At 38.1% G+C, this 268,782-nt stretch overlaps 2 protein-coding genes across 5 annotated transcripts; one reads left to right on the top strand and one right to left on the bottom strand.

Moving 5' to 3' along the window:
• Positions 1-60,637: 60,637 nt before the first annotated feature.
• Positions 60,638-243,419, bottom strand: MSH3 (mutS homolog 3). Of its 2 annotated transcripts, none has more exons than XM_060093103.1 (24): positions 243,113-243,419; positions 241,536-241,656; positions 231,538-231,758; positions 227,309-227,515; positions 225,552-225,668; positions 225,034-225,151; positions 223,260-223,405; positions 212,956-213,122; positions 184,940-185,052; positions 182,194-182,308; positions 176,838-176,922; positions 174,060-174,169; positions 154,892-155,024; positions 140,774-140,961; positions 139,879-140,047; positions 133,887-133,951; positions 131,161-131,277; positions 125,262-125,369; positions 119,180-119,291; positions 91,742-91,899; positions 71,903-72,089; positions 69,148-69,277; positions 63,660-63,831; positions 60,638-61,303 (listed from the first exon to the last, which is right to left on the bottom strand). In XM_060093103.1, exons 1-24 carry the CDS (start codon positions 243,317-243,319, stop codon positions 61,195-61,197), a joined length of 3,375 nt encoding a protein of 1,124 aa, XP_059949086.1. In that variant the 5' UTR covers positions 243,320-243,419; the 3' UTR covers positions 60,638-61,194. The 2 variants fall into 2 exon arrangements, with proteins under 2 accessions (XP_059949086.1, XP_059949087.1); XM_060093104.1 differs by having other exon boundaries at positions 243,116-243,419.
• On the top strand, positions 243,176-268,516 carry DHFR (dihydrofolate reductase). 3 transcript variants are annotated; one of them, XM_060093111.1, is made up of 6 exons: positions 243,176-243,424; positions 243,997-244,046; positions 246,516-246,621; positions 254,152-254,278; positions 258,959-259,074; positions 267,231-268,516. In XM_060093111.1, exons 2-6 carry the CDS (start codon positions 244,022-244,024, stop codon positions 267,307-267,309), a joined length of 453 nt encoding a protein of 150 aa, XP_059949094.1. In that variant the 5' UTR covers positions 243,176-243,424; positions 243,997-244,021; the 3' UTR covers positions 267,310-268,516. The 3 variants fall into 3 exon arrangements, with proteins under 3 accessions (XP_059949094.1, XP_059949093.1, XP_059949092.1); XM_060093110.1 differs by having other exon boundaries at positions 243,272-243,356; XM_060093109.1 differs by lacking the exon at positions 243,176-243,424 and adding an exon at positions 243,517-243,660.
• Positions 268,517-268,782: the final 266 nt, after the last annotated feature.

Genomic DNA, 268,782 nt, shown 5'->3' with positions numbered 1-268,782 from the left:
CGCGCGCTCGATCGCACGCGCACACACACACACACACATACACACAAGTATATAGACTCACAAACACAGGCAAATGCACACTCACAGGGTGCGCACAGTCCAAACACTTGGCGTTTGCACAATTACACACTCACACGCATACAAACAGGAACACACAAATACACAGTCACAGACACCACACACTCCAAAACACACAAATATATTCGCACAAATACACACAATGCAATACTTAACACAGAAAATTATGCACTCACATATATACAAATAACACCCACAACGTGCATTCCTACACACAAAAATACAAACCCATTTACAAATACACACGTAGGCAACCACACACATGCACACAATGACACGCTCACCCAAACACACATTTAGACACACAAATCATACACTCATCCACACGTTCAACCACACGCACACAATATAGACACATGCACACTTTTACACTCATACACCCATACAAACTGCACACAAATACACACCCATACACAACACGTTTATATTCACACATTCATGGTCATACACTCTCACAAACAAATGACCATATACAAACACATACATGAACACACACATGAACACACAAATGCACGAACACATTCACTCAAAAGTACACACAAATAACATTCATACACAAGCAGTCACAAACATACAAATACACATTCATGCAAATACATACACTTCCACAAACCCACTGACACAACACACTCACCTGCCACATCCACATCTTCACACTCATCCACGACTGTGTTTCCATGGCAGTGGGTGGAGTCACAGGATGGCTTTGCATAACGGGCAACCTTGACTTTTCCACCTGTACTTGCACAGCTGTATTTAAAACTCGAGGTGAAGGTTAACGAGTGTGACTCTCCTGTTCCCAGAAAGGTATCGGATGCTGTTGGTTCCCTGTCAATGACCGTGATTTCTCAGGATTAAGATGAAAGAGACTAAATTTTAAGCAGAGTTTTCAACCAGGAAAAAATACCCAAACAGGGAGACTTGTGGCCCCTGACAGAATCGATTCCTCAGAGGCCACGTTGTCATAGGTTCACTAGATACCCTTGCTGGGACTGGGATTCGTTTGATAAATAAATCTCACAGGTTCAGCCAGAAAACCAAGACCCCTAGTATACAATATAAGTGGAAAAGAAATGATGTGCACAGCAGCTGTGAGAGAAATCTAGTGAACACTCCAGGGAGTACCAGTGTTTGATTCTGCTATATACATTTTTTAGTCCCCTTAGTCACTTATCATAAAAATGGTTTGTCAACGTGTTTATTGTTAAAGACAAAATAATAATGATAATAATAAAATCCTTTTCTGGGCCATGAATCTGCCACAATACACCTGTCTTGTACCACTAGTTGTGAGCTCATTAACTGGTAGTCCAGGGGTTCTGCTGTAAGTTGTGTTTTTGCAGAATATTTTAACCCTGCCTCACTGAGCAGCTGAGTGTTTCCATTTTACCTCAAAAAAATCACTCTTAAAAACTATAGGGAAATTGCCATTTGAAATTACAGTATGAGCACTGTGGTCATTTTCCTTTACATATTTTTAAATATCTAAAGGACAGTGCTTTGCAGATTTGGGTTTAACTCAGCTGGGAGCTTGCATTGTTCTTTAGAGGAGATACAAGTATAGAGACACTAAGTAAATGTGGACAAGGTTTTGAGCCAGATTCTAGATGCAGAAAAGATGGCAGTTGCCTCAGGAGGCTTTTCATTGCCTTCTCTGTGATCTAAACCCCATGAGCGAGTTGACAGCAGTATAGTTGATGAGCTCCATTTTTGAGTGGAAACCATTAAGGGTGTGAATTCAGTACAAAAACAATTTTGCAATGAGTATTTAGAACTCCTAACCACTTGTGTTTTTTCAGATGTGAAACTTTTTTTTTCCCAATAAGCAATGTCTCTGGTGTTGAGGCTAATTTCAGTGCTTATTTATCCTTTCTGTCTACTCAAATATCCTTTGATTTGAACCACAAGAAGTATTCTTCTCAGCCTCTGGTCTGGCATCACTTCCTACCATGGACGGTGTTGTGGTCATCATATGCCCCCCGATAGCAAGAGAAAGGAACTCTGATTTCTTCCAAAATTTGGCTGGTGACCATTATGGGTTTTAATTATGGAAATTCACTGGGAGAACTACTTATTGATCACCTGTTTATATCCTCAACACTATATTTAAGTGATGTAGAGGATATAAGGAAAAGACTTTGCCACTGCCCCTAGGTGCCTAGTCTACTGGGAATAGGATTTAATGTTTAGGCACTTCTCACCTAACTGTTCCTCCAAGGCACAGCTGCACCACCCAGTAGGAGAGCTTATGTGCAGTAGGTATCCATGCGATTCGTAAATATTTCCCAAATTAATTTAATATTTGGTCACTGAATTATTAAAGAGGGCACACACATTAGCAAACATTAGATCATTCTGTAAGACTGTAAGAGATGGAAACAACCAAAAATTCCTGGACATTCTAGAGAAGCTATATCCAGTGACTGCCTGATGGGCATTTGCGAGCTTTTAACTTCCTTCATTCATATGGAAACTGCACCCCTGGAATGGTGCCATCTTGAAAAACAAAGGGCCAGGAGGTTATGTAAATGAGGATGCTTTTCCTCCCAGCTGATCAAACAGGCTGGCAAAAGGGACTGTGTTCCAAGTGGGTGGAAACAAGCTCTTCTATGAATTCATTATTTTTCCTTCTTGCATTTCATGGACTCTTTCCCAAAAGGGTCCGTTTAAGTTGATTTTCGAGAACAACAGTGCATTTCTCACTGATAATGATGAGAGTGTCCTCTTTGACTTTTTCTAGGCAAGTTAAGAGAAAAAAAGTTAGCGAAGAACTATCATATCTGGAAACCCTAATTACTACTTGTAGAGAGAGACGATTTCCAGATAATCTGACAAGAAAGGAAGGGAGGGAGAGAGGGAAGGAGGAAGGAAGGGAGGGAGAGAGGGAAGGAGGAAGGAAGGGAGGGAGGAAGGAAAGAAGGAAGGAAAAAAGAAACTTTCGTCTGAGTTGTCCAAAGCTATTAAGGTTGGAGAGCTGGAGTAGGGGAGCTCCTTCTACATGAATAGAACCTAATCCATAGCTTTTCCAGATCCATAATTCACGCATGAGAAGACATCCCAGGAGAGCTCTGTGGTCAAATACTATTCAAAGGTTAGGAGGACAGCAGGCAAGAAAGTGAAGAAGCAGCAGGCAGGCAGGGCCTGGAGAGCGTGGTATCCCAGAAGCTAAGTAAAGAAAGTGTTTAGAGAAAGAGGGAGTGATCAGCTGTATCACATGCTTCTTTAATGTTAAGTTAGATGCTAACCATTGAGTTTGGACAAGGAGGGGATTGTTGGTGATGGTGACAACCATGGTTTCAGTGGAGTGGTAGGGCTAAAAAGACTAAATGGAATGGTTCACACACGTTACATATATTACACTCAAAATCCAGGATGCAAATCCAAAACTGTTTTAGGAAAAACTCTGTCAGTCAACTTACCAGTATGGACTTGGAAGCTCAACACTCAGATCATCTCATTCTCAGCAGAGCCAGCTGTAGGCCCCTAGAGGTAAGTGCCAGGAACATTCTGACAGGTCAGGTCATCACGTGCCCCAGGACCACATACACCTGAGTGAGAAGCACTGCTGAGTTTGGAGAAGATTCACTGCCACGGAAGAATGTGCTACAGGGAAAGACACCTGGTGAAACCCTGTCACGGTCACACAGCTAGCTGATAATGATAAGATTGAATCCAGCCTTATCACGGTCAACTGCTTGTCCAAATGGTCACAAAGTGGGGCTATCTGGCTGCTTCAGCAAGGAGTCTCTTTATTCTTCTCTGTCCCACTAAAGACTGAGCAGATATTCTTGGTGGCTCTGTGTCATCTTGCTGGATTCAGTTTCTCCTCATGCTGTAGGTGCAGGTGCAAATGGGGTAGGGCACAGGCTGTACGCTTTTGCTTAGACTGAACTCTGAAAGTTTTGAAACCTTGGGGATAAGAAGTAGAAAAGGAGTGCGTGAGGCTGTGGGAGTGATTTGAAAACCATAAACAATTTTCTGTCTCTTAGGATCTGGAGCCTTGGATTCCCCTTTGGTGTAGAAATTATTCCTTCATAAGAAGCCCTTTAATAGGCTCTTCAGTTCAGAAATACGAAGCAAATGCCCTCTCATCATTCTGGGAGAAAACTGTGAAGGGATCTCAATGCGAGTGTTTTGGCTCAAAAGCTCAGCATTCTTTTGTAATACATGTTATTGTGTGCATAGGTACTCTAGGAAGAGATGTTTCTTTTTCTTCTGACAAAGACTGGCTTGATACAGAAATAAAAGCACTGCTCTCCTCTCCTGGTATGGAGAGGACTCTATTTCCCAGCCCTTCTTACCATATAAATGGGTTTTGGCCTAAGGGATGTGGGCAGACGTGATGGGCACCTCCTTCTAGATCTGGTCAGGATCATCTCTGCTCTCTCTTCTCCTTGGTAAGAGTAAAGACACATATTGAAGTCAACAGGGCCACAAGAAGCCACAGTCCCTGAGTCACTGCATGGCTTCGAGTTGCCAGGAACAGCCCAACCCATGTGACATTGTGACATAAGCAAAAATAAACTTTTGTTTTATCAAACCACAGAGATACTAGGTTTGTTGTTACAACTAGTGTTAATTGCCCTGACTGATACATTTCTCTGTGGATTTAAAGTTCATTATACTATAAACTGTTCTTTGTACTTTTTAAAAACAGGCTTATTGTGGTATAAATCACCTACAATAACTGCACATATTTAGAGAATACTATTTGATAAATGTTGACATACTTGTATATCCATGAACCCATAGCCACAATCAAACTAACAAACATTTCTATCACTCCCAATAGTCTCCTCATTCCCCTTTGAAATTCTTTCCTTCCCACCCCTCCTTCCCCTTCACCCCCATGCAAACACTGGTCTACTTTGTCACTGTTAGTTTGCATTTTTTAGAATTTTATAAAATGGACTCATACAGTATGTAGTCTTTTGTCTGGCGTCTTTCACTCAGCATAGTGGTATTGAGATTCATCCATTTTGATGAGCTTATCAATAGTTTATTCCTTTTCATTTCTGAGTAGTATTCTGTTGTATGAGTTCATCCATTTGCCTGTTGATGGACATTTGAGCTGTCCTTTGGATTAACCTAAGAACACTAAGATTTTCTCCTGTATTTTCTTTCAGGAGTTTTCTGTTGTTAGCTCTTGTATTTAGATCCATGATCCAAAGGTATGAGGTATAAATTGAGGTTCGTATTTTTGCATATGGCTATCCAACTGTTCCAGCACCATTTGTTGAAAAGATTATTCTTCTCCTATGGAATTACCTTGGCACCTTTGTCAAAAATCAATTGGCTACACATGTGTGGGTCTATTCCTGGACTGTATTCTGTTCCTTTGATGTGTGTCTTTATATATATATATATATATATATATATATATATATATATACACAAATTTACATTGATATATAACTTAACACCAACTTCACACTGTCTTGATGAACTTTTTAAAAAGTCTTAAAAAATCAATGGTTTAAGACATTAAACTGCATCTCCTTCTTTAAAATTGTTTTGACTATTTTAAGTCTTGCAATTCCATACAAAGTTTAGATTCAGATCACAAATTTCTGAAGAAAAATTGCTGGGGTTTAGATTGGGATTGGATTGAATCTATAAGTCAATTTGGAGAGAATTGACATCTTAACAATATTGAGCCCTCCAATCCATAAGCATGGTGTATCTCCCCATTTTAGGTCTTCTTTAATTTCTCTCAGCAGTGTTTTATAGTTTTCAGTGTACAGGTCTTGCACAACTGTTGTCTAATTTATTCTAAGTGTATCATATTTTTTGATGCAATAGTGTCTTAGCTCAGGCTGCTCTAACAAAATACCATAAACTGGGTGGCTTGCCAGCAACAGAAATTTCTCACGTCCCAGAAGCTAAAAGTCCAAGGTCATGGTGCTAACATGGTTGGGTCCAGTGAGAGTCCTCTTCCTGGTTGCAGACAGTGGACTTCTCGTATCCTCATAGGGTAAAGAGAGAGAGCTTTGGTCCCTTCATTGTCTTATAAGGGCACCAATTTCATTCATGAGGGCTCTACCCTCATGGTCTAATTACCTCCCAAAGGCCCCAACTGCTATTATCATCACATTGGAGATTAGATTTCAATATATGAATGGGGGATGAGGGTGGACACAAACAGTCAGCAACAAATAGTAAATGATATGTTTTAATTTATTTTCTGGTTGCTCACTGACAGTATATAGGTATAAAATTTAGTTTGACGTTGATCTTGTACCCTGAAACCTTACTATATTCACTCATAAGTTCTTATAACCTTTTCTTTTTCTTTCTTTTTTTAAAAAATATTTATTTATTTATTTATGGCTGTGTTGGGTCTTCGTTTCTGTGCATGGGCTTTCTCTAGTTGTGGCAAGCGGGAGCCATTCTTCATCGCGGTGCGCAGGCCTCTCACTATCGCGGCCTCTGTTGTTGCGGAGCACAGGCTCCAGACGCGCAGGCTCAGTAGTTTTGGCTCACGGGCCCAGTTGCTCCGCGGCATGTGGGATCTTCCCAGACCAGGACTCGAACACGTGTCCCCTGCATTGGCAGGCAGATTCTCAACCACTGCGCCACCAGGGAAGCCCCTTATAACCTTTTCATAGACTTCTTTAAGATTTGCTACATAGACAATCATGTCATCTGTTAATAAAAATGCTTTTATTTCTTCCTTTCATATCAGTATGTCTTTTATTTCTACTTCTTGCCTTTTGCTATGGCTAAGACCTCTAGAAAAAATGTTAAATAGAAGAGGTGAGAATGTACATCCTTGCTTTTTCCTTATCTCAGGAGGAAAGGATTCACCAGGTATGATGTTATCTGTAGGTTTTTCATAGATGCCCTTAATCAGGTTGAAGAAGTTCCCAGCTATTCCTGGTTTGCAGAGTTGTTGTTTTTTTTTAATCATGATTGGATATTGAATTTTGGCAGATGCTTTTTCTTATGTTCATATGGTTTTACTTTTTAAATCATTCAATATGGTGAAGCAATAGTTTTAAGTAATAGTGTTAAATAGGCCTTGCATTCCTAGGATAAGCTCTACTTCATCATGATGTATCGTCTACTGTTAATCCCGTACAGTGCATCTTTCATCTCAAACATTAGATTTTTCTTCTCTAAAAGTTTGATTGGGTCTTTTTGTCTTCCATTTTCCTTTTCATCACACTCATGCTTTCTTTTACCTTATCAAACATATGGGGTATATTTATAATAGCTGTTCCATCAATTCTGTCATTTATGTCATTTCTGGGTCTGCTCTTATTAATTACATTTTCTCTTTCCTATGAGCCACATTTTCCTGAGTCTGCCATTTTTGGTTAGATGCCAGACACTGTGAACTTTACATTTTCAGTTCTGTTGTTCTCACTGTGTTTGTTTGTTTGTTGTAATATACTCTTTTAAATTTTTTTTTTTTTTTTTTTGCGGTACGTGGGCCTCTCACTGTTGTGGCCTCTCCCGTTGCGGAGCACAGGCTCCGGAAGTGCAGGCTCAGCGGCCATGGCTCTCAGGCCCAGCCGCTCCGCGGCATGTGGGATCTTCCCGGACAGGGGCACGAACCCGTGTCCCCTGCATCGGCAAGCGGACTCTCAACCACTGTGCCACCAGGGAAGCCCCTCTTTTAAATATTTTTGACTTTGTTCTGGAACTCAGTTAAGTAACTTGAAAATAGTTTGATCCATAGAAGACTTATATTTAAGCTTTTTTAAGGAGGTTCAGAACAGCCTTTCATCTAAGTTAGTTTGGCCCACCCAGTTGAGGACTCTACTTCATATTCCTTGTCTTAGGTGATATTTCTATTCTGACTACTAGGAAGTAGTCTGAACTCTGGAGACTTTTCCTCTTGCTTCTCTCTGGACTTTTTTTTCTGGCCTTAGTCATTTTCTCACACACATGAGCTGATCTGAACTCAGCTAAAGACTGGAGGAGAACCTTCTGTGGATTTGGAGCTCTCTCTTTATGCAGCTCTCTCCTCTCCAGCAACCTGTCCTGTGTATTCTAGCCACTGGCTTCCCTGAACTCTAAATCTTGTCTCTTCAGCTTAGTGAGGCCACCAGGCCTTCTCTGGGTTCTGCCTTTCAGGGCCACAGCCTGGCAACTCTCTCCAGGATGGCGGGGGAGTGGGGAGGAGATGGCACTTGTAGGGCTCATCTCGCTTGCCTCCCTTACTCAAGGATCACAGTCCCTTCCTGCATATTGTCCTGTGTCTGGAAACCACTCCTTCATCTATTTTGTCCTAGACTGTGGTTGTTTAAGGCAGGAGGTAGAAGTTCTGTCTTCATTCTTGAGAAGTTATTTGGCAGTTGCTCATAGGTGATGAAGGATTCATGTTGCTAGGATATCTACAAAGTAAAAGACAGGTAGGAGCTTCAACCCACATGTAGGAGAGACTGAAGAGGAGCTGCACCAAGCTTGGCAGAGCCTCACTGTCGTTTGGACCATTGATGTCCTCCCTACCCGAGGTGTGTTATTTAACACCAAAGACCACAGATGGCTCGTATTGGACTATTAAGTCCCATTAGAGCCTTAAAATAAGCCCTCATGGTAGGGCATGTGTTTTCTCCAAATGAGAGTGATTCTTCCTTTCATAAAATCATCCTGAGAGGAGGTTGATTCTAGGACAAGTCAGAACTGAAGAGGAAAGGTTTGTGTCAAAGGGAGAGAGAAACTTTTTCTCCAGCAGGGAACTCCTAAGTTAGTCTCCATGTTAATATCTACGTTCTCTGTTTTGTCGGAACCCTGTATTCTCTGTTCTGAGGGACATGAAAGAAAGGAACGATTCCATCATTGAGATGGGGTGGTAAAGGTGAGTGGTGCTTCCCCTTACCAATCTCATTTCCCACTGGCCTGGGGGTGGGCAGCGGCCCATAGTTGCATGGAGGTGATTCCAGCTTCAAGGAGACACTAGACAAAGGTCCCTGGGGCTGGCAACTGAATGAGGAGGCTGGTGCAGGAGACCATACGCAGATCTTTTGGTGAACCCTCATAAGGAAGCACCCCAGTGGCCTCTTAGCAATTATTGAGATATAATTGACATATAACATTATATTAGTTGCAGGTGTACAACGTCATGATTTGATATATGTACATATTGCAAAGAAAACATTTTGAGATGGCAACGTTTCTACAGTCAACCGATGGGGGTATGAAAGCATGATAATCAGTCTAGATATTAACAGACATGTTTCCTATTTACCCTCCCTAACTGTTGGTGTCTAGATATACACAAAGAGATGTGTAGGGTTGGTGGTTTTCAACCTTAGCTGCACATTAAGGTCATGGGAGCTTTTAAAAAAGACCAGTGACTCTGCCCACCCCCAGAAATTCTAATTCAGATTACTCTGGGGTATAACTCAGGCATCTGCATTTTCAAAAGTTTCCAAGTAATCTGAATGGTTAGCTAGGGTTAAGAAGCACTGCCCTAGGCCTTTGAGGCATATATGCCTGTACAAAACCATTCATCTCACCTGGGCCTGCACAGTAAAACCGCTTGTCTTCTTCCTCTTCATTTTCTTTCTTACTCTGCCAGGATCCACTGCAGGCTGCCTGGTGACTACTGCTCCTCTCACACCCTCTCACTACTCTTCTTTGTCTATTTTTCCTCAATCTGTCTTATATTGGGTTATTTCTCCTATATCCACAGCACTGTGCCCTTAAAAGACTAACCTCACCCAGCCATGAACAGCCAATCAGAGAGCTGCTTTCCTTCTGGGTGTCAGCCTCCATAGCCAGTCAGGGAGCTACTTTGCTTCTACATAGCAGCCTGGTCAATCATAGCACACATTGGCTGTGAGTTTCAAAGCCTTGCTTCTCCCCTGAAATCTGGTCTTCACAGGGTTACCCCTTGTCGCAGGTTGCCCAGGACTTCCTGGTTTTCGCATTGAAAGTTCTCCATCCTTGGAAACCCCCCAGTCCCCAACAAATGAGATGACTGACCTCCCTAATCCTGGAGCCACTGCATGACTTCTTTGTTCCCAAGAGCTGTTTTTTTTTTTTTTTTTTTTGAGCTGTTTGTTTTTTAAGGCCATTGAAGGTTCAAGTCCATCTGAGTACTTGAGGGTGGAAGTGGCAAGTTACCAATGACCTAAGACTTACTATCCTGGAGCTTATTATCAAATCTTTATGCAGTTAAATTTCCATAGTTTATTTCAAATGGTAAAATTATCATGTTCAGTAAATGTGTCAGAGTCAAAAACACACATAGAGTAGCATATGTTTGCCTGAGGCAAAGAAAATGAGATTCTGAACTGCTAGTCTTAGTTCTCAAGTAGTATGGGAAGATAATTTTAAAATGTGGATTATTATTATTTGTGCAGCCTTGGGTAAAAATTATTTTTAAATGTATACAAAGGGGCTTCCCTGGTGGTGCAGTGGTTGAGAGTCCACCTGCTGATGCAGGGGATGCGGGTTCGTGCCCCAGTCTGGGAAGATCTCACATGCCATGGAGCGGCTGGGCCCATGAGCCATGGCCACTGATCCTGCGCATCCGGAGCCTGTGCTCCGCAACGGGAGAAGCCACAGCAGTGAGGGGCCCATGTACCGCAAAAAAAAAAAAAAAAAATGTATACTAAGAATAACAACAGGTGCGTACTTTATATTTGGAAAAGGCATTTACTTACCAACCACTAGCAAAGCATGTGCTCTGAATTGATTTTCCAGTGCCAGAGGTGGACTTTGGTGCTCCATCCACATTCCTAGGGGCCAAGAATAGACATCTGGACCGAGGAATGCTGTGAGGGGCAGAGTGATGCTCACACAAAACCTAGAAGTGGCAGTATGCAGAGACAGCATGGGCCTCTGAAGGCCACTTAAGAAAGAGAAATTCCACCATCTGTGAGTCATCACTTTGAGTTTATTATTACTATATCCCTGTGCATTTATTAAAAATGCATATACTCTCAGTAGGGGCACACACCTTTATGTGAATGCATTTATCAACTCATATGCCTTCCTAACAGGATAAATAGAGCAGCCCGAAAGCCCTGGATCAAAAGGAGGAAAAATTGGAGGGAGGGAGGGGAAGAGAGGTGGAGTGTGACATTGAATTCTAGGCAAAATATATAGTTAAAAGAATTGGGGGGAGGGATATGGGGAGATCTTATATCATCCAGGATCCAGTAAGGAAAATTTGAATATTTTAAATAGAATTTAATTCAGGGATAGAAGACCAAAGGAGTCAAATGGGGTTCAGGGTGGAAACTCCGAGACTAAGAACTGCAGGAAGTCAGTACAACTTCTGGGCTGTAGAGACAAAGGGAGAAGATGAACTCCTGGGCACCTGGAGTACCTGGCAGAAGCTGGAATCTTGTGGGCTTGTCTGGCAGGAGCTGAAGCCATGGAACAGACTCAGCTATTGCTGCAGACACTAGCCAAGGCAGAGATGGAGGAGAGAGAGAAAGAACTTGTTTACTCTCTCCTGCCTTCAAACTCACCAGTGTCCCTTGTTGGCTGAACTCACCCTGAGCCTGGCAGACAGATGCAGAGCAGGGTGAGGGCAAGAAGTGAACGTGAGAGCAAGCAGGCCCAAGACTGGCAAACGCCCGAAAAATATCTACCTCTCTGCTTCATGAGCACACCAGTGGCATGCTCTTAGCACTGAGTACTCCAGCCCTAGATTTCAAAACATACAACCTTGAAGGCAGCTCTCCAAAACTCCCAACCCTATTCTCCCAAACTAGAAATAAGTTTATTCTGTAACCAGCTGAATGGCTTCTGTGACCCAGATCATCAAGAGGTCAACTCAGGGCTTCCCTGGTGGCACAGTGGTTGAGAGTCCGCCTGCCGATGCAGGGGGACACGGGTTCGTGCCCCGGTCCGGGAAGATCCCACATGCCGTGGAGCGGCTGGGCCTGTGAGCCATGGCTGCTGAGCCTGCACGTCCGGAGCCTGAGCTCCGCAATGGGAGAGGCCACAACAGTGAGAGGCCTGCGTACTGCAAAAAAAAAAAAAAAAAAAAAAAAAAGAGGTCAACTCAATAAACATTTAGCAGCTTCTTACATGTTTTGGTGGTGATGGTGGAAACAAATAGGAATAAGACTCTAGAACCTCCAATAGTTTCCCATTTTAAACGAGAGGGCAAGCAAATACACAACTATTTATAATGCAAGACAAGACAAAAGGCCAAAATGAGTTTTCCCTGTGGCCATCAGAAAAACAAGGTGACTGAGCTAGATGATTAATAAAAAGAGAGCCAAATCATAGTTCATAGTTTGTATTTTCCAGGCTGGTGAGTTACGGTAAGACTGAGTACAGGAGAGACTTGCTGAAACTGATTAGGTGAAATTCTTTAGCACAAGTCCACATCAGATTCCCTGACTCAAATGCCATCTCTCACTAGATAAAGCCCAAGTTTCTCCCCTTGGCACAGAGGGTCCTCTGTGACCTGGTCTTGATTCCTGGTTTGTCTCATCTCCTACCACTTCAAATATTAATCTCCAGGAACTTTAAAATTCAAATTTTAATCTTCAGGCACTTCAAATATTAATCTCCAGTAACTCCATATTTCTGGTAGATCTCAGCTTTTACGAAGTTCAACAGTGCTTGTCGAATAAGTGACTGTTTCATGCCTCTAGCTTTTTATTTGCTTCTGTAAGAGCAGCCTTCTTTCTTCACCTGACAAGTGTCTGCTTATCCTGCAAGACATGGCTTGTTTATTTTTCCCCAGTGGAGGCTTCACTGAACCTCCAGCTGGATTTAGTCTTCTTTCCATGTGCTCTAGTTGCATTATCTCTCTTTTAGCATTTACCACAGTTTGGGAATTATCTGTTTACATGTCTGTCTCTGATACTGGACGGTTAGATCCTTGAGGCCAGGGACCCTGTCTTACTCATTTCTGGGCCTCAACAGAGGTCCCAATCCTGGGCATTGTAAAGGCTCATCTGCACTGAACCTAGCTATGACCAACATTAGTAATTGCTACCCAAATCCTTCTCCACTTCTCTTCCCTAACAGTACCCTAAAAGTAAGAGTATTTCCAGGAGTGGGGCTCTAATCTGCTCAAGCCACCAGCATGTTCCACCTCTCCCACTCAGAGTGATCGATCTAAGCCAGTCCAATCAGAGTGAATTGAAATTCTAGGGCAAAGACTAAGGCTTTCTCTTTGCTTAGATGTGGATGAGAGCCAAGGAGCCTCTGGAACATCGGCCGTCATCTTGCAACCATGAGGAGAGCCAGCCGTAGGGTGGGATCAGTGCTGCGGAAGACAAAATGGAAAGACATGTTTGAAAAGGGTTCAGGGAGTGGGAGGATCGATGACATTGTTGAACCTCTGGATCCAACCAGCACTGAAGTCTGCATTCTCAGTTGGGTTCTCTGTCATGTGCCGTATAACGAGGTTGGTGTGATACACTAGGAAAAGATTAGTATCTCTAGAGTTAAGCACACAATCAGGAAACAGTAAAGGGCAGCGTCGAAGAAACTACATGACTCTCCAATCACTAGTCCAGCCCTTTATGGGTACTTCATTCTATTTTCTTCTTCATACTGCAGTTGTTTGTGTTCTTGTCCAGTTCTTTCCTCATAGTGCAAATTTCCCCAGGACAGGGCCTCAGCTGTTCTCATCTTTGACACCCCTGGAACCAGTACAGCTGGTCCCATGGGCTCAGGCTGAGTGGCTCAATACAGCTGAAGTGGCATCTGGGCTTATATGGATAAGACCTGCTGGTACGCTGGCAGTGGGAACCACCCCTGTGCTTTCTCCAACCATGTGCCCTACCCCTTCTATTCTACAGAATTCAGTGCAGCTCACACCCCAAATTAGGCTCGGGGGAGGACCACCTTCCCTCTTTTCTGCCCTCTCAGACTGATAACTCCCATCTGTGCTGAAGACATTTTTTGAAGTGGAAATCAGGCCACTCAAACTGAGAAACTGGAGTTTCCTAGTAGGGAAAACAGGGGGGAATGTGTGAAGGAGGGACAGTCCTGGTCCCCCAGGAGGGTTATACTCACTGCTCAATTGCTACCCCATCTGAGTCAGGGCAGTTGGACTACTTCCAAGAGAAGAACTCAGAGAAGGGAGTGTACACTTCTGCCCCACATCCCAGGCACAGACCCTTGTTCAGATTTGTCACATGGTAGGACTTGCCCTGACAGTGGCAATCCCGGCTGTGGGGCGCCCTGGCTCTTAGGAAGGAGTCTCTGATGCTTTCTCTGGCTTTTCATACTGCAACCCCACCTACCCCACAAAATGAGGGCATCCCTGCCCAAGAGGTGAAAATCTACTGAGCAAGCCTCTGCGTCCCACAAAGGAGGTCTCCTCTCTAGATTTAGAAATTACTGAAAAACAATGAGGCTTCAATGGAAAAGTAGGGACTCTAGATGGTAATGTAAGACCCAGAGCCTGGTGGAGACACACACATGCACACGCACACACACACACACACACACACACACTTGATTTCATGTAGAGAAAACAGGTACTGGAGTTTGAGGAGGGCGGAAATAAAGAGAAGAGAGTGATGAGGAGCAGGGTGAGCCTTTAGCACTCTGGAAGTGAGACTTGCAAGCCTCAGTCAAGGGCATCTCTACCCAGCTGCTTTGACCACTGTGGCTACCTCTCTCCATTCTTTTGAACTAAACATACTGGATTCCTTTGGGTAGTAGAGTCATTTTCACAGTGTTGATTCTTCCAATCCAAGAACATGGTACATCTCTCCATCTGTTGGTATCATCTTTAATTTCTTTCATCAGTGTCTTATAGTTTTCTGCATACAGGTCTTTTGTCTCCCTAGGTAGGCTTATTCCTGGGTATTTTATTCTTTTTGTTGCAATGGTAAATGGGAGTGTTTCCTTGATTTCTCTTTCTGATTTTTCATCATTAGTGTATAGGAATGCAAGAGATTTCTGTGCATTAATTTTGTATCCTGCTACTTTACCAAATTCATTGATTAGCTCTAGTAGTTTTCTGGCAGCATCTTTAGGATTCTCTAGGTATAGTATCATATCATCTGCAAACAGTGACAGTTTTACTTCTTTTCTGATTTGGATTCCTTTTCTTTTTCTTCTCTGATTGCTGTGGCTAAAACTTCCAAAACTATGTTGAATAATAGTGGTGAGAGTGGGCACCCTTGTCTTGTTCCTGATCTTAGGGGAAATGGTTTCCGTTTTTCACCATTGAGAATGATGCTGGCTGTGGGTTTGTCATATATGGCCTTTATTATGTTGAGGTAAGTTCCCTCTATGCCTACTTTCTGCAGGGTTTTTATCATAAATGGGTGTTGAATTTTGTCAAAAGCTTTTTCTGCATCTATTGAGATTATCAACTGACAAAGGATTAATCTCCAAAATATACAAGCAACTCATGCAGCTCAATATCAAAAAAACAAACAACCCAATCCGAAAATGGGCAGAAGACCTAAAGAGACATTTCTCCAAAGAAGATATACAGATTGCCAACAAACACATGAAAGGATACTCAGCATCACTAATAATTAGAGAAATGCAAATCAAAACCACAATGAGGTATCACCTCACACCGGTCAGAATGGTCATCATCAAAAAATCTAGAAACAGTAAATGCTGGAGAGGATGTGGAGAAAAGGGAACCCTCTTGCACTGTTGGTGGGAATGTAAATTGATATAGCCACTATGGAGAACAGTATGGAGGTTCCTTAAAAAACTAAAAATAGAACTACTATATGACCCAGCAATCCCACTACTGGGCATATACCCTGAGAAAACCATAATTCAAAAAGAGCCATGTAGCAAAATGTTCATTGAAGCATTATTTACAATAGCCAGGACATGGAAGCAACTTAAGTGTCCATTGACAGATGAATGGATAAAGAAGATGTGGCACATATATACAATGGAATATTACTCGGCCATAAAAAGAAACAAATTTGAGTTATTTGTAGTGAGGTGGATGGACCTAGAGACTGTCATACAGAGTGAAGTAAGTCAGAAAGAGAAAAACAAATACCGTATGGTAACACATATATGTTGAATCTAAAAAAAAAAAAAAAAAAAGGTTCTGAAGAACCTAGGGGCAGGACAGGAATAAAGATGCAGATGTAGAGAATGGACTTGAAGACATGGGAAGGGGGAAGGGTAAACTGGGACGAAGTGAGAGAGTGGCGTGGACATATATACACTACCAAATGTAAAATAGCTAGCTAGTGGGAAGCAGCCGCATAGCACAGGGAGATCAGCTTAGTGCTTTGTGACCACCTAGAGGGGTGGGATAGGGAGGGTGGGAGGGAGATGCAAGAGGGAGGGGATATGGGGATATATGTATATGTATAGCTGATTCACTTTGTTATACAGCAGAAACTAACACGCCATTGTAAAGCAAATATACTCCAATAAAGATGTTTAAAAAAAATAAAATAAAAAATTAGCATACTGGAGATTCCTGCTGTGCAGATAACCCTGCTCAGGTGAGTCATTTAGTCCTAGCTGGCATTTTCCTGCAAAGTAAGTTTTCATCTGAAAAAGCCCAGGGGCATGGTAGTGTCACAGGTAATAGTAATAGCAGCAAACACACTTACTATGTGCTCGGTGTCAGTCCATGTCTTTTTCATAAATTAACTCACTTAATCCTCACCACAGCATTTTTTTTTTTTTTGTGGTACGCGGGCCTCTCACTGTTGTGGCCTCTCCCGTTGCAGAGCACAGGCTCCGGATGCTCAGGCTCAGCGACCATGGCTCACGGGCCCAGCTGCTTCACGGCATGTGGGATCTTCCCGGACCGGGGCACGAACCCATGTCCCCTGCATCGGCAGGAGGACTCTCAACCACTGCGCCACCAGGGAAGCCCCTCACCGCAACATTTTGACCTGCATTTTATTATCACTACTATTTTACAATGAAGAAATTTAGGCACAGAGAGGTTGAGTAACTTACCCAAGGACACAGAGCTCATGAATCATACAGAATTTGAACTCAGGCAGTCTGACTCTATGGACTTGTCCATATTCGTAAAAGGGACATTACATCTCCTGTTCCCATACTAGTCAAATGAGGCTTATCTAGTCTTGTTCTAATAGTATTTCTCTTCATGAGTAACAGAACCCACTCTAGGTTCTTTAATCAAAATAGGATTTTAATAAAGAGGTTTAAAGAATCCTGGTAAGAGAACGAGGCTTCAAAGTTTGGGGCATGGAGCCAGAAACAATAGTTGGGGACCTCCCAGGACTGCCTCAAGGTGAGACATGCCACATCTGGTGCTGGTATCGCAGGTGTCGTCCACAGGGCACCACCACTGCCACTCCGTTCCTGGAAGGGCAGAGTCTCTTGGTCACTCTCCGCCACTCTTAGCAGCTGCTTCCTCATGATTTTCTCCTTACCTGAAGTCATGGGTAGGTATGTCTAACTGGCGGAGCCGAGGTCACATGCCAGTGCTGCCAGGGAAGTGGAAAATTGAGTTCTGATTTCTACTTTGGGGAGACGAAACTCATAACCTGGGTTTGAAAAAGATGCTGGGTATACGAATGTTCGTGCCAGCATCATTCGTGATAGCCCGATACTGGAAACAACCCAACTGCCCTTCGCTATCCGAACAGATATACAAACTGAGGTATATTCGTACAGTGGAATAATATACAGCAGTGAAATGAATGAAGTATGGCTACAAGAAACAGCATGGATAATTCTCACAAAATTTCTCATTATGTTGAGAAAACACTGAAGAGTATGTAGTATATTATCCCATTTCTGTGTCAGTTAAAGAGCAGGCAAAACTAATGTATGGTGATAGAAATCAGAATAGTGGTGACCTTTGGGAAATTATTAACTGGGTGGGTATATGAGAGAGCCTTCTAGGGTGATGGCAGTTTTCTAAATTGTGATGTAGTTGCCGGTTACACAGTTTTTTCATGTTATAAAAATTTAAAGAGCTGTATGCTTTGATGTGTGCACTTTTCTATATATGCATTCTATTTCAACAAAAATGTTTACTTAAAAATACATGGTTGGGGGCTTCCCTGGTGGCGCAGTGGTTGAGAATCTGCCTGCCAATGCAGGGGACATGGGTTCGAGCCCTGGTCTGGAAAGATCTCACATGACCCGGAGCAACTAGGCCCGTGAGCCACAACTACTGAGCCTGCGCGTCTGGAGCCTGTGCTCCGCAACAAGAGAGGCCGCGACAGTGAGAGGCCTGTGCAATGCGATGAAGAGTGGCCCCCACTCACTGCAACTAGTGAAAGCCCTCGCACAGAAACGAAGACCCACACAGCCAAAAATTAAAAAAAAAAAAAAAAATGTTGGGCAGCTACACACATGATAAATATCAGCAATTGTCCTGTTCCACCCTCTGTTAAGTGTTTGAGCAAATGAATCATTTTGTTTGCATCCATCTCCTGTTCAGAAACTTCAGTAGTTCCTTGTAGACTGGAGAATAATATCTAAGTTCCTTAAACTGCCCTGCGAGGGTCTTTCTAGTCCAATCTGTGTCCAGCACACTGTACTCACCTGCCCTCACCCCTAGGGTTGGCCCTGCTCTCACCTGGAAAAGTCCACCATCTGGGAAAACTGGGAAATCTGATCTCTTCTGCAGGCCAACTAAGCCCCACCTCTGCCCTGAGGCCCCTACTCTAACCCTATACTCCCTTAGCCTCCTCTGAACTCCCATGGCAATTAGAATTGGTAAGATGTAGTTGACGACCAATATGTATTGCAGGCAACATCTCTTGAAATATTACTTTTTTGGGGGTCAGTAACTCCCATTTTATAATTTATCTTACTAGTCAGATTGTGGGCTTTTTGAGGAGCGATCATAGCTGATAATAGATCTAATTTCCCTGCAAGGTATTGCACAGGGACCCGCCCAGGCAGACAGTGTTTGGTAACTTGTAGACACACGGATTCTGATGGGAAAAAAACCCTCTTGTTCAAGGTTCAATGTTCAAATCCCAAATCTGCCACTTGCTGGCTAAGTGAATAAGCCAAGGGAATTAACTGCTCAGGACCCCAGGACGTCCTTTAAAGGGTAGTTAATGATCATTTACATCGCTTAGCCTGGCATACTAAGTACATTATGCATATTAGCTATAGTTAATCTTTTCATTCTTGTTTTTAACTCTAGGGCACCTTTAAAAGTTCGCCTGAAGCCATAGGTCTCAGAACATAAAGAAGGTGAGGCACCTGACTTCCGCCATCGGAGAGGAGTTTTGCTAGGGAAAGGTTCAAATGAGAAGAAAGGTGGCTTGAAAGAGCCCATGTTCACATCTCTCTTGTGGGTTCCAGGCTGTATATTGAACAATAGTATAAATATGACCCTGCCTTTCACCTTTCAGAATTTATATAGGAACTCAATTGTCCAAATAGTCCTAGCCTGTAAAGGCTGCTTTATTGTTTATTTTTTTTGGCCGCATGTCACAGCATGTGGACCGACCAGGGATTGAAGCCGCGCCCCCTACATTGGAAGCATGGAGTCTTAACCACTGGACTGCCAGGGAAGTCCCCAGTTGTCCAAATAACAACAGAATTTATAGGGTGTGGTTTACCTTAGGTTTTACTTTTTTCCAGGCTTAGCTGTGGCCGATCCACAGCAGCATGAAACTTAAAAGGCTCTTTTAACAGAAGATAAATGTCACCACTGAAGCCATTTTTTTAAATGATCAATGGACATAATCCAATTTTTAGCAGAAACCAGAGCATATGTAATTTGAACTAAGGAAGACAGACCTGGATGAGACACAACAGTGAGGATCTGGGGGGCAAGAAGCAAGATAGAGAAGCTCCCTGACAGTGTTATCTGAGAAAGGCAAAGCACGATGGAGCCTCCTAACACTCAAAAGATAGCACGTCTGAGGCAGTATTGTTTTATATAAATGCTGGGGGAGGTCATGATACTGTAATGCATAATATCAACCTCAGACTCCAAGTTGAACAGATCAGAGTTCAAATCCTGACTCTGCTATTCATCAAAAGTAAGACTTTGGGGAACTCTATGGGCTGGTACTTCAGAATCCAGTGGAAATGTATATACTGATTTCCACATCTGTAAGTAGGGATGATGATGATAATGAACTAACCTCATAGGGTTGTTGTAAAGATTAATGTATGCGTATTTTTAATACAGTGCTAGGGACATAGTATGTATTCATTAGTTAGCTATTATTATTCTTACCCACGTAATAATTCTACCCTATTGTTTTAAGACCACAATCCCCGGTCTTTGCCAAAATGCCAAGAAATCAGCAGAAGCCTGAATTATTTAACAGCTTCCTTCCTTTGATCAATCTTCAGCCATTGCCACCCTCATTCTTTTATTTCTCACAAAGTTTATGGTAATGGACAATAAAGCATTTCCTGTGGGATAGAGTCATTTGGATTTCCTATGCTGGGGACAAGCTCAATTTCCTGGGAAGGACCATCTGGCATTGCCCCCAGCTAGCCCTTGGAGCCAGGAATATTGCCTGGCAGTGAACACAGGAGAACATTTCATTTTCTCTTGTAGGATTCAAATTTCGTACAAATTATAGCTCTGTTCTCCTTTACTGCTAGAATCAAGTGTGAAAATTAGGCATGAAATGCACATTCATCTTCTAAAATGTACTGCTCTATGTAGCAGCAGCCTCTAGGTCTTGACTAAGTCTACAAATTCTGCGATATTTCTATTAAGAAGGCAACGTGAACCATAGAGATTAGAAAGGAAAGCTCAGAAATCCATATGCACTAGGCTGGCAAGAGGAAACTTCACAAGATTCAAGCCTGAGAGTTTTTACACTGTGTTATATGCGCATTTTCATTTGCTTTTATTTGCCTTTGTTTGCATGAGTTGTGTGAAGTTAACTGTCAATGGGTTTATTTACTTTTATGACTCTTATGGTATTACAGTTGCTGATATCTACTGCTATGATTATTATTTATGACAAAATTAGCTCCTGTTGGTAAGCATAGTAAATTTTCACTCACAGAGTACGTCTATGTTTGTGTTATTTTAATCTCAAATACAAATTGGCAACTACTGTAATTGTGGAAGAGAACAAGGAAGTGGGATTATAAATTGCCTTTATGAGGACAAAATATCCTTGGGATACTTAAAACCTTATTTTTAAATAGCATCTGATGCAAACTATTATACATAGAATGGGTAGACAACAAAGTCCTACTGTATAGCATAGGGAACTATATTCAATATCCTCTGATAAACCATAATGGAAAAGATTATGAAAAAGTATGTGTGTGTGTGTATATGTGTGTGTGTATATATATATATGTATATATATATATATATATATATATATATATATGTATATATATATATATCTGAATCACTTTGCTGTAGAGTAGGAAGTAATATAACCTTGTAAATCAACTATACTTCAATAAAATAAATTTTAAAAAATAAATAGCATCTGAGAAAGAGATAAACCTATGGTCACCTAATCTATGACAAAGGAGGCAAAAATATACAGTGGAGAAAAGACAGCCTCTTCAATAAGTGGTGCTGGGAAAACTGGACAGCTACATGCAAAAGAATGAAATTAGAACACTCCCTAACACCATACACAAAAATAATCTCAAAATGGATTAAAGACCTAAATGTAAGACCAGACACTATAAAACTCTTAGACGAAAACAGGCAGAATACTCTTTGACATAAATCACAGCAACATCTTTTTTGACCTGCCTTCTAAAGTAATGAAAATTAAAACAAAAATAAACAAATGAGACCTAATTAAACTTAAAAGCTTTTGCACAGCAAAGGAAACCATAAACAAGATGAAAAGACAACCCTCAGAATGGGAGAAAATATTTGCAAATGAAGCAACTGACAAAAGATTAATCTCCAAAATATACAAGCAGCTCATACAGCTCAATATCAAAAAAACAAAAAACCCAGTCAAAAAATGGGTGGAAGAACTAAATAGACATTTCTCCAAAGAAGACATACAGATGGCCAACAAACACATGTAAAGATGCTCAACATCACTAATTCTCAGAGAAATGCAAATCAAAAATGCAGTGAGGTATCACCTCACACTGGTCAGAATGGCCATCATCAAAAAATCTACAAACAATAAATGCTGGAGAGGGTGTGGAGAAAAGGGAACCCTCATACACTGTTGGTAGGAATGTAAATTGATACAGCCACTATGGAAAACAGTATGGAGGTTCCTTAAAAAAACTAAAAACAGGGCTTCCCTGGTGGCGCATTGGTTGAGAGTCCGCCTGCCGATGCAGGGGACACGGGTTCGTGCCCTGGTCCGGGAAGATCCCACATGCTGCGGAGCAGTTGGGCCCATGAGCCGTGGCCGCTGAGCCTGCGCATCCAGAGCCTGTGCTCCGCAATGGGAGGGGCCACAACAGTGAGAGGCCCACGTACTGCAAATAAAGAAAAGAAAATAAACAAACAAACAAAACCCTAAAAACAGAACTGCCATATCACCCAGCAATCCCACTACTGGGCATATACCCTGAGAAAACCATAATTCAAAAAGACACATACGGGCTTCCCTGGTGGCGCAGTGGTTGAGAGTCCACCTGCCAATGCAGGGGACACGGGTTCATGCCCCGGTCTGGGAAGATCCCACATGCCGCAGAGCAGCTGGGCCTGTGAGCCATGGCCGCTGAGCCTGCGCATCCGGAGCCTGTGCTCCGCAACGGGAGAGGCCACAACAGTGAGAGGCCCGTGTACAGCAAAAAAAAAAAAAAAGACACATACACCCCAGTGTTCACTGAAGCACTATTTACAATAGCCAGGACATGGAAGCAACCTAAGTGTCCATCGACAGAGGAATAGATAAAGAAGATACGGTACATATATACAATGGAATATTACTCAGCCATAAAAAGAAACAAAACTGAGTTATTTGTAGTGAGGTGGATGGATCTAGAGACTGTCATACAGAGTGAAGTAAGTCAGAAAGAGAAAAGCAAATATCATATAATAATGCATATATGTGGAATCTAGAAAAATGGTATCAATGATCTTAGTTGCAAAGCATAAATAGAGACACAGATATAGAGAACAAATGTATGGATACCAAGGGGGAAAGGGGTGGGGTGGGAGGAATTGGGAGACTGGGATTGACACATATACATTATTGATATTATGTATAAAATAGACAACTGATGGGAACATACTGTATAGCACAGGGAACTCTACCTAATGCACTGTGGTGACCTAAATGGGAGGGCAGTCTGAAAGGGAGGGGATATCTGTATGTGTATGGCTGATTCATTTTGTTGTGCAGGGGAGGCTAACACAACATTGTAAAGCAACCATACTCCAATAAATATTAAATAAATAAATAGCATCTGAGGAAAAATGAGAAATTGCTGCAACTCTGATGACTTTGACGATGACTTTTTGGTTAAGAGGCTGAATTTTAGCTCATGATCTCCTGGTTTTATTTCCTATGCCATTACTGTAGCTTGTCAGATCACTGCAGGAATAAACCTGAAAGATCATGGCAACTTTAAAAATATATTCAATTGTCTTAATGGCAAGGAATATTGCTATACATATATATATATATATATATATATATATATATTTTAAATATTTATTTATTTATTTGGCTGCACTGGGTCTTAGTTGTGGCACACAGGATCTTTGTTGCCTTGTGTGGGCTCTTTTTGTGTGTGTGTGTGGGGGGCGCTCTTTAGTTGAGGCATGTGGGATCTAGTTCCCTGACCAGGGATCGAACCCAGGCCCCCTATATTGGGAGCATGGAGTCTTAACCACTGGACCACAAGGGAAGTCCCTGCTATATTTTTAAGAACAAAAATTAATATTGAAATGAAGATGTGAAAACAACTAGACTTGAACAGAGTCAGATGGGTGGACTTTGGTGCATTTGGAAAGAGTTTTGCTAATTAGGACTAGCACAGATGAACAGTTGCTGAGACGTTGGGAAATTCTTTGGTTTCCAGTCACTGAGACCCCCTTGGGAACTTTATTGCTAACTTTGCTATATGACCATGGTAACATTATCCCTTGAGCATTTTTGACTCTAAATTGTCAAAATGGTCAAGAAAAAGAAAAAATATTATTTTTCAAAGTCCTTTATCAAAGGCACTTCTCTGGTTAACTTTGGACTGAGGCCACAGGAAGCTGCTAAACCTCTCCTGGGCCACATCTAGTTCCAGCAGTGGCACCATTCTAAGTTCATCCTAAAGAGCCATTGCCCACTGAGGCAAGTATCACTGGAATATTCCCATTAGGGCAACTGGCAGGGCACTGCTTGGGCAACAAAATAAAACAACAGTACTTCCTCATATTTTTTGCAGGCTTTCATTTCAAAAAATATCAAAGTGTGCCAATATGTCACCTTGCAGAAAAGACATTTAGGAAGTCATCTAGGCCATGTTTCTCTAAACATTGGTTTACAAAGTCTCACTGTTCTCTGTGAAATGAGAAAAGTAAGAACAATGTAGTAAGTTTGTAGTACAACTACATTTATTAAAATTTAAAGGCCTGTCTTTTATTCTGAAAATTTTGCCCTTCCTATTTTAGGAATTAAAATATCACTTTTATATGAATGATAGTTATTGTTGACAGTATGTTTAAAAAATGTATATTCTTAGCAAAATAAGAAACTGACAACAAAAGTTGTCCTCTACCCTCCAACCTCCAGTTTAAAAAAAACAACAACAACAAACTTTGGATCCACTGATCTGTTCTTTTCAAAAGCTACACTGTATTCAAGTTTCAGGAGTGCTGTCTTCTCCACTGTATTTAAAAATCCTGCATGCATAGCAGCCATGTTTCACTCATCTGTGTGCTTTGACTTCCCTGACAGTTCTTGGCACTCTGCATGCAGTAGGCGCTCCATAAATATATGTTGTGTTGACTATGAAGCAACCTCCATTCACAGTGAAAACATCTCCAGGGGAAATGGAAGGCAGCCTTTATTTTATGGTAATAGAGTATTTTGAGATTTGGTTATAACGGTGAAATAGAGTAAAAAGAGATGTGGAGTGACAGGCTTGGGTGGATTCTTGGCTCCATCACTTTCCCATGAACCTCTTAAGTTTTTGGTACCTTGGTGTCCTCACCCAAAACTGTAGAATATGTGCTTTGCTCCTCTGTGAAGCTGGTCTGGAGATCAGATGCATGGGTATCAGACCACAATTTGTCTACCTAGAACTCTATTCTGATGCACCCCAGGCTTCTCTCCGGGTCCCCTCATATGATTCTAGGGCAGCCAATCACAGCGTCCCTACCTCTCAGCTGTAAGTCTGGGTCAAAAAGATGGGGTACGGGACCAGCAGCCGCTCTCCCCTCTGTATAGAAGATGCCTCTATGTAGTTGGAACCTGAGGGAGTCAGCCAAAGAGATAAAGCTAATGGGTCACATTTCTTAAGTCCTCATTATGCACCAGCACCATCCTAAGCACTGTCACACAAGAAGCCTGGGAGGTAGGTGCTGTTATTTTCATCCTCATTTGTCAGAGGATAAAGCCGAGGCACAGCTAGTAACAGGAAGAGCTGAGTGAACCCAGGCTGTCTGACAGGCGCCCAGAATCTCAGCCGCTGCATCATACCTGCCTTCCAAGGTGGAGGGACAGGAGGCAGAGTAAGTCCTAACAGAGCCTCCCTAGGTCCACTCTCATCCTCCTCAGTTACTCGAGCCAATAGATCCCCTTTTTTCAAGCAAGTTGTTATCCTCAGCTCAGCGCTCAGGATCGTAGAGGGGCGGAACTGTAAGGAGTGTAAGAAGCAAACGCTCCATCTTCTCAGGAAGATGAGCAAACTGAGGTCCCATGATTTACACAAACAAAGCCATGCACTCCAAACATCCCTGTTGACTCATACCCCACTGCTTCCTCTCACAAAATATCTGACATCCCTACGCAAACAGTCTCTGACCCTCCGGCTCTTGTGCCATCGCTCTCCTCTGGCTGTTTAATTTCTACTATCCGTCCAGTTCCAACCCTTCTGTGAAGCCTTTGTACATCCCTCCAGCCCACAGTACTCTTCCCTCTGGATCACCCTAGCAGTGTAACTGTATTCACAGGCTGCCTTCCGGGATCTTTGTTTGTTTGTTTGTTTGTTTTTTTGCGGTACAAGGGCCTCTCACTGTTGCGGCCTCTCCCGTTGCGGAGCACAGGCTCCGGACGCGCAGGCTCATCAGCCATGGCTCACGGGCCCAGCCGCTCCGCGGCATGTGGGATCTTCCCAGACCGGGGCATGAACCCGTGTCCCCTGCATCGGCAGGCGGACTCTCAACCACTGCGCCACCAGGGAAGCCCCTCGGGATCTTTAATGTTAATATTAACTCTGGCCTCTATTTAATTCATGTACCTGACCCCTAATGTCCATCTTGACTAAGTTCCTTGAAGGGTGGGACATTGTCTTTTGTGGTTCCCTAAGCAGCTAGTACCAGGACCTTACATACAATTAATATGTGTGGGTTGACCCTTTACTTTTTGTTATTCATCTTCCTCTCACATGTTGCTGCCTATCACCTCTTTCCGAGAAAGTCAACAGCCTCCTCACCTTCTGGCAGAATGGCCCAAGCACTCTGCCCATGCCTGCTCTAGTTCTGGGTCTGGTGATGCTCAAACCTTCCAGCCTCAGGCAGGAGTCAGAAGAACCAGGCACTGGGCAGCCCCACAACAGACAAGCCACCATTTGGGAGCTGGATATTCCCTCCATGCAAACTGGACCAATGTACAACTTAGATATGTCACTGTAAATCTTTGCTGAATGAACACCTCAATGGCATTAAAGTTACAGCTTAACTTCTTTTCTTTACAACACAGTGGTCAAGAACCTCTGAAGAAAAAAAAATGTCTAGGAAACCTGAAGGCTGTGACCATGTGGAAACATTAAATATAGGAAGAAATACTGTCCAGAATTCAAAGTGTTGGAAGAAATTCTACATGGGATCATATAAGTATATGAAATCTACATTAGATCATATAAGTAAATAAACAAAACATTTGGTTTTGCCCAGTCAGAATAAAGTAGCTCCATTTTTGTTTTAGTATCTTCTATATGTCACTACTACCAAGAGCTGTAAACCTCATGACAAAGTAAGGATTGTTCCATTTTGTAGACTAGGATGCTGACACCCTTCAAGGTTGAGTGACTAGCCCAGGATGACATAAATGGGGAGTGAGAGAGCATATGGCCATTTAGCAAGGGCTCAAAACACTATTTCATACTCATATTTTTAAAAGCATAGCAACTAAATCATTTCTTCAGTAGAATGTGTATGTTTACTCCATTATAACTCACATGAACTTGTCTTCATGCAAATCACAGCAAAGATTCTTCCATCGATTTTGGTTTCAATTATTCTAAAATGGAAACAGTTCAATTTTTATAATTATAAATGTACAAGTTCAAGTATATTTTACCACAATAAAAAATCACCAAAAAGGTAGATTCATTATAAAAACAAACAAAAATAGATATTACCACAAATATAATGCACAGAATAGAAATCACTAGTAATCTTCTCTTATCTAGGAATAACTAATTAATAATAAAGAGCTCCTGAACAAATTTAAATTCCTCTGCATTGTTATAGTTCTACAGTGATCCCTTAGAAATGTTAAGCATGAATGGCTGGCTTTTCTTTTAGCCAGTTTGTTGCTATATTTTTATTTTAGTTTCATTAATATTTGAGAGGAAAGAAGAATTAAAGTCAAAGTACTGGCAAAGTCACACAAATCCATTGTAATCTTCAGTCTGGCTGAACCTAAACTCAGTTTCTCCTTTTGTACCCAGAAGACTCACTGTTCAAAACAATATTGTGTTGATCAAGAGACTGAAAGAAACAAGACACTTCAGAGCAAAGAGGACAATTTTACATATCAGTACAGGTGGAAAGTGCTGTCCTTCTAAACCCAGTAAAGTCATCCTGTTCTCCATACAAACAGGTTTTATTTTTTATACAGACAACTGATTGCTGTTGAAATATTAAGTATCTAAGAAGCTAACAAAAGGTCAAGTATACATGCTTTCTACTTATGCTACTGGCTAACTGCACCTATAACCCAACCAATGTATTACTTATGTGAAATAGGGGCATATTTTACCTCTCATAACATACTATACTAAGGAATTACTACATAACATGAATTTAGAGCCCATTTTTGTAATTTAACAGGATGTGATCATCTGAGCACTGGGAAAAAAATACAACAGAATTATTAAAGAAATTGAAAGCCTTTAGAATTTGAGTTATTTTGCCTGGATTGAGAAGGTTAAGAGGTGACCAAAACTGCCTTTGAGATATAAAGGGAAACTGTTAAAATTAAACTGAGGCAGGGACTTCCCTGGTGGTGCAGTGGTTAAGAATCCACCTGCCAATGTAAGGGACACAGGTTTGATCCCTGGTCCGGGAAGATCCCTCATGCCGTGGAGCAACTAAGCCTGTGCGCCACAACTACTGAGCCTGTGCTCTAGAGCCCGTGAGCCACAACTACTGAAGCCCACGTGCCAATACTACTGAAGCCCATGTGCCTAGAGCCCGTGCTCTGCAACAAGAGAAGCCACAACAATGAGAAGCCTGCACACCACAGTGAAGAGTAGCCCCCGCTTGCGGCAACTAGAGAAAGCCCACATGCAGCAACAAAGACGCAACGCAGCCAAAAATAAATAAATAAATAAATTTTAAAATAAAATAAATAAACTGAGGCATATCAAAAATTTTAAAGTTTGAGCAAAAAATTATTTTAATTGGCAGGGCCAACTGGAAGTGGTTGGCAGTGCTCCATCAACAGGAGTCAGGGGAAAGACTTTTTTTTTTTTAAATACATATTTATATCATAATTGGGATCAAACTGCACTTACTGTTTTTCTAACCTGCCTTTTGCACTTAATGCTATACTAAGATCATTTTCCCATCATTAAATACTCTTCTGTAATGTGATTATTTATTTATTTATTTATTTATGGCTGTGTTGGGTCCTCGTTTCTGTGCGAGGGCTTTCTCCAGTTGTGGCAAGCGGGGGCCACTCCTCATCACGGTGCGCGGGCCTCTCACTATCGCGGCCTCTCTTGTTGCGGAGCACAGGCTCCAGATGCGCAGGCTCAGTAGTTGTGGCTCACGGGCCCAGCCGATCCGTGGCATGTGGGATCTTCCCAGACCAGGGCTCGAACCCGTGTCCCCTGCATTAGCAGGCAGGTTCTCAACCACTGCGCCACCAGGGAAGCCTGGGGAAAGACTTTTCTACAGAAGAAGGGGAAGCAAAGCAAGGGGATTATTTGATTGGCGATGACTTAAGCATTTGTATTTAGGAAAGCCTAGTTGGGGATGTGTGATTGGTTTTCCTTAGGTCTCAATTTCTTAATCCTGAAGAATCTACATGCTTATGTTTTGGTTTGCTTATGTGGGCTACTATGGTTTTAGAACCAACTCAGTCTAATGGTCTCCTTGTTTATTTAACATTACTTTGCGGGACTGTGTTGAACCTACAGTATTTACTGATCGCGAACCATTGTCATTTAAATGATTTATAATATCTCTAAACTTGAATGTGTAACTGGTATGGTCTGAGGGGCCCACCATGAATAATAAAGACACTGCTATCACTGGGAAACTCTAAGAGTTTAGAGGTTACCTCCCAGGAACCAGGGACAAAGGCTAGCCCAATTCTTTATTATATAAAATTGTATATCTGATAAGGAGCTAGTGTCCAGAATATATAAAGAACACTTACAACTGAACAATAAAAGGACAACTCAATTAAAAAGTGAGCAAAGGATTTGAACAGACTTTTTTTCCAAAGAAGTTATACAAATGGCTAATAAGCACATGAAAATATACTCGGCATCATTACTTCATTACCCATCTTGGTCATGAAATATTTTCCTTCTTATATATTATTGAATTTATTTTTCCAATATTTTGTTGAGGATTTTTTAGTAGCAAAGGTATTTCTTATTGAATATTGATATCTTGTATCCAGAAACTAACCTGAAATCTCAACTCTTTTTTGACTGAGGGACAGGAAAACAAAAGCAGTACGGCTTATCTCTCATTCTCTCTGTTCTGTCTGTATTTTCCAGACCTCCACCAGGGAGTCCTGTACTTTGGAAGGAATTGCACCGCAGTGAAGAGTAGCTCCCCTTGCTGCAACTAGAGAAAGCCCGTACTCAGTAACAAAGACCCAACACAGCCAAAAATAAATAGGTAAAATAAATAAAATTTAAAATAAAATAAAATATTTATTTGGCTGTGCCAGGTCTTAGTTGTGGCACACAGGATCTTTGTTGTGGCACGTGGGATCTTTAGTTGTGGTATGCGGCATCTTAGTTGCAGTACGCGGGATCTAGTTCCCTGACCAGGGATTGAACCCAGGCCCCCTGCATTGGGATCGTGGAGTCTTAACCACTGGACCACCAGGGAAGTCCCCCAACCCCAGTTTTGGTTCAAGTGCATCTCCCATATGTTCCTCCTGTACTTTATGTATATCTCTGCCATAGGTGGCATTATTACATGGTATTACTGTGACATGTAGACAGCGTAGTGTGGTAATTAAAAGTAGGGACACTGAAGTCAGAATGTCTGGGTTTAAATTCTGGCTTTATTTAGTATAGACAATGTGACGTAAAGCTTCTTAAATTCTTTGTGCCTCAGATTCCTCATCTATAACATAATGATAATAATGCCTCTTTCATAAGGTTGCTGAGAAGCAAAATGAACCCTAGATATTTGTAGATAGACTGAAGTTTATTTTTTTAGCTTTTATTGTTTAGATAAATAATGTATCTATAGAAATTAGTATTGTTTGGCACATAGTAATTGATCCATAAAAATTACCTGTCATTATTGTTGTTTTTTAAAATTTCTAATTTATCCAGGGGATAGAAAGCTTCTTGAGGGCAGAGAGCTTTATCTTATTCCTTTGTCATTCTCCAGCACTAGCAAGTATGCCTGGCAAAGAGTAGGTACTCAACAAATGTTCTGTTGTTTTTTTAACATAGAGAGACAAGAAGGCTTTGGTCTTAGGGGCAAAGCTAAAAAAATAAACTTCAGTCTATCTCCAAATACCTAGGGTTCATTTTGCTTCTTTCCAGAGTCCATGCAGTAATCATCCTTTGGGACTATCCATGGTGCTGACCTCTGCCCAGTTGGCTTAAGTGGCCAGAGCCTGCCCCAACAATTTGGGTTGTATTCTCTATTGACTTAATACCTCTGCTGCGCCCCCAGTCTGACTGAGCATACTGTCACCTCAGTGTGCTGATGACTAAGGCTTTTCAGTAACCCTCCCTGACTTCCTAAATCGGCCCGTAGGTGCTTCTTTCCTAAATCCTATTCAACTTGCTTCTCATGACTCCAGTCACTAATGTAGCTAACTTTCTTCTTTATTCCCAATCAGTCCCTTTCTCTCTCTCATGCCTTTTCTGCTTTGGTTCCCCACTATTTTGTTGTGCTTGTGTTTTTTTTCTACCTTTTCCTCTTTCCCCAACTATGATGAAAAAAAAATTTTTATTTGGTATCCGCTTCATTAATGGTGACTCTCCCTCAAAAAATCCCTCTGGAATCACTGGCATATTTTATGTCAGTGCAGAAAGAGAGGAAGTAGGGCAGGCTTTCCATGGGAGACAAGCAAGAAACAGGCAGGCTTTCCAGAGGTAGGGAGCTGTGTGTTTGGCCTCTAACATTCACCTGTTTAAAGTAAGTTCAAATATAGATTTTTCTTAAGACAGAGTTTAGGATGACGGTGGTTATGGAGCATGTGTGGCAAGAGGGCTCTAACTGGGGGTTAAAACAGGTGGGAAATGCCCCACGGATGAACTTTGGTTACATCACTGGCTTGTGTGGGGCCTTATCTGGCTAGAGAGACATTTTTTTGGTCCAGATAAACTCTGCTAGAGGGAAGGCATCCAAAGAAGAAAGGGAAAATTCTAGTTTTTTCTCTCCATGACCCACTTAAAAGAAAATTAGCTACATCCATAAACAGATAAAAATCATCACCATCTTCGAGTAGGAAGACTTAGAGCATGTATGTATGCAGTTCCTAACATTGCTATATCAAAGTGTAACCAATAAGTTTAGCCTGGTTAAGGACCTCAAGTGAACCAGATTCAGATGTACAGACTTAGAGCTCCTCAGATGGGTGGGTGCCGGGGGTGGTCTGAGCCCAAGAAGCTAAGCCAGCTTCTAACTATTTCCATGATCCCAGGCATTTACTAGAATGTTTCTGAAGGCAAATGAATACGTCCTCAGAAACATTTGCTATTGTTTTCGGTAACTATAAGTAACTGGGGCAGGAATTTTTTAAAGTTGTATTTTGTTTTGTTTTGCTTTTTAAAGCTAACACTGCTTAGAGCCAGGCATTTTTCGAAGAGCTTCACATACATTACCCATTCAATTTTTAAAGTAACCCAATGACCTATGTGCTATTATTATGCCATTTGTCATATAAAGAATTAGGGCCCAGCGAAGTTAAGTAACTTGCCCAAAGCCACACGACACAGCTAGGAAATGACTGTGTCCTTTGAATCAGGATTCAAATCCAGATGTTCTGACTCCAGAGTCTATGCTGTTAACCCCTGTGCTCCTCTGGCCCTTTAAGGGAACTATGTATGGTGGGGCTATCTTTCCAGGGTATAGGGACTCGGTGGATGTGCATTACTTTAAACACTTTTACAACTAATGTCAAGAACACCTTGAAATAAGGATAATAAGTGAAAATAAGGCTATCTCAATAAAAATAAATGCAATTCAAGGAAGCTGAGAAAGGGGTGAGCAAGTTGTCAGTTTGTGTCAGTTTCCCTACCCGCCCTGCATGGGGAGCAACTTTATTCTTCATTCCTGGGGATCCAGTTACTTAGCTAGCTCTCTCCAACTCTGCCCCTCCAAATATACTAGACAATTCGTAATCATACACTATCACATTATAACAAATATAAAATAGCTTTTTTTATTGTGAAGAAATAGATCTGAACTAAAACTTCTGGACATTTCTCAAATTATCCCTTATGATTTACTCTTTGAAATCATGGAATTTATCTGAGCGAAATTGCTGCCAAATCATCTACCCTTTCCCTTTGCTTCACTTCCTATAGTTTCTAACATCCACCTTGCAAAACAGCTCCTTCCCTCCAGGCTGTGCTGAAATGGGCTCCCCGCCAATTTCATATCCCCACTGCCCTCCTGACACCCCTGCCAATTATATTCCCATCTAGTTAAATGTTTTACCTTGACAATCAGCATTCAACATATGTTTTTAAAGCTTCTTTCTTATTCAACTGTATTACTTTTCTGGCTATTTAAGACTTACCAATATTACAACAATATTCTGCTCTTACTTATTGTAATCTACAGAATTTTAGTTATATTTTGGGTGAAATAGGCTTTTATGAACTAACCTAGAAACTTAAGTGCCCCTCTTAACCTTGTTTCCATGGGGAAATGCATTTCAAATAACAAGCTGATATACAGACGATTAGAACACAAGCCATTTGTACACCATTGGCTGTCTGGAATGTCAAGGGCCTATGACTGTTATTTGCCACACGATATGCAGCAACAAAGCAGCTAAATGTGTTTTTCATTTCTATGTGACCCGTGTTCTCCCAAGCACAGATGTTTCAAGGTTTCTGTGAGCTGATGGAAGAATGGAAATGCTCCAAAAACAACAACAAAAAAAACCCCACAATAAATCAACAAGGTGAAATAGTCATTAAACTCCTTGAGAACTGGGTGCGTTAGTCTATCCAAAGAAAATTTTATGGGACAATGTATAGAAACAGATTTTTTAATAAAGCTTTTCTGATTCAGGGCATAAATCTAAGAAAGAATGCTAAGAATTCACAGGTACCAAGTAGCAACAAAAATTGACCTAAGGGCAATCAACCTATCTATAAAATGGAGGGCATAAAAAGTGGAGAAAAATTGCAAATATAGTCAATTACTATCTATACTAAGCAAATTAAAATAGGAAAATACAAACTAAAAGAGATAGTTATTGTGATGATTATGAACTTGGACCATTCAGGGGAAAAAAAAAAACTATTGGTTTAATAGCAATTTAACTGCTCTTAGTGGAATTTTTCAAAATAGCTACTAGAATTGATTTAAATAACTGTACAGAGGGAAAAAAAAACTATTAGTTTAATAGCAACTTAACTCTCTTAGTGGAATTGTTCAAAATAGCTACCAGGATTGATTTAAATAACTGTACAAGACAAATGTTGTATATTTCTCTCTTATTTACAAGGAGAAAAGAAGTACATGGTAGCATAGGCAATAAAGAGAGACACCAAATATTAAAACAACATTTTTGGCAAAGATGAAATATGTATAAAACAGAGATAAAAGGAAAGTAGCACGAGAACAATTGAGATATTTGTTATGTGTTTCCAGAAACCTGAAATTAAAGTAACGCTCCTACATCATGTCCAGAAGCCACACTCAGCTATGACCACAAAGAAAATGATACCTAGAAAAATTAATGAATGATCAGATTTCTGAGACCTTTTCGAGGATCCACAAACACAGACATAAGACAAGGATTAAAAATAATAAAACATGGTTTGCGAAATAGAAAACTAGAATAAAAACAAGAAACATCTGGAAATACTGCATGATAACAGAATGCCAAAATGGAGGTTGTTCCAAGAAACTATAAAAAGACAAAGCTTACGTTGAGCATCGAAAGGCAGGCCTGCTTGCCTAAACCCATGATCTACCCTGTGGTAGTTGCAGTCGCTTGAGACAGAGGCTGGCAGTGCGGGAATATTCTTGCTTCAGAGGAATGACCCACAGAGTACTCTTTGAGGCTGAAGCCATGGGTCCCTCTGCACACATTTACTTGCAGCTTTAGGATACAATATAACAGAGAGAGATCAAGACAATGGCATTGGCAGCTTTTCTGGCTTGACTATCTTTCATTGGAGAAACCTCATATTGGGGTTTGGTGGTCGAAAAACTTGTTGTCCCCATTGGGGAAATAACCAAGGCCCAGGTAGCTTCTGGGACTACCTAGAGATACAGGACTCCACACCAAAAGTCCACAGGGAGCTGAGAGCTTCGTTCAGTGCCTATACCAAAGAGGACTTCATGAAGGTTAGAGCTGCACTAGGATGGCCAAATTAAGTAAAACCCCCAAATACCTTTAACTTCCATTGTACTTTTTAAAAAAGAACTGGTAAACCTAAGGCCTATCTAGGGTAGTCATAAAGAAGATGAATTGTGAAACAGACCAAGTGAACAACGCTTTGTCCACATGTGTTGCATCAGTTAGGATGCTTTTGGCAGCAAGGAACAGAAAAATCAGACTTATAGCTTAAACTATAAGGATGAATAGTTCACTAAAAAGTCTAGGGAGGCAGTCCTAAGGTTGATTTGATGGTTCAATTGTGTCATCGAAGACTCCAGCTCTTTCTATCCTTGATTTCACTGCTCTCATGGTCATAGTTCCAGGCATCACATTCTTACATTACAGCTTGCATAGCTAGAAGTGGAGAAAAGTGGACAAAAACAACTTTCTCTTGGCATGTTCTTTTTATCAGAAAGGAAAAGAATCTCCTGAATTATCTGACAGATTCCCCTTAAATCTCATTGTTCAGAACTAGATTAGATGCTCATCCCTAGAACACTTACTCTCAAGGAGGAATGGAGTTGCTATGATTGGCTTAGACTAATCAACCTATTAGTTGGGTACATTGCAGCTAGAATGAAGTTGGGATTCTGCTATCAAAGAAGGAAGAAGAAATTATACAAACTTGTCCTTTAGGAAAGGATAAATAGGTAAATAAAAAGCCTAAGCAAAATGTTATACAGACTACATAAACGATTATGCTGCTGCTGTGGTGTGGATGGAAACATGCAAAGATCAGGATAGGCTAAGTAATGCTGCAGGAACAGACAACCCCAAGTAAACAGAGGTTGATTTCTCACTCACATTACATGTCTATCACAGGTCTGCTCCACTCATAGACCAAGGCTCACAGAGCAGCTCTTATCTGGAATGCTGCTAGCTTTACAGCAGAGGAATAAAAGACATGGCGAACAAGATGCTCGTTCTTAATGTTTCTGCTCCAAAGTGACACGTCATTTCTGCTCATAATTTATTACCTAAGGGAAATCATTTGGTCATGCCTGAGCTCAACAGCCAGGGAGTATTATCCTCCTGCAGGAAGGTGATCCCAGGGAAGAGCAACAAATATTTTGAATGATAATGCAATCTACCAAAAGGGTGGATGTGTCATTTACCCGTTATTCACTTCAATGTGGTCATGCTCATTTGTGACTCAGCATAAAGCTTTTTTAAAACGAGAATCTAGTTTGAATTTTTCTGTTACCATTAAAGACAGTCCTTGCCATTTATCCTATGATAAGCCACCTGAAGAACCAAGTAAATGTACAACAGCATTTGTTGTTTAATTTTTTCAATAGAATAATGCAACCATATAAAAAATAATTTAGAACACCCATAAACAGTTCCGTTTCCTGAGCTCCATCTCCCCTTTTCCCCTTAGCTTTAATTGATTCTGAGTGCAGAAAAGATTTTTAACTGTCCTCCTAACACCTCATGTTCTCCCTCTCTCTCTCTTTTAAATCTAGAATTAGGTTGGCTCAAGGAATAGTTCTGACACAACCATAATAGCCTCATCTTTCACAGTTCAGATATGGCCTAGTTGGAAAAAGCATATTTTATTGTTGAGAAGTTTGTTTATAATGGGGACAAATCCCACACTTTCTAAAGTTCTATTCTAATCCTCCCAGGACATAGCCTGATAAAGTTCTTGCAAAGCAGCTCTCTTCCAGAGAGAGTTTCCTTCTCATTCTGCTCCTGTATCCTCAGAATGAGAATCAGGGTAATAATGTAACTATCTGTGATTTCTCTGCACTTAATTATGGGAAGAAACATTGCTTTTCTTGTTGCTTAGGGTTTTGCAGAAGCATTTAAAGCAAGTTTTTGCACTGAGAGCTTATTTTAACTTATTTTGCGATTAACAAAGTTCTACGGCAACATATTATACAGAAATCATATATGACTTTTTGGAAACAGTTAATAGATTAACTTCTTTGTTCTTTAAAGAACTCAAAATTAACGTGAATTGGGCATACATAAGGCATTTTCCCCTAGTATTTCTCAGTCAAGACCTACAGAAAAGCGATATTATGTGATCTATTAAGTTTGTGTGTGTATCTAAAATATACATAAAATTTACCATTTTAACAATTTTAAGTGAATAATTTAGTGACATTAAGTACACTCATATTTTTGTGCAAATATCACCACCATCCTTCTCCAGAACTTTTCATCACCCCAAACAGAAGCTCTGTACCCATTTAATAGTAACTCCCCATTATTCCATCCTCCAAACCACCACTCTATTTTCTGTTTCTATGAATTTGACTACTCCAGGTGCCTCATATAAGTAGAATCATACAGTATTTGTCATCTTATAACTAGCTTATTTCATTTAGCATAGTGTCCTTAAGGTTCAACCATGCTGCAGCATGTGTCAGAATTTCCTTCATTTTTAAGACTATTAATTTTTAAACTGACATAGATGATAATGTATTTTAATATGATCTGCATTGTTTTTAAATATTGTTTTGTCTTATTTTTGATTTATACACAGTTAGATGTACTCTTGAGGTACAGTTCTATGTGCTTCAGTATATGCACAGGTTTGTGTAATCACAAACACAATAAGGATACAGAACTCTACCAAATTTCTTGTTACATTCTACCCTCCTCCAATGCTAATCCCAAGCAATCATTAATCTGTTCTCCCTCCCTATAGTTTGCCTTTTCCAGAATGTCACATAAGTAAAATCATGAGTATGTAACCTTCTGGAACTGGCTTCTTTCAGTCAGAATAATACATGAGAGATTTACCCATGTTGTTTGTACCAATCATTTGTTCCTTTTCCTTCCTGAAAAGTATTCCATTGTATGGAACTGTCATATTTTGTTTATCCAACTGCCAGCTGTAAGACATTTGGATTGTTCCCAGTAATGGGCCAAAATGAATAATGCTGTTATAAACATTCATGTCTAAGTTTTTGTGTGGATACAAGTTTTTGTTTCTCTAGGGTAAATAACTAAGAGTAGGAATGTGAAATCACATGGCAAATGCATATTTAACTTTAATAGAAACTGCCAAACTGTTTTCTAAAGTGGCTGTACTATTTTGCATTCCTACTAGCGAAGTATAAGAAATCCAGTTGCTCCATATTCTCACCAGCATTTGGTTTTGTGTTTTGTGTGTGTGTTTTAAGACATTCTAATAGGTGTGCAGTGCTATCTTACTGTGGCTTTAATTTACATTTCTATAATAACTAATGGTGTTGCACATCATTTTATGTGCTTATTTCCCATTCAGTTCTCTTCTTTGGTGACCAGTCTGTTCAAATCTGTTGGCAATTCATGTATTGAGTTGTTTCCTTATTGCGGTGTTTTAAGAGTCCTTTATATATTATGGCTATGAGTCCTTTGTTTGATATGGAATTTGCAAATATTTTTCCCAGTATATGGCTGACATTTCATTCCCTTAACAGCGTATTTTGCAGGTCAAAAGTTGTGTTTTATACGCTACTAAATAACCAAGAGATCACTAGAAGAAATCAAAGAGGAAATAAAAAAATACCTAGAAACAAATGAAAATGAAAACAAGATGACCCAAAACCTATGAGATGCAGCAAAAGCAGTTCTAAGAGGGAAGTTTATAGTGATACAATCCTACCCCAAGAAACAAGAAAAAAGAAAAAACTCAAATAAACAACCTAACCTTACACCTAAATCAATAGAGAAAGCACAAACCACCCCCCCAAATTAGCAAAAGGAAAGAAATCATAAAGGTCAGATCAGATATAAATGAAAAAGAAATGAAGGAAACAATAGCAAACATCAATAAAACTAAAAGCTGGTTCTTTGAGAAGATAAACAAAATTGATAAACCATTAGCAGACTCATCAAGAAAAAAAGGGAGAAGACTCAAATCAACAGAATTAGAAATGAAAAGGAAAAGAAACAACTGACACTACAGAAATACAAAGGATCCTGAGAGATTACTACAAGCAACTCTATGCCAATAAAATGGACAACCTGGAAGAAACGGACAAATTCTTAGGAAAGCACAAACTTCCGAGACTGAACCAGGAAGAAATAGAAAATATAAACAGACCAATCATAAGTAATGAAATTGAAACTGATTAAAAATCTTGCAACAAACAAAAGCCCAGGACCAGAGGGCTTCACAGGTGAATTCTATCAAACATTTAGAGAAGAGCTAACACCTACCTTACTCAAACTCTTCCAAAATATAGCAGAGGTAGGAACACTCCCAAACACATTCTAGAGGCCACCATCACCCTGATACCAAAACCAGACAAAGATGTCACAAAAAAAGAAAACTACAGGCCAATATCACTGATGAACATAGATGCAAAAATCCTCAACAAAATACTAGCAAACAGAACCCAACAGTACATTAAAAGGACCATACACACTGATCAAGTGGGGTTTATCCCAGGAATGCAAGGATTCTTCAATATACACAAATCAATCAATGTGACACACCATCTTAACAAACTGAAGGAAAAAAACATATGATAATCTCAATAGATGTAGAAAAAGCTTTTGACAAAATTCAACACCCATTTATGATAAAAACTCTCCAGAAAGTGGGCATAGAGCGAAACTATCTCAAAATAATAAAGGCCAGGGCTTCCCTGGTGGCGCAGTGGTTGAGAGTCCGCCTGCCGATGCAGGGGACGCGGGTTCGTGCCCCGATCCCGGAGGATCCCGCATGCCGCGGAGCGGCTGGGCCCGCGAGCCATGGCCGCGGAGCCTGTGTGTCCGGAGCCTGTGCTCCGCGACGGGAGAGGCCACAGCAGTGAGAGGCCCACGTACAACAAAAAAAAAAAAAAAAAAAAAAAAAATAAAGGCCATATATGACAAACTCACAGCCAACATCATTCTCAATGGTGAAAAACAGAAACCATTTCCTCTAAGATCAGGACCAAGACAAGGATGCCCACTCTCACCACTATTATTCAACATAGTTTTGGAAGTTTTAGTCACAGCAATCAGAGAAGAAAAAAATTAAAGGAATCAAAATCAGAAAAGAAGTAAAATTGTCACTGTTTGCAAATGACATGATACTATATATAGAGAATCCTAAAGATGCTACCAGAAAACTACTAGAGGTAATCAGTGAATTCAGTAAAGTATCAGGATACAAAATTAATGCACAGAAGTCTCTGTCATTCCTATACACTAACAGCGAAAAATCTGCCTGAAAAATTAAGACAACAATCTCATTGACCGTTAAAATAAAAAGTACCCAGGAATAAAGCTACCTAAGGAGACCAAAGACCTGTATGCAGAAAACTATAAGACACTGATGAAAGAAATTAAAGATGATACCAACAGATGGAGAGATATACCATGTTCTTGGATTGGAAGAATCAACACTGTGAAAATGACTATACTACCCAAAGCAATCTACAGATTCATTGCAATCCCTATCAAACTACCAATGGCATTTTTCTCAGAACTAGAACAAGAAATTTCATGATTTGTATGGAAACACAAAAGACCACTAATAGCTAAAGCAATCTTGAGAAAGAAAAACAGAACTGGAGGAATCAGGTTTCCTGACTTCACAGAATACTACAAAGCTACAGTAATCGAGACAGTATGGTACTGGCACAAAAACAGAAAGATAGATCAATGGAACAGGATAGAAAGCCCAGAGACAAACCCACACATGTATGGCCACCTTATCTTTGACAAAGGAGGCAAGAATATACAATGGAGAAAAGACAGCCCCTGCAATAAGTGGTGCTGGGAAAACTGGACAGCTACATATAAAAGAATGAAATTAGAACACTCCTTAACACCATACACAAAAATAAACTCAAAATGGATTAAAGACCTAAATGTAAAGCCAGACACTATAAAACTCTTAGAGGAAAACATAGGCAGAACATTCTATGACATAAATCACAGCAAGATCCTTTTTTTTTTTTTTTTTGTGGTACGTGGGCCTCTCACTGTTGTGGCCTCTCCCGTTGCGGAGCACAGGCTCTGGACGCTCAGGCTCAGTGGCCATGGCTCACAGGCCCAGACGCTCTGCGGCATGTGGGATCTTCCCGGACCAGGGCACAAACCCGTGTCCCCTGCATCGGCAGGCAGACTCTCAACCACTGCGCCACCAGGGAAGCCCAGCAAGATCCTTTTTGACACACCTCCTAGAGAAATGGAAATAAAAACAAAAATTAAAAAATGGGACCTGATGAAACTTAAAACTTTGCACAGCAAATGAAACCATAAACAACATGAAAAGACAACCCTCAGAATGGGAGAAAATATTTGCAAAGGAAGCAACTGACAAAGGATTAATCGCCAAAATATACAAGCAGCTCATGCAGTTCAATATCAAATAAAAAAATCCAACCCAATCCAAAAATGGGCAGAAGACCTAAAGATACATTTCTCCAAAGAAGATATACAGATTGCCAACAAATACATGAAAGGATGATCAACATCACTAATCATTAGAGAAATGCAACTCAAAACTACAATGAGGTATTACCTCACACCAGTCAGAATGGCCATCACCAAAAAATCTAGAAACAATAAATGCTGTAGAGGGTGTGGAGAAAAGGGAACCCTCTTGCACTGTTGGTGGGAACGTAAATTGATACAGCCACTATGGAGAACAGTATGGAGGTTCCTTAAAAAACTAGAAATAGAACTACCATATGATCCAGCAATCCCACTACTGGGCATATACCCTGAGAAAACCATAACTCAAAAAGAGTCATGTACCACAATGTTCATTGCAGCACTATTTGCAATAGCCAGGACATGGAAGCAACCTAAGTGTCCATCGACAGATGAATGGATAAAGAAGACATGGCACATATATACAATGGAATATTACTCAGCCATAAAAAGGAATGAAATTGAGTTATTTGTAGTGAGGTGGATGGAACTAGAGTCTGTCACACAGACTGAAGTAAGTCAGAAAGAGAAAAACAAATACGGTATGCTAACACATATATATGGAATCTAAAAAAAAAAAAAAAAGGATATGAAGAATTTAGGGGCAGGACAGGAATAAACACGCAGATGTAGAGAGTGGTCTTGAGGACCTGGGAGGGGGGAGGGTAAGCTGGGATGAAGTGAGAGAGTGGCATTGACATATATACAATACCAAATGTCAAACAGATAGCTACTGGGGAGAAGCCGCTAAGCACAGGGAGATGAGCTCGGTGCTTTATGGCCACCTAGAGGGGTGGGATAGGGAGGGTGGGAGGGAGATGCAAGAGGGAGGGGATATGGGGATATATATATATACATATAGCTGATTCACCGTGTTATACAGCAGAAACTAACACAACAGTATAAAGCAATTATACTTCAATATGGATGTTAAAAAAAAGTGTTTAAAAAATTTTGACGAAGGTCCATTTTTAAATTGTATTGTATTTGATGTCATATCTAAAAACTCTTTGCCTAATCCGAGGTCATGAAGATTTTTCTCCTATGTTTTCTTCTAGTAATTGTATAGTTTTACATTTTACATTTAGGTCTACAGTAAATTTTGAGTTAATTTTTGTACAAGGAGTATAGTAGAGGTTAGGGTCATTTTTTTTTTTTTTTTTGCACATGGATGTCCGGTAGTTCTAACATCTAAGATTATATTTTCTCCAGAGAACTGCCTTTCTTCTTTGTCAAAAATCAATTGACCATTTTGTGTGGGTTTATTTCTGGACTTAGTCTATTCTATTCCACTGATCTATGCAGTTATCCTTTTGCAAATGTCACTGTTTTGATTACTGTACTTTTTGAGTCTTAAAATCAAGTAAGATGAGTCTTTCAACTTGTTTTTTCTTTTTCAAAGTTGTCTTGCCTTTTCATATAAATGTTAAAACAAGCTTGTCTATATCTACAAAAAAATCTGCTGAGATTTGGGTTAGAATTCATTAAAACTATAGATCAATTTGGGAGAATTGACATCTTAATTATACTGAGTGTCCAAATCCATGAATAGTATCTCTTCATTTATTTAGGTCTTCTTTATTTAATCAGTTTCTAATTTTTGACATATAGATTCTGCAGATATCTTGTTAGATTTAAACAGAAGTATTTTATTTGGGGGGGAACTATGTAAATGGTACTTCTTTTAAAATTTCATCTTTAAATTGCTAATGGCTAGTGTACAGCAATGTGCTTGATTTTTATATGTCAACTGTGTATCCTGTAGCTAAACTGACTAATTAGTTCTAGCAGCTTTTTTATACACTCCTGTGGATTTTCTACATACACAATCATATTGTTTCTGAATAGAGAAAGTTTTGTTTTCTCCTTTCCAACTTGCATGCTTCTTATTTCTTTCTCTTGTCTTATTAAACTGGCCAGAACTTATAATGTTAAATAGAAATGCTGAGAACAGACATTCTTGCCTTTCTCCCCATCTTAGGGAAAAGTATTTGGTCCTTCACCATTAGAAATGATGTTAGCATTAAGTTTTTTTTTTTTTTTTCTTTGCCCTTCATCAACTTAAGGATCTTGTATTCCCGGTTTGTTGAATTTTCTTTTGTTTTTTGAAATAAAGAATGGATGTTGAATATTGTCAAGTGCATTTTCTACATCTATTGATATGATCATACGGTTTTTATGCTTTAGTCTGTTAATATGGTGGATTACATCGATTGATTTTATAATAACTTTTTAATTAAAATATTTATTCATTTAATGTGTATACATATTTTATTGGATCTCTTTTTTTTTTTTTTTTTTTTTGCCGTACGCAGGTCTCTCACTGTTGTGGCCTCTCCCATTGTGGAGCACAGTCTCCGGACACGCAGGCTCAGCGGCCATGGCTCACGGGCCCAGCCGCTGTGCGGTATGTGGGATCCTCCCGGACCGGGGCATGAACCCGTGTCCCCTGCATCGGCAGGCGGACTCTCAACCACTGCGCCACCAGGGAAGCCCTGGATCTCATTTTTTTTACATCTTTATTGGAGTAAACTCGCTTTACAACGGTGTGTTAGTTTCTGCTGTATAACAAAGTGAATCAGCTATATATATACATATATCCCCATATCCCCTCCCTCTTGCATCTCCCTCCCACCCTCCCTATCCCACCCATCTATGTGGTCACAAAGCACCAAGCTGATCTTCCTGTGCTATGTGGCTGCTTCCCACTAGCTATCTGTTTTACATTTAGTAGTGTATATATGTCAATGCTACTCTCTCATTTCGTCCCAGCTTCCTCTTCCCACCCCCAGTGTCCTCAAGTCCATTCTCTATGTCTGCATGTTTATTCCTGTCTTGCCCCTAGGTTCATCAGAACCTTTTTTTAAAAAAAATTCCATATATATGTGTTAGCATATAGTATTTGTTTTTCTCTTTCTGACTTCACTCTGTATGACAGACTCTAAGTCCATCCACCTCACTATAAATAACTCAATTTCATTCCTTTTTATGGCTGAGTAATATTCCATTGTATATATGTGCCATATCTTCTTTATCCATTCATCTGTTGATGGACACTTAGGTTGCTTCCATGTCTTGGTTATTGTAAGTAGCGCTGCAGTGAACATTTTGGTACATGACTTTTTTTGAGTTATGGTTTTCTCAGGGTATATGCCTAGTAGTGGGATTGGTGGGTCATATGGTAGTTCTATTTTTAGTTTTTTAAGGAACCTCCATAATGTTCTCCATAGTGGCTGTATCAATTTACATTCCCACCAACAGTGCAAGAGGGTTCCCTTTTCTCCACACCCTCTCCAGCATTTATTGTTTCTAGATTTTTTGATGATGGCCATTCTGACCGGTGTGAGATGATATCTCATTGTAGTTTTGATTTGCATTTCTCTAATGATTAATGATGTTGATCATTCTTTCATGTGTTTGTTAGCAATCTGTATATCTTCTTTGGAGAAATGTCTATTCAAGTCTTCTGCCCATTTTTGGATTTGGTTGTTTGTTTTTTTGATATTGAGCTACACGAGCTGCTGGTATATTTTAGCAATTAATCCTTTGTCAGTTGCTTCCTTTGCAAATATTTTCTCCCATTCTGAGGGTTGTCTTTTCTTGTTTATGGTTTCCTTTGCTGTGCAAAACTTTTTTTTTTTTTTTTTTTTTTTGCGGTATGCAGGCCTTTTACTGTTGTGGCCTCTCCCATTGCGGAGCACAGGCTCTGGACGTGCAGGCTCAGCGGCCATGGCTCACGGGCCTAGCTGCTCCACGGTATGTGTGATCTTCCCAGACGGGGGCATGAACCCGTGTCCCCTGCATCGGCAGGCGGACTCTCAACCACTGCGCCACCAGGGAAGCCCCACACTTACTTTTTTAAAGACCTAAACGTAAGACCCGAAACCATAGAAGTCCTAAAAGAGAACACAGGCAGAACACTCTTTGACATAAATCATAGCAATATTTTTTTTTAGATCTGTCTCCTAAGGCAAAAGAAACAAAAGCAAAAATAAACAAACGGGACCTAATTAAACTTAAAAACTTCTGCACAGCAAAGGACACCATCGACAAAACGAAAAGACAACCTACTGATTGGAAGAAAATATTTGCAAATGATGCAGCCAAAAAGGGGTTAATATCCAAAATACATAAACAGCTCAGACAACTCAATATAAAAAAAAAAGATTAAAAAATGGGAAGAGGATCTGAATAGACATTTTTCCAAAGAAGATATACATATGGCCAACAGGGACATGAAAAGATGCTCAACATCGCTAACCATCAGAGAAATGCAAATCAAAACCCAATGAATATCACCTCAAACCTAGTCAGAATTGCTATTATCAAAGTCTGCAAATAACAAGTGTTGGAAAGGAAGTGGAAAAAAGGGAGCCCTAGTATACTTTTGGTGGGAATGTAAATTGGTATAGCCACTGTGGAAAACAGTAAGGCGTTTCCTCAAGAAACTAAAAATAGAACTACCATATGACCCAGTAATTCCACTCCTGGGAATATATCCAAAGAAAATGAAAACACTAATTCAAAAAGATACATGCATTCCAGTGTTTATAACAGCATTATTTATAATAGCCAAGATATGGAAGCAAACTAAGTGTCCACCAACAGATGAATGGATAAAGATGTGGTATATATAAAAAATGGAATACTGGGCTTCCCTGGTGGCGCAGTGGTTGAGAGTCTGCCTGCCGATGCAGGGGATACGGGTTCGTGTCCCGGTCCAGGAAGATCCCACATGCCGCGGAGTGGCTAGGCCTGTGAGCCATGGCTGCTGAGCCTGCGTGTCCAGAGCCTGTGCTCCACAACGGGAGAGGCCACAACAGTGAGAGGCCTACGTACTGCAAAAAAAAAAAAAAAAAAAAAAAAGGAAGCTATTAGAAAAAGAATGATATTCTGCCATTTGCAACAACATGCATGGACCTAGAGGGTATTATGCTTAGTAAAATAAGTCACAGGAAGACAAATACTGTATGTTATCACTTATATGTAGAATGTAAAAAATAAAACGAATGAATATAACAAAACAGACTCACAGATAACAGATACAGGAACAAACTAGTGGCTACCAGTGGGGACAGGGAAGTGGGGAGGAACAAGATATGGGTAGGGGATTAAGTGATACAAACTACTATGTAAAAAATAAATAAGCAACAGGGTTATATTGTACAGTATAGGGAAATAAAGCCATTATTCTGCAATAACTTTATTTTTTGGCCACACCACGCAGCATGTGGGATCCTAGTTCCCCAACCACAGATCCAACCAATGTCCCCTACATTGGAAGCACAGAAGCTTAACAACTGGACCACCTGGGAAGTCCCTGTAATAACTTTAAATGGAGTATAATCTACAAAAACAACAAACCACTATGTTATATGCCTGAAACTAATACTGTAAATCAACTATACTTCAATTTTTTTAAAAAACCACTTACTTGTGATGATAGTCTGATATGCGGTTTCTTCAGTTACAAAAGAGAGGAATATTGTATGGTACTGTAATTTTTTTGACAGCAAAGTTATAAAACAGAAAGCTAACCCATTATTAATTTTATATTAAATATCACTCACCTTATGCCTATGGAAAGATAGGCTATCTGCTTCAATGCAAGTCTTGCACACAGTGTTCTACAACATGAATATTTAGGCAGTGAAGATGATCATGATGACACAAAAACATCTCATATAATTCTTGCCGTAGTTACTAGATTTCCACACAAACATACACAACAGATAAGTTTATTAACTGCATGGCACAATGATTCTTTACTATTCATTAAGTGGAGGTGAGTCATCATAAAGGTCTTCATCCTTGTCATCTTCACATTGAGTAGGCTGAGGAGGGGAAGAAGAGGAGGGCTTTGTCTTGCTGTCTGAGGGGTGGCAGAGGTGGAAAAGGAGGCAGGAGAGGCAAACGCATTCAGTGTAACTTCATGGAAACACACAGTAATCTGACTTTTTTGCTTTCTCATGCATCTAAAGAATATGTCTATACACCAATCCTTTTTCCACCATTCGCTTTTGTTTCAGTGTCCATATCATACAAGGGTCTGTGTCGTGAAAGAAGTCAAAAGCAGTCTTGTATAATCAAAACTCTTCTGCCAGATTGTCTAATGTCAATATGTTTTGTGGTGCTGCTGCTTCTACATCTTCTTCCTCATCATCTGGCACTGGTTTGGAAGCACCCATCTCCATCAGGTTGTCTTCTGTTCATTTCTCTAGTTTGCTGTCTACCAGCTCTTGAATTTTTCCAAGGTTCATATCTCGAAACACTTCACCTCCCAATTTTTTTTTTGCTATATCCACAATCTCTTTCATGATTTCCCTGTCTTTGTTGTAAAGCCTGTGAGGTCATGTGAACATCTGGACAGTTTTCTCCAGCAGGAATTTATTGCTTTGGGCTTGATGGCTTTCACAGCTTTTTCTATAACTATGATGGCATCTTCAATGGTGTAATCACTTCAGACTTTCATGATGTTCTCTGTATCTGGGTTCTCTTCCATAGCATTGACAATTCTTTCCATAGAGGACCATGCATAATGAGCCTTAAAGGTCCCTGTGACCCCCTAACCTAGAGGTTGAGTTAGAGATGTGTTTGGGGGCAAGTAGATCACTTTGATGTCTTCAGTATTGAACTCATGGGGTTCTGGGTGGCCAAGGACATTTTCCCATAACAAAAGAACTTTAAAAGGCAGTCCTTTATTGGCAAGGTATTTCCTGACTTCAGGGACAGAGCATTGTTGGAATCAATCCAGAAAAAGTGTTCTGGTTGTCCAGGCCTTTTTGTTGCACAACCAAAAGACTGACAGCTCTTGTTTATCTTTTCCCATTAAGGTCCAGGGGTCAGCAGCTTTATAGGTAAGGGCAGTCTTGGTCATAAACCTGACTGTATTTTCACAAAACAGTAGTTAGCCTATCTCTTCCTGCCTTAAATCCTGGAGCACGCTCCTCTTCCTTACTAATAAGTGCTCTTGGTGGAATTTTTTTCCCCCAGAATAAGGAACTTTCATCTGCATAAAAAACCTGTTCAGGCAGATATCATTTCTTCTTAATGATTTGCATAATGGCATCTGGGAACTTGTCTGCTGCCTCTTGGTCAACAGAAGCTGCTTCTCCTGTTACTTGACATTTTTTAAGCCAAACCTCTGTAACTATCAAATCAGCCCTTGCTGGTATTAAATTCTCCAGTTTTAGATCCTTTACATTCCTTTTGCTTTAAGTTGGCATATAATGACTCCACTTTTTCTCAAATCATATTAGAGTCTATAGATATGCCTTTTTTATAGCAATCCTGCACCCACATAAAAGCTGCATTTTCAATACGAGCTAAAAATGTATTTTGCAAAAAGTGCAAGTTTTTTGTGTCTGCTGGCGTAGCTGCACTAATGGCTTCATGAATTTGCTTTTCTTTTTTTTACAGTGTGTCTTACCCTGAACTCATTTACCTTGAAATGGCGGGCAAGCACAGCTGCAGACCTCAATCTATAATACATACCAAGCAATTCAACTTTCTCTTATAATGTCACAACTTTTCTCTGCTTCTTGTGAGCACTTCCAGCATCACTAGCAGCACTTTGTATGGGTCCCATGGTGTTTTTCAAAGTTTGTGGTATTGCACTAAACAAGGTAAAAATCAAGTAAGAACCACAAGAGATCACTTTTTACCGTGACACACAATTTACTGGAGAAACAAACTGCTCACACAGAGACGACTAGCGTCACACAGCATTTTTGGATACTCACAAATCTTGAGCTCACTGCAACAGCTACAGGAGGCGGCTACAAAATTATTATAGTAGTATGTACTACAGTTAATTTTATGCAATTATGACTTAATACTGCATCTTTGTTTGTTTACATTTCTCTCATCTGCAGATGGTGCCATATGGCCTGTGTTTGCATGTGTAAATTTTGGTAAATTTTAACTTTTTATAGTAGATTTGTGTATATTTTATGGTAATAAATGATAAAATAGACTAGTATCTGCATATATTTTATACATGGATGACATCCCTTTTTCTTACTTTTTCGATATCTCTAGGCTACTTGATTTGTAAGTTTTTTCAAATTGCCACAAATCTCCAAAAAATTTTCCAATATTTTTATTGAAAAACATCCTCATATAAATAGACCCACTCAGTTCAAACTGATATTTTCAGACCACGATGAAAAAAACCCCTCAGAATTAATAACAAAAGCAGATGCTGCAGGTTGGCTCAATCAATATAACTTCAACTCATCTGTAGTATTTCCTCCTCTAGAAAAGAGCTGGAAGGCCAAAGACCAAAGCGATTTCTCCCGTTCCCTTGAAGCTAAAGTTATGTATGGACTATCTTTCACCAACAAGACATACTCATGTGAGACTTAGCAGAATTGACTTTGTAAAGTGAAGATCACATGCCTCCTCAGGCAGGTTTTGTCTTGGAATGTGGTTTCTCTGCAGCAGTTATAGTAGAACATCTGGTGTCTATTAATTATCTTTTGTGAACTGCAAAGGAAAGGTATTGCCTGCAACTAAGAACTTGGCCAAAACAACCCCAACTACTAGGTGATTTTAAAACTGTCTCAACCTTAGACCAAAGAAGAAATAAAAACTGCACTTGTATCATGTTTGGAAATTAACTACAATGAAAATACCAAAATTTATGGGATTATACCTAAAGCTGTATTTAGAGGAAAATTCATAGCTTTAAAATGTTAATATACAAGTATCATTATTAAATATGAAGACTTTGGGGTCAACTGCCTTTGTTTGAATATTGACTCTTTTTTTTTTTGCTGTACGTGGGCCTCTCACTGCTGTGGCCTCTCCCGTTGCGGAGCACAGGCTCCGGACACACAGGCTCCGCGGCCATGGCTCGCGGGCCCAGCCGCTCCGCGGCATGTGGGATCCTCCGGGATCGGGGCACGAACCCGTGTCCCCTGCATCGGCAGGCGGACTCTCAACCACTGCGCCACCAGGGAGGCCCTGAATATTGACTCTTTAACTCAGTGCTCAGAACTCAGTTATGTATGATTATGGGCAAGTTACTTAGTTCCCCTCCAAGTCTGTATTTCCTTATTTGAAAAATGGAGATATTACCTCAGAGGGTTGTTACAAAGGTTAAATGGGAAATATCTAAAGCATTCAGCTCAGTGCTTAGCATAATCATTCAAACAATATTAAATATTATCATAAGGAGCTAGAAAATGGATAAACCAGTCTCTCGTTAGAGGAAAACAAAGAGGAGAGTAAAAGGGGAGTTAGAAAATTTAAGAATTTTCTCAATGAAGGAAATTCCATATCTACGCTTCATTTGCTTTCAGTAGGCTCTAGGACTGTCACCACCCTATTCAAAGCAATGAAAGAATTCGGAACCTTGCCCCAGGAAAAAATCCTTGAGGATTTCTCATAGAAACAATTTGTGTTAGAATCTCCTGATTCTGGGTGAGAGAAGTTTTAAAACTATTTTAGAGACTATCCAAAATTAGATTGAATTAAGTCTCCCCAAGTATGTTCATAATACATTCAATGCCAGTATTGTGTGATTTCTAACTTGGGCCATTTAGTCATCCTCAAACAACAAGCAAGTCATTTGTAACAATATTTGATATTTATCAGGCATGTTATAGCTTATAAAGCTCTTCCTTATGCCTTTCTACTTGACCCTTAGAACAATCCTACGAATAAGCTAAGTGAGTCACATGTTACTATACTAACTAAAATTTTACAGAGGAGAAAATCAAGTTCCAGAGATATTTTATATGACTTGTTTGAAGATACTAAATGGCAGGGCACAGAAATTTAGAACTCAGCTAGGAACCAAAAAGTACTAGACTCACTGTAATATTTCCCTTATATTTTTATCTATAAGTATCTTTAGGCTGCCTGCTAAAGTCATGGGATTTGAGAGGGTTTTTATTTACTAAGAAGAGAACACACTCCTATTTGTATTTCATCAGGATTTCTTTCTATAACCCATTCAAGAGAGATTTAATCCTAAATACCTTAAGAGTATAAGGATCTGCCATTATCATTAGTACATTTATTCCCACCAGTATCTAGCTTTATTCCATTCCCCAAGAATTGTAAAAAGCTTTTCCATGTCATGCTATATACATTTCAACATTAACTCTGGATTCATCATTTAAAGATCTTAACTCTTCATGAACACACTAACATTTCATCAAGTTTATTGTATAGTAATGAAAACACTTATATTTCTCCATAGCTACCAGATATTTTTAGTTATATATTTATTTATTTTAAATTTTATTTTTTATACAGCAGGTTCTTATTAGTTATCTATTTTATACATATGTATTTGTTTATTTTTATTGAAGTATAGTTGATTTGCAATGTGGTATTAGTTTCTGATGTACAGCAAAGTGATTCAGTTCTATATATATATATAAAGCACACATATACATATGCACATATATATTCTTTTCCATTATGGTTTATTATAGGATATTGAATATAGTTCCCTGTGCTATACAGTAGGACCTTGTTTATTTTATATATAGTAGCTTATATCTGCTAATCCCAAACTCCTAATTTATCCCTCCCCCACCCCCTTTCCCCTTTGGTAACCATGTTTGTTTTCTATGTCTGTGAGGCTGTTTCTGTTTCTTAAATAAGTTCATTAGTATCATATTTTAGATTCCACATATAAGTGATACCATATGGTATTTCTGATCAGATATTTTTATCTTTCCTTTAGTTATAGTCTCCCTTTCAATTTGAAGATGTTACTGAATCTATAAATACATAGTGCAAAATGTTCTGTACTTCAGGTATTTCACTAATTCAGATGAGTATGTCAGAATACTCCTCCATCCAGGCTGAACCAGTGAGGTTTTTTGTTTCTAGAAGGCTGACTTCCAGTGTATTCACATATTGCACAAACCTCCAGCACTTTCATGAAATCAGATCAATCACTTGTACTGGTGCCCAAAGTTGCTGCCAAGCTCATAGTAAAGTGAAGCTGGGTAAAGTGAAGCTGCCATTCTGGACAGAACTGACTAAGCAGAGTAGATGCTTGATCTTGGGGTTGCTACTCTCCAGGCCAACCAGCTGCTCATGTGGTGGCCCAAGACAAGTTACCCAACAGGAAAAACCATGGTAAACTGAACCAATCAAGTCTGCCTTCTTAGGGCATCTGAAGAAAAAAGGAAGTAAGAAAATGGTAGTGGGGGCAGAAACAGAGACCATTGGAGAGAAGGCAGTAAGCATAAGTGACGGAAATGCAGAGGCCAGAAAACAGAAACAGAGTACAAAGTCAGTAATGGCAGAGGCAGCAAAAACAGAGAAAAACTGATTCACTACAATGGTGGAACAGCTTCCACATAGGGAGAAAACGAACCCTGTTGCTGATGAAATAACTAAACAACAGAAATAGAACTGTGTATGCTATATTCTGAAAATCATTCAAATTTCTCCTCTTCCATAAGCCCAAGTTAGGCTGCTGTTTCTCTTTTCCTTACTTTCAATGTATCCTCTAGTGTCTTTCTGCTCTTGCAACTTAAAATAGAATCTATTACTATTAACTAAGTTTGCAGTTATTCACTTAAACACAGATCAATGAATTTATGATAAATTGCTATTCTGAAGGAATCATTTTAGTCGAAAAAATATCTTAACTGTGGTTAGACATTTACATAACATTTTATTTCTTCGGTTTTGAGGTTAGTAGCTAAATTGAATATAGTAAGATGTCTTGCAGTTGGCTACCTACACTCACCTGCTACCAATAAATGTAGTTTTTACATTTAAATAAGATGCCTTGAAGTCTCTGGTACTTTCCTCTGTAGAAAAGTTATATGTTCAACTTGCTCCCTCCTATAAATGAGGAATTGCATTTTCTCACTGCAAGAGAACACTAACTCAATAACTTTTTTATTCAAACCTCACTCAAGGTTTCTATCTGACATAGGAGTGATTGTTCTGGGAGCTTCTAATACTGCAGGTTTGTTAAACCACTGCTGACCAGCATTAATTTACACAGGGACCTGTAAGCCTGCTGCTTACAAAGTGAGAGTTAATTTTTGGTTCCATCAACAACTCTTTTCTGACTAAGGTCATCTTGTTTTTGTGCCTACAGTGAAAGAATATTTTAGAACTTAGCTTGTGTACTAATAATATGAAAGCTACTGTTCACTAGAAAATTATAGTGCTCAAGGTCATGAAGCAGAGCTGATGCTTGGAAAGATTTTCATTATCTCCTTTCCTGATTATGCTCTACATTGGCTGGAATGTTACTTAGAATATAAAATACCATTATATCAGAGAGCTTACGAATAGTTTGAGGCATCATGCATGCTCTTTATGGACACTCCTTTAAGTTTCATAAAACAAAAATGCAACTTTCTGTGTTTCTTTTGCCTAATATTCTGTTACAAAGAAATGCAAGGAGTTTGGAGAAATTAAAGGCCCACCGTTATTTGCAGAACTGACTTCTTATGAATAAGAATTTGAAGGCATTATGACCATGCTTCTCATAACTCAATTCTTTAACTATCTGCATCAAGATCACTTATGAGACTCATTTCAAAAATAAGCTTTCCTCTTGGTACTTTCCACTCAATTTTGCTGTGAACCAAAAACTCCTCTAAAAATAAAGTCTATTTTAAAAAATGAATCTGGATACAGACCTTACACTTGTCACAAAAATTAACTCAGAATGGATCACAGACCTACATGGAAAATGCAACACTATAAATCTTTTAAAGGATAACAGAGAAGATCTAGATGACCTTGGGTATGGCAATGACTGTTTAGATATAACACCAAAGGCACGATCCATGAAAGAAATAGTTGATAAGCTGGATTTCATCAAAATTAAAAAAACTGCTCTCTGCAAAAGACACTGTCAAGAGAATGAGAAAACAAGCCACAGACTGGGAGAAAATACCTGCAAAAGACACATCTGATAAAGGACTGTTATTAAAAAAATACAAAGAATTCTTAAAATGCAACAATAAGAAAATGAACCTTGAAATTAAAAAAACAGGCAGAAGGCCTATACAGACAGCTTACCAAAGATATATTGATACATATGGCAAATAAGCATATGAAAAGATGCTTAGCATCGTATGTCACTAGGGAATTGCAAATTAAAACCACAATAAACCTACACACCTATTAGAATGTCCCTAGTCCAAAATACTGAGAACACCAAATGCTGGCAAGGATGTGGAGCACCAGGAACTCTCATTCATTGCTGGTGGGAATGCAAAACGGCACAGTCATTTCGGAAGAGAGTTTGGCAACTTTTTACAAAACTAAACATACTCTTACCATAAAACCCAGTAATCACACTCCTTGGTATTTACCCAAAACTGTGTCCACACAAAAACTTGTACACAGATATTTATAGCAGCTTTATTCGTAATTACCAAAACGTGGAAGCAATTACAAGGTCCTTTGTAAGTTGAATGGATAAACTGTAATAAAAACAGACAAGGAAATATTATTCAGTGCTAAAAATATGAGCTATCAAGCCATGAAAAGACATGGAGGAAACAAACACATATTACTAAGTGAAAGGAGCCAATCTGAAAAGGCTACATACTGCATGATCCCAACTAAATGACAGAGGCAATGGAAAAGACAAAACTGTAAAACAAAGGTTGTAAAAAGAGCAGTGGTTACCAGGGGTTAGAGAAGAAAAAGGGATGAATAAGCAGAGTATAGAGGATTTTTAGGGCGGTGAAACTATTTTATATGATACTATAATGGTAGATACATGCCACTAAACACTTGTCCAAATCCATATAATGTACAATGCCAAGAATGAACCGTAGTATATATACCATGGGCTTTGAGTGATAATGATGTGACAATGAAGGGTCATCGATTGTGACAAATGTACTGCTCTAGTGGGGGATGCTGACAGTGGTGGAGGCTGTGCTTGTGTGGGCAGAGGGTACGTGGGAGGTCGCTGTAGTTTCTCCTCAATTCTGCTGTGAACCTAAAACTGCTCTAAAAAATAAAGTCTATCCAAAAAAAAAAAGTTCCCTGGGTTCCATACCAGAGTTACTGAATTAGACAGAATCCTGGAGAAGTGTTATGATCCGAGGAATATGAGTTGTAGCAAATCTCTTTGGAGACAAGACCACTAATCATGTAGGGAGAAGTGAGAAAAGGAAAGGAGAGAGAAAATGGGAAAGAAGAGATGAGGACAAAAATGAACACTGACTGATATTCTTGTGTACCAACCTCAAAGATTCAGATTCAGCAGAGCTAAAGTGAGGCCTAGAAATCTGTATTTAAAACCTCCTTAGGTGATTCTGAAACTACAATGAGGTACCACCTCACATCGGTCAGAATGGCCATCATCAACATGTCTACAAATAATAAATGCTGGAGGAAGTGTGGAGAAATGGGAACCCTCCTACACTGTTGGTGGGAATGTAAACTGGTACAGTCACTATTGGAAAACAGTATAGAGGTTCCTCAAAAAATTAAAAATAGAGTTACCATATGATCCAGCAATCCCACTCCTGGGCATATATCCAGACAAAACTATAATTTAAAAAGATACATACACCCCTATGTTCACAACAGTACTATTTACAATAGCCAAGACATGCAAACAACCTGAATGTCCATCGACGAATGGACAAAGATGTGGTGTGTGTGTGTGTGTGTGTAAAATTGTGTATATATATGTGTCTGTATATATATATATATATATATATATGTATATGTATATATACACAACGGATTATTACTCAGCCTTAAAAAAGAATGAAACAATGCCATTTGCAGCAACATGGATGGACCTAGAGATTATCATACCAAGTGAAGTTAAGTCAGAAAGAGACAGACAAATACCATACGATATCACTTATATGTGGAATCTAAAATACGACACAAATGAACATATCTATCAAACAGAAATAGACTCACAGATAAAGAGAACAGACCTGAGGTTGCCAAGGGGGAGGGAGGGATAGGGGAGGGAAGGATGGGAGTTTGGGATTAGCAGATGCAAACTATTATATATAGTATGGATAAACAACAGGTCCTACTGTATAGCAGTATCCTGTGATAAACCATAATGGAAAAGAATATGAAAAAGAATATAAATATGTATAACTAAATCATTTTGCTGTACAGCAGAAATTAACATAACATTGTAAATCAACTATACTTCAATAAAATTAAAAAAAATAAAATAGAATAAAACCTCCTTAGGTGATTCTGATAGAGGGCGGGACATCCCTACATCCAATGAAGGAGATTCATGGAAGTAAGGTTTTAAAAAAAGGAGCATGAGGCTGAAAAGGAGGTTAAAATGGCACATAATATTTCTGATGTAGAAAATAAAATGACTTCTGAATGTTAAAAAGAAAAAGGATACAGTCAAAGGCAATGAAAGGATGATTTGAGCAAAGGACAAAACAACTAGAGAAAAGGGTTCTTTGTCCCGAGATCAATGATTATTTCTGCCAGACGACAGCCCTGCTGTGTGTCTCATGATCATATAGGTGCATACTCTTCACCATCTTCATCGAGACAAGGCCGATGACAAAGTTATCTCTGGGGATTTAGTCTCAAAAACAGCTTAGGTAGTAAAGCTCTAACATGCCAATAACCAGAGTGGTAGCTTCTAAATGCCACAATGTAAAGCATTTATTATAAACAAGCAAAAAACAACTGGCAGATAGTTCAGATAAAAATCAGTTCATACAGTGGGTTAAAAAAAATCAATTTTTAAATTTTTAAAAAAAATTTATTTATTTATGGCTGTGTTGGGTCTTTGTTTCTGTGCAAGGGCTTTCTCTAGTTGCGGCAAGTGGGGGCCACTCCTCATCGCGGTGCGCGGGCCTCTTACTATTGCGGCCTCTCTTGTTGCGGAGCCCAGGCTCCCGACGCGCAGGCTCAGTAATTGTGGCTCACGGGGCTAGTTGAAAAAAATCAATTTTTAAAGACATTCAAAATCCATCAAGTCGGTAAGTGTGTCCATGAATTAGCACCTAAAACTAGGGTAACCACGTAATTTATTATTCAGAACAGGACACTTTTGAGTGAAAGAGGCTCTTAACAAGTACACCAGGAAAACAGGTGTAGACCAGAATGTCCCAGATTCATCCTAGGCAAACCAGAATGGATATCTCCCTAATAGTAATACCTCTTTGAACATTAATAAACCTAACGATAATCATCTATACTAACCACAATGTTCCAAAGAGGAATTGAAGGTAATTACAAAGTTAGAAACCGCAGATGGTATTAATCCAGGTTCCTTTTTCTCTCCACCCATGTTCTTAGTGTGAAACATCAAATGACACTTTTATAATTACTTGGCACAGCAGTAATTAATACTGATCTTGGAACTTAGTAAAGCTCTACAATAATTTGTAGACCACATTGGAATCAATCTAGTCTTTACTCTGGAATTCATGCAGTGAGCACTATTTCACCAGCTACCTTACCACTACCACCAAGACAACAGGCTCTAACTTGGACAAACTGGCAGAAGAAATTTTATTTTTTTTATTTTAAGATATAGTATACTTCTATATGGATCTTGAATCCCTAGTGAAATAGTATCTTGATTATGAAACGAAGAGTCATTTCGTTGGATTTCTAATATGAAAGGGTTTGGTTTTTCTTTTTCTATTTCAACATTTATTGGGGTTCTACAGTATGCCATGCTTTGTCTAAATGATAGATTAAGCAGAGGAGAGAGACCAAATGATGGTCAATCCAATGAAAAATATTGCTTAGTCACTTGTAATCTATGAGACTAGTGGTTCACAAACCAGACTGCACTTTAGAATTATTGGGGGGTAGCTCTAAAAAAAATCTTGTGGGGGCTTCCCTGGTGGCGCAGTGGTTGAGAATCTGCCTGCCAATGCAGGGGACATGGGTTCGAGCCTTGGTCTGGGAAGATCCCACATGCCGCGGAGCAACTAGGCCCGTGCGCCACAACTACTGAGCCTACGCGTCTGGAGCCTGGGCTCCACAACAAGAGAGGCCGCAACAGTGAGAGGCCCACGCACTGCGATGAAGAGTGGCCCCCACTTGCCACAACTAGAGAAAGCCCTCACACAGAAATGAAGACCCAACACAGCCATAAATAAATAAATAAATTAAATTAAAAAAAAATCTTGTGGCTTGCCACATAAAAATCTGTACATAAATGTTCACAGTAGAACTATTCATAATAGCCAAAAAATGGAAAGAGACCAAATGTGTATCAGTTGATGAACGGATAAACAAAATGTGGTATATACATATAATGGAATAGTTTTCAGTAAAAAAAAAGAATGAAGTACTGCTACCTGCTACAACATGGATGAACCTTGAAAACAGTAAGTTAAATGAAAGAAGCCAGACACCAAAGACCACATATTGTATAATTCCATTCATATGAAATGTCCAAAATAGCAAATCTATAGAGACAGAAAGCAGGTTAGTGACTGTCTAGGACTGGGGATTTGGGAGAGGAATAGAGAGTAACTGCTAATGACAACAGATTTTAGGGTGATAAAAATGTTATAAAACTGACTACAATCATCAGAGAAATGCAAATAAAACCACAATGAGGTATCAGCTCACACCCTTTTGGATGGCTATTATCAAAAAGACAAGCAGTAACAAGTGTTGGTGAACGTGTGGAGAAAAGGGAACCCTTGTACCCTGTTGGTGAGACTGTAAATTGGTACCACCATTATGGAAAACAGTATGGAGCTTGCTCAAGAAATAAAAAATAGAACTACCATACCATCCAGCAATCCCACTTCCAGGTATATAACTAAAGGAAATCAAATCAGGATCTCAAAAGACATTATATCTAATATTAGAATTGCAGCACTCCTTAAGTTTGATACCTGGAGTACATACCCAATCAATGGCATCTTTCCTGCCCATCTCCATGGCATGTGTACAATCTTCATGTCTAAGACTCTGACACAACTTTCCCTTCAACACCTCAGCACCCTGGCTGGGAAGGAGCCTCACTTAGAATTGCAGTTTGGCAGTGCTGATCTTCTTCCAAACTTGGAGCAGGCCTGACCTCTTGCAAATTGGCTGGCTGGCTGATATCCTGCTTTATGTTAGAGAATCTACCTTGTAATATTCCACATTGTCACTTGCCAGACACTGTGGACCGTCACTGCCTGGACACACTGCTCCTGAAACTCTTACCTGCTTGAATGTTGACACTGGCCTGGGCAAGCCAGAGATAGCCCCAACTATCCACTTGGATATGACCTGTGATTGCTGGTCCCTGCAGCTCCCTCAGGCATGAGCGTGACATTCCTGGATTCATCTCCTTTTTCTGCTGGCGTGCCAGTAAGGTTACGGCACTACCTCTGTTAATATAAAACATTTATGGTCTTATGGAGTATTGAAACATTGCTTTAAAAGTGTTATTTTTAAAATTTAAAGAGTAAATCCCAACTAATTCTATTTGGAGATACATTAGAGAATTTCACTGTATGTTAATATTTCTGGAAGGATGGAGGAATCAAACTACATCATATTCTAACTCCATAAAGGTGGGGAATCACAGGGCTAAAGCATGAGTGACTCAAAAGTGTAGCAACCAACTGCTCTTCATCACCTTGGGGAGACTTAATTGACTATGTCCAGGGCTCACTGTAAGAAATGATCTAAAGGGACCTTCCCTGGCGGTCCAGTGGTTAAGACTCCACGCTTCCACTGCAAGGGGTGCAGGTTCCATCCCTGGTCGGGGAACTAAGATCCCGCAAGCTGCGCGGTGCAGCTAAAAAAAAAAAAAGAATCTAAAGAAGAAATTAGAAATGTGGCCATCAAGTGAAGGCATTTCACTGAGTAGGAATGAAAACCGAGTGGGAAACAGGATGGGAAGCCTTTGTGCAAGATCATATATTTAGAAACAAAAAGAATATGGATATGAGAAGCCAGGTTGTAAGTGCTATAAAAAGCTCAGGGACAAAGCTGAGCACTGTCACCCTAAACGTGCAGGGAGGGAGCATTGTTATGAATCAACATAGCTATAAGGTTCAATACTGGGAAGATCATACATTTGCTATATCAGTTTGTAGAAAGGTCCAAAATGAGAAAGCTCAGTTCTGTGTACTTGGGAGGAGCAGCAACCTTGGTTCCACAATTAAACCTAAAAAGTAACAAATGTCCCAAATAGTTGAGAACCCCCAAATTCAACATGAAAAAAAATCATATATAGCAAGTATTTATCAGATGTTTATTACTTGAATGACAAATAATTTAATCCAACAATCTTCAAATTGCTTAAAACTATGACAATATTTAGCTTTTCAAATTTCATATGACCTTACTCTTTCTGTGCTCTAGTTTCTAAAAGCCTGATAATTCTATTTCTCTTCAAAAATTCTTATGCTTACAGTGAATAAACTGGTGGCATTATAAAATTCTTTTAGTTCGAATGAAAAGGTATATTCCTGCAAGGCATTTCAACCAGTTGCAAATTATCTGAACTGAAACAAATAAGATTATGCATTAAATTTTTATATCACTCTAAAAGTTCATGAACTGTATATTCTACCACTCCAGGTTTTACTTAGAAGTTTTTGATTTTATTTGAATCTTACCGTCCATGAGATTTTCTAATGACATGATAGAAATCTTAATATTCAAAAGTGTTTATACTTTTAAAAGGATGGCAGGAACCTGAAACAGACTTTCTACACAAAAGTCCTCCCTGTTTCTAACAGGAATATACCACGGTCAAGTTTTATGCTCAGGTCAAAGATGGGCTGTTACTAGAGAGTTGTTTTATACAGTTGGTATTTTTAATTCTCTATTTTTTGGTTCCAAAACGTAGTCTTCATTTTCATCAGGAAGAGAAGTCTGTAATTTCTTCCAGTTTGAACTCATCCATCCACTTTTGCAAATCATTTGCATCATTTATCGTCCATAACTTCGCAAAACACTTTAGTCTTTTCCTGGAGAGAAAATAAAATACTATTTCTTTTATAAATGAAATTGTTAGAGGCCAGTACATCTCATGGAAAGCTATGAAAAGTCTGTAACATTAGACTCACAGGCAAGGTCCTGTGGTTGGGAAGCTATGTCAGGATGCATCAGCCTTCCTGAGAAACAAGTTTTTCAGTGTTGCTACTATAATCAAGAGACCAAAGTTGTTGATCAGCTCTCTTGCCTCTGGGGAGGGGAGAGCCCAGCTTCCTCCCTCTTCTAACTCAGCCAGAGGCTATGTGTGCTCACAGGATGAAAAGTAAAATTGATTTAATAAAATAATGCAGGCTAAAAAAATAAATAAATAAATAAAATAATGCAGGCTATGGAAAGAGTAAAATGCCAACATAACAGAGACCTACTTAGGGTCTGAAGAGGGAGTATTTGAGTTCCAATCACTGCTCCAGCACCAACTAGCTGCGTGACCCTGGTTTCCTGGTCGGCTTCCTACCCCCACTTAGCCTCATTTTCCCCAACTATAACATGGGGATGACAGCAGTACCTATCTCACAAGGCTGTCGTAAGGATTAAGTGAGTTAATGTATATAAAGCAATAAGAACAGTAACTGGCACAGTGTCTAGGCTGCTGCAAAGGACTGACTGCCCAGACTTGCTGGTGCACACAGCAAGCATTCAATAAATATTTGCTATTACCAAACCCACATGAATGGACTGGATTCAGTTTGCTTTCTTTGACCTCGCCAATGGAATCGATGTGACAGGCACTTTTAGTGAAAAGGAAAAACAATAAATGCAGTGTATCCTGATAAATCATCAGATTCCATCCCAATGCAACCTCTTTCTATAAGTCTGTCTTTTTAAGATAACTTTCTAGATTTCAAAATGTCATATACTAGTTGGAAGAGTTAAAATATTTATAAATAACCTGTGAATTTCACTGCTCTTGCTTTATAGGCTATATAGCAGCAACATGTATAAACTCTCATATTTTATCACCATCTTGCTTATGTATCTTTAGTAGTAAAGTTTTATTCTAGTTTCTGTAGGGAAAAAGAAAAATAAGAAGACAACAAGAGAGGATTTAAATCAGCCCAAAGAACTAAGGGCTAAGCTTATTTTTAAACTCTCATAGATGATTACATTTCTCTCTAGAAAAATTTTATGTTAATCTATTTTGTTACAAATAACTAGAAATAAGCGGTCACTGATTACATTTGTTTCTAACTTGGCATTGAGGAAAGGATCCAGAAGAGAATGTCAACAGAGGAAACGATATGTCTTTTATAGTATTCCAGCACTTTGGACCTGATTCACCACCATTTACCACTGCAAAGTGTGGAGTGCAAGGCAGAACCACAGAGGAAGGAGAGGAGAAAGAGAAGTTGGTTGCACAACTGTACGTCAGTATACAAGTTGGCAATTGTTTAACTAATATTAGGTGTTAATATTTCAGTATTTAAATAGGGGATGAATTCCAGAACTAAAACATATTCTTACAGTATAGTGGTCAGCCAAGATGTTCTATTGGACTAACAGCCTGTTCACTCTTGGTCATATGGTTATGGACCAGGGCAATCATGTCCTGCCCCAGGCCGATCAGACTCTCCAAGCAGAGAAAGAATGGGGTAGGAGGTAGGGGAGGAGCTTATGTTGTTTTATAATATAATCTTATATTTGGGGAAAAAAGGCTATAATTTATTATTTATTAGCATGGTATTTTCCTACGAATATCTTCCTTCCAAAGTATGTCTCAGGTTTATATGAAGATTAGTATATATACGACTATATACTTGCTGGCTATCCAGGGTAAAAAGTGAGAGCATTCACAAAAGCGTTCCTAGATGATGGAGAAGTCGGTTAGAATGAAAACTTTGTCACAAACTAATCCACAAAGTAAGTGACATGTGGATACTGACTCTAATCACCTAGTTATGTGATACTGTTATTTTCATTCCTGTCCTGACAGAATTCTTCATTTCTGAATGCAACCACTGCATATCTGAATGCAATATATGAATAAAAGAAGTACTCTAAACATTTTATATATTGAGGTTAACATTAGTAATTTTTTGCATAAATATTTTAGGCAACAAATGTGTTGTACATATTAAGAAGTTAATTCTTTAGAAAAATGATTAAAAGAACCAATTTATCAACTTAATAAAAGATCTGACTAGAGAGGCATGAGTGAATTCACGTGAGCTTTGGTAAGAGCTGTTTTCATTTTATTGTAATTAAATGTTTCACAACACTTGAAGAGACACTTGAAGGAAGTTCTGATGTTCATTTACAGGACAATCCTCTTCCTGGGACAACTTGGAAGATTTCATTATAAATCAAAAAATGCAGCACAATCATTCTGACCTTTTCATATTTACTAATCCTTCCAGCTCTTTTGATTTGCTAGCTGCTTTCTTTAAAATTTCTCCAGGAACATCTGCTAGTTTAGCCACATTGAGTCCATAACTCCTTGCTGCAACTCCTCTGGTTATTTGATAAAGAAAAGTGACAAAATCAGGAACCTGGTCTTCTTCACCTAAAAAATTGTTAAAAGAGAGAGAGAGAGAGAGAGAGAGAGAGAGAGAGAGAGAGAGAGGGAGACAAAGAAAACCATTATTGAAAGTTGAAAGAAATTAGAGGATTAAAGACAACATACAAATTCTTATAACTTTATTCAATTAAAATTTATAACCTGAAAAAGAAATCCATTGTTCCTAATCCCTTGTTAGCTCCTTTTATCAACACTACATATCTAGAAAAGGGTAAATACTGCTTTGAAAATGCTTTTGAATTTAGAATCTATCTTTTAGCTCAGTTAAAATGGTGTTTAACAATTACTCATTGTAAGCTAAGAAGTATTTAGTTTTATGCTGTTTGCTGAAAAATTTCCACTGACCTATATCAAAAAAGTGATTCTGATACGTGGTACAATACAATTTCTCCTTTAAAAATAGATTTAAAAAAAAGTGTTTTCCAGTGGAAGAATATATTCATCAGTCTTGTAATACACTCTGTAAAGTAACATATATAAAAGATGTTTCTAAGAGTGCTAGAAAACCACAAAAACAGATAAGGAAATATTACATGTTGCACAGTTTAAATAACAAGACTGAGAAATTCTGGCTTATTAAACATCCTAGTTAACTAAGAGCTATACATATTGAAGTGGATGCTTTGGTACCACCCAAATCCCACTCAGGACTGAAGGGTTTACTGCCCCAACTGTCAGGAAGGCTGTTAAGCCTGCAACTCTCAGCTGTGTGCTCCCTTTGGGAACTTCCTCAGCTGAAGAGAACTGCTTCACCCAAGGCCACGTCCCATCTTGGGCAACCTGCGTCCAGTGACTGGTTGCTATGGGGGTTTGTAGGCAGCCTCTAGGATGGCCACCAAAGTTCTCTGCCTCCCTGTGTTCAAGCCCTTGTGTCATTCCCTCTCCTTGAGTGTGGGCTGGTTCAAAGGACTTGCTTCAAATGAATAGAATATGACAAAAATTATGGCCTGTCACTTTTGAAATTACATCATGAAAGACTGTGGCCTGTTTTGGGCACTCTCACTTTCTTTCTGGCTTGTTTGCTCTAAGGGAAGCCTGTGGTCATATTGTGGGCTGCCCCATGGAGGTCCCATGGAAAGAAACTGATGTCTCTGGCCAACAAGTCAGTGAGGGCCTGGAAGCCTACCAACAGCCACGTGAGTGGACTTGGAAGTGGCTATTCTGAGGTCTGCCAACAGCATGTGAGTGGGCTGCGAAGTGGATTGCCCCAGTCAAACCCTGAAGCGACTGCTGCCCTGGCCGATACCATGATGTAGCCTGTGAGAGACTGTGAGGCAGAGGTGTTCAGCTGAGCTGCCCCTGGATTCCTGCTCCACAGAAATTATGAGATAATAAATATTTGCTGTGCTAAGCTGCTATGTTTTGGGGGGTAATTTATTATGCAACAGTAGATAACTAATAAAAGGTATAAGGCCTGGCTCTCTCACCCGAAGTTGAGGTAACTCTGAAGGACCAACCCTCGTCAGAGCTCTCTGCAGGGTGGGCTGAAGCCTTATAACTGTAACACAGCCCAGGACTGTCCAGTCCTGCTCGGGTGTTGATGGTGAGAGCGCTCCCCAATAAACTCTGGCATGTAAACCTCAGAATCTGCTTCCTCAGGAAGCAGTCTACCACATAGTACATATACATGAAGTTAAAACTTTTAAAGAATTGGGATACAATGAAGTACAATAATACAAAGACAAGACTGTGAAGGGATTCAGAACAAGGCTCCCCAAGATGTGCCACTCTGGCATGCAGAGTGTCTGGGGCTGAAGACAGGGGAGGTCCAACAGGTTCAGGAAGGGCTTTTTAGCTCCCCCTTCAACGGCCTAAAAGAATTTAGATAGAGGTGGGGGGGGCCCTGGCTCAGAGACAGACTGTTACCACAGAGAACATTTATCTGAATGACCTATGTATAGGGCAAGACAAACATCTAATTACCAAATATCTGTTTTTCTTATTTCCCTGTGAATTACCCTCCTCCCCTTTGATGCCCCAGTCTCATATCCCATTCCTTAGCTCAGGATGGCATAGAAGCCTCAACTGCCTGACTTGCCCTCATATTCTTATGAGGCCCCCGTAGATACATAATTAAATTTGGTTTTCTCCTGTTAATCTGTCTTATGTTAATTTGATTATTAGACCAGCCAAAGAACCAAGAAGGGTAGAGAACAAATTCTTCCCCAACAGCGGCATACAGTTTAATCTCTGGTAAACCTAAAGCAGCTTGGGATTATGCAGCTTTTATTACAAAATTCAATATAATTGCACGGTATTGCAAAAATGTCCAAGATGAACCAGATTCACAATGATTTCTGAGACCCTAGTATACTTATTATAAGTTTATCAGGAGCTTTTCTCATATATTATTTCATTTGATAAACGTGTATGCTTTATTCTTTTATCAGCTAAAAGCTAAAAAGCCAAAAGACTGAACACAATGGAGAAAAAGGATAATGGAATTTTCTTTAATCTCCTCTAAGAATTCAGCAACAGACAAATAATATCTTTCTAAGGGTGGGTGCTAGAGGTGGGAGGTGAAAAGAATGCTGACACTATCAGGAATACATAGACTAAAACTCACATTACAAAGCACTAAGAATACCTTTTGCCTCCAAATAAAACTTAAGGAACACAAAGAACAGGTGACAAAGTGGGTAGGAAAAGACTAGGAAAGAAGCATGTAGAAACCACTACCTGCTAACCTGGATAGTTTGTTACTCTTCAATGCTCACAAGGCATTTTCATTCATGCAAAATCTTAAAAACTTTACCTTCTTTAGTTGATATTATTAGTAGCCTATCCAAAATCTATTCCACCTCTAAGAAAACCCTGATTTATAAATGAATTAACTCCCTGACCATTTATCTCAGGGAGCAGTGTCCTCATATCCAGCTCCAAATGTTGATCCCAATTAGTCTAGGCTGACCAAAGTTATCCCTTCCATTCTTACTTCTAGGAATTGGTTTAAGAATGATCATGTGATTCAATCCTGAAAATAAGATAGGACACGGATGAGATGCTAGTGGGTATCTAAGAAAAGTTCCCTTGCTCCTAAGAAAGAGTCACAGGAAAAGCTGGTCCCTTTTATTCCTTCTGACATTGTCAATTCTGGATGCGATGCCCAAAAGAGCTGCAGCCATCTTGCTGCTAGTCTGATGATGAAACCAGCAGGGCAGGAAGGCAAAGCCTGGAGAACTGCATAGAAGAGGAGCTGAAGCCCACTCTTCCTGAGGTTCCTGTAATACGAGATTATACGTATCCTCATCGTCTGAGCTGGTGTGAGCCCAAGTGTTCTGTTACGTGCAGTCAAATGCACAGAGGAAAGGTTAAGAGACTTCCTAGGATGACAGCAACAGCTGGGCAGCAGGCCTAGGAAACAACCAGTTCAGATGAGCAGGAAGACAAAGGGCTCCAGGAAGAATGAAACCAGTGGGGAAAACTGGAACCAACAGGTTCAGTCATGTGGAAAACTGTCTAGAGAGGTGTTTTGCAAAGCTACTGGAGGATACAGGAACTTTCAACAATAGACTCAAATAAAACAATGAAAGAATAAAAACAATTATCACCTTCAAGAAAAACGTTGTAAAAGAAAGAAAACATACTTGGCTCATGAGTAAGCAATACCTACTGGCAGTAATAGTGAAAACAATGAATGTGAATGAAACGGAAAAAACGTGAAACTACTATACCAGGAGGAAGGGGGAGGGAGGGTGGAAGACCCTCATTTAACAGAAGTCAGTAAATATTGTGTCAGGTTGATGAACCAAGAGATAGGAAAATAAGCACAGTATTTAGAACTATGGAAGAAATGGATGAAAGAGTCAAAAGCAGTTGCCTTGGGACTGGGATTGGGAGGGGCCGTGGAGTAATAAAAGGATGGAAGCAGGGGACCACTGCCTGTTACTGTGAGTCTTTAGCATTATTTAGTTTTTAAAAATTATGTTCATGAATAAAAATCTAAATCAATAAAATAAAATGCCAAAACACTTAAGATGTAAGGGTCTGAGTTAGTAGTCAGTTCACATCAAACACTTACCACTGACCCTTCCCTGCTAGTGAACTCTGTTTTGTTTATCCCATTGGATTTTAGCTTATAAGCTCCTCCTGTCACTTTGGATGCAGATGAATAGATACAAAACTGCTTCCATGAGAGAATTTATGATGTGTTTTTCAAGACCGCATGGTGGTGAAAGGCCAGGACTGCCTAACATTACATTTATCTTAGGTCCAGTGCTTTGTTCTATTTGGGCCAGTTGCCTGATATCTTTTTCAGGTCCATCCTTACTTATTACTTTTCCAAAATAAAATTTGGACTCTGGAGTATCTTTGATAATGGATTTTCCATTGTAGCACACCAACTGCATAAACCATCACTGGCCCACAGCTTAAAAGAAATTATTATTGGGCTTCCCTGGTGGCACAGTGGTTGAGAGTCCACCTGCCGATGCAGGGGATGTGGGTTCGTGGCCTGGTCCAGGAAGATCCCACATGCCGCGGAGCGGCTGGGCCCGTGAGCCATGGCCACTGAGCCTGTGCATCCGGAGCCTGTGCTCCGCAACGGGAGAGGCCACAACAGTGAGAGGCCTGTGTATCGCAAAAAAAAAAAAAAAAAAAAAAAAAATTATTATTATTGAACAGGGGGGAAAAAAAAAGCTAAAATCTACTATATTACTTATAGCGCTTGAATTTTTTCTATTGGCTAATGATGTTCTTTTTCATGAAATGTTTCATTTCTGTGACTTGAGTAGTAAGCGGAAGGCTAGGAAAAATACTGTGGCTCCCATATACCATTTCTAGCAGAGCAGAAGAGAATCTGCAGGCAGAGGATGTGGATTCTAGGCTCAGTTCAGCCCCCACCCAGGTGGCTGACATGGGGAACCCACTTTACCTGAGATTCACTTAAGACAACATGTATGGCCAGTATAGAGTATTACTCTTAGTAAGTAATTAATGCTAAATGATATTTTGGGAAATGTATTGAGTATTTTTAAAGATAACTAATACACATGACTGTTAGGGCATCTTTTCTGAGATGGATCTAAGAATAAAACCTAAATGACACCCTCACCCCACCTTCTTCTTGTAGAAAAATGAGATAAGGAGGGCCAGAGAAGGATTCAGACATGGCGAGGATAAATGCAAATTCTATCTGACCCTAAGCTTAGAGAAAATGAATTTGGACAAATGTCAATTACAATCAACATTCACAGCTTTTATGATTAATAAGCAATAAGTTCATCCTCCTATGAACTTCAAGTTATAAATTATGAAAACCAACAGAATTCTAGTTATACTTACTGCAAGAACAATTCATACCTGGGTCCTGTTTGCTTTCATCCTCGTTGACCAAGAATCCCATGTGATAATTCCCCACCTGTTGTGAGTAACTTTTTTCTAATTCACAGACTGGTGGATAATGGGTAACAAAGAGGGTTAAGGATTTCACCTAAAGCAGTGAGACATAATGAAAGTTATTTTATTTTTAAATTTTAATTTAAACTTTTCTCCAACTTTATTTTGAAAAATTTCAAACCTTCATAAAAGCCTCAAGACAAGTACAATGAACACTCATGTATTCTTTATCTAGACAACCATTTGTTAATATTTTGCCATATTTCCCCTTTCTTCCTCCCTCCCCCTCTACACACACACACACACACACACACACACACACACACACTTTTTTCCTGAACCATTTGAGAATTGTAGACATCATGACGCTTGGTCCCTAAATACTTAAGATTCTATCTTCTGAGAACAAAAACACTCTCCTATATAACCAGAATAAAATTATTACACTCAAGAAGTTTAACAATGATATATCACTATTTACTAACACATAGTCCATGAATTTCCCTTACTGTCCCAATAATGTTCTTCAGAAATTTCTTTATATTAAAAAAAAAAAATCAAGATTCATGTGGTACACTTAGTCATGCCTCTTTAGTCCCCATTAATCTAGAACAGTTCCCCAGACTTCTCTTTTTTCACTTCTATGTCTTTAAGATTTTTGAATTATCCAGGAGGGCTGTTTTGCATAATCTCCCTCAATTTGGATTTGCCTCATTCAATTCAGATTAAAACTTATTACCAGCAATATTATATATATACGTAGGTGACATACCCTTTTCAGTATATCACATCAGGAGGTACATGATGTCAATCTGATCTATTATTGGGGATGCTAAAGCTGATTATTTGGTTTAAGTGTGTGCCCAGAAGATTCCTTCACTGTACTGACACCTCTCTCCTTTGTAATTAATAAATAACTTGGGGGTGATACTTTGAAACTGTGTGAATATCATTTTCTCCAACAATCTTTCATCCAAAGGTTTTACTATCTGTTGATCATCATTGCCTGAATCAGTTATTATTCTGGTAGTTAATAAGTGTCGATTAAAAAAAACAAACAAAGCGTTCTCTATTAGCTAGAATTTTGTAAAGTAGAGCTTTCCCTTCTTCCTCCCTACCCTCACCATTTTAAAATTTATTTTTGTGCTGTTAGTATCAGTACAGACTTGTGGATTACTTAACTAGGAATGTTTTAAAGCACAGTTATATGTGTTCTAGAAATCCCTATCTTAAGGGAAGTTAACACCAAATCTTGGCCTAAAAATTAGCAGAAGAGGGTAATCAAATAGAAGAACTCCAGTTTTGATTCATCTGCCATTCGCCTTATTAAAAGTCGGAACATATGCCTTTTGTCTAAAAACAATTACAAATAAACCTATTAAGGCAGAATTTCTTTGACAAGTTGCTCTTAAAATCTGCCCTGAAATATCTTAGGACCAGCTGTCTCCCCAGTGTCCCTTCCCTGAGCTGACGGGCATTTCTAGCTGGAAGACCTAAGGGTTTGGGTTACACCACTGCCCCCCTCAAGGCCATTTTCACCCTGCAGCAGCAACACGTAGCCTCCCTGACTCCTCCTTTTCCTCCCTTCCCCATCCCAGCAATCAAAAGACATCATGAAAAATAAAGATTTTCATCCATAAAAAAGTTAGGGACTCTTGTTCCTGAAAAATCCTCTTCAATGACTTAACTCCAAGGTAAACTTTATCTAAAACTAACACTTTCTTCATCAACATTTAAAATATCCAAAAACTGCTACAGAAGCAATGAAAACATGACAAACTCAATTCTGTCTTAATTTGTTCCTGAAGGTTCTTAAATGACTCTGAAATTGTGACAAACTGCTTTTGGCAGCCAGCCTCCAACATGGCCCCAGATATCTTCGCTTCCCAATGCTCATGCTCTTGAGTAGCCTCTTCCACACTGATCAGGGCTGACCCTGTGTAGTCAACAACATGATGGCAAAATAAAATGCACTGCTGCTTCTACCTTGGCCTCTTGGAATGCATCCTCTGGGGGAAGCCAGATGCCACTCTGTAAGGATACTCAAGCAGCCCGTGGAGAGGCCCATAGCGAAAGAAATTGAGGGCCCTGGCCAATCGCCAGCACCAACTTGCCAGCCATGTGCGTGCGCCACGTTGGAAGAGGATCCTGTAGCCCTGGGTGACACCTTGACTGCAACCTCAGAAGAGGCCCTGGGCCAAAACCACCCAGCCAGGCTGCTCCCAAATTTCTCACCTCCAGATACTCTGAGAGACAATAAATGATTACTGTTGTTTTAAGCCACCAAGTTTCAGGGTATTTTGTTATGCAGTCATAGTAACTGATACACTGCTATAGAGTAGATACAATTAAAGGAAACTCGAAGTTGACAAATTCAGCTCTGTGATAATTTGTTCCTGAAGGCTCAAAACAAAGGAATGTCTTAATTAATCTATTTTTTATTAAATGAAAGATTCTTTAAGTTCTGTAGTGCTTTACAACTTTCCAAAGTTTCACACACATGATTTCATATAACCCCATAATAACCCTTTTTCCCCTTACCCCTAAAAAGCCCCTCCCTGCTTCCTTCTCCCCACTAGTTTGCTCTCTGTATCTGTGAGTCTGCTTCTTTTTTGTTATATTCACTAGTTTGTTGTATTTTTTGATTCCACATAAGTGATATCATACAATTTGTATAGTATGCACCATTCCTGTACAAAAAGGTATGCAAGATACTTACATCTCTAATAAAATGCTCAAGTGTAGCATAAGCAATGGCGATTCCATCATGGGTGCTTGTCCCTCTTCCCAATTCATCCAAGATAACCAAAGACTGTGATGTTGCTTTTCTTATTATTTCTGCTGTGTCAGCCAGTTCTTCCATAAATGTACTCCGTCCTTTATATATGTTATCTGCAGCCCCCATCCTACAAACAAGATGACAAAATCCTGATTTTCCTCTGAACTTCATTATTAGGAAGCCAGACATTATTTTCTGAACAATAACTGTAAAAGATCCCTACAGGGGTCTATGTACTTTGAGCCAATAACAGCTGAAATTGTATTAAACAAAAGAAAATATGTTGGATATAAAGAGTGTCTAACATCAAACGGCACCTTATAGAAACATTCTGGGTAGAACCTGAGGTACTGGACAGAGCTCTTGAAAAGCAGGGAAACCTCTGACTTGGCCTCTTTCTGACCAATCATTTCAAATCAAGGTTTTGGTACTCACAGGGGAAAACAACGCTTCTCTGTATCACTGTGTGTAAAATCCATGAGTACTAGGATGCCGTACAATCAAAGGCTTTTTCCAGTGTTTCCTGAAGAAGATTCCACACCGATATTACAAATTAAAGTACCATGTTGAAATAAAAAAATTTTTTTTTACTAGAACTAGAATTATGGAGGTTTAAATAACCTCAGACACCTAATACAGGTTCCTAAAGTGGACTTCATGGAACAGTGTTCTTAGAGATGTCAAGAAACAGGTTCAAAAGATGTAAGGGTTCTTTCCTGTAAGACTTCTTAGAGCCTTTAATATTCTACTACATCTTGTGCATTTCTTACACCTGACCTAGTATACAGCATTTCTAACTCATTTAACCATGAACGCTTGAAACTTCTCCTGGAGCACCTTCTGACAATAATGGTTTACAGAACACATTTGGGAGAATGTAAAAAGAAATCTGGGGGGAAAAATTAGGTATTTGCACTCCAGGTCATGCAGTTTGCAGCAAAACCTAGAATTCAGACTCTGACCCACTAGCCAGCTTTGTGGACGCTGGTGACTATTTTCTCAGCAAAATACCTTCATCAATTTAGTTTTTCTACAACGGTTCACATGTGACCTACAGCAGCATAATATGTCTCTTATTTCTGGAAAAACTCATGGTAAAACTGAGCCTTAACTATCCTGTGGCTGGAGCCACGTACTGGGCAGGAGCAATGGAGTATAATGCCCACCCCCTCACTTCCAAAGACTGGTGGCACCTTAGGAGACCTGCTCCAGTAATCAGTGGCATTTAGAAACTGTAATTAACTACATCTACGATGGAGGTGACAGTGCGGTCGATTCTGTCTCCTTTAAAATCGGTAACTACAAAACATATTTTCTGAAATGTTGCTAACTCAGGAGCATTCTGGTTACTTTTTCAAAGTTTAAATCCTGTTATTTACCTCAATTTTCAATGTTTACTTTACTAATATGTTCCCTGCCACAAAGCAAGAATATTAAACTTTCCTATCCCTGCAACCGCTCTGAATCCTTCAGAACCATAATGTTTGAGTCTCACTTAACAATGTTTGATTTTATTCCTGACAGGTTGTGAACTGACAAAAAGAACATATCTTTCGCTGATAATAAAATAGCTCTGATAAGGCAAATATCTGGGGGGGGTATCTTTGATTCAAGAGTTAGAAAAACAAGCAAGCACTGGCTAAAATTTTAATGCAACAGTTTACGTATGCTTAAGTGCTTTCTAGAAACACTACGGTAACAGAGTGGTCTCCCTGGGAACTGCAGGAATTGTAGAATGCTTTGGGGAAAGATATTCTAAGATGAGATTTCAAATCAGGAGGGAAGGCTGAATGATCAATCAATAAAAAAAAGATGGTAGCTAATTGGCTCTTTCAGAAAAAAACAAAAACAAAAAAACCGACAACAAACAAAGATGTGTCCCTACTCACACCATATTCCAAAATCAATGTATATGAATTTAAAAGTTGAATGTAAAAATAGAAACCATACACATACCAAGCAGTCTAGATGAAATTTAATCTCTAGACAGGTGGGTGGATGGCTTTATATACATGGCATCAAAACATGTGTGTAGCAAAATGCCATGGTACCAACGTGTCTTACGGTATTACAGGGTTTCTGTCCTTAAGGAGGTCAGGCCAGATTTCAGGGGATCTTGGGTGTATTTTTATTAAACAATGGTCCCAACTCTACTATTAGACCAGTAGTTCTCAAATACCTTTTACGTGTTAAATCCTTTGTTCACATGAAATTTTACAAAGAAAATCACTCTGCCAATGAGATCAAAGGAACACTGATTTGGTCAAGAACCCAGCACTATGAGGCCTCACTTCCCCTTCTAGAGGGGGCTCTGTGGGACTCCTAACACCCTGTAGAACAGTCTGAAAGTCACTCCATTATAGGAGCCAAAACATTTTTTCACAATTCTATTTTTCCATAGCACCTGATGATAAGGTAGCAATGCTGCCCAGCAGACACTAAAGAAATGGTGGCGCCTTAACCAGTCACTGAGGCCACTGGGGAAGTATGTGTTTGTAACTGTGGGAACTGTTTATTGATAAAAATATTTTCTGTTAACCTCTCTTAAGAAATTTCCTTTAAGGAATTCCTCTTCTTTTTTAAAAGTTTTTATTTATTTATTTATTTATGGCTGTGTTGGCTCTTCGTTTCTGTGTGAGGGCTTTCTCTAGTTGCGGCAAGTGGGGGCCACTCCTCATCGCGGTGCACGGGCCTCTCACTATCGCGGCCTCTCGTTGCGGAGCACAGGCTCCAGACGCGCAGGCTCAGTATTTGTGGCTCACGGGGCCAGTTGCTCCGCGGCATGTGGGATCCTCCCAGATCAGGGCTCGAACCCCTGTCCCCTGCATTGGCAGGCAGACTCTCAACCACTGCGCCACCAGGGAAGCCCGAGGAATTCCTCTTCTTAAATTTATTTTTCCAATAAATCTCAGCAATATAAAGATTTTATATGATTCTGATGGACACAGAATTTTATCAATAAATCCATTTTCCTTTTGGTCTTGGTTACTAGGAAACAACTGGATAGCTCCTTATAATGACAAATAGCAACAGGGACTTTATCTTAGGCTTCTATCCTTGTCCTTGATCTTTGAATACCATTTTACTTTCTTATTGTCCTGCTCTATTGTATATATCCCAGTAAACTGTCTAAAATAAGGTTTGGAAATAAGGCAGGGTATAACACCATTACCAAAAGGTCTGTAATTTTCTATTAATCCAACAAGCATTTACAACACATCCTACTGGACAATGATTCTGAAATTTTTCAAATGTTAAATTATGTTAGAGATTTAAGGAATTCAGAACATATGTCATTATTATCATTCTGCCTGTATTTGTATTCAAATGCAGGGAAAAATGGAAAATGCATTCTTTAGGTTTCATCTCAGAGTAAGTTTGCTCTGACAGGTTACAGATATGTGATTAAGAAAAAAAAAATCACTCTGATATTTTTAGGAGTGGCGGCTGACTAATCTTTCTAATCCCCTACTCCCTCCTCGTCTAACCCTTATATAGGTCAACAAAGCTTAATAAAGCATTAATGGAGAAAAGAAATTACTATTTTTTTGAATCAGTTTCTAAAATCAAGAACACTCATGAAAATTTGAACAAGGGTTTGTTTTTATGAGGTCTTGATATTCTGAGATAACATTCTAGATGTTTCTAAATTATAGCAAATAGGGTGGGGCTCTGTCCCTTCAAACCACGATCTCTGGGCCTTATGAAAGGAAGATGCTAGCATGAGGGAGAAATTCTGAAATTAACAGGTGGAAAAAAGGATGCTTTATATTGAATGATAAGTAATTGGAGCTTAAATATGAAAACCGTTAACTAGAGGAAATGATTATTGTACTGCATCAGGATTTTTTGGGACACACTTTAAGTGCTTTTAAAATAATATATAAGTATATATATTTTACATATATATAACTAACATTTACCATTAAAAAAATTCTATTTATTTATTTATTTTTGGCTGTGTTGGGTCTTCGTTGCTGTGCTTTCTCTAGCTGTGGCGAGCTGGGGCTACTCTTCGTTGTGGGGTGTGGGCTTCTCCTTGTGGTGGCTTCTCTTGTTGTGGACCACGGGCTCTAGGCACGTGGGCTTCAGTAGTTGTGGCATGCAGGCTCAGTAGTTGTGGCTCTCGGGCTCTAGAGCGCAGGCTCAGTAGTTGTGGCATACGTAAAATTTACCATTTTAACACTTTTTAGGTGTATAATTCAGTGGTAGTAAGCACATTCACAATGTTGTGCAGTCATCACTACTATCCATTAGCAGAACTTCTTCATCATCTCAAAATAACCCATCAAAAAAATAACTCCCTGTTCTTCTCTCCCCTCAGCCTCTGCCTCTATGAATCTGCCTCTTCTAGTTCCTCAGATAAGTGAAATCATACTCTATTTGTCCTCTAAGTGTTTTGTATAGGACGGCTTTTAGCTAATTTTGCCTTCTTTTTGGAATTGAAGATGTTCTACTTACTTCATTTCGCTAAAAGCTTTGCAGAATTCTGTACAGTATGGGTGTTTTAGCTTGGGTTTTTTTTTGCATATTATGTAATTTTTACAGAAGGAAATAATCTCCTGAATAGCAAAGTACTCTAACTTAAGAAGGATGGTGTAAGGAAGAAAAACAAAGTTAAAGTCTAAGAAGAGAAAAAAGGCTTCAAAAGAATACCAAATATTGAAAGATGTGTAGATACAGCATGGTATTTAAAAGGTATAAAAAAATGTGAAGTAGTAGATCTGTATCACATTTTCACATAAACATTAACCCAGCAATGGAATGAAATCACAAATAATTTACCACTACACGTGTGCATTTTTTAAAAGCCTGGAAGGCCATACACCTAAAGGACGATTTCCAGGTAGTGGAATTACAGGTGATTTAAATTTTTTTCCTTTTTGAGCTTTTCTATAGTTTTAAATTTTGCACAATGAACAAGCTTTACAGTATCATTAGAAAAACAAATGTTATTTTAAAAATCACAGTACATTTAAAACACTTTATACTCCACTGATACATTTAAAACACTTTATACTCTACTGTATCATTGTGTTAAGACAAGGTAAAATGATTGCAATTACCAAGATAAATAACCAGCTTTCTTCTACCAATATCAAAACACCTCATTAGCAGCAATGAAATTATTATAATAGATAATGAAAAAGGTTTCTTTATCTAGGGTAATTGTTTCTACTAACAGCTGCAATCAGATCACACTATGATATTTAAAGTCAATTTATAACAGCTATTACAGTGAACTGCAAATATAACCAAGCAAAAGAACACTACAACAATCTTTCAGTGTCAATGGAAACATAGCTGAAAATCAAGGCAGCAATCCAGGAAAATGCCAAACTTGTACTGGCTCACATGAAACCATGTTCACTAGAACCACCTACAAAGCACATGCAGGCCACATAAGGACACAGGTGTTTTCCTATCAAAGGAAACCCACAGTGTGCTGACTGGGCAAATCATTCCCCAACACATCTACTTGTCTATTCAGTGGGATAGTCCCAAGAAATTCAAAGGAAAATATTTAACTATTTCTTAACTATTTTCTGTGAAACAACACAATTAAGGCCATCAAAGCAAGGATAAATCAGTCATGAGGGAAAAGACTAACCAGATTAATTAATAAGATCAATACAGGGAAACGTGACACAACCACAGGAGGCATTCTTATAACTGAACTCACACTATGAGCTTGAGCAAATCACAATCTCTGCTTCTGTTTTTCCTTCTGTAAGATGTCACGTGTTGAAACTAAATAATAGCTCCTAAACCTGGATATGTTTCTGAGTCACTTGCAGAGGTTCTTTTTTTTTTTTTTAATATTTTTTTCAGTTGAAGTATAGTTGATTTACAATGTCATATTAGTTTCAGGAGTACAGCACAGTGATTCAGGTATACATGTATGTGTGTGTGTGTGTGTGTGTGTGTGTGTGTATTCTTTTGCAGATTCTTTTCACTTACAGGTTATTACAAAATATTGCATAGAGTTTCCTATACTATACGGTAGGTACCTATTGGTTATCTATTTTATAAACAGTAGTGTGTATATCTTAATCCCAACCTCCTCATTTACCTCCCCCCTTTCCCCTTTCATAGCCATAAGTTTGCTTTCTATGTCTGTGGGGCTATTTCTGCTTGGTAAGTAAGTTCAATTGAACCTTTTTTTTTTTTTTTTAAGATTCTACATATAAGGGATATCATATGATATTTTTCTTTCTCTGTCTGACTTACTTCACTTAGCATGATAATCTCTAGGTCCATCCATGTTGCTGCAAATGGCATTATTTCATTCTTTTCTATGGCTGAGTAATATTCCATTGTGTGTGTATACACACACACACACACACACACACCACATCCTCTTTATTCAGTCATCTGTCAAAGGACATTTAGGTTGCTTCCAGTCTTGGCTACTGTAAACAGTGCTGCAATGAACATTAGGGTGCATGTATCTTTTTGAATTATAGTTTTCTCCAGATATATGCCCAGGAGTGGGACTGCTGGATCATATGGCAACCCTATTTTTAGTTTTTTAAAGAACATCCAAACTGTTCTCCATAGTAGCTGTACCAACTTACATTCCCACCAACAGTGTAGGAGGGTTCCTTTTTCTCCACACCCTTTCTAGCATTTATTATTTGTAGACTTTTTGAAGATGGCCCTTCTGACTGGAGTGAGATGACACCTCACTGTAGTTTTGGTATCCATTTCTCTAATAATTAGCAATGTTGAGCATTTTTTCATGTGCCTGTTGGCCATATGGATGTCTTCCTTGGAGAAATTTCTACAGATTCAATGCAATCCCTATCAAATTACCAAGGGCATTTTTCACAAAACTAGAACAAAAATTTAAAAATTTGTATGGAAACACAAAAGACCCTGAATAGCCAAAACAATCTTGAGAAAGAAAGATGCAGCTGAAAGAATCAGGCTCCCTGACCTCAGACTATACTGCAAAGCTATAGAGATCAAAACAGTGTGGTACTGGCACAAAAACACACACACAAATCAGTGGAACAGGATAGAAAGCCCAGAAGTAAACCCATGTACCTATGGTCAATTAATCTACAACAAAGGAGGTAAGAATATACAATGGAGAAAAGACAGTCTCTTCAATAAGTGGTGCTCCAAAAACTGGACAGTTACATTTAAAAGAATGAAATTAGAACATTCTCTAACACCATACACAAAAACAAACTCAAAATAGATTAAAGACATAAATGTAGGACCAGATACTATAAAACTCCTAGAGGAAAATATAGACAAAAAGCTCTTTGATGTATATTATAGCAATATTTTTTTGTATCTGTCTCCTAGAGTAATTTTTTTATATCTGTCTCCTAGAGTAATAAAAACAAAAATAAACAAATGAGACCTAATTAAACTTAAAAGATTTTGCACACCAAAGGAAACTGTAAACAAAATGAAAAGACAACCTACAGAATGGGAGAAAATATTTGCAAATGATGCAACTGACAAGGGATTAATTTCCAAAATATAAAAACAGCAAACAGCCCAATCAAAAATGGGAAGACCTAAGAACGAGTTCTTAATTACAAAGTCCAGGAGTCTCCTTCATCATACCGATAACAACTGTATCTCCAGGGAATCTACATTCCAGGGACATGCCTGGAATCTGCACTTAAAACTAAACGAAACCAAACCCTCAGGTGACTTTGAAGCATTAAATTCATACGACCACTTCCCATCAAAAAGATGAAGTGAGATATCTCCTGTTTGGCAGACACAGCTACAGGAGCTAAATAAACCAGAGAGGCACTCGTAAGGCAACATTTCTGTTGCCAATAAAATTCTCAGCAGCCCACTCATTTCATAAAATATAATGTGGTTTTTAGTGCTGGTATTTACTACCAACTAGAAGACATGTACTCAGTCAAGATATTTTCCTTCTGTCCAAGAAGTATACATATATTTTAATAGAGTACAAATACTCCACAGTAGGTACTCAATCAGTATGTGCTGAATTAAACTAAATTCGGCAAACAAACCAGTTATCAGCCACACAGCCAAAAGCAAACATTTAAGATAATTAAATTTAAGCATTTGAAGACCTATTACCTTCCAATTCTCTCTCAAAATAAACACAATGGTGCGATTCTGGGTACAAAGCATTACTGAGCCCAAAAAGTTGAATGAGGTTTAAGTTTGCACTTATCAGGATAATAAGAAACAGATCTTAATTCAGTGATGCACTCAAAGATGTTAATAGTCCTTGGAAATATGTGTCTAGAAATATAATATTTCACCAATGAGTACATATATCACCAATTAGGGCCAAATGTATATGTTTGCCAAAATTCTACTTTTAAAAAATCCTTCTTATTCAGAGAAAGGTTCATGAGATTACAACATCCAGGAAAAGACTCCCAAAGCCTCCTATTTATATCTTTTCATGCATTTATTTATTCTTCTTATGGCACAGCACACACCACATAGTAGGCACTCAATGAATATTTATGAAAACATAAATTTAAACCTAGTGTTGTAAATGTCCAATTAATAATGCAAAAATAACCAATTTAAAGATAAAGTTTGCGAATTCCCTGGCAGTCCAGTGGTTAGGACTCCATGCTTCCACTGCACGGGGCACGGATTCGATCCCTGGTGGAGGAACTAAGATCCCGCATGCCACGCGGCATGAACAAAAAAAAAAAGACAAAGTTTGGAGCCAAATTTTATGCACACATCTGCTAGATTTTAATATTTTTTCCATTGAGCGCAAAAAAGGATCTGAAGTGATTTAGAATAACAAAATATTTATAACAGAAGAGTTACAAGGAATATGAAAGTAAGATTACAAGCCATAGAGTAGATGCTCAAATTTGAGACAGCAAGTTTAGCATGAGCTTTTAAAATGCTAATTTTAGGGTCTCACGCTGAAGATTCCAATATAATAGGTCTGTGACAGGCCTTAGAAAGCAGCATTTTTAACAAGCATCTCTGATTCTGATGCAGCTGTTCTAAGAATCATGCTAGAGAAATACTCATGGAGAAATACTCCCATATAAGAAGAGATGGGGAAAACTAAACCAAATTTGTTTCTACACTTGTGCCTTAAATTCAGCTCTTAACCTCTTGGCAGTCAAGACAAAAAGGAATTAAAGGGGAAGCAGCCATTGGCTGAAAACATGAGGCCTGGCAGTTTGTCAGGGAAGGCCAATAAATTGCTTCAAATCTCTTTATAAACAGACACAGCACGCACATGGAGAGAAAAAAAATTCCTTAGCATTAATAAAATGTGATTTATCAGATGGTACTTCATGTAAAAGATATTAATAGAAATGAAAATGCCCTTATGACCAATTTTTGAGACTATATAGAAACATCATCAAATGGGTATTTCTTGTTCTAATTAATTTAAATCGTAGGGACAAATTTTTACACACTGCTGGTGGGATTCTAAACTGGTCCACGTTCCTTGAAGAACAAGAAAGATGCACATCCCTTACACTCTACAGTCCCACTCCTAGGTAAAGCCCAGAATCAGAAAACTCACACGTGTACTAGATGTAAGACAGGTATCAGAACTGCTGATATGTGCAACAAATTTGAATCATATTAGATATTAATCAAGAAAAATGGATAAACTATGGTACATGCATACAATGGACTATCTTGATTAGAGAAAAATGAGTCAACTAGAATTATATGCATCCATATGGATGAAGTTCATAAATATAACGTTGACGGGGAAAAAGCCACTTGCAGAAGAATGACGTTTAAAAGCATACCAAACATAAAGTTTAAAAGCATACCAAATAATTCCATATATTATTTCAAAACATACCTATGTAGTGAAAATATAGAGAAACTCATGAGATAAAAACCAGAGTCAAAAAGGGTTACTCTGGATGGGGTGGAGGGGAACAGGACCAGGGAGGGTTATGGGTTCAGTTGGATTGGCAATGCTTTATTTCTTTAGTAGGTAGGAAGCTACATGGGGGATTGTAATATGTCTGAATAATTTCATAATAAACAAATGAAAAATATGAGGTTATAACATTAAACCGTATCCTAGTAAAAATTTAAAATCCTAGGGATATAACTAAATGTGGTCCACATAGACTCCTTTCCAATGGTAATAGGAAGAGAAGGCAAGGACAGGGGGAATGTACAGGGAACAGGGTCCTTCTACTAGAGCAGTGCATCCCAGATGGAGGTCTCAGAGGTTAAAGACTTCAGGGAATCTCTGCATAGCAGACACACCACAGCCAATAAAAGTGTGAAACTAATCTGTAAGAACTGACAGGGAAATTCAGTTTCCCCCAGGTTAGGAAATAAAAGCAAGCTATATAATAATAATGCTTAGTATAAGACCATTTAAGAGAGAGGACTTATGTATACCTCTAAACTTGTGGAAAGTTACATGAAAAACCATAAATAGACGCTGATCTGTAGAGAAGTAAACATTTCACTTAATACCCTACTACACTGTAAATAGTTTTTCATAATAAGCTTCTCTTACTTTTAGAATTAAATAACTGAGCTCTCCAGCAAGGGCTTGGGGAAATGCTTCTCAGCCTTGCCCACATTTCAAAACCACCTGGACACATGTAAAATTCAAATTCCCAGACCCTGCCCCAGGCCAACTTAGAACCTCTGAGGGCAGGGTCCAGGTTTCAACATTCTTTAAAAGCTCCATGTACATTAAGGGTTAAAAAAAATCAAAGATGTTAAATGTGCAAAGGGCAATGTTTCTGTTATGAAAATTAAAGACACCAGTCTTGCATACTGATCTGACAGAAAGCCATCAATTCCTAAAGGAGGAAGAACTAGGGCTACTTAGAGGCTAGGTTAAAACTTCGGAAAAATAGGGTCTGATATGCTGTTGGGAAGGTTTAAAGCTTAGAACCCCAGATTCCATGCTACTGAGTAGGGAAGAGAAGTCTGTCCTGGAAAAAAGTATTCCCAGACAATGACCATATATGCATTTCATTAGACGCCTATGAAACATCTCATTTTTACTGATATAACCCTTAACATTTTTGGGGCAGGGGAGTACTCTTGTTACCTGTTTATTTCAGAATTTTGAAAATATTCATAAGCCAAACTAAAGAAAAGTCACCATAATCCCATATCTCTTACGATATTTTGGAATGCAGCCTTCTATCTAGATGGTTTTCTCTGCATATATTTACATATATAATTTATCATACAAAAGTGGAATCACACTGAATGCCAAGCTTCATAACCAGCTCTTTTTCTTGTAATAAGAATATTCTTTCATGTAATACTACCTCTGATTTGGCCCATCAGGACCAGGTAACTATAAAATGTATCCCCAGGTAGATGAATAAACTAATGTGTTTGCAGGAGTTAACTCAGAACGAATACTATTATACTGAAACAATGAATTCGGTGTTGGCAAGGTTTAGAGTGCGGAATATTTGGTTAACTTCTTTCAAGGATGACAGCTAAGACCAGCAATTCATAGTGATTTCACACCCTTTAAAAATTATTCTCAAAACCTGGTATTATCAAACTTTTTGTTTTATAGATGTGAGACCTGAGGCTAAGTTTAGAAAAGGAGTACTATACTAAAATATATATGAAGACAGACTTTTAAATCCAAAATACTAATGACACAGACTCTAGAAGAAGGAACAAAACTCAAATTTACTGAGTACCTATTACATACCAGGCACATCATGTACTTAATTCCCACAATAATCTGTGATTAAGCAGTATTATCTCCATTTTATAGATGAAAACACCGAGACACTGAGAAGTCAAGTAATTTGCCAAAGGTCAGATAGCTGTTAAGTAGCAAAAGTGGGATTTGTACCCAACTATAACGCTTTTTTTTTTTTTTTTTAATTCCATGACACCATACTTCTTTCAAGGCTCTAGGTGAATGAAGTAACTAGCACACAGTCAGGAAATTGGTGAACTTGTATTGAGACCTGAGCTTTCTGGCTCTAAAGCTTCCATCCTTTCCCACATATAACCTATCTACTCACATTTTAGGGGCACTTATTATTAGCAAGAGATAAAAGAGAATCCTACTGACCCATCCAGAACTGGGCGAAGTCTGGGATTTTACACTATTTATATCAAGTTAAGCCAATATGGTTTCACAGATGCTAGCAAAAGACATGAAAACCCTGAATCAGAAACAAAGGACTTTTACCCATATTGGTTTGCATCAGCTGTCAAGTCCCGTAAGGGCAAGGCAAAGGGCTCACCATGGATGCTGTGCATGCAGTGGGTCGTATTACAAGGCAGAAAACTGAACTTGAGGATTCACTACTTGTACAACAAAAAGAAGCAAGCTTCCTCTTTGTGGGGAGATGTTATTACCTCTTCCCTCAAGACTGCTTGCTGCAAGCCCAACCCTGACAAATGCCCAGGTAGGGAGCAATCAGGGGCTTTCTTGGTGTACTCAGTAGGGACATGCAGGGACACTCAGGGCCCATGGCAGACTGCTTTTATAAACATGACCTTAAGGTCCATGAAACAACAGCTACTTAAATGGTAAAGCATAAGAGAATGTCCCATATTTCAGTGTTTATATCTTTATAATCTATTTATTTCTTTAACTGACTGAAATGATTCTTTGCTAATTAATGTTTTAAAGTTGTGATCAGTCTTGCAGTATAGGGACTTCCTTGGTGGTCCAGTGGGTAAGACTGCGCTCCCAACGCAGGGGGCCCAGGTTCGATCCCTGGTCGGGGAACTAGATCCCGCATGCATGCCGCAACTAAGAAGTCCACATGCCTCAACTAAAAAGATCCTGCATGCCGCAACAAAGATCCCGTGTGCTGCAGCTAAGACCCAGTGCAGCCCTACCCCCACTAAAAAATCCTGAAGTATAAAAGATCAATATCTCTCTGTGTTTCAGAGAGATCTAGATATCCAAATAGATTAAGGTTTGATTTGTTTGCCCAGACTTCATAGCTTGTGTTACAAACTTTGGCCAAATGTCTGGTCGTCTCTCTTTTCATGACATTAGCAGCCATTTCTAATTATTGCCTAGATCTATAACTACATTAGGGATTGCAAAAAGAGAGAGGGGGTGATATTCTAATACTATTATTCCTTCTCTGTTAGCTGGAACACTTCCATAAAGAGAAAATTCTTCTCATCATATTTTTGGAAAGGCATGGTAGCTGCATGGTTCTTCCCCTTTATTTTTCAATTTTCATTCTCCAAAGTGACTACTGATTTTTTGTTTTAAGTATCATGAATTCATTCTAATATCCTCTAAGGTGATTGATGCATTTTTTTAGAATCATAAATTCATGGACATAACATATTCCACTGGATATCCCTCTTAAACATGTTCAAGTCTACCACTCAAAAATAAAACAAATCCTTTACTGGATCTCTCACCCCCTCTTCCCAGCCAATCTGATCCAGGGTCACCTACTAACTCTATATCCTAACTTCTCACTTACTCTCTAACCCTCTTTAACTGGAGTGAGGCCCCACCACTCCACCATAACAGCTCTTGCAAAGGTCACTAGTCATATCCATTTTGCTAAAACCAAGGTGGACTTTCCAGGCTTCGTCTCATTCAGCCTTTCAGTGCTGTGGACCATTTCCTTCCTCCTTGAAGCATGTTTCCCTGTGCTCCCATGACACTGGGATGTCCTGGTTTGCCCCTACCTCTCTGGGTACTCCTTCTCTGTTGGTTTTTCAAGCTTAAGCTTATCTTCTTACTCAGCCATGACATGTTGGCAGTTCTAAGGCTCAGCCTTGGAACATTATCTTCTTCACTATACTTACTCTCTGCCAACATGATCTCATCCACACCCAGGATCTCACTTCCCACTTATACAAAGATGTCTCACAACAAATCTATATTGTTACCTTTCATCTCTCCCTCTGAACTCAAACTTTATATCCAACTGACTACATGACAGCTTCCCTATGGTCTCAGAGTATTGCTACCTACTACATATAAACACCAAGTCAATATTCAGCCATAAAAAAGAACAAAATAATGCCATTTGCAGCAACATAGATGGACCTAGAGATTAGCATACTAAGTGAAATAAGTCAGACAAAGACAAGTATATGATATCACTCATATGTGGAATCTAATTTTAAAAAATGATACAAATAACTTATTTACAAAACAGAAACAGACTCACAGATTTCAAAAACAAATTTATGGTTAACAAAGGGGAAATGAGTGGGGGAGGGATAAATTAGGAGCTTGTGATTAACATATACACACTACTACATATAAAATAGATAAACAAGGACCTACTGTATAGGTCCTATTGAATATTCTGTAATAACCCACATGGGTAAAGAATCTGAAAAAGAGTGAATATATGTATAACTGAATCACTTTGCTGTACACCTGAAACTGACACAACATTGTAAATTAAAAAACCAAAAATAAAGTCAGGATCCATGGAAAAAAAAATCACTCTCTTCCAGTAAATGCCGGCATTCTCCACCCAGATGCACAAACCGCTGTCATCGCTGAAAACTCCATTTATCTCAGCCTCATATCCCATCTCTCACCAAATCCTGTTGATTTATTTCCTGTTATTTATTACCTTTCAAATATGACTCCTTTCCATTTAAACTAACACTACAACCCAGTCCAAACTACTGATACCTCTCACCAAGGCCACTGCAAGGGCCTACTGATAAGACTGCATTGATCAACTGTGTCCTTCCTCCAAACATTCTCTGCATTTCAGCCGATGTAGATGTGATCATACCAAGCCCTGTTTAAGACCCTTCAATGGTTTCCCATGGCTCTTACACAAACACCTAACACGGTCTACACTTTGTGTAACTTGCCCTTACCTATTGTCTTCAGCTTCATGGAGAATCTTGCTCCCCTAGAGGGCCACCCTTCAGCTGGTATCTCACTATGTTTTTTTTTTAATGTGAAAGAACATTTGCACATGCTGTTTTCTTGGTCTGAAATGCTCTTCTTTCCTTTGATAAGTTAACGCCTCCTTCAGATTACACATCACTTGCTAAAGGAAGCCTTCTCCTGACGTTCCTGACCAGATCAGGTCCCAGCACCACAGGCTGCCACAGCCTCACATACCTAGCCTTTGTAGACTTGTCACAGCTGCAATTTTACATGTCTTAATACAATTTTTTGGTTTATGCTGATCTTCTCCATCAGGTAAACTTCATGGGAACAGAAACTATGATTGCTTTGTATTCTGAGTGCTTGTCATATGTTAGATGCCAAGTTAGTATATGTTGGATGAATGAACAAATGAAAATGAATGGATAAAGATCCAAATTTGTTGAATTAATGCACTTTGTCCTTTTCCAGAAGGCTTATATTTGCTCTCACCGAATATACTTTATATAAATATTTTATATACATAGAACAGGTTCTATACATTGGTAAGAATTTTATTATACTAATATTATAAATATGTTATCATCACAAAGGTTAGTTATTATCATTGAATTCATTCCTTGTGGCAGAAACTATTTTCTGATTACCTCTAAATCCATTCCTGAACACCTGTCCCTTGCCTAACTCCGTTATAAAAGCCGGATAAAATCAAATTCATACTTTGTTTTGCTTGTAATTATGGCCATGAGACACAGCGCTGGTTAGCGAAATGTAAGTGAAAGTTTTCTGGGAGGCTTCTGAAAAGGTACTGATTTCCTGAAAAAAAAGAGAAGCTTTTGCATTCCTTTTCCCTTTTTCCTCATATGAATATCAATGTGATGTCTGGAGTCACAGCAACTATCTTGCAACTATGAGGAGAAGACAACAAAACTGCAGAGCCACTGAAACATCAGAAGTGGTCACCTACTTCAAGCTTCCTTGTTAAATGAGAAAAGGAAACCCTTATTTTCTTTTCTATTACTTGTATCTAAAAACATTCCTGATATTCTGCTAACAAGATTCTCTTCCAGACAAATTACCTTACATTGCCCAAGATATTTTTTCTTTCTTTTTATTTTTCTCTTCTTTTTATCTTTTTTCTATTGATGAAATTTCTCTGTCACTCCTCCTAATAACGTAACCAAAATAAAATACATAGTATTTTTTCTTAGGAAATAGAAAATTAATTATAATGTTAAAAACTAAAGAAATATTTTTTAAATTTATTATATTGAGTTCATTTACAAATATATGGAGATCAAAATAACATCTGTTTGGTGACATGGCATCAAATATTGGGTTGGCTTCAATCCAAAAATGGGCAGAAGACTTAAATAGGCATTTCTCCAAAGAAGATATACAGACTGCCAACAAACACATGAAAGAATGCTCAACATCATTAATCATTAGAGAAATGCAAATCAAAACTACAATGAGATATCATCTCACACCAGTCAGAATGGCCATCATCAAAAAATCTAGAAACAATAAATGCTGGAGAGGGTGTGGAGAAAAGGGAACACTATTGCACTGCTGGTGGGAATGTAAATTGATACAGCCACTATGGAGAACAGTATGGAGGTTCCTTAAAAAACTAAAAATAGAACTACCATATGACCCAGCAATCCCACTACTAGGCATATACCCTGAGAAAACCATAATTCAAAAAGAGACATGTACCAAAATGTTCACTGCAGCTCTATTCACAATAGCCCGGAGATGGAAACCACCTAAGTGTCCATCATCGGATGAATGGATAAAGAAGATGTGGCACATATATACAATGGAATATTACTCAGCCATAAAAAGAAATGAAACTGAGCTATTTGTAATGAGGTGCATAGACCTAGAGTCTGTCATACAGAGTGAAGTAAGTCAGAAAGAGAAAGACAAATACCGTATGCTAACACATATATATGGAATTTAAGGAAAAAAAATGTCATGAAGAACCTAGGGGTAAAACAGGAATAAAGACACAGACCTACTTGAGAATGGACTTGAGGATATGGGGAGGGGGAAGGGTAAGCTGTGACAAAGCGAAAGAGAGGCATGGACATATATACAGTACCAAACGTAAGGTAGATAGATAGTGGGAAGCGGCCGCATAGCACAGGGAGATCAGCTCGGTGCTTGGTGACCGCCTGGAGGGGTGGGATAGGGAGGGTGGGAGGGAGGGAGACGCAAGAGGGAAGGGATGTGGGAACAGATGTATATGTATGACTGATTCACTTTGTTATAAAGCAGAAACTAATAAAAAAAAATTAAAAAAAAAATATTGGGTTGGCCAAAAAGTGTCTTCGGTTTTTAAGTAAAAAGAAAAGACATATTTTTCATTTTCACCAAGAACTTCATTGAACAACATATTTACTGTTTTGTTCCACTACCTTCTGCCATTTTTCAGGCAACTTCATAATTCCATCTTCCCAAAACTTTTTATCTTTTTGAGCAAAGAACTGTTTACAGTCTTCCAGGGAATTGAAATTTTTTCCTTTAAGAGAATTTTGTAAAGACCGAAATAAATGTAAATCTGAAGGTGCAATGTCTCATGAATACGGTGGATGAATTAGAACTTCCCGGCCAAGCTGTAACAGTTTTTGCCTGGTCATCAAAGAAACATGTGGTCTTGCGTTATCCTGATGGAAGACAATGCATTTTGTGTTGACTAATTACGGACACTTTTCATAGAGTGCTGCTTTCAGTTGGTCTAAATGGGAGCAGTACTTGTTGGAGTTAATCGTTTGGTTTTCCAGAAGGAGCTCATAATAGAGGACTCCCTTCCAATCCCACGATGCACACAATACATCACCTTCTTTGGATGAAGACCAGCCTTTGGTGTGGTCGGTGGTGGTTCATTTCACTTGCCCCACAACCTCTTGCATTCCACATGATTGTACAATATCCACTTTTCATCGCCTGTCACAACTTGTTTTAAAAACAGAACATTTTCATTACGTTTCAGTAGAGAATCGGACGTGGAAATACAGTCAAGAAGGTTTTTTTCACTTAACTTACGTGGAACCCAAACATCAAAGCGATTAACATAACCAAGCTGGTGTAAATGATTTTCAATGCTTGATTTGGATATTTTGAGTATGTCGGATATCTCCTGCGCGGTATAATGTTGATTGCTCTCATTGAATGTCTCGATTTGATCACTATCAACTTCTACTGGTCTACCTGACCGTGGAGCATTGTCCAGCAAGAAATCCCCAGCACAAAACTTCACAAACCACTTCTGACACATTTGATCAGTCACAGCACCTTCTCCATACATGCAAAAATCTTTTTTTTTTTTGCGTTTCAGTTGCTTTTACCTTCTTTGAAATAATAAAGCATAATACGCTGAAAATGTTGCTTTCTTCTTCCATCTTCAATATTAAAATGGCCACACAAAAATTCACCAGTTTTGATGTTTTAAAAATGCACGCTGATATGACAGCTGTCACAATACAGTCTAACAAAATTGTTTCAAATGAAGTTAAAGACAGCTAAGAACTACTAGAGCCATCTTACGGTAAAAAAGGAACAAACCTTTTAACCAACACAACAGAATTTAGGTTGCTTTGCTTTGTTCATTCTCTGATTAAAACCCAAGCCTTAAAGTGTTTTAATGTCTACTCAACTACATGAACCTTAGCATATGATATATTCTGATGTGTTCAAGGGTCAAATATTAAATAAGCAGGAAAATAAATCAGACACTCTACACATATACTTTGACTATATACTATAGACTATATTTACTTTTTTCTAAAAATGTAAGTGTAAGAAGTATAAATAATATTTTAAGAACTGATAAATCTGAGTAAATAGATTAAACTATGAATCCTAATTGGTGAGACCATGATATTTCACCTATATTCCTAATATGGCATGCAATTTAGGTTTATAGGTTGAGGGTAAGTCTTAGCCAGTTGCATGTTATGTCCTTAGAGCAAAAAAGAAAATGAATTAAATTATCTTGGGCCAGTGCCTTTTCCAGTCTGTTGTCAGTTCCCGGCCTATAAAATAAGGAGGGTAGACTAGGTTGCAGATTGCTTTATAGAGCCTAGAAGCCAAGTCTCCAAGCCTTCTACCTCTTTTTTTTTGAAATTAAGAAAAATTTTATTTTATATTGCAGTATAGTTGATTTACAATGTGTGTTAGTTTTAGGTGTATAGCAAAGTGATTTAGTTATTATACATATACATATCTATTCTTTTTCAGATTCTTTTCCCATATAGGTTATTACAGAGTATTGAGTAGAGTTCCCTGTGCTGTACAGTAGGTCCTTATTGTTTATCTATTTTATATATAGTAATGTATATATGTTATTCCCAACCTCCTAATTTATCCCTCCCTCCACCTTCCCCCTTTGGTAACCATAAGTTTGTTTTCTAAGTCTGTGAGTTTGTTTCTGTTTTGTAAATAAGTTCATTTGTATCATTGTTTAGATTCCACATATAAGTGATATATTTGTCTTTGTCTGACTTACTTCACTTAATATGATAATTTCTAGGTCCATCCATGTTGCTGCAAATGGCATTATTTCATTCTGTTTTATGGCTGAGTAATATTCCATTGTATATATGTACCACACCTTCTTTATCCATTCATCTGTCGATGGACATTTAGGTTCAAGTCTTCTACCTCTGATTAAGGCAGAGCAGATCTGCTTTTATCTGTTTAATTTTCAACTTCTACAAATAATTTCCTTTAAGAAAGAACTCGGTAACTAAAAACAAGTTGAAAATGACCAGACAAAATGATCTCCTTGGTCTCTTCTGATATTAATTTCATGAAGAAATGATTTCTTTAAGTTCCTAAATTCTAAATAGCAAGATCCTATATAGCAAATCTGTTCACCTAACTATGTGCGTAAGAAGAAAATTCATGTGACGATGTGGGCTTGATTTATTGTCAGAAATATATTCAAATAGAACTAATGTTTTTACCTTGTGAAAATGCCATCCACAATTCCAATTGTTGCTTCCTTTGCCGGAACATAGGAGCCAATCTGAGCCATGATAGTAATCAATGCAACTTGCTTTATGTAGGAGCTCTTTCCACCCATGTTTGGTCCAGTAATTATCATTACTCTCTCTGAGTCCCCCTAGAAAATTAAAAAGCAATTTAACTTATTGTACTAGAGGGGCTTCTATGTAATAGCTACAATTTATTCCATAAATGAGAATGCATTAGGCAAAAGATTAAGGTGTGATGTTTAAATATGTCACCCACTAAGTATCACAAAGGGAAAGAGGACCGCTTTGTCTTCAACTTGAACTGTGCTATTACAGAACAGTGAAGTCTTAGCAGCACACATGGTTGTTTCTGGACTTAAAAAAGGAAATAACAAGAAGCAACCTAAACGAGATAAATACTATGGCTTTCTCTTTAAATAACCATTAATCTGCCTATGTCTGTTTTTTATATTACTTACATTTAAAATTTATCAATTTCCATTTGTCCATACTAAAATTATAGGTATTACACATCTAATTGCAGAAAGCCCTAATCTGGGTTGGTAGCAAATGAATATTTTCAGTTAAAGAGGGATAACTGCTAAAGGGATGAATACCAAATTCTAGATATTGGTTTTATCAGGATTTAATTACTCACTGGTATTTCACCAGAATAAGTGAAAATGGGAGAAAAGCTGCAACACTTGCAATGATTTAATTTCTAGAACTTACCTGTATTAACTAATTCTAGTACTTGCCATGTATAGACTCATCCTAAGAGAAACTGTCCAGCTGCAGCCCTCTGCAGAGGAGTTAGCCTAAGGCATCCATGTGCTATGCTATGTGGACCCACCACTCTTGGCAATACCTGCCTGGTCAAGAGTAACCAATCGGTAACTGACCAACAGCCTAAGAGGTGGCTTCACATACAGGTCTTCTGAAACTAATCAACTAATCTCTTGGGAGCTGAAATCAAGAACCATGGAGAGGTTCAGTAAACTGGAGGAGAGGTTGAAAAGAAACACAAAATGAGGCTACAAGACACTGGGGACCATGAGTAAGAAGTTATGAGTAACCAAAAGGTAGGGCAGGGAAAGAAAAAATACAGAAGAGCCAAGAGGAATTAAGAAACTTCATGCAAATAATGGGGGCATTAGAGTAAAGCATTAGAAAGTCTTACTATTAAAGGTATTAAAAACTAAACCTGTTCCTGTCTCTAAAGATGTCCCATATCCTTATTAACCATACATTTCCAGTCTCCCTAAAGCCAAGGTATACTAGAGATCTTGCTCTTCCTGTGTGATTCCTTTCTCTTAGGATTACATATGGCTTTATAATGAGCCTCATGAATCTCCATTACTTGAAGGAACTTGAGTTAATCTGTGTTTCTTGGAACAGAAAGAGCCTAGCACAGTAAGAGCAAAGGAAACAAACCTGGTACAAGTAGAATGATAAAACTTATGATGAAAAATTTTAAAATTCTCCTACAGATGTTAAAAAATAATAAGCCTGTTATAAACAAATGAACATTTGGCATATGAAATGTTTTGAAAATTCAAATTAAATGAACAGATTTCTTTTTTAAAATTGACAGAAATTACACAAGAAATAGAAAATCTGAATAAGCCTATACCTATTAAAGAATTAAATCTGTAATTAAAAGCCCTTCCAAAAGAAAAACCCCAAACCCAGATAACTTCCCCACTGAATTCTTGCAAACATATAAGAAAGAAATAGCACCAATCTTACAAAAACTCTTCTAGAGAAGAGAACAAGAGGGAACTCTTCCCAAATCATTTCAGAAAGCCAACATAATCTTGACATCAAAACCTGACAAGAGCATTACAAGAAAAAAAAATACAGGTCAGTTTCATCCACAAATATATAATATATGCAAGACTCCTTAGTAAAATATTAATAAGACAATCCAAGGATATATAAACCATTTAGAATTTTTGAGGAATATAAGGTTGGTTTAATATTCAAAAGCCAATCAATGTAATTCACCACATTAACAGAATAAAGAAATCGTATGATGCTCTCCAATGACACACAGAAAGCATTTGATAAAATTCAATATCCATTCATTTAAAAAATTGCAGGAAAAGGAAATAAAAGCTATAAGAATTGGAAAGAAAATGATGAAATGATGAAACTGTCATTATTCCTACATAAAGGAATAATGACATACAGGAAAAACTGTTTCCAGAAAAATCTAAAGTAATCTATGAAAATTATTAGAATTGACAAATGAATTGAGCAAGAGCTCTGGGCATAAATTCAGTATTCAAATGCCAACTTTATTTCTACATTTTAGCAACAAGTAATTACAAATTTAAAAAATTTAATGATATAATTTATAATAGTATCAAAAGAAATCAAATACCTAGGAATAAACCTAACAAAATGACCAAGACTTCTAAAGAGAAAACTAAAAAACATTACTGAAAGAAATTAAAGAAGGCCTAAGTAAATTAAAGAAAGCGCCATGCTCACAGAATAGAAGGCTCAATATTGTAATGCTACAATAATTAAACTAGTGTGATTCCGGCACAGACACAAATAGACCAGTGGAACAGAATACAGTCCAGAACAGACTGACATGTATACAGTTTCCTGACTTACAACAAAAGTGACACTGTAGCACAGTGGACAAAGGATGTTCCTTTTAATAACTGGTGCTGAGTCAAAAAGATATCCATATAGAAAAATTTTAAATCTTGATTTCTTAAGTTACATCATAAAAATCAATTCCAGGTGGATTATAGATTTGAAAGACAGGGAAAAACTATAAGGTTATTAGACAATAACATATGACCTTGAGGTAGACGAAGATTTCGTAAGCTGATCATGAATCACAATTAACTGTAAAGAAAAACGTTGAAAATTAGAGTACATTAAAATTAAGAACTTTTATTCATTGAAAGATGTCATTAAGAGAATGAAAAATTATGGAATAGAAGATATATGTACTAAGTATTTCCCAAAGACTTGAATACAGTGTAAATAATGAACTCCCACAAATCAAAAGAAAGACAACCTCAAGAAATATGGCTGAAAAAAATTTTTTTAATGACAAGAGAGGGACTTCCCTGGTGGCCCAATGGTAAAGAGTCCATCCTGCAATGCAGAGGACACGGGTTCAATCCATGATTGGGGAACTAAGATCCCACATGCCATGGGGCAACTAAGCTCACGCGCCACAACTGCTGAGCTTGTTGAGCGCCTCAACTAGAGAGCCCTGCATGCCGCAAACTACAGAGCCAACATGCTCTGGAGCCCGTGTGCCACAACTACAGAGAGAAAACCTGCAAGCCACAGCTAGACAGAAGCCCATGTGCTGCAGTGCAAGATCCCTCAGGCCACAACAAAGACCTTGCAGTGCCACAACTAAAGACCCGATGCAGCCTAAATGAATGAATGAATAAATAAATGAATAATGAATGAATGAATGACCAGAGAAAAAAACACAAATGGCCAGTAAGATGACATTCTACTTCAAATCATTAAGAAAATATAAACCAAATCAGAGAGACCACATCACTTCACTAAATGGCTAAAGTTAAAACCAAAAACTGCCAGTATTAAGCTTTGGCAAAGATGCAAAACAACTAGAATTTTCATATACTACTACTGGGGAAGTAAATTGTACACTATTTTGGAAAACTGTTTGGCAGAATTTATTAAAGCTGAAAGTAAACATATCTGAACAATTCTGCTCTTAGGTACATGTCTAACAGAAATGTATATGATGTATATTTAAAAAAATGTAAAAGAATGTTCACAGTAATACTTTTGATAATAGTACTAAACTGGAAGTAACTCAAATGTTTATCAATAGAACAGAAAAGTTATCATGTATTTATACAATGAAATTCTCTATGACAATGGAAATAAACAATATGCAAAAAATATGGATGAACTGCATAAAACCAATGTTGAATCAAAGAAGCCAGACACAAAGAGTATACATTGTATGTCTCTATTAATATAAGGCTCAAAAACAAGCAAAAATAACCAAAATTATTATTCTTTGGTAAAAGAAATTAGGACAGTGATTACCTTTCAGGGGGGAAGTAGCTACTGGGAGGCCCTCTCATACTCTACAAGTGGAGCTTTTAGAATGTGTTCATTTCCATTCTATTGTTCTACTTCTCGACCTGGTTTTGGGATACTTAAATGGGTACACTTTGTGAAAATTCACTAAGCTGTACACTTATGATTTGTGCATAATTCTGTATATTTCAATAAAGGTTATTTTAAAAAGGAAATGAATATATTCTCACAAATTAATCTACCAAGCAATACAATTCCAGAAGTTAATTTTGAAATTTCTTTGATAGATTAAAAACAAACAAACAAACAAAAAACAAAGAAAAGTCAATACAATTTTGAAGAACCACAATTGTGAGAGGAGACTTTGTAATAAAGCTATAGTAATTAAAAGTGCAATATTGCTTTAGGCACAGGTAAACATAGCAGTAACAGAAAGCCCGGACACAAATCTATACATGGCACTTGGTATTTTGCTTATTTTATAAATAAGCAAAAAAGATACCATGGTTCAATAAACAATGGTGGGACAATTGGGTATCCATATGATAACAGAGTTAGGCTTGAATCTCACAGAGTCCCTAAATTGAATCTAGATGGATGAAAGAAAGAAATGTGAAAAGCAAATCTTAAACTTTTAGAAGAAAACATGGGAGAACGACTTAATGACATGAAGGTAGAGAATGATTTACTGAACAAGATAGGAAAAGCAACACAAAAATATAAATCATACAGGAAAAGACTAATACATTTGATTAAATTTTTAATACCGCTGTTAAAAGCAGTCATCAAACACAAAATGAAAAGGCATATAACAAAGTAGTACTCCTACTTATTAATAATACCAAAACAAAGGAAAAATGGGCAAAGGACATGAATATGATATTTATAGAAAAAAGAAACATGAAAGGCCAAAAACATGTTAATCAGGGAAAGGAAAATGAAATCAGCAGTATTTTTCAAGGGACCTATTCCTTATATTCATATGAAAAAATAAAGAATATCCATAGTGAAAACTTTTGAAGGAATAATTTTAAGAAATAACCTTTTACATTCATCATACCATCAAAAAGTTTAAAAGTCTGTTTACATAGCATGTTGGCAAGAATGTGGACAGCAATTTGGAAATGTTTACTGACGTTAAAGAGTCCATATACTGGTACATATGACACAGCAATTCCTCTTTTAGAAATCTAGGAAAATGCACAAGTGCTCAAAAAGACATTTACAAAGCTGTTCACTCTAATACTGTTTGTATTCGTAATAGACAAAAAATAGAAATTGTCTATCACTAGGAAAATGAAAAGATCTACTTTGTACAATTATTAAAACGATTATTTACAAGGTAGAATACAATAAGATAGGTTCAGTGGCACATATTTATGTAAATTTTAAGTATATACAAAAATATTTATATAGTATTAAGATACATCTATATCAAAGAATAAAAGCCATGCATAAGGATAATAAATAACATCAGGAAAGTGGTTGCCAGTGACGGTAGGAGGTAAAGAGGGAGGAAAAGAGATGGTAGTTAATTACATATGACCTTAGCTGTATGTATACTATTTTATTCACTTTAAAAAACCCTTAATTATTACAAAATGTCAGTCTCTATGATATCTGAGTGAGGGGTAAATGAATGTTATACTGTTTTCTATACCTTTCCACTTGTTTGAAATATCAGGTAGTTGAAAGTTATTTAAGTGAATTACTTTAAGATTTAATTATTTCATGGATAATCACGAACAATCAAGTAACTCTTTGCAAAAACACATATATTTTTCAGAAAAATTCACATAAGTTCCAAACGACATTTTGTTATTTGGATTTCCAGCATATTATACAAAAACAAAGTACTATAGAAAAGCACATAATGGAAAGTGAAAGAATATAACACAAAGGAGATAACCCACAGAAGGGTTACACATGCCGTGCTAAGGGCCCTTGAACTGAGAAGGCATTGTTTATGGAGCTGCCTGAAGTGGAACTACCAAATTCAATGAGCACGTGAGGGTGGCCAATGGGAATGCAGGAGCAGAAATTTTTTTTTTTTTTTTTTGGTACGCGGGCCCCTCACCGCTGTGGCCTCTCCCGTCGTGGAGCACAGGTTCCAGACGCACAGGCCCAGCGGCCATGGCCCACGGGCCCAGCCGCTCCGCGGCATGCGGTATCCTCCCAGACCGGGGCACGAACCCGCGTCCCCCGCATCAGCAGGTGGACTCCCAACCACTGCGCCACCAGAGAAGCCCAGAAATTTTTTTTTAATCAGTAATTAAGGAAAGCTATAAGAAAAACATACACCCTTTATCTTGTAGACAACCTTTCTCCCCCCAATGCCTTGAAAAATAAAAGTAATTATTGTTCGATTCCATTTTTTCACCCAGTGAAAATCAATAAATTTGACAGGGTATCTTAAAAAAATCTTAATATAATAACTAAATATTTTAGTAAATAAGATCTACAGTGATAAAACAAAATATAATAGTATGTGTAGTTAGAAGATGATATCAGTTTCTGGCTTTGCCATTAACTAGGTAGGTTAATGTAAGAATGAGTAACAGAAATCTTGGCCTTACATGAATTTTGTGAATTTTAAAGTAAATAAGAAAACAAAATATGAAATTCCTTCAAAATTATAAATGCTGTAACAGTTTTTGTAAATCATGTTTCTTAAAACTAAGCCACATGAAGAAAAAGTCACAACACACTCTAAACTAATTGAAACAGAAAAAATGAATTAAAGGAAATGGATAAAAGGAAATGAAAGTAAGTTTGCCCTAGGCTTAATGTAAAAGTCAAATGTGAAACTTATTGAAAGAGCTTGATAAGTAAAATAAGTATGTGTATGGCACTGACACAAATAAAAATGTTACTCTCTTTTGGATTTAAATTGCATATAAGGTAGCGAAAAGTGAATAAGCAGATCTGGTACTTCTCATTATTTTCAAAAGGAATGACATTTTCCTTTTACACTGAACTACACAGAAACTGCTGGTGTTTAGAACCACATGATCATGTACATGTTCCTTGAATACTTCATCTCTCCAGCATTCAATACAGGATAACAAAGTTTTTAATTTATTTGATTTCAGAGCCAATTGATACACAAAAATCAATTCTTTGTATATATAGAGAAAAATATCACATAAAAACCTAGACTTCAGAGTTCTAATATTTAAATAATGTTTATTTAGCTGGAAAACAAGTCTCTTCCCCTGACACTATACACCAGTAAGTGATGAATGACTGATAAAACAAAATGACCCTTAGAGATCTTCTTTAACCAGGAAGAGGGTATCCACCAAAGCCTTATCACAAACATCAGACTTAACGGTCAAATATTAAAAGCATTTCCTTTAGATCAATCAAGACAAGATGTCCACTATTACTGCTTTTATTCAACCTTATGCTGGAGGAACCAGGCAGCATAACATGACACTGAAAAAAATAAAAGGTATAATTATGGACTAAAAAGAACAAAACAAAATTGTCATTCACAGACACATGATCGTTTACAAAGATAACCAAGAAGAATGGCTAGACGAATTATTATAACTAATGAGAGAGTCTAACAAGGTGGCTAGATTTAAGATCAAAATGCAAAATAAACTTCATTTTTCTATAAGAGCAACAAATAATTAGGAAATAATTGTAAAAAAGTGGTGTGATGAATTGGGAGATTGGGATTGATGTATATACACTAATATGTATAAAATGGACAACTAATAAGAATCTGCTGTATAAAAAAATAAATAAAATAAAATTCAAAAAGAAAAGTTATGACCTACATAGCAACAAAGGAATACTTAGTAATAAATATGATAAAGATGTAAAAAAAACCTTTATGAAAATAATTTTTTACTTTTCTTGAGAGGACTTAAAGAAAACCAAAATAAGTATATACTACATGCATAGAGGGACAAATTTATATGCCACATCTATATCACAAAGATGCCAACTTTCTCCCAAAGTGATCCCTAGGGTCAATGTAATTCCAATAAAAATCTCAATTTTTCCCCCCACCAAAGAACTAGTTAAGTTGACTCTAAAATGAAATGGAGAAGCAAATGCTAAGGAAAATTCAAGATGTTCTATTAGAAGAATAGGTGGGGAGATGTAAAACATTATTTAAATGCTATAGTAAATAAAACTGTGTGATCTTGGCTTAGGAACCAAAAACAAAACAACCAAGAAAAAAAAAACTGACCACTGAAAAATAATAGAGTCCAAAACAGTTCCATGAAAATATGAAAAGTTAATATATGACAGAAATAATTCTGCAGATTGATGGGAAAGAATGGGTTATTTGAAAATTGATGTAGGACAACTGATTATATAGAAAGATATGAGATTGGAATCCCACCTCACACAAGATATAAAAATAGATTTTAGGTTGATTCATTAAGGACCTAAACTTGAAAAGTAAAACTTAAGAAATTATAGGTGAGTATTTTATAAACTTTATAAAGATTGGTCAAAAAGATTAATATATAACCCAAGTTTATAAAGTATATAGAACTCACATTTCAAAAAGTCATTTGCATTCTCTGTAAAACTAGTCAGGGATATGTGATTGCCTTTCCTCTCTAGTTCCCAAGATGACATAGCAAGTACATACATGATCAAGGAATTTCACCTATCTAATGTGTTTATCTATCTTTTAGTGAGGACCATATGTATTTGAGGCACCACACATCAAAGGGTCCCAGATATGAAAGATACATTAAATCTATCTGGAAGACCAGTTTGGATGAGTAAGAATTCTAACAAAATAGCCAGAAGCCAAAAGTTGGCAAAAAACCACTACCCACTCTGGAGCTTACTGAAGTTCCTAGTAATGCACCCAACAGGACTGGCCTAGACAGTGCCCAAACCTGTGGTAGCATCAAGCAAGATGCCATGCACAGAGCAAGTTCTCAAGAAACCACACACGGATGGGTGGATGGATGGATGAATGACAGGGAACAAAAGCTGAAGTACTGCACCAAGGGGACTGTTTCTGGAGAGCATCTATTACTCTGATGAACCTTTGGAGAGGCTAGAATTTCATTCTTTAAAGTTTTTACCTTAGTATTGGCAATGTCTGGATAGCATGTCATAAGATCTTAGTAGTGTGTACTAAGAATCAAAACACTGAATTTAAATCAGTAAGTTTTAAGATAGCTAATCAAGTTCCACATTTAATGCCATATTCTTTGGGAGAAAAAAAGAGGTAAAGATAACAAAAAAATAAAAGGTAAACTTTAAGATATCATAAGAAAATCATAGACAAGTGCCAGGCACTGTGCTCAGGATTTTATATTCGTCATCTCATCCAGTTCTCACAACAGTCTCATGGGGTAATACTAATATCGCTGTATTTTCATGTTACAGGTGAGGAAAGAAAGGCTTGGCGAAGCTAACTATTACCTTGCCCAGTAATGCGGAGCTACTAAGTAGTAGAACTGGGATGCTAAGTGAAGACCACCCTGACAGATGTCTCAAAGGGAACCCCTACTCAGTGACAAGAAATCACAGTCACCACTAAATAGGAGTGCTGCTCTAGCTCAGAGCCAGCATCCTTGGATTTCTCACTGGGTAAACTACAGTGATGATCAGTCAGAATATCCCTGAAGTCAGGAGATGCATAGCAGAAAAAAAAAAAAAAGCTAAATTGTTCAATGTTAATTTCCAAGACTTGAGTATCACCTAATTTTCTGCAAAAACTGCTTTCATCCTTGACAAGTACAGATGTTGACATCTATCCTTTAAAAAGAATCATGGTAGAACTATTTTTATAATAGCTGCAGACTGCTGAAAAAGTTCAACAGTTTCAAAGTGTTTTATTCCCTGAAAACGTCAATCAGTGGCACGTCACAGTAAGAGACTCCTCAGTGAAAGCTTTGTCCAGACAAGCTCTCAGCCAAATCCCTGCACTTTTAACCCAAGGCAAACTCCAAACAGAAAGGTGGAGAATGAGGCTGGAGAGAAGTACAGGCTATATGTTGAGATACCAAGATAAAAGTCCCAATCCTTCCAACGTCTACATGCTTTCCAATTTACGTTCCATTGAGAGCTAGTTGTTACTCTGCCCAACTCCTTCATTTTATAGATGAAGAAATCAAGACCCAGCGAGTATGGTGGCCTATCTGAGATGACAGTAAACTAACAGCAGAGCAGGATTTGAATTTACACTTCCCATCACAGTCAGGCACTTTCCCACTACACTCATGTACCAAAAAGTAGTACATGATAAGATTTTTTTTTAAAAGGAACAGAGAAAGTGTTAGAATAGAAAGAAATTATTTCTGGCCATAGTGATGGGGAAGGCTCTAAGGAGGCAGTAGCATATTTTGGGTCTTGAAGGCTGAGTAGTTCAGTCACTGGAGATGAGTAAGAGATAGGAAAAGAGAAGAGGAACATTCTGCACAGGTCAGAACACTTTAAAAAGCAGTTATCCTTGACGTGAAAATTCATGAAGTGTTCCATATTTTTAATCTATGATGAAGGAGGCAAGAATATACAATGGAGAAAAGACAGTCCCTTCAATAAATGGTGCTGAGAAAGAAAAAATGAAATTAGAACATTCTCTAACACCATACACAAAATAAACTCAAAATGGATTAAAGACCTAAATGTAAGACCGGATACTATAAAACTCTTAGAGGAAAACATAGGCAGAACACTCTCTGACATAAATTGCAGCAGGATCTTTTTTGATCCACCTCTGAGTGAATGAAATTAAAAACAAAAATAAATGAATGGGACCTAATAAAAGCTTTTGCACAGCAAAGGAAATCATCAACAAAACGAAAAGAAAACGCAGAGAATGGGAGAAAATATTTGCAAATGAAGCGACTGACAAGGGATTTATCTCCAAAATATACGAAGAACTCATGCAGCTCAATACCAAAAAAACCCCAACCCAATCAAAAAGTGGGTGGAAGATCTAAATAGACATTTCTCCAAAGAAGACATATAGATGGCCAAGAGGCACATGAAAAGATGCTCAACATCACTAATTATTAGAGAAATGCAAATCAAAACTACAATGAGGTATCACCTCACACTGGTCAGAATGACCATCATCAAAAAATCTACAAACAATAAATGCTGGAGAGGGTGTGGAGAAAAGGGAACCCTCTTGCACTGTTGGTGGGAATGTAAGTTGATACAGCCACTATGGAGAACAGTATGGAGGTTCCTTAAAAAACTAAAAATAGAGCTACCATATGATCCAGCAATCCCATTCCTGGGCATACATCCAGAGGAAACCATAACTGAAAAGGATGCATGCACCCCAATGTTCATTGCAGCAACATTTACAATAGCCAGGACATGGAAGCAACCTAAATGTCCATCGACAGAGGAATGGATAAAGAAGATGTGGTACATACATACAATGGAATATTACTCAGCCATAAAAAGGAAAGAAATTGGGTCATTTGTAGAGATGTGGGTGGGCCTAGAGACTGTCAGAGTGAAGCAAGTCAGAAAGAGAAAAACAAATATCATATGATATCACTTATATGTGGAATCTAAAGAAATGGTACAAATGAACCTATTTTCAAAACAGAAGTTGAGTCACAGGTGTAGAAAATAAACTTGTGGTTCCCAGGGCGGGAAGGGGGGGCGATAAATTCGGAGATTGGGATTGACATATACACGCTACTATATATAGAATAGATAAATAATAAGAACCTACACGCAAGAGGGAAGAGATATGGGAACATATGTATAACTGATTCACTTTGTTATAAAGCAGAAACTAACACACCATTGTAAAGCAATTATACTCCAATAAAGATGTTAAAAAAACCCTACATATACACACTACTATATATAGAATAGATAAATAATAATAAGAAGAAGAAGAACCTAGCACAGGGAACTCTATTCAATTCTCTGAAAGGACCTGTATGGAAACAGAATCTAAAAGAGTGGATAGGGCCTCCCTGGTGGCGCAAGTGGTTGAGAGTCCGCCTGCCGATGCAGGGGATACGGGTTCGTGCCCCGGTCTGGGAGGATCCCATATGCCGCGGAGCGGCTGGGCCCGTGAGCCATGGCCGCTGAGCCTGCGCGTCCGGAGCCTGCGCGTCCGGAGCCTGTGCTCCGCAACGGGGGAGGCCACAACAGTGAGAGGCCCGCATACCGCAAAAAAAAAAATAAAAATAAAAAAAATAAAAGAGTGGATATATATGTATGTATAACTGACTCACTTTGCTGTACAGCAGAAACTAACACAACATTAGTTAATCCACTATACACCAATAAAAAAAATTAATTAAAAAAAGAGTTTAGGGCTTCCCTGGTGGCACAGTGGTTGAGAGTCCGCCTGCTGATGCAGGGGACATGGGTTCATGCCCCGGTCCAGGAAGATTCCACATGCTGCAGAGAGGCTGCGCCCGTGAGCCATGGCCGCTGAGCCTGTGCATCTGGAGCCTGTGCTCCGCAACGGGAGAGGCCACAGCAGTGAGGCCCGCGTACCGCAAAAAAAAAAAAAAAAAAAAAAAGAGTTTAAAAAAAACTGTTGATTTAGGAAAAAAAAAAAAAAAGCAGCAGTTTATCCAGGAAGAAAGGAGCACAAGAAGACAGAAGTGATAGAAAATAACATTCAAATGCTATTAATATTTCCTCCAATCATTAACAATATATGATGATCATGCTATGTGAAAAACACATTTATAGTGATTCACACTGAGGATAAACTGGAGACTGGCAAAAAGACTCTTGTACAACCAAAGCTGTAAGAAAGATCCACAGAGAGAATCAAAACAAAGGATACAAATGAACTTATTTACAAAACAGAAATAGACTCATAGACGCAGAAAGCAAACTTATGGTTCCAAAGGGGAAGGTGTGGTGGGGATAAATTGGGAATTTGGGATTAACAGATACACATTACTATATATAAAATACATAAAAAACAAGGACCTACTGTATAGCACAGGGAACTATTTTCAGTATCTTCTAATAACCTATTACAAAAAATAATCCAAAAAAGAATATATATACATATACGTATATATATATATAACTGAATCACTTTGCTGTATACCTGAAACACTGTAAATCAACTACATTTCAATAAAAAATATGTTTTAAACAAAAATAAATCAATAAAAAGAAAGATCCACAAAGAATCAGGTAGGAAGGGAAGAGAAGCGATCAGGTCAGGACCTATGCCCCTGGGAAAGGACATAGAAGAGAAGGGGGATCCTCCCTGGGGAGTGAGTGGTTCAGGCCACATATTGGGTGCCCCAGCCCTGGGGTCCAATACGGGGAAGAAGAGTCCCCTTAGCTGGTTAGAAAGCCAGTGGGACTAACAGGAAAGCTGAAAGAAACCTAGACAACGTTCACGAAGAATGCACACAAACTTCCTTACTCTTGAAACAAGGTGCAGAAAACAAATTGAAACTACACTGGACTCTGGAAGTTTTCCTGCGACCACTCCAGCACATGCCCTAGTCTGAACCAAGCACCCGCTCTGGCCCCACCTGCTTTGTGACACAGCTCCACGCTAGGGTGAGTGCTGCTGCAGCTGAGGAGAATGCTCAGTTGCAAAGGACTGCCAGCCCAGACCCAGAATGGCATCTGAATGGGGTAAGAGCAGCCATTACTGGTGCTGACAGAAACAGAGCATCAGAAGTGGTCCTGGGCTTTGACTGTGGCCAGGACCACCAGAGCCCATGCCCAGATCTAGGCCAAGAGCCCACAATGGCCCCGCCTGCTCTATGGTGCAGTTCCACACTAGGGTGAGAGCTGCAGCAGTCAAGGGGAGTGCTCAGTTGTGAAGCAAAAAGGCGGCTCAGACAGGGAACAGCATCTGAAGAGGGAAGGGGCAGCCATTACTGGCACTTACAGAGGCAGCACATCAGAAGCAGTCTCAGGATCTGACGGTGGCTGAGGCCAACAGCCCGCACCCAGACTCTCTTGCTCCAGCACTGCTCCCTTCTGGGGCGAGGGGACTGGTGCCGGGAGTGGGGAGAGCAAGAGCACACACTTTGAGGGAATGGAGCAAGCTTGGACCCAACTCTCAGGGCTTCTGCTCCAGCACCTTGGGACCTGCCTCTGCCCCCAACAGGGTGGTGTTGGCCACGGAGCAGAGGAGAAGCTCCAGCTCTCACCTGGCTCTGGCCCTGGCCCTTGCACCTCCAACCCCATCTCCTACCAAGGTGATGGCTTCTAGCACACCCTGGGGAAAGATGTGACTCACGCTCACGTGAGATCTAGCTCTCCCACCAAAGGCACTGGGCACATTCAGACTATATAAGGTCGCTCCCACACAAGGATACCCCTTCAAGACCACAACAGGTAACTGTTTCACCTAATTTCACACAGACAGAGAAAGTTAAGTAAAATAATAAGACAAAGGAATTTGTTTCAATCAAAAGAACAAGAGAAAACCTCTGAAAAAACAACTAAGGAAACAGAAATAAGTAATTTGCCAGATAAAGAGTTTAAAGCATTAGTAATAAGCATGTTAACTAAATTAGGGAAAAGAATAGAGGAACACAGTGTGAATTATAACAAGGACCAAGAAAGTATAAAAAACAACCAGTCAGAACTTAAGAATAAGTGAAATGAAAAACATACTAGAAGGAATTAATAGCAGACTAGGTGATACAGAAGAATGCACAAGTGATTTGGAAGACAGAATAATGGAAATCACCCAATCAGAAGAGCAAAAAGAAAAACAAATTTAAAAAATGAGAACAGATTAAGGGACTTCTAAGACAACATCAAGCGAACCAACATTTGCATTATAGGGGTCCCAGAAGGAGAAGAGAGAGAAAAAGGGGTCAAAAATATATTTGATCGAATTATGGCTGAAAACTTCCTGAACCTGAAGAATGAAACAGATAATCAGGTATAGGAAGCACAGAGAGTCCCAAACAAGATGAACCCAAATAGACCCACACTAAGATATACCATAATTAAAATGGCAAAAGTTAAAGAGAGAATTCTAAAGTCATCAAGAGAAAAAGTCATATATAAGGGAACCCCCATAAGGTTATCAGCTGATTTTTCTGCAGAAAGTTTGCAGGCTAGAAGGGAGTGGAATGATATTTTTAAAGTGCTGAAAAAGAAAATCCTGCAAACTAGGATAACCTACCTAGCAAGATTACCATTTAGAACTGAAGGAGAGATAAAGAACTTCTCAGACAAGCAAAAACTAAGAGTTTATCAATACTAAACCTACCCTAAAAGAACTGTTAAAAGGTCTTCTCTAAGTGGAAGAGACTATAACATGAAGTAAGTATCTATAGAAAAGGAAAATCCCACTAGTAAAGGCAAATATATGGTAAAAGCTGAGGATCAACCACTTAAGTAAGTTAGTATGAGATTAAAAGACAAAAAATTGTAAAAGGAACTACAACTACAATGAACAACCGTAAAGGGATAAACATGAAAATGTAAAATATGACATCAAAAACACAAAATGTGGGAGAGGGGATATATAGCTGTTAGCCTAACTGATGCCATCTTGGGCCCTTAGAGTCTCTCCTATCCTTCCACTGATACTACCCAGGACTGTACTATGCAGTAAATCACTTCTCTGTCGTTCAGGGCTTTGAGTTAACAGATATTGTTTAATAATAATTAGGATCAGGTGGCCTCTATGCTCTGTTAGTCACCAAACAATGATGAAAACCTTCACAGATGTATTCCTAGTGCCCACAAGACTAGTTATCCATTCATAAATTTAATTTAGGAATGCACATTCTGTTTCCAAGCACCTATCCCCCACACCCTAGGTCAATTATAAAATTGTCCCAATGGCCCCTCAGCAGTGCAGACTGCACCTATGAATGCTTCCGTATCACTGTCTCCTCAATCCAATCGCACCCTGTGAGTAAGTTACCCTATAATAAACTGACCCATTGATTATATAGGGCTGCCTCCCTCATCGTTTGGTCTCAAGATGCCTTCTCAGTTTGGTGGGACTTTTCATTCCCACTGTCCTCTAATGGGGGAGTAAAAAATTGTTCAAACACATCTTTTAGAATGTGTTTGAACTTAAATGACTACCAATTTAAAACAAGTAGATATAGGTTAACATAAATAAATCCCAAGGTAACCACAAATCAAAAACCTGCAATAAATAAACAAAAACTAGAGAGAAAAGAACACAAGCATACCACTAAAGAAAAATCATCAAGCCAAAAGGGAAGCAACTAAAATAATAATAAAAGAACAGAGAAGAACTACAAAAACAACCAGAAAACAAGTAACAAAATGGCAATGCCAATAAGTACATACCTATCAATAATCACTTTAAATGTCAATGAACTAAATGCTCCAGTCAAAAGACATAGTGTGGCTACTGAGATTTTTTTAAAAAGGACCCATCTATATGCTGCCTACAGGAGACTTACTTCAGAGCTAAAGAAACACACAGACTGAAAGTCAGGGTGGGAAGAAGGTATTTCATGTAAATGAAACAACAAGAAAGTGGAGGTAGCAATATTTATATCAGACAAAATAGACTCTAAAACAATGTCTATAACAAAACTCACAAAAAAGGGCATTATATAGTGATAAATGAATTAATACAAGAAGAGGCTATAACCCTTACTAACATATATGAACCTAATAGAGGAGCACCTAAGTATATAAAGCAAATACTAACAGACATAAAAGGAGAAATTGACAATAATATAATAATAGTAGGGAACTTTAACACCCACTTACATCAATGCACAGATCATTCAGACAGAAAATCAATTAGGAAACAGTGGTCTCCAATGACACATTAGACCAGCTGGGCTTAATATCTACAGGACATTCTATGCAAAAACAGTAGAATTACACATTCTTTTCAACTGCACATGGAATGTTCTCATGCTAGGCCATAAAATAAGCCTCAACAAACTTAAGAGGGTAGAAATTATATCAAGCATTTCTCAATCACAACCATATGAAACTAAAAATCAATTATAGGAAGAAAAATGGGAGAAACACAAACACACAGAGACTAAACAACATGCTACTAAGACACCAATGGATCAATGAAGGAATCAAAGAGGTAATCAGAAAATACCTTGAGACAAATGAAAATGGAAATGCAACACTCCAAAATCTATAGGATGTAGCAAGAGCAGCTACAAGAGGTATGTTTATGGCAATACACACCTACCTCAAGAAACAAGAAAAATGTTACATAAACAAGCTAACCTACCATCTAAAGGAATTAGAAAAAGAACAAAGGTCAAAGTCAGAAGAAGGAAGGAAATAATACAAATCAGAGAGGAAATGAATAAAATAGAGACAACCACCATCCCCAAAATAGAAAAGATCAATGAAACCAAGAGCTGATATTTTGAAAAGATAAACAAAATTGATAAACCTCATTAAGGAAAAAAAAGAGAGAAGGCCCAAATAAATAAGAAGAGAAATAATAATTGATATCACAGAGATACAAAAAAATCATAGGAGAATACTATGAACAGTTATATGTCAACAAAATGGACAACCTAGAAGAAATGGACAAATTTCTAGAAAGAGACAACCTTCCAAAACTGAATCAAGAAGAAATCTGAACAAATGATCACTAGGAGTGAAACTGAACATATAATTACTGGTAGTGAAATTGAATTTGTAATTAAAAAAACCTCTCAGTGAACAAAAGTCCAGACCAGATGGCTTCAAAGGGGAATTCTACCAAACATACACAGAAGAGCAAATACCTATCTTTCTCAAACTATTCCAAAAAAAACTGAAGATGACAGAACACTCCCAAATTCATTCTATGAGGCCACCATTACCCTGATACCAAAATCAAAGACACTACAAAAAAAGAAAAGAAAATTATAGGCCAATATCTAAGATGAATATGATGCAAAAATCCTCAATAAAATATCAGCAAACCAAATCCAACAATATATAAAAAGGGTCATATACCATGATCAAGTTGGATTTATTTCAGGGGCTTAAGGATGACTCAATATTCACAAAATCAATGTGATATACCACATTAACAAAAGGAAAGATAAACCCACAGCTAACATTATACTCAACAGTGAAAAGCTAAAAGCTTCCCCTCTAAAATCAGGAAAAAGACAAGGATGCCGACTCTCACCACTTCTATTTAACATAATATTGGAAGACCAAGCCACAGCAATCACACAAGAAAAACAAATAAAAGGCATCCAAATTGGAAGAAAATAAGTAAAACTGTCACTATTTGCAGATGACATAATACTATATATAGAAAACCCTAAAGTCTCCACCAAAAAACTATTAAAACTAATAAATGAATTCAGTAAAGTTGCAAGATACAAGACTAATATACAAAAATCAGTTGCTTTTCTATACACTAATAGTGAACTATCAGAAAGAGAAAATCAAGAAAACAATCCATTTAACATCACATCAAAAAGAAAAAAATACCTAGGAATAAACCTAACCAAGGAAGTGAAAGACCTATACTCTGAAATCTATAAAACATTAATGAAGGAAAATGAAGGTGATACAAAGAAATGGAAAGATATCCCCTGTTCATGGACTGGAAAAAATATTGTTAAAATGTCTACAATACCCAAAGCAATCTGCAGATTTAATGCAATTCCTATCAAAATACCCATGACATTTTTCACAGAACTAGAACAAATAATGTTAAAATTTATATGGAACCATAAAAGACCCCTAGTTGCCAAAGCAATCTTGACAAAAGAGAACAAAGCTGGAGGTATCACCCTCCCAGACTTCAGACAATACTACAAAGCTACAGTAATCAACACAGCATGGTACTGGCACAAAAACAGACACAAAGATCAATGGAACAGAGTGGAGAGCACTGAAATAAACCCACACACTAATGATCAATTAATTTACAACAAAGGAAACAAGAATATACAATGGAGAAAAGACAATCTCTTCAATAGGTGGTGCTGGGAAAACTGAACAACTACATGAATGAAATTGTAACATTTTATGACAACATATATAAAAATAAACTCAAAATGGATTAAAGATCTGAAACCATAAAACTCCATAAATCATAGCAGTATTTTTGGGGATCAGCTTCCTAAGGCAAAAGAAACAAAAGCAAAAAGAAACAAATGGGACCTAATTAAACCTAAAAGCTTTTGCACAGCACAGAAAACCATCAACAAAACAAAAAGACAACCTACTGAATGGGAGAAAATATTTACAAATGATATAACCAATAAGGAATTAATATACAAAATATATAAACAATTCAGTATCAAAAACACAAACAACCGGATTAAAAATTGGGCAGAAGACCTGAATAGACAGTTTTCCAAAGAAGATATACAGATGGCCAACAGGCACATGAAAAGATGCTCAACATCACTAATCATTAGAGAAATGCAAATCAAAACCACAATGAGATATCACCTCACAGCTGTCAGAATGGCTATCATCAAAAAGTCTACAAATAAAAAATATTGGTGAGGATGTTGAAAAAGGCAACCCATTTATACTGTTGGTGGGAGTGTAAATTGGTGTAGTCACTATGGAAAATAGTATGGAGGTTACTCAAAAAACTAAAAATAAAACTACCATATGATCCAGCAATTCCACTGCTGGGTGTGCATCTGAAGAAAACAAAAAACACTAATTTGAAAAGATACATGTACCACAATGTTTACAGCAGCATTATTTACAATAGCCAAGATATGGAAGCGACCTAAGTGTCCATCAACAGATGAATGGATAAAGAAGATGTGGTATATATATATAAAATGGAATAACACTAAGCCATAAAAAAGAATGAAGGGCTTCCCTGGTGGCGCAGTGGTTGAGAGTCCGCCTGCCAATGCAGGGGACACGGGTTCGTGCCCCGGTCCGGGAAGATCCCACATGCCGCGGAGCGGCTGGGCCCGTGAGCCATGGCCGCTGAGCCTGTGCGTCCGGAACCTGTGCTCCGCAACGGGAGAGGCCACAACAGTGAGAGGCCCGCATACCGCAAAAAAAAAAAAAAAAAAAAAAGAATGAAATTCTGCCATTTGTAACAATGTGGATGGACCTAGAGAGTATTACACTTAGTGAAATAAGTCAGAGAAAGACACATATTTTATGTTACCACTTACATGTGGAATCTAAAAAGTAAAGCAAATGAAGGAATATAATAGAATAGAAATTGACTCACAGATATAGAGAACAAACTAGTGGTTACCAGTGGGGAGAAGGAACAGGGGAATGGCAAGATAGGTGTAGGGAATTAAGAGATACAAATTACTATGTGTAAAATAAATAAGCTACAAGGCTATATTGTATAGCACAGGGAAATACAGCTATTATTTTGAAACAACTTTAAATGGAGAATAATCTATAAAAATACTGAATCAATATATTATACACCTGAAATTAATATAATACTGTAAGTCAACTATACTTCAATTAAAAAGAAAACACATTTATAGCAGAATCATGAGAATAATCTGGCCATAGAATTAAATTAAGCTTACAACTCAAACATATTTTATGGTATGCATTATTGTTGTTCTGCTTTGTCATTAGGTACAAAGTCAACAGGGTATGCACATTATTGTAATCACTCTTTCTTTTAACATTTATATAGACAAAACAAGCATTTCTGGGAGTATTTGTTCTGGGAGTAGAGAGGAAATCTTTGCTCTCCTCCCACACTACCTCAACTTGACCTGTTTCAAGTATCATTCTTGTAACAAACATGTGAGCTCCTACTATGTGCCCACATGGTAGTAGGTTCTAAGGCACCTTCTTGATCTCGGGGTAAGAGACTGTGACCAGGATTCTAGTGTCCATCCTGCCCCACTCTAGAATACTTGGGCTGTGGATCTCCCTTGGGTTACAGAGATCCACAGGGTTCGAGCACTTCCTGGGAATCTTCCTGCTGTGCGTATTTGACTCATTTTCCTCCCTCTTACAAATTTAGAAGCCACCAACCACACTTTTCCCTTTCTCCCTCCCAAAAAGGTAAATTTATATTATTTATATTAAAAAAACAAAAAACCCCAAACCACGAACGAACTAAAAACTCCACCTTGGATTGCTATAAAAAAATCCATCCATTTTGAAGTCATTTGGTTTAAAAAGCAAATAATCCTAAGACTGCTGTGGGTTATGGTGGCGTTTCCCAAGCAGTACTGAGACAGGCTGGGACCTGGGACCCTTTGCTGCAGTGCTTGCACCTGGACAAACGTCTCCTCGAGAAACAAAATACAAAGAAACTATATGAGACTAAAACAACTGCATGCACACGCAGTTGGGGCAAATTTTGGACAACATACAAAGAGACCAAAAACCGAACTGCCACTTCTGAAGAGCCGGGAGCAAAAGCAGGGTACTGAGCATGCCCCCTGCATACAGCACCACCAAAGGGGTGGGCAAACCCCCTAAGCCACTCTCCAGCCCATCCCTTGGACACACCCCTACCCTCACCCCATATAAGGAACCAGCTTGGCCTTCCTGAGTGAGCCAGAGAAACTGTTGCATGTTCTCGCTCCTCCTTGCTGAGGCAGGGGCCCCAATAAAGCCTTGACTGAATTTCTTGTTTGGTCTCTTATCAATTCTATTGATTAAGGAGGCTAAGAACCCTGGTTGGTAACAGTATGTCTTGGCAAACTGTCTTGGTCTGCTTCACAGGTTACAGGTGTTCCAAGATGCTGACCCTCAAAGTGGCAGGTGGAGCTGGGGCAGTCAGAGCTCCCAGGACAACCTCCTTTTGCTCTGAGCAACCTTTTCCTTCTCCTTTTATTCCAGTGTACCAGCACTAACATCATTTTGTTAGTGTGCTGCGAAGTGAAAAAGGTTGGAAAGCACTGGCTTGCCTTAGCATACTTTCATGTTTTGGGAAATAGTTCAAGACTGTTCAACTTGGGTAACCTCTGGCAGTCAACTCCCCTTTCTGGGCCTTGGTTTACTCACAAGTATGAAGAGGTGGTTACACTAAATGATCCCTAATGTCCCTTTCTAGTTCTACAGTATAATTACTGTGTAAGTTGTGAACTTCCCATATAACACCCTGAAAAATAACATTTTGTGAAGAAGAAAAAAGCACAGATTTGGAGTAAGACTTGGAGACTGCTCAAGACTTCAAGTTAATCCTTATTTAACCAATCTGATTAGATGTCTGCTACGTGCCAGAGAGCCGTGATTGACAGTAGGATTATAACTAAAGCAGAGAAGCAAAGTCCCTGTTCTCTTCAAGCTTATAATCCACTGGGAACCACAAACCAAAAAAAGGCAATTAAAATTTAGTGGCATAAAGACTAAACTGGGGAGAAATACAGAGTGTTGTGGGTATGTGACAGGGGTACCCATCCCAGCTTTCGTAGGGAAGCCTTAGTGCGGGATGTGACACCAGGACCAGACTTAAAGAAAAGCAGGAGCTGGAGGGCGTGTGGGGTGGGAGGTGGGTGTGTGGGAGGTGGGTGCGGACGGTGTGGGGGAAGATGACATTCTAGGCAGAGGGAAGACCATCTGCCAAGTCCCGTAGGGGCGCAGTATGTTGGGAACTATATGACTGGAATTTTAAGCATTAATTCAAATAAGGGAGTGATATGACAGGTTAGGAAAAGCCCTGTAGCTGCAGAGTGGAGAATAAACTGGAGGTGGGCAGATCCAGTGGCTGCTAAGTCTACAAATACTCAGATTATGTAATGAGTCAGGGAAGGGAACCAAAAAGGGAGGGTTTAAAAGTGTATTCCTTTCAATTATGCTTGCAGAAGTCAAACAAGGTTTCCTAGAAGAGGAAGCAGAGCCAGGTCTTAAAGGATAAAAAGGAATATACAATAGCACCTTGTTTTTTTTTTAATTGTTTGTATTTCTATTTTTTTTGATGTTCAGATGAAACAATAACTGAATGCTAAAAATTAGGTAGGGATATATTTAAAAGATCCTTGAAAAATTCTCTTCAGCTAAACCCACTTTCAGTGAAATGACTCTTCTATGTCATGCCCGAGAGGGCTTTTTCTTCAGCCTTCTTTACATTTTTATACAATCTCCCTGAGTGACAGACCCAGAATCTAAACTCCCTGTACATGCATCGTGATGATTCTTAAATCCCTAACTCCAGCTCAGCCCTCTCTCCTGGCTTTTATATCCACCTTCACATTGGGATCTCCACCAAATGTCCACAAGCACCTCAAAGTCACAGTTCCTTTCTGTTTGATTCTTTGTTATATTCCTGCCAGAAAACCCAATGTAGCAGGTTAAAAAAAAAGTTAGTTTGTTTATTGACCATTCTGATATCCTCTACTTTGAAATGCCTGTTGAAGTCTGTTGCCAATTTTTCTACTGGATAATCCGTTAGTTCCCTTATAGCTTTTAATAAGTACTCCATCAGTGTTAATTTAATTGGATCTATCTCCCACCAAATTAGAGAGGTATTGTGTCTCTTCTTTGTAAGCCTGAAATCAAGCACAATATTGACACAAAGTAACTGTGTCAAAATCTGTAAGAATAAAATATTCATAAAACAATGCTAGTAAAAAATTCATAAATCAATGCAAGATTGTGAGATGTGAAAAAAAATGAGTATTCTTAAAACCAGTTGAGGAAAAGCGGGCAGTAAGTTGGCTTGTTTAGAAGCATTACAATGAGTTCATATAATACAGAATCCAGAAAAGTATAATTACATGTGCAAAAGACCATTTCTTAAAATTACATAACTATCAAAAGCAACGATGCCACTTGACTTTCAGGAAATTATTTTCAGAGTGTATTTTATAATTAACACCTATAAAATATTTAAAATTGAGTTTTACATAGTAAGTTCTTTTTCAACAGTATCCCTATATAGAAATTTATACCCTGCAAAAAAGAATGCACTTCACCATAGCAACAGTTCTATATCAACTCCTACTCAAGTTAGAAAAAGCATATGTAAAAGAAATGAATATTCTGGAATATTCTGAGGTGCTTGCTGGAATAAATCACTCCACTTATTTTGTAAAAATTTAAAAGTAAGAGTTCAATGTTTCTTTGAAACATTCCTGTAATTAGGCTAATTTAGTTTCTCATATCTTGCTTTTTTAAATAGTGTAATACATTACTTAAAAGAGGGGGAAAAAAGAATAAAAAAGGAAAAAACAAATTCAATGTCAAGAATAACATACTTGATTGGTGTTTTGGGGGAGGGAAATAACAACAGGAAATGATGTTTCCAGTGATTTATAAGGAAACCAAGGTACTATATGGTACAACTCTATTACTTTCTCTAGAAAAGTTACACCCTACTGGTATTATGGAAACTGAAAAAGAAATTCTTATGTTCACAGAGACTTCCTGTAATAAGTACTTCCAAGTACTTATTAACTTGGTTTGATAAATTAAGTAACTTACAAATTCTCTAATGAGAATAAACATGTTTACAGACACTGGGGATCTGGTTATGTACTCCTACAAGTCTTTGCATGATATTGCCAACTAAAAATTGCCACTTGCCATCTTCCTCTACCAGGACTAAGTCACAAACCACTGCAACCGCTGACCTTCAACACACCCTGGAAGGATTTCAGGGTGGAGATCAGGAATAAGGCACTCTGTGCTCTGGGAAAAACTGGCGGAACAGGCCTTCAGATAGTTAGATATTTTCAGGAGAACATTTTGAGACCAATTCTTGCACCTCCTCATATCTAGAAAAGCACTAAAATCATTAACGGTGACATCTGCTCCTCGTGACTAGCAGCAAGCCTCCGCCAAAACGTGTGCTTGACTGCATGCACCCCGTTCACTAACATCATATGTATCACTGACCCCTACCTCTCTGGAGCAGTTTCTCAGAGCTATCTGAAATGCTCCCGAGCTATAGTCCTCATTTTGTCCCACATAAAACTTAACTCACAACTCTCACGTTGTGCATTTTTTTAGTCGGCAATATCAGAATGTATCATTAAACTTGATGTAATTCAAAGCTTTTCCTTTCACTCACCACCCTTGTGGTCAACCAAATTCACCAGGCTCACATCTCTGTCACCCTTGCTCACAGCCCAAGATGGAATACTCTGTGATATTCCCAACTCCCTTGCTCTCCTGGGCTTCCTTTCTCTGACCTAATTTCCAACTGCTCCCCTACATTTCAATTTTCTCACTATCCTCTGAAAAATTCCCGAATACTTCTGTTTCTAACTTCCTTGCTTAACATTTCCTTCATACGTTGACTTAGACTGAAAGCTGGCTGTTATTCCCCTGCAGTCCTCTCATTTCAAGGATGAGCTTTTTGCCACATCCTGTCACATGTATCTCAGGGTTCAAACGTTCTCCAATATCTGCTTCCTCAGGGCTTTACCATCTCTACTTGTCTTCACCACAGGCATCTACATCTACCTCCAGGTCACCAGTCTCCATCCCTCGGAATCTCTGACACCTGGACCACCTTCACCTTCCACTACAAATCCTGTTGTTTTAGATGATTTCAATGTGCATATGGCTGCCTTTTTCTCAAATTCTGTTCCCTGATCTCCTCATCCCCGAAGACCGTCTCCACTTCTGCTACTCACCTTCCATGGCCATACCTAGGATCTTGCCCTCACCCAGAACACTACCTCTGAAATCTTGAAGTCAGGCATCTCATTCTCTGATACAATCTCTCTCACTTAACTATTCCCTACATAGTAACTCTTTCATCTCATCACCAGATAATTTTCCTCTGTGTTGACAAAGACTCCCTCCTTGACTAAATTCTAGTCAGGCTCCTCTGAGCCCTCTTCTTGACTAGGCCCCAACCTTGGCCTATAACAACTGCAACCCTCTCAGCACAAATGACTTCATTTACCCTCCCCACTAAGAGACCAGAACAAAAGCCAGCAGAGCTTCTAACTGCTCAAGGCTGCATTCTTGGGATGACCCCAGTCCCCCTTAAAGTGCCTGCCTACAAAAGCACAACACTGCCAAGAGAGAATGTATACTTGTTCCAGCCAAAATGTGGTGATAGGCAGACAGACCCCGAACCTTCTCTTAGAGCAGTTACTTCAGAAAGCTTGCAATTATAAATCCTTTCTCTGCCCCTCTAAGAGGTAAATCTTCTACCACCTAGAGCTGCGTGAAATGCAACACTGAAATGCAAACATTCATGGAGATAACTCTCACTATCCTTCTCAGTCCCTGTGGGAGGGTATTAGCAACAGTTGCCAGTTAATAAACCCAGAAGGGTCTCACACTAACCAATCCCCTTTCTCAATTTTTCTGTTCCCACTTCCTTGAACCTGCCCACGCCCACCACTCCTCCCTACTCCCTCATTCTCCCTTTAAGACACCCAGTCACCTCTGTACAAACTGAAGTTGAGTTCATTTCAAGCTGGACTCTTTCCCTATGCAATAATATTACTGAATAAAACTACCCTTACCACTTTAATTAGTGTGTGGTAGTGTAGGGCTCTGTTTATCTTTGACAATGTAAATCTATGTAACACACTAACACACACACACACACAGAGTTCACTTTTTTCCCCAGCTTTAATCATTCTCTTACTAGTATTCTCAATCCTTTAGGAAAAAAAAAAAATCTAAATTCCTTAACATGGCTTTAAACAAACTGGCCTCTTCCTTATTTCTGACACTTTTTTCTTTACACTCTATGTCCCAACCTTCCTCAACATCTTTCAGTTCCCTGAACCCACCCTGTCTCACTCCCAGACTCTACCATGCTGGTTTCTGACCTGGAATACTCCTCTCCATTTCCCTGGCCTGCACTGACTCACTCTCTTCAGTCAATATTTCATCCCTGGGAAACTTCGCAAATGCTCCCCCTACATTGGGTTAGGTCAACCTGCTACGTGCTCCATGTCACCTGGTCTCCTGTACCCTAGCCTGACCAAGCTGTATTGTAATAAACTATCTTCTCTGCTAGACCACCAGCTCTCTAAGGGCAGGGATATTTCTGTCTTGCCTTCCACTCTCTGTCCTAATACTCTGCTTCACTACCTGGGGCTAAATAGGAACTCAGTAAGTATGTGTTAAATGAATAAGTATTTTAAATCATTAATGTAGTATAAGAGAACTCTAGCCCATATAACAAAAACTCTTATCACTGAAATCAGCTGAAGCATCTGTGATTCTTTCACAGAATGTTTGAAAACAGTAGAGCACAAGACAAAGCCTATACTATACACCAGCAGGAATCTAAAAAACCATGGTATGATTCTACCCCATTAGTATCTGCGAGCATTTATAAATATAAAATATTTTCCCTGGATTACCAAGGATAACTAATTAAGGCTAATCCTTTAGTTGCTAAATTGTTCCCTCTATGGATAGTCTTTCACTGGAAGTAGCACTGATTCCATATTTGGTGGTGAATATAAAACTACAGCCAAGGATTAGTTGATTTAAAGCCTAAGGTAAAACTTGCGTAAATTTTTAAAACATTATTTGGTATTTAAAAGTTTGAGATTAGTGTTATCATCTTTCACTTATTTTTGGCCATGATGTGGTACTTACCAACAAATTTGTACTATTGGGAACATACTGGTCCTGTTCTCCCAGCAGCACGTCAATCACAGGGTGCCGGCCATTTTTTATTATGATTTTCCTTTCTTCTTGTAGAGTTGGTCTGCGAAAAGAAGCATGTTTCAATTTACAAGGCAAGGAAATAGGCTTTAAAAAAATCTCTAAGAGCATGAAATTTTTTGTGGCCAGTCTGTCAGACACACAACAAAACCTTAAACATGGACTTTAAGAACATATGTTCAGAATAAGTCTTTGAGAATGAAAGTTAAATTTCAACTGTAGAATCAGAATTGGAAAGACAATTATTATAATTATAGTGCTCTGAAGCACAAACTTTAGCAGAGTCTTATGATGGCTCTGTAACTGAGATCTACCTTTATAAGATCCTTTTTATTTTTCTACTATTCTCTAAAATATTTTCATTAATAAAAATTACCGTTCAGATTATTGCTACTTAAATCATTTTTAGTAATAAGCAAAATAAAGAAAATCATGCAAAATTATTTCTAGATTTAATTATTACATTAATAAAAATTGTGTGTTGGACTTGGGGACAGAAGGACCTAAAATTTTCATATTCTGTTTAATTAAAACATCTTTATATGGTCTTTAGTATCTTTCACTTTTTTTGACACAAAAAATGTTTGTGTGCCTTGTTGGTTTTGTTTTTTAAGGTTTTATCTTTCTGTTTTTATCTATAGCTTTATCTATCCAAGCTCTTGTGAGCAGTGTCCTTCTCTCAGTCTCCTCCCCAGAGGTTACCACTGAGAGCAGTTTGGAGTCTACTCTTTCCAACCTTCTTCTCTGCATTTAAGTTTATATACACTCATTGTATTGCTTTGTGATTTCTTTTTTTTTTTTTTAAAAAAGAATCATACTGTAAGATATCATTCCACAACTACTTTTTTTCCCCCTTAATATTCCTCAATACATATAAAAGGCAGATTTCACCATTTACCATATGGGTCCAATGGACTCTTTCATTTATTTTGTAAATATTTCTTAAGTCATTTTACAAGTAATTTGTAGAACTGAGAATAAAAGAATAGTGAAAAAAATCACGACAAATTTTAGTAAGAATTCAAATACAGCAAATCTCAAAGTTTTATTCTATATTTTCCTGGTTTTGAAGGAATATATACCTGGAATGGGCAACACACTGTGAATGTAAATAACTGTTCATAAGCTGTTATGCATGCACCTGGACCATATTCATTTATAAATCCTAATTCTAGATTTCAATACATTTCTAATAGGTTTTAGCTTATCATTATTTCTGATTCTTTTACCACTTGCAACAAAAATGCAATGTTTGAAGAATTTTTTGAAATCTTTTAAAGCTCATAATTTTGTAAAAGAGAAGACAGCCATCTTCTTTGCTTCATAACTGCAAAACATTTTTGCACTTACGTTTATAAATACAATTAGAATAATCAATCAAATGAGTATTTTTATTTTATATCATCTATTTTCTTTCAATCTCCTGCCTTCAGTACCTATCCACCAGCAAACAGTATCAAGTAAATTTTAGCACACAAATATCATAAAAGAATACTCTCAGACGTCCTTTTAGCAAAACAGGATGGTCTCATTTCTTGTCACTAAGTATTGCATGCTGTGTGTTTCCTTTGGAATAACCAACTGGATAAGGATACTACATTTCATTTTGCCCTCACAAATAAATTACTCACACACTAATTCTTGAGTTGGAGACAGTGCACCTAGGATATTATTATCTGCACACGCATAATCTGAGATTTTGTTTACACAAGAAATTTCACCACCATCATTAGTATCTAGAGCACTACTATCTTTTCCTTCACATTCATCTTTTGAATAACCTAGTAACAATGAAATGTCTTCCGTCACTTTTTTTCTCTTTGCTATTATGGGTGAGAAATGAAAAATTCTGAGTTCTCAACTGTGTTCGCTCAAAGTTAGAAGCAAAATACAAGAGTGGCATCTCCAGTCTTCTTATATACCTTCTTGAAAGATGATGTAACTCTTCAGAAAATACAATGAGAAAAATGAAGAATGATGTGACAGTGATTTCTATCTCATTTTTGCATCATCATTCTCCAGCTTCCTTCTTATTTTAGACTTTTTTTTTTTTTTTTTTTTTTTTTTCAGTACGCGGGCCTCTCACTGCTGTGGCCTCCCCCATTGCGGAGCACAGGCTCCGGATGCGCAGGCTCAGTGGCCATGGCTCACGGGCCCAGCCGCTCCGCGGCATGTGGGATCTTCCCAGACCGGGGCACGAACCCGTGTCCCCTGCATCGGCAGGCGGACTCTCAACGACTGCGCCACCAGGGAAGCCCTTATTTTAGACTTTTACAGCATACTGGGAAAAATCGATAAACAGTGATGATATCATTCCTAGCATGATGAAATAGTAAAGCATTACAGACATAAGCAAGATAAAAATCATTAAAGATCCCAAAATGCATCATTGATTTATAAAAGGGTCCAATGGACCCATCTGGTAAATGCAAGACAGAATAAATTTTATTCTCCTTTAAAAAAAAAAGGTAAATTGTCTCTTTGTTCTTTGGAAGACCTTTAAAGAACTCAAAGCTGAAATTAGGTCCAGTGAACCCTGATGGTATGGAATACTGAAGATTACGGATCATTTCTTGTCAGAACTTCAGCATTCTTTGGAAGGTGCTGAATAATAAGTTAGCTGTTCTCCACTACTGAACATTTAGACTGTCTAGATTTTCACTGTTATGAACAATGCTCCAATGAACACCCATATATATGTGTGCATGTGCATATTTCCAAGTGTTTCTCTAAGCCAGAGGAAATTCCTGAAGCAGAATTTCCAAATCATAGGGTATGCATATTTTTTAACAGATGAGATACCTGTATCAATTTGCACTCCCACCAGCAGGATATGAAAGGTGACTTTTCATACCCTTATCTAAACTTGGTATTATCAAACTTTCTAATTTTTAACAGTGTGACCTCATTGCTTTAATTTGCAATCACTGATTCCTAAGGTTGAACATCTTTTCATCAATTTCTTGGCCACTTGCTGGTCTTTTTCATCTTAACATCCTATCAATGACCTCCTCAAGTGCTTAGACTCAGAACTTTCACATATATGCACATTTCTGAACTTACTCAAAACACCAAGAAACACTACTTTCCTAAATAAACACTTAAATTTTTCTTAAATATATCTGGCTAACAAAACCCCAAGAATGTACACTCACATGTCTCAAAGAAAGTCACTAAAGTATCTTCTGAGTAAACAATTTGAAATCATCCTTTGGAACAGGATATTTAAAATTACAAGAAAAGGACGGTTTTTGAATTTTAGGGTATAATTTTAAAATACAATTTTTACCTAAATGGGTTACAAATCTACTGTAAAAGAAAAAAGATGAAACCAACTGTAAGTGATATCAGTTTTAAAGTAAAATTCTAAGTGCTCTGCCAAGTGAAATCAACATATATTCATGACATTGATATGATTTCCCAGGAAGGTTTTCACTTTAGAATAAAAATTTGAGTGATTTTTTCTGCTCTAAAATCTATACTACTTATTCTGTTACTATCAAAATTACATAATGACAAAACACTTCCTGGTATAGTAAGAAGCAAATGAGTATTCAGAGAACTGAGATGATATACTAGGACAGGACAGCTACAGCAAGAAAGATATGAAAATCATGTTGAGGGCATTTTGTGGCACTGAACAAAAAGAACTGAGAAAATCTGGATTCTGCCTGAAAAGAATGAAACTTGAACAAATTTACTTATTTTATATTTTTAAAATTGCATCATTCTCCTTTAAATGCCCCAGAGAAACAAGACATAATCCATATTAATAAAACAATATAATGTCCAGAATACGAATTGGATAGAAAGACCTAGAATAAGAACTTCTGCATAAAGATTTAGACTCTAGTGAATAAAGTGTCCTAATAGCATTTAGAAAGAAGAGACTGTAATTATGAAGCCAAATAATCAATTTTAACTGCAATAACTCAGATGCACTGAAATCTTTAAACAAGTTGGAAATCTAAGGAAAAAAAAGTATAAACTTCAGATACTTAAGTACTAGTTTAAAAGGTATTTTAGATAAATGTTTCCTATTTCATGGCTATTTACACTCAATTTTATGGCTGCTAAAAAAAGAGACTGAGTATATTACTTAAAGGTTATGGTGTGATTTTTCATTTAAATTTTGCAGGTGGATTTTTCTTAATATAAAATATATAGTATCCAATTTGAATAGTATTTTAGCATGCAACATTTCCTGAAATTGTCCTCCTGATAGAAGAGGTGGTTTGGAACAATCCTACTGAGGACAAGTAAGAGGTTGGATAAAGTACAGAAAACAGCTACTTGAAGGCTCCTGACAACTAACAGGACAGCAAGGAATTACCAGGGAAGGATCTGGGGTAGAACAGAGGGTCAGGGAGACTGTTTGCCAATTACTGAGGGAACGGCTGACACTGAGCACTATGGACAGCTTTAATCTGGACTGAGACACCAAAAGGCTGCGCATCAGGCATAAGAGTGCATATGAAGTGAGAAATGCAGATTCTGAATCTTTGAACCTTTGAATCTTTGAGCCTTTGAATCTCTGAATCACCTCAAGCCCTGATAAGGACTAAGTGATGCCAGAACGTTTGTGTATTGAGATGTGACTCTTTCAGAAGAAATATAACATCAAATTATTTCTACAAATGATTTTGCAAATACAATGCCTAGAAGATAATCAAAATAACCAGGCATTCAAGGAGATACATGAATGAAAATGAACAGAAACAACAGACAATAGAAACAGGCCCACAAGGACTACAGATATTCGAATCATCAGACACAGACTTTAAGATAACTATGCTTACCATATTCAAAGAGACAGACAAGATTGCAAACTGACAGAAAACGAAAAATTATTTAAAAAAATAAATTATTATAGGTATGAAACATACTAAAAACCCTTAAGCTCAGATATTTTTTAAAGACAAAAAAGTTATATAATACTTAATTCTTTCTGATTTTTGAATAAACATCTGTGAGTAACAATTGCTGTTTATTAAGTGTTTATCATCTACCTGGTCCTGCTTAGAAGTTTCATAATGTCTTTATCACATTTAATTTGTACAACATTTCTAAGAGGCGGGTATTATTTTGTCAATGCAGAAATTGAGGATCAGACAGGTTACAAAACTTGTTTAAGGTCAGCTGTCAAAAACCAGGCTGGTATTCAAAACTATGCCCCTAAGAGGTGATTAGGGCATAAGGGCAGAACCCTCAAGAATGGGCTAGTACTCTTATAAAAGAGACCCCAGAGAGCCCCCGATAGGGCAATGCCCACAGGAGTCACAGAGAGCCACCAGTGCAAAATTCTGGTCTGGGGCAGCTGCCAGAGTGAGCTCAGGCAAAGAGCACCAGCAGAAGTGGGGCCACCAAAGAGACCTACCTCATGGGCAGGGCCCAGGCACAGAGCCACTGTAGGAGCTGGGTGGCCTGGAGCCCTAGGGGCCCAACCTTTGCCAAGCAAATCTATGGGAACAGGACTGCCACCCCAGTGGGTCGGGAAAGCAGGACCCTTGTGCCCCAGTGGGCCTAGAGGGTAGAGCACTGAGTCAAAGATTTAGCTGAAGCTTAAGATTTGGACTCAAGGAAGAGCAACTGAGTGCAATTTGCCTCAAAATGAATCACACCTTAACTCTCCCCCATATCTGATTTAGATGATATTTAAATGAGACTTTTATAATTATAAAGTTAAACATATCATAAAGTATTCCAGTGAATGCCAACAAATGAAAGGATTGCTCCTTTACGAAAATGTCACCCACAGAAACCTAAAAATTGAAATATGTAACATTCCCCTCTAGTTATAGTGAATATCTGCTTTCATTGCACTCAATGGTATAGCAAGAAAGGAATTTCTTAATTTTAAATCAAGCTATATGTGTATGACATTCAGCTTTACCAAGAGTTCAACATATTTGAGTAATTTTAATACCTTACAATAAAAACACTAAAATTAATTGAATAATTCTATCTGTTCTAAAGCGCTGGAAAAGGGGAGAAATTAAAAAAAACACATTACCTGCAGTAATCTCCTTGCTTAGCGACCTTGGCCAGGGAGAAAATGCAGTCAACAGTTGCTAGGTGATGTACTGCTTTACACAAGGAGTGATAATGTTCACTGAAATTCCTACAGAAACAACAACAACAAAAAGGTGAGCAAATTGATTTCTTAGACCTGTAAAAGCTGCACAATAAGTAATCACTTTGTTAGCTAAGATGAGCATAAACAAAATAACCAGGCATACCTAGCAGTTAAGAAAGGTGGAAATTACAGTGAATTACTTTTCTGTTTAATAACTTGATTACTGAGGCTTTTTTGTTTCACTTGGAAAGAAATATATATATTTAAAATAGTTTCTATACAAAAGATGTCTACTCTTAATACCTTATTGCACATTTCATCTGACCATGACACTTCAACTCAGACCTAATGAACACTAATGTAGTGATCATTTTCATTTAGCTTAAATAATGTCATGAACTACCCAAATGGGTCAGCCTCCCTTTGTGCTTCTCCTTCACAGCATCATCCAAACTAGGAATAACAGTTTTATTATCTTTCTCTTACACTGACTGGAAACTTCTCGATGGTAGAGCCCAAATCCATCTGATTTACTTATTTAACATCTAGCCCATAGAGTTGACACTGTAATAAATTTCATTGAAGGCAAGCAAAAAGAAAGGTACTTTTTTTCAGTAACCTTCAGTTGTCTTATTAATAATTCATATAGAAATTAAATCTTAGACTTGTTTTTCGAAAGGTCTGCCACTGACTCAAATCTTTGGCCAATCAAGTAGCTGGTGATCTAAAAGCTTAAAAGACTTTACTGAAAGACTTATTCAAGAAAAAATATAGGAATGTATCCAGGGGGTTTCATTCTCTTTGTTGTTGTTTTTTTTTTTCGCTTAGATTATCCCATTATCTCTTGCCACAGGAGTCCCTTATACCCTTTTAAAGAAGATCCCCCCAAAAGTGATGACTGTTAGGCTGAATGCTTCTCTTAAAAAATATTTCTGTATTGTACTGTGGGTTTCAGAAACTTAGAGATTTAGTCTGTTTGCTTCTTAAATCCAAAGGTTTTTAGAGTGCTTCCTAGCTTGAAAACGACATCCAGATTAAGCTACTGTGTGATTAGTTATTACTATAATACTGTATTGATTTTTTAGAATCTGTAATTTCTGATTTTTTATTAATATTAGACTAATCTATTCCATATAAATGACTTTTTCAGATACTAGAAACAACACGTTAAATATCCAGTTTTATTTCTGCATTAACTTTGTGAATTGAAAAATTTGTGAACTGAAAAATATATTTTTACCTTACAGTATATTTTAAACTACTTTGAGTAGACGGAGCATAATGAATACAGTTTACCTATTTCTCCCTGAATTAAAGTTAATCAAAACAAACAACATGAATCCTACTAACAGTATTAAAAGTCTGTGCAAAATCCCGAACACAAAGGAGACTGGGCCCTGCCATCAGACAGGAGCACCAAGTTGTCACCTTAAAAATGACTCTTGGGCTTCCCTGGTGGCGCAGTGGTTGAGAGTCTACCTGCCAATGCAGGGGACGCGGGTTCGTGCCCTGGTCCAGGAAGATCCCACATGCCGTGGAGCGGCTGGGCCGGTGAGCCATGGCTGCTGGGCCTGCGCGTCCGGAGCCTGTGCTCCGCAACGGGAGAGGCCACAGCAGTGAGAGGCCCGCATACCGCAAAAAAAAAAAAAAAGACTCTTACTTTTGAAGATGCCACGTGCTGCACGGATGTAACACCCCTGAGTGGCTGCCCAGTGATCAGGCCTTGTCATTTCTGGTCTGGCTTCAATTTTAGATCTGACCACTCATCTATCCCTTGGACTGTGGCTGACTCTGTTCCTAATTCTAATTACTGACCCATCTGGTCTTCCTATCCTGGCACTCTCTCTTTTGCCAGAGAGCAGCCACATTTGATGTTTCTGCTCTTGCCTCTCTGGATCTGAGTGTCAAAGCACCTGTGGCACTTAAAAAAAAAAAAAAAAAAAGCAGCCAATTTTTTCCTACTCTCACTCCATCGTTCTCAAGTCCTGTCCAGGCTACTAAAACCCTAATTTGCCACTACCCAACAGCCTTAGGTTAGGTTGAGGGTAACTGTCCCTGATGATCTTCTAACTTCCAGGATTGAAATGAGTAACATAACTCTCAGTTAGTACCATTTCAGTTTAACAACAAAAAAGGCAGCAGAGAGAAGGTAATTATTTTGATATGGATGACAATGTTCTTTTTCATGTCAACTGTATAAACAAGGAATGTGAAAAAAATTTTAACTATCATAACATCACCATCATAACTTCATAATTCTTAAGAAGCCTTGTTTGACTTCTCGGTCTTTGTCTATTTGCTACACTTCGCCAAATTTCAAAGAGATCATTCATACTTAGAAAACTGACAAGCTGAAAAATGGGCAGTTCAGATAACAATCTGATAGACTGGGTTTATGTCATAACAACGTGCAACTTTATCACTAAGCCACCAAACAACTTCACCTAACCACTGTGATTTAATCTCTGGTCAAAAGATATTGCTGGGTCCATGGGAAGCAGATTAAGACACTTGTGTTCTAAAGCTGTTATGACAGTTTACCATCAGATGTTTACTATCAAATATTGCTCAATGATATCTGAAGTTAATAAAAAAGGAGACTATTTTATTTTTTATTTGCAAATGAATTTCTAAAATAATCAAATGACTGTGTGAGAGGTATTATAATTCAATTTTTAAAGAATCTGCAGTTGAGATTATTCAATATCCACAGCCCATCTTCTAGAACACAAAAGAAGAAACAGTTTTTTGAGAGAGGGTTCTATTCACAGACTTTCTTACAGCCGTGATTTCTTACGATATTTTGATAAAAAGTAATGTGACTAATGGACCACTGTTAGTATCTCAGTAAGAGACAAAAACACTTTGTATAGCTGGTATTCAATCCTCTGGTGTCACGTTCAATGAGGTTAATCATTTCTGAAATGACATTATATTCACACCATCTGGCACCTCAATAAACAGTATGCCATAACAATCAATGCTGTTCTCAAGTTGGGGCTCTAGTTGCAAATGCTGTAGCTAAATTTCAGCCAATACTCTTTTTTAAGATAAAAAAATTTAACAAATTTTTCTCATTTTGAAAGTAATATATGTATATTATAGAAACTTTTGATATCATGTATCTGCAAAGTACATTAAATTTCCAGTAACCTCAACATCCAGAATTAAATCATTTAATATTTGAGATGATACACACCCACCCCCCCCACACACACTTCTCCAAAGATATACAAATGGCCAATAAGCATATTAATCATAATAGCACATATATTTAATCTTTTAAAATACAAAGATTTGTATGCTGTGCATGTAAGTGAATTTACACATACAGAATTAGCATCACATTTTGATACTTTCCATCCTTTTTTCGCTTAGCAATATATCATGAGTATCATATTCTTCTGTGATGTTTTATTTAATGTTAGCTCACACCCAACTACAGCAAAGGTGTGGTACAATGGAAGCAGGATTTTCCTGAGTTAATGGGGTGGAATGGCCCAGCAGAGGGCTGACACAGTGAGGTGAGGTGTGGTGTGAGAAGAGGACAGGAGAGGGAGGGGCAAATCAAAGAGACATTTCAAAGAGAAAAAAGACAAACAGGAGTTTGATAACAGATAAAGAGACAAAAAGAAAGAATCCAGATGCCGCCAAAATCTTTAGCCTGGAAGACCTGAACTTTCTTTATTCTAGAATCGGGACAGGGGGAACATAACCCAGACCTATAAAATCATGTACGGTATGCAGAGAGTGAAGAGGAACAACCTCACCAAATCCCGGGACCCTAGGACATGGCCCTCAAAGTTTGAAAGGGGAAATGTGAGTCCAATTTTCATGTTCCCAGTGATATTACTAAGGGAAAAGTCAGGAAAACTGAGAGACTCAAGGGCCCTAAAAACCCTTAACATGGGTAATTGAAAGTAAATTGGAAAAAGGAATTTCAGACCAAATTTCCATCCCTGAATTCAAGACTCTGAGACAAGAGAACCTCAAAAGATTCCGGATAAGTACACTGGAATTGAGATAGGCTGGGACCTGGGACCCTTTGTTGCAGTGCTGCAATGCTTACACCTGGACAAACCTCTCCTCGAGCAACAAAATACAAAGGAACTATATGGGACTAAAAATAACTGCTCACATGCCCAGGTGGGGCAAATTCTGGACAAAAGATACAAAGAGACCAAAAAACCCAGCTGTTACTTTTGAAGAGCCCCAAGCAAAAGCACGGAGTCAGGAGCAAAAGCAGGGCGCTGCACATGCCCCCAGCTCACAACATCACCTAAGGGGTGGGCAAGCCACCTAAGCCACCCCTCCAACCTGACCCCTGGACAGACCCCTACCCTCACCCCGTATAAGGAACCAGCCTGGCCTCCCTGAGCAAGCAAGGGAACCTGTTGCTTGTTCTCATTCCCCCCTGCTGCAGCAGGGGCCCCAATAAAGCCTTGCTTGAACTTCTTGTCAGGCCTCTGATCAATTTCTATTGATTAAGGAGGCCAAAAACCCTGGTCGGTAACAAAATCTCTTTCTGATCCTATAATTCAAAACTCTGCTGGGCAAGAAGAGATGGTACCAATTTACTACCTTTTAAAAACTCACATATTATCTTTTTTGTTCCTTTTTTTTTCACTTGTCAGATTGGTTAATTTAAATGGAATAAAGCTCCCTGAAGACTTCATTGAATACTGTTCAAGTTTTTAAAGAGAAAGACTAAGAGATTTCTGTTTAGACTGATGCCCATGGATTGACTCATCATGGGCGGGCTCTACAGCCTGATGGTAAGGGGCACACACCCTACCACCAGACACCCTGGGTTGCCTCTGGGCTCCAATCCTTACCCTTGTTGTGAGCAACTTATTTTTCATTTCTGCATCTCACTTTATTCATTTGTAAACTGGGGATGATAATAATATTTCACTAATAGGGCTCTTGTGAGGAATAATGAGCTAACATATATAAAGTGTTTAGATGCGTGGTGGTCTGGAGCCAGCTCCCATGGACTCTTGAAACTCAGCTGTCCACATCTCTTCCCAGTCCAGTCCAGCAGGAGATTGCAATCAGTCCAGGTGGGAGTAGTGACACAACAGAAATCAAACACACACTACTACTCTTCCAGAGAGTTGGCTGTTAACCATTTACCAGCACACCAGCAAATTAAATTAAATATGAGCATGTGACTATTAATAAATCCAGAATGAGACATTCTTTGAGACAAAGGCAAGGACTCTTCGAAAAAAAAAATCTCATAAAAATCCAAAAAGGTAGGGGCCTATTCTAGATTCAAATACACTAAAGAAACATAATAACCAAATGCAACATGTGAAAGTTTTTTAAGTATGGGGGGAGGGGGACTCAGGTATAGAGAACAGACTTGTTGCCAAGGGGGAGGGAGGTGGGGGAAATTTTCAAATTTTCAAATTTACAAATTTTCAAATTAAAAGTTTGGGGGAAAAGGTAAAGGATGTAAAAATATAAGAAAAAAATTAAATGCTGATAATAAAAACAAAATAACTGACCCATACTTGTCCAACTCTGAAAATGTTAAGCCTTTATATAAGAAAAGTAAACAAAGTCCAAGGTAGAATTTCAAAGTGACGCTACTAAACATCCTTAGCAACAAAATGTTAGTTCAGTAACAATAAAGTATATTTGGTTTCTTACTAAAGACTAAAATGAGCTTACATTTCAATGGATTCAAAATAAAATCAGAGAACACATGTACTCAACTATTTTATGGCAGGTCACAAGCAGTAATCTCTACTTTTCTTTCTGATGGAAAGATTTTCCGGTCTATTTCTCATAGCAAAAAGTCAGATTATATTTTTCATTGTAAACTCACTCTAGAAAATCAAGCCATTCAGCACTGCAGTCAAGGACTAGCTGCTCCCGGAGCTGATTCAGATGTCTGTAATTTTCTACAATAAAAGGAGAGTGAAAGCGGCTCACAGCTTTTGTGCTGGAAGAGAAGAAAAAACATAAATAGGAAATCAAGGTTACTAAGAAATCAGTAATGCCATCACTTCAGAAAATTAAAGTACTTATTTATTATTCTCTGATGAACGTTGAAAGTAAATAGCTGTAAATACAGAACATTCTTCAATTATGATCCTGAACTTTACTGACTCCAAAGATCTTTGTTGTAAATAAAATACTTGAAGTTCACAGGACTTTGTTCAGGAAGCTTTTAAAATTCATTTCAAGTTATATCCATATGGCAAAGTCAAAGTTTAGAATTTCTGTTTCATAACAGCTTTTTTCTTTAAATTATACTAAATGAAAATGCTTGCTTTATTAAAAAAAGATCAGATACAAATATAACAAAGGAAGTCCTAACAAAGCAGGGAGTTGGACATATTGGTGAGGGTGGTATTATTTTTTATATTTTATTTATTTATTTATTTATTTGCGGTATGCGGGCCTCTCACTGTTGTGGCCTCTCCCGTTGCGGAGCACAGGCTCTGGACGCGCAGGCTCAGCAGCCATGGCTCACGGGCCCAGCCGCTCCACGGCATGTGGGATCTTCCTGGACCGGGGCACGAACCCGTGTCCCCTGCAGCAGCAGGCGGACTCTCAACCACTGCGCCACCAGGGAAGCCCTATTTTTTATATTTTATACTTTTTTGTATGATTAAAGTATTTCAGTGAAAAAAAAGCATTACAAAGAACAGTAATGTATTAATTCAGGAGGCAGTCAAAGAAGAGTTCTTCATGATCTAACTATAGATTCACAGTGACCCTGGATGGGAAGAAATATCATGTACTCCTCTTTTGGGCTTGCATATAATCTCTGCTTCTTCCTCAAGAAGCTGCAGAACACAATGGGGAATGCTATGGGTCCCCAGTCAGAGAATCCAGACGAAGGCTTCAACTCTGTCACTTACTTGCTAGTTATGTGACTTTGGGCCAATAAAACTGACTTTCTCTAAACTAAAAACTTTCCTCATCTATCAAATAGGGATAATAATAATATCTACCTTATAGGTACTGTTGAGAGGATCAGATAGTGCTTAGCAGAGTACCTATGTCATTAGTACTCAATGTTAGGAGTTCCATGGTGGTGGTGATTACTGCTATTGATGCTATTACTATGATGGGAACTTTAAGAAGAAAAGGTCAAGATTGAGTGATAGGCAGGTGATGACAGTGTATCCTGATCTTTGTTTACACCCTCACTCCTGTAACATGCTGTCACAATTACCTTTAATTTGGCAAGTTATTGGATTATAAGTGAGCCTTTCACATTAGAAATCTGACTTGATATTCTAACCTATTCAAGGTTCTGACAGCTAAACAACAGATAAAAAATAACAGTGAAACTTCCCCCAAACCATCTTATTTATTCATTCAGTTTACATCATTGAAATGTTCAAAAGACGCTGGCACTGATTTATGCCTTGCTTATTGCTTTTAAAGTATGTCATCTAGATTTCTATGCAAACATATTTATCATAGTTCTCTTCTGACAAAACTCATTTAGTGAGACATTTTAGTGATTGTTCTAGATACACTAACATAATTTCTAGTAATTTCTCTTCACAAAGCATATTACCATTCATTAGGTGTAGCACAGGACAAAAATAGATAAAGAATGCCTGCAAAATGAGGAAACATTCCCTAAAGTCAATAATACCCAAAATTCAATTATAGCTTCTGGTAACATAGGAAAAAAAAAAAGGATGGTATTAGAGGTAAAGAAACCCATGACTGTGCCTTCAGGATCCTTTGACAGTGGCCATGGAAAATAAATAGTTTTCTTTTTTAATTAAAATAATAATTAAAATTAATAATCATTCACACATCACGTCAAAATAATGTTAAAATTTCCTTCCATTCTTAACATAGAGTTCCTTCATACCATCACCAGCAACTAGTCCCCTACTACCTTAGGCAAATATAGTATTTTCATCTCAAGTTCATGCAAACATATTAACAGTAGTAATAAATATTTCACAAACGATGCTACTCACAAGAGGAAATACACTTCTCTAAAACCACTTTAAGAGTCCCCTCTTGGGGATTAATGCCTAACCAAGGAGAAAAGGCAGGGTCTCAACGTGGTTCTCTAATTTTGTTTCTGATTAATTATTTTCATCAATTCATGGTATAACTTAAAAAAAAAGAACATGTAAAGAACTATTATAACTATGTGCCATGGAAAGCAAGCTCAGTGAGGCACAAAATGAAATGTCAGCTTCTTAAAAGAAATGTCAGGTATAGCATTCATCAAGAAGTTCAAGCAACCAAATTAATCTTATAATTGAAGGTTCTGCAACTTTCTTTTTCCATGTGTTTAAAATGTTCTCTGAGGAATAAGAATAAAACAGTAGTTCACAAACAAGAAAACAAGTGTACACAAATAAGATACCCTTTGGAAAAAATGTTTTAAAATCCATGATAAAAAGAGTTTAAGATAATTATTTATCTAGTTAAAAGTTCCATAAATAAACTGAAGGGCCAAACTTGCTTTTAATGTCAAGGATGTGGTTATTAACATACCAGAAGCATGCTGGTAAACACATGTCATAATTCCCGTTAATAAGAAAAAACACGTATTTTTAAACTTACCTTCCAACCTTAACCCAATCAGTTGGTATACAAGATACAGCAGAATTCTTTATCTCAATCATAAACTAAAATAAATACAAATAAAGGTTAGATATTTAAATGATTAACCATTATATTTTTAAATCTTTTAAATCTTCCTCAAAATTGTTCTATAATAGCAGAAAATAAATGTAATGATTGTAATTCAAAAAAAGAACTGTGCTATAATAGTCTAGCAAATATTAATCTAAACATTCAAAATAAATCCAGTATTGTTATTGGGAGAGTGCATATATGTCTGTACAACCAAATATTACTAATTAGGGTTTCAATACTTGGGATAAAGTACAATTTGTATTCAGCAAAAAGGTTGTAATAAAGGATATAACTTGGAGCTTTAATGTTTGTAACACTGTTATGTTCATACTACGAATGGTGATTTTTCTTTAATGACCTTTTTCATTTATTACTACCCACTTATCTTAAGAATTCTATTACTCAGTAATAAGATTAAATTTCTAAGTACATAAAATTTTAAAATATTTGATTATTAGATGTTATATCAGTTTGAGATATGGTCAGTCCCTAATTCTGAACAGAAGAGGATTCATCGTAACAGTTTTTATCCAAGAAACCTAAGTCCTCTAAAAGTATCCTCAGACAAAGCACGTAACTTCCTCAGCAATTAAGGGAGGAAGGGATTTCTTCACGAGTGTCTTCTTTAAGTTTTCATTTATATGAACCATATCTTTATAGATCCAACTGTACTCTACAAGCTTTTCTGAAATCATCCAGGAAGTAAATGAAATCACTACTTCAATCACACCTTCCATTTTTAGCACTAGTTATATAGCATCTCTTCTTCCTGTTCAATTTCCTGTATTATTGCAATGAAATTTAATGTTTTATTTAAATAAATAAACAAATAAAAAATACACTTATTTTGTATGGGATGGGACTCAGAAGCTCTGCGGCAGCCACTAATTTTGAGATGGCTACAGGAACTTTGTCACATGTTTTACAACATTTCAGGTATTTATAATATGCATATTATTAATAGTATCAGCCTGGGACTTCCCTGGTGGTCCAGTGGTGGAGAGTCTGACTTCTAATGCAGGGGATGCAGGTTCGATCCCTGGTCAGGGAACTAAGACCCCACATGCCGCTGGGCAACTAAGCCCGTGTGCGACAACTACTGAGCTCGTGTGCTTCAACTAGAGCCCGCGTGCTGCAAACTACAGAGCCCATGCACTCTGGAGCCCGCATAACACAACCAGAGAGAGAAAACCCACGCTCCAAAACTAGAGAAAAACCCACGCACCACAACAAAGAGCCTGCATGCTGCAACTAAGACCCGACGCAGCCAAAAAAAAAAAAAGTATCAGCCTGGCTTTTGAGTTTACTTTTCTATTAATAGAAACATTGTAGCTTTTACATTAATTATAATAGGAATTAATGATTAATTTTAAGAATTTTCATCCTTAGCAAAGATTTTGTAACTAATGCTGTCCTCTTTTATAGAGGGAATTAATACAATTTCAAATCTGATATATCCAGTTAAAGAGTTAAGAGTGAAGAGTCTTTAAAAGTCCCCTTTGGCTAAAAGAAAAGTAACTAAGGGGGCTTCCCTGGTGGCACAGTGGTTGAGAATCTGCCTGCTAAGGCAGGGGGCATGGGTTCGAGCCCTGGTCTGGGAGGATCCCACATGCCGTGGAGCAAATAGGCCCGTGAGCCACAACTACGGAGCCTGCGCATCTGGAGCCTGTGCTCCGCAACTAGAGAGGCCGTGATAGTGAGAGGCCCGCGCACCGCAATGAAGAGTGGCCCCCGCTTGCCACAACTAGAGAAAGCCCTCGCACAGAAACGAAGACCCAACACAGCCAAAATAAATAAATAAATCAAATACTTTGCAACAACTTTCAGATTACCTTATAAAAAAAAAAAGTAACTAAGGACAAAAATTCACAAAATAAATATCACTGATGAGAAATCACTCTAAGAGTAGGCTAAAAAATTCTGCTTAAATATTATTTTGAAATGTTCTATGAGAAAACATATTGGTCTTTTTAAAAAATAATTGTGGGAGGAGCTATGTCAAAGGCAAACAGCAAAATTCAGGACCACATTAGATCACTAATATTTGGGAAGGACCTGTGTAACACAGAGCTCCATAGGAATTACTGCCTAAGGATGGTGGAAATTTTGAAAAGAAGCTACAACTGCCTCAGTGAGGTCTCTGGGCAGCCAGCTAGGATAGTGTACTTAAGTTATTCACCATAACTCTGCAGCATGGCAGCTCTGGATTCAGATCCATGCCTTATACTCATTACCAACTGCCACTGGTCAGTGGCAAACTGCTCCCTTTGGAGCACCTTGGGAATAGTTTGGACCATAACTGTTCAATCTGTAAGTATCCAGGGTCTATTCTAAGGACCACAGTTCCTCAAGCAAGCCATTTATAGAGCCAACACAGGATGGAAAACAGAGTGAGAATCAGGAAAGCTACGTGGACCTCCTGCTTGTTAAACCCCTGGGGTCACTTCCTCAGGTGCTGGTCCTGTGTGTCATCTTCTTTTCAGCCTGTGTTTCTCCTCAGAGTTGTCATCAACTAGAAAGTTTTTTTTCTGTTCTACACTAGCTATGGAATAGGAAATTTTCTATTTCATGAACGTTCTAAGAATGAGAAGACAGGCCTTTTGTTTAGAGACTTTATTGTTAAAGAAAAGGAAACTAACAAAAATTGGAAATTAACATATATTTCAGAAATCTTAGAGAGTTCTCATAGCAACTTCCCTTACTCTATAGTTCATGACTGTGTTTCTTAGGTGTTGATGCTAGAAGTCTGTCCAGATTCATTGTAACAATCCCTCATATTCTTCTGCTGGGATCCAGTTCTGTCCTGGTTAAATGTCAGATATTGTTACTCAACTTACAGCCCGTAGAATCACTGGACTGGCATCATTGTTAACTTTGCTGAAATTCTTATCGCACTCCAGAAACTGCTCTCTGTTTTCTCCAAGGCCACACTTCACCCATTCCTATTCTCCCCACTGTCTTTCCCACTATGTCTTAGGAATTTGCAAATATTTTTTATTTAGATGTAAAATATAACAGAGATTACTTTCCACATCTTAAACATGTTAAGCAGATATTTGGATACGCTGCATGCTGTGAATTAATAAAATTTTTTCTAAAGATTTTCCACTAATATTTCTTTCCTTTTCCTTAAGAAAACTACTAATCAATACTGCCTCAAGTCTAAATATCCCCCCATGCCTACTCCATATCTGATTCAAGGTTAAGAGACAATTCTCTCCACACATAAAACATGAAAGAGGCCGCCACAGAAGCAATGAACTAACTATGTAAAGCTATGTAAATTTCTGCTTTCATTATTTTCTTTCCAGGATTTTCTTTCTTTCACTATTTTCTAAACCAATACTTTCAGAGTCAGACACAATAATTCACCATAGTCAATAAGGCTTAGTATTCTAATGAGTACATAAAAACTGGGAACAAAGGTGAAAAAAATGAATGGTGCCAAAAGTAACACTGACTTGACAGTCTATCTATTTTTACTAATATTAACAAGATCCATGTACCACATAGGGCTGCTATAACAGGTTTTTAAAAATATATTACAAAGTTAAATGTATGGAAATAAAATTTCAGACAGAACCGAAGGGTATAAAATAAGAAGCACATATATATAAAACAAGGGTTTTCCTTCTTTCCTCCTTCACTTCTCAGAGGTAATCATATTTGATGGAGTCTGTTCTTATTCCTTTGAGTATCTCTACATTTGCTTATAACTTCAGTACAAATATTTAAACAGAATTTGATTATAACAATGCTATTTAGAATTCATTTGGTGTTTGAATGAACAGAATCACTAATTCCCAAAAAATGTTATAAAAGTGATTCTGTATTGATGTACTACTAAGATTCTACAGGTTAAAAAAAAAAACCAACAAGAATCCATCCTATTGTTAAAAACTAAGAAATGTCTTGCCTCAAACTTATCAACTTAACTTAGTAAAGGTTAAAAATAATAATTTACCTTCCTTGTTAATCCTTTGTAATCCAAATACTTAATCTCCATGCTGCGCTTTTTCTTAAATTCAATGCTATACTGACACAAAATAACTAATCTACTATCCCTTATGAATTCCTAATCAGTTTTCCCCATTTTTACTTTAAAACTGCCAAATGAATCCATGGCTGTCTTCCAATGCCTTAAGCTTTATTTAAGTCTGAATAGTATGAGCTCTAAAATGTCTGGATTTTATCAAATAAAATCTATGATGTTGATAATCCTTTGTATTAATATTTGTGAGTTGAGTGAAATAACGACATGGTATAAAGATTGGAGGCAGACCTGGGCTGGAAATGAGCTTCTAACTTGGGTAACTTATCTCACTATACTATGCCAAGTCTCAGTTTCCTTTCCTGCAAAACTGGAATAATCCCTTTCTGTGTTGTTACAAGGATTAATAATATATGCAAAGCACTTAGCACCATTCTGAACATTAACATGTGCTTGACAAATGGTAACTATATTACTATTACTATTATTATATGAATAATATGTGCATAGTGCTTTCCGATTAGAAAATACTTTCATGTATTTTAACTCAGTTGGTCTTCACAGTAGTCTCACTACAGAGGTGACTCTTCCATGGTCATGTAGCATGTAAGTGGTAGAACTGGCAGCTTTCCCCACTGTAATACCAGGTAACCACTTTTCTACTAAACATCTTTTATTAAGGTATCAAGCAAATTTGATCATCTCATTTTCAACAAATAGAACAGAACAGTGGCACTGAGATCACTTGTCAGTTTGCAAGGTCATAATTATATAGTGAAACCAAGAGATACAATTAAGTATTTGGTATTTGCCTGTTCAGGGGAGAGTGAGAAGTAAGTATACGTAGGGTGAAGTCATTTTTCTGTTATACAGAGCTCTATGTGGAATGCATTATGAAATGTCTGCCTTAGTATAATATCTTAATTTTGTCTAGAAGACAGGCTGACTTAATCACTGGTCTGTTACATTAATAAACATTTTAATAAAGATTATAATTTACTGTAGAATTTCTTAATTCAAGTAATCAAACAAATCAACACTTTTGGCTAAATAAAGCAGTCCAAATATTTTAAAAACATTTGAAATTATGCTTTTCCCCACTAGAAAAATATTTATTTTTAAAAATTCTGAATAAAATATTCATCCTATAGAAATTATTCACAAATTCCCTAATTTGCTATTTTAACAAAGTAGAATTTTTCAGATTCCCTCAGTTGGAATCTTTATATTTTATTAAGCATAAGATGTAGAAGTAGCAACACCTCAAGACTTAGAATAGGACCGACAGATATAAGTACACTTTAAAAAGCGTACTTATTCCTGGTTCTCATTCAGATACTAATATCAAACTTTAAACAGAAATACACATACCAAAAAACACATTCTAGACAGCACCATAATCTTATGGAAGATCCACTAAATGTAGGTTTTTGCTATAGTTTTGTTTTTCTGTTCTTTTAGCAGCTATACTGCTTCAAAAGGAAGCCCTGCCATTTAATCACTTTGTGATCCAATTAGTGTAGGTTATTCACTACATTAGGTGGTTTGTATCATTTCATCATCTGCAGACCAGGAGTCAAAGACTAACTTCTCTCTCTTGGATTTAGGGTAAATGAAGTCTTGAAAGTTATTATTTACGATAGTCAAGGTTCTCTATAATTTCAATAGATAATATTAAAACACATGTAACATTAAGTTCCATGGTTTTACCGAGACTAAAGTAAATAAGCAAACCAAATACTGTTATTAAAAGAAAATTCTTATCAAAACAAGCTATTACAATGTATTTCCAAGAAACAAAACAGAAAATCTGAAAAAAAAGAAAACAATAATCCTTTCATCTATCCTCAGATTTTTATTTACATTTTAAAATATCCTTTCCAATTGAGGAAAACTAATGTAAAAGAAAAGTATGTTTGATACTACCTCCTGTCCTGATACTGTCACATATTGTGCAGAAGGATTTTTTAGTATTTTTCGTATTTCTTGCAAATGTGTTTGAATCTTGTCAGTAACTTCCTGAATTTCGTCCTTCCTCTTTTTTATTAAAGGGAAGTGAGAAAGGTCTTTGAATAATTCAGTTTTATCCCCAATCCTAAAAAAATGAGAAAATGCAAATACATATATTAAAGCATATTACTTATACCAATTAACAATTATTTTTCAAAACATAATGAAAGACCAAAGGGTGGGAAGTCAGGAGAACAAGATTTTAATTCCAGCTCTTCCACTAAATATTTACGGGTGAGTTTCTTAATTTCTTTGAAGACAGACAAAATTACCCTAACATTATTTTCGTTTTGCAAGTTCATGATTGCCATGGTGAAACCAAGAGATGAAATTCAACATTTGTTGTATATTCAGAAAATAAACACTAATGTAAATACTGTCAAATCTTTTTTCTTATACTTAGAGTTCTTTGTGGGATAAATTGTAAAATGACTACTCCTTAGAGGATAACTTTGCTTCTGCAGTTTCTGAATATAAAGCAGAGGATCTCTGGATATCTAACAAATAAGCACAAGATGCCATCTGCCATCTATTTTTGGATTAATAAACTGCTACTACTTGCTAGGCCTGGACTTTATCTTTTCATCACCTGATACCTGGAGAAGTACCACATTTGTTCTGTGTGACGGAACTGCCTAAACACTAAGTGTTATTTCTAGCTGTAATATAGAGCCTTTAGTATCTGATCACATTTCTAGTTTTACATGCAACTTCTTTCATTACTTCTATAGAAGCTTAAGTATCCACACATCAAATGGCAAATACATTACTTTCACTGCTAGAAAGGAAGAACTAAGGGTCTGCTACTTACTTGGCAGCTTGTTCATTGAGAATCTTTAAGTAATGCTCCACTGGACTGAGGAGTTCAGGAATTTCTGAAATAAATGTCTGGAGCAACTCTGACTGAACATGGGAATTAACAGCAGGTATTAGTGCTTGAAATTCTGACTTCAGGTGGTACAGGGTTTTGACAATCAGGAAGAACTCTTGCGTAGAACACTGAAAATAGAAATATTTTTTCTAAATAGCATAACATATGTGAAAATGAAATTTAGTTTGTGGTCGTTTTAAAGGTAGAATCAGAATAAAAGAAAATTTTAATTTACTGTATAAATTAGTTAATTGAAATAAAGTTTTTGTTGATATGTCCTAAATGTTAATAGTTTAAGTACTTTATAATATTTTCAAGCTATAAAGAAAATAATTTGAGTCAAGGATAGGAAAGCCAATACTTGTTCAGTATTTTATTTTAAAATATGTTGACCATATAACAAAAATACAGTAAACAATGTCGCAAATATAAAGAATAATTCTGAGAAAATATCTGCAAAACATTTAAGAGATAAAGGGCAAAATTCTCTCAAGTATATGAGGTTTTACAAATTGACATGGAAAAGATGAATAATCCAAATAATAGTGGCTAAATGAACAGAATATGAAGCTCATAGAAAAAAATGTCCAATAAGCACATGATTAATGTCACACATAATTAGGATAAGCAAATTAAAATGACAAGATAGCATTTTTCACTCATCAGAATGTCAAAGATTTTGAAGTACAATAATAGCTAAGTAACAGAGTGTGAAAAATGACACTTCTATATACTACTAGTAGAGGCATAACTTTCTTGAAGAGCAATTTGGCATATATTTAAAATAAAAAGTGTATATAGCCTTTGACTAAATAATTCCATTTTAAAGAATTTAACTAAAATTATTTTTCACAAGTAGTAAAAAAATACTGTGTATCTGAATCTTTATAGTAGCACTGTTGGTAATAATATTAAAAAGATGAATAAGAAACAAGTATCCAGCAATTGAGATATTAGGAAAAACTCATTCAATGTGATACTATAAAACAGTTAAAAAAACTTAGACATCTGTAAATACTGATGTGCAGGTTGATATGGAACTCTGTAGTTTCAACATATTAAATATACATAGTATATGTTTACACTATATACCATATATGTATTTACACAGTAAAATTTCATTTGTGATTCTTTAAACTATATATATTATTCTACAGAAATAAAAGTATAAATTGAAAATTTCTGGGAAGTACACATGTAACTTTCTCTAGTTACCTCTGGGTAGTCGATATGCAGGAGGGTGGTAAAGGGAGACTTTTACTCTTTATTTTACACTCCTGTATAGTGTTGTATGTAACTTTGTAACATGAACGTGAATAATTTTTTCAGGGGTGTATAGTTGTTTTACAATGTTGTGTTACTTTCTACTGTACAGTGAATTGGAGTTCCCTGTGCTACATATCAGGCTCTTATTAGTTATCTATTTTATACATATTAGTGTACGTATGTCAAACCCAGTCTTCCAATTCATCCCACCACCACCCCCGCCACTTTCCCCCCTTGGTGTCCATACATTTGTTCTCTATATCTGTGTCTCTATTTCTGCATTGCAAACTCTTTATCTGTACCATTTTTCTAGATTCCACATATATGCGTTAATATACAATATTTATTTTTCTCTTTCTGACTTACTTCACTCTATATGACAGTCTGCAGGTCCATCCACGTCTCTACAAATGACCCAATTTTGTTCCTTTTTCTGGCTGAGTAATATTCCATTGTATATATGTACCACATCTTCTTTATCCATTTGTCTATCGATTGGCGTTTTGGTTGCTTCCATGACCTGGCCATTATAAATAGTGTTGCAATGAACACTGAGGTGCATGTGTCTTTTTGAATTATGGTTTTCTATGGGTATATGCCCAGCAGTAGGACTGTTGGGTCATATGGTAATTCTATTTTTAGTTTTTTAAGGAACCTCCATACTGTTCTCCATAGTGGCTGTATCAATTTACATTCCCACCAACAATGCAGGAGGGTTCCCTTTTCTCCACACCCTCTCCAGCATTTATTGTTTGTAGATTTTCTGATGATGTCGATTCTAACTAGTGTGAGGCATTACCTCATTGTAGCTTTGATTTGCATCTCTAATAATTAGTGATGTTGAGCAGCTTTTCATGTGCCTCTTGGCCATCTGTATGTCTTCTTTGGAGAAATGTCTATTTAGGTCTTCTGCCCATTTTTGGATTCAGTTGTTTATTTTTTTGATGTTGAGCTGCATGAGCTGTTTATATATTTTGGAGATTAATCCTTTGCCCGTTGATTTGTTTGCAAATATTTTCTCCCATTCTGAGGGCTGTCTTTTCATCTTGTTTATAGGTTTGTTTGCTGTGCAAAGACTTTTAAGTTTCATTATATCCCATTTGTTTATTTTTGTTTTTATTTCCATTACTCTGGGAGGTGGGTCAGAAAAGATCCAGCTGTGATTTATGTCAGAGTGTTCTTCCCACGTTTTCCTCCAAGAGTTTTATAGTGTCCGGTCTTACATTTAAGTTTTAATCCATTTTGAGTTTATTTTTGTGTATGGTGTTATGGGAGTGTTCTAATTTCATTGTTTTACATGTAGCTGTCCAGTTTTCCCAGCACCACTTATTGAAGAGACTGTTTTTTTCTCCATTGTATATCCTTGCCTCCTTTGTCAGAGATAAGTTGACCATCGGTGCGTGGGTTTATCTCTGGGCTTTCTATGCAGTTCGATTGATCTATATTTGTTTTTGTGCCAGTATAATATTGTCTTGATTACTGTAGCTTTGTAGTATAGTCTGAAGCCAGGGAGTCTGATTCCTCCAGCTCCGTTTTTTTTCTCAAGATCACTTTGGCTATTCGGGGTCTTTTGTGTTTCCATAGAAATTGTAAGATTTTTTGTTCTACTTCTGTGAAAAATACCATTGGTATTTTGATAGGGATTGCACTGAATCTGTGAATTGCTTTTAGTAGTACACAATATTGATTCTTCCAATCCAAGAACATGATATATCTCTCCACCTGTTTGTGTCATCTTTGATTTCTTTCATCAGTGTTACAGTTTTCTGAATATAGGTCTTTTATCTCCTTAGGTAGGTTTATTCCTAGGTATTTTATTCTTTTTGTTGTAATGGTGAATGGGATTGTTTTCTTAAATTCTCTTTCAAATTTTTCCTTGTTAATATATAGGAATGCAAGAGATTTCTGTGCATTAATTTTATATCCTGCAACTTTACCAAATTCATTGATTAGCTCTAGTAGTTTTCCAGTGGCATCTTTAGGATTTTCTATGTATAGTATCATGTCACCTGAAAACAGTGACAGTTTTACTTCTTCTTTTCTAATTTATATTCCTTTTATTTCTTTTTCTTCTCTGATTGCCATGGGTAGGACTTCCAAAACTAAGTTGAGTAAGAGTAGCGAGAGTGAACATCCTTGTCTTGTTCCTGATCTTAGAGGAAATGCTTTCAGTTTTTCACCATTGAGAATGATGTTTGCTGTGGGTTTGTCATATACGGACTTTATTATGTTGAGGTAGGTTCCCTCAATGCCCACTTTCTGGAGAGTTTTTATCATGTGTATTGAATTTTGTCAAAAGCTTTTTCTGCATCTACTGAGATGATCATATGGTTTTTATTCTTCAATTTGTTAACATTGTGTATCACATTAACTAATTTGCATATACTGAAGAAGGCTTGCATCCCTGGGATCCTTTTAATGTGTTGTTGGATTCTGTCTGCTAGTATTTTATTGAGGATTTTTGCATCCATATTCATCAATGATATTGGTATGTAATTTTCTTTTTTTGGTCATATCTTTGTCTGATTTTGGTATCAGGGTGACGGTGGCCTCATAGAAAGAGTGTGGGAGTGTTCCTTCCTCTGCAATTTTTTGGAAGAGTTTGAGAAGGATGGGTGTTAGCTCGTCTCTAAATGTTTGATAGAATTCACCTGTGAAGCCATCTGGTCCTGGACTTTTGTTTGCTGGAAGATTTTTAATCACAGTTTCAATTTCATTACTTGTGATTGGTCTGTTCATATTTTCTATTTCTTCCTGGTTCACTCTTGGAAGATTATACTTTTCTAAGAATTTGTCCATTTCTTCCAGGTTGTCCATTTTATTGGCATAGAGTTGCTTGTAGTAGTCTCTTAGGATGCTTTGTATTTCTGCGGTATCTGTCTTGACTTCTTTTTCATTTCTAATCTTATAGATTTAGTCCTCTCCCTCTTTTTCTTGATGAGTCGGGCTAAAGGTTTATCAATTTTGTTTATCTTCTCAAAGAACCAATTTTTAGGGCTTCCCTGGTGGTGCAGTGGTGGAGAGTCCGCCTGCCGATGCAGGTGACAAGGGTTTGTGCCCCGGTGCGGGAAGATCCCACATGCCACGGAACAGCTGGGCCTCAGCCATGGCCACTGAGCCTGCACATCCGGAGCCTGTGCTCTGCAACGGGAGAGGCCACAACAGTGAGAGGCCCGCATACCACACACACAAAAAAGAAAAAACCAACTTCTAGTTTTATTGATCTTTGCTATTGTTTTCTTTGTCTCTATTTCATTTATTTCTGCTCTGATCTTTGTGATTTCTTTCCTTCTACTAACTTGAGGTTTTTTTATTCTTCTTTCTCTAGTTCCTTTAGGTGTAAAGTTAGATTTTTTATTTGAAATTTTTCTTGTTTCTTAAGGGAGGATTGTATTGCTACAAACTTCCCCGTTAGAACTGCTTTTGCTGCATCCCATAGGCTTTGGATCGTTATATTTTCGTTGTCATTTCTCTCTAGGTATTTTTTGATTTCCTCTTTGATTTCTTCAGTGATCTCTTTGTTATTTAGTAGCATATTGTTTGGCCTCCATGTGTTTGCATTTTGCATGGTTTTTTACCTGTAGTTTATTTCTAATCTCATTGCGTTGTGGTCAGAAAAGATGCTTGATATGATTTCAATTTTCTTAAATTCACGGAGGCTTGATTTGTGACCCATGATGTGATCTATCCTGAAGAACGTTCCATGTGCACTTGAGAAGAAAGTGTAATCTGCTGTTTCAGATGGGATGTCCTATAAATATCAATTAAATCTATTTGTTCTATTGTGTCATTTAAAGCTTGTATTTCCTTATTAATTTTCTGTCTGGATGATCTGTCCATTGGTGTAAGTGAGGTGTTAAATTCCCCCACTATTACTGTGTTACTGTCAATTTCCTCTTTTATAGCTGTTAGCATTTGCCTTATGTATTGAGGTGCTCCTTTGTTGGGTGCATATATATTTACAATTGTTATGTCTTCTTAGATTGATCCCTTGATCATTATGTAGTGTCCTTCCTTGTCTTGTAACATTGTTAATTTTAAAGTCTATTTTATCTGCATACTGCTACTTCAGGTTTCTTTTTTTTTTTTTTTTTTTTGCGGTACGCAGACCTCTCACTGCTGTGGACTCTCCCGTTGTGGAGCACAGGCTCCGGATGCGCAGGCTCAGCAGCCATGGCTCATGGGCCCAGCCGCTCCGCAGCATGTAGGATCCTCCTGGACCGGGGCATGAACCCGTGTCCCCTGAATCGGCAGGCGGACTCCCAACCACTGCGCCACCAGGGAAGCCCCCAGGTTTCTTTTGATTGTCATTTGCATGGAATATATTTTTCCATCCCCTCACTTTCAGTCTGTATGTGTGCCTAGGTCTGAAGTGGGTGCCTTGTAGACAGCATATATATGGGTCTTGTTTTTCTATCCATTTAGCCCGTCTGTATCTTTCGGTTGGGGCATTTAAATCCATTCACATTTAAGGTAATTATTGACATGTATATTCCCATTATCATTTTCATAATTATTTTGGATTTGTTTTTTAGGTCCTTTTCTTCTCTTGTGTTTCCCGCTTAGAGACGTTCCTTTAGCATTTGTTGTAGAGCTGGTTTGGGGGTTGGTGCTGAATCTCTTAGTTTTTGCTTGTCTGTAAAGCTTTTGATTTCTCCGCTGAATCTGAATGAGCTCCTTGCTGGGTACAGTAATCTTGGTTGTAGGTTCTTCCCTTTCATCATTTTAAATATATCGTACCACTCCCTTCTGGCTTGCAGAGTTTCTGCTGAGAAATCAGCTGTTAACCTTATGGGAGTTCCCTTGTGTGTTATTTGTTGTTTTTCCTTTGTTGCTTTTAATAATTTCTCTTTTTCTTTAATTTTTGTCAATTTGATTACTATGTATGTGTCTCAGTGTGTTTCTCCTTGGCTTTATCCTACCTGGGACTCACTGTGCTTCCTGGACGTGGTTGGCTATTTCCTTTTCCAGTTTAGGGACGTTTTCGACTATAATCTCTTCAAACATTTTCTCGCATCATTTCTCTCTCTCTTCTCCTTCTGGGACCCCTGTAATGCGAATGCTGGTGAATTTAATATTGTCCCAGAGGTCTCTTAGGCTGTCTTCATTTCTTTTCATTCATTTTCCTTTATTCTATTCTGCAGCAGTGAATTCCACCATTCTGTCTTACAGGCCACTTATCCATTCTGCTGCCTCAGTTATTCTGCTACTGATTCCTTCTAGTGCATTTTTCATTTCAGTTATTGTATTGTTCATCTCTGTTTGTTTGTTCTTTAATTCTTCTAGGTGTTTGTTCTTTAATTCTTCTAGGTCTTTGTTAAACATTTCTTGCATCTTCTTGATCTTTGCCTCCATTCTTTTTCCGAGGTCCTGGATCATCTTCACTATCATTATTCTGAATTCTTTTTCAGGAAAGTTGCCTATCTCCACTTCATTTAGTTGTTTTTCTGGGGTTTTATCTTGTTCTCTCATCTGGTACATAGTTCTCTGCCTTTTCATTTTGTCTATCTTTCTGTGATTGTGGTTTTTATTCCGTGGGCTGCAGGACTGTAGTTCTTCTTGCTTCTGCTGTCTGCCCTCTGGTGGATGAGGCTATCTAAGAGGCCTGTGCAAGCTTCCTGATGGGAGGGACTAGTGGGTAGAAATGTGTGTTGCTCTGGTGGGCAGAGCTCAGTAAAACTTTAATCCGCCTGTCTGCTGATGGGTGGGCCTGTGTTCCCTCCCTGTTGATTGTTTGGCCTGAGGTGACCCAGCACTGGAGGCTACAGGCTCTTTGGTGGGGCTAATGGCGGACTCTGGGAGGGCTCATACCAATGAGTACTTCCCAGAACCTCTGCTACCAGTGTCCTTTCCCGGCGGTGAGCCACTCCCCACCTCTGCAGAAGACCCTCCAACACTAGCAGGTAGGTCTGGTTCAATCTCCTGTGGGGTCACTGCTCCTTCCCCCTGGGTCCTGGTGCGCACACTACTTTGTGTGTGCCCTCCAAGAGTGGAGTCTCTGTTGACCCCCAGTCCTGTCGAAGTCCTTCAATCAAATCCCACTGGCCTCTGAAGTCCAGTTCTCTGGGGATTCCTCCTCCCATTGCCAGACCCCAGGTTGGGAAGGCTGACATGGGGCTCAGAATCTTCACTCCAGTGGGTGGACTTCTGTGGTATAATTGTTCTCCAGTTTGTGAATCGCCCACCCAGCAGTAATGGGATTTGATTTTACTGTGATTGCACCCCTCCTACCGTCTCATTGTGCTTTCTCCTTTGTCTTTGGAATGTGGGGTATGTTTTTTGGTGAGTTCCAGTGCCTTTCTGTCGATGACTGTTCAGCAGTTAGTTGTGATTCCGGTGCTCTCACAAGAGGGAGTGAGCACACATCCTTCTACTCCATCTTCGAACGTGAATAATTTTTACTTTTGGAGCTTGGGATAAAGAGTATGGGCTAAACATGCGCATCTAATTTCACTCTGTCTTGAAGCTACAGACCAAGATTGTTTTAAAAGTCATGAAACCTCAAGAATAATTAGGAGAAAAAACAACAGCAACAACCCCTTAGAAGCTACGAAGAAAATGGACTAACAGTAATCGACTTAGAAGCCTCAAGGTATTTGAATCTTAAGCAGCTATGAGAAAAAGTAGGACCCCACTTGAGTTATACCCAGAATCCTAAGACTCAGGAACTGGTGGCACAAAGTGGAAGTGGAAGCTGGGGGTAGGGGAGTTGGGAGGGGAGAAAACAACTGGTTGAAAGTGAATTAAGCAGCAATTAAATCCCTCAATCCCCTATTCCTCTATATGCTACTAAACAACCACAGTTTTCTACCCTACATAAGACTACAGTTGACCCTTGAACAATGTGGAGGTTAGGGGTGTCAACCCTTCACACAGTCAAAAATCTGAATATAACTTTACAGTCAGCCCTGCATATCTGTGTTTCTACATCCATGGATTCAACCAACCATGGATTATGTAGTACTGTAGTACATATTTATTGAAACAAATCTGCTATAAGAGGACCCACACAGTTCAAACCCATGCTGTTCAAGGGTCAACTGTAGTTTTCTTCTCTGGAGAAGGTAAAGGGTGTGTGAAGCAGCTTCAGGAACAGTGAAGGATGAGAGTACCACCAAAAGCAAGGGATTAAAGGAATGAGTACAAACTGAATGCTGAGATTACCAGCTGTCCTCATTGAGCTCCCAGAACATTAGCAGTCAGAAAACTGAAAGAGTCCCTGGGGAATCTCACAAGCCCAAGAGGAAAATTTTAAAGATAGCATATACCAGGAGTTCCCCCAATAAATGGACCATTGAGTTCACGCTACAGTTCACCTTATAATTTGCAAGCCACATTCAACTACACAGACCTTGCTATCAGCATTTTAGTTCCCCACTCTTTAAAAATGATCAGACAGATTAAAAATTCTAACATGAAATCCAAAAACTAAAACAAACAATCAATTAATGGACGAACAAATACTAGAAGAAATAGAGCCTATACAGGTAGAAGAAATCTTCTAAAAAAAAATGTTAACAATATCCTCAGTTAAACAGAGAATACTGAAATAAGAGTATTGAAATAAACAGTGAATCATGAAGTAAGAATGGCATGTTATTTTTTAAAAAAAGAAACATTCAGAGAACAAGAAAACAACCAAAAATTTTTAGAACTTAAACTATCAGAGTAGAAATGAAAAATGCAACAAAAGAGGCAGAAGGTCAACGTGATAAAATTTCCAAGAAGGTAAAGCAAAAGTGTAAAGAGATGGAAACACAAAAGAAAGTTCAATAATCAGTCCAGAAGATTCAATCAACTCAAATAATAGAGCTGCAGAAAGAAAGAAATCATCAAAAAATAATTCAGAGATGTGTTACATATATACAGAGGACTAGTACTAAGCCATAAAAAAAGAATGAAATAATGCCATTTGCAGCAACATGGATGGACTTAGAGATTATCATACTAAGTGAAGGAAGTCAGAAAGAGAAAGACAAATACCATATGATTATCACTTATATGTGGAATCTAAAATATGACACAAATGAACCTATCTATGAAACAGAAACAGACTCACAGACATAGAGAATAGACTTGTGGTTGCCAAGAGGGAGGGGGTTGGGGGAGGGGTGGAGTGGGAGGTTGGGGTTAGCAGATGTAAGCTATTATGTATGGAACGGATAAACAACAAGGTCCTACTGTATAGCACAGAGAACTATATTCAATATCCTGTTATAAACCATAATGGAAAAGAATATATTAAAAAAAGAATGTGTGTATATGTACATATATACATACATATATATATACATACACACACATATCTGAATCACCTTGTTGTACAGCAGAAATTAACACATTATAAATCAACTATACTTCAATAAAAAAATAATAATTTTGAATTTAGAATTGTACTTCCAAATTTCCCAGAACTTGGTTGCCAGCTTGAAAGGGCCCAATACAATGAATTAAAACAGAACCAAATCATGGCAAATTATCATGAAATTTTAAAACACTGGAGACAGAGAGAATCTTCCGTTTTCAGAAGGTGAGAAAAAAAAGAACAACAACAACAAAAAGTAACACAAAGAATCAGGAACCAGTATGACTTCAGACTGTTTAACAACAATAGTAGAAGAAGACAATGAAGTAACACAAAATTCTAAAGGAAAATAATTTATAGCTTAGGATTTTTATACCCAACCAAACTACCAATCAAATGTGAGAGTAAAAGAAAAAAGACATTTCCAGACAACTAGGTTTCAAAACTTACTTCCAGTGCCCTTTCTCAGGATGCTTCTAGAGAATGTACTCTACTAAAATGAAGGAATAAACCAAGAGGAAGTCATGGAATACAGAAAACAGAAGATTCAATTCAAGGGAAATAAAGGGAATCTAAGAAGATAGCTACTCAACAGGTATAGCAGGGCAACCAGTCCAGGTTGGATCAGGTAGGAAGGCTCAAGAAAATGAAATTAACAGAATATTTGATGAAAATAAATATCTGGAAATGAGAGGACAACATAAGTTTGAGTTAATGATAAGTACACAACATAAATAGTATATATACACATATATATATAAATGGATGAATGCTAAGAACGTATTTAGAAAGATAATAATTAACTACAAGGAATGAAGTAAATTATGCAAAAAGAAAAGAAAGAAAGTTAGGTCCAACTGAACAAAAGCTGAGTTCAAAATGCATCACAGGGCTTCCCTGGTGGCGCAGTGGTTGAGAGTCCGCCTGCCGATGCAGGGGATGCAGGTTCGTGCCCCAGTCCAGGAAGATCCCACATGCTGTGGAACGGCTGGGCCCATGAGCCATGGCCACTGAGCCTGCGTGTCTGGAACCTGTGCTCCACAATGGGAGAGGCCACAGCAGTGAGAGGCCCGCGTACCGCAAAAAAAAAAAAAAAAAAAAAAAAAAAGCATCATAAAGCACCTTTTCTCCAGAAAGGCCATGGCTTTCTGGGAAAGATACATACAGGAAGCTGCACTGTTTGTATAAATGTGCAGCCTAGAATTAATTTACAGCCTAGAATTGACCTAGTCACTTAATAGTACATTCTAATAAAAGAGCAAAAATTAACATTTTCAATAGAATTTCTGAATAATAATGTCTTGTAATTATTGTAATTTGATAAGCAAAAAAGGGGATTGATGGTTCACATTCAGGTATGATATAAAGTTTAAGTCAGCAACAGCAAGGTGAAAACCAGAAGTGCTTGCAATCAAGTCCTAAGTGCCCATGGCAGGTTGCTCTCAAACCTCTTAAGCAAAATGACTCAATGGAGCTGCAAGAAAGCTGAGGATAAGGGTAAAACAGTTGCTCCTGGAGTCTCTCATGTTCAACCCCATTTCTGGCAGCAACCTTCTCTGTGGAAGAGCTTGAGAACACATGCCCAAGTGCAGAGGCAGGTCATCACAGGACTGGAAGAACCCCAGACTAAGCTCCGTACTGAAAACATGGCTTTGGGCTTCTACCAGTCTAGTTATGAAACTATTCTCGCCTACAAAATTCTGGAAACACTCTCCTTTCAACATTTACTAAGTGCTATAGTTCTTTAAATGTATTCACCACCGTTAGCACTTATGTATCATTTTCTTACAAAATAGTTATTGAGCAGTTAATATGAATTCCTATGACTACCACTATTTTCTAAGATTTAAATGTGAAGTCTTACTATCAAAAGAAATGCTTATTTTATTTAAGAGTCGGCCCACTTGGTATCCTCTATTATTATCATCATAAAAATACCTATTTGTGCCTATTCCACGACACTTTCCACACAGCCAGATGGCCTAGGCCTACCACTTCCACAACATCCAAAGCGTGTTCCTTACCATTTTCTGAATTTCACATAATTGGCACAATCTGTACCCAGGATATCACTCACCATTTGGTGCATACAGCAGAAGCTTATTTAGAGTAATCTAATGATAAAGAACAGACATGTGTTTGATGGTAATGTTCCAAGAGCCAGCTAACTAATTTAAAGCAAAAATTTGCTTTAAAGCATTCAGACTTCCTAAAGTTGGTCTGTTACCAAATCATTTCTAATCTTCGCTTTTCAAATCAATCTTTAGGCACATTCTTGTGTAAACACTAAAACAGCAACAAGGAACAGCTTCTGAGTGAGTCACAAGTTCCTTTAGTATAGTTTGAAACTCTAAAAAGTCATTCCTACTCTGCCTGTTGGTTACTTTTAAAAGGATCATATTCCATCATATGTGGAATCTAAAAACAAAAACAAAAACAGAAAACCCGAATTCATAGATACAGAGCACACATTAGTGGTTGCAGGGGGTGGTTGTGTGGGCAAAATGAGTGAAGATGGTCGAAAAGTATTTGTAAGTTGCTAAGAGAGTAGATCTTAAAAGTTCTCATCAAGAGAAAACAAAAAAAACTTTGTAACTATGCAATGGTAAAGGATGTTAACCAGACTTACTGTGGTGATCATTCTGCAATATATATATATATATATATATATATATATATATATATACACACACACACATCGAATCCTTATGTTATATATTGATACCTGAAACTAAAATAACGTTGTTTATCAATTATACCTCAATTTAAAAAAGAACTAGATTCTGACATTTACCAGAGTTTTAAAACTTTTATAAGTACATAAACTTTATGAAATGCAAATATTAAAGTACAGTTTAAAGAGAGGCAGGAAGGCATAACAGAAATCACAGCATCCATTTTGATGCCGTGGATACTTTGATTCAGCTCTTCTGATTAGCAATTGATAATTTTTTCAGCTTTGCTCCTATTTTCTTTTGAGAAAAACAAAAACCTCTAACATCTGTCAGTGAATCCTTTCAAGTAGTGAAGGCAATGTGTTTGGAGATCTGTTGCTTGACGAACGGTTATAAGCCCTGATTGTCAGCCACTGGGTCAAGGTCGAAAACAAAGTAACAAATGGTTTGACATCCATTCTGTAATCTCAAAAGAGTCAACCATAAGACTCTCAACTACCAGGGCAGCCTCTACTATTGGCAGCAAAACAACAACACAGTGCACCAAGCAATGGTACAACAGATGCCGCCAACCCCATAACCAATGGACACATTTTTTCCCTAGGGATTAGTATTTCCCAATTTCAACTTGTTCTTTCTTTTCAAATGTAGCTGAAGCATATGGAACAGTTACGTAAGTCCTCTTGGGCACTGCAACTATTCTTGGAAGCAGTAGTTATTATTCTAGTAAAACTTTGTGGGGGAAAAGGCCTAAAAAAAGTAAAGACTCATGAAAAATTGGTCACAACTAAAGTTTGGGCACATAAAAAATGTTCTACAATAAAATTATTAAATTGGCAAGGGTTTACATTTGGGCAAAAAATAAAATTTGCTTATGTAGGGACAACCAGGGAAAAAAATGCAATGGTATTCAAAACTGCTACTACATCAAAAATGGTAATGTCCAAAAATGTAAGCCACTAAAACCCAATCAAGGACCCTCATTTAAATATGAATTCTGTCACTTAGTAACAAGTTACTAACCCTCTTCTTAGCATCATCATTTAGTCAAGGTAATGCAAGCTGTTGTAGCATTATATAAAGACAGCAATATACATAATTTCCCACCAGTAAGAAGGTGCTAAACCTTCTCAACATCACCAAATTTTTTTTTTACAAGGAACAAAGAGTCTAATGTATGTGAGTGACTTCTGCAGTAGGTAAGACACTATAAAAAGTTAAACAATTATAAATATAACTGAAAATTTTTAAAAATTTTAGGCATATTTTGAAGATAAAGCAAATTATTTCTCTAACAAACCTCACTTGTTACGGTTATGACAAACTGCAAAGCTTAAGTGATGAAAATCAAAGGAATGCTTTTTATTTACCCTCAATATCCAAACTTGTCTGCATATTAATACCACCACAAATATTTTACTAGCAGATTTCTCCTTTGGTTAAGTCAAATAAGAAGTTGTTCTGAGGTCAAAAGAAATAAGGCACCTCTTTCTAAGCGTAGATGGTCTAAGTAAATTTCCTATTTTGATGATGGCCCATACTTTGAGGTTGAAACAGGAGAACATCCTGTATTATAACAGAAGGGCCTCTATGTATTGCTATAGTAAACAAAAGTGGGCAAACTTTTACTATTTACAATGCAAAAACTGGAATAATCTCAGTTTGTGCAATTAAAATCTCTAAGGATTCTCTCATGTTATCTGCAAGATTTTACAAAATAAAATAAAAATAAAGCTCTGAGATGTTTCCCATTTGCACCTCAAGCTGAAGAACATTATCAGTTTTAAAAGATTCGATTTCTGTCACACTTACTTTTTTGTGATAAATGCTACAGAGTCCTCTTTCAATGTCAGGCAATTTACGTAGATGATTTTCTATCTGGCCAAACACACTGGATTCTGAATGGAGAACTTCAGATACAGCATCAAGTCGAGCATTTATCTCCCTGTGAGAACAGAGTAATGGCAATTATCAGATATGTTAGAAACTCAGACTGCAGACATTTCCCACTCTAATGCCCAGCACTGTGAGAGAGCAGCCACTCAGAAAAGAACAAAGGAGACTCTTCCTCCATACCTCTGGCCCTTCTCTGCCCCTTATCATCGAAATCGAAGAGCAGGTACCAGACAAGGAAAGTCATTAACTAGATGGCTATTCATTAACTAGCCAGCAGAGACTGGCTCCTTACGTTTTCCTTCCTCCAGAGCAAACGCACAGACTACACTTCCCAGCCTCCCCTGCAGTGAGGTATGGCCGTGTACCCAAGTTCTAGCCAGTGAAATGTGGGTAGGAATGATTACGCCACTTTTAGCCCTGGCCCATAAAACCTCCTGTGATCTTTCACATTCACTCTTTCCCCCTTTGCCAACTGGATGTTGAGTCCAGGGCAATTCTGTGAGCCCCTCACCTGCTGACTCCAACAGCATGGGTGTGTGAGTAGAGCAGAAAACCCCCTACTCCCACATCTGCTACCAAATGAACGTTTCATTAGCAAAAAATAAACTTGTATTGTATTTAAACAACTGAGATTGAAAATTTACTTGCTACCATTGCTTGTATTACCTGGCTAATAAAATGGGTCTACAGTGGGCAAATGAATTTCCTACTCTGACTGAAAGGACGGACCATCTCAATCAAAAAGCAATTCTTTCAGCTAACCAACTTTTTTGAGAGAATACTTGGTGGTGGTGGTTGAATTGATCAAGTGTTCGACTGAAATGGGACTAGGCACACTGAGCCTGGGCAAAGACTGGGAGCAGCAATAGAAAGTGCAGAGGATGGGACTTCCCTGGCGGTCCAGTGGTTAAGACTCCACGCTTCCACTGCAGGGGGCACGGGTTTCAATCCCTGGTCAGGGAACTAAGATCCCGCATGCCATACAGGACAGCCAAAAAAACAAAAAGGAAAGTGCAGAGGAAAAACATCAGGAGACATGGGAGGCCAGGGCTGCAGGATTTTATGAATGGCTACACCCAAAGTGATGGGCCACTTGGGGAGAAATGGTGAGACTCTGTCAACTCAACATGGAAACCTGACTAAATGTGTCCTAAATGAGATAAGGCCCATCCAGCACCTATACACGTCAAAGGCCTACACTAGGTATGATGGCCATATGTGAAAAGACTGCAATAAGTAAAAATATCTAGTAGAAAACGGGCCTTTAGTAAATGCTTTTTGGATCAATGAATAAACAAACAAGCAAGCAAATGAAAGAATGAACTGACATTTGGGGGGAAATGGGGCCATTAGCTGTTGAATACACATCTATCAAAGTTCTGTTGATATCATATACACTGATGTGAAGGGCAAACCTTATATCAGAATCCTGACTAGATAACTATTGAGTATTTCACAATTAATTGAGTGCTTTTATCTTTGTTATCCTTATAACTATCCTGTGAAAGTCACGCCTGTTCACAAAACAGGATACTAACTTCAGGTCTCATTTTTCAAAAAAATATTTATTTGGCTACACCGGGTCTTAGTTGCGGCATGCGGGATCTTTAGTTCCCTGACTAGGGATCAAACCCGGGCCCACTGCATTGGGAGCCCAGAGTCTTAACCACTGGACCACCAGGGAAGTCCCCAGGTCTCATTTTTGTTCCATTTTTTCTCTGGCTCATCCTCCGCTATGTAGAACAGGCATTTGGTTTAGCATGACAAAATAGAACAAGCCAGAGCTTTGTAGACACCCAGGCTGATTCTTCCATTCTCAATGGGATGGCCTCTTAAATCTATTCAGTTCTTTCCATGTCTACTGCCACTACCCTAGTCTAAGTAAAAATCATTTCTCACAAAGAGAAATGTTCTACCAAATCAGCCTCCTAACTTTCCACCCCATGCGCACTTCTGTCCCTTTTTCCAATCCATTCTCCACACTGTAGCCCAAGTGGTCTTCCTAGAACCCAAACCTGTTCGTGCCACACCTCTGCCTTAAGCTCATCAATGACCTGCCTTTAATCTTAGATTCAAATCCAGAATCCTTAACTGACCTATAAGACAACTGATCCCTGCTTACCTCGCAAGTCTCGTCTCAGATCACCTGTCACTCTCTTCCTTTCACTCTAAGTTCCAGCTGGACTGAACTTCTCCCAACATCTCGGTCACTCCAAGTTCTCTGACATCAGGGCTTTATCATCTGCTCCTCACTCTGCCTTGAAGACTCCTTTCCCCTTTCCTACTGCCTACCAGCTTCCACTTTGGCAAACTCCTTCTCACCCTTCCTCTGAAAGGGCTTTCTAGACTCACTAGACTATATTTCATCCTTTGCCATCCTTTTCCATACAACCCTCTGTTTTCTTTCCATAGTGGAACTTACAACTGTATTTACTTCTCTACTATCTTTACCACTAGACAGTAAGCTTGGTGAGAATGGGGATCATTTCTTCAGTCCCATAGTTCTGAGATCACGATACGTGCTCAATAAGTAGCTGTTGAATTTGAGTCAACTGAATTTCAAAGACTACATATAAAATAAATCAAGATGAGGTGAAAAAATAAAAAATTAAATTTTCTTTGCGTAAGATTGTTAGGGTAAAACATTGATTTATTTTATCACAACGTTTACCCCAAATGCTATACAAATATAAAGTTTTATTTTAATAACTCACTCCTGCACAAATGAAAGATGACACCAATTGAAACAGACTAAGTTGATGCTGCAGATGGTACGAGGACAGATAAAATAATGCCATCTGTGAATGTATAAAAGACAGCCAGATAGCTACTCCCTCAAAAATTATAAAGGTTGTCTGAAGTATGGAAAGATAAAAGCAAAAGAGGTTAATAAAAACCTAAATCATATTTATGAAGTCTTCCAAAAGACTTTTAAAAAAATACTTTCTTGGAAAATAGAAAGGTAGTAGCTTTTTTTAGCCTTGTGACAGCCCGGACAAAAGCCTGTTCACTATGAATCACTTTCACATTAACCCCAGCCTTCACTTGTTAGGGAGGTAACAGCTCAGAGGTTAAGAATTTGGGCTGAAAACGTAAATGACCTCAGTTCAAATCCAGGCTCTTCCATTTACCAGTAATTTAGACTTGCCCTATTTTCTCCATCTATAAAATGGAAATAATAATGGTCCCTAACTCATAGAGTTGTTACAAGAATTCAATGAAATAACACACATTAAGCACTTAGCACAGTGCCTGGTACATAGTAACTACTCAATACATGTTAGTTGTTACCACCATTATTATTACAGAGATCTTTATTTGGTTATGAAATTTGTTTGGTAGGCATCACAGAGAACAGCTCAGGGGAGGGAGAAACAGCACCCAAAACATAAGCTTGGAAATAACTATGTGTAGACAAGCCTTTAGGCATAGATATGCAAAAAGGTGTTTTGTGCAAAGTGAACAGGAAAGGATTACACAAGGAAGGCTAGTTCTGGTACCTCAAGTGCTACATCTGACTGGTAGTAGTGACCTGAAGTACGGTGCTAAGATTGGTTAGCAGGTACATTGAGAAAGAACGCCATAACCAACTACAGATGTCTAACACGGGCAGGGAGAGGGGGAGACGGGGAGAGGGTGAGGCACTGTTTACCACCACGAATTTCTCATCACTGGGGCAGCTATACTTCCACTTTTATCTCCTATAAGCAGATCAGAATGCAAATCAATAAAAAATGACTTCTAATCAAGTTTTTGAAATAAAATGGTATATCTTAGAACTGTTCTTTAATTAGCAGGTATAAGACTTTCTAAATAACCGTAATAAAATAATAGGTCAGACCACCAGAAGAGAAAACAATTATTTTGGTACAGTCAATGAGAGAGATCAACAAAACAGGAAATAGCACTGTCAATTAAATGAGGATAAAGATATTATTCCAAGATGCCCTGTGGTATTCTACAATTGATCGTACCACATGATACATTCTAAACAAATGAAAAGAGGACACCTGAGTCATTCATTTCATTCCATATGACAAAAAACAATGAATGTGAGGTCCTGGGGATGACAAATATTCTTCTTTACCACCAAAGATCCAACGAGTAAATGTGGGTGTCGCTGGAGTCCTTCACGTTTGAAAATGAACTGAGTGATGACGTTAATATCTGTTGTATGTGGCTGTCACTCAGAAACACAGTGTATCACCTATAGCTACTGCCATAGTAAGGACATGTGATCAGTCTGTACCTGCTGGTTGCTATTTGTGGAGATGCCTCTATAATTCTAACATCAGGTTATTTGGGGAGGAAAGAAATAAACTACTGGGGAGAGGTTTTTTGTTGTTGTTGTTTGTTCTGATTTTTTACTGAAAGGTTAGCTCTAAAGACAGATGATATAAAATGCGTAAATTAAATTCAGACATTAACACATTACTCATGCGATATGGCTAAACCAACGACCTAAACAACTTTCTGGTAGAAACATGAATCACAGGCCTTCTCCTAGGGCCTAACCATCATTATTTGAATCCACCTAGCTTTGCCTTTCACATACACTATTCACTCATTCATTCAATGAACAATTACTGAGTGCTTATAAAGCACCAATTGCAAAAACAGAAGATGGAGAGTGCAAATATCATGCTCAAAACCTTATAGATCATGAAAGAGTTTATTTTATTTATGAAATTACATTCTAAAGAGCTATTCTCAATATTTACTTTGTTGCAAATTGTAAATCACCCAAGTTTTTAAGGATTTTTATTACTCGTGTTCAAATGAGGCAGCATTTTACCAAGAGACAATTCACCCTTTTCAGAATATTAAACAGAACAATTTTCTGACAGCTACCTTCCATTATTGGTTCAGGTCACAAATCTGAGTCTTTGAAAAGAGCATGAATATGATTTCTGTTTTTGATGATAATGGGAATGGGTATTTTCAGACCATCCCTCCCACTGAGGACAATTCAAAAAGCCAAACAAAACATAAAATACGTTCATGAAAGCATCAAAGGACTAACAAAATGTAAGGAAAAACTATACTAAAATCTAAAAGAAAGCAAGAACCCAAAGAAATAATCCAGCAGTCAAAACCACTTTTGCACTAAAAACATATGCCAGAAGAATCTGCTGTAAAAATAAGCTGGCCTCATAGTAAGGGTAAACTTGTAGAGTAGGTGAGCATCATTTGGATGAACTGAAACATGTCAAACACTGAACTTGAATTAAGATGTCCCAGACTGGAAGTATCACTGAGAATCTGGCAGAAGCAAATGAAAATCTTCTTTGGGAAAAGACACCTTCATCTTAGCTCTCGTGTTATTTATTTATTTATTTATTTATATTGGAGTATAGTTGATTTACCATATTGTGTTAGTTTCAGATGTAGAGCAAAGTGTTTCATTTTTTTCAGATTATATTCCATTATAAGTTATTATAAGGTATTGAATATAATTCCCTTTGCTATACAGTTTATCTATTTTTATGTATAGTAGTTTGTATCTGTTAATCTCATACTCCTAATTTGTCCCTCCCTCCCTCCCTCCCCTTCCCCTTTGTTAACCATAAGTTTGTTTTCTATGTTTGTGAGTCTGTTTCTGCTTTATATATAGATTTATTTGTATTATCGTTAGATTCCACATATAAGTGATACCATATAGTATTTGTCTTTCTCTGACTTTCACTAAGTATAATATTCCCTAGGTCCAATCATATTGCTGCAAATGGCATTATTTCACTCTTTTTTATGGCTGAGTAATATTCCATTGCTTATATATATACCACATCTTCTTAAGCCAATTGTCTGATGATGGGCACTTGGGTTGTTTCCATGTCTTGGCTATTGTAAATAGTGCTGCTCTCTCACTTTATTCTTAAAAATAAAATTTCTAAATAATATAACCAGCATTCAAGCATAAAAAGAAATGAGATGGGTAAGAATCAATAGAAACAACAGACAACAGGAAGAGACATAAAAACTACCAAGCTTTGTGGGGTGTGGGGCTGAATGATAAAAAATACTCAATAAATTCAAAAGACATTGTCAAAAGAAAGCAGATGAAGAACAGAACAGGTAGAGAAATTAGAAATCAAATCAGTTATATAATTTCCATTACTTTACAGGTGATCTTTCTTTGCTCTCTTGCTCTCTATAGGATTTTTATCTCTGATTCAGTGTCATGTGTAGTTTCATCATGATTTAGCAAAATGTGGGTTTCTTGTTTGTTTTCAATTGCCCTTTGATTCAACTGTGCTTTCTAAACCTAAGGAGTCACATCTTTCATGAAATATGAGAAACTCTCATCTTCTATCTCTTTGAATATTGTCCCTCTTTTCCTATTCTCATTTTCTTCTACTGGAAATCTGATGAGGATTATGTTAGACTTGATTTGTCTTTCAATCTCTTCTATCTCTGATCACACTGTCTCTCTGTGCTACACTCTAGGTAATTTCTTCAGATATCATCTTGGATTTCAGATATTGCATCTATTCTGGTCTAACCCACCCACAGTTTCTAAAAGTTGTATGTACTTCTTCTTAAAAAATCAGCCTGACCTCTTTTGATGGTATTTTTGTTCTGTGCTTATGTTTTTATTATCTTTTGTGTTTCTTTTAACTTGGTGGTTCAATATTTATCTTTATAATCCCCTTATTTGAAAGTCTTGGGATTCTAAGTCTACTGTTTATAATTTCTGCTGACTCAACTCACGATTACTTGTTTCTCCACGTCTTTTGTAATTACGGTTTATGAGCTTACAGCAGAACTTGCTCTTTGAGATTCCTAGGAGGCCTAGATGAGAGTGTATCCCTTCAGGGAGGACCTGTATTTGCCTTCGCCAGGAACCATAACGCACAATGGGACAATTTTAAATAAATTTCACAACTTAGAAATTGCCAGACCACAGAGATAAAACAAATCAGAATAACAAACCTGAGTGAAGGTGGGCCTGTGGTTAAGAATTCTTGGAAACTTGGCAACTATAGAACAAAGCAGAGACCAGCTAAAGGTTCCTGAATAGACTGCATCCCAAAAGATGCTGGTTAATCCATATGCAATAACAGGGCAGACATTTGGGTAAGAGGCATTTAGGGTCACTTTTTTCTTGGTGGCAGCAGTCCCCTTCTCTGCTCTCGCTCGCATCCACACAGCAAAGGAAAAGAGGCATGGGGTCAACATCAATCAGTCACAGCTCCCAGTTCTGTTTCACCCACCACTCTTCCTTCCCATTTATGAGAAGTAGTGTGTCTCACTGGGCTGAGTAAGAGCAGAGTCACCACAGGTGAACATCTGTTGGCAGGCTCATGGAACATGGGAAACCACAAAGAATAAATAGGGCCTCCTCATGTAGTTAATTACAGGAAGTTCCATAGAGTTAAAATGGCATTTAGCTTTGCTAATATAAACTAAATGTTAAGTGGAGCAAATATATAATATTCTATTACTTTGTCATTTAGGCCAGGGCTATAAATTAGACATACAAATATTAATACTCTAAACATATGGGTTTACCAAAATAAAAGTCATTTAATTATTCAAGAAAATTAACTATTCAAGAAAATTAACTATCACTAAAATGTACTTTAGAAAATTACACAAAAATCTAGTCAAGGACCTATTTCCTAAAACCAACAATTTTCAATTTGCTTAAATATTGGTGTGATTTAAATGCCAATAATAAACTTAGCATGCTTAATTCTCTTAAGCAGTTTTATAAAAATCTAACTTGAATTATAAAAGTATTCTTCATTTGTTCTAATTATGTTATTGAGCAATACAGTGAGTCACAAGCATTTTATTTTAGGTATAAAAGCTTCCATCACTTGCATCTACTTCTCACTAGATTACACCTTGACCAAATTAGATTAGAAACTCCTTGAGAGTAGGAACACTGTCATTGACACTAAATAATACAAAATTAATAATAACTATCTGGGACTTCCCTGGTGGCACAGTGGCTAAGAATCTGCCTGCCAATGCAAGGGACATGGGTTCAATCTCTGGTCCAGGAAGATCCCACATGCCACGGAGCTACTAAGCCCATGCGCCACAACTACTGAGCCTGCACTCTAGAGCCTGCGAGCCACAACTACTGAGCCTGCGTGCCACAACTACTGAAGCCGGTGCGCCCAGAGTCCATGCTCCACAGCAAAAGAAGCCAATGCAGTGAGAAGCTCATGCACCACAACAAAGAGTAGCCTCCGCTCACCACAACTAGGGTAAGCCCGCAAGCAGCAACGAAGACCCAACACAGCCAAAAATAAATAAATGCAAGCAGCAACGAAGACCCAACACAGCCAAAAATAAATAAATAAGTTTAAAATAACTATCTTATACTACTAAGTGTTAATGTGCACTTGGTCAATCGGAACAGAAAGTTGAGCTTCCTAAATTCCCAGGACTTAGTCAAGTTAAAGTATTAAATAAAAGAGAAAGGCTGTGATCCAAGCCCAACCACATACAATGACAGTCCTCAAATGCTAATAGTTGCGTCATTCTGAAAAGGGACTCACACAAAGGCTCTACCTCTTTACCAGTGGTCCTTGAAAATTCTCCTCATGATTCTGACTATAGCTATAGGCAAAAGATAAAATACAGGGAAGTACCAGATTCAGGAGAACTGACCAGGACAGATACTGGACAACTGACATCATGGGCACCCAGCCTCCTTCCTGTAACCACTGGAAGCCCCCCAGCCAGGTCATCTTATGACTGTCTTCCCATCTTTCTAAAACAAGATGTGGTGGAAAACAGATGCTCTCAAGTCTAACATGGGCTTTCCAGAGAGATGGGCTTGGGTTTGAATCTCACTTTCACCTGATTAGGATGGTGGTGAAGGGGTGGTAGAAGTACCATTTAAAAATTTCATGTATATGTGTGTGTGTGTGTGTGTGTGTGTGTGTGTATGTATTATATTCTCTATATTATTTACTTTTAAGAATAAAACATTGCAAACACACATAAAACACTACCCCAGCTGCATTTCTTTCCCTTTCCTCCCTTCCCAGAAGTGACCATTTTCCTGATGTTAGTAAATATCCTTTCCACTTCCTGTTTTTATATTTCTACCACTTATGTCTGAACCCCTAAACAACACAAATGTGTTACAAAGTTCAGATAAATGGTTATTGTGCTCTATGTATTCTTTTTTTTTTTTTTTTTTTTTTTTTTAGTGGTACGTGGGCCTCTCACTGTTGTGGCCTCTCCCGTTGCGGAGCACAGGCTCCGGACACACAGGCTCAGCAGCCATGGCTCACGGGCCCAGCTGCTCCGCGGCATGTGGGATCTTCCCGGACTGGGGCATGAACCCGTGTCCCCTGCGTCGGCAGGCGGACTCTCAACCACTGCGCCACCAGGGAAGCCCTATGTATTCTTTTATAACATTGTTTTTATGAGATTTATCCACATTGAAACATGTAGACTTGAGTCATTCATTTTAACTGCCATATAATATTCTAATGTATGACCAGATAACTATTTTTCCATTCCCCTACTAATAACTAGGTTGCTTACAATTTTTTGGTATCACAAAGCTCACAGCTATCTTCTTGACTGCACAACTGATGCCAGGAACCACATTAATCCTTTATATGTACCATCTTATTTGGTCCTCACAACACCACTATGGGGTAAGTAATGCAATTCCCATTTTACAGGTAAAGAAACTGAGGTGTACAAAAGTTCATAACTTGACCCAAGTGACACAACTGAATGAGGGAATCAGAACTCAAGCTCAAGTGTCTCATTAACTCCAAAACTGTGCTTTCAGACATGGCCCTATGTGCTTTGCTGGATGATCTCGGTTAATGAACCTAAGTGTCAGTTTTTCTCATCTACAAAATAGAAGCAGTAACCAGCTCTGAGGATAGCTGAAAGAACAGAGATAACACAGAAGAAAAATGCAGCACAGTTAGACCCTGGTTTCCCTTTCTGCCATTTTCTTCCCACTCATATGATCCTCTTGAGTTTTCATCTTCTGCTTCCCCCGACATAGAGACTAGTTTACAGAGGAACAGACCTCACCTCTCAAGCCTCAGCACTTCCCTCTTCCCACCTTGGCTACTCTTCTTTCCTCAACTCTTAGATTTGGACGTCTGCTCCTTTCTACCAAAACATTTCCCTTTCTTTTTTAAAAAAAATATGTTTCCTTTTCATCCCTAAAATTAATCTAACATTTTGCATAAATACCTTCACCTGGACAGATACAATCCAGAATGTTTTTCAAAGGTAAGGGAGATGAAAGATTTTTCAGAATACTGTACTATGGGAGCAAAATTGCATAATGTTTGCAATTGACAAAATTCAGTGTTCTTTACAACCTCACTACAGATATTGAATAAATGTGTGATACATTTAAATAATCATCAAAACACTTGTTTCCATTCCAGAGATGTGTACATTTGATCTGCCCATGCCAAGAGGAGGAAAGATACGAAATAATTGAGCCTATCTGTTATGGACTGAACTGTTTCCCCCAAAAAATATATGCTGAAGACCTCTGTACCTCAGAATGTGACCTTACTTGGAAATAGGGTTATTTTAGATGTAATTAGTTAAGATGAGGTCATACTAGAATAGGGTAGGCCCCTAATCCAATTTGACTATATTCTTATTAAAAGAATGCCACATGAAGAGAAATGCACGCAGGGAGAATACTATGTGAACATAAAGGCAGAGATAAAAAGACAACACAGCTCCAAGCCAAGTAACACCAAAGATTGCCAACAAACCACCTGAAGCTAGGAGAGAGACACTGAACAGATTCTCCCTCACAGGCCCACTGACATTTTGACCTTGGACTTCTAGCCTCCAGAACTGTGAGACAAATTTATGCCATTTAAGCCACCCAGTTTGTGGTACTTTTCTTTCGGCGGCCATAGTAAACAAATACCCTGTCTAAATCACCAGTTATGTAATTCAGATTCTACAGGTATGGTCTTTAAGAGCCACATGAAAATCACGTTGACCCCAAATATTTCTAAGCAAATAAATTCTGACTCAGATGTGTTTAGAGTTATGAGCTTGACCTTTTTACATGATACTTAAAACTAGCTATGCCTGAAGTGGATGATAGCCCCTTCCTGTCACCCAGCCTGGCTTCCTTACTAAATCACATGACTTTCTCTGATCAACTTCTATCTATTTTAATTCCACTAGGGGTTTGACAAGAATGCAAGATGTCGCCACACCATTTCTTCCACTGTTAAGTACAATGTTTTCATACCTGAACAAGCAATTATTCCACTAAAAGAGAAGAAATGATTTCTCAGAACCAATTCTGTGGCACTAAAACAAGGAATCACAAGAAAGAAAACTGCTTCTAAGGTTCTTTTAAAATCAAGAAGTTTTTCTCCGAAAAATAAACTTCCCTTATATAGGTTTGCCTTTATTTTCAAAGCCTACTGAGAACCCTAAGATTTTCAAATGGATTCATTTGTTCATAATTTCTTAATCATCTGTTATATTCAAAGTACTATGAGCTGCCAGTGTATTGTGTTTGGGGTGGAGTAGTAAGAAACAGGACATAATTGAGAGGAGATAACTTTCTATAGCGGGAGGAAGGAGAAGAAGGAGGACTTCTCAAAGGAGGAGTCTGAGTTAGGACTTTAATGAGTCATTCTTTTCATTATCCATTCAATAAATACTTACCAGACTATACTACAAAGCCACAGTAATCAAAACAGTATGATATTGGCACAGAAAGCAGACACATAGATCCATGGAACAGAATAGAGAGCCCATGGTCAATTAATGTACGTACGGTCAATTAATCTATGACAAAGAAGGCAAGAATGTACAGTGGACAAAAGACAGCTTCTTCAGTAAGTGGTGCTGGGAAAACTGAACAGTTATATGTAAATCAATGAAATTAGAGCATTCCTCACACCATACGCAAAAATAAACTCATAATGGATTAAAGACTTAAATGAAAGGCCTGAAACCGTAAAACTCCTAAAAGAGGATATAGGCAGAACACTCTTTGACATAAATTGTAGCAATATTGTTTTGGATCTGTCTCCTAAGGCAAAAGAAGTAAAAGCAAAAATAAACAAATGGTGCCTAATTAAACCTAAAAGCTTTTGCACAGCAAAGGAAACCATCAACAAAATGAGAAGACAACCTACTGAATGGGAGAAAATATTTGCAAATGGTATGACCAATAAGGAGCTAATATCCAAAATATAAAAACAGCTCATACAGCTCAATATCAAAAAAAAATAATAATAAACCAGATTCCAAAGTGGGCAGAAGACCTGAACAGACATTTTTCCAAAGAAGATATACAGATGGCCAACAGGCGCATGAAAAGATGCACAACGTTGCTCATCACCAGAGAAACGCAAATCAAAAGTACAAGGGGATATCACCTCACATCTGTCAAAATCTCTATTATCAAAAGGTCTACAAATAACAAATGTTGGAGAGGATATGGAAAAAGGGAACCCTAATACACTGTTGGCGAGACTGTAAATTGGTGCAGCCACTATGGAAAAGAGCATGGAGGTTTCTCAAAAAGCTAAAAATAGAACTACCATATGATCCAGCGATTCTCCTGCTGGGTATATATCTGAAGAAAACAAAAACACTAATTCAAAAAGATACATACACCCCAATGTTCATTGCAGAATTATTTACAATAGCCAAGAAATGGAAGCAACCTAAATGTCCATCAATAGATGAATCGATAAAGAAGATCTGGTATATTTATACAATGGAATATTATTCAGCCATAGAAAAGAATAAAATTCTGCCATTTGCAAGAATGTGGATGGACCTAGAGAGTATTATGCTTGTGAAACAAGTCAGAAAGAGAAAGACAAATATTCTACTCTATCACTTATATGTGAAATTTAAAAAATAAAACAAGCAAATTTATATAACAAAACAGAAATAGACTCCATAGACACTGAGAACAAACTAATGGTTACCAAGGGGTAGAGGGAAAGGTGGAGGGGCAAGATAGGGGTATGAGATTAAGAGATACAATTATGTATAGAATAAATAAACAAGGATATATTGTACAAACAGGGAATTATAGCCATTATTTTGTAATAACTTTAAATTGAATATAATCTATAAAAATATTCAATCACTACGTTTTACAATATTATATGTTTCAGGTATACAACACAGTGATAATGTTGTGAATCAACTATACAACTGTACCTCAATTTAAAAAAAGGAATACTGATATATGCTACAACAAGAATGAACCTTGAAGATATTATGCTAAGTGATAAGACAGTCACAAAAATACAAACCTTGTGTTATTCCACTTATATGAGGTACCTAGAATAGTCAACTTCATAGAGACAGAAAGTAATATGGTGTTTGCCAGAGTTTAGGAAAAATGAGTAATGAGAAGTTATTCATGAATGTGTACTGAGTTTCAGTTTTGCAAGATGAAAAGAGCTCTGAAGATGGACTGTGGTGATGGTTGCACAATACTAATGTATTTAATACACTTAAAATGTACTTAATGAATGTACTGCCCTTAATGACATGTACACATAAAAATGATTAAGATAAATTTTACATTATGTGTATTTGACACTAATAATACATATTTTGTTTAAAAAGTGCAAATGTAGAAAAATGAGCACGGGGAAAAATACTTATCAAATGCTTGTTATAAAGGAAACACACAGTTGAGTGAGACAGGCAGATATTAAACAAACACTGATAAACAAATACCAATCATAATAAGTCCTATACACCATCCAAGAATAATACAAAGAACATAATTTAGATTAGGAGGTCAGAGAAAACCTCTCTGAAGAACTAACACTTTAAGGTAAAACCTAAAGAAGAAAGCAGTTAGCTGTGTAAAAACTGAAGAGAAAGAAAAGAATATTCTAGGTAGAGAGACGAGTAAATGCAGAGACCATGAGAAGAGAAAAAGCTCTGGGATGCTCAGGAACTAAAGGAAGGCCAGAGTGAACAGACGACAACGAATGCATGAATGCAGAGGAGAGTCAGACAGAACAGCCATGTTTAAGAATTTTAATTTTATTTGAAGCACAATGGAAAGCCAATGAAGAGTTTAAGGCAGGGCAGTAATATGATTCAGCTTTTATTTTCAAAAAAGAGATCAGTTAGGAGGATACCGCAGCAGTCCAAGTGGGACTGACTGCAGTCAAGATGGCAAGACATGCACAGTCTCTGGATATATTTTAGAGGTAAAAGCAATAGGACTTAGTATTAGATTGGATGTGGTTGTCAAAAGGAAATATCCAGAGTAAATCCCAGGTTTCTGGCCCAAGCAACGCATTAGATGGAGGGGACAGGGAACCAGGAGGAGGAATAGGGTTGAATACGTTAAGTTTGAGATGCCTGTGATACACCTATGTGTTTAGGAGCCTGAGTTGAATATATAAGCCTGGAGAATAGAGGAGAGTAAGGCCCAAAGATACAAATTTGAGAATCACTGACATTTTGATATTTATGGTCATGGGCATAGGAAAGCTCATTGGAGAGAACAGAAGGGGAGGGAAGGATAAGGGAAGGAAGAAAGCTGAGCTCCTAAGGTTCAGGCCTCAGGAACTCCAACATTTAAAAGATACAGGGCCTCCCTGGTGGCGCAAGTGGTTGAGAGTCCGCCTGCCGATGCAGGGGATACGGGTTCGTGCCCCGGTCTGGGAGGATCCCATATGCCGCGGAGCGGCTGGGCCCGTGAGCCATGGCCGCTGAGCCTGAGCGTCCGGAGCCTGCGCGTCCGGAGCCTGTGCTCCGCAACGGGGGAGGCCACAACAGTGAGAGGCCCGCATACCGCAAAAAAAAAAAAAAAATAAATAAAAGATACAGAGAAGATGAACAGTGAGCAAAGGAAACTTTGAAGAAGCAGCTAGCAAGTTAGGAGGGAGACAAAAATGAGTAGTGTCCACTTTAGAAAAAGGGAACAGACTGTACAAAGGTCCAGAAATAAATCACACCCTAGTGTGCTGTGAGAACTGTAAATAGTAGGGAGCAAAACATAATCAGATATACATTTTTTTAAAAAAATCATCTTTGGGCTTCCCTGGTGGCGCAGTGGTTGAGAGTCCGCCTGCCGATGCAGGGGACACAGGTTTGTGCCTGGGTCCGGGAAGATCCCACATGCCGCGGAGCGGCTGAGCCCATGAGCCATGGCCGCTGGGCCTGCACGTCCGGAGCCTGTGCTCCGCAACGGGAGAGGCCACAACAGTGAGAAGCCCACGTACCGCAAAAAAAAAAAAAAAAAAATCATCTTTGGGTAATGCAGATAGAAACAGAGAAGGGCAATACCGGAGGCATGGAGATGCTTAGTTTCCTTAATAAAAAGTCTTTCATGAAAGGGCTTTCATCTGAGTGCCTTTCATAAAAAGTGATTTTACAAAAAGGCAAGATGATATAATACTACTTCTTGCAGAGAGGCAATGTTTTCATCATTGATCAAAATAGTTCATCCACTAGAAGGGGAGGAACTGATTTCTCAGGTTCCCTTTGTGGTTAATAATCTGCTATTCTGTAAGTGTGTATGCACACCTGCACACGCATGTACACACACACACACACACACACACACAGCTGCATTTCCAAGAAATCACTATCTCACTGAAGGAAATGTCTTATTTCCAATTTGTTCTGCATACTCATGTCGAACATTTCCTGAGGCAGAGACATGCTAGTGGATGTGTGGGTCTGGAGCTGAGGGAGATAATGGAGACAAAGTCATCAGCACATGAGTTACAGGAGAAGCCATGGCCACAGATAAGATCCTAAGTAGTGTTGAAAGTAAGAAGATGCCCCAGGAAAGAGCCACGGGTAACATCAACACTTAAGGTGCAGGCAGAAGAAGAGGTACTCACGGAGAAAACTCAGAACTTACCTTTGCTTAATGTTTCAAAATATAGGGTAAGTTACTGAATCTCGAATACTCTTGTAAGATGAACAAATCTGCCTTGGAAATTAATATTTTGCCTAAAATACCATTTTAGATACTCATCCCACACTTTTCAAAGTTTTCTGCCCCTCCCCCCTCCCAACCAGTCACTATTTACAAGCAGAATTTGCATTGTGGGGCTTGTGGACAAAACCAATAAAGTACCTATGGTATATGTATAAAAGATTGACAAGACCATATCAACTAAAAGAAGCAGAAGAAATTCAAAGATGGAATCTCAAAAAAAATGAATTCAATATAATTTAATTTTAAAAGGTCTTAGGACTAATGGCTTGCCAACATGGCATTCAGTTATAAGAAGCCAGAGGCCTACACTGAAGAATCTTCTTGCCTAAAATTACAGAACTGATAAAACGTATGGGACACAACACATAAGAAAGCATAACCTATTTATAAAAGCCAGCGTGTTTCAGTAGAGTAACATCTGACCTCAATAACCCAAGTGAATTCTTTGAATCAGTAAGTATAGGGTAAAAGCCATTTATACTTTCTAGAAAGTCATTAGAAAAATTTGCACCAAAGAGGCCATTTTATAGAATAAAAAGTAGTGGGAGTGGAAAATCCTCTGAAACTTGAAACACTTGGTTCTGAATTTATGAACTGTGTGATTGCCCTGGAAGCTAAAATAGGTTAAAAATGTAAAAAAGATCCTAAAGGATTTAAGAGAATTCATGGATAACTGACAAATAATGGGCTCTTGAAGAACTTTGGGAGATCCACCTTATATCTTGCTAAGTTCCCTTGTCACCAATTATTTGTTGTATGATCTCACTATAGACAAAAACTAGGCCCTAACCTTTGGCTGCCTATGTCAGAGACAGAATATTAGCCTGGATGCATGGCACCTAATGTTAGTACTAAAACAACAACAACAATAAATATATAGCTGAACTACTGACTAATCAGCTGAAGATTTTCTCTAGGTATTTGTTTGGAAGACATGGCAAGTGCAATTAAGATATAACTGGAATTCTTTGGAAGTCAATTTTTTTTATAAACACATTTTTATTTATTAATATTTATTTATTTATTTTTGGCTGTGTCGGGTCTTAGTTGCGGTGCACGGGCTCTGTAGCTGTGGCATGCAGGCTCTCTAATTGTGGCACACGAGTTCAGCCCCACGGCATGTGGGATCTCAGTTCCCTGACCAGGGATCGAACCCTCATCCCCTGCACTGGAAGGCAGATTCTTAACCACTGGACCACCAGGGAAGTCCCTGAATTCAATTTTAATGGATTAGGAAGCTTAAAGTTTTAAAACTATGACTTAAAATAAAAATGGCAAAGGAAGAAGTTTTGTGTGCCTCTTTTCAGCTATATATGTTTTACGCTGGTCTAAAGTTCATACTTGAAAGCACTGGAGTTCAATGCATGGAGTACCTTCTCTCAGCCTTTCTGGGAAAGGAGGGTCCCAAAGAGTACATGATCAACCCCCAAAGAGCATACAACATGGTCTACTGAATTTATCTCAAATTAATCCTATTTATACAAAACAAATTTAACAACAGAAATAAAAATTTTAATTTGCATGAAAAAGTCTGCTAGCAAGTCTGTTTCTGTTGAATATTTCAACTAACCAAATAAAATAATAAGAATAATGTGGATGCTTTAGATGCCTTTCTATCAGCCAGAAGGCAACACCCCTTATATTGCTGTCCGCAGACTATCTACAGAAAGCCATCTTGTCTGCTTTTGCTCCATGAGGTATCTTTATCTCGTTTGAATACTGAACCAAAGTAGATACTTCCATTTTCAGAATTCCTTCTTTACCTAGTCAGTTTCCCCTGTCCAGAGGTCTTTATGGTCAAGAAAAGAAATCGTAATGACCCATGAAAAGCTGAAGTGATTTAGTAATCAATCATCATCAGAACAGTATCTTAAAGCTTAGGACTAACAGTTAACAGCATCTGCTATCCTTTGCTAAAGATGGCTATTTACTAAGCACAGCATAAGATACAGCCATTAGTGAGGCTGCTGTGCAGTTTAAGAGACGATGCACGTAAAGCCCCTAGCATAGTGCTTGCTATATGATAAAGAGCTCAAACCTGGCTGTGAAGATTACTGCCTCCTTCTATTCCTTACAGCAGCCCTGTGAGGAGGTACTGTACCGCTGCAAAGGTGAGAACACGGTGGGCTGGCTAGGGGGTGGTGAGCTGCAGCCTTAGTGGGACTGACTCAGTTGACAGAGCCCACTAACAGCACCAGCACTACACTCTCTCTGGTCCGTCCATATGGGAAGCTGTTCAAGATGGATTCAATGCTGATTTTAAATCTAGGCTCTACCAGCTGTGAAACATTAAGCAAGTTATTGAAGCTCTCTGAATCTGTTTACTCATCTCAAGGACCCACCCTCAGACGATGATTCTAAATATTAAATACTGGTACATAGTAAAAGCACAATAAATAATAGCATTCATTCATTCAGTCCGCCAGTCAACATTATTTGGACTCCTATTACGTGACAGGCATAGGTCACAGCTCCCAAATCTATCTGCATGTCAGAATCATCTGGGAGCTTTTAAAAATTCCAACTCCAGGCCACACTGAAGGCCAATGAAATCACAATATCTGGGGGTTGGATACAGGCATTAAGTATTTCGAAGCTTCCCAGGTGATTCCAACGTGCAGACAAGCCTGGAAACCACTGTGTTTTAGGCACCAGAGTCACCTACCTTCCCTGAAAGCACACCTAGTTTACTCATCCTACCTTCTTAAACATCTCAGATCTAAGCCCTCTTTCAGATTCCTACTGTTACTTCTTTAGCTCAGGTCCTCAGAACCTCTCCGTGAACTTGCTCACTTGTTCCCCACCCATGACCACTTTGTCTGCTCCCACACACAAGCCAGTTCTGATCCTATCACTCCCATGTGCAGAATCACTGGATTAAACTCTGGCTACCAGCTCCTCAGCCCAGCCTTCAAAGCCATCAACAAAAGGCCACAGCCTCTCTCTCCCTACACCCTTATGCTACTGATGACCCAAGCTAACTGGTTAACTCACTTTCTCCGGGCAGACCCCATGTCTTCCAACTGAAAGCAGACTCGTTCTTAGGGACAAGGAAAAAAATCTTCCCGATAATAGTCTATTGCCAGATACAAAATAAAATCTTCCCTGATTGAAAACAGTGTTCAGATTAAACACACAAAAGACAATTCCTTTTACCTTAGTTTAAGGAGTGGCTGGGTCACCCACTTCTTTAACTTCCGTCTCCCAAATGAAGTTTTAGTATGGTCTAAAACCCAAAATAAACTTCCTTTGGTTTTCATATCAGTCTAAAAAAGACCAGAAAACAAGGTTTATTAACTAGATGATTGTATTTGTACCAAAACTGCTAGTTGTTCATGTGTCCTCATTATTCCATAGACCCCAATTTTAAATGTTACACCCTAGCATAAAACAGAGCTCAAAACAGGTGTTCATTTAATGTCAGATGAATGAATGTATACATACACACATCCTTATATACACACACAAAGTACTTCTATTTTACACAAGAAAGATATAGTCTATGTATAGTTTTTAGTTAACTAACAATAAATTATTGAGAAGTCTCTTTTGAAATGTTTGTCCTAAACATCTCAAAAATATAACTGCATCCTTTCCTGCCTTGGAAAGCACAGTGAAGATAATTTCATTTTCCTTTGGCAGTTCAGTATCTCCCACTACCTAAGAGTTGCCATTCTAAAGACAGATACTCTCATGACAACACTGGACAAGTTTAAGGAGAGAAGTGAACCTGTACTGCACTCTAGGACTGTACCCCTGAAGGGTTTGATTTTAGTCTGTTTTATTAAATGCTTAGCAAAAATTTATCTATGCTTTGCCACTTTAAAGTTAAGCCATTAAAAAAAATTTACAATTAACTAGGGATGGTATTAAATTTTACCAAGGTTTCATTGTAGTGCAAAATGTCTAATAATAGGTTTAAGTTCTATTTGGAACATAAAGTTGTTTTCACCTGATTTTTTTTTTTTTTTTTTTTTTTTACTCTTTCCTTTTCCTTCAAATCAATGAGCAGATATGTACAGACTACCTCCTGTGTGCTCAGAAGAATAACTGGCAAAGGTATATCAAGACATGGTCCCTCCCTCAGGGCACTTACATCCAAGCGTGGGAGAAAAGACTCCTAATGAGGACACAATGCCACCTGGCAGAAATCAACTCTAAAAAGTGTGCTATAACCTCTCCAGGCCTTAGGAGTTTAAAGCAGAGCCCACACGGAAACTACAGTGGTCATGGAAGGCTCCCTGAGGACGAGCTGGGCAGGCAGAGCAGACCTATGAGGAGAATCCACATCAGTGACTGCACCATCCCTTCCTGAGACGACAGCCCGACTGCCTGGACCATAGTAAAGGGTCCCAGGAAGAGTACGGTGGAGGGGAATCATTCTCTAGTTACCTGGCATCATTGGAGAAGCAGGCTCAGACAAGAGAGGGAGAGCTGGGGGAGACCTGAGTCCTGTTATACCTTTGCTCTCCCTGACAGCCAGCTCCCTCCTCATGACCCCTTTCCATTGCTCTATGGTAAAGGAGGCCAAAGCCGAAGCACAAAGACAAGCAGAAGATGCTAATTCTCAGCTTCTATTTCTACAAGGGCCCAAGTCCTGATAAAGAAAGGGATTTTAGAGGGTATTCTGATGACGGATGATTTTCGCCTTAGGAATTTGATTTCAGAACTGACTCCACTGTGATAGGATGTGAACAGGGAGGATGTGGCAGAAGTAAAGAAATCTTGGAATGCCGGGGCTGTGTCTGCAGGCTTTGACTGTGGGCTCTTCTTCACCCCAGAAATGCCCTTTTGTGTGCTACGTCGGGGATGTATACAGAGTTGATGAGAAAGACTTGTGGGAAATATGCTCAACTTCAGGATGACAGAATGACATGATAAAAATGTTATTGCATAAAAGGAAGGCTGACTCCAGTATACAAGGACAGCCTGGCAGAGGGAGAAACCAAGTGAGAGAAACTAGACAGCAATGTACAAATCCAGGAGTCAGGAGAATAAATTCAGCATTTACTTTAATTCACAGCAGTTCTAGTGATTCACAGCAGATGGTTCAGCTTTTCCACTACTTACTCAGATGACCTGGAACTGCTTTTTCTTTCTGTGACTTTATGCTATAATAACATTAGTTTTATAATATAATATCTCACATTCCCAAGTGATAGTTTAATACATGAAAGCAATAATTTTAATGTCTTCATTATCCTTCTCATTCATCAATAAAGGGCAAGTGGGCCTCCCTGGTGGCGCAAGTGGTTGAGAGTCCGCCTGCCGATGCAGGGGATGCGGGTTCGTGCCCCGGTCTGGGAGGATCCCATATGCCGCGGAGCGGCTGGGCCCGTGAGCCATGGCCGCTGAGCCTGCGCGTCCGGAGCCTGTGCTCCGCAACGGGGGAGGCCACAACAGTGAGAGGCCCGCATACCGCAAAAAAAAATAAAAAAATAAAAAAATAAAGGGCAAGTAAACAATGATGGAAGTTTGTGAAGTGAAATATTATGCATCTTACAGTCAAACTGAGTATCAGAGAAACTTGTTTTATATGCTGGATAATGAAGTAAGACTGCAGACACTTCAACAATCAGTTAAAAGTATGTAGAAAAAACATAACCAAGCAGACCAAAAAAATCCACTTTACATTAATTTCCAAAGATGATGCCTTTCCAAAGAAATATTTGATAAAGAAATTATCAGGATGGACATGTTGCTTCAATCATTAAAAAGCACAGCTCTACAGCTCCCAGCATAACCCCCAAGTAAGTATTTCATGTATTTGGTCCTCAAAGAAAGTGAGCACTGCGGTTACCGGTAGATGTCAGGCAGAGCTGTCAGCTGAAGACAACACTGTTTTCACCTGCATACCTAAGAACAGACTGCTACCTTATCCCAAATTATTTTTCAAAACCATTTGGAATCTAATAGGCCTTATGTTTACCTGACCTGATTCTGAAGGATTTCCAGGTTCCTTAATGTTGTTCCATTAATTGTCATAAATTCCATTTCGCCTGACAACTGTTTAAAATTCCTGTAAAAGAATGAAATATGAGCCATGATGCAAGTGCATAAAGGAACAGAAAAACTAATTTAGGCATTAGAAATACTCCAGTAACATGATTTCCTGCGATAGGAAATCGAACCAAAAAAAGCCAAAAAGAACATTCATTGTAAGAGTATCTTCTATCGACGCTGGGCGCTGTTAGGTAAACTGATGTGAAAGGACAGCTGTTGTCACACCAAAACCAAGAACAAGGAAGGGAAGTAATGGCACCAACAATTTAAAAATTTTTTTATATTTCCAGTAATAGAACCAAACATAGCCTTTTATCATTGGCAGAGCAAGTGGTGGTCTCTTCAGGAAAAGCTACGCAATTTGCTAGAAAAATGTCAGTACACTTAAAAACGTCCTCCTTATTCTTTAGCATGAGATCATCCTGATAAACACTTTAAAAGCTTTTAATCAACATTCTGGTATGTGCAAATGTTATTTACTCTATAATTAAGACCACAAATTAATGTGGCTAATGTTTTAGTAGAGTATGAAACTGAAAAAGTAGAAATTACTTCCTTAAGTTCAAAGAATTCACATTCTCCATATGTCCCTGTAACTATCCCAAACTAGATTAAAAATTCAATAAATTTCAAATAAACTTGACTATTGAGTTCAATGTGATTAATAAATGTGTGCACAATTCAAATTTTGTCCTTATTAGTCTGTCATGTTAAGAAGTATATTGATCAATGCATTACTAATCCAGTAATTAATTTCCTTTATAAGCCAGTCCTTTGACATTTCTGCCCACAGCACTTACAGATTTGATGGCTCATTTTTCAAAGCAAGAAAAATAACGGCAAGTCACTAAACTATTTGGAGGGAAAGCATGAGTGTTTGCATCATAAAACTAACCCCACTCATCATGGCCATAATAAGATGTAAATAAAATCCAGTTTCCTAAGCCAGTTATGGAAGCAAGCTTTCATCCAGGAATCTAGAGCCTAAAATCAGAGCCCAACGAGCCAGTGCTCATTGAGAGATGCCTCCACTTCTAGATGACTCCCAAAACTAAGATTCCAGAGCCCTGAAAAAGAAATAACTTACTGCATATTAGGAATGTCGCCTAGTAACTGAACACTGTCCCCTGGCAGTGTAATTTACCTGCAACAGGTCTGACCTAACTTCCAAAGGATGACTTGTTAATGATTTTTAGAGGGAAGCAACTCCAACACTGATAGTAGGTGTGTGTAGGCCATTCTCTCCTTCTTATAACCGTTAACTTAATTTGCCTTGCATTACAGTAATTTATCTTCTTCTGCTATCCTCATTAATAGATCTAAGCTCCTTGGAGGCAGGGGTTCTTTGTGTCTTATACATTTTGCAGCACCTGCAGAGCCTAGCAGAAAGTATATGTTCAGCAAAGGTCTGCCATCTTTCTATGGGGAGGCCAGTTTGGGTTTGTTTGGTTTCCTTTCAGTCATAAAGCCCAGAAATGTATGTGAAACACCCAGAGACAGTAATAAAATGTAAAACATTATTTTCAGGAAGAAACAATTAGGTAGTGATTTGCTGTACAGCTGACAGATGTTCACACACCTTCATGGTCAAAGATACAAGTTGGAAGTATTGCTAGCCTGGACTCTGAGTTGCTATCTAACCAGTTCCCATGTGTTTAAAGAAAAGTCATTTACTTCCCCTGTTCTTGACAGGTTTAACCTACACCCTAGGGGTGATTAATGAATACCTGAGTACCTTAATCAGACACAGACTCTCGAAGGATGCTTAGTTGGCATCAAGAACCCACAATTCAGCAGCATTGACATCTGCAATGACCTTAATAAAAGAGATCAACCACTGGGCAATATTAAGTTAGACTGATTCCTATGGAATGATAATTACCAAGCAACTGTAAGAACTAACTATGCTTCAGGTTTCCCATATGCTTGGATGATAATGTACTCTGGAGTTCTGACTCTTCCTTACAAATACAAAAGAAATTTCCTTCTGTCAGTGTCTATTTCCATTAGGAATTATATATATACTTTTGAAGTCAGGGTTATATCTGCCAGCATCCTTAGGAATTCAACAGTATATGATCACTGATCAAGCAATTCTAAATTATTTATCCTTTTGGAAAAAACCAAATTTTATGTGCTTTGAAATAAACCTTATAAACAATGCCTGGCTAGCATTCATCCTGTGTGAACTTCCATAGAAATCTTCCAAGTAACATGGGAAAATACTTCATTAATATTTCAGACAACAATAATACAAAGGATGCTTTTTTCCCCCTCAAGTTTTATAATGGGAGAAAAATGTTCTTGCTGAAAATTGCCAAAGAAATTTAACATTCTACATCATCCCTATACTACTTAAAGAAAAACAAAACAAAAACTAAAACCAATCTTTCTGATTTAGACAAAGGCAGCAAAGGTGTAAACCTTATGTGAAAGATCAACCCCTTACAAAGATTCTATTTAAATACTATTAATATTATTTGAAAATGAAAACAGACAAAAAAAAAAGACACCCTACCACATTACATATGAAATCTATAGTGGAGAATAGTTCTCTATGTAGTTTTCAGAGTTCATACATTCACCATTTGTCTAACCTTTTGATGGTTAATTTATGAATTGTAAATTGTATCATATGACAAAAATTCAGTTTTATTGTAAATTCACTTCTAATTTATTTGCAATTAAAACAAATATCTTTGCATTTCTAAATGCTGCCAGTATGAATATTAAAGAAGAAAATAAGAAGGGTGTATAACAGATCTCCAACAATTCACTAGGAGAATACATAGGACTCAGCATATAGTCATACTCACAGCTATGATTTATTACCGTGAAAGGACACAAAGCAAAATCAGAAAAGGGCAAAGGTACATAAGGCAAAGTCCAGAGGAAACCAAGGACAAGCTTCCAAGAGTCCTCTCCTGGTAAAGTCACACAGGATGTACTTAATTTCCCCAGCAGTAAGTTGTGGCAACATGTGTGAAATATCCACCAGAGAAGCTCATTAGAGACTCAACACCCAGGGTTTTCACTGGGGGCTGCATTCACATAGGCACCTCTTCCCTACCGTGTACCGAAATTCCAGCTCCCAGAAAACAAGGAGGTGTTCAGCATAAACCATACTGTCTGCAGAAACCGTTTAGGCACAGTGAGCCATTCTTACCGGAGAATGCTGGAAACCCTCCCCAAAGGCAAGGTCTCAGATGCCAGTCAAGGGTCAAGCTTGCATGTAGGGTTTCCTAAGGATAGTTGTCTCATCAGGTTTTCCATGTTAATCTTTTTTTGCATTTCTCTCTTTTCAAATTCTGTTTCTCTTAAAAGTATCTCTGTTGTATTTATTTACTTTGTATTCCTTCTAGTTTACTCTTTATTCCTAAATTGATCTTTTTCTTTTATAGTTCACTCTCAAATCCTATCACCTCATTTCAAATCTTTCCTATTTCTCATCTATTCTCATTTGTCCTTTCATATTTAGCATCATTTCCTTTTAGCTCATTTTGAAGTAGAAGGTTATAGTTTTTATTTAATTTGTGGGCATGTCTTTCTGGCATGCGTTCACTTTCTGTAAGGACATTATCCTGCTCCTTATTCTTTTTTATTATAATTTTATATGGGATTTCAATTTGGTTCTTTTCCCATTGTTAATTTTTAAGTGAAAGTTAGTTTTCCAGATGTTTCAGAACACAGACATTTTTTAGGATAGCTGATGTTACTTTACACATCTCCCTCTTCTGTTGTTTTTTTATGGTGTTCAATCATGGCACCTCACTTCTGCTTTCATGTGTAAAAGATTAATTGCATGAGTACTGTCCTTTAACCACAACTAGAAAATTATACAAATATATATATACACACACATACACACTATATACATGTGTGTGTATATACATATACATATACATATACATATACATATACATATATATATACATTTAAAACTGTTTTCAGGCAGTTGGACATCAGGCAGCATAGAACTGTGATCCTTGGGAGAAGAAAAACAAAAGAGGTAAACACTATGACTAACTCCTTGGAGAGACCAAGGAAAGTAGAAGTTGTGAGACAGAATTCCAGAGATGACAGAGCTGCATACAGAGAGATGCAGAAGGGTCCCCTCAAAGTCTTTGGTGAAGCACTGATCCTTAAATATGCGGAGGACCTCACATGAGATCAGGGAAAGAACCACAAGAAACAGTAGGACGAACAAGGGTTCACATAGGGCTTAGAATAGTCTGCTCTCTGACTAAAGAGAGTAGAAATACCTCAAAATACTTAGGGCATTGGGTAGAAGTCTTGGAAGTGTATTGCTTTCAGGGTGGGATTAAAATAGACATAGACAAGGGTTTCCCAATCTTGGTACTAAATGATATTTTACTGAGATAGCTCCTATCTGTCCACCCCACCTCTGCAGAAGAGGAAGTAGCTTACTTATCCAGGATCGATATGATATAGGGTAATTCTTCACAGAGCCAAAGATAAGGGGCTAAATCTCTCAACTCTACAAGTTAATCACTCTTTTAAAAAGCTGTCTATAAGGGGCTTCCCTGGTGGCGCAGTGGTTAAGAATCTGCCTGCCAATGCAGGGGACACGGGTTCGAGCCCTGGTCTGGGAAGATCCCACATGTCGTGGAGCTACTAAGCCCGTGCGCCACAACTATTGAGCCTGCACTCTACAGCCCGCAAGCCACAACTACTGAGCCCATGCACCACAACCACTGCCACAACCACTGAAGCCTGTGCGCCTAGAGTCCATGCTCCGCAACAAGCCCGCACACTGCAACAAAGAGTAGCCCCCGCTCGCCACAACTAGAGAAAGCCCACGTGCAGCCAAAAAAAAAAAAAAAAAGCTGTCTATGTTAGTAGCTGTCCTCCTTATTTTCAACTCTATGATCTGTGAAACAATAAGAATAAGAAAGGTGATGAAGTTTTATGAATGCTTTTCAATACCACTTCTTAATACTACTTCTCAATTAACTGTGAATTAGTATAAAGCACGGTTTTATATTATGGTGTTGTAGTCAACACTATAATACATTCAATAGCTATCATGAATACAAATTGACAGAATTCTTAAGCTTTCTTTTAATTTATGTCAATTAATATTTTTAATATTCTTCAGCAACAATACCACACAGCTCATTCTTGCCCCAGAATATTCTATCCACAGCAGGTAAACTTCTTACCTAGTACTTACCAAAATTCAATTCAATAGTACTTACCAAATTCAATCTAAGAAATGTTTTTTAATATAACACCACCCTTTTTTTATTTTTGAGAAATCACTTACTTGGGTTTGGAAAGCACCTTTTCCAAGTTAAACTCTTTCAGATATCTTATTATGGCAGCCAAAGAGCAAATCACAGGCTTTTCCAAGTTAATGATGCCAGAAAAACTTTGAGAACCTAAAAAAACCAGAATATACACCTTCATTAAAGTTATTATTCATTATTAAAAACAAACATTAAGTTAAATAAAATTTAGTTTATGATTTTTGAAATAATAATTTAGACCGTTATCTCCTAAAATTACCCTTTGGAAAAGTACAGAAGTTTACAAATACCTAGGGTATGGAAAAAAAGGGCATTTTCTGATGGTGGATGACCTTTTTTGGAGAGCAACAGAGCAACTATTTTCAAAGTGTAAAATGCTCATCCCCTTTGACCCAGAAATACTCCAAAATGCTTGTTAAAGATGTGTATACCAGAAAGTGAGTTGAAAAATCTTTTCTAGTAGTTTCTGCTTTATAACAAAGTCAATCAGCTATACATATACAGATATCCCCATGTCTCTTCCCTTTTAAAAAATCAGACACAAACTAATTGAACATCAATAAGGTATTACTTAAATAAATTTCAGTACATCCAGATTATTATGCAGCTACTAATGGGAATGACTTTCCCATTAGTTTTCCATCTGGTCTCCCACCTTTATCCCTGTGCCCTATAGGGTATTCTTAACAGAGCAGCCAAAGGAATCCTTTTTAAAATGTATGTCACATAACTGGATTACGGTGCTTACAAATCCTCCAACATTTCCCAACTCACTGAGAGAAGCAGCACAAGTTCGTACAGGGTCTAAAAGTCCCTACACAACCTGCCTTCCATCTCCTTTCACCTCTGAGCTCACCTCCTAATATTCTCCCCCTTACTTACTCTGTCCCAGCACCCAGGCTCCTTGATATTCTTTAAACACACCAAGCACTTAAGATATGTTGTACTTACTGTTGTCTCTGCCTGAAACACTGTTCCTTTACACGTCCATGTGGTTTTCCCCCTTAACTCCTTTAATCTTCATTCAAATCTTTGTTCAATTGCCACATTCTCAGTGTGGCCTTCCTTCACCACTCTACTTAAAAATTCATCTCTTCCCTGCCTTTCTGTATAGTACTCATCACCTTTAAACACTATTTTATTGTACACCTCCCCCTATTAGACTGTAAACTCCAGAAGGGCAGGAATTTTTGTCTGTTTAATGCCTTACAGTACATAAAATACCTCAAATAGGCATTCAATAAAAATTAGTTGAAAGAATAAATACAAGTTATATTAAACAAATACATAGAAATATGTATGTATATGTGTAGATCTGTACATCAAAAAATTCTTAAGGATGTGAGGGGAAGGACTTGTACTTTTTTCCTTACACACAACTATGTTTTAACTTTTTTTGCAGTAGGTATTTATAACCTTTAGAAAAAATTACAAGATATCCTCTACAAATCTGTAATATAAAATACATTACTTTTAACTATAGCTTTTTATAAAACCAAGGTGTAAATGACAAGTTAACAAAACTCTTCCCTTCTACTGAGAATTTAATCTTTTAACTGTCTAGCTCTGTTCCCCAGGAAACCTGACAAAGATGAAGTGCCATTGTGTTATGAGGTAGCATTGCGTATGGTAAAAATGACCTGAAATCAGTAAACTGCATCTGAACTAGGGGAAATTATAAATACCTGACTCCAGAATTTTGGCCTTCCTTGAGTACACTGACTCTTTGAACTTGGCATGTCCTTTGGAGAAATTCCAGCAAGAGATAAGGTTTCCTATAGGGCATGGGGCTTCTAAGCCAGGGCAGATCCTGCATCCCCCTGATCAAAGTCTGCTTTCTTTGCAACTGAGCAGTCACTAGAGGAGGGAGGGGATTTTAAGCACCCCATGACTCTGTGGACTGCTGAAAAGACTGCTGAGGACTCCTCCCACTAAGAGGAACAGCGTCCTGTTGGCAAACTGGATTTTCTGTCCTATATCCTTCTAAGTGAATCTGATGCCAAGAGTGGCTTATGATAGTTTCGTGACTTAGTCTTGTCTTTAGTTGAACATAAGATGATGATCCCTTGGTGATATCTCGGACTGCCATTATAAGTGGGTTACACTCTCAGACGCTTGACTCAATTTGGCCAAGACACCATGAGATTAAAAGGGGTGGGGAAAGAAATGCCAACAAGACATTGATGCCTAAGAGGGAGCTGGGGGAGGCTGGTCTAACAGTGAAAGCTCTGCAGCTTGTGATAGGGGATAAAATTGGATCTTAGCATAAGCTGGACTGGCAGGAATGAGGGGTACAGACCAAATCAAACAGATACTTGGCTGAGAAAATGTGAATTAGACAAACAATGGTAATCCAACATATTAAGACCCTGTCACTAATGTTCTGGTATTTTAATTCTGGCCATCAATTTTTGGAAATGCTAGCCTTCATTAGGAGATTTACCCAGACTGTTTAATAAAATTGCAGGAAAATCACGGGCTATCTTTTAAAGGAAGCAAAAAGGAAGGTTCTTCAGTAACTAACTTGTTACACTCCAATGAATATGTCAAAAACATCAAGTTACTAAATGGTCATAATTACAAAGAAGCAGCTGCAGTTGTGCTTCTGATGAGTGCAAGAACAGTGAACTCTTCCCTCTACTTCCAGTCATTAATCAATAACTATCTAGTTTCCATTAGAGTTTTAGTCAAACTTGCACCTTTATCCAAATCTCAACTCAGTTAAATTTGAGGACACATGGCTAACATGTATAAAATATTTACCTTTACCATCAACTACATCTTTTGCATAAAATTCTGTAACCTCTTGGAAAGCGTGGCTGTATTCAAAACACATGTTATCCATCCTTTCTACTCGAATTCTGTCATCCCGCATGCTGAAAGAAAAAAATGCAAAATTAAAAAATTAATTATCCATAATCTTGCACTATCTGTATTTAGGCCTTGACCTGACCAAAATAAATAAGACTCATTCCTTATTCTCTCCCAAGTTGAAAAAAAAAAGACAAAGAGCTAAGGTTTCCCTGTCAAAAGACTGCATTTCATAAAATATTATTACTTTTACTCCTGGTATTTTATATCACCTAGCACACTGTGAGTACTTTATATATATTGTTATTAAGAACTCATTAAAATTAAGGTCAGTTACTTTAATAAACACAAAAGGGAGAAAAATGGAAAAGCATCAATTTAATTGTATCAATTGTTTAAATCCACTAGAAACAGAATACATCATTAATTTCTTTGAAGTAGCATCTTTGGTTGGCACTATGCTAATAAGTCCATTTCTTCTACCACAGCCTCCAGTCAAATATAGTAAATTCCCCTTAAGTCAACTCTCACTCTTTCTATAAGTGGTTCTACACTTTAAAAAAATATGCATATATGTGTGTGTGTATATACATAAATGATCATGTAAGTATGTAAACAATCATCAAATCATCATCCATGCTAGTAGTGCATCATTGTCTTTTCCACTTTCTAGTATGCTTAACTCCCCATTCCCCTCCCCTCCCCTCCCCTCCTTTCCTAATCACCTCACTCCCAACCCGTTAACAGCCTAGGAGGAATCCTTCCTTGTTTTTTTCATGTTCATATGGTCATACATAAGTATGTCACATACACCTACTCATACATGCATTGTTTTATAAAAAGGGGATGACTTTATACAAACTTTCCTGCATCTTCTTTTCTTCACTAAATAATAACTCTTGGAAATCCCTCCATATAAAGTGACCTAGCTACAACTCACTCTTTTTAATGGCTGAAAAATATTTGATAGTATGTAAAAGCCATAATTTATTCCACCATTTCTTTACTATTGGACATTCACTTGATTTAACATTTTGCCACATGTTGCTTTAGAATATTTTTATCTAAAAAAAAAAATTACAGATACAGGTGTATCCTGCACACGTCCCTCTTCAGTCATATTCATCTACCATCTTCAGAAGTAAACACTACCTTCAATTTGGTGTATATTAGCACTATGTATGTTTTTATACTTTACAATATATTTTAGCATCTTTACACAATACACTGTACCATTTCATGTTTTAAATTTCATATAAGCAGTACTTTATTACACCTATCCTTCTACAACTTGCTTTTGCACTCAGAATTATATTTCTAAGATTTATATATGAAGATGGACATATTTTTTAACATCTTTATTGGAGTATAATTGCTTTACAACGGTGTGTTAGTGTCTGCTATATAACAAAGTGAATCAGCTATATGTATACGTATACATATATCCCCATATCCCCTCCCTCTTGCGTCTCCCTCCCACCCTTCCCTATCCCACCCCTCTAGGTGGTCACAAAGCACTGAGCTGATCTCCCTGTGCTATGTGGCTGCTTCCCACTAGCTAGCTATTTTACATTTCGTAGTGTATGTATGTTCACGCCACTCTCTCACTTCCTCCCAGCTTACCCTTCCCCCTCCCCATGTCCTCAAGTCCATTCTCTATGTTTGCGTCTTTATTCCTGTCCTGCCCCTAGGTTCTTCAGAACCTTTTTTTTTTTTTTTTTTAGATTCCATATATGTGTGTTAGCATACGGTATTTGTTTTTCTCTTTCTGACTTACTTCACTCTGTATGACAGTGTCTAGGTCCATCCACCTCACTACAAATAGCTCAATTTCGTTTCTTCGTATCTGTTTTTAAATTTTCAATTATTTCTTATTTTTGAGTAAACTTTTAAGATTTGCTTTTCAAATTTAATTCACCTGAATTTATTCTGGGGGATGGTGTGAAGGTAGAAATACACTTTTATTTTCCATATGATTATCAATTAAGGATCAAGCACCATTATAAAACATTCCATCTTTTCCTACTAATTTAGAATGCTGCCTCCACATTTCTATATACGTGTGACCCTGTTTCTGGCTTCTATCCTATTCCACTGATCTTTTTGTCTATCTCTGTATCAGGACCACAGTATTGTAATTTCCATGGCTTGGTATCAATATCTGTGGCAAGGCCCCTACCTTGCTTTTCAAGATTGTCTTGGCTATTCTTGGGCTTTTGAATTTCTTTAGAAATTTTAGGTTCATTTTGTCAAGTTTCACAAAAACCTTATTGGGCTTTTGACTGGATTTGCAATGAATTAATTTAGAGAGAAATGATATCTTAACAAATCAAGATATCCTATTGTTAAAGATGGCATAATATCTCTATTTATTCATGTCTTTTATATCTAACAATAATGTTCTGTAATTTTCTCCATGTTATATATATCTTTGGTTGTGCTCACTCTTAGATATATTATAGATTAATACTACTGTGAAGGGAATCTTTTCTTCTATTACATTGACTAAAAGCTTATCACTGGTGTACATGAATCTAAATTTTTATATGCAGCAACAATGCTAAACACTTTTTTCCTGTATTGTCTATGTATGAATTAATATCATCTTCAAGAAGAAAATTTCTGTTTTTCATTTCTTTTTCCTGTTTCACTACACTACTGGCTAAGACCTTCAGGACTGCGCTGAACAAATGTAAGGCTAACAGCCATCCTTTGTTTTCTTACTGATACTAATGGGAATGCTTCCAAAGTTTCGACTCTTAAATATGATTTTTACTAATGGGTTTTGGAATAAATGACTTAGCCCGAGGTTTGGTAAGTTTCCCAGTTCTTGCAAAAATAAAAAAAATTAGTCAAAAAGGATTACTGAATCTTAGCTAATGTTCTTTCTATAGGTATTAAAATAATCATATTGTTTCCTCTCACTTAATCTGGTAAGATATTATTCATAGTTCCTGATCTTTGCATTCCTGGAATATATTATACTTGTCATGATGTTCTGCATTGCTTAAATAAAGTTATAAATTTGATTTCTTAGTGTTTTTCTTTTCCCCCAGAAAATCTGTGCCAGCATACCTAGCTCCAAAGGCTTTTTCTGTTCTACTGCAAGACTAGACAGGCATAAGCTGCTTCAAGAAGAAATCTAAGAGGGAGGATTTTCTCCCATCTGTAGTGCTGAAGAAGATTTTTCCACCTTAATCCAATGGAGAGAGTATCAGACTAACTATTGCAAATCTCTTATCAATTTTTATCTTCCTGTAGACACCCTTAATACCTGGATTTTTAGAAGCCTACTGCAAAGCTATTTAGTAACTCAAAAAGCAACAAATGACCTTAGGCGAGTTCCACAATGCTTTTGTACAAGTTCCTAGAGTGAACACACGAGGCAGCTGGTAACTCAATTACTGTTCTAATATTTTGTTTGAGAAGCAGATAAGGATTTAGAAACACATTAATTTTGATAAAAATGGACTTGTCAGTTACCCTTGAGGCTTTCATGGAAGCATTACAAGAGTGTTAATTTCAACATTCTGCAATCTGTATATAAAATACCCTCATGCAAACATTTTTTTCCACAAACTGATTGCAGTTATATGTGAAATCTCTCATCTGTTTCCCTAGATTTCGTTATGGTAAAATCAAATCACTGTATCTTTGAAACAAAAGTCTACTTGAAACACTGTATACATAGAGAGTAATATCCAACCAGAACTGGTCAAACTAGATTTTAGTAAAATTTCTATATTCAACAGAGAACTGTCAATCTTGGTTTCCTCAAACTGTAGCCTGTGAAATACCTGCATCAGAATCACCTGCAACACACATTAAAAGCACAGATGCCACACCCCAAATGTGTTCCATCTGAATTCAGCAAGAAGCTGGAGGAGAGGGGGTATTTTCATTTTCAACAGGGTTTTCGGAGTGACTCACAGGCAAACTGCAGACTGAAAACACTCATCTACACGAACAATACTGGCAGCCATTGTAGGACTAGAGTACAAAGTGGAAATATAAATCTTCTCCAAAGACAGTCTATGTTTTTAGCTGCTCTATTAGAGGTGAGCAGTAAATATCTTTTCACCAAAAAATTAAGGAAGTCAATGATGGTCCCATAATTGACCTAGGACTTAAAAAATTATTAAAAAAAAACACCTTCCCAACCTCTGCAGAGGCTGTTTGTGACCAGAGGCTGAACAGAGGCTATGCTCCTCCTCCATGGGCCTGGGGTGGCAACTGCCCTTCTGCACTGGATGGGAGGACTAATGTCAGCATGTGAGTCTCAGTCACTACATGGGGTATGCAAAGCTGGACTGTTTTAAGATTTCTAATTTTATTTTATTTTTTTTAAGATTTATTTATTATTTATTTATTTTTGGCAGCATTGGGTCTTAGTTGCAGCACGCAGGCCCTTCATTGAGGCATGTGGGATCTTTCGTTGCAGCGTGCAGGCTTCTCTCTAGCTGTGGCAGCGGGTTTTCTCTCCTCTAGTTGTGGTGAGTGGGCTCCAGAGCACGTGGCCTCTGTAGTTTGTGGCGCATGGGCTCTCTAGCTGAGGCACACGAGCTCAGTAGTTGCAGCACTCAGGCTTAGTTGCCCTGCAGCGAGTGGGATCTTAGTTCCCTGACAGGGATCGAACCCATGTCCCCTGCATTGTAAGGTGGATTCTTTAGCACTGGACCACCAGGGAAGTCCCAAGATTTCTAATTTTAAAAAATTCTTTTCCTATGTTACATGCCTCTGTGTTGCCAAATATATTGTTTTTGAAAAATTAAGTGGCAATAAAACTCTCAACAAGTGTGGAACCTACACTAAAAAAAGGGGGAACTTTAGACCCAGTAATGTCAACTTGGACATAAATTTGGTGATTCTCTGGTGCTGAGTAGCAAACTACCTACAAAGATTTTGATAATGTTTAATTGTGACCAAATGTCAACTTACCAATTTATGATCTATGCTGACTTTTGAAACTATAATTTTTATAGATAAAGAGCCTTGCTAAAGGCTGACAATCTACTCTAGGAAAACCCAAGGCCTCTTCTGACAGTGTACTTATTGATAATAATAATATGGATTGAGTTCCAAGCTTGCTGAGTGATTAATTCTTTCCTCTGGGCTTCCCTGGTGGTGCAGTGGTTGTGAATCCGCCTGCCGATGCAGGGAACACAGGTTCGTGCCCCGGTCTGGGAAGATCCCACATGCCGCGGAGCAGCTGGGCCCGTGAGCCATGGCCACTGAGCCTGCGCGTCTGGAGCCTGTGCTCTGCAACGGGAGAGGCCACAACAGTGAGAGGCCCGTGTACAGCAAAAAAAAAAAAAAAATCTTTCCTCTGAGGACAGAATGCAATAGAGATCGAGATTGAATAAAACAGACTATGTAACATAGTTACAATGCCTCTATAACAGGATTAGGATGAAAGTCATTAATTTATTACTTCTTATAATAGGGAACCATCACTTTCTCAGAAGACTGAGGGCATTATGTCAAATTATAAAGACAACCACTACAATGAAAATATCAGAATAAACCAAGAAGAACAGCAAAGAAAACGGACCATATAGTGGAAGATTCTTTAAGATATAAAAATAGAAAACTGATTATGGACAAACTAATATCAAATATATCTACCATAATGACAAATGTAAATGGGCTAAACTCACTTATTTAAAGAAAATTAACCTTGGATTGGATTACAAAAGAGGAAAAACTGGGATTTCCCTGGTGGCACTGTGGTTAAGAATCTGCCTGCCAATGCAGGGGACACAGGTTCAAGCCCTGGTCCAGGAAATTCCCACATACCACGGAGCAACTAAGCCCGTGCACCACAAATACTGAACCTGCACTCTGGAGCCCACGAGCCACAACTACTGAAGCCCGCACACCCAGAGCCCATGCTCCACAACAAGACAAGCTACCACAATGAGAAGCCCGTGCACCACAATGAAGAGTAGCCCTTAATGCTGAATACTAGTGGTCATAGTAACTATTCTTGTTATTCTTCTGACTTTTTTGGGTCTATTATTAGTGCTTGTTATTGCTGTAGTTGTATAATCTTACACAGTATAGAAGTTTCCTGAAGTATTGCTGTCATTTTTGGTGTTGTCTTGTAATTAATAATGGATGAATGGATGTTGAATTTTATCAAAATACTTTTCACATCTGTCTAGATGATCATATATTTTTCTCCTCTACCATACTAATGTGATGGGTTATATTATTAGATTTCTTTATGTTGAACTGTTTTTATATTCTTCAGCTAAGGAATCACACTATCTTGTATTTATCCTTTTTAGTATACTGATGGATTCTGTCCGCTAACATTTAATTTTGGAGATTGATTATATGATTTACACCTTAAAAAAAAAAAAGAGTAGCCCCTCATTCTTGCAACTAGAGAAAGCCCGCACAGCAACAAGGACCCAACGCAGCCATAAATAAATCAATAAATCAATAAATCAATAAATCAATTTATTTTAAAAAGAACAAGAAAAACTTTCTACACTACCAATAGGAGCAAAACTTAAAGTAATTCAGAAAGGTTAGAGAGAAAAGGTTGGCTGGAAAAAAACTGCCCAGATGAATATATTAGGCTAGTGCAAATAAAAAGAAAGCATGGGCCAAGATTTTCTTATCAGGCAAGATAAAATTCAGGACAAAAAGCATTATAACAAGACAAAGAGAGGTACTTAATGATAAAAAGGACAAGATGGAAGAAAAGCTTTTCATCCCATATCCTTACAAGAGTTTTAGATTTTTGAACCATTGGAATATACTACTTATTCAAAAAATAAAATTGTTTCTTTAGAAGAGAGAAAGAGGGCTTCCCTGGTGGCACAGTGGTTGAGAGTCTGCCTGCCAATGCAGGGGACACGGGTTCAAGCCCTGGTCTGGGAGGATCCCACATGCTGCGGAGCAACTAGGCCCGTGAGCCACAACTACTGAGCCTGTGCGTCTGGAGCCTGTGGTCCGCCAAGAAGAGAGGCCGCGATACCGAGAGGCCCGCGCACCGCGATGAAGAGCGGCCCCCACTTGCTGCAACTAGAGAAAAGCCCTCGCACAGAAACGAAGACCCAACACAGCCATAAATAACTAAATAAATAAATAAATAAATAAATAAAAAGCTAAAACTATAGAGCTTCTAGAAAAATATGAAGGAATATGTCTATGAACTTGGTATAGGCACAGATTTCTTAGGAATTAAAAAAAAAAAAAAAAAGAAGAGAGAAAGAAAAAGCAAAGAGTGGATTACAGGATTTACACAGGAGCTCCCAGGAGATGTTTGTCCACTTCCATGGACTTAAACCTGGGAGGCTAGGAGTCCAGGAAACGGAATGGCTACAACCTTCCTGCTACCTTGTGGAATGTAAGAGGGCAAACGCCAGAGGGAGAGACGAAGGAGAAGAGCCCCTAAATCCATCCATGCCCAATTCCAGCCTACCTTCAAGCTTTTCACTTACATGAGCCAATATGTTCATTTTTCACTTTTAAAAATTCAATAAGAACTCACTATAAAGTATACAGTTTTCAAACAGCAAAAGAGGAGTCTTTGCTGTCCAGAGAAGGAAGTGGACACAATCACACAGACAGCATCTTAGAAAGATAGCAACCTCTACTGTTGGCCAGATGGGCAAAAGTAAACTGAGGTGAGAAAGACCCAGTTTGATTTCAGCTGGTGAGCCTGCTTCAGACCAAACCAAGAGGGAGACAGAGGTACAAGTCAGAGACTATAGAGACCAGGAAGCCCCCGGCCACCACTACACACACACTTTCCCAGCAAGCAGAGATAAAGGGACCTTAGACAAGTTACCACTGGGGGCTAGAAATTAAAAGCAAATTTAGGGCAAGCCCTCGCAGGGTTAGAAAGACCCGAAGTAAGGAAACACTAGGACCTGGCCCCAGAGGACAGGCCTACTAGGGAGCCAGAAGAACTGAGAATCTCCTCACTCACTATGCAAACTCCATGGGGCCTCAGATAGAGGAGGCCTAAGGCCCAGGAAGTAACCAAGGCCTGCACGAATGGCAGCTGTGCCTGCTGTTCAAAAGACTAAGACAGGAGGTCTTACCTTACCTTATCTTAAGGTAAGACGTCCACACTAGGTAAACTCATGTCTTTCTAAAATTTTCTCTAGCTTTTGATTTTACTTTTTCTTTTATAGTAGTTGTTACTTTAAGGAAAAAAAAAAAAGGTAACACTCCAACAAAAAATTGCTCATCTGTCTGGAAATTGCTAACCTGACAGGGAAGTACTTCTATCTGCAATGAGGTCAGAAAAACTAAGAGGATTAGAGTGCTCAAACTTTGGGGAACCAGGGGGAAGAGAAAAACGAAGGGGGAGGGAATGGAGGCAGAAAGCCCAAGGGCCTAGAGAAGGCATCATTTCTGCCCACAGTCATAACCTCCCAGCTCTTCCTCCCTGACCCTGGAAATCTTCTCTAAGGATGAACTCCCTTGGAACAATATTTTAAAACCTCCATCCTCTCTTAATCTTTCAGTCCATCCCAATCCTGGGTCTTTTTGCCACCCGTCTCCACATACCATACCCCCAGCCCTGTGCACATATTCTTACTTATTTAACAAGCCAGCCAAGACTCACCTCCTCTAAGACGTTTTCTCAGAAGAATAACCACATGCTAGGATGGCCTGTGCTTTCTACTGGACATGTGGGACTGCAGTTTGTAAAGTAATACCTTCAGAAATAAAGCTACTTTGTTTGAAGCACACATGCTTTTTGTCAGGAACTTTACTGCCAGAGATAGAAATACAAACTGTAATATGCATTATAAAGGAATGAAAGTTTCATGGAATATTAACCAAAATAATGTCAACTGTGCTATAACACATTACTCATTTTGAAGTCCAGAAGCAGAGGTGAAAGAAGGGAATGGTTGCTTCTTTGTGTGTTTTTACTGAGAAGCCGTATAATGGAGTGGTTCAGAGCCTATGCTTCAGAGCCAGGAAGTCTGGATCAAATCCCAGTTCTGCCACTTAGTAGTTGGATAACCCCAGACTCAACAGCTCTCTGCCTCAGTTTCCTGGAAATCTGTATTAAAAGAATAGTAGCTCCCTCACAGGGGGTTTGTGAAGATTAAATCAGTCAATAAATATTATAAAGCCCCCAGAATAGTGTCTAATACATAGTGTTAGTTATTGCTGTTATTATTAACATTACTACTGCTACTTAAGAATGAAAGATAGGAATAGTCATGTGCTCAAAGGAAAAGGGAAAAAAGGGAGAGTGCTTTAGAATAGATGAAATTGGGCAGGGCAGGCACAAAGGAAAGAACACATCAGCAATGAAAAATATTCTCAGTAGCTACCAAGATGTGTCTCTAACGGTACCTTTTTCACTCCAGGGGAGCACAGGATGAAGATGAGGAAAAGCTAATGTGGGATTTCAGAAACGACTACCCCTCCCCAAAATAGCACCTCACCTACTTCTGATGCGTCAAATGCCTTTAAATAGATATAAAGCATTTTCATTTCACAGGTAGAAACAAGTCACTCAAAGGTCACTTAAATAGCAGTCTTCAAAGATGACAAAACAAAAGATACAGGTTAATTTTAAAGTTTATCTTTAGAAAAGTTAACAAAAGTTGCTAAACTCTAAAACCAATTACCTAGACATGTACACACTACTATATATAAAATAGATAACTAATAAGGACCTACTGTATAGCACAGGGAATACTACTCAATACTCTGTAATGACCCATATTGGGAAAAGAATCTATGGGTTGGCCAAAAAGTTCCTTCCTTTTTTTTTTTTTTTTCTCTCTTGCGGTACGCGGGCCTCTCACTGTTGTGGCCTCTCCCATTGCGGAGCACAGGCTCCTGGACGCGCAGGCTCAGTGGCCATGGCTCACAGGCCCAGCCACTCCGCAGCATGTGGGATCTTCCCGGACCAGGGCACGAACCCGTGTCCCTTGCATCGGCAGGCGGACTCTCAACCACTGCGCCACCAGGGAAGCCCTCCTTCAGTTTTTAAGTAAAAATAAAAGACATTTTTCATTTTCACCAAGAACTTTATGGAACAACATATTCACCGTTTTGTTCCACTAACTTCTGCCATTTTTCAGGCAACTTCATAATTCTATCTTCCCAAAACTTTTAATCTTTTTGAGCAAATAACTGTTCCAGGTGCCTTTTATAGTCTTGCAGGGAATTGAAATTTTTTTCCACTAAGAGAATTTTGTAAAGACCGAAATAAATGGAAATCTGAAGGTGCAATGTCTGATGAATACGGTGGATGAATCAGAACTTTCCAGCCAATCTGTAACAGTTTTTGCCTGGTCATCAAAGAAACATGTGGTCTTGCGTTATCCTGATGGAAGATTACACGTTTTCTGTTGACTAATTCTGGACATGTTCCATAGAGTGCTGCTTTCAGTTGGTCTAACTGGGAGCAGTACTTGTTGGAATTAATCGTTTGGTTTTCCGGAAGGAGCTCATAATAGAGGACTCCCTTTCAATCCCACGATATACACAATACATCACCTTCTTTGGATGAAGACCAGCCCTTGGTGTGGTTGTTGGTGGTTCATTTCGCTTGCCCCACAATCTCTTCCGTTCCACATTATTGTACAGTATCCACTTTTCATCGCCCATCACAATTTGTTTTAAAAACAGAACGTTTTCATTATGTTTATGTGGAGAATTGCATGTAGAAATAAGGTCAAGAAGGTTTTTTTCACTTAATTTATGTAGAATCCAAACATCAAAGCTATTAACATAACCAAGCTGGTGCAAATGATTTTCAATGCTTGATTTGGATATTTTGATTATGTCGGCTATCTGCTGTGTGGTATAACATTGATTGTTCTCAATTAATGTCTCGATTTGATCACTATCAACTTCAACTGGTCTACCCAACGGTGAAGCATCGTCCAGCGAGAAATCATCAGCACGAAACTTCACAAACCACTTTTGACATGTTCAATCAGTCACAGTACCAAAAACTCAAATGTTCAGCAAGTGAATGGATAAACAAGTTTTGTAGCAATTCTACTGAACAATAAAAAGGAACAAACTACCAATACACTCAAAGCATGGGTGAATTTCACAGGCATTATGCTGAAAGGGGCTGGACATGAAATAGTACATACTGTAATGATTCCATCTATGTGAAATTCTGTAACAGTCGAATCAGATCAGTATTTGTTTGGAGTAGGAGGTGAACGTGGGGAGAAAAATGACTGCAAAGAGGCACAGGGAACTTTCTGGGAAGATGGAAATATTCTGCATCTTAATTGGGGTGGTGGTTATATTGATGTATATATTTATCAAAATTGATTTGACTCATACACTTAAAATGTGTAAATTGTATTGCATGTAAATTATACTTAAGGTTGATTAAAAATTAAAGCTTTAGGGCCTCCCTGGTGGCGCAGTGGTTGAGAGTCTGCCTGTCGATGCAGGGGATACGGGTTCGTGCCCCGGTCTGGGAGGATCCCATATGCCGCGGAGCGGCTGGGCCCGTGAGCCATGGCCACTGAGCCTGCACGTCCGGAGCCTGTGCTCCGCAATGGGAGAGGCCACAACAGTGAGAGGCCCGCATACCGCAAAAAAAAAAAAAAAAAAAAAAAAAAAAAAATTAAAGCTTTATATATTTGCCATATATAATTAATAGCTGAAAAATTTTCTATTAAAAAATCTGAACATTTTGGTACGGATGAACTGGTTTGCAGGGCAGAAATTGAGACACAGATGTAGAGAACAAACGTATGGACACCAAGGGGGGAAAGCGGGGGTGGGGTGGGGGTGGAGGTGTGATGAATTGGGAGATTGGGATTGACATGTGTACACTGATGTGTATAAAATGGATAACTAATAAGAGCCTGCTGTATAAAAAATAAAATAAAATTCAAAACAAATATCTGAACATTTAGACCAACAAATTCCTGTGCCAGTGTGTATTTCAAATACATTTTTGGAATAAGATTCTAATTCAAGTATTTATTCAGCAAAAAGCAATGGTGCAGAGAAGTATCTCATTTTGAAGAAAAACATTTAACTTCAAAAAGTACATTCCATATTTATATGCTTTGAGATGATCATAGTTTAAATGTCATCCACTATTTCACATACACACAATCATCCTAACATGAAGCAAATTTTTACAAAATAATTTACACTTCCTGTGGTTCAAAGACATTGTTGTTAATCACAAAAATCACAAAATCTTTACCTGACATTATATGCCCTCGAGAAAAAGCAAAAGAAATCCTACTTTTCTGAGAGTCTTATATAATCCTGAAGAGAATGATCAGCATTAAAACATTCTCAGCTTAGTGGAAATTCATCTCAAACATTTTTTTTCATGCATGATTAAAAGCATTCTCTCAGTGACAGACACAAAATCAAGACCATTTCACTCGGATCATATGCCTTTGAGTTCATTAACAAGCTCAAGCCTGCCTCAGACAACTTAAAATAACCAATCTTCTTAAACTGATATTTTTCTCTACAAATAACGAACTCTGATATTATCCCAAGAAACAGCTGCTTCAAAAAAAATAATAAAATCAACAAATTGACAATCTGGAATTCATAGTACATGAATAACTAACTGATGTTTCCTTTTCAATTCAACAAATCTTCACTATAGGAATAAATGGAAAAAAGGAAAAAAAGGAGTTCCTTGCTGTGTGTTATGGGCTGAATTATGTCCTCCTAAAATCCCTATGTGGAACTCCTAACCCCCAATACCTCAGAATGTGACCTTTTTTTGAAGACAGAGTGCTTACAGAGGTCATCAAGTTGAAGTGAGGTCATTAGGGTGGGCCCTAGTTCAATATGACTGGTGTCCCTGTGAAAAGGGGAAATCTGGACACAGACACACACACAAAAGGAAGACTATATCAAGAAACATAAGAAGAAGATGGCCATCTATGAGCCAAGGAGAGAGGCCTGGGAAAGCCTTCCCTCACAGCCCTGAGAAGGAACCAACCCTGCTGGAACCTTGATTTTGGATTTCTAGCCTCCGGAAGTGTAAACCAATAAATTTCTGTTTTTTAAGCCACCCAGTCTGTGGTACTTTGTTACATCAGTCCTGGCAAACTAACACAACCCTACTAAAGGGCTCAGTATCTACTTAGAGATGCTTATAAACAAATCACTAAAATACCAAGTAGATTGAAAAGAATGCCTGTGGTAGTATCTGCCAATTTCAAGAGTGTAAATATTCTCACCATAGATGATTCTAAGCTACCAAAGCTTACCTGAAAGAAAATTCCATGGAAATATAACCATCCATTCTCACAAGCCACTACAAGCCGAATCTAGCACAGAGCAAAAACACAGGCATCAGTATTTAATACACAGGTGATTTCAATGTACAGCCAAGGCTAGAATCCCAACTGAAAATTGCAGGACAGCTTCATAAAAGCAATAAGACTGTTAAAATACAGACTATTTTAGAAGACAGATGAGGAGAAAACACCACACCACATAAGAATAGCTTAAGAACGGCAAAAAAACAAGTAAAGAATGAAAAAAAGAGCTAATATTTACTGAGCACTTACTATGTTCTATGCACTGTTTTAAACCCATTATATGTATTAACTATCTTAATCCTCACTACTACTCTGTGAAAAAGTTCCATTATTATATACCTGGTTTTGTATAAGAAAACAGAGCCACAGAGAGGTTAATAAGATCCACAGCTAAAAAACGAAAACAAAAACAAAAAACCAAGGAAGCTAGGATTCAAACACAGGTTGTCTGGCCCCAGACTCTGTACTCAGACCACTGTCCTGTGCCATCTCTCATTGTACATGACATGTTTAGAACACAGCAATTAGTCTAGTGCAACTAGAGCCCAGAGAAAGGGACAAGGGACTGGACAGGAGAAAGTGTGCCATACTCCTGGCTTCAGGTTACCTTACTTAAGCAATGGGTTTTCAACTCAAACTCTTGTAAAATCAATCAATTTAACCTTCTTGCATAACTTGTTGTTTAAATACGTCCAATCAAATAGAAAGGTCTGGAAGTGAAAATCTATCTGTAAAACAAAATCACCACCTCTTTATTTATATGTGAAAATACGATTTAGACACAAGGATTGTTTAGCAGGCAACAAGCACCTGTCATCATTCAGGAGCAATTAGCGTGGCCTAGAGCCTCTGAGAAGGAATGCAGGAAAATCATACACATTCCCTAAGCTACAAAGAGAATTCTGGAAGATGAGGCTGCACTCACTAAGCTCCTGGGGCAAAGACAGCACCACACATGAAAAGCCTAATTTTTCCACTTCTGAGGTTAGAGGAAAGACACCTATAAACACTTCACATCACTGAGGCCCCGGGGGACCAATGAATTTAATTCCACTACTGTTTCCAACATTTAGCCAGTATTTAACTCTGGAATTGTTCTTTAAAAAAAAAAATGCTTTTTATCTATGTATTTGCAGAGCATTGTAAAATATCAGCATTTTGACAAAGGTAGTATTTTAGTATATAAGATAATGGCAAAACTGAATAAAACACATACCCTTTAAGTAAAATCTTTGCATTGTCAGTACAGAGGGAAAGATAAAGTGAAAGGAAACAAGCAAGCAAGGAGGGAAAGAGAGGCTTCTCTCTTTTTACAGGCAAATACTTTAATGCTCACAGGGCCTTGGAACTAACCTAAAGAAGCCCTTTCTTCTGCAGCCCCAGAAAAATGACAGAATGTGTTGAGAGGCTAAGTTCTGTGTCTCTCTGTAGCAATAAGTAGGTGGGAAGGAGGTAGAATATGACAATCAACCTGAAGGCCAGGCTGTTCCCACTGTTCTCCAGAAGTGAGAAGAAATAGGATTTTATTCTGGGTGGGCAATCTCTTGTCTTGCTCAATTTAATCACCCACATGTAAACTCTGTGATATCCGTGGGTTGAGAGTTAAAAGTTACATAAAGACTGTAAAGTATCCTTACCGATACATAAATGACTGCCTAACTTGGCAACCAGGAATTGCTTAAAAAGGGCAGTAATCACTTTATCAAGTACTTCCAAACTCCCAATATTTTAGTCAGAAGCAAACTAGTTTTTACATTCCTACTTGCAAAAATTATATCTCAACAGTATTAAACACCTGTCACTTAGTGGCTTATTGGAACAACACACATTTATTATCTCACAGTTCTGTAGGTCAGAATTCCAACCGTCTCACTGGGCTGAAATCAGGGTATAGACAGGGCTGTGTTCCCTTTCTGAAGGCTCTGGGAGAGAATCTGGTTCCTTGCCCTTTCCAATTTCTAGAGGCAGTCTACGTTTCTTGGCTTGTAGCCTCTTCCTCCATCTTCTGAGCCAAAATGAGTGGGTCAAACACTCACAGCACATCACTCTGACTCTTCTGCCCACCACCCTTCCACATTTATAGGACTTGTGATTATTGAGCCCACCTGGATAATCCAGGGTACTCTCCCTACCTTAAAATCAGCTGAGTAGCTCCATTATTTCCCCTCTGTCATTTAACCTCACATATTCACAGGTCCTGGGTTTGGGACAAGGTTATCTTTGGAGACAGAAAGACAGATACATGCATATATGCATACATGCTACTAGACCACCTGTGCCTGATTCCTCACTATTAAAAAATTTATAATTTATAAATTACACAGTAATTACTATAATAGTAATTACCTCAAAGGTTCGTTGTGAAGATTACATGAGTTAATATGAGTAATCATCATTGAATACACCTGGTATATAGTAAGAGCTACACTATCTTTTACAAACTCTTTAGAATTTCTTTTTTTTTGGCTGCACTGGGTCTTTGTTGCTGCATGTGGGCTTTCTCTAGTTGCAGCGAGCGGGGGCTACTCTTCGTTGAGGTGCATGGGCTTCTCATTGCAGTGGCCTCTCTTGTTGCAGCACACGGGCCCTAGAGCGTGTGGACTTCAGTAGTTGCAGTGCATGGGCTCAGTAGTTGTGGTGCACGGGCTTAGTTAACCCGCAGCATGTGGGATCTTCCCAGATCTCTGAACCCGTGTCCCCTGCATTGGCAGGCGGATTCTTAACCACTGTGCCCCCAGCGAAGTCCCTACAAACTCTTATTTCATCTTTGTTTAAACTTTTCTCTCGTTGTGCAATGTATTTTCCCAACACCTGTCTAGTTAAGTGTTGCCTATCCTTCTAAGCCTTCTCTTGCTTGATGCTTCCCTACATTGCATAAAACTGCATTTGTCTAATACAGCAGCTACTAATCACATGGAGCTACTGAGCACTTGAAATGGGGCTGGTTGGAATTGAAGTGTGCTATAAGTGTAAAATACACATTGGATTTCAAAAACTTTGTCAAAAGGAATGTAGAGATTTAATATATAAAAAGGGATGTAACAGTTATATGTTGGAATGATATTTTGGATATACTGAATTAAATAAAGTATATTATTAAGATTAATTGCACCTGTTTCTTTTTACTTTTTAATGTGGCCACCAAAAATTTTAAATTACATATGTGATTCACATTACATTTCTACTGAGCAGTGTTGCTCTACACAGAATTATCCTCTCCCTCTCATGTACTCTCTTAGTATTTAGTTTGCTTTCCTATCATACACACTATATAATCTACTTTGTACTGCAGCGATTTGTGTATGTGCTGGCTTTCCAAGTAGACTGGTAGCCTTTAATGGGCAAAGATCATGGATCTTCTAATCTCAAGAAGATCCATGGTAACTGTACAATAACTGTTTGTGAAGCTGAATGGAAAGGGAAACATTATTTAGCTAATGTGTTTTGTATACCTTACCTGATTCATTGTTAACAGGAATGACCAGAAGTCAATCTGTCTTTGAAGCAACTTTTTCTTGGGTTAAATACATGACTAGGATGTACAGCAAATGGCAAAACAAAGTTTCATAATACAATACTTAGCTTATTACATACAATGCACCCATCTATCTTTGACTCTACACTATTTTATTTCTTTTTTTTAAGTGGTAATTGCAACCCATAAGATTGTTTTCATAGTCTGCTAATGATTTGTGACCACAGCTCAAAAAGCACTGCCTTGATGGGTGGGTCAGGTGCAGGCCTCCCTGGCTGGACACAAACCATCTTAAAGATGTCATGTGATACTCAGCACTCCCCTGATCTCAATGGCCCCACCAGGTAAGGACTAACGCTGTGGTGTGGTCATGGTCCAACATGGCCATCAGGGAAGACACAGAGATCCACTCATCATGAATTCTTTTCTCCACCAGCCTTCCTGTTGGGGCTGGGGGCAATTTAGTACACAATCTAGTACAGTGTGTTCAGGGCCCATGTCCACTCCCATGAGATGGAGAGCCCAGCTCAGCATGGCCAAGAGAGTTGATCAGAGCTGAAGGTACAAAGTAACAGAAAGAGCTCAAGATGGTGCTAAGGGAAAGAGTCCTAAGAACTTGTCAGAGTTTTCTGAGCTGCTATTGTGTGAAGGGGCTCCCAAGCAAGCCTGGAGAAACGCCATTAACCTCAGCATTATGTATATTAAATCAAATTATATATTGAATCAAATACTAGACAGGTATTTTCTTTAAAAAGGTGAAGGGAGGAGGGGTAAGGAAGGGAAGAGGAAAAGGGAGGTAGGGAAGAAAAATGGTAGAGGGAAAAGGCAAGCCAGGACTTCACAGACTTTTATCGCTCTAGGGATGAAGACTTGGGTTAGTGGTTAAAAAGAATCCACAAAAAGAGGATGGGAGGGAGAAGAACTTCCTGGCCTGAAAATAAGAGATAAGGGAATAATTTCAGAGTAATCAACAAAAATAATGGAAATTAGTAAGAAATCTCCTTTCAGCAGAAAGGTTTGACAGGAAGGAGTCATTGAAAAGACTAATGGATAAGTCTGCGACCACAAAGGCTCCGACATAAGCAAGCCTGGTGGGGAGGCGGGGTGCGCTTTGAACCAAGGTTTTGATTTAAGGTAGACAGTGAAAGGAAGCTTTGTTAGAAGGGAAGAAAGTGAAATGAATCTTTGAACTATGAAGAGGGAAAGGGAGGAAAAATAACTGAAGAGATCCTAAGGACAGATGGCTACCTTTTTTAAGAGTTCAATTAAGGAGATTTTTGTACTTCATATTGCTATTAGGTTATATCTTAATGATGGCAGGAGGTGGACTTATCAACATCAAATAGGACTGGAGATCTAGTGGGCTTTGCCACTAATTACCTTGGTGATCATGTAACTTCAGAATAAAATGTTTTAGTTAATTAGGAGACTTTATGAAATTAAATCTCCAACCCCAAACCAACAGGTGATTTACAAAAATCAAGTAAAAGTAGTAGAACAATTCTGCACATCTCACACAATTGCTTCCCAACTTTCTGTTCAAGTGGACTGGCCCCACCTTGGGAGTTCTCTGTAGTAATCATTCCTCCAGACTGCTCAAATTCTGTTTTTTCCTATTCTACTACTATCAATAAACCTATAACATGTACACCCCATTATTCTTTTAAAATAGAGATATTCCTGAGGATTTAAACGCAATGAAAATGCACAAAGACGCTCACTATTTAGATAAACCACACAGCAAACACTCTTGTAGAATATCTATTAATTTATCGTGTTTTAAAATCTGGATTTTCATATATATGAGTTGAAAGTGCTACCCATTAAGGGCTTCCCTGGTGGCACAGTGGTTAAGAATCCATCTGCCAATGCAGGGACACGGGTTTGAGCCCTGGTCCAGGAAGATCCCACATGCCGCAGAGCAACTAAGCCCCTGAGCCACAACTACTGAGCCTGCGCTCTAGAGCCTGAGAGCCACAACTACTGAAGCCCGGGCACCTAGAGCCCGTGCTCAGCAACAGGAGAAGCCACCGCAATGAGACGCCCACACACCGCAATGAAGAGTAGTGTCCACTCGCTGCAACTAGAGAAAGCCCGCATGCAGCAACAAAGACCCAACGCAGACAAAAATAAATAAATAAATATTTTTAAAAAAGTGCTACCCATTAAAAGTTCTAGCTAGAGATGTAAAAATTATCTGCACCAAGAAAACTACTGAAAATACAATGGCATTTCTACCAGAGAAGGAATTAATACAATTTTTAAAAGGAAATCAATATAAAACAGATTTTTAATATATTAAGACTTCCTCTTTAAATGTTTGCCTTGAGACACATTTTCCTACTGTGTATTAGATTTATTTCTGCTACTTAATCCACTACCATATCTACTACCACAATCAATATTCTAATTTTGAATTTTCTAAATAGTGAAGTGAAATTATTATATAATAAACAGAATGAAACAGAATGGAAAAGGAGCCAACTTTACATTTTATCTTCTACTCTAGAAACAAGGAATAAAGAAAATAAGAAAAACAGAACAGAAAGAGAAAAAAAACAAAAAAAGATTTCCTATGAGCATCACAGTAGAAAAAGTTTCAAGTGCCAGAGATGAGGTTGGAACCTTGCTGTCAAATGATAGGAAATTAATATGGTCTTCCCAAAATGAGTTGGCTATCCTCGTACATTTAAATACACATTTACCATCATATATCCTGTACGAATTTCCAGCTACTACAACAATCCCTTCACGTTTATAAAACCCAATTCATTTTTCCTAAGAAAAACAAACAGGAAATATTCATTATTCTCCTTATTCCAAAAGTTACTTGTTTAGTCATTCACTCATCAAGCATTTATTAAGTACCTACTATATTCAAGCTACTATAATAGGTCCTGGGGACACAAACGATTATTATGACACAGTTTCTGCCACGAGCCATCCCTTCTCAGTTTTTTTCTGAGGATACTCTTAATCCAACCCCTCCTTAATATTGTTCTCTCTCCACTGTTCCAACCTTGATTCTCTTTCAGTTCCACTTTATACAATCTTTCTCTCCAAACCCCACATCTGTCCTGCCTTAGGCTGCTACACTCACCCTGCCAGGGCAGCCAACCAAACTAGTTTCTTTTCCCTGAGAAAGCCACACTCTCTCAAACCCCCATCAGCCTGGCTGTCATTCTCGAGTCTCAATTCTGGCATACTCTTCTGGGAAGCCTCGCTTAACTGCATAGACAAAGCTTCGTGTTCTTATGCTACCAGTGACTCTATAAGACCATAACATTTGGCACTTTTGTTATAACTGTTCGTTTCCATGACTACCAGCCCTGTAGACTGTAAGAATCTGGAAGGTAGGGACCTTACTCATTTTTGTATCTTCACCATCTAGTAATAAGCTTGGCACACAATAAATATTTTTAAGAATGAATGAATGAATGAATGGATGGATGAATAATAATGTGCAAATCAGAGGATGGATCAAAAGGTGAGAATCCACTGCAAACATCTATCAATACAAATATTTCTTAGGGATAAGAAAAGAATAATCAATCAGAATTTACTGCCAGCTATCTAAATTAATAAAATAAACTTGAAAGCGTAATAAAATACCTCAATTAGAAAGGTCAACTACTATAAAAAATGGAGACGAGCCCAACTCCAGGGAGCTTAAATGCCCTTTCTGGACCTCAAATACATCACCTGTATTTCTCTTAAACTCTGGTTTGGATTTTTTTTCATTCAAGCAATGGTCCTATTTATACTGGATTTAGCTCTAACACTCATACAGAACCTAAATGACAAGAAGCAGATAAACATGACATACACTGCCCCTAAAATGTGCTCCAGCATGTTTCCCCTACCTCAGTCATTCCTCCTCCACCTTCAAGAATGTTCCCACATCTGGGGCTTCGCTGGTGGCGCAGTGGTTGAGAGTCCGCCTGCCGATGCAGGTGACATGGGTTTGTGCCCCGGTCCGGGAAGATCCCACATGCCGCGGAGCGGCTGGGACCATGAGCCATGGCCGCTGAGCCTGCGCGTCCAGAGCTTGTGCTCCGCAATGGGAGAGGCCACAACAGTGAGAGGCCCGCGTATCGCAAAAAAAAAAAAAAAAAAAAAAAAAAGAATGTTCCCACATCTGCAAGTACATCACTACTACAACTCAGTAGTTTTTGGTAAACCAACCCACTATTTTTTCAACACAAATACCAACTTAAGAATCTTCCTATGCCGTAAACATTTATGAAATCACAGGTTTGATTCACTAATTACACATTTTTAATATACCTTAAATAAATATTTAACTATGAAAGTAAAGAATATTTATTTGTGAACTGCTTGGAATTCTATCAAGTAAGGAAACCAAGTGTGACTCGGCTCCACCAGTGGTGGCCAGTGCTCAGAGTCACCCACTCCCAACCTTCCCTGTTCCAGGGCCACTCCTCTTTTGACCTAAGACTCTACACCTGATTTATGCCCTTCTCCAGGCTCTCTGAATTCACTTGGTTTTGAGTTTCCTTCAATTCCTTTCGAATTTTAACTTAAATACTTAATTTTTTTTTTTTTGGTAATAAGCAATAAAGGAGAAACTTTATAAAAAGCTAATATGACTTAATCCTCGTGACAGCACTCTGATGGAGGACTGGTAAAACTTCACTACGGTTATTTTTTGTCTGCTCAGATTGTTAATTCACCAAAGAATGGAAGAAGGACTTTCCCCATTGGTTGTGCTTTTAAAAATGTTCTAACATGCTTAAACTTTAGGTGATACCAAAACAAATTTTAAACTGTTTTAAATTATAAAAAATTTGAAAACGGAGTTTTCTTTTTCCCTGAGTCAGACTCACCCCACGTACAAAACTACAGTAAAGATTTGCACATTGGATTATCAACATAATCCAAGTGCTTTTTAAATTTTATTTTAATTAAAGTAATATCAAGGAAGCAAAGTTCATTCATACTCAGAACAATCTCTAAAATAAGATCTTGATTAGAAGCACTTCTGCTCTGGGAAAGAGGAGTAAACACACCTTTCCCTCTTTCTCCTGCTGAGTACAACTCCCTGGACATTATATATACATAAAACAAATAGAAGACTCTCTGAAAGGCAGACAGAAAGCAGACCAGCAGGGAACTCGAGACCTGAGGAGTGACACAGAGGTGAGTCCCCTGAGTTTACTTTTGCCACATATATCCCAGCCTTGGAGGTGAAGAAGCTGACAATCGGGAGAGGCCAACAGGAGCAGGCAAAAAAGGTCCAACAATCCTGCTCTCCCCAAACACCCAGGAAAGGTGCAGCCAAGCAAGACAGAAAACTCTCAGACAATAACCACTCTACTCCAGCCAAACACCACAGAAAAAAAATGTGGTCCAACTCCACCCATGCTAGCAAAGGCCAAGGGGGGAACCTAGACTTCCTTTCTCACCAGACTGATAAATGGTATTAACTGGTCACGGTTAGTTTTTAGCCAAGTATAATTTTCTAAATGTCATGCAGCTTCAGAAAATTTTAAGAGTTAATATTGTAAAAAAATAATACACACCACTCACCATATCATTTGCAACAGATGGACTACAACCACATATCCCTACTTTGTCCTATTTCTCTACCTGGCTCTTTATCCCCTCCCTTTATGTTTCTTCCTTCTTCCTCCAACTCCCAACTACTGACATTCTCCAAACTCTTTGATCTTATCCTTTTCTCTGTACAGTTTTTTCTTTTATGGGAACTGTTCATTTATTTTTTTTATCTCAACACTCGCACTAGGCCTCTTCTATCATGCCATTCTTTGCCCAGAGACCCGACTGCCTTCCATTAGGAGTCCACACCCCTTTGCTGGATTTTATGGTCCTTGACTCTCTCTTCCCCCCAACTCTCAACATGAAAGTTCTCCTCCAATCAGAAAAGTCTCCCCACTGTCTTCACACCTCCTCTAATATTTCCAGCCTGTGGGCCCCAGAGTTCATGTCGTTTCCACACACACAACATACTGTCCTCCCTCCCCACTACCAATTCAAAGCCCCCTGTCCTGCAAATGCCCCCATGCCAGCCAACCTCCTCCAACAGGCCTTCCTTGGTTATGTCAGGGCCCAGAAAGCTCTCCCTCTCTGTACTCAAAGTTGACCATCATCTGCTCTGTCCATCTGACTTGCCTCAAAAATCAGTTTCTTTGAGAACTAGTAAATATTAATTAATATTTGTTTATTGTTTTCTATACCTTTCCTCTTGACCAGTTTTATAAACATATAACATCTCTAAGCTAAAGTGATCTTAACTGCAGTTAATACGGTGCTTAAAATCATTACTTTCCCTTTGTTTCTCTCTATAGAGAGAATGTAAGAATGTATACATTCCTACAACAAATGGAAAAGATAACAATTAATATAGTAAGACTAATTTCCTAAGAACCAAACTGAAATCTATAAACACACTTTACATAAGTGATCTATAAAATTTTACATAAATTATCTATAAAACATAATTCACTGAAGAAAAGATGATAGTTTATCATTATTGAGGAAGAATAACTTTAGCTTAGTACTATCTCTGACTAATAGTTATTCACTCTAAATTATCATACAATACAAATTAATTCTGTATCTAGACAAATAAAAATAAAAGTGAAGCTTTTCGTAGTCTTTAAATTGTTATCCATGGTATATGAAATGCTTTGGAGACCTCTTGTGGTCAAAGTTAAAAAATACAAAACAAAACAAAAAACCTAATACGTACTTAAAATGGATATTCTGTAATTCCAAGGCATTCTGCCTTTTCTCACAAAGCTTTATTATGTCTTCAGTATTAATAAAATATCAACCACTAAGTGACAAAAACGGCTGGTTTTAACTTCAGGTTTATAGTGGAAGAAAAAAAAAAAAGGAATTCTAAATCTGAGACTCAAGAACCTACCCATCACTATTTAAAACAAAGAAGAGGATACCACCAGAAACACAAAACAAACTTTTCTCCTTGAAAATTCAATGCTATGTTATTTACTGGTAGTAAATATGGAACAGAGTTTTGGCAAGCTCTGTTCTTCATACCCTAATTAAAAGCATTCCCAGGCTTCCCTGGTGGCGCAGTGGTTGAGAGTCCGCCTGCTGATGCAGGGGACACGGGTTCGCGCCCCGGTCCGGGAAGATCCCACATGCCGCGGAGCGGCTGGGCCCGTGATCCATGGCCGCTGAGCCTGCGCATCTGGAGCCTGTGCTCCGCAATGGGAGAGGCCACAACAGTGAGAGGCCCACGTACCGCAAAAAAAAAAAAAAAAAAAAGCATTCCCGATCCCCACTGCTAACTTTTTTTTTCTTTTTTTTTTTTTAAACAAGGCTAGGAATTGTATCTCAGGTTGATAAAGGCTAAATTTTATGGATGTTAAAGTGGACCCACTAGCATTTAGGGAGAAATTAAGGTAGGACCACACTTCACACAGTAAAGCAAAATAAAAGTGAATTAGAAGTTGAATGTAAAACTTTTTTTTAAATAATAAATCGACTAAAATAAAATATAAGTAATTATGTAAGTGTTTTCAGAATAAGGAGAGATATTTCTAAGCATAAAAATAATGGAATGCTACCATTAAGTATGGAGGCTTAATTGGTTCAGGCAGTACACTAAAAATACAGAGAAACAGTGAATTAATATATAATCAAAAATGTTTTTTCAAGAGAGTCAAAAAAAAAAAGGAAATCCCCAAGGGCCAAAAGCCATATGAAAATCATAGCTGTGGATGGGAGATGACACCATAAAGGGCCATGCACAGAGAGTAGAATACGAAGGTCCAACATACTTCTAGTAGGAGGTCCAGTGGAGCAGAGGGGAGAGGCAGTATTCAGAAAGATAATGGCAGGGCCTCCCTGGTGGCGCAAGTGGTTGAGAGTCCGCCTGCCGATGCAGGGGATACGGGTTCGTGCCCCGGTCTGGGAGGATCCCATATGCCGCGGAGCGGCTGGGCCCGTGAGCCGTGGCCGCTGGGCCTGCGCGTCCGGAGCCTGCGCGTCCGGAGCCTGTGCTCCGCAACGGGGGAGGCCACAACAGTGAGAGGCCCGCATACCGCAAAAAAAAAAAAAAAAAAAAAAAAAAAAAAAGAAAGATCATGGCAGATGGGAATAACAGAAAAAACAGCTTCCATCTATAGAGAGCTTTCTATGCTGGGTGCTGTTTCAAGCACTTTGCCTTTATTTTAACTTATTTAATCCTCACAGCAATCCTATGAGGTAAACACTCTTACTTTCTCTATTTTACAGAAAAGGAAACTGAAGGACAACATAATTGAGTAATTCAACCAAAGTCACTAAGAGGAAAGCCAATTTTCGAACCCAAACCCTGTGTCACAAGAGCCACACTGCTTGACCGTTTGACTTTTGAATCTCTACTGCTCCATTCTATACCTAGATATAGATCAACTTTAGACTACACAGAAATGTGGATTGTTTACTGTTTAGTCCATTATGTGAATAAAATAAAAAATTACATGTGGTTAGTAAACACAGAAAAAATTACATACTCCCAATGCTAACCAGAAAAATACAAATTAAAACAAGACAAAGGCAGTCATCAAATTTGGTAAAACCCACATATGACACCCAAACTATCTTTGGTATGCCAAATGGCTTTTGAATCTCATTTGATGAGTAAACATTTAGGAACATCCCCAGGCGATGCTACCTGCCAGCCAAAAAATTCCATTTTGGCAATGTCTTTGTGGAATGTTTTAATATTTTATTGAATTTTGCCTTTATTGTTTTATAAAAATAAGTGCTTTGTGACCATCTAGAGGGGTGGGATAGGGAGGGTGGGAGGGAGACGCAAGAGGGAGGAGATATGGGGATATATGTGTATATATAGCTGACTCACTTTGTTATACAGCAGAAACTAACACAACAATGTAAAGCAATTATACTCCAATAAAGATGTTAAAAAAAAAGAAGACTTTCTAGTTAGAATGCTGTGATTATACTGTAGCTAGAATTGAATATATCCATTTTTCTGAGAATGAATAATAATCATAGTATGAGTTATGATAATATAGTCTCAAATATTTTGTCTAGTTAAAACAGTGTTTGCCACCAAAATGCGATAATCTATGCCAACTGAAGAATTCCCACTTGTCTAAATTAATTTATACATTTGTCTGTTGGGCATAATATCTTATGTGATAGATTTCTAAATGATGTGCTGTTTCAAAATCTTAATGTGGTCTTCATTTCTAGCTGTTGTTCAGTAGTACTGGTTTGAATCATAGTATTCTACTAAAAATAAATCATAAATTGTGAAAATAAATAAATAAAGCTAAAAAAAATAAGTGGAAATCAGAAAAATGAGAGTGTTGATTCAACTGATCAATTTTAATCTCAATTACATCTAATTTAATCAAATATACACTCAGGTATGAAGGAAAAAATTAACAAAATCAAAGATATAAAATATGGGAAATATAGTTTTAGAAGACTGTCTTTAAAATCTTTAGAGATTCTATTAACTTTTTTAGCCCTCCAAAGGCAGCATCCCTTATCAGTCTACTTGTCTGACTTTTAATTAACCAAGTTTGAACACTGTCAGAAAAGGATTAAGAACAAAATAAGGGGAATTCATGCAGAATTTTTTGTCTATCCAATTGGCAGAAATTATTTCAATGATCACTTCCCATGCTAGCAAGGGCTCAAACAACCTGCCTATACTATAGTGGTAGAAGTATAAATTAATATTACCAATTCTAGCAAGCAATCAAGAGTTTTCTAAATGTTTATACTCTCTAACCAATTAATTCCACTTTTAGGAATTTAGCTTAAGGAAATAATCAGAAATGCACACAAATATTTCTATGCATGGATATTCATCATAGCAATATTTGTAATACTGAAAAAAATGAATACAATCTAACAAAAGGGGAATAGATAAATTACTGTATGATCCACTTATATGACTGAATGTTATGTAGTCATCTTGTCTTCATAAATACTCACTGAAATATTGGCAGATGCAATGATGTTCTCTAGAATTTGCTTCAGATAAATAATCCAGGGAGGGAGAGCGTAGAGTTATAGATGAAATGAGATTGGCTGGTTGAGAAATATTGAAGCTGGTTGATGGATTCATGGGGTTCACTAAACTATTCAGTATAATTTCATATACGTTTGAAATTTTCCATAATAAAGTAAAAAAATACATGGAGAATTAAAAAAAAACAGAATACAAAACTGATTTTGCAACATGAATCAAAGTTTATAAACAAAAAATGATGATACACATACACAGAAATAATACACCAAGATGTTTAACAGTAGTTATCTCTGAGTTATAGCTTGTTACTTTTGTGTTTTTTTTTTAACTCTCAACTTTTCCTAAATGAATATGGACTAGTGTTACAATCAGAAAAACATATTTTGAAAGCTACTTTGAAAGAATTTCAAGTCAGATGAAAAAGGAACATTCAACTCGAAGAACAAAGAAACATACACAACTTCACTGAGTCAATTAATTTGATTTTCCAACTGATTTGTTAACCTATTAAATGTAAATCTTCGTGGGCTCTCCAGCGTAGTCTAAAGTCCAAATTCCTCAATATATAAAGTCCTCTTCACCTGAGCCCCAGCCCACCTTTTCAGTCTCTTCTCCCACCAAACTCCTTGGGTAACAGTACAGAATCTTCTCACCTAGGCACCTTCATGTCTGTCATGCAATACATCATGTTTTGGGAATCCAGTTAGGTCTCTACACATCTGCCTCTCCTGCTGGATTATAAACTCTGCCAGACACATATCACAAGCACATCTTCTCCCTCCATACGCCATGGTGCCTAACACACTGCTTCATAAATAAGAGGAGTGACCATAGATCTAGCAAATTTAACTAGTGGACTCAGCCACAAATTGAAACTTGCAGCACAAATAAGGCATTTCCAAAACTATATAAACTTTCTAAGAAATGATTATCTGCAGAAACTGAAGATTAATTACCAAATAATATCATTTAATAATATCATAAGCCCTTTAATATCAAATAATTTCATTAAATATCATAACCCCCTTTAAAAAGAGCAACTTCTAAAAGCCTTCATTAAGGTGACATTAAGGGTCATTTTGGTTTTCTTTTTCAGAATTTCCACTACTACTAATGAAATATTTTTATAAAGAAAAATCATTTTTAACAACTTTATTATCAGTTTGGGAATCAGATCTAAGTTTCAGAATCAACATGACTTTCCAGCAATGTGCCAACTCACCTAACAGCTGTGGTCTTGTGGATGAGCATCTCTGTTTGCTGTGACAAGTCTGATGGAAGCAGAAGCTCCACTGGCTGCAGGCATAATATCCGAGTTTCTAGCTCTGAACGGGAAGCAGAGTCCTGGAAACTGTCGAACACAACCTCTCCTGTGGCGGGCTGCACTCCCTAAAAACAAAAATATAATGGCACAGAAAAAATATATTTTTCCCCATTATAACTATGACACAGCATTAATAAACGTGGAAATAGTAAAGAGGACACTCACAAGTATGTACTTGCATTTCTAAAATGTTTGAAAACCTGTCTGCTTTCCAAGACTCTTAAACAGGAAGTCAGACTCACCAATCTAAACTATGCTAGATGGGATTTTAGAGAGACACCCGGAGTCCAACTAAGTCCTGGATCTAACACACCGGACTGAGTGACTGTGACAACTCATTAAACCCGCCTGGGCCTCAGGGTCCTCCTCTGTAACTGGGGATAAACCAGCCTACTTCCCTCATAGAGTTATTGTAAGGGTCAAATCAGAAAACAAATGAACACCTTCTAAGCTATAAAGTACTGCACAAATAGTGGCTGCCATTACTGAGAGTAAGAAGTGATGTTTCTAGAAACCTGGCCACCAGAGTAGGAGTAAGGTACTATTTCAATATATAAAATTAATAAATAAAAAATATAGGGGGGATGGGAATATCTGTCCTGAAGGCGAGGTTTGGGTGGCTCACCACAGCATCCACTACACAGCTTTTCTTTCTGGCATGTTAATTTGTTTATTGTAGTCACATTCTTTTGTTTTTTTTAATTAAAAAGATTTTTTTTTGGCTGCATTGGGTCTCCGTTGCTGAACGCAGATTCTTGGAATCTGACATGTTATCACTTTGAGACCGCTGGCCAGCTGCTCCTGACTTGGCCACATGAAGGCTCAGACTGTCCAGGTCTCTGAGCTGAAGAGAACTAATACTATTAGCATATCTCTCACTACCATTAATGCAAGGTATTTCAATGAAGAGTATCAGGAGGACATCTACAAACCCCAGACTGGCATATACAAGTTCTGAGGAATGGTGGAACAACCCAATGTATCTGGGTGACCTTTGGAGACAGCTGAGACAGAGCTACAACAGGGCAGTGGCTGACACCCAACTCATAGCCCATCTTCTCCAGCCGCGTGGCGAACAGGGTCTTGGTGCTCCGGCAGGCTGTCAGGCCTGAGCCTCTGAGGTGGGAGAGCCGAATTCAGGACATTGGTCCACCAGAGACCTCAGAGCGCCACATAATAACAATCTGTCAGAGCTTTCCCAGAGATCTCCATCTCAACGCTAAGGCCCAGCTCCACTCAATGACCAGCAAGCTCCAATGCTGGGCACCCCATGCCAAACAACTAGCAAGACGGGAACACAACACCACCCATTAGCAGAGGCTGCCTAAACTCATACTAAGTTCACAGACACCCCAAAACATACCACCAGATGCGGTCCTGCCCACCAGAACACAGGCACCAGTCCCCTCCACCAGGAAGCCTACACAACCCACTCAACCAACCTTACCCAATGGGGGCAGACACCAAAAACAATGGGAACTACAAACCTGCAGACTGGGAAAAGGACGCCCCAAATACAGTAAGTTAAACAAAATGAGAAGACAGAGAAATAAAAAGCAGGTGAAGGAGCAAGGTAAAAACCCACGAGACTAAAAAAATGAAGAGGAAATATGGAGTCTACCTGAAAAAGAATTCAGAGTAATGATAGAAAAGATGATCCAAAATCTTGGAAATGGATCAGGAATGAGGAAAATACAAGAAACGTTTAACAAGGACCTAGAAGAACTAAAGAGCAAACAAACAATGATGAACACCACAATAAACGAAATTTTAAATTCTCTAGAAGGAATCAATAGCAGAATAACTCAGGCAGAAGAACAGATAAGTGACCTGGAAGACAAAATAGTGGAAATAACTACCACAGAGCAGAATAAACAAAAAAGAATGAAAAGAACTGAGGACAGTCTCAGAGACCTCTGGGACAACATAAAACGCACCATAATTTGAATTATAGGGGTCCCACAAGAAGAAGAGAAAAAGAAAGGGAATAAGAAAATATTTGAAGAGATTATAGTTGAAAACTTCCTTAATATGGGAAAGGAAATAGTCAATAAAACCCAGGAAGCACAGACAGTCCCATACAGGAGAAATCCAAAGAGAAACACTTGAAGACACATATTAATCAAACTATCAAAAGTTAAATACAAAGAAAAAAATATTAAAAGCAGCAAGGGAAAAGCAACAAATAACAAACAAGGGAATCCCCATAAGGTTAACAGTTGATCTTTCAGCAGAAACTCTGCAAGCCAGAAGGGAGTGGCAGGACATATTTAAACGGATGAAAAGGAAAAAGATTACTGTACCCAGCAGGGATCTCATTCAGGTTCAACAGAGAAATTAAAGCCTTTACAGACAAGCAAAAGCTAAGAGAATTCAGCACTACCAAACCCGCTTTACAACAAATGCTAAAGGAACTTCTCTAGGCAGGAAACACAAGAGAAGAAAAAGACCTACAATAGCAAACCCAAAACAATTAAAATGGTAACAGGAACATATGTATCAATAATTACCTTAAATGTAAGTGGATTAAATGCTCCAACCAAAAGACACAGACTGGCTGAATGGATACAAAAACAAGATCTGTACATATGCTGTCTACAAGAGACCCACTTCAGACCTAGGGACACATACAGACTGAAAGTGAGGGGATGGAAAAAGATATTCAATGCAAATGGAAATCAAAGAAAAGCTGGAGTAGGAACTCTCATATCAGACATAATAGACTTTAAAATAAAGAATACTGGGCTTCCCTGGTGGCGCAGTGGTTGAGAATCTGCCTGCCAATGCAGGGGACATGGGTTTGAGCTCTGGTCTCGGAAGATCCCACACGCTGTGGAGCAACTAGGCCCGTGAGCCACAACTACTGAGCTCGCGCGTCTGGAGATTGTGCTCCACAACAAGAGAGGCCGCGACAGTGAGAGGCCTGTGCACCACGATGAAGAGTGGCCCCTGCTCGCCACAACTAGAGAAAGCCCTCGCACAGAAAAGAAGACCCAACGCAGCCAAAAATAATAAATAAATAAATAAATAAATAAATAAATAAAAATAAAGACTATTACAAGAGACAAATAAGGACACTACATAATGATCAAGGGATTAATTCAAGAAGATATAACAATTGTAAATATTTACGCATGCAACATAGGAGCACCTCAATACATAAGGTGCTGTATATGCTAACAGACATAAAAAGGGAAATCAACAGTAACATAATCATAGTATGGGACTTTAACACCCCACTTTCACCAATGGACAGATCATCCAAAACGAAAATAAATAAGGAAACACAAGCTTTAAATGACACATTAAACAAGATGGATTTAAATGATATTTATAGGACATTCCATCCAAAAACAACAGAATACACTTTCTTCTCAAGTGCTCATAGAACATTTTCCAGGATAGATCATATCTTGGGTCACAAATCAAGCCTTGGTAAATTTAAGAACACTGAAATAGTATCAATTATCTTTTCTGACCACAATGCTATAAAACGAGATATCAATTATAGGCAAAAAACTGTAAAAAATACAAACACATGGAGGCTAAACAATATGCTACTAAATAACCAAGAGATCACTCAAGATATCAAAGAGGAAATCAAAAAATACCTAGAAACATATGACAATGAAAACATGACAACCCAAAACCTATGGGATGCAGCAAAAGCAGTTCTAAGAGGGAAGTTTATAGCAATACAATCCTACCTCAAGAAACAAGAAAAATCTCAAATAAACAACCTAACCTAAAGTAATTAGAGAAAGAAAAACAAACCAAAAAAAACCCAAAGTTGGCAGAAGGAGAGAAATCATAAAGATCATATCAGAAATACATGAAAAAGAAATGAAGGAAACGATAGCAAAGATCAATAAAACTAAAAGCTGGTTCTTTGAGAAGATAAACAAAATTGATAAACCATTAGCCAGACTCATCAAGAAGAAAAGGGAGAAGACTCAAATCAACAGAATTAGAAATGAAAAAGAAGTAACAACTGACACTGCAGAAATACAAAGGATCATGAGAGATTACACCAAGCAACTCTATGTCAATAAAATGGACAACCTGGAAGAAATGGACAAATTCTTAGAAAAGCACAACCTTCCAACACTGAACCAGGAAGAAACAGAAAATATAAACAGACCAATCACAAGCACTGAAATTGGAAACTGTGATTAAAAATCTTCCAACAAACAAAAGCCCAGGACCAGATGGCTTCACAGGTGAATTCTATCAAACATTTAGAGAAGAGCTAACACCTATCATTCTGAAAACTCTTCCAAAACAAAGGAGAAGGAGGAACACTCCCAAACTCATTCTACGAGGCCACCATCACCCTGATACGAAAGCCAGACAAAGATATCGCAAGAAAAGAAAACTACAGGCCATCTATCACTGATGAAGATAGATGCAAAAATCCTCAACAAAATACTAGCAAACAGAATCCAACAGCACATTAAAAGGATCATACACTCTGATCAAGTGGAGTTTGTCCCAGGAATGCAAGGATTCTTCAATATACACAAATCAATCAATGTGATAAACCATAGTATAAACTGAAGGAGAAAAACCATATGATCATCTCAATAGATGCAGAAAAAGCTTTTGACAAAATTCAACACCCACTTATGATAAAAACCCTCCAGAAAGTAGGCATAGAGGGAACTTACCCCAACATAATAAAGGCCATATATGACAAACCCACAGCCAACATCGTTCTCAATGGTGAAAAACTGAAACCATTTCCTCTAAGATCAGGAACAAGACAAGGCTGCCCACTCTCACCATTATTACTCAACACAGTTTGGAAGTTTTAGCCACAGCAATCAGAGACGAAAAAGAAAAAAAGGAATCCAATTGGAAAAGAAGTAAAACTGTCAGTTTTCAGATGACATGATACTATTCATAGAGAATCCTAAAGATGCTACCAGAAAACTACTAGAGCTAATCAATGAATCTGGTAAAGTAGCAGGATACAAAATAATGCACAGAAATCTCTTGCATTCTTATACACTAATGATGACAAATCTGAAAGAGAAATTAAGGAAAGACTCCCATTTACCACTGCAACAACAAAAAAAACAAAATACCTAGGAATAAACCTATCTAAGGAGACAAAAAACCTGTATGCAGAAAACTATAAGACACTGATGAAAGAAATTAAAGATGATACAAACAGATGGAGATATACACCATGTTCTTGGATTGGAAGAATCAACATTGTGAAAAGGACTATACTATCCAAAGCAATCTACAGGTTCAGTGCAGTCCCTATCAAACTACCAATGGCATTTTTCACAGAACCAGAACAAAAATGACCCCGAAGAGCCAAAGCAATCTTGAGTAAGAAAAATGGAGCTGGAGAAATCAGGCTCCTTGACTTCAGACTACACTACAAAGCTACAGTAATCAAGACAGTATGGTACTGGCACAAAAACAAAAATATAGATCAATGGAACAAGATAGAAAGCCCAAAGATAAACCCGCACACATATGGTCACCTTATTTTTGATAAAGCAGGCAAGAATATAGAATGGAGAAAAGACAGCCTTTTCAATAAGTGGTGCTGGGAAAACTGGACAGCTACGTGTAAAAGAATGAAATTAGAACACTCCCTAATACCATACACAAAAATAAACTCAAAATGGATTGAAGACCTAAATGTAAGGCCAGACACTATAAAACTCTTAGAAGAAAACATAAGCAGAAGACTCTATGACATAAATCACAGCAAGATCCTTTTTGACCCACCTCCTACAGAAAGGAAAATAAAAACAAAAATAAACACATGGGACCTAATGAAACTTAAAAGCTTTTGCACAGCAAAGGAAACCATAAACAAAACGAAAAGACAACCCTCAGAATGGGAGAAAATATTTGTAAACGAAGTAACTGACAAAGGATTAATCTCCAAAATATACAGACAGCCCATGCAGGTCAACATGAAAAAAGCAAACAACCCAATCGAAAAATGGGCAGAAGACCTAAATAGACATTTCTCCAAAGATATATAGGTTGCCAACAAACACATGAAAGGATGCTCAACATCATTAATCATTAGAGAAATGCAAATCAAAACTACAATGAGGTATCACCTCACACTGGTCAGAAGGGCCATCATCAAAAAGTCTACAAACAGGGGCTTCCCTGGTGGTGCAGTGGTTGAGAGTCCGCCTGCCGAGGCAGGGGACACGGGTTTGTGCCCCAGTCCGGGAAGATCCCACAAGCCGCGGAGCGGCTGGGCCCGTGAGCCATGGCCGCTGAGCCTGCGCATCCGGAGCCTGTGCTCCGCAACGGGAGAGGCCACAACAGTGAGAGGCCTGCGTACCACAAAAAAAAAAAACAAAAACAAAAACACAAACAAAAAAGTCTACAAACAATAAATGTTGGAGAGGGTGTGGAGAAAAGGGAACCCTCTTGCACTGTTGGTGGGAATGTAAATTGATACAGCTACTAGGGAGGACAGTATGGAGGTTCCTTAAAAAGCTAAAAATAGAACTACCATACAACCCAGCAATTCCACTACTGGGCATATACCCTGAGAAAACCATAATTCAAAAAGTCATGTACTACAATGTTCATTGCAGCACTATTTACAATAGCCAGCACATGGAAGCAACCTAAGTGTCCATCGATAGATGAATGGATAAAGAAGATGTGGCACATATATACAACGGAATATTACTCAGCCATAAAAAGAAACGAAACTGAGTTATTTGTAGTGAGGTGGATGGACCTATAGTCTGTCATACAGAGTAAAGTAAGTCAGAAAAAGAAAAATAAACACTGTATGCTAACACATATATATGGAATCTAAAAAATAAAAAAAGATTCTGAAGAACCTAGGGGCAGGACTGGAATAATGACGTAGACATGGAGAGTGTACTTGAGGACATGGGGAGAGGGAGGGGTGGGCTGGGACAAGGTGAGAGAGTGGCATGGACATCTATACACTACCAAATGTAGAAAAGATAGCTAGTGGAAAGCAGCCATGTAGCACAGGGAGATCAGCTCGGTGCTTTGTGTTCACCTAGAGAGGTGGGATAGGGAGGGTGGGAGGGAGACGCAAGAGGGAGGGGATATGGGGATATATGTATACATACGGCTGATTCACTTTGTTATACAGCAGAAGCTAACGCACCAATGTAGAGCAATTATACTCCAATAAAGACGTTGAAGAAATAAAAAGTATAATTTTTGCACAAACAGATCAAATATAACAAACTTGATAAACACTATGTACATAGTTTATCCAGGGAAACAACTATGATAACTAAAAGCCATCTCCATCACCTCAAGCCAATAATAGCCAAGATAACCTGGAAAAGATCATAGTTTGGAAGAAAAGAAAAAGATTAAGTAATTTACTCAAGGTCGAGGGGCAATGAAGTGGTGGAGGCAAGATTCACGTAGTCTGACTCCACAAGCCACACTCTTACTCACTACTGACAATTACGAAAGGGATGGGGCCAGTTACAGACTGCATGAGCTAACAGGAGGAAAAACAACCAGTCCCTACACTCATGGATGACTGGTGGAAAGTCAACTGACACAGCCTCTCCAGAAAAACTGCCTGACGTTTTCTAAGAAAGCTGAGAACATCCACATCTTATAACTCAGCAATTCCTCCCCTACCTATATACTCTTGAGAAACTCAGGCACATATATAAGGCATGTGCAAAAAGGTTGATAGTGTATCCTTTGCTATCCTTTTTGCTTTGTACAAGCAAAAATTGCAAAGAATCCACAAGAATGAAAAAACTGTAAAATGAAATACAATGTAGCAATGACAACAAGAAAACTACTAAGGTAACACATGTAATATCTGATAAATCCCATGTACAAAATGGTAAACAAAGAAGCAAGACCCAAAAGGATACATACAATATATTTACATTTATATACTTTTTAAGGTAGTAAAACTGTATCTAAAAGCAAGGGAATTATTACCTTAAAGTCTGGATTATGGTTACCTCCAGAGGGAAGGGGCCCTTCTGTGAGCAGTGCTGTATTTCCTAACCTGGCTGGTTGTCTCATATTACACTGTAAATTTCTGTTTTATGCATTTTCTTTCCTCGATTATTTTATAACTTTTTAAAAAATCACTCATTTTTGGCTCAAGGAAGTTCCTTAATTCTAGCCCAGAGGCCTTCTCTAGTGGCCAGATAGCTGGACTGTAAGTACATTAGCATACATATATGTTTATCTCCCAATCTACAACCAAATTTTTAAAAAAGCTATTAACAGAAGTTCAAGTAATAAATTTATCAGCCAGATAAATTCCCCTCTGCTTTTTTAAATCAGAGAAATAGTCTACATCGTAAAACCTGCAACATCTACTACTCTGTGTGATATGTAACATTGATAAACCCATAGTCAGTCTGCATAAAGCTGTGCGTTGCCCAGCCTGAAGGTAGCGGGCCTGATGGCAGTGGCACTACAACACAAAAGCCTTTGATTTCAGACTAACTACCAGAATCCAAAGGATGACTCCTAGGTAGTGATTGGGGAACATGTGACACTCACCACAACAGGGAAAAACCCAGCAAGAATAGGGTAAAGGAAGATGAGATCCATTTCAGCCACACTGAATTTGAGTGCCTTGTCCAATGAAGAGTTGGAAGCAAGAGCCTGGAGCTCAGAAGAGAGGTGCAGCCTGGACCAGACCTCTGGATGTCATCAGCCCAAAAGTGGTTGGTGAGGTAAAGAACGGGTCCCAAGAGAATGCCTGAGATGCAAACTATCATTTCTTTTTTTTTTTGCATGCCAGTTTATACACTACGGTTAACTCTGGCAGTAGGCCAGAGCGTATGTCTAACTGCACAAAGTAGGAGCTGTATACTATCAACTCTGCTCCTTAGACTGAGTTCCAGGTAAATATAAAATAGCACATTACATCTGATAAAGCTTAAAAGCAAGTAACCTTACTATTTGTAGGTAGGTTCAATTGCCTGCAGCTAGATAAAAAGTGCTTCTCAAAGGTAAAAAAATCATTTAGAGCCATCCAACAGTAATGCAAACTCCCAGAGGGAAAGGCTTACTGATTAAGCAAATGTCAAGTTAGCACAAAGTTATGCAGTCAGAATGAGGTGTTAAAAGGTACTTTGGAGACATTTGGGTTGTAAGGATTTTTGTTGATACGGTAGCTGGTTGCAGAAGTTTGTAAAAAACAAAGAGAATGAGTTATTATTAGGCAAAGGGTCCTACTTGTGCTTAACAGAACAAGGGAGTCTAATAGTTCCAAAGGGCCCTTAAACCTAAGATTGTAAGCAGAGTCCAAGTAAGTCTATAAATGGGCAAATCTGCTCACAAATTGCCAGAAGGCAAGATCAATAAAACTATGATTCACAAATTATACTTACCTGGAAGACTGGTTATAAATATTCCTAATCCTTATTAAAAAGAGAGTTTTGTACTAGCCAGCTATCATTTCCCTTTAACTCTCGAACTTTCCTCTGAACTAGATATGACAATCCCATAATCATTTGTGTTTAACTTCAAATCCCTAGAGGAAATTTGTAAAACCCTTTGTTATCCATGCATGTGTTGACTTTTATTCTGCTATCTGTACACTGTCCACATGCATGCCTGTCACTGGGTCTATCTTCAACCCTAAACTGCTAAAGCCCATGGACAGAAACTATCTGGATCCTTCCATAGCACAGAGTGCCAAGTAGCCACCTGAGAAAATTATAACTAATAATTTAACATATAAAATTAGGAGGAAAATGTTTTTCTAGTATAATTACTTGAGGACACAACCCATCAGATAGCCTCATTATAAACCATACATGATTACTCATATTTAAAGATTCCTTGAACATCTATCATTCGTTCTTTTTTTAAAAATTAATTAATTTATTTATTTATTTTTGGCTGTGTTGGATCTTCGTTGCTGTGCACAGCCTTTCTCTAGTGGTGGCAAGCAGGGGCTACTCTTCGTTGTGGTGCACGGGCTTTTCATTGCAGTGGCTTCTCTTGTTGCAGAGCACAGGCTCTAGGTGCACAGGCTCAGTAGTTGTGGTTCGCGGGCTCTAGAGTGCAGGCTCAACAGTTGTGGCTCACGCGCTTAGCTGCTCCGCAGCATGTGGGATCTTCACGGACCAGGGCTTGAACCTGTGTCCCCTGCACTGGCAGGCGGATTCTTAACCACCGCGCCAGCAGGGAAGTCCCTATCATTCATTCTTCACCTACAAAGTACTTACCACAAGTCCAATGAAAACGTTCCCCTTTTTTTTGTCTTTAACATTTTCCTTATTTTCACAGATACACAGAAGATAGCTGGTAGAAGTATCAGTCATTATCTCATCGACATTAACAGCATCATCCAGCTTGACTAAAGGATTTACATGTAATAATCATTAAAGAAAAACAAATGCTACATTCCCATTAGCTTTTCTCCCTTAAAATAATGGTTCATTTTCCTGGGCATTTTTGCTTTATGCAAAACTCTGCCATACAGCATTTATTCTTCTGATTTATTCTGATCATAGTTACATGACTTATCTTCCCTAAGATATAAGATTCATGAGAACAGACAACTATTACCGTCTCACTTCCAAAGGGCCTGTGATATGCCTCAGATCCTGTGGAAGCACCAATTTTTAACCCTCTGCTTTACTTGGATAATGCTGAGCCTTGACTCCTAACAATCACATGATGTTTAATTCCACAAGTCAAAGCATGGATACACTGAAGTAGTGTAAATTACTTTCCTCCGTTAAAGTACCTAACAGCTCTCAGACATAGCAAGAGAATTTTTAAAAGATATGAGAAAAGAAAACCAAAAAAGAAAACAGAAACATACATACATGTGCGCGCGTGTGTGTGTGTGTGTGTGTGTGTGCAGTAAGTCCACTACATAAATTCTCAGGGATGAAAGCTGCTTTTGGACAAGGTCAGTCTGGGAACATCCACTTTGGGCATCAGCAGATAAGAGCTACAGCAGCAGCAAAAGAGAAGCACAGAGGGGTGCTGTTTTAGAAGCAGGCTTTGAAAAAGAGACTCAAGTTCGGGCAAAAGAAACAATAAAATTATGAAGTTCTTACAGCCTGATCAGCTTAGAACAACACAGAGCTATTAATGGTCTGGGGTCCACTCTGAGTGATAACCGTTCCGTATTCATGGTGTTAATGGAATAAAACAGCCTTCAGAATTTGGGTAGAAGCTAAGCAGGCCTCCAAATAAGCACATCTGTAATAAACCATAACAGCAATACCTTCACACAGTATCATTTAAGACCTTATCCCTACATTCTTTTATTCTGAGAGACCTGACCCCATTCCACAGTAAACAAAATGCTTCCTTATCACATTTGATATATAATTATTTGGTTTTTAAATAATTGATAGAATTTTATGACTTTGCTGTTAAAATCATTTTGCTTCAAGTAACTCACTGAATTTATCAATGACCATAAACTGGGGGGCAATCATTACATATACTGAGGGTTCTTGCAAGTGAGAAAGCTTACAATCCATTTTCAAAAGTAATAAAATTCTTATGATGCTAACAATTAATGAAAATGACCTACTATTATGTTTTATAAGCAGTTAACTGTGTGTTAACTTGGTAGTTTTCTTTTCACATTTTGAAGTAAATAAGTTATTTTTTAGGTCTCATTTTAGGAAGATCTACAGGAGCTTGTAAGCCCTAAGCACCTAACCACTGCCCACAAAGGCCTAGGAAAGATGCAATTTCACATCAGTTGCTAACTTGCTATCATCTTTTATCAGGCTCTCTTTTTTCTTGCTCTTAAAATACAATGAACTCTCCTTTTACTATGGCATTTGAAAAATGCTTCTTTCCAGCCAATATCAACTCTTCTCTCTTCAGTACCTTACTAATCACAGGTCAAGGTAACCATACTGCCTCATCTCATCAAAAAGGTACCCAATCAAAGAACAGTTTTAAAAAATGCTATTTAAAACAAAGCCCTTGTAACATTTAAGAAAAACAATTCCTATTTGAAAAGGATATCTTCTCCAATAAGTGTAGATTTTGTATAAAGAGCAGTCAATTTCCGGGAAAAGAGTGAACTTTTGTTGTCCCCAATGGCTTTTAACGCAGCTGTTTCAGTTTGTTTCACAACTCCCACCTTCAACAAAAGTAAGAAATACTGCATATCAAATATGATGGAAAATTTGTTAACAAAACATTAATTCTAGATTTTGAAAGGTTAGTTCTGAAACATTTAAAATAAACAAATTAGTCCACAATGTCCGGAGGTAGGGCTTAAGTAATAAGTACCACAAGGACATTGCAAGTGTGGATAAATCACTATGAAACACTGCATCACAGAGTTGAAAAAACTTTTTACCCTAAATATCTAATATGTTAAAAACTCATGGAGCTATACTGCCAATAATTATGACAAATTTTAATTTCTCCAAAACAACAAATTCCAAAACCAGTTATAGCCTACCGTCTTAGAAAACATTTCCCTCTCTGGAAGAGACTCTAATCCCCTTTTCCCACAGGTTGAAGCCAAAGCTGACCTTATATCCCTTGGCCACAAGGCGGCGTACGTGAACAAACAGCCGGTGAGTAGGTATGCTTGCTGTCATAAAGTTGTGATCTAAATGGCAATAGATATTGAGCTCCCGGGCTGCAATCTAAAAAAATTTAAGAAGAAAATATCAATAAATTTCTACTTCTAGATTCCCTGTGCAGTGTTTGGTCACTTTGTTAAAAATCCATCAAGGTATACATTTAGGATTTGTGCACTTCTCTGTGCGGTATGTCAATAAAAAGTTTAAAAGACATTCGCTGTGTAGAAGCCTATGGTTTTATCTTTTTTTAAACAGTGTCCATGGCCTAACCTCAAAGCCAACATCTATATTTATAAACAACTCAGAAAAATATGACAGGTTTTCTTTTATGTCCTTAGATCTATCAAAACCTTAAAAGTGCTGAGCTTTCCCTGCACAACACAGAGACCATGAGACTGAAACAGAATAAGAATTTGCTACTTAGCACATGCAAATAACTGAAAATTAGGAGATACCACGGAGTATACGTAAATGATGAACCTCCTTGGACAGAGGGCATCTTTGAGGAAGTGAGAAGAGAACCCCCTGGTCTGGTTAGCTACTTAATGATGCATGAATTGATAGGAATGCAGAATCAGGCAGCACCACCTGATTCCCTATGTTTTTCTACAAAGTCCCAGGGCTTAGATATTGCCCACTGGAGCCACGGAATTGGAGTCATTCCTCCACTCTTAATCCCCTATACCACCCGTCTCTGAACTGTATTAGTTCATCGCTGCAGGGCAAGAAGACATTAGTCTTTACTGTGGTCAAGGCTGAATTTAGCACTCAACCTAGAGAGAAGGGCAGAGAACAGCACTTCCTTTCACCCCTTCATCTGTAAGAGGCCAACCACGTGGTTCCTGTCCTCAGGAAACACGCGGATGCTGTTTCAAAGTCTAATTCCATGACACAGAAGAGAGCATCATGCCATCTGAACTAGAGAACACCACTTTCCTGCCACAGGACATAGGACACTAGAAGAACAAAAGTTGGCCAGGTCTCCACTCCCCATCCATGAGGTGGCAGACGAGCCACCTCATCACCCTCTGAAGACGTACTATCCAACTAGGCCTAAAACTAAGGGATCATCACAATCATTCATGACTTCAACAGCACCACCAGCAATACCAAGCCTAAGCTTGCCCCTAAATGCTCAAATTTACTTTTAACCTTCTTAACTTAGGCCTACATCAAACACCCCAAATTAAATACAAACCCAACTTAGACTAAGATAGCAAGACAGCTGATATACAGAGACCTGTAAGACTTCACACACTTATTGGTGGTTGGCAGAGTTAATGTGCTCTTCCACTGAGATTTAACTATGTTCCTGGCTATGAAAATTCATAACTTAAGGGTAAAAAGAGGAATTTCTGTACATCTCAATGTTCTTTTTCTTGTTTGAGTCTTCATTAGGAATACTCACATGATGATGGTTCATTCACAATTGACTTTCGATGGATGAGAGGTACTGGGCCAGCACCATGGAGAATAAGCACCAACATTCCAATAGGGACCCCTCACTTCCTTCCCCACAAATCTAGCATCCACCAAGTTTGCTTGTGTCTATTTTTAGTTTTTACTTTAAATGAAAGTATTTTTGAAGGTAACTGATCACATTAGCTTCTCCATAAGGTGGTCAGAAAATGAAATAAAAACACTGGAAAATATTTAAGGCTGGACAAAAAAAACAGGAAACAGTGTCTGAGAAAACAACTTACCTCTGCATCTTCCCCAAAGAATCTATACTTATATCCACATTCCACACACAAAACTGCATCTTTCTGCTGCTGCTTCATTTCTAAGTATTGTAATTCTAAGGGGGTGTAGATGCTTTTGGTCCGTTTGTTAGACGGTTTAGAATCAGAAGTCTTCTGTAAGTTTTCATAACTGCTATGTGATGATCCAAAATGACTGAGTGTCTTGTCCTGGCAACCAAAAGATTTTTATAGTTTAAAAAGTATTAACTGTAATAATAGTTCCAGAACGTAAATTTGGCACAAAGCTAATAACTGGTGAATCCAAGTGAAAAGTTTATAAGAGTATATCATATATTAGGCATCTTTTCTTGCAGGTTTGGAACTTTTTCAAAGTAAATGACTTAAAAAAGTGAGCCAAACTAAACTACTGTATAATTATTTGAGCAAATTTTGAAAGCCTAAACTAAAAAAGCTTTCTATACTTCTCTTTAAATTGGATTTCATTAAACCAATTATAATTAACCATTTTCTTTTCTTTATTCCCAGATATATAAGGCACAAAAAGTCATCAGGCATCAATCTGTCTCCCTCAGTGGTAAGGCAAAACCACTTTGAACAAGCATGCCAGCAGCTAAAGCTGCACTTAATGTTTAAATTTCCAAGTACAGTCTAAAAGATAGTATATTCCAAAATCTTTATTCCAAGAAAGAATCACAATTTGTTTGGTAAAGAGAGATGAAAAACAGCTTTTGGAAAGCATAAAGCACAAGGTTACTTTTTCAAAATTAGTATTCCTGATATCCACCTGTCTATATGAAAACCATAATTAAATCCAGTTCACAGCTTAGAGCAAATTCCTTGCTTCTGAGACTTATTAAGGTAAAATGAAACAAATCTGTACAATTGATGACATAAAAATTCATATTTTAAGGCAAGGCAAGAAAAATCTAAACATAAAATTTTTCTCTCCCCATTTTGGCCCCCTCCCTCCCCTTCAGTGTGCATTGTGCATCTATCTGCCTTACGCTTAGGTTTAGCAGAAATACCTGCTCAACCATTAAGATCAATTTTCCTCCTTCTGGTGCCAGCCTTATAACTCCTTGGAAGCTAACATTTCTTTCTCAATCCTTTAAGGGGTCACGATGACCTACCACTCGCCTCATACACACAGACATCTATGGTGAACTTTATATACAATGTCAACATGCCATTTCCCTTAAAGATAGCCATTGGTGCATAACATACTGGTCAGACGACCTGGGGAGACACTGGGCACCTAATGGAAGTCTTCTTAGCTTAAATACTTACCTATGACCTTATTAACGTTACTAGCTATATTACTTACATTCTGCCTATTTTATAATATAATTGTTTCTTGCGTTACCAAATGTATGACTGAGACTCCAATAAAATTAATAATGATTAGGTGACTTAAAACGATTGACAAAATATACAGTCCTATATGATCAGTGATTTTAATAGTGTAACTCTAGATATGGGAAGAAGCAACAAGAGGGAATCTTTTTCTAGACCGTAACAGACTATAAGACAGGTGGTTCAGAGGCTTTCGGCTACTGTTAACAGGGCCTAGTCCAGTAACAGCACAGTGAGTGGCCTATCAACAAAATCCTTGCCTGACCTGAGAATGAGTATTCCTAGCGCCATAGGACAAATTGATCACAAAATGCCTCCCAAACCTTGGTTGAAATTAAGACCGAAAGGGAACCGATTACAAAATAAAGACTGTTTGCCCATCAACCAATTCTACAAGAATGAAGTCATTAGCTACTGTGGTTGCTGACCTATATTACACCCTGAAAGGAATTCAGGAAGAAGATCAGGATGAGGCACTTTGTGAAACTTGCCCTCAGATAGTTAGATATTTTCAGGAGAAACTTTTTTATAAACCTGGATTCTTGCATCATCCCGTACTTAGAAAAGCACTAAAATCATTAACTAAGATGTCTGTTCCTTGTGACTAGCAGCAACCTTCTACAGACATGTGTGCTTGAGTGCACATACCCCCTTTACCAAAATCACATATATGCTGGCCTCCCCCTTTACTTCTTTGGAACAGTTCTCAGAGCTCTCTGAGAGACTATCTCCCAGGTTATAATCCTCAGGTTGGCTCAAATAAAATTTTTCACTTCTTTCTTAAGTTGACTATTGATTAATTATTTGTGTCAAAAGGATAAATCCAGCTTCTAATTAAATGTCACTGGGTCACTGCCAACATCAAAAAACTTACCAGCTACCCCTGAAATTAAAAATATGGCCTAAAAGACTAGTGACCAGCAGAGGCAGAGAAGAGAGAAAGAGAAATGTCTTATATGGCCCAGGGAGGGGACTGCTGTCCAAGGAAAGCCCAGAAAGACGTTCTTTACAGTTGCAGTTGCTGAAGGTTTAAAAAATTCAGCTTAGCTGGAATAGCAGGTAGAGACACAGTTTATCTGAATAGCGAAGCCAAGCAAACCTCCAAAGATCAGCAATGAGACCTGGTAAGGTATGGACAGGCATGGCAGGAGAAAAGTGGGTCAATATACCAGATTGGAGAATGCATTTGCTTTTAAGTATGATGGATTTTCGACTTCGTTTCCATGACTGTTATCTAAAATTCAGGAAAACCACATATTGCAAAACTTAATGAATACTTAAAAAAATATATTTCCTGGAAAAAGAAAGTTCTTACTTTATACCTTATTCATATATGGAATGAAAGTAGGAATCCAGCAGATAGTTTTAAGCATACTATCGTACGATAGTATGATACAAATAAACAAGTCAATCTGAATACTTGAGTATTAAGCAACTTTTTTCCCCCACCATTTGGGTGAAAATATTTCTCAGATATACTCTTTTTCATATTCCCAGAGACAGCATTCTGAACTCAATTTAACTTTATCTTGACAATTGAGGATGATCAGAATAATAAAATGGGAATTTCAGGACCTATTTCTAGGTGTCCCTTCTAACTGGTTACTTCTAATGTGCTGTGAATCAGAAATGCCAAGTTGGTCATTTTATGTATAAACCAACAGTAAATCTCATGAGACCCTAGGATAAATTCTCCAATTAACAAAGTAAACATACACAGACAAACTTTTTGACCTCTATACTTTATGACCACTACACCCAGGTGAACTGCTTCTAAGTATTAAAAAAAGATTAAAAATAAAAACAAAGCAACTTTTTTTCTGATGATGTAAAATAAGTCAGTGGATCTTATGGCCTGGCTGAAGGAGGAGTTCATGAATCTGGACTTTGTGGGAACGAGTGTGAACTTCTGAAAATTAGATACAAAATTGTGTTGGTCTGAGTATTTATCTGAGTAACGAATCCCTAGTGTTCATTAGATTTAAATGACTCATAAAAAAAAAATAAAGAACTAGTTCTCTAATTCCATCGTTTTCGATCATGGCTACACATTAAAATGAGAGCCTTTAAACGATATCCATGCCCAGTTTTTCATGAAAACTAACTAAACATGATTCTGAAGAAGGGTTCTTACTATCAGTATTTTTTATTGACGTATAGTTGACATACAATATTATGTTAGTTTCAGGGGTACAACATAGTGATCTGATAGTCAAATACATTATGAAGTGATCATAAGTCCAGTAACTAACTGTCACCATACAAAATTATGACAATAAGGTGATTCTAATTTAAAGCTGGGCTGAGAACCACTAATTCTGAATTATAGATTTCAATGATGGATCAAGAACTAAATTCCCTGATTCTGCAATGGTGAAAAATACTAATAATCACAAAACAGTGGAAGAAGTAAGAAAGCCATATACGTTTGGTTAAACTCTGAATTTATTATATCAGCCAAGCTTTCAACTAAAAACCTCAAAACATCTCTATAAATTATTCACTGTGATTTTCCAGACTAATCATGGAAACTATAAGGAGGACTATAAGAAACTGTGCTTGTATTAATTATTAATAAAGAATCCCCCCAAGTCAGTGGCTCCTAATCCAGGCTGTACATCAGAATCTTCTGGGAGGTTTTCTTGGTTTTGTGTTGTTTTAATAAAACCAATTCATCCTGCCTTAATACATAGTAAATCACAATCTCCAACAATTAAAAAAAAAAACTAAAACTAAAAAGCAAAAGCTCCCTCAGCTAATTTGGATGATCAGCCAAGTTTGGGAACCAGTGCCCTGAGTGAACCCACAAACCTAAAGGCACTTCAGAACCTACAGTTCTAAGTAACTGGATATTCATCTATATAAGAGTTACATACCTTTTGACTAGTTTGAGATTTGGAATCTTCAGAAGAAACTGCATTCTTTGCACGTAGAAGATTGATATCATCAAAATCAGTACATTTTGGCAGAACTGCAAATCTCTTCTGAAGAGACTCTGTCTGGACTCTATTTTGAGGAAGGGCAGAATCGCAGCAGAATTCTTTCAATTTTTCCAGAGACTTTAAAACGTTCCTGGTCCTCTGATGTTTCTTTGGCTCTTAGCAAGTCAGAAGAAAATATAACAATAGTATTTTATCTCACTTGGTCAATTCATAATTAGCATAGGATTTTTAAAGAGGGAGCTTCTCACTAAAGCAATGAATCTAACTATAATGTGATAAGGAAATAAAGAAACCTCGGGTTCAGGGTGAAGATGGCATATTGAAACATAGATCTAATTTCACTTGGTCCTGAAATCCCATTAAAAACTACAACAAGGCAGACAGAAAAGAAGAGGTGTCAACTGCAAACAAAATATCTGAAGCTAGAAGGATAAATGGATAAGCAATAACCAATTTAGCATACCTGAAAGCTAAATCCTAAATAAGTAATATATAAAACCAGGAACCAATCCTACTTACAACACCAAATGCTTATTAAATGGCTCAAGAATCAGGGCACCAGTAGCTCTGGAAATGGAAAAAAGGGAGGTTCTAAAATAAACAGAACTGGTTCAAAACAATTTAATTCCTAGACCCCTACCCCACTCCAAACTCAAGGGTAACTGTCCTCCTTCTACCTCAGAAGAAGACTGGAGATTTCTCTGGAAAAGGCAAAACAGGCACAGGTGAGACGCAGTACTGTGCCTGAGCCATAAGAATGATGTGAATACAGGCTTACTGTATGCGGAGAAACCAGCCTCTTCTCACCAGCTCTCAGAACACAGGCAGCCAGAGCTCTCCCTCCAGGCAGGAGCTCACAAGACTCTGGACTGGGGAAACTGACCAGCTCCATGGGAAAGACCTAAAGATACTGACACCAGGAATTCACCAAGGAAACCAGATCACCACTCCCAGGACATGTGCCTTCCTGCCTCCACAGCTTTGCTCATGCTATTCTTTCTCCCCAGAATGCCCTTGACCCCAATTTCCACATGGCAAATTGTACTCATTTCGTCAAGACCCATCTCAAAACTACTTTTTCATGAAATTCTGCTAATTCTCCCAGTTTAAAGTCATCTTTTCTTTCTCTATGTTCCTATAGCAAGATCGCATCTCTCTACAGCACTTATCACACTCTGCCAATTAGCAGTTATTAATAAGCAAGCAACCCATAAAATAAGGGAAACTATCATGTATTGGGTATCTACTATATGCCAGAATACATCTTTTCACCCTTTAGAGCAATACTATTAGGTAATTACTATTTAATATAAAGAAACTGGGACTGCATTTATTATCTCTTACTTTCCCATTAAAGCAAAAACACTCTGAGGGCAAGAGTTGGGTTTTGTTCATTTCTAAAAGTTTAAATATTTTCATATTAATAGTCAAACCTCTTTTTAGATCTATACTTTATCCTGTCTCCTGTTAACCTTGTAGCTAGAAAAATGTATATTTGAAATCTCTTTTCAAATGTATATATTCATCTTATTTACTGTTATTCTCCCCTTTTCAGGATGTATACTTGAATCACTCTTCAAACATATACTGTAAGTTTTTACATTATATAAGGACTTCCCCCTATCGATACAAAAAAAACTTTCCCGGGATGGGGGTGGGGTATAAGTCTTAGAATTGCACTCATGTGAAAAAAGAATATCTAAAACTGAAGTGTTAAAAACTAAGGTGAGGGCTTCCCTGGTGGCGCAGTGGTTGAGAGTCCGCCTGCTGATGCAGGGGACACAGGTTCGTGCCCCGGTCCGGGAGGATCCCACGTGCCGCGGAGCGGCTGGGCCCCTGAGCCATGGCTGCTGAGCCTGCGCGTCCGGAGCCTGTGCTCCGCGACGGGAGAGGCCACAGCAGTGAGAAGCCCGCGTACCGCAAAAAAAAAAAAAAAAAACTAAGGTGAAGTAGCCAGGGACTCTTCTAGCTAGTGAATGCTCTGCTCTTTTCTTCCCATTATGTATTTTTTTAAGTAAACAGTAAAGTTCATATTTCAAAAATTCCATGTCTATGACCTTATTTCCACAAACTTCAGGGTTTGCTCAGCTGGATGTGCAGCAAGGACTCAGCGTGCATGTGGTAAGAGCCCTTGATGGTTCACTTTCTTGCCCTCCTCCTTACCATCCTTCCTCACCCTACCCTACTCTCACCACTGCCAAGGAAGATTCCACCTTGAAGCTCCATCCTTGAGTTATGCTCAATACAGAAGGGTTTTTGTCGGTTCAGAAAGATCCTGGATTGAGCCAATACAACCTCTCTGCTACCCTTCCACATCTCTTAAGGTTTTTTCTCTCCTTTTTCTGTGTAGCCATCTTTCATCCTTAGGCTACAATGACTTTCTACGAGTGCATCACAGCTCAAGAGTTAGGAAAGAAGGTGTCCCACACTTGTTCATTTATATCAAGCCATTATGATTCCTGAACTATAAAATAAGAGAAAGAACTGGTATACACGCAATTACCCCAAATTACAATTTTTTCTTAATGCTCCTAGGACCATCAAATCTTGAGCCATCTAAAAGAAAACCAGAGGGAAATATGAACATGTTATCTGCGGGAAGAATGAAGCTTACACAGGAAAACCAAAATCTTTCATTGCCTTCCTCACAGATACCTAAGAGAGATTTGAACACCTCATAAGGCCCTCAATGAAAAAAACTAAATTGGAAGGCTTCTCAAGTGCAAAGCCCCCAAGAGGTACGAAACCCTCATGCCTAAGAAGGGACACAGATATAGGCACCAGTCCCTCCATTAGGTCTGAGGAAGACTGTAACTACTGTGAAAAACCTGGCTCATGGAAAACTGAGTACTATGAAAATTAAAAGGGAAACCTCCTAAAATGGAGTTGGGAGGCCAGCAGGGAGAGCTCTCCTGGACATACTACCCAGCATCAATACAGATCCCAACAGGAAGAGACTTACCTTGCATCTCCTATAGAAGTGACACTAGCTTACTACCACCAGCAGGAGGAAGACTTTCTCCTTGCCTGGCAACAGTACAAACAATGACAGACTGTCACAACTCAGCCAAAGAAAAGCCACTATACTTTGAACTCCCAGTTTCCTCCAATGACCCTCCCAAATTCCTCTTCTCCTCTATAAAAGAGTTTCCTCTCCTTTGCCTTGCTGAACTTGCATGTGGTTTGCCATAGTTGCATGTCCTAAATTGCAGTTCTTACCTGCTCCCAGATAAATCCATTTTGCTGGTAAAATAATTTGCTGTTCTCCTGTTTTAGTTTAACAGTACCCAAATAAACCTTAACAACCTCCATATTCTGCTCCTATACTTAAAACCTCATACTATTTCCTTTTCTGAAGATGCCATGAAATGAACTATCAAATTGCCACAATATGAGATTAAGACTTGCCAGCATTATCACTAAAGTCTCTGAGCCCTTAAGAGGATATACCCTAGAAATCAGGCCATTGGTTGCTGTCCCAACATGTTAAATAGACCAAAAACTTCTCAGTAAAAATCTTTCACTGAATTAACACCTTCACTGTTTGAGCTTTAATTTTTTGTGTACCATAAAATGTAAATACATAATAGTTACTTTCTCTACTCAGGCTTCCTCCTCTAGGCCTAGGTTATGAAGGATCAAGGAGGTAGAAGAATTATCATATTTTAAATAAAGAATTTTAATCTAGAAGAAAGCACAGAGTAGATACTGAAATATAAATATGTGCCACTATAAACAGATTTTTAAAAATCTGTATAAGAATCTGTTTTACAGATAAAATAATTCATCTTAAAAAAAGGAAAAAGAGAAAAACCTCTGGAATATTACAAACATATTTTAAATCAGTTAAATTTAAACACAATGTTCAGGCAAAACCAATCTATACTGAAGTCAAGATAGTGGTTATCCTTGGTGGGGGAAGGGGTTGCCAGTGGGACAGAGCACAGAGAGGTTTCTGGGGGTCCTAGTAATATAGTTTCTTGATCTAAGTGACGGTTATATAGGTGACTTCAGTTTGTGAAATTTATCAAGCTTATGATTCTCTACATGTGTTAAACATCTATAATGAATTAAAAACAACAAATCCATGTTCATAGATCTCAGGGCCTCAAGAATTCTCTGTTTGGGAAGATAACTTACAGCCAATGTTTTTGAGGGTTTAAGCTCAAAAGAAGATATTTAAGCTTAGGCAGATAAAAACAAGACACAAGTCAAGGAGGAGAGTCTTAAAAAGAAAAATAAATAGATTTAAGAGGCAGTTTCAAATATTGTCTAACAACAGAAACCCAGGTAAAGGGCAGAACTTCCTCTTGTTTTAAAAGACTTATTTTTTTAATCTTAGTGCCCTTGTTTTTAAATATTCATTCCAAATTGGGGCATGTCAAAAGGTGATTCTTTTTTTAAGAGTATAAAATGAAAATGGAAAGTTTGTTGGATAAAACTTTTTACCCTGTATAATAGGCAGTCATTACAGAAAGCAAAAATGGGAATTTGGGGAATGGCATATTTGATTCCATGAAAAAATTTGATTTTTTCACTAAAACTAAGTAGCTTTATACTCAGCCATAAAAAAAAAATGAAATAATGTCATTAGCAGCAACATGGATGGACCTAGAGATTATCATACTAAGTGAAGTAAGTCAGACAAAGACAAATATCATATGATATCACTTATATGTGGAATCTAAAATGTGATACAAATGAACATATTTACAAAAACAGAAACAGACTCACAGAGTTAGAAAACAAACTTAAGGTTACCAAAGGGGAAAGGTCGGGGGGGGGGGGCATGGTGTGGATAAATTAGGAGTTTGGGATTAGCAGATACAAACTACTATATATAAAACAGATAAACAATGAGGACCTACTGTATAGCAAGGGAACTATACTCAGTATTTTGTAATAACCTATAAGGGAAAAAAATCCGAAAAAAAAAAAGTATATGTATGACTGAATCACTTTGCTGTACACCGGAATCTAATATAACATTGTAAATCAACTATACTTCAATTTAAAAAAATGTAAAATAACTAAGTAGCTTTGATGTTAGGATATTAATTGTAGTGTGTAATAATTATAAATATTAATCGATGTCTTTTATAAAATGGTCTGGGGTAAACTGGAAAAAATGAATTTAAGGCAGATTTCAATTTGAACTTTCTGGATATGGTCTAAAGGTATAATATTTGATACATTTCCCGGGTCTTTTTAAAAAATTGTATCTTATTTTTATATACTCTGGCTATATTTTATAGTATCTTTAATTGATTTTGTAAAGTCCACATTTATATAGTATTAAGATAATGTATATTTGTATTTATCAAAATGCATTTGAGACAGAGTTCTACACTGTTTATCTGTAATTAAAATAAGAATAATAACAAAAAGTCAAGTCTGAATCTGGGGAGATTTTATTTACCAAAGGTAGCCAGACATATATATTCCATCCCATATGTTTTTCCCACGTGATGCTGACACTCCTGCACTGAAAGGTGGGATCCATGTTCCTTCCCCTTGAACCCCCACAGGCCTTTGTAACTAATTCAACCAACAGAGTATGGCAGAAGTGACACTATATAACTTCCAAAGCTAGACTGTGAAAGACAATACAGCTCCTGTCAGGATACTCATTCTTGGAAACCAGCCACCACGCTATGAGGAAGCTCAGATTAGCCCACACAGAGAGACAACGGAGCCAGCTCATACTGGTAAGTGAAATCTTCAAGAACTTTGTGAGCCAGTTGTAAAACACAGCTATTATGTTACAGTATATAAACTTACAATTAAATGAATTACATTAAAAACAAAGGTAACAGGGGGCTTCCCTGGTGGCGCAGTGGTTGAGAATCTTGTTTGAGCCCTGGTCTGGGAGGATCCCACATGCTGTGGAGCAACTAAGCCCGTGAGCCACAGCTACTGAGCCTGCGCGTCTGGAGCCTGTGCTCCACAACAAGAGAGGCCGCGATAGTGAGAGGCCCATGCACCGGAATGAAGAGTGGCCCCCGCTCGTCGCAACTAGAGAAAGCCCTCGCACAGAAACGAAGACCCAACACAGCAAAAATAAATAATAATAATAATTAATTAATAAAAAAAACTCCTACCCCCAACATCTAATTAAAAAAACAAAACAAAGGTAATAAATACTCAGACCTCACTGCTTCCTAAAACTTTTATTACATTTTACTATTATCTATAATCTAAAGATTATTAACATGTATTGTCTCTGTATGGTGTAAATACTATATAATGGTGTGCTATTGCAACTATGCATCCTTTCCCAACTCTAGAGAAGTCAAGGCTTAAGAACGGGGCTACTCTAGACCTTCTCTTCCAAAGCTTAAAAACAATCCCTAAAGAGATCAAACTGATCCACAAGGAATTTAACTACTTGCCAGAACAAAATTCAACATTCTTTAAAGAAACACAAATCCCAGCACACAACACAAAGTTCAAAATACTTATTATCAGGGCTTCCCTGGTGGCGCAGTGGTTGGGAGTCCACCTGCCGATGCAGGGCACAGGGGTTCCATCCCTGGTCCAGGAAGATCCCACATGCCGTGAAGCAATGAAGCCTGTGCACCACAACTACTGAGCCTGCGTTCTAGAGCCCGTGAGTCACAACTACTGAGCCCACACACCACAACTACTGAAGCCCACTTCAGTAGTTGCCCAGAGCCCGTGCTCTGCAACAAGAGAAGCCACCGCAATGAGAAGTACGCACACAGCAAGGAAGACCCAACGCAGCCAAAAATAAATAAATTTAAAAAACAAAAAAACAAAACACAATCCAAATAATTAATTACTAAACATGCAAAAAGTAGAAAAATCAGTCAAGGTGTACAAAACCAGAAATGATAGAGATGACAGAATTAGCATATAAGGACATGAAAACACATATTATAAACATATTCCATATAATCAAGAATGAAAAGGAAAAAATAAAGAGGAGCAGAATAGAAGGTTTTTGTTTGGTAACAGCTTTACTGAAATACAATTCACAGAGAAAAATGGGAGATTTTTTAAAAAGAACAATACAGAACTTCTAGAGATGAAATATACAATATCTGAACTGAACATTTCACTGAATTAAATTTACGTCATATTAGATACTACAGGAAAAAAATATCACTGAACTTGAAAATACAGCAGGAGAATCAATCCAAAATGAAGCAGAAGGGGAAATAATACTGGAAAATAAATGAAAAGAGCTTCCTTATTTGAGGGATAATATTAAGTAATCTAGCATCCCTATTAATAAACTCTCAGAAGAAGAGAAAGGGAAGAGACAGAAAAAAAATTTGAGAAAAAAGTGGCCAAAAAATTCTTCCAAATTTGATGAAAACTATAAACCCATGGAACCCAAGAAGCTTTAAATGAACTCCAAACAGGATAAAGATTAATGAAAAAATAAAATTTTTTTAAAATACTAGACTAAGGCCCATCAAAATCAAATGTGGGCAAACCAGTGATAAATACAAAATCGTAAAAGCAGCCAGAGGAAAAAAGACATATTAGGGAAATCAACACCTTAATTAAAAAACACCGAAAACACCTTGATGTCACAAATGCTAAAGGTTAAGAACCTTTGAAGGAATACTATCACTCCCTTTCTTCTTAAATATAGGACTTTTCTAATATATACTTTACCTAGTTTACTGTGACTTCTCTTCTTTTAGAGATATATATTTGAATTTCTTTTCAAATGTATGTTTTACCTTTTTATTATTATTCAATTTGTTTTCAAAACACATATTTAAATCACTTTTCAAATGTATCAGGTTTCCTTGTGAGTATAAAAGCTTCCTTAACCCTGTGGATCCTAGGTATAAAAAAGAGCTTATAAATTGAAGAATTAAGAACTGAAGTGGATCCATATAATGGCATATTATTCAACAATAAAAAGGAATGATGTAATTTAGAGTACTCAAAATCATAGAAATCATAGAATAGTGATGGCCAGGGCCTGGGGGAGGGGGGAATGTGGAGCTATTATTTAATGGCTATAGAGTTTCAATTCTGCAAGACGAAAAGAATTCTAGAGATGGATGGAGGCAATGGTTGTACAAAATTATGAATGCACTTAATTGAACTGTAAATTTAAAAATGGTTAAGATGAAAATTTTATGTTCCGTGTATTTTGCCACAATAAAAAGAAATTAAATTAAAACAACTTTTGAAAGGAAGGAGGTACCGATACATGCTACAACATGGATGAACCTTGGAAACATTAGGCTAAGTGAAAGAAACCAGGCAAAAAGGCCACATACTGTATGATTCTATTTATATGACATGTTCAGAATAGGCAAATCTATAGACAGAAAATAGATTCGTGGTTGCTTAGGTCGGTGAGGGGGGCGCTGCTTGGGGAAAATGGGAAGTGACTGCTATTGGGTACTGAGTTTCCTTTGAGGGTGGTGAAAATGCTCTAAAATTGACTTAATGAGGGCTGCACAATTCTGTGAATATACTAAAAGTCATTGAATTGTATATGGTAAATGGGTGAATTGTATAACATGTGATTATATCTTAATAATCTGTTATTTAAAAAAAAAAAAAACCCGAGGTGGAGCAATCACCCAGTGTTAGACTGGGGAAAGCTCTTTCTTCTTCCTGAGTGTGATTTTTACCAAGTAGCAAAGGTCTTATTTCAAAACATTCCAAGTCTGTTGCCCCTTTTCCACCTCAGCTCTCCTGGGTGCCTGGAAAAGTTACTTAAGTGTGGTAACCCTCAATCCTCACCTATCACCCACCTCTTCTAAAAAGGAGGACAGCAAGGGTTGTTTGGAAGAATAAAAGAACTACAAAAAGCCTGTAGAACAATGGCAGGCAAACAGAGGGTTCATTAACAGCTTGACGAATTTACTGAAAAACTGAATAATCAGATCTATGTACAGTAAAGAAGCAAAGAATGGTAGACAACCCTGGAAAATGCGAATTCTGTCAAGTCATGCCTCTCATCATGGCCCCTTCAGGTAGGAGGAGAAAAAGGGTATCATCAGATTTATCCTTCTCTTTAACCATACGTCTCCATTTCTATAGTTATTTCATACTAAGTCTTTCATGTTAACCTTAAATCCAAATTTTACCTCTTGACCCACTAAATTGAAACTTTTTTTTTTTTTTTTTTTTTGGTTTTGTCTCGTTTTCTTTACCTAAATTCCTGGGGATAATGAAGAAAGAAGCATTTTCTGTCCTCCCCTATCACAAATTGTCTAAGGCCAAAAACTAGAGAAAAATCTGCTCAACCATCTGTATCCAATACCTCCCCTAGAAGTCCAACAGCTCAGGAACAGTGGTTTTACCCAAAACCCTTTAGCATACAGAAAAAGCACCTCCATGATTAAAAAGGACAGGGTAGATCTACATGTCCTGACATTGAAAATTGTTCAAAATGTTCTGCTAAGTGGAAAAAAACAAGTTGCAAATTAGTATATATAGTATAATACAATTTATAAAACATTATTATTAGTTAACTAATTTGGGGGTCTATTTGAGTACATATAGATGTGTATAAACAGAAAAACCTGGAAGAATGTACAGCACCCCCCAAAATTAGCAGTAGCCCTTACTGAAAGGGAGAGATTATGAGGTCTTTTACTGTCCACCTTCCACATTTCTGTATTGTTTGAAATTTTTATAACAAGAACGTTTTACTTTTATAATCAAGACAAGAATTTGCTAGAGGGAATAAGAGAGAAAATTGGGAGAACTACAGCCAAATTGCAGAACTCCAGCTCTTACCTCCACTCCCCCAACCTCTTAGCCACACCACCCCTTATGAAGGGGCCAGTCTACTCAAGCACAATGGAGACCTTTCTCCACAAAGGAAAAAAATGGCGCAATACTCCAACAGTCTCCTCTGCCTTCAGGAGAATGTGAGGATATCAGAGTCATGACTTGTAAGAATGAAGAAAAATTGCCTCAGAACTCACCAGGGTTCCCAGACATTACTGAATCACTTCCTTCTTCCTTTTCTTGAACTTTCTTTGCTTTCTTTTTAACAGGCCCATCACTCTCCAGTGGTCTCTTTTTACTCCTGTCGATTTCTGCAACCTATGTTAGAAAATGATATTATCTCTAATCTCAAAACTTGATGTATGCAAAATAATTTAAACCTTACTTCTGAATGACAGCAAGGTTCTTGCCATCCATCCTTCATAGAATCATCTATTTAGAGTTATGGGTGAACTGTTTTACCATCTTCAAAGACAAGGTGGAGACTGGCAAGTCATGAGCCTCAGCACCTCAAGCCCTCCTAGAATTAGAACCAAGGCTGCTACTTTTCTTCACTCGATCAGCCTTCCCCTATCTCAGATTATGAATCACCCTATTTACCTATGTTAAATAGAATACCTTTAAGAAAAAAAACTGATACTTAGAAAAGTTGAATTTAGACATATAATTAAAAACAGTATCATTTTTTTTTTTTTTTTTTTTCTTTTTGTGGTATGCGGGCCTCTCACTGTTGTGGCCTCTCCCGTTGCGGAGCACAGGCTCCGGATGCGCAGGCCCAGCGGCCATGGCTCACGGGCCCAGCCGCTCCGCGGCATATGGGATCCTCCCAGACCGGGGCACGAACCCGTATCCCCTGCATCGGCAGGCGGACTCTTAACCACTGCGCCACCAGGGAGGCCCAACAGTATCATTTTTGAAATGTTAATTGTCATTTAACTGTTTCACATTCAAACTTGATTTATGTTCACCACTGAAAATGCCACAAGATTATGGACTATATGCTGGCAGAAAACCTGTCAAAAACGTAAGTCCTTCACCAAATAACCTCTAAATGGTAGGCATAAAATAAAATCTTGGTGAATTCATAAAAATGTAGGCTATGGTCAAAAAACAAAGACAGGAGAGGAACAATCATCTATGGAAGAAATATAAATGAAGGGAACAAGATTTTGAAGCAACAGGAAGCATACAACAACTAGCCATCACATCTGTATCATCTTAAGAAACTTTATTCATCCAAATTGTGTATCAGACTTTATAACCCGAACTACAAGGGGTACAGTCACCAGGGAACTGCACAACATGACTTTGACCCGTAAACGCTTGAAATACTAAGCAAGGTTGTTGCAGCCTTAAAAACTAGAGATTTAACGGCAGTTTTCGTCTAGTCAGCTAACCAAACACATACAAATAATAAATAATGCTCCTCTTCAACCCTCAATCCAGAAAAAAAAGGGGGGGGGCGGGGAGAGGATGGAGATTAAAATATGTATCCTTTGACTCTAACCTCATCAGAATGAGCTCAGGTCTGCCATTAAGAGCCGGCGTGACCTTAGCCTCAAATCTATTACCCCAAGTGTAATATTACCCTAAAATGTCTGAACTGCACCTAAGACGGATGCGGCCCTGCCTCTTCCTTCTTTTTCCTTCCTGAGCCCCGCCCCTTTCCCGCCTGGCCCAGTCATCTCGCATATTCTCGCGCACAGTTCCCGCCCCCGCCCATATGGTCGTGCCCACTCCCCGATGGCCCCGCCCCGTCCTGGACCGAACCCACCACGTGTGGCTGCAACTGAGGCGGGAGAGTGGACGCTAGGGGCGCTGCGGAGTCAGAGTCAGGATCCGCCTTCTCGGCTGCACCAGTTGGGGAGGAGGTGGATTTCAGGCTTCCCGTAGACTGGAAGAATCTGCTCAAAACCGCCTGCCTTGCAGGGCCTGGGCCGGCGGGAGCGGCTCCACCAGAGGCCGGCTTTCGGCGCGGCATCGCGGAGCAGGCAGCCACAGCCCGGGAGCAGGACGAGGTAGCAGCGCGAGCCCGCGGCCGCCGTTCCCAGGGCGTCTGCGGGCGCGAGCACGTCGCAACCTTGCGGTGCGCCGGGGCGGGGGGCGGGACGAGGGCGGGGTCTCGCCTGCACAAATAGGACTGAGGGGGCGGGGTGGCCAAAATTTCGCGCCAAGCTGGAGGGTAATCCTAGTGTCAGTGTGACGTGCTAGCTCGGACGTGTTTTCTGCCGCTATCATGGTTCGTCCGCTAAACTGCATCGTCGCTGTGTCCCAGAACATGGGCATCGGCAAGAACGGGGACCTGCCCTGGCCCCCGCTCAGGTACCTGCTGGGCCGGGGGTGGGTCGAGTGTGTTGGATCGGAGCTTAATCGGGGCACCTGGGCCGGGCCGGGTCGACGCTGCGAGAAGGGGTCGGACTCGTGACCTGAGTTGGCGGGAGGTAGGCTTAGACTTCCTTCCGCGTCAGGAGCCTGGCGGCTAGTTACTGATTTCCGTCCCGCTCCAGCTGCCCCGCTAGGCCTTTTTCCCCCGTGTCCTACCCCAGAGCAAAGTCCCGGTCCTGGAGGTCCCCCCAGCGCACCGTTTGTCGGGTGCGTTAGAGCTGAAGCCCACGGGATCACATTCTGAGTAACTCCATGTGTTTCTCTAACTTGTAGGAATGAATACAGGTATTTCCAAAGAATGACCACAACCTCTTCAGTAGAAGGTAATGTGGGATTTTTAAGTGATTCAAATTTGCGAAGGGTCTTGCCTAAGGATGCTTACCAGTGCAAATTTTATGTAAAAGTTTTTCATGTTAGTCTGGGACCTTTTGTCCTAACATAAATGTGTATGCAGTTCCCAAGGTTCATTAAACATTTTTTTTTGAAAAAATTTCTTTGAGATTTTATGTGGGCGCGCGTACAACTCAGGTATTGGTCAAAATTGGAAGCTAGGTAGAGGCTTCTGTGGAGGTTAGCGCTGGCAAAGGAAACCAGAACAGGCCTTTGAAATAGCTGCTGGAAGAGATGATAGTGTCTGAATGGCAATAGAGAGGACAAAAGTCCAAAAAGCGGTTACAAGATACTCAGTTTGGAGATAAGAAAGTCAAAGGTGACGCAGGAAGGCATCAAAGATGAACTCTCAGATTTTCAGTTTGAGAGTCTGGGTGACATGGAGAATAAAGGAGTGGGGAATAGCGTGCAGCTGTAATGATGATGATTTTAAAGTGCTTGTAGTATATCCGGGACAATGTCAGGCACGGGGAACTAGGTGAATTGAGCCACTGGAGAGAAGAGGATAACCAAGGATAAAAATGTGGGCATGAGGGAGAAAAAACCTAAGAGACATGTGTGTTTATTCATTAGAGGAGGAATAGCAGAGTAAACAGGGAAACAGTAAATCAGAAAGGAGCAGATGCAGCATAACTATAACAGGGCAGATAAAAGGTACTTCAATTTGACCCTTGAGTCACTAGTGGAGACATGATGGCAAAAGCTTGAAGCTAAAAAATTGACATGAACCTCTCTCAAGAATCCTAAGTATGGCCTGCTAATAGGAAGAGCATCCCATGCCTGACCTGTTTGCTGGTTTTCAGTAAATATAGTATTACTTGGATGAACGAATGAAAGAGTACCAAGGATGTCTTGGCTTTTTTTTTTTTTTTTTTTTTTTTTAACGTCTCCCTATGTCCTTCACTCATCATCTCTACCTTAGTTGTTAAGTCAGGTCTGTGCCATATTCCTCATCAGAATTCCTCACCTATTAGCTCCATTATCTTTAATAGTTGATATCTCCTTACTGAACATGTAAAGCTCTGTCTTTGAAAATATAGTGCATATTGTATAAGGGTACTCTGAATTATAGGGGGTTTTTTGTTTGTTTATTCTTGGAGGAAAAATTTTTTTCCCAACATTTGGAGGTAATATTTGGTAAGAGTAGTGAAACAAAACCTGAAAAATGCTTAGTCTTAGGACTTGCAGTTTGTAAATTTAGTGTTTTTGTTTAAATAAAATCAAACTAATGATGATTCTTTAAGAAAACAGATACAGGGACTTCCCTGGTAGCACAGTGGTTAAGAATCCGCCTGCCAATGCAGGGGACACGGGTTCGATCCCTGGTCCGGGAAGATCCCACATGCCACGGAGCAACTAAGCTTGTGCGCCACAACTACTGAGCCTGTGTTCTAGAGCCTGCGAGCCACAACTACTGAATCCCGCAAGCCACAACTACTAAAGCCCATGCTCCTGGAGCCCGTGCTCCACAACAAGAGAAGCCACTGCAATGAGAAGCCTGTGCACTGCAACGAACAGTAGCCCCCACTCACTGCAACTAGAGAAAGCCCATGCACAGCAACGAATACCCAACGCAGCCAAAAATAAATTAATTAAATAAATAATTTTTTTTAAGTAATAAAACAAAACTACATTAAAAAAAAAGAAAACATACATGCACTCCTTTTGATGGTCTACCAGAACATATCAGAAACCATAGAAATGAGTATGTTCCTTTGATCCAGATACCTGACTCCCAAGGGTTTTCTTCTCCTAAGTAATTAAACAAAAATGGAAGCTTTACATGTGTAAAGTTTTTATAGATGCGTTATACTTGAAATAGATGCACAGAGGCATAATTGATAATGTTTTAAGCTAACTGCATGGAATATTAAGCAGCTGTCTAAAAAAGTATGACTAATTTAAATCTATAAAGTATGCAAATATGAATAATACTGTTACATCAGTTATTACAGTACATATTAGATGCTGAGTATTGTTGTAAGTCTTCAATCGCCACAACAACTCTACAAAAAGGAACTATTGTTATCTCCGTTTTATAGATAAGGAAAATAAGGCACAAGAGATAAACATGACTCACCTAGTAGATGGCAGAATACATTCCATTTGAGCACTTCAACCCAGAATCTTTGCTCTTAACTACTATAATATACATGACTACAGTTGATGAAAACTATATATTGGTTATAAGTTGGCTAAAGCCAAAGGAAATAACAGTTATTAGACTTAGATAATGGATGACAAATGGTAAATTTTGATAAAGCTGTTTTAAATTTTAATTTTTTAAAGCAGATCCACTAGGTGTCCCTATGACAATCATATCTATGCATATATGTATGAATATATAAAAATATATATGTATACTCCCAAAATATATTTATCTTTTGCATGTGACTTTACAGGTAAACAGAATTTGGTGATTATGGGTAGGAAAACCTGGTTCTCCATTCCAGAGAAGAATCGACCATTAAAGGACAGAATTAATATAGTTCTCAGTAGAGAACTGAAGTAAGTACTATACCATAAATTCACCACAAGAAAATCATGTTCCGTTTCTTATGGTAGAGGTCAGTATAGGACAAAATAAAATAGTATGAATGTAACTATGGATGAAGCTACTTAATATCATAAAGGTGATTACAGAAAATAAGAAGCAGTTATTTATGCCATATGACAGTAACTTATTCTACTCAAGTGACTAATTTCATCACCTTGACAAATTACATTAAATCTAACTATGGTAATAGATTTGCGCGTTTCCTTGAACCATTATTCAGTAGACTTAAATATCAGTTATATAATGTAATTTAATAAACTTTTCTAGTTTCACGTAAAATCAAAATACATATATTATGGAACTTGCCAAACTTAAGTGGTTATCCCCTCTCTGTACCTAGCCCTAAATGCAATAAGATGTAAATTTTAGGATGGGCTAAAAACTGGTCCTAGTCTTGTGCCCTGTTATTTCTAGTTTACCACAACAGCCAAATAATATTTTGTGCTTGTGTTCTTTACCCAGCATCTGAAGGTTAAAATTTTCAAAGTTTTGAAATGGAAGCATTTCCTAGGAATTCTAGGGAGTGTCTCTAGTTGGCCTGGGGGAGGAATTTTTCTGTTTACCAATTTAACATTAGGTAACATAGTTCTGGATGCCTGGAAATGCCCTGGGGACTTGGCAGGTTGAGGAGGGGGAAGCAGTTTAGGTAAAAGCATTAAGACTCTTCATCAAGTCAACTCCAGTGCTTTTACCTTCACCAAGGCTTCCATGGCATTTACTCTACATGTGATGCAAACCGATTGTTATTTTGTTTCTTTTTGTTATTTTTTACATTGGCCCCAGCCCACTAAAATAACTTCTGGAACCTCAAGGGGTTTTGCAGGAGTTTTCTCGGGGGGAGAGGGGAACCTGAATTATACCATAAGGGAAAGTTTAGGACTGGCATGGTAATTATTCTCTCTTAAACTAAAAATATAATCGCACAAAAAATGCAGCATCAGGCTTCCCTGGTGGTGCAGTGGTTGAGAGTCCGCCTGCTGATGCAGGGGACACGGGTTCATGCCCCGGTCCGGGAAGATCCCTCATGCCGTGGAGCGGCTGGGCCCATGAGCCATGGCCACTGAGCCTGTGCGTCCGGAGCCTGTGCTCCGCAACGGGAGAGGCCACAACAGTGAGAGGCCCGCTTACCGCAAAAAAAAAAAAAAAAAATGCAGCATCCTAGGGCACTGCTTGCTTAATAACGGTGGTCATAATATTCCTTTCCCATGTGTATTATTAGGGTTCACCCAGAGCAGCAGAACCAGTAGAAGATAGATAGATGGATAGATAGATAGATAGATAAAAGAATTTTATTGCAAGGAATTCCACAGTTACAGGGCTGGGTAGGCAAGTCCAAGTATCTATAGGGCAGGCCATCAGGAAGGGCAGGGAGGAACTCTGCAGAAGGGGCTGAAGCTGCTGCCCGCTGGTGAAATTTCTTCTTCAAGGAAGCCTCAGATCTGTTCTTAAGGCCTTTCAACCCCTTGAATTAGGTCCACCCACATAAAAGTCATTTAATTATCAACTTTAATCACATCTGCAAAATACCTTCACAGCAACACCTAGATTAGTGTCTAAATAACTACTATAGCCTAGCCAAGTGAACACCTGAAGACTATCCAACCACGGAAGGAAAAACACTACACAGCTGTAGCCTAAGGGGATTCAGGCTTATATAGATTTTCTCCTAAATCCCTCCTAGAATGGTATAGGTTAAAAACCTGGAAGAAAGTATACCAGAATATTTCACTGATTGCCTTTGGGTGATGGGGAATATGTCGATGTGCATCTTGCCATCTGCCCCGATCTTCATGCTGTTCTCTTTCTCCTGGTTGCTAGGATATTCTGATTATATCTTGACTTCATAGAATCCAAATTCACAGACCGTATTGCCATTCCCAGAGACTCTTTAATAACATATTCTTGAATACTACTCAAGTTTATTTATGGCCAGCTTGAGCTAAAACAAACAAAGAAATCTCAGTGGGGGAGATGTTCAGTTGGGCCAGCATATCTCCTCAAATGATGAGTCTTATTTCTTCCTTATGACCCCCCTGTGGTGTATGTAATTGGATTCAGTTGTTTCTTATGTATTTATATGTAACATTTGTTGGTGCATTTCACTTTTTTTTTAAGGCAGAGAGAAAATTTAAAATCTTTATCACCAAGTACACCAAGGAAATAAGGATACCAGTTAGAGAAAAAATTTAGAGTTATTTTTTGTCCCTTCTGCTTCCCTACTTGCTGGTCAGTTCCACACATATCCTGAGCACCTGCTATGTGCCAGGCACTGCTAGGTCCTAAATAAAAGGCGGGGGGGAGATATACACATGTAAATCTCTTGCTCATGCAAGCTTTCAGAGATATTCAATTTTTCACCACCACCCCACAATGTAAAAAGAAACTGAATCCTCAAAGTAATCCAAAAATTTGCTGCCAGATACTAGTCATTTTGCATAACTGTTCCCTTAATAAGGTATAGAAAAATGCCTTTCCAAAGCTTTCTAGACAATCAAGTTGTGGCTTTAAAAGAAATATTATGCAGCCACATTTGGAAAACAGGCATTTTCTCAAGATGTTAAACATAGAATTATCATATGACCCAGCAATTCCACTCTTTGGTATATAACCAAGAGAAATGAAAACATGATTACATAAAAACTTGTACACAAATGTTCATAGCAGCATCATTCATAGTAGCCAAAAAGTGGAAGCATCCCAAATGTACATCAGCTGATAAATGGATAAACAAAATGTGCTATATCCATGCAATGCAATGTTATTCCACAATAAAAGGAATGAAGTACTGATATATGCTACAACATGAATAAGCTTTGAAAACAGTATACTGAGTGAAAATTTAAAAAGCCACACACTGATGGCCATTTGATTCCATTTATATGAAATGAAATGTCCAGGATAGGCAAATCTGTAGAGACAGAAAGTAGATTATTGGTTGCCTGGGAGTGGGGAATGACTGATAATAGATACAGGGTTTCTTTTGGGGGTGATGGAAATGTTCTAAAAGTAGATAATGATGACAACTGTACTCCATGAACATAATAAAAAATCACTGAATTGTATACATTAAAAGGGTGAATTGTGTGGTATGTGATTTATATCAAAATAAAGAGGTTTTTTAAAGTCTTTGGAACCAAAAATCAAATAAAGAAGTTTTACTGCAATGCTGCAGCTTTGGCAGCATCTTTAGAAAATCCAAAATTGCCTGCATGATATAAGATGTTGTAAACTGTCTTCAGTCCATGAAGTTGTCTAACATTTCATGGCAGAATAATTTTTTATGGTCCTGCTATCATATTCTCCACAGTGATTAAAACTTTCTTCTCTTCATAAAGCTTCGGTTCTCTCCCCACCACCCACATACTTGGTGTAGCAAAGACTTACCAACCTGGCTTCTAATACCTGTTCTGGCACCTATTAACTTTGTGGCTTTAGGCTTTTTTAACTTTGAGCCTTGCTGAGCCTCAACTTTCTTATCTACTGAGTGGGATTAATAATGACAACTTCTTAGGGTGATTTTGAGGGTTAATTAATATTTTATATGTTAAATTTCTGGCACACAGAAGGTACCCTACAGATATCAGGTCCTACTCCCCCAGTCCTTGCTATTTTAGCAAAATTACATAATTTTGTAGCTTATTGAAAATATTAATATTAATGAGATCACAATGGACAGGCTCATGATCTTATTTTCACCTTAACGTTATCGCTTTGTTCTTCCTTCCCTCAATCTTGAGACAGAAAAATCCCCTGCTTTTAAAATCAATTCCTTCCCCCACCTCCACTGTTTTATTCTAGACTCCATTTTTTTTTCTGTCCTCAGGACCTTGCTGTATTATACTGCCCTTTAGTATTTTAAACCTCACCACAGATTACTTTTCTTCTCCTCTCAATTTTCCTGGAGCTTTCTTGTGTTAAATAACCTTAATGTAAGCCTCAATAATATTTATAGTGGCCTGTCACTTCTGTGTTTTGCTCATGTTTTTACCTCCTTCAAGACTCAGCTAAGGGATCAGACTCCAAAGAGAATTCTTTCTGTCACCCCAACCAGATGAGGCACAACCTCTGTGCCCATCTAGCATCCTTCATACATCCCCATTGCATGTCCTTTTCACTTTTATGGCCACTGCTGAGCCTTTTTTTGCCTTCCATCACAACCTTCTTGGTACAGGAAGTGCATTTTTTTTTAAATCTCTATTTCCAGCACCTAGCATATCTCCTAGCAAAGTAGGGGTTCCAGAATTTTCATGGAATAAATGGTCTGTAGTCAGTTTATAAAAACAGAATCATCCCACATAACAACACTTTGTAACCTGCCTTTTCCCCACTCAATATATTAAAAGATTAATTTCTATAAATATTTTTAGTGGCCACATAATATTCAATTATGAGGATGAAGCATATTTGAATCAATTCTTAATAGTTAGAAATCACATTTTTAAAGACTGAGTATTAAAGGTCTTAAAGTGAACATATTTCTGAATTCTGGTTAAGATGTGATTCTAGCCTAGGGTTTTTGTTTTTAACTGTTTTCCCAACAGTCCTCAGGGAAATTGGGGAAGAATTCTATCTGCCATCCTCTTTCATCAGGCACAATGGAAAGGATAATGTTTATATAATACCCCAGGGTAATCAAATGAGGCAGCTTAAGGCCAGAAAACACTGGTCTGAGGGCTCTGCCTAAACTAGGCCACACCATCTGAGGCCTGAGGGAACCAGAATCTAACACCTTTGTAGCCCGTGACCACCAGTTGAAAGCCTATTGTCTGAATAAGAAGTGCAGCTCAGGCCCCAAAGTCAGGCTGCTGGAACTCAAATCCTAGGTCCACCATTTCCTAGCTGTGTGACTACTGGCAACCTAATCCCTCAACCTCAATATCCTCATCTGTAAAAAGGGATAATAGTTCCTACATAGGACTGCTGGCAACATTAAATGGTATGATGAGTATAAAGCAGTGCCTGACCCTACTACTTGTCAGAGCAAGTAGGCACTCAATAAATGTTAGATATTTTCTTTGTAATACAGCTATCCATCAGGTAAAAAGCAGCCTCCCTTGAATAGGGCTTTTAAGGAAAGGGATGGAAGTATCACTGGAGTGCCTGCTATGTGCATTATCTCTTTTAATCTTCATGCCAACCCTCTGAGGGAATTCAAGATTCTCGGTAACAAGCAAAATATCAATCATGGCCACACACTTCTTGATGTAGAGTATGTGTGCTACCACATACCAACTGTCCTTTGTGAGGGAATCCAATCTGGATCGGATTGAGATAATTATAGAAAGAAAATTTAGCAATGAAATAAGTAACAATATTGAGTGCTTGCTATATGGTATTTATTGTGTTAGTTTCTAGGATTTGTGCTGTGAAGAGGCTGAGGAACTCAACCATTGGCTCAATTTTTTTGCTAATTTTCTGCCCATCTAGGGTCAAGTGTTTCTTGTGAAACATTTCTATACCACTAAGTAGCAATACTGTGCGGAAGCATTTCCTCCATGTCTTTTTTACAACTAAAATCTGAAACAAATCCTTAATCTGTTCTTTGTTTTCCTTTTTAGACTCACTGCAAAAGGGCAAAGAAATAGTCTTTACCTTAATCCCTTGAATCATTCTCAAGCCATTGTTCCACAGTCTTCACAAATAGATTGTCCCTTTTCTTTGAAGTCCACACCAACCACATATACCACCTTCTAAATCATTTTGCCGTAATCCACCTACTTCTAGAATACCTCTTCCGGTTTTCCTCTTATGTCAGTTCCTAAATCACCAATTTACCTCCTACCTTAACTCCTGTCATCAGTCCTGACTTAAACATCCTCAGTTACTAAAACCATCTAGACTCTTTCAAAGTCATTGTAAACTTGGTTTATTAACTAGACTGTCTTCTCCCCCCAACTCCAAATCTGTTTCTTCTAAATTCAGTTCTCCCCTCGAATGGCCTGGTCCATCCTAGTCACTGCAACTGCCCTGATACCTTTGGGGATCCCTTGGCTCCTTTAGCTTCACCCTAGTCGTGTCTTCTTCCAGCTTTGAATCAAAATACATTCTTTGTGCTATCTTAACTCCTTGAGAGATGACAAAGAGCAAAGTAAGTCAAATAGATATCAAGAAGGTGAGAAAGGAGGCAGCAAAGAGAATGAATAGTCCCCATTAGTTCTTAGTTAATCATTGTTAGAACTACTAGTTCAAAGGCAATTATATTATTTTTTAAAAGCATCAGTCTAAGAACTTGACATTGAATTGTAATTTCTGTTGTGTCTAATTACTCTGAAAGCCAATTCTGCATGTTTCTTCGTTTATAAAGGGAATTGCAAACTCTCACCAAAATAACGGTTTTGGAGGTTGGGAGAGACTGAGCTAGTCAATATAAACAATAAATTAATTGACTTTTCCCCTTTGGGATTTTTAATTACAAAAGTAATAACATGCTCATTTTTTGATAATTCATTTATTTCTATATTGTTTGAAACATGAGAATCCTTTCCCCACACCCCAAAGGTAACCACATATTAACAGTTTGAATATCAGTCCAAACTACAGTCACTCAAACATATCACCCTTTTTCCAACATTTTATCATGAAGACTTTCAAGCCTATAGAAAGAATTTTACAGTAAACACCTGTATACCCACAACACAGATTCTACCACATAGATTATTTTATACTATGCTTGTTTTATCATCCATCCAACCATCCATCAGTCTTGTTATTTTTATGCTTTTCCAAGTAAACTGCAGACATTAGTATATTTTCCCCTAAATAATTCATTATGTATCTCATTAACTAGAGTTTAATATTACTTTACTATTTTTTTCTTTTGAAATAAACGTGCACAATGAAATGTACAAGTCTTACATGTACATTTGTTATATTTTGTTTATTTATTTATTTATTTTGCGGTACGCGGGCCTCACTGCTGTGGCCTCTCGCGTTGCGGAGCACAGGCTCCGGACGCGCAGGCTCAGCGGCCATGGCTCACGGGCCCAGCCGCTCCACGGCATGTGGGATCCTCCTGGACCGGGGCACGAACCTGCGTCCCCTGCATCGGCAGGCGGACCCTCAACCACTGCGCCACCAGGGAAGCCCCTACATTTGCTATATTTTAACAAATATACGCACCTATGTAACCCCATATCAAAGATATAGGACATTACTGTCACTCCCAGAAAGCTGCCTCAAGTGAATTCCCAGTGAATCTTTACCCCATCCCTCCGGAAACAACTACTGTTGTGATTTTTTTTCCACCACAAATATCATGCAGTATCACAAGTGGTTCTGTTTTTGATTCATTGTAGACCATACATACACAAATATGGGTTGAATTATTGGCCATGGGCCATACTGATGTTAAATGCTTTTTATTGAAAGGTTTCATATTTATGATGATTTTAATTTTATAATTACTGCCTCCTAGTCAGATTATTTGACTAGTATGAATGGAGTTTATAGAAATTATGTGTAATTCTTTCTTGTAATCTCAGGGAACCTCCACAGGGAGCTCATTTTCTTGCCAAAAGTTTGGATGGTGCCTTAAAACTTATTGAGCAACCAGAATTAACAAATACAGTGGACATGGTATGGATAGTGGGAGGCAGTTCTGTTTATAAGGTAAGTAACGTTATCTGTGACTATAAGGAAATAGTCTACCCTCTTTCTTTCAGCTTCCCTGCCATCTCAACTTTAAAAAATTAAGCCATGAGCAAAGGAAGCATGTTATTTCTCCTGGAAGTTAGACATATTGCCAATCTGCACTATTCATTTTTTGATACTATCATACAAACTAAATGAAAATTTTAAAGTAAGTTTTTAGGTCTGTACCAGTCTATTTTCAATTCAAAATAGTTGATGTTTCCAATTTTAAAAACATTCTAAATCCTTCCTGAGAATTGTACTTGCACTGCATTGTCTTCTCCTCCCTGGATGTGCCTAAATACACTAAGCTATCGTCTTTGCCTCAAGGATAAATATTATTATGTCCCTTACTGAGGAAAGGCTGTGGCCCTCCTTTGAGATACACTGACTGGATGTATATGAACTTGTTCAAAGCACAAGACTTTCCCTCAACAATTTTCATATAAAGTGAGGGTAGGGGGAAAGTGTGACATGATTTCGTATCATAAGGGAAGACACTGTGTTAAATAGAAAATATTCCTTTTTCTTGATACCAGATGACTTCAGCTTTAAAAATTTTTGAGGATAATGAATAGAATTTTATAACTCTTTTATAACACTGAGGAAAGTTTACATTTCTGGAGAGGAAAAATCAGCCCCTACCCTTTATAGCTTGTCGTAATATATGAACACTGAAATCATTTTAGAAAGAAGTATACCAGGATCCTAGGTGGCATTATAAAAACTCTGTTTCTTGGGTTCCTGTTTCTACAATCTTTAACGTTCTCCATTTGTAATAGGGGGGAAATAGACATTTTCCTTTTATCTTTTCAGCCAAGAATGAATTTCTAAGAAAATAAGTTGTTTATTTTGCTGAGTGCCGATCACATTTTGAATGATTCAATACCATAGTCACTTGAAAATGTATTCTTTAAACAATTTAAGTACTTAAATACATTTATATAATTTAATATATCTGTACTTGCATAAATAATAAAGAAGTAGAATCTGTAGGTTTTTGCATTATCCACCTCACATCACATTGACTTACAGAACATTCTGGACTACCAGCCTGTTTTTGTAAATAAGGTTTCAATGGAACACAACCATGCCCATTGGTTTAGTGTTGTTTATGGCTGCTTTTGCCTACAAAGGTAAGAAACCATATGGCCCACAAAGCCTAAAATGTTTACCATCTGACCCTGTACAGAAAAGGTGGGCCAGGATTATTTGGCCTGAGGCAACCCAGCACTGGAGCCGACAGGCCCTTTGGTGGGGCTAATGGCAGACTCTGAGAGGGCTCACACCAAGGAGTACTTCCCAGAACTTCTGCTGCCAGTGTCCTTGTCCAAGCAGTGAGCCCCAGCCGCCCCCCGCCTCTGCAGGAGCACTCCAACACTAGTAGCCGTGTGGCTGACAGGGTCTTGGTGCTCTGGCCAGGAGTCAGGCCAGAGCCTCTGAGGTGGGAGAGCCGAGATTGACATTGGTCTACCAGAGACCTCCCGGCCCCATGTAATATCAAATGGCGATAGCTCTCCCAGAGATCTCCATCTCAACACTAAGACTCAGCTCAACTCAACGACCAACAGGCTACAGTGCAGGACACCCTATGCCAAACAACTAGCAAGACAGGAACACAACACCACCCATTAGCAGAGAGGCTGCCTAAAATCATATGTTCACAGACACTGCAAAACACACCACTGGATGTGGTCGTGCCCACTAGAAAGACAAGATCCAGCCTCATCCACCAGAACACAGGCACCAGTCCCCTCCACCAGGAAGCCTCCACAACCCACTGAACCAACCTTAGCCACTGGGGGCAGACACCAAAAACAATGGGAACTATAAGCCTGCAGCCTGCGAAAAGGAGACCGCAAACACAGTAAGTTAAGCAAAATGAGAAGACAGAGAAACACACAGCAGATGAAGGAGCAAGGTAAAAACCCACCAGACCAAACAAATGAAGAGGAAACAGGCAGTCTACCTGAAAAAGAATTCAGAGTAATGACAGTAAAGATGATCCAAAATCTTGGAAATAGAATGGAAAAAATACAAGAAATGTTTAACAAGGACCTAGAAGAATTAAAGAGCAAACAAATAATGATGAACAACACAATAATTGAAATTAAAAATTCTCTAGAAGGAATCAATAGCAGAATAACTGAGGCAGAAGAACAGATGAGTGACCTGGAAGATAAAATAGTGGAAATAACTACTGCAGAGCAGAATAAAGAAAAAATTGACAGTCTCACAGACCTCTGGGACAACATTAAATGTACCAACATTCAAATTATAGGGGTCCCAGAAGAATAAGATAAAAAGAAAGCATCTGAGAAAATATCTGAAGAGATTATAGCTGAAAACTTCCCTAACATGGGAAAGGAAATAGTCAGTCAAGTCCAGGAAGTACAGAGTCCCATACAGGATAAATCCAAGGAGAAACACGCCAAGACACATATTAATCAAATTATCAAAAATTAAATACAAAGAAAAAATATTAAAAGCAGCAAGGGAAAAGCAACATACAAGGGAATCCCCGTAAGGCTAACAGCTGATCTTTCAGCAGAAACTGCAAGCCAGAAGGGAGTGGCAGGACATATTTAAAGTGATGAAAGGGAAAAACCTACAACCAAGATTACTCTACCCAGCAAGGATCTCATTCAGCTTCAATGGAGAAATTAAAACCTTTACAGACAAGCAAAAGTTAAGAGAATTCAGCACCACCAAACTAGCTTAACAACAAGTGCTAAAGGAACTTCTCTAGGCAGGAAACACAAGAGAAGGAAAAGACCTACAAAAACAAAACAGTTAAGTAAATGGTAATAGGAATATACATATCAACAACTACCTTAAATGTAAATGGGTTAAATGCTCCAACCAAAAGACAGACTGGCTGAATAGAAACAAAAACAAGACCTGTATATATGCTGTCTACAAGAGACCCACTTCAGACCTAGGGACACATACAGAATGATAGCGAGGGGATGGAAAAAGATATTCCATGCAAATGGAAACCAAAAGAAAGCTGGAGTAGCAATTCTCATATCAGATAAAATAGACTTTAAAATAAAGACTATTAAAGAGACAGGGACACTACATAATGATCAAGGGATCTATCAATGAAGAAGTTATAACAATTGTAAATATTTATGCACCCAACATAGGAATACCTCAATACATAAGGCAAATGCTAACAGCCATAAAAGGGGAAATCAACACAATACAGTAACAGTAGGGGACTTTAATACCCCACTTTCACCAATGGACAGATCAGCCAAAATGAAAATAAATAAGGAAACACATAGGCTAACACATATATATGGAATCTAAAAAAGAAAAAACAAAAAACGGTTCTTAAGAACCATGGGGCAGGACAGGAATAAAGACACAGATGTAGAGAATGGACTTGATATGGGGAGGGGGAAGGGTAAGCTGGGACGAAGTGAGAGAGTGGCATGGACCTATATACACTACCAAACGTAAAATAGATAGCTAGTGGGAAGCAGCGCATAGCACAGGGAGATCAGCTGGGTGCTTTGTGTCCACCTAGAGCAGTGGGATAGGGAGGGTGAGAGGAAGATGCAAGAGGGAGGAGATACGGGGATATATATATATATGTATAGCTGATTCACTTTGTTATACAGCAGAAACTAACACAGCATTGTAAAGCAATTATACTCCAATAAAGATGTTAAAAAAAGAAAAAAGTTGGGCCATATATCATTAACTTTGATACAGATCTTCAAATGCTGCTGTGATTAGTCCCTTCAATTTTTCTAATTTTTGGTACAGTAAGAATTGGTAGAATACTGATTTGATTGGGGCAAGAGAATAAATGATTTAATGTAAGCCATAGTATTGAAAATAAAAAGTAAAATTCGTTCTATGCCCTTTGTATGGAATTTTAAGTATTACACACAGTTGAATTTATATGTATATGTGTTTTTGTTTTGTTTCAAAAGCTATTTCAAAATCAAGAGTTATTGCTTTCTTAGAGTTGCAGTTGGGACTCCTGACTTTGTATTAGAATTTTAAGATATTTGTTCCAGGGCAGTTTTTTTTCTGTATAAACTATCAATAGTACTATAGGCAGTAATAGAAAAATCATTAACAATATAATGCCAAATGCAATCATTAGCAACAAGAGATAGAATAAATTACCTACTAGCATTGTAACTATCTGCTGAGAAATTGAGGCATTAAATTTTATGTATATGTACTAAGTATGCCCTTGGGATTTTCATTAGTCAAGGTCTCATGAAATTACTATCCTATCCATATATACATATGTAAATTTTTTCTATGGAGGGTAACTAGATAATCTGGGGTTTTTAATTCTTAAACAACAACCAAAGATAAAAGACAAAATTGAATGCTTAAAATGAAAAAAAGAGTTCATGTAAGCAAACTAGAGCCCAGAGTATGTTTGAACTCACCCTTGTAATTATTGATAAATGATTAGGGCCATTCCCAACTAAGTCATACTTTGCAGGGTCCCAAACTAAAGAATAGGATAATTAAATAGCATGCTTTGGAGGTAACAAGATATGTAGCATGTCTCTAATATCTAGTACAAACTTCAGTATGTAATTAAAGCAAAAATATTAGAGCTTCTATAACTTTTGACACAGATAAATAAGGAAATTGATTGATGCCTTTTGTTTTATTTCAAAGGAAGCCATGAACAAGCCAGGCCATCTTAGACTATTTGTGACAAGGATCATGCAGGAATTTGAAAGTGACACATTTTTCCCAGAAATTGATTTGGAAAAATATAAACTTATCCCAGAGTAAGTAAAATGTTATTCATTGGTCTGAAGCACCTTTGGCTTTCCTGCTTAAGAATTATAGAAAAGAAGGCTTCCCTGGTGGCGCAGAGGTTGAGAGTCCGCCTGCCGATGCAGGGGACATGGGTCGTGCCCCGGTCCGGGAAGATCCCACATGCTGCGGAGCGGCTGGGCCCGTGAGCCATGGCCGCTGAGCCTGCGCGTCCGGAGCCTCTGCTCCACAAAGGGAGGGGCCACAACAGTGAGAGGCCCGCGTACCGCAAAAAAAAAAAAGAATTATAGAAAAGAGAATGTCTCTTCAGATTGAATTCGATGTAGCAATGTGTTTTATAGACAAAAACTATAGGAATTTTTGGATATCTGCTTTAACAGACTTGGGAATGTTCAGGTTTTAATGACTTCACTGAAATCTGGAGAATAGGCATTAGTTCATTCTGTAAGATCAGTGCTTATTTAGCATCAGACTTTGTCTTAGGCATTGGGGATACAGTGTTTACCAGAACAGATGATGTCACTATTCTCCAGGAGATTACATCCTTTATAGTAGAGGAGGAGGGTGGCAAATAATAGATAAACATCCAAAGAGTTGCTGTGTGGTAGATTGAAATACTGTGATGTTGTAGATACTGTGTAGTCTGAGAAGTCCTCTCTGAAGAGTGATGTCTACACCAGATCTAAATGGCAAGAAGCCAGCCACACAAGGGGCTGAGGAGAGCATTCCGGAAACCAGAAGTAGCTAGTGCAGAGAACTGAGGGCAGAAAGGAGCCTGGCGTGTTCCCTGAACCTGAAAGCCATGGTGGGCATTGTGAGCGAGGGGGAGACCAAGAGGGATCAGACCCAGGGCAGGTTTAGAGGGTTCTGAATAGAGAGTGATACTCTTCTGTTTATGGGCAATGGGCTGGAGGGGACAAGAGTGAAGCAGGGAGACCAGTTACAGTAGTTCAGGCGAAAGATGAAGGAACTAACTTAGTGGTGGAGGTGGAAGAAGATGTTACACTTGATTTACTCTGTAGTTTACTTTGATTTTAGCGTGAAACTGTTTGCTTTTGAAAACATTTTAGTTTAAAAGCGCTTTTCAGCTGTTGGCTATGCAGAGTAGAAGATAATTATATCAACACTTTTAGACTAGCTCTTAACACATTCTTTCAAACACTCTCAGTTGAAAACAGTCATTCTTTGAGTGCAAGTTTGATTTTGGAAATACCTCCTAAAAGCAGCATTCAGAGCCATGTCTGAATAAATGGATGGCCAAGCTTTAGAATAAAGTATATTACTTTACAGAGTAATATAGGTAATGGTCTCAAATCAAATGAAGTTTGTGACTGATTTTCTTGGGCTCTTAACTAGGTCTAAAGAAAACTGGAAATTCTAAGAACTCTAAAAAGTTTCTAAACAGCTAAAGTACAGGCTTTTGCTTATAGTCTCCAAAGGTGACTACTTAGAAAAATCAGGGCCTCCCTGGTGGCGCAAGTGGTTAAGAGTCCGCCTGCCGATGCAGGGGATACGGGTTCGTGCCCCGGTCTGGGAGGATCCCATATGCCGCGGAGCGGCTGGGCCCGTGAGCCATGGCCGCTGGGCCTGCGCATCCGGAGCCTGTGCTCCGCAACGGGAGAGGCCACAACAGTGAGAGGCCCACATACCGCAAAAAGAAAAAAAAAAAGAAAAGAAAAATCACATTGATTTCATATATATATATATATATATATTTTTTTTTTAATCAGCTGCGTTTCTTTGTCCCACCTTATTTTCTCTTGTACTGCTTAGATTGCTGATTCTCACATTATGTGGATATTGATCTCTGCTATCCCTCATTTCTTACCTTTCTTTTTGCTACTAACAAAAAGAATACATTACTGTGTGAATCAGCTTCATATTAAATGCCTTTGTAAACCCTGTTACTCTCGATTAGACCTCTTTCCAAAGCTATGACCCTTCAAGATCCTTGATAACTTAAAACAAATACAATTCTGGCTCTTTGACTCTTAGAAAAGAAAATATTAACATCTCCTGAGAAATGATTCACACATCTCAACATTCACCCATTCGAAGTATATAATTCAATGATTTTAGTATATTCAGAGTTGTGCAGCCATCACCACAATCCTAAGTTCAGAACATTTTCACCATCCAAAAAGAACCCCTGTACACATTAGCAGTCGCTCTCCATTCCCTTCCCCTGCTGGCTCTAGGAACCACTAAATCTATTTTCTATCTCTATAGATATGCCTATTCTGGATATTTCATGTTAACAGAATCATATAATATGAAGTCCTTCTTGGAATTGGCTTCTTTCATGGAATTGGCTTCTTTCACTTAGCATACTGTTTTCAAGGTCACCCATGATGTAATATGTATCAGTACTTCACCCCAAAAAGAATTCCATTGTATAGATTTACTACATTTTATTTATCCATTCACCAATTAGTAGACATTTGATTTATTTCCACTTTTTGGTTAATGTAATATGTTTTGAACATTCATGTACAAGTTTTTTGTGGGGATGTATATTTTCATTCCTCTTGGGTATAATCTGGGAGAAGAATCACTGGGTCATATAGTTTAACATTTTGAGGAACTGCTGAACTTTTGATAATGTGACTGTACCATTTTACAGTCCCACCAGCAACATACAAAGGTTCCAGTTTCTCTATATCCTTGCCAACACTTGTTATTGTCTGCCTTTTTGGTTATAGCTATCCTAGTAGGGATGAGGTGGTATCTCATTGTGGTTTTGATTTGCATTTCCCTAATGACTAATGATGTTGAACATCTTTTCAGGTGCTTATTGGAGATTTATATACTGTATCTTCTTTGGAAAAATATCAATTCACATCCTTTGCCCATTTTTAAAATTTGGTTATTTATCTTTCTATTACTGAGTTTTAAGAGTTCTTTGAATATTCTGGATACAAGTCCTTTATCAGATATATGAGTTGAAAATATTTTCTCCTATTATCTAAATTGTCTTTTCACTTTCCTAATTGACTTTCACTTTTCCTAATCATTTGCAGCACAAAGGTTTTTAATTTTTATGTAGTCCAATTTTTCTATTTTTTTCTTTTGTCAATTGTCCTTTTGGTTTCATACCTAAGAAACCATTACCTAATCCAAGCTCACAGAGATTTTTTCCTGTGTTTCTTCTAAGAGTTTTATAGTTTTAACTCTTAATTTAAGTCTATGATCTGTTTGAGTTAATTTATATATGCTATAAGGAAGAGGTCCAAGTTCATTCTTTGGTAAGCAGCACACCAGTTGTCCTAGCACTATTTGTTGAAAAGACTGTTCTTTTCCCCGACTGAATTGTCTTAGCACCTCTGTGGAAAATCTGTTGACCATAAATGTGAGGGTTTATTTCTGGACAGTCGGTTCTGTTCCACTGATCTACATGTGTATCTTTATGCCAGAACCACACTGTCTTGATTACTGCAGCCATGTAATAACTTTTGCGATCAGGAAGTACTAGTCTTCCAACTTTGTTGTTCTTTGTTGTTTTGACTACTCTGTGTTCCTTGCATTTCCACATGAATTTCATGATCAGCTTGTCAATTTCTGCCAAAAAGCAAGCTAGGATTTTGATAGAGATTGCCCTGTATCTGTAGATTACTTTGGAGAGTATTGCCATCACATCAGTATTAACTGCCAAATCATGAACATTGATGTCTTTTCAACTTATTTAGATCTTCCTTAATTTCTTTCAGCAATGTTTTGTAGCTTTCAGTGTACAAACCTTGCACTTCATTGTTAAATTTATTCTTAAATATTTTGTTCTTTTTGATACTATTGTAAATCAAATTGTTTCTTAATTTTATTTTCAGATTGTTCATTGCTAATATATAGAAGTACAATTGATTTTTGTTTATTGAGCTTGTATCCTGCAACTCATTTATTCTGATTGTAAATGGATTCCTTCAGATTTTCCAGATACCGAATATATCATTTGCAAATAGAGATAGTTTTACTTCTTCCTTTCTAATCTGGATATTTTTTATTTCTTTTTCTTGCCTAATTGTCCTGGCTAGAACCTCCAGTATGATGTTCAATAGAAATGGCAAGAGCAGACATCCTTGTCTTGTTCCTGATCTTAGAGAGAAAGCATCCATTAAATACGATGTTAGCTGTGGGTCTTTAATACATGCCCTTTATCACACTGAGGAAGATCTCTTCTATTTCTAATTCATTGAGTGTTTTTATCATGAAGGGGTATTGGGTTTTGTCAAATACTTTTTTTTTGACTCTCTTGGGATAATCATGTGGTTTTTGTCATTAATAAGACAAAATACATAATTAATACTTAATACGCTATCAATATGGTATATTACATCAGTTGATTTTTCTGTTAAACCCATCTGGCATTTTTGAGATAAATCCCACTTGGTAGTAATGTATAATCCTTTTTATATGTTGCTGAATTCCATTTGCTAATATTTTGTTGAGGATTTTTACCTTTATATTCATAAGGATATTGGTATATTGGTCCGTAGGTTTTTTTTGGTAATGTCTTCATCTAGTTTTGCTATCAGGATAGTGCTAGCCTCACAGAATGAGTTGGGAAGTGTTCTCTCCTCTTCTACGTTTTAGAAGAATTTGTGAAGGACTGGTATTAATTCTTCTTTAAATGTCTGAGAAATTTTTAATGGTGAATAGACTGAGATAGGAAATTGCTATCCAAAGCCAAAATTCAAAGAAATTGCTCCAAAATGGACATTCTAAACAAGGCTATGGAAGAAAACAAAAAGTCCTTTCTTCCACTGCAGCACGTCATGGTCATCTGTACTTTCAAGCCTGTAGCAATGTAGTAACAGCCTCTTTAACATGGGATGGAGGGAATCCCCTAAGGGATAAAGGAGATATGAGGTAGTATAAATCTTTCATGAAATAGAGAAAAAGGAAACCTGAAGCAAAGAGTATATGCTTTGTCCCTGGACGTCTGTAACATTGCTCAATTCTGGAGCTTTCTTTCCAAATCTCTCTACATTGGGCAACTTAGAATTGCTCCCTACTGTCCAGAAATGAGTTCTGATCATTCTTTACTCCCCTTCATTCTTTCCCCACAGCTACCCACTTTGTTTAGACGTCCATTATCCCTCTCCTAGGCCTCTTGTGGTTACATAGCTTTCAGTTCAAACACAGTATCTTTTATTAACACCAAACTTCCTGGTAATAAAAGCACCAGTATAATGAAATAAAAATGAAAGAGGACTACTGTGAAGCAAGAAGAGAATAAATTAAAATGTAGATGAAGCCACAGGTGGTAGAAGTCTAAAAGCAGAATATTAACGAAGTAAGATGGTTTTACTTTGTGTCTCCCTTTTTTCCCAGTGGGTCATTGTCAATGCAATCATTTTTTTTGACAGCACCATGCCAGCCTGTCCATTAAGGCTCTGCCCTTATTCATCTTGCCTGGAAGAAGTCTTTCTATCTCAGACTATTTCACACTAGGATCCAACCAAACCATCAGAGCAAAATACTTTATAGCAACAGTTTTCCTACTTAATGAGCCCCAAACAGACTTCTCCTTCTAGTTAACAACCTTTCATGTGATCATGTAGTCAAATAGGATTAAAGACCAGAAGAGGCCTTTGAGGCAGTAATTGCCTCCAGAGCTGGGACAGATGCCCCTCACCAGTAGACACTTGAAGTAAGATTTAGATGGGCTGATGTTTCCTCTTCCGTTCCCATTATTTCTTGACTGTCCAACAGGATCCTGGCATATTTGTCCATATTATTTGTGGATCCCTCTCCTCCTGAGCCTGTGCTTCCTATAGAGTCATCATTTTTAGTTATGATTTAGTTCTTATAGATACCTGTTCCAGGAACTCTGTTTACCTCTATTTTAGACCTTCCATCAGATCATCTCTGCATTATTCTCATGCTCTTTTGTCAGTTCAGATCTTATGATTATTTGTATTCATGTGCTTCTTTAATGCTTGAAGATTCTAGAAAAGACCATCTATCTGGGCGGTTCATAATAAATAGGTGGTATTTCCAAATCCTGTTAGACTTAAACTTGGAGTTCAAAGGTTGCTCTTAGACAGTTTGTTCTTCAGAAAAGTTTGGAATTACGATTATGAGGTAGTTATCATTATTAAAATAGACTGAATATGTGAATATTGTGGAAAGTAAAATTAATCTTAAGCAGAATTAAATTTTCATTTCACAGAGAAAATAAACATTATTACCATGACTAGTGACCATATCTAGCCCATAGCATAGTTATTTCTAAATCATTATTATTCATGGTGTTAGAAATAGCTTTGATTTGATACTTTGCTTTTATCTTGTTAACTGACAATCTTGATACTCTTGAGAATTTTACACACACACACAAATGTAAATGTTGCTTTTGGTGACTCATCTAAGAAAGCAAAATTGTGGTTTAAAGTTGGCCTAGTAAAATCATTTCTTTAAACAAAGAAAAAACTATATTGCTACTAAAACAGTAGAACAGAAACAGCTTAGGAAATGGTTAGTAAATAGAAACATACCTTCTTCCTCTGAAATATATTCCCTTTTTTTCTTACATATTATTATGCTATTGTTATTTCATGTTTCTAATTATATTTTTTTCAAAATGGCATAATCTCTAATTGGTCAACAAAAGGTTAATTCCTATTATTACTCAGCATTCTGTTGGGTATCATAAGAGATTTAAATTTGTTTTCTGTGTTATCTCTGCCTACAATAAGGTTAGAAAATAGTTAGGGGGACAAAACAATCTAATATCATTAATGGGTAACATTTGTAGAGCACTTAATATAGCAGGCACAGTGCTAAATTCTCTATAAGGATGAAGACTTTTTATTGATAGCTAAGTGTCACACAGCAGAACCAGATTCAAACACAAGCCTGACTAAAGCAAGTCTTCCTGACCCCTCATCTCGAGCACAGTGGATACAGCCAGCACAAACCTATGGAAGTACACCAAGATTAGGGCTGTGGACAAGAGTGGTCAGAAGAGTCTTCAGTGGAAGACCCAGGTTTGGGGTTTTCTTTGTCGGGGGGGCGGCAGTGGTGTTCAGTGAAAAATAATTTTTTTGTTGTCATAAGAACACAGCATGAGATCTACTCTCAACAAATGCTTAAGTGTACAATACACTATTGTGAACTGTAGGCCGAGCGTTACACAGAAGATATCCAGAACTTGCTCATCTTGCTGAAACTTTATATACCCTTTGAACAGCTACTCCCTGTTTCCTCCTTCCCTCAGCCCCTGTGAACTACCCTTCTACTCTCTGTTTCTATGAATTTGACCATTGTAAATTTCTCATATAAGTAGAATCATGCAGTATTTGTCCTTCTGTGACTGACTTATTCCACTTAGCATAATGTCCTCCAAGTTCATCCATGTTGCTGCATGTGGCAGGACTTCCTTGTTTTTTGAAGGCTGAATAATATTCCATTGTATGTATACATATTCATCTGTCACTGTAGTTTCCATATCTTGGCTATTGTGGATAACGCTGCAGTAAACATGGAAGTACAAATATCCCTACAAGAGATAAGTGTTGGCGAGGATGTGGAGAAATTGGCACTCTTGTACATTGTTGGTAGGAATGTAAAATGATGCAGCCACTATGAAAAACAGTATGATGTTTCCTCAAAATACTAATAATAGAACTACCATATGATCCAGCAATCCCACTTCTAAGTATATACCCAAAGGAGGGCTTGGGTTTTGACTTAGAAGCTTAAGGAAACACACACCTAAGTGAGTGTTAGGGAGTAGAAAAGATCAGATAAACAGTGATTCTAGCAAAGGATATGAAATAAGCCACACAGTGGGGAATTAGAGCAGTGTGGTGTCCACTGATTAAACAGAAATGAAGAATCCCCATGCACCACACACAACTTCAGTTCCACTCTAATAGTTAAAGGTTGTGTTTTATTTCTTCTCTGCTCACACAAGAGATTTGATACCAAATGTAAGACTTGCAAAAAGTTCTTAAGAAATTTCATATTAGCTGGGTGACAGAGTGGGAACATAAAAGAGAAACTGCTAACAGTGGTTAGTTTGGGGGAGAAAAACTAGGAGTTAGAAGGAAAGGAAGAAGAATTATACTTTTTATTTTCTAACTTTCTGTAGTTTGAATTTTTTCTTACTATTTGCATGTGTAGTATATTTGCATAATATTTAATTATACATCTTTTTCTTTTACAGATATCCAGGTGTTCCTTCTGATGTCCAGGAGGAGAAAGGCATTAAGTACAAATTTGAAGTATATGAAAAGAACAATTAATGTGAAAGTGTTTTCTGATCCATTTCAAGCCTCCTCCTCCCCTAGCAAAATTATGTATTTTTTGTTGTAGAGACTTTTGTTGACTTTAGATCTATGGATAATTATTTCTAAGCAAAGTACTTTTATTCCCTATTAACCTTAACTAGACTGTATCAGGTACCATCTGTGAAACATTTCTTGCTGTAACTTCCTGAATGCCCATCAACAGTCAAGAATAGGTGACCAGCACCTGCCTAGGGTAGAATATCTACCAAGACAGCCCAAAGTGGGAGAGTGCCCTGGTAGCATGAGCTGAAACCAGAGCCTATAGAGCTAGGAGCTAGGCAGATGGGTCCAAAGGTCAGAAATGGATTATAAACAGAAGAGCTAGCATTCAGTTATTTAAATTAGATCAAAAGAGGGACTGTGAATTACTTTATATCACACTTCTGAAAAAAATTCTCTTCACTCAAACCAGGAGTCAATAAGTTGAAAAATCCAGGATATTCCACAGGGATAGTAAAGAGGCAGGTACGAGACTACCTTTTCGGTGGTTAAAGGAGAAGGTTTGAGACCTTAAAAAACTTTGTTCCTGATCTTCACTGAGATTGCATGGGATGTTACAATGATAGAACAAGAATTGGCTGCTCTTTACAAAAAAGAATAATCTAATATCAAACATAATGGCTAAAATTAAAAATTCATAGAGGTAATAAATTGAGAATGAATATTGCTAGAAACCAAAATTAGTAAGTTAGAAACTAAACTTCACAGAACTAAAAAATGAAAATTAAAACATGTTTTACCCATCACGTTAGCAAAAATTTAGATTAAGTATCCAAAAAAAATAGCATTTTCTGCCTTATAAATTGGTACAACTTTTTAGAGTGTAAGTTAGCAATATCAATTAAAATTCAAAATATTCTGGGTTTGGACCCAGAACTTCCACTTCTAGAAATTAATCCTGAACAAAGAAATGGACCTAAGAGTATTTGTTGCAACTTTTTTTTCAAACTTAGAAACAGCCCAAATGTTGATTAGTAAGAAATAACTAACCAATATGTCTATAAAATGTAACATCTGCAGCAGTTAAAAAGAATGAAGTACTGACAGGAAAATGCCAAAAATTGCTAAATAAAAGAAGCAAATTGTGTATAATACTCAAAATGTTTAATAAATGTTCATGTGTGGGAAAAAGCATGCTGCAAACTGTTGACAGTATCAAAGTTGGGAATGTTATTTTCTGCGTTAGGTATGTCTGTTGTGATTAGATTTTTTGTAGCATTATATACTTATTTTCATGAAAAATTACTTAAAATGATAAATTGAGCCCTTTATACTTAGCAGTAAAATTAGGTTACAGAACATCAGGAATAAAAAGAAATGTCTGAAAATCTTCCATAGAGGGAAAAAAACAGATCACACAGAAGAACAGGAATCAATACTGACTAAGACTTACAAACCACAAGAAGACAGTGGTGCTCTCTGCAAGGA

The sequence above is a fragment of the Mesoplodon densirostris genome, chromosome 3 (assembly GCF_025265405.1).
Source record: "Mesoplodon densirostris isolate mMesDen1 chromosome 3, mMesDen1 primary haplotype, whole genome shotgun sequence".
NCBI classification, from domain to species: domain Eukaryota; kingdom Metazoa; phylum Chordata; class Mammalia; order Artiodactyla; family Ziphiidae; genus Mesoplodon; species Mesoplodon densirostris.
Note: the sequence above shows the minus strand (reverse complement) of the source record. Positions and strands in the feature narration are given on the sequence as shown.

Bases quoted from the DNA above. Each gene is read 5' to 3' on its own strand.
- MSH3 (XM_060093103.1), bottom strand. From the start codon at position 243,319: ATGCCGCGCCGAAAGCCGGCCTCTGGTGGAGCCGCTCCCGCCGGCCCA. The intron at 241,657-243,112 runs GTGGGTTCGGTC...TTTCTAACATAG, and splicing joins CTCAGTTGCAGCCACACGTG to GTTGCAGAAATCGACAGGAG. The intron at 174,170-176,837 runs GTCAGGTAAACA...GGTCTTTTTTAG, and splicing joins TGGAAATCCTTCAGAATCAG to ACTGATATGAAAACCAAAGG.
- DHFR (XM_060093109.1), top strand. From the start codon at position 243,575: ATGGTTCGTCCGCTAAACTGCATCGTCGCTGTGTCCCAGAACATGGGC. The intron at 246,622-254,151 runs GTAAGTACTATA...TTGTAATCTCAG, and splicing joins GTTCTCAGTAGAGAACTGAA to GGAACCTCCACAGGGAGCTC. The intron at 259,075-267,230 runs GTAAGTAAAATG...TTTCTTTTACAG, and splicing joins AAATATAAACTTATCCCAGA to ATATCCAGGTGTTCCTTCTG.